A 206,002-nucleotide genomic window follows, 5' to 3' on the forward strand; every position below is an offset into this window, starting at 1 on the left:
GACCCTGTTTTCATGCGAAATGGCTAAAAGAAATGTTTCACGTTTGTTACACTCAAACAGTGTCTCCTGTCATATGCTGAACTGGTCGCATTGTGGATTTGGCCTAAAACATGATTTTGGACAATGTTCATGGAACTCAGCTTAAAACGTACTTGCAGACTTGAAAACCCTTGCCTATTGTAGAGCGCGCCTGTCCTTCCAGTGCTGAAGGAAAACCCATGATTTTGGACCCTGTTTTCATGCGAAATGGCTAAAAGAAATGTTTCACGTTTGTTACACTCAAACAGTGTCTCCTGTCATATGCTGAACTGGTCGCATTGTGGATTTGGCCTAAAACATGATTTTGGACAATGTTCATGGAACTCAGCTTAAAACGTACTTGCAGACTTGAAAACCCTTGCCTATTGTAGAGCCCGCCTGTACTTCCAGTGCTGAAGGAAAATCCATGATTTTGGACCCTGTTTTCATGCGAAATGGCTAAAAGAAATGTTTCACGTTTGTTACACTCAAACAGTGTCTCCTGTCATATGCTGAACTGGTCGCATTGTGGATTTGGCCTAAAACATGATTTTGGACAATTTTCATGGAACTCAGCTTAAAACGTACTTGCAGACTTGAAAACCCTTGCCTATTGTAGAGCGCGCCTGTCCTTCCAGTGCTGAAGGAAAACCCATGATTTTGGACCCTGTTTTCATGCGAAATGGCTAAAAGAAATGTTTCACGTTTGTTACACTCAAACAGTGTCTCCTGTCATATGCTGAACTGGTCGCATTGTGGATTTGGCCTAAAACATGATTTTGGACAATGTTCATGGAACTCAGCTTAAAACGTACTTGCAGACTTGAAAACATTTGCCTATTGTAGAGCGCACCTGTACTTCCAGTGCTGAACGAAAACCCATGATTTTGGACCCTGTTTTCATGCGAAATGGCTAAAAGAAATGTTTCACGTTTGTTACACTCAAACAGTGTCTCCTGTCATATGCTGAACTGGTCGCATTGTGGATTTGGCCTAAAACATGATTTTGGACAATTTTCATGGAACTCAGCTTAAAACGTACTTGCAGACTTGAAAACCCTTGCCTATTGTAGAGCGCGCCTGTCCTTCCAGTGCTGAAGGAAAACCCATGATTTTGGACCCTGTTTTCATGCGAAATGGCTAAAAGAATTGTTTCACGTTTGTTACACTCAAACAGTGTCTCCTGTCATATGCTGAACTGGTCGCATTGTGGATTTGGCCTAAAACATGATTTTGGACAATGTTCATGGAACTCAGCTTAAAACGTACTTGCAGACTTGAAAACCCTTGCCTATTGTAGAGCGCGCCTGTCCTTCCAGTGTAGAGCGCGCCTGTCCTTCCAGTGCAGAAGGAAAACCCATGATTTTGGACCCTGTTTTCATGCGAAATGGCTAAAAGAAATGTTTCACGTTTGTTACACTCAAACAGTGTCTCCTGTCATATACTGAACTGGTCGCATTGTGGATTTGGCCTAAAACATGATTTTGGACAATGTTCATGGAACTCAGCTTAAAAACGTACTTGCAGACTTGAAAACCCTTGCCTATTGTAGAGCGCGCCTGTCCTTCCAGTGCAGAAGGAAAACCCATGATTTTGGACCCTGTTTTCATGCGAAATGGCTAAACAGTGTCTCCTGTCATATACTGAACTGGTCGCATTGTGGATTTGGCCTAAAACATGATTTTGGACAATGTTCATGGAACTCAGCTTAAAACGTACTTGCAGACTTGAAAACCCTTGCCTATTGTAGAGCCCGCCTGTACTTCCAGTGCTGAAGGAAAATCCATGATTTTGGACCCTGTTTTCATGCGAAATGGCTAAAAGAAATGTTTCACGTTTGTTACACTCAAACAGTGTCTCCTGTCATATGCTGAACTGGTCGCATTGTGGATTTGGCCTAAAACATGATTTTGGACAATTTTCATGGAACTCAGCTTAAAACGTACTTGCAGACTTGAAAACCCTTGCCTATTGTAGAGCGCGCCTGTCCTTCCAGTGCTGAAGGAAAACCCATGATTTTGGACCCTGTTTTCATGCGAAATGGCTAAAAGAAATGTTTCACGTTTGTTACACTCAAACAGTGTCTCCTGTCATATGCTGAACTGGTCGCATTGTGGATTTGGCCTAAAACATGATTTTGGACAATTTTCATGGAACTCAGCTTAAAACGTACTTGCAGACTTGAAAACCCTTGCCTATTGTAGAGCGCGCCTGTCCTTCCAGTGCTGAAGGAAAACCCATGATTTTGGACCCTGTTTTCATGCGAAATGGCTAAAAGAAATGTTTCACGTTTGTTACACTCAAACAGTGTCTCCTGTCATATGCTGAACTGGTCGCATTGTGGATTTGGCCTAAAACATGATTTTGGACAATGTTCATGGAACTCAGCTTAAAACGTACTTGCAGACTTGAAAACACTTGCCTATTGTAGAGCGCGCCTGTACTTCCAGTGCTGAAGGAAAACCCATGATTTTGGACCCTGTTTTCATGCGAAATGGCTAAAAGAAATGTTTCACGTTTGTTACACTCAAACAGTGTCTCCTGTCATATGCTGAACTGGTCGCATTGTGGATTTGGCCTAAAACATGATTTTGGACAATGTTCATGGAACTCAGCTTAAAAACGTACTTGCAGACTTGAAAACCCTTGCCTATTGTAGAGCGCGCCTGTCCTTCCAGTGCTGAAGGAAAACCCATGATTTTGGACCCTGTTTTCATGCGAAATGGCTAAAAGAAATGTTTCACGTTTGTTACACTCAAACAGTGTCTCCTGTCATATGCTGAACTGGTCGCATTGTGGATTTGGCCTAAAACATGATTTTGGACAATTTTCATGGAACTCAGCTTAAAACGTACTTGCAGACTTGAAAACCCTTGCCTATTGTAGAGCGCGCCTGTCCTTCCAGTGCTGAAGGAAAACCCATGATTTTGGACCCTGTTTTCATGCGAAATGGCTAAAAGAAATGTTTCACGTTTGTTACACTCAAAAAAGTGTCTCCTGTCATATGCTGAACTGGTCGCATTGTGGATTTGGCCTAAAACATGATTTTGGACAATGTTCATGGAACTCAGCTTAAAACGTACTTGCAGACTTGAAAACACTTGCCTATTGTAGAGCGCGCCTGTCCTTCCAGTGCTGAAGGAAAACCCATGATTTTGGACCCTGTTTTCATGCGAAATGGCTAAAAGAAATGTTTCACGTTTGTTACACTCAAACAGTGTCTCCTGTCATATGCTGAACTGGTCGCATTGTGGATTTGGCCTAAAACATGATTTTGGACAATGTTCATGGAACTCAGCTTAAAACGTACTTGCAGACTTGAAAACCCTTGCATATTGTAGATCGCGCCTGTACTTCCAGTGCTGCATGAAAACCCATGATTTTGGACCCTGTGTTCATGCGAAATGGCTAAAAGAAATGTTTCACGTTTGTTACACTCAAACAGTGTCTCCTGTCATATGCTGAACTGGTCGCATTGTGGATTTGGCCTAAAACATGATTTTGGACAATGTTCATGGAACTCAGCTTAAAACGTACTTGCAGACTTGAAAACCCTTGCCTATTGTAGAGCGCGCCTGTCCTTCCAGTGCTGAACGAAAACCCATGATTTTGGACCCTGTTTTCATGCGAAATGGCTAAAAGAAATGTTTCACGTTTGTTACACTCAAACAGTGTCTCCTGTCATATGCTGAACTGGTCGCATTGTGGATTTGGCCTAAAACATGATTTTGGACAATTTTCATGGAACTCAGCTTAAAACGTACTTGCAGACTTGAAAACCCTTGCCTATTGTAGAGCGCGCCTGTCCTTCCAGTGCTGAAGGAAAACCCATGATTTTGGACCCTGTTTTCATGCGAAATGGCTAAAAGAAATGTTTCACGTTTGTTACACTCAAACAGTGTCTCCTGTCATATGCTGAACTGGTCGCATTGTGGATTTGGCCTAAAACATGATTTTGGACAATTTTCATGGAACTCAGCTTAAAACGTACTTGCAGACTTGAAAACACTTGCATATTGTAGAGCGCGCCTGTACTTCCAGTGCTGAACGAAAACCCATGATTTTGGACCCTGTTTTCATGCGAAATGGCTAAAAGAAATGTTTCACGTTTGTTACACTCAAACAGTGTCTCCTGTCATATGCTGAACTGGTCGCATTGTGGATTTGGCCTAAAACATGATTTTGGACAATTTTCATGGAACTCAGCTTAAAAACGTACTTGCAGACTTGAAAACCCTTGCCTATTGTAGAGCGCGCCTGTCCTTCCAGTGCTGAAGGAAAACCCATGATTTTGGACCCTGTTTTCATGCGAAATGGCTAAAAGAATTGTTTCACGTTTGTTACACTCAAACAGTGTCTCCTGTCATATGCTGAACTGGTCGCATTGTGGATTTGGCCTAAAACATGATTTTGGACAATTTTCATGGAACTCAGCTTAAAACGTACTTGCAGACTTGAAAACCCTTGCCTATTGTAGAGCGCGCCTGTCCTTCCAGTGCTGAAGGAAAACCCATGATTTTGGACCCTGTTTTCATGCGAAATGGCTAAAAGAAATGTTTCACGTTTGTTACACTCAAACAGTGTCTCCTGTCATATGCTGAACTGGTCGCATTGTGGATTTGGCCTAAAACATGATTTTGGACAATGTTCATGGAACTCAGCTTAAAACGTACTTGCAGACTTGAAAACATTTGCCTATTGTAGAGCGCACCTGTACTTCCAGTGCTGAAGCGAAAACCCATGATTTTGGACCCTGTTTTCATGCGAAATGGCTAAAAGAAATGTTTCACGTTTGTTACACTCAAACAGTGTCTCCTGTCATATGCTGAACTGGTCGCATTGTGGATTTGGCCTAAAACATGATTTTGGACAATTTTCATGGAACTCAGCTTAAAACGTACTTGCAGACTTGAAAACCCTTGCCTATTGTAGAGCGCGCCTGTCCTTCCAGTGCTGAAGGAAAACCCATGATTTTGGACCCTGTTTTCATGCGAAATGGCTAAAAGAAATGTTTCACGTTTGTTACACTCAAACAGTGTCTCCTGTCATATGCTGAACTGGTCGCATTGTGGATTTGGCCTAAAACATGATTTTGGACAATGTTCATGGAACTCAGCTTAAAACGTACTTGCAGACTTGAAAACACTTGCCTATTGTAGAGCGCGCCTGTCCTTCCAGTGCTGAAGGAAAACCCATGATTTTGGACCCTGTTTTCATGCGAAATGGCTAAAAGAATTGTTTCACGTTTGTTACACTCAAACAGTGTCTCCTGTCATATGCTGAACTGGTCGCATTGTGGATTTGGCCTAAAACATGATTTTGGACAATGTTCATGGAACTCAGCTTAAAAACGTACTTGCAGACTTGAAAACCCTTGCCTATTGTAGATCGCGCCTGTACTTCCAGTGCTGAACGAAAACCCATGATTTTGGACCCTGTTTTCATGCGAAATGGCTAAAAGAAATGTTTCACGTTTGTTACACTCAAACAGTGTCTCCTGTCATATGCTGAACTGGTCGCATTGTGGATTTGGCCTAAAACATGATTTTGGACAATGTTCATGGAACTCAGCTTAAAACGTACTTGCAGACTTGAAAACCCTTGCCTATTGTAGAGCGCGCCTGTCCTTCCAGTGCAGAAGGAAAACCCATGATTTTGGACCCTGTTTTCATGCGAAATGGCTAAAAGAAATGTTTCACGTTTGTTACACTCAAACAGTGTCTCCTGTCATATGCTGAACTGGTCGCATTGTGGATTTGGCCTAAAACATGATTTTGGACAATGTTCATGGAACTCAGCTTAAAACGTACTTGCAGACTTGAAAACCCTTGCCTATTGTAGAGCGCGCCTGTCCTTCCAGTGCTGAACGAAAACCCATGATTTTGGACCCTGTTTTTATGCGAAATAGCTAAAAGAAATGTTTCACGTTTGTTACACTCAAACAGTGTCTCCTGTCATATGCTGAACTGGTCGCATTGTGGATTTGGCCTAAAATATGATTTTGGACAATGTTCATGGAACTCAGCTTAAAACGTACTTGCAGACTTGAAAACATTTGCCTATTGTAGAGCGCACCTGTACTTCCAGTGCTGAACGAAAACCCATGATTTTGGACCCTGTTTTTATGCGAAATAGCTAAAAGAAATGTTTCACGTTTGTTACACTCAAACAGTGTCTCCTGTCATATGCTGAACTGGTCGCATTGTGGATTTGGCCTAAAACATGATTTTGGACAATTTTCATGGAACTCAGCTTAAAACGTACTTGCAGACTTGAAAACCCTTGCCTATTGTAGAGCGCGCCTGTCCTTCCAGTGCTGAAGGAAAACCCATGATTTTGGACCCTGTTTTCATGCGAAATGGCTAAAAGAATTGTTTCACGTTTGTTACACTCAAACAGTGTCTCCTGTCATATGCTGAACTGGTCGCATTGTGGATTTGGCCTAAAACATGATTTTGGACAATGTTCATGGAACTCAGCTTAAAACGTACTTGCAGACTTGAAAACCCTTGCCTATTGTAGAGCGCGCCTGTCCTTCCAGTGCTGAAGGAAAACCCATGATTTTGGACCCTGTTTTCATGCGAAATGGCTAAAGGAAATGTTTCACGTTTGTTACACTCAAACAGTGTCTCCTGTCATATGCTGAACTGGTCGCATTGTGGATTTGGCCTAAAACATGATTTTGGACAATGTTCATGGAACTCAGCTTAAAACGTACTTGCAGACTTGAAAACACTTGCCTATTGTAGAGCGCGCCTGTACTTCCAGTGCTGAAGGAAAACCCATGATTTTGGACCCTGTTTTCATGCGAAATGGCTAAAAGAAATGTTTCACGTTTGTTACACTCAAACAGTGTCTCCTGTCATATGCTGAACTGGTCGCATTGTGGATTTGGCCTAAAACATGATTTTGGACAATTTTCATGGAACTCAGCTTAAAACGTACTTGCAGACTTGAAAACCCTTGCCTATTGTAGAGCGCGCCTGTCCTTCCAGTGCTGAAGGAAAACCCATGATTTTGGACCCTGTTTTCATGCGAAATGGCTAAAAGAAATGTTTCACGTTTGTTACACTCAAACAGTGTCTCCTGTCATATGCTGAACTGGTCGCATTGTGGATTTGGCCTAAAACATGATTTTGGACCATTTTCATGGAACTCAGCTTAAAACGTACTTGCAGACTTGAAAACCCTTGCCTATTGTAGAGCGCGCCTGTCCTTCCAGTGCTGAAGGAAAACCCATGATTTTGGACCCTGTTTTCATGCGAAATGGCTAAAAGAAATGTTTCACGTTTGTTACACTCAAAAAGTGTCTCCTGTCATATGCTGAACTGGTCGCATTGTGGATTTGGCCTAAAACATGATTTTGGACAATGTTCATGGAACTCAGCTTAAAACGTACTTGCAGACTTGAAAACCCTTGCCTATTGTAGAGCGCGCCTGTCCTTCCAGTGCTGAAGGAAAACCCATGATTTTGGACCCTGTTTTCATGCGAAATGGCTAAAAGAAATGTTTCACGTTTGTTACACTCAAACAGTGTCTCCTGTCATATGCTGAACTGGTCGCATTGTGGATTTGGCCTAAAACATGATTTTGGACAATGTTCATGGAACTCAGCTTAAAACGTACTTGCAGACTTGAAAACACTTGCCTATTGTAGAGCGCGCCTGTCCTTCCAGTGCTGAAGGAAAACCCATGATTTTGGACCCTGTTTTCATGCGAAATGGCTAAAAGAATTGTTTCACGTTTGTTACACTCAAACAGTGTCTCCTGTCATATGCTGAACTGGTCGCATTGTGGATTTGGCCTAAAACATGATTTTGGACAACGTTCATGGAACTCAGCTTAAAACGTACTTGCAGACTTGAAAACCCTTGCATATTGTAGAGCGCGCCTGTACTTCCAGTGCTGAACGAAAACCCATGATTTTGGACCCTGTTTTCATGCGAAATGGCTAAAAGAAATGTTTCACGTTTGTTACACTCAAACAGTGTCTCCTGTCATATGCTGAACTGGTCGCATTGTGGATTTGGCCTAAAACATGATTTTGGACAATTTTCATGGAACTCAGCTTAAAACGTACTTGCAGACTTGAAAACCCTTGCCTATTGTAGAGCGAGCCTGTCCTTCCAGTGCTGAAGGAAAACCCATGATTTTGGACCCTGTTTTCATGCGAAATGGCTAAAAGAATTGTTTCACGTTTGTTACACTCAAACAGTGTCTCCTGTCATATGCTGAACTGGTCGCATTGTGGATTTGGCCTAAAACATGATTTTGGACAATGTTCATGGAACTCAGCTTAAAACGTACTTGCAGACTTGAAAACCCTTGCCTATTGTAGAGCGCGCCTGTCCTTCCAGTGCTGAAGGAAAACCCATGATTTTGGACCCTGTTTTCATGCGAAATGGCTAAAGGAAATGTTTCACGTTTGTTACACTCAAACAGTGTCTCCTGTCATATGCTGAACTGGTCGCATTGTGGATTTGGCCTAAAACATGATTTTGGACAATGTTCATGGAACTCAGCTTAAAACGTACTTGCAGACTTGAAAACACTTGCCTATTGTAGAGCGCGCCTGTACTTCCAGTGCTGAACGAAAACCCATGATTTTGGACCCTGTTTTCATGCGAAATGGCTAAAAGAAATGTTTCACGTTTGTTACACTCAAACAGTGTCTCCTGTCATATGCTGAACTGGTCGCATTGTGGATTTGGCCTAAAACATGATTTTGGACAATTTTCATGGAACTCAGCTTAAAACGTACTTGCAGACTTGAAAACCCTTGCCTATTGTAGAGCGCGCCTGTCCTTCCAGTGCTGAAGGAAAACCCATGATTTTGGACCCTGTTTTCATGCGAAATGGCTAAAAGAATTGTTTCACGTTTGTTACACTCAAACAGTGTCTCCTGTCATATGCTGAACTGGTCGCATTGTGGATTTGGCCTAAAACATGATTTTGGACAACGTTCATGGAACTCAGCTTAAAACGTACTTGCAGACTTGAAAACCCTTGCATATTGTAGAGCGCGCCTGTACTTCCAGTGCTGAACGAAAACCCATGATTTTGGACCCTGTTTTCATGCAAAATGGCTAAAAGAATTGTTTCACGTTTGTTACACTCAAACAGTGTCTCCTGTCATATGCTGAACTGGTCGCATTGTGGATTTGGCCTAAAACATGATTTTAGACAATATTCATTGAAAAAAGCTTTAAAAAAAATCACATTTGAAAACCCTTGTATATTGTATTCTACATCTGTCCTTCTAGTGCTGAACGTAAAAAAAATATTTTAGACCCTTTTCATGCAAAATGTATAAAAAATATTTTTCACTTTTGTTATTAAAAAAATTGTATCCCTTCATATGCCGAACTAGTTACATTGTGGATTTTGCCTAAAACTTGATTTTAGAAAATATTCATAGAATATTTTTTTTTTTGAATCACATTTGAAAACCCTTGTATGTTATATTCTACATATGTCCTTCTAGTGCTGAACGTAAAAAAATATTTTAGACCCTTTTCATGACAAATTTATAAAAAATATTTTTCACTTTTTTTATAAAAAAAACTTTGTATCCCTTCATATGCCGAACTAGTTTTGTTGTGGATTTTGCCTAAAATATGATTTTAGACAATATTCATTGAAAAAAACTTTTTAAAAAATCACATTTGAAAACCCTTCTAAATTGTATTCTAAGCGTCTGTCCTTCTAGTGATGAACGTAAAAAAATATTTTAGACCCTTTTCATGCAAAATGTATAAAAAAATAATTTTTCACGTTTGTTATAAAAAAAATTGTATCCCTTCATATGCTGAACTAGTTGCATTGTGGATTTTGCCTAAAACATGATTTTAGAAAATATACATAGAATTTTTTTTTTTTATCACATTTGAAAACCCTTGTATGTTATATTCTACATATGTCCTTCTAGTGCTGAATGTAAAAAAATATTTTAGACCCTATTCATGCAAAATTTAAAAAAATATGTTTAACGTTTTTTATAAAAAAAACTTTGCATCCCTTCATATGCCGAACTATTTATTTTGTGGATTTTGCCTAAAACATGATTTTAGACAATATTCATTGAAAAAAGCTTTTTAAAAAATCACATTTGAAAACCCTTCTAAATTGTATTCTACGTCTGTCCTTCTAGTGCTGAATGTAAAAAAATATTTTAGACCCTTTTCATGCAAAATGTATAAAAATATTTTTCATGTTTGTTATAAAAAAAATGGTATCCGTTCATATGCCGAACTAGTTGCATTGTGGATTTTGCCTAAAACAAGATTTTAGAAAATGTTAATTGAAAACATTTTTTTTTTTATCACATTTGAAAACCCTTGTATGTTGAATTCTACATATGTCCTTCTAGTGCTGAACATAAAAAAAATATTTTAGACCCTTTTCATGCAAAATGTATAAAAAATAATTTTCACGTTTGTTATTAAAAAAATTGTATCCCTTCATATGCCGAACTAGTTACATTGTGGATTTTGCCTAAAACTTGATTTTAGAAAATATTCATAGAATATTTTTTTTTTTGAATCACATTTGAAAACCCTTGTATGTTATATTCTACATATGTCCTTCTAGTGCTGAACGTAAAAAAATATTTTAGACCCTTTTCATGACAAATTTATAAAAAATATTTTTCACTTTTTTTATAAAAAATACTTTGTATCCCTTCATATGCCGAACTAGTTTTGTTGTGGATTTTGCCTAAAATATGATTTTAGACAATATTCATTGAAAAAAACTTTTTAAAAAATCACATTTGAAAACCCTTCTAAATTGTATTCTACGTCTGTCCTTCTAGTGTTGAACGTAAAAAAAATATTTTAGACCCTTTTCATGCAAAATGTATAAAAAATAATTTTCACGTTTGTTATAAAAAAAATTGTATCCCTTCATATGCTGAACTAGTTGCATTGTGGATTTTGCCTAAAACATGATTTTAGAAAATATACATAGAATTTTTTTTTTTTATCACATTTGAAAACCCTTGTATGTTATATTCTACATATGTCCTTCTAGTGCTGAACGTAAAAAAATATTTTAGACCCTATTCATGCAAAATTTAAAAAAATATGTTTAACGTTTTTTATAAAAAAAACTTTGCATCCCTTCATATGCCGAACTATTTATTTTGTGGATTTTGCCTAAAACATGATTTTAGACAATATTCATTGAAAAAAGCTTTTTAAAAAATCACATTTGAAAACCCTTCTAAATTGTATTCTACGTCTGTCCTTCTAGTGCTGAATGTAAAAAAATATTTTAGACCCTTTTCATGCAAAATGTATAAAAATATTTTTCATGTTTGTTATAAAAAAAATGGTATCCGTTCATATGCCGAACTAGTTGCATTGTGGATTTTGCCTAAAACAAGATTTTAGAAAATGTTAATTGAAAACATTTTTTTTTATCACATTTGAAAACCCTTGTATGTTGAATTCTACATATGTCCTTCTAGTGCTGAACATAAAAAAAATATTTTAGACCCTTTTCATGCAAAATTTATAAAAAATATTTTTCACATTTTTTATTAAAAAAACTTTGTATCCCTTCATATGCCGAACTAGTTTTTTTGAGGATTTTGCCTAAAACATGATTTTAGATAATATTCATTGAAAAAAGCTTTTTAAAAAATCACATTTGAAAACCCTTCTAAATTGTATTCTACGTCTGTCCTTCTAGTGCTGAACGTAAAAAAAATATTTTAGACCCTTTTCATGCAAAATGTATAAAAAATATTTTTCACGTTTGTTATAAAAAAAAAATTATCCGTTCATATGCCGAACTAGTTGCATTGTGGATTTTGCCTAAAACAAGATTTTAGAAAATGTTAATTGAAAACATTTTTTTTTTATCACATTTGAAAACCCTTGTATGTTGAATTCTACATATGTCCTTCTAGTGCTGAACATTAAAAAAATATTTTAGACCCTTTTCATGCAAAATTTATAAAAAATATTTTTCACATTTTTTATAAAAAATACTTTGTATCCCTTCATATGCCGAACTAGTTTTTTTGAGGATTTTGCCTAAAACATGATTTTAGATAATATTCATTGAAAAAAGCTTTTAAAAAAATCACATTTGAAAACCCTTGTATGTTGAATTCTACATCTGTCCTTCTAGTGCTGAACGTTAAAAAATATTTTAGACCCTTTTCATGCAAAATGTATAAAAAATATTTTTCATGTTTGTTATAAAAAAATTGTATCCCTTCATATGCCGAACTAGTTGCATTGTGGATTTTGCCTAAAACATGATTTTAGAAAATATTAATTTAATATTTTTTTATCACATTTGAAAACCCTTGTATGTTGAATTCTACATATGTCCTTCTAGTGCTGAACGTTAAAAAAAATATTTTAGACCCTTTTCATGCAAAATGTATAAAAAATATTTTACACGTTTGTTATAAAAAGAATTGTATCCCTTCATATGCCGAACTAGTTGCATTGTGGATTTTGCCAATAACATGATTTTAGAAAATATTTATAGAATATTTTTTTTTTATCACATTTGAAAACCCTTGTATGTTATATTCTACATATGTCCTTCTAGTGCTGAACGTAAAAAATATTTTAGACCCTTTTCATGCAAAATGTATAAAAAATATTTTTCACGTTTGTTATAAAAAAATGGTATCCCTTCATATGCCGAACTAGTTGCATTGTGGATTTTGCCTAAAACATGATTTTAGACAATATTCATTGAAAAAAGCTTTTTAAAAAATCACATTTGAAAACCCTTCTAAATTGTATTCTACGTCTGTCCTTCTAGTGCTGAACGTAAAAAAAAATATTTTAGACCCTTTTCATGCAAAATGTATAAAAAATATTTTTCACGTTTGTTATAAAAAAAATGGTATCCCTTCATATGCCGAACTAGTTGAATTGTGGATTTTGCCTAAAACAAGATTTTAGAAAATGTTAATTGAAAACATTTTTTTTAATCACATTTGAAAACCCTTGTATGTTGAATTCTACATATGTCCTTCTAGTGCTGAACATAAAAAAATATTTTAGACCCTTTTCATGCAAAATTTATAAAAAATATTTTTTCACATTTTTTATAAAAAAACTTTGTATCCCTTCATATGCCGAACTAGTTTTTTTGAGGATTTTGCCTAAAACATGATTTTAGATAATATTCATTGAAAAAAGCTTTTAAAAAAATCACATTTGAAAACCCTTGTATGTTGAATTCTACATCTGTCCTTCTAGTGCTGAACGTTAAAAAAATATTTTAGACCCTTTTCATGCAAAATGTATAAAAAATATTTTTCATGTTTGTTATAAAAAAATTGTATCCCTTCATATGCCGAACTAGTTGCATTGTGGATTTTGCCTAAAACATGATTTTAGAAAATATTAATTTAATATTTTTTTATCACATTTGAAAACCCTTGTATGTTGAATTCTACATATGTCCTTCTAGTGCTGAACGTTAAAAAAAAATATTTTAGACCCTTTTCATGCAAAATGTATAAAAAATATTTTACACGTTTGTTATAAAAAGAATTGTATCCCTTCATATGCCGAACTAGTTGCATTGTGGATTTTGCCAATAACATGATTTTAGAAAATATTTATAGAATATTTTTTTTTTATCACATTTGAAAACCCTTGTATGTTATATTCTACATTTGTCCTTCTAGTGCTGAACGTAAAAAAATATTTTAGACCCTTTTCATGCAAAATGTATAAAAAATATTTTTCACGTTTGTTATAAAAAAAATGGTATCCCTTCATATGCCGAACTAGTTGCATTGTGGATTTAGCCTAAAACATGATTTTAGACAATATTCATTGAAAAAAGCTTTTTAAAAAATCACATTTGAAAACCCTTCTAAATTGTATTCTACGTCTGTCCTTCTAGTGCTGAACGTAAAAAAAATATTTTAGACCCTTTTCATGCAAAATGTATAAAAAATATTTTTCACGTTTGTTATAAAAAAAATGGTATCCCTTCATATGCCGAACTAGTTGCATTGTGGATTTTGCCTAAAACAAGATTTTAGAAAATGTTAATTGAAAACATTTTTTTAATCACATTTGAAAACCCTTGTATGTTGAATTCTACATATGTCCTTCTAGTGCTGAACATTAAAAAAATATTTTAGACCCTTTTCATGCAAAATTTATAAAAAATATTTTTCACATTTTTTATAAAAAAAACTTTGTATCCCTTCATATGCCGAACTAGTTTTTTTGAGGATTTTGCCTAAAACATGATTTTAGATAATATTAATTGAAAAAAGCTTTTTAAAAAATCACATTTGAAAACCCTTGTATGTTGAATTCTACATCTGTCCTTCTAGTGCTGAACGTTTAAAAAATATTTTAGACCCTTTTCATGCAAAATGTATAAAAAATATTTTTCACGTTTGTTATAAAAAAAAAATTATCCCTTCATATGCCGAACTAGTTGCATTGTGGATTTAGCCTAAAACATGATTTTAGAAAATATTCATTTAAATTTTTTTTTATCACATTTGAAAACCCTTGTATGTTGAATTCTACATATGTCCTTCTAGTGCTGAACGTTAAAAAAATATTTTAGACCCTTTTCATGCAAAATGTATAAAAAATATTTTTCACGTTTGTTATAAAAAGAATTGTATCCCTTCATATGCCGAACTAGTTGCATTGTGGATTTTGCCAATAACATGATTTTAGAAAATATTCATAGAATATTTTTTTTAATCACATTTGAAAACCCTTGTATGTTATATTCTACATATGTCCTTCTAGTGCTGAACGTAAGAAAAATATTTTAGACCCTTTTCATCCAAAATTTATAAAAAATATTTTTCACATTTTTTATAAAAAATACTTTGTATCCCTTCATATGCCAAACTAGTTTTTTTGAGGATTTTGCCTAAAACATGATTTTAGATAATATTCATTGAAAAAAGCTTTTAAAAAAATCACATTTGAAAACCCTTGTATGTTGAATTCTACATATGTCCTTCTAGTGCTGAACATAAAAAAAATATTTTAGACCCTTTTCATGCAAAATTTATAAAAAATATTTTTCACATTTTTTATAAAAAAACTTTGTATCCCTTCATATGCCGAACTAGTTTTTTTGAGGATTTTGCCTAAAACATGATTTTAGATAATATTAATTGAAAAAAGCTTTTTAAAAAATCACATTTGAAAACCCTTGTATGTTGAATTCTACATCTGTCCTTCTAGTGCTGAACGTTTAAAAAATATTTTAGACCCTTTTCATGCAAAATGTATAAAAAATATTTTTCACGTTTGTTATAAAAAAAAAATTATCCCTTCATATGCCGAACTAGTTGCATTGTGGATTTAGCCTAAAACATGATTTTAGAAAATATTCATTTAAATTTTTTTTATCACATTTGAAAACCCTTGTATGTTGAATTCTACATATGTCCTTCTAGTGCTGAACGTTAAAAAAATATTTTAGACCCTTTTCATGCAAAATGTATAAAAAATATTTTTCACGTTTGTTATAAAAAGAATTGTATCCCTTCATATGCCGAACTAGTTGCATTGTGGATTTTGCCAATAACATGATTTTAGAAAATATTCATAGAATATTTTTTTTAATCACATTTGAAAACCCTTGTATGTTATATTCTACATATGTCCTTCTAGTGCTGAACGTAAGAAAAATATTTTAGACCCTTTTCATCCAAAATTTATAAAAAATATTTTTCACATTTTTTATAAAAAATACTTTGTATCCCTTCATATGCCGAACTAGTTTTTTTGAGGATTTTGCCTAAAACATGATTTTAGATAATATTCATTGAAAAAAGCTTTTAAAAAAATCACATTTGAAAACCCTTGTATGTTGAATTCTACATCTGTCCTTCTAGTGCTGAACGTTAAAAAAATATTTTAGACCCTTTTCATGCAAAATGTATAAAAAATATTTTTCATGTTTGTTATAAAAAAAATTGTATCCCTTCATATGCCGAACTAGTTGCATTGTGGATTTTGCCTAAAACATGATTTTAGAAAATATTAATTTAATATTTTTTTATCACATTTGAAAACCCTTGTATGTTGAATTCTACATATGTCCTTCTAGTGCTGAACGTTAAAAAAAATATTTTAGACCCTTTTCATGCAAAATGTATAAAAAATATTTTACACGTTTGTTATAAAAAAGAATTGTATCCCTTCATATGCCGAACTAGTTGCATTGTGGATTTTGCCAATAACATGATTTTAGAAAATATTTATAGAATATTTTTTTTTTATCACATTTGAAAACCCTTGTATGTTATATTCTACATTTGTCCTTCTAGTGCTGAACGTAAAAAAATATTTTAGACCCTTTTCATGCAAAATGTATAAAAAATATTTTTCACGTTTGTTATAAAAAAATGGTATCCCTTCATATGCCGAACTAGTTGCATTGTGGATTTTGCCTAAAACATGATTTTAGACAATATTCATTGAAAAAAGCTTTTTAAAAAATCACATTTGAAAACCCTTCTAAATTGTATTCTACGTCTGTCCTTCTAGTGCTGAACGTAAAAAAAATATTTTAGACCCTTTTCATGCAAAATGTATAAAAAATATTTTTCACGTTTGTTATAAAAAAAATGGTATCCCTTCATATGCCGAACTAGTTGCATTGTGGATTTTGCCTAAAACAAGATTTTAGAAAATGTTAATTGAAAACATTTTTTTTAATCACATTTGAAAACCCTTGTATGTTGAATTCTACATATGTCCTTCTAGTGCTGAACATAAAAAAAATATTTTAGACCCTTTTCATGCAAAATTTATAAAAAATATTTTTCACATTTTTTATAAAAAAAACTTTGTATCCCTTCATATGCCGAACTAGTTTTTTTGAGGATTTTGCCTAAAACATGATTTTAGATAATATTAATTGAAAAAAGCTTTTTAAAAAATCACATTTGAAAACCCTTGTATGTTGAATTCTACATCTGTCCTTCTAGTGCTGAACGTTAAAAAAATATTTTAGACCCTTTTCATGCAAAATGTATAAAAATATTTTTCACGTTTGTTATAAAAAAAAAATTATCCCTTCATATGCCGAACTAGTTGCATTGTGGATTTAGCCTAAAACATGATTTTAGAAAATATTCATTTAAATTTTTTTTATCACATTTGAAAACCCTTGTATGTTGAATTCTACATATGTCCTTCTAGTGCTGAACGTTAAAAAAATATTTTAGACCCTTTTCATGCAAAATGTATAAAAAATATTTTTCACGTTTGTTATAAAAAGAATTGTATCCCTTCATATGCCGAACTAGTTGCATTGTGGATTTTGCCAATAACATGATTTTAGAAAATATTCATAGAATATTTTTTTTAATCACATTTGAAAACCCTTGTATGTTATATTCTACATATGTCCTTCTAGTGCTGAACGTAAGAAAAATATTTTAGACCCTTTTCATCCAAAATGTCAAAAAAATATTTTTCACGTTTGTTATAAAAAAAATTGTATCCCTTCATATGCCGAACTAGTTGCATTGTGGATTTTGCCTAAAACAAGATTTTTGAAAATGTTAATTGAAAACATTTTTTTAATCACATTTGAAAACCCTTGTATGTTGAATTCTACATATGTCCTTCTAGTGCTGAACATTAAAAAAATATTTTAGACCCTTTTCATGCAGTTTTGGGGGATTTCAACCTCCCTACGTCTACATTTGACTCATTTCTCTCTGCCTCCTTCTTTCCACTCCTCTCCTCTTTTGACCTCACCCTCTCACCATCCCCCCCCCCACTCACAAGGCAGGCAATACGCTTGACTTCATCTTTACTAGATGTTGCTCTTCTACTAATCTCACTGCAACTCCCCTCCATGTCTCCGACCACTACTTTGTATCCTTTTCTCTCTCGCTCTCCTCCAACACTACTCACTCTGCCCCTACACAGATGGTAACGCGCCGCCGCAACCTTCGCTCTCTCTCTCCCACTACTCTCTCCTCTTCCATCCTATCATCTCTTCCCTCTGCTCAATCCTTCTCCCTCCAATCTCCTGATTCTGCCTCCTCAACCCTCCTCTCCTCCCTTTCTGCATCCTTTGACTCCCTGTGTCCCCTATCCTCCCGGCCGGCTCGGTCCTCCCCTCCAGCTCCGTGGCTTGATGACTCATTGCGAGCTCACAGAACAGAGCTCCGGGCAGCTGAGCGGAAATGGAAGAAAACTAAACTCCCTGCCGACCTGGCATCTTTTCACTCCCTCCTCTCTACATTTTCTTCATCTGTTTCTGCTGCTAAGGCCACTTTCTACCACTCTAAATTCCAAGCATCTGCCTCTAACCCTAGGAAGCTCTTTGCCACATTCTCCTCACTGCTGAATCCGTTTTGTCTCCAAAGCCCCATACGCTACCCACCACTGTGACCTGTACGCTCTTGTTGGCTGGTCCTCACTACATGTTCGTCGTCAAACCCACTGGCTCCAGGCCATCTATAAATCACTGCTAGGCAAATCCCCGCCTTATCTTAGCTCATTGGTCACCATAGCAGCACTCACCCGTAGTCTGCGCTCCAGCAGGTATATCTCACTGGTCATTCCCAAAGCCAACACCTCCTTTGGCCGCCATTCCTTCCAGTTCTCTGCTGCCAATGACTGGAACGAATTGCAAAAATCTCTGAAGCTGGAGACTCTTATCTCCCTCACTAACTTTAAGCATCAGTTGTCAGAGCACCTTACCGATCACTGCACCTGTACACAGCCCATCTGAAATTAGCCCACCCAACTACCTCATCCCTATATTGTTATTCTTTTTGCTCTTTTGCACCCCAGTATCTCTATTTGCACATAATCTCTTGCACATCTAGCATTCCAGTGTTAATACTATTGTAATTATTTTGCACTATAGCCTATTTATTGCCTTACCTCCATAACTTGCTACATTTGCACACACTGTATATATATTTTCTGTTGTATTTTTGACTTTATGTTTTTTACCCCATATGTAACTCTGTGTTGTTTTTATCGCACTGCTTTGCTTTATCTTGGCCAGGTCGCAGTTGTAAATGAGAACTTGTTCTCAACTGGCTTACCTGGTTAAATAAAGGTGAAAAATAAAATTAAAATAAATAAAAAATAAACGTTTGGTTCAGTTTATCTGTTACGATATTGTGTCAGTAATACTTCTGTAGTGACCTCAGCTACAAGTTCCTATATTCCTCCTGTTATCAACCAAGATAATAGCCACAGCTCTTATGAGACCACCAATCCACCATTATTAGAATGGATCAGATCTAGGTAACTGTCCATTTCTAAGTAGGCTACAAGCAATAAACCAAACATTTGCTTTAGTTGCCCATCATATAATGAATTGATATCCATATTATCAATATCCAATTAATTGATAGATATTACGTCACCATTCTCAATCGTTTAATCTAGCAAAACTGTAGGCAACGCAAAATAATGACTACCACGAAATCGTCTCGCTATTCCTGTTAAATAAGTGAGTTTTTCCATTTGAACTACTTTGTAGTATCTGTCTAAGCCACACATACCAGCAGTTGAATTACACTCAGAAACCCAGATTTGTTTACTCTATGCCTTTGCCCCAATGCTATTGAACTGACACAGAAATCCAACAAATAGCGCAATTACAATGGTTTGTCTTCTTACCATCTGATACAAAATGAAGTTCCTTCACTTCACCACCTTAGCTCCGCAATGATAATTAGTTTAATGGAAACCCTAAATTGGCTTTGTACTATATTATAACTTACGTTTATAAATTCCACTCCTTATGGGCAGTTAATTTCTATGAAAGGATCTAACAACGGTACAACTTAGAAAACCTGTATTCATTATTACCCACCCATGACGTACGTCTACGTTTGGGTAAGCAAGTTAATACATACATAGCACTCTAATTATGATTCTCTCACTTAGAGTAATCGATTACCCACATAAACTACATCCTATTTCCACATCGTCACAAACTCCATATAGAACGTTAGAAACTTCTAGGTATGATTCTCAATCGACACAAATCAACTTCTACAACCATACTCCCAGCGGAACCAAAAAAACAGACTGTAGTTTCAAGGACACTGACCTTCCTGTCATTGGACCCTCGCCGGTTTTCCAACCTTCAGGAAACCCCGTCAAAGTCAAGCCTCTCATTAAAACATGTATTTCACCATTACACTCTAAAATAACCTCACGTTCTCCATACCACTCCTTGATATCATATGATGGGCATTGATGTACGGAACTACAATATAATGTTATATCAAAGCTTATTATCCAAACTTATATCAACTTATCATACACATTCATATAATTGATTATGCACCCTTTCAAATTAAAATTACTTTCTGCTCTTTGTTCATAAAATAGCCTGTTGTTCCATATACCTCGATGCCATCTGTTGAACAGAAAATGGTTGCATCGAGTTTACTTAAAAGGTTTCTTCCCATGAACACCGTAGTAGTTGTAGCGTTTACTATAAATGAATGTTGAAAATTAATATCCTCCCAATGGGAGAGATATATGATCACTTTGCATAGTTTCAATAATTCTCATACACTGGACTTTCTGTTTACTTAAAGGACACCTTCAACCTCTCTAGGTTTATTTTGGGAGTTAGGGTGCGGTTGGGCAGGAGTCCAATTTCCTCTCTCTATCTCCCCCGATTATTACCGTTCCCTTGCTTCAACAAAAAATTCCATAATTGTATTTGCTAATCTATTGTTCAAATCGACATTTTGGTTTTGTTTGATTATTGTAAATATCATGTTATATTCCTTTCCCACACGATCTCTAGTATATCTCATTTTTTTCAATGTTTGTTCGTCCTGTATGACCTCTAAACTTTCTTTCTGCCCTTTCAAATGCTCTACTAAACCTTTGTAACCACAATGCCCTGCATTCCTCGCACCACCGTTTGATCTCAAAGTTATCTATTTTAGCTATAGGAATAGCCCATGTGGACTGACACTCTCATTAAGTAGATTATGTTGCTCCATTACCAAATTACGTAATATCATAACTGACTTTTCCTCCGTCCTAATTATATTTACCAGACATTGTGCACACATTAAATTCCATGCTTTATACACCTCTTTCATACAATCTAAATCCCATTTCAGGTTGCTTATTGCTGCATTATCAATTATATACTTTCGTGCTACTTGCAATGTATCCCTCTTAAAACTACTGTCTTGAGGATAGTCATTATCTGTCCGAGTGCCAAACACTGGCCATGCATTCTGCAAGTTTGATTGTCTATTCGAACAATTTATAAGTAAATGCTACAGCACACTTCTATGGAAATACAAATTGTTGTTCAATATTTTGTTTGTCAATAGATTATTGTATTTGTATCTCCTGCCTTGGTATAGGCTCTGAATTTAAATAAGTTATGATGTTGCGCCCTTAACGCACAGCAACACTGTAGCCTGCTGTACCCATACTGTTAAATATTTTAAATAGGCTACTGATCTATTTACTTTCTAGCATGTTTGGCAATGAAATGAGTGATGGAGAAATGGCAGCCTAATATTTGTTGTGTAGCGGGAATAAACCAGCCATGTCATAAAAGGAGAGACAAGTCCTGCAATATGATTATGATTTAGGCTTACAAGTAAAATAAACATTTTAGGCTAGATGCTGCTATGCAATCTCCTTACCAACGGCAAATGCATCTGTTTTTACATTAGGCCTACATTTTAATGTTTTTATTAGCCTACCGTTATTATAATTCCTGTGCATCAAAAAACCTTAATTTCCCTCAAAAGAACAATATTTGCTTGCAATAGAATTGATGAACTAGAAGTTGTGCATAACGCATTGTCTTAGATGATACGCACACTTTCCGGTCAAGTTCCAAATGGATAAATACCAACCTTTGCAGGAAAACTAATTATCTGGAGAGAGAGATGAGACAGATAATAAGGCAGTATGGAAGAGATACCGCATTGTGGGGGTAGAGAGAGAGAGCAGGCAGTTGCGAGCCAGTGAGGAGCAGGGGAGGAGATTGTAGTGGAAGGGATGCGAAGTGTAGATGAGCACACTTGTTCTTCAACTGTGTCGTGGTTTACCGCTCGGAATGAGGGATTCATTCACAGCTGCTCTGCCACTCTGTGTCTGTCAGGCTGCCTTTGAGGCTACTACTGTATCATCATGGGAGGCTGCTGGAATGTGATAGCGAGCCAGACGGCCTAGGAGGTGACACCATCACCAGGGAGGGAGAGTTGCCCTGGACCACCAAACCACCCCCTACCTTCTGCTTCTGATCGCTGCCTCCTGCGTTGTGTTGTGTGTGTGTGTGTGTCTGTATGTGTGAGTGAGAGAACAGTGTATGTCTGTGTGAATATGTGTGTGTGACACAGAGAGAACTGCAGCAGCAGCGGAGGAAGGAGGAGCCAAGCAACCAGGGAGGGAGCTGGATGCTCGCGGGTTGCCGTGACAGCACCACAGCCTGCTGTTTCTAGTGACGACTGACGCAAGAATGTGTGTGTGAGCTGTTCTAGGGAGGGGGAACCAGCGGCTGTCTGTGTCCAGCCCAGCTTGCAGTGTCCTGGGGGCCCCTTCTGTGCCTGTCTATCTGTCCGTCACAGAGGTTGGAGGTGGCCCTTCCTTTTTCACAACGCGGTACTCAGTCACTCGAAGATGGCCAACCTCCTCCTCCTCTTCCTCATCTTCCTCCTCATGCCTCTCTGTGATCTCGAACAGAAGCAGCAGCAGTACCGGGCTCTCTCCTCTGTCATGCTCTGTGCCACTGGGAGCTCTATGGAGCTAAGCTCCGGGTGATCCTGCTTACCCGCAGCTCAGCCCCCACTCCTGCCTCCTAGCCTGTGTGGTGGACAGGACTGAACCCCTGCCTGGTGTGGTCAACCTCTAGGTTACCTTGATCTGACCGCAGCACTACCCAGCCACTGTAAGTATCATTCCCCTTTGCCCGATACACTACCCTGCTTTTGTTCTGTTTTCCGGTTCCGCTTCACAGTCTGCCTGTGGATCTGTGTCACTGCACTACTGTCCACATTGATTGTCTGTAGAATGTAGTCTACCTACTTTGATCTATATGTTGTTGGTAGTATACAGTACATGTCAACGGGGAAAGACAGTCCTCAAACACCGACTTGGAGTATACAGTAAGCCCATTATATTATACATACTGTCTATCCATATTGTTATTTGTATTCACACCATTTGTTATTGTCAGTTGTATACACAGTCTATGTCCATTATAGCTGTATTAATAGCGCACAGCTCACCACAAACCACTGCAGATATAAAATCTTACGCTTCCTGTCTCTGAGGCGGAACAAATGTGTCTCAAACGATGAATTAGGAACTCCCTTTTCTGCATTATGTCACCCTCCACCGTGAGATGCTGTTGCCTGGCGACGGCCGGGCTCGCTCTGCATTCCATTTTTAGAATGCAGCTGTGACTCCATCAGGAGAGCATGGGGGGATTAGGAGAATTGGGCCAAGGAATAGAGGAGGAAAAAGAGAGTGGGTAAGTGAGAGGGCAGGGAATGACAAAGGGGAAAAAGAGATTGATGAACTGCTTTTACATTCTGCACCTTGATTTATTCACACACCTGTGTTTGTGCACAACCATGAGCACGGACACACACACACACACATACCTTCCCCCTCAATTCTATTTTATATATTTGTCAGTCAGTGACAATTTACCAATGATACATCATGGTTTTGATGCTCTTGAACACAGCCAATGGGAGTAGGGGGGGGCAGAGTCTGGGCTAGCAGCAGATCAGCCTGTTAGCCTGCAAGCTGTGTAGAGTCTTGCAATGGGCTACACACAGCTTGCCTGGAAGAGGCTATGCTATCACCATCTGTCTGAGGTCCGTACCACTCCCCCATTGGCTGTGTTCAAGAGCATCAAAACCATGATGTATCATTGGTAAATTGACACTGACTGACAAATAAATAAAATAAAATGGAATGGTTATTTATCAGTCAATCTCGACACAACTTTAATGTCGGCTGCAATGTTAAAGGCATCCAGTGTCTCTGACATGATGTAACTGTTACTCTGAGCGAGAGGTTGCTCATCCAATCAGAGCTCTCTGTGGTCTCTGGTGTGGCTAATAGGATCAGAACAACCTTCCCAAATTCACCCAAAACACACTGCAAGCAACATAGCCTCCTCACAAAGAACTCTCTTCCCTCTCTATGATTAACAAAATTTTTTACAGTATATTTAAGCTTTATTTTGACAGTGAAGTCATACTGAGACTAGGGTCTCTTTTACAGATGAGCCCTGCATAAATACATCAAACACATACACAAAATTACTACAAATCTTAAGAAAAACAGACACGTTTATCAACATAGAGGTATCTGATCATTACTCTGAACTGACCAAGGGGGACCAGAACATCGAATTTCAAAGAGCTCTGTAAGGTGTTCCACATAAAGGGTGAAAAACAACTAAAAGCAGCTTTACCCAACTCTGTGGAGACTGAAGGGGCCTCAAGTGTTATCCAAGCCTGAGAACGGGTTTGGTCATTTGTAAGTCTAAATTGTATTAATGATGCATAGGATGTTTCTGCATGAGTGCTTTGTAGATAACACAAGAAAATGCTACTCTCTCCTTACATACAAAGAGGCCCAACCCACTTTTTGATACAAACATAATGATGAGTTCTATAACCATCACCAGTAATAAACCTAAGGGCACAATGGAAAACAGCATCTAGTGGTTTAAGTGTAGATGCTGCTGCATGCATATAGACAATATCCCCATAGTCTAAAATAAACATAAAAGTGGCCTCTACAATTTCCTTCCTATTAACAAAAGTCAGACATGATTTGTTTCTGTAAAAGAAACCAACCTTGATCTTTAACTTATTCACCAGCTCAGTGACATGTTTTTTAAATGATATTTTGTCAACAAGCCAGATACCAAGATATTTGAATGATGGAACTCACTAAATTTGTGTACCGTTCAAACTAGTCATTACAAATTAATTTAAATATAGGTTATGGGACCTAGAAAAAAACATGCATTTTGTTTTGTTTGCATTTAGCACTGACTTTAGATTCGCTCTCACACAAGTACACACACAATCCCACAATCATGGACAGGCTCATATCTCAAACTCAAGCTAAAATCATGCACAATGCTGTTCGTGCTCAAACACACAGACAGTTTTGATGACATTTAATATTCATGCAAATCTACTACAAATCTAGATCCATACAAACAAATTCACCAACACCCCACTGGGCACACCATGTCATTTCAACGTGGAAATGTGGGTAATATTTGGTTGAGATGTTGATCAATGAGATTTCAACCTTTATTAACCCACTCAAAAAGACAGTCAGAAGTGTGCTGAATTCCCAATCTGTTATCACTATGCTTTCAACCATCTAAAAGCACAACCAAATTCCAATGGAAAAACATTGTCATATTTTGGGTTAAGTTGACATCTAAATGTGCATCCTGTTTCCATTGATCATCCTTGAGATGTTTCTACAACTTGATTATAGTCCACCTGTGGTAAATTCAATTGATTGGGAAAGGCACACACCTGTCTATATAAGGTCCAACAGTTGACAGTGCATGTCAGAGCAAAAACCAGGAAGGAATTGCTCCAAGACAGGATTGTGTCGAGGCACAGATCTGGGGAAGGGTACCAAAAAATGTCTGCAGCATTGAAGGTCCCCAAGAACACAGTGGCCTCCATCATTCTTAAATGGAAGAACTTTGGAAACACCAAGACTCTTCCTAGAGCTGGCCGCCCGGCCAAACTGAGCAATCGGAGGAGAAGGGCCTTGGTCAGGGAGGTGACCAAGAACGCGCTGGTCACTCTAACAGAGCTTCAGAGTTCCTCTGTAGAGATAGGAGAACCTTCCAGAAGGACAACCATCTCTGCAGCACTCCACCAATCAGGCCTTTATGGTAGAGTGGCCAGACGGAAGCCATTCCTCAGTAAAAGGCACGTGACAGCCCGCTTGGAGTTTGCCAAAAGGCACCTAAAGGACTCTCTGAACATAAGAAACAAGATTCTCAGGTCTGATGAAACCAAGATTGAACTCTTTGGTTTGAATGCCAAGCGTCACTTCTGAAGGAAACCTTGCACCATACCTAGGGTGAAGCATGGTGGTGGCAGCATCATGCTGTGGGGATGTTTATCAGTGGCAGGGACTGGGAGACTAGTCAGGATCGAGGGAAAGATTAAAGGAACAAAGTGCAGAAAGATCCTTGATGAAAACCTGCTCCAGAGCACTCAGGACCTCAGAATGTCCTTGAGTCACCCATCCAGAGCCCAGACTTGAACCCGATCGAACATCTCTGGAGAGACCTGAAAATAGCTGTGCAGCAACGCTCCCCATCCAACCTGACAGAGCTTGAGAGGATCTGCAGAGAAGAATGGGAGAAACTTCACAAATACAGGTGTGCCAAGCTTGTAGCGTCATACCCAAGAAGACTCGAAGCTGTAATCGCTGCCAAAGGTGAATCAACAAAGTACTGAGTAAAGAGTCTGAATACTTATGTAAATGTTATATTAGCACCACCATATTAGCACAACCAAATAACCTGGATTGGATTTGTGATTACATTAAAAGTACATAGATCAATGCTATTCAATATCATGCAAAGATTATTACAGCAATTGTGAAGATCTTCACAGACCTACGGTATCTTGAACATGCACGCTTTCTATGATTACATAAGAAGACATTTATAGTTACAGTAGGCTAACCTCAAAATATGGCCATGGATATGTTACTCACTTTAAGGTAGAATAAATACTGTTACATTAGTTTGTAAGATAGTCTTAACTTTAGGCTATTTACTGTATTACAAAAATATAATTTAATTGTGTTTGGTTGACAACACAACCAAATATCAACATTTAAAGGATATCTAATGCTGGGATAGCCACTGGCTTAAAAATTGGCTTGTCTACAAATTAATAATTTAGATTTGTATTTGTATTTATTATGGATCCCCATTAGCTGCTGCCAAGGCAGCACCTACTCTTCCTGTAGTCCAGCAAAATTAAGGCAGTTAATGCAATTTTAAAAACATTACAATACGTTCACAGATTTCACAGCACACTGTGTGCCCTCAGGCCCCTACTCCACCACTACCACGTATCTACAGTACAAAATCCATGTGTACGTGTGTGTATAGTGCGTATGCTATCGTGTGTGTGTATGCATGTGTCTGTGCTTCACAGTCCCCGCTGTTCCATAAGGTGTATTTTTATCTGTTCTTTAAATCTAATATTACTGCTTGCATCAGTTACTTCATGTGGAATAGAGTTCCATGTAGTCATGGCGCTATGTAGTACTGTGTGCCTCGCATAGTCTGTTCTGGGCTTGGGGACGTTTTTCCAGCAGCAGACTAGGATCAATAACATCAAAAGCTGCACTGAAGTCTAACAAAACAGCCCCCACAATCTTTTTATTATCAATTTATCTAAGTCGGAGACTCCCCTCCAAGTCTCCGACCACTACTTTGTATCCTTTTCTCTCTCGCTCTCCTCCAACACTACTCACTCTGCCCCTACTCAGATGGTAATGTGCCGTCGCAACCTTCGCTCTCTCTCTCCCGCTACTCTCTCCTCTTCCATCCTATCATCTCTTCCCTCTGCTAAATCCTTCTCCCTCAGATCTCCTGATTCTGCCTCCTCAACCCTCCTCTCCTCCATTTCTGCATCTTTTGACTCTCTATGTCCCCTATCCTCCTGGCCGGCTCGGTCCTCCCCTCCTGCTCCGTGGCTTGACGACTCATTGCGAGCTCACAGAAGAGGGCTTCGGGCAGCCGAGCGGAAATGGAGGAAAACTAGACTCCCTGCGGACCTGTCATCTTTTCACTCCCTCCTCTCTACATTCTCTTCCTCTGTTTCCGCTGCTAAAGCCACTTTCTACCACTCTAAATTTCAAGCCTCTGCCTCTAACCCTAGGAAGCTCTTTGCCACCTTCTCCTCCCTGCTGAATCCTCCTCCTCCTCCCCCTCCCTCCTCCCTCTCTGTGGATGACTTCGTCAACCATTTTGAAAAGAAAGTTGACGACATCCGATCCTCATTTATTAAGTCAAATGACACCGCTGGTCCTGCTCACACTGCCCTACCCTATGCTTTGACTTCTTTCTCCCCTCTCTCTCCAGATGAAATCTTGCAACTTGTGACGGCCGGCCGCCCAACAACCTGCCCGCTTGACCCTATCCCCTCCTCTCTTCTCCAGACCATTTCCGGAGACCTTCTCCCTTACCTCACCTCACCTCACTCATCAACTCATCCTTGACCGCTGGCCATGTCCCTTCCATCTTCAAGAGAGCGAGAGTTGCACCCCTCCTTAAAAAACCTACACTCGATGCCTCCGATGTCAACAACTACAGACCAGTATCCCTTCTTTCTTTTCTCTCCAAAACACGGAGGCTCTCCGCACTGCTAAAGCTAACTCTCTCTCCTCTGCTCTTATCCTTCTAGACCTATCCGCTGCCTTTGATACTGTGAACCATCAGATCCTCCTCTCCACCCTCTCCGAGTTGGGCATATCCGGCGCTGCTCACTCTTGGATTGCGTCCTACCTGACAGGTCGATCCTACCAGGTGGCGTGGCGAGAATCTGTCTCCGCACCACGTGCTCTCACCACTGGTGTCCCCCAGGGCTCAGTTCTAGGCCCTCTCCTATTCTCTCTATACACCAAGTCACTTGGCTCTGTCATATCCTCACATGGTCTCTCCTATCATTGCTACGCAGGTGACACACAATTAATTTTCTCCTTTCACCCTTCTGATAACCAGGTGGCGAATCGCATCTCTGCATGTCTGGCAGACATATCAGTGTGGATGTCGGATCACCACCTCAAGCTGAACCTCGGCAAGACGGAGCTGCTCTTCCTCCCTGGGAAGGACTGCCCGCTCCATGATCTCGCCATCACGGTTGACAACTCCATTGTGTCCTCCTCCCAGAGTGCAAAGAGCCTTGGCGTGACCCTGGACAACACCCTGTCGTTGTCTGCTAACATCAAAGCGGTGACCCGATCCTGCAGGTTCATGCTCAACAACATTCGCAGAGTACGACCCTACCTTACACAGAAAGCGGCACAGGTCCTAATCCAGGCACTTGTCATCTCCCGTCTAGATTACTGCAACTCGCTGTTGGCTGGGCTCTCTGCCTGTGCCATTAAACCCCTACAACTTATCCAGAACGTCGCAGCTGGTGTTCGACCTTCCCAAGTTCTCTCATGTCACCCCGCTCCTCCGCACACTCCACTGGCTTCCAGTTGAGGCTCGCATCTACTACAAGACCATGGTGCTTGCCTACGGCGCTGTGAGGGGAACGGCACCTCCTTACCTTCACGCTCTGATCAGACCCTACACCCAAACGAGGGCACTACGTTCATCCACCTCTGGCCTGCTAGCTCCCCTACGTCTACAGAAGCACAGTTCCCGCTCAGCCCAGTCAAAGCTATTTGCTGCTCTGGCACCCCAATGGTGGAACAAGCTCCCCCACGACGCCAGGATAGTGGAGTCACTGACCACCTTCCGGAGACACTTGAAACCCTACCTCTTTAAGGAATACCTGGAATAGTATAAAGCAATCCTTCCACACTCACTTTACGGAATTCAAAATTACAATGCTTGTCTTACACAATTTGGTCATATATACTTGGATGTGTAGTGGACATTTGTTGCTGTCATGCCTAAGTTTGCTAATCTTGCCAATGAAAAAATCATGAAAGTAGTTGGAAATATCAGTTGGTTTTGTGATGAATGAGCCATCTGATTGAATGAATGATGGAGCTGAGTTGGTCTTTTTTCCCACAAAGTCATTTATCTTTGTTTCATAGTGTAGTTTCTTCTTCTTTTTATTCAGTTTAGTCACATGATTTCTCAATTTGCAATATGTTTGCCAATCGGTTGTGCAGCCAGAGTTATTTGCCATTCCTTTAGCCTCATCCCTCTCAACCATACAATTTTTCAATTCCTCATCAATCCATGGGGATTTAACAGTTTTTACAGTCATTTTCTTAATGGGTGCATGCTAATTAGTAACTGGAATAAGCCATTAATAAATAAATGTGTCAAGTTGTTAAGAGAATTTATTAACTAACTATTTTATTGTCTCTGTGCGTCTCCCAAAAGGTTGTAAGGCTTTTGGATCAAGAAACGGACAGAGCCTCAGTGCAATAGACAGGTCTTTATTCAGAGAATTCTGTTATCACAATTTCAGAGTCCATCTTTTATACACACATGTCATACAAAAATCCCACCCCGCTGTAGGCGGGCTGTATATTTCCACTATACATGGGTTTAGCTCATGTTTTCCTCTGCTCTCCTAACTATCATGTCACACAAACATGTTCTTATCATAGGCTGCATTCCTTAGTTATCGCCGTCCTCACAATATCCTGCACCATATTTCATACTCTTTAACAAGCCTAACAGTTTCTCTCCTCCCTAAATTGGGAGGCCTCTTTATCTTGGTTTCTCAGTTGTCTGTAGACAGTTCTCCTTGTCCTTTGTTGTCTGGCCTAACTCTTACTCACATTGCTAAATAGTAACACAATGTCATAATCTTTACTGGTCCTACACTCACACATTCTAACACATTTTACACAGTTTCAGGGTGTAATAATTAGTCATTAATAATTATTCTATCACAAGTGCAACGTCTGTTTGCTCCTCATTACAAACCACGGACCAACAAATATGCTTTACATCAACAACATAGGAATCACTACAAAACGTATTTTATGACCTCTTACACACAATATTAGGCCCAGCCTTTGGAACTTTGGTCTTCCTAGATATGGCTACTATATTGTGATCACTACATCCGATGGATTTGGATACTGCTTTCAAACAAATCTCTGCAGCATTAGTAAAGATATGATCAATATATGTTGATGATTTCATTTCTGTACTGTTTGTAACTACCCTGGTAGGTTGATTGATAACCTGAACAAGGTGCAGGCACTAGTTACAGTTTGAAGCTTTTTCTTGAGTGGGCAGCCTGATGAAAGCCAATCAATATTTAAATTACCCAGAAAGTATACCTCTCTATTGACATCACATACATTATCAAGCATTTCACACGTTATTCAGATACCGACTGTTAGCACTTGGTGGTCTATAGCAGCTTCCCACCAGAATGGGCTTTAGGTGAGGCAGAGGAACCTGCAGCCATATTATAGCCACCTCAAGGCTATAATCCTGTTTGTCCCGTAACAAAACGTAATAGACACAAATTTAATCTTCAAGTTAGTCATTAAAATGTTGGATTCTAGTCTCCATCTCAACCAAAAATCTAAGTTAAAGAATATGACTAAATATAATCTGATTAATCTAAATCTAAATACACTTTAACTAATGTTTGATTTGATTTAGTCCTATTCTTTAACTCAGAGTTTTGGTTATAATGTAGACGTGAATCCAACATTCTAATGATTAACTTGAAGATTACATTTCAAATCAACAAAAGCTTGAAACCCCTGTGCCTATTCATGTATGTATTTTCTATTTGTAGTTGAACCCTCGGTTGAATTAAAACAATTGCTGTTGATGACTTTGCAAAAGGGCTGGGCTTGGTTCAAATCCTGGATGGGAGACCATATTAATAGCTGTAGATTAGCTCTCCAGCAGGAGGTGCTGCCCCTGATAGTCTATATGTTGTTGACGATCTGATGTTGTTTTTAATGGTACAAATTCAACATATATTATACAAGATTTGACTATGTTGAAAATTGGTTACAATGATGACATAATCCTGTGGTTGAAATGTCACCCTCAAAACAATAGTTTTGATGACTTTTTTCAAATCCAATGTATTTTCCACATAGATTCCACGTCACACTACGTTGACAAATTATGTTGAAACAACGTTGATTCAACCAGTGTGTGCCCAGTGGGACTTTGCATATCGAACACCCCTCATTTGTCTGCTCAACGTCGTTATACACCAGACGTCATTACTATTGACTTGACCTCCTTATCATGTAACTCAGCCCTGTCTGTGTCTCTACCCTATCCCTCTGCTTGCAGTGCTTTCTGCTCCACTGCCAGAGAAGAACAATGACTTCTCAAGAAGAGGAAGCATCGTTCAGCAGGTTCTTCCAGTATGTGGAGGACAGTGGACTCAGGGCCTATGACGGACTGGTCATCCAGAATGCCTCTGACATCGCCCGTGAGAGCGACCGCATTCGGAAAGAGACCAACTGGGCCTACCTTCAGGAGAAACATGATAAGAAGAGAAGACAGGAAGAAGCCATGAAGAGGTAAGACAAAGAGCTCATGCGCATGCACACGAATACGAACTAAGACACGTCATATGCATAAAAACCTGTGTGAAGTGATGGGGGTTCTATTTCCAGCACCACAATGACAGACTGTGGGAATGTGTTCATTTTCACTTCACAGGACAGTAACTTCACACACACATATACAGAGAAATTGATTTGATTTGATTTGGATTTGAAATACGTACCAACACCCATGCAGAGGAGAACCGGGACGAAAGTCACACTTTTTTATTTTCTTCGTAAATACTCAGAGATCGATAGAACTAGAGACACCATCTTTTATGACAAACAACTTATATACAGTGGGGGGAAAAAGTATTTAGTCAGCCACCAATTGTGCAAGTTCTCCCACTTAAAAAGATGAGAGAGGCCTGTAATTTTCATCATAGGTACACGTCAACTATGACAGACAAATTGAGAATTTTTTTCTCCAGAAAATCACATTGTAGGATTTTTTATGAATTTATTTGCAAATTATGGTGGAAAATAAGTATTTGGTCACCTACAAACAAGCAAGATTTCTGGCTCTCACAGACCTGTAACTTCTTCTTTAAGAGGCTCCTCTGTCCTCCACTCGTTACCTGTATTAATGGCACCTGTTTGAACTTGTTATCAGTATAAAAGACACCTGTCCACAACCTCAAACAGTCACACTCCAAACTCCACTATGGCCAAGACCAAAGAGCTGTCAAAGGACACCAGAAACAAAATTGTAGACCTGCACCAGGCTGGGAAGACTGAATCTGCAATAGGTAAGCAGCTTGGTTTGAAGAAATCAACTGTGGGAGCAATTATTAGGAAATGGAAGACATACAAGACCACTGATAATCTCCCTCGATCTGGGGCTCCATGCAAGATCTCACCCCGTGGGGTCAAAATGATCACAAGAACGGTGAGCAAAAATCCCAGAACCACACGGGGGGACCTAGTGAATGACCTGCAGAGAGCTGGGACCAAAGTGACAAAGCCTACCATCAGTAACACACTACGCCGACAGGGACTCAAATCCTGCAGTGCAAGACGTGTCCCCCTGCTTAAGCCAGTACATGTCCAGGCCCGTCTGAAGTTTGCTAGAGTGCATTTGGATGATCCAGAAGATGATTGGGAGAATGTCATATGGTCAGATGAAACCAAAATATAACTTTTTGGTAAAAACTCAACTCGTCGTGTTTGGAGGACAAAGAATGCTGAGTTGCATCCAAAGAACACCATACATACTGTGAAGCATGGGGGTGGAAACATCATGCTTTGGGGCTGTTTTTCTGCAAAGGGACCAGGACGACTGATCCGTGTAAAGGAAAGAATGAATGGGGCCATGTATCGTGAGATTTTGAGTGAAAACCTCCTTCCATCAGCAAGGGCATTGAAGATGAAACGTGGCTGGGTCTTTCAGCATGACAATGATCCCAAACACACCGCCCGGGCAACGAAGGAGTGGCTTCGTAAGAAGCATTTCAAGGTCCTGGAGTGGCCTAGCCAGTCTCCAGATCTCAACCCCATAGAAAATCTTTGGAGGGAGTTGAAAGTCTGTGTTGCCCAGCGACAGCCCCAAAACATCACTGCTCTAGAATAGATCTGCATGGAGGAATGGGCCAAAATACCAGCAACAGTGTGTGAAAACCTTGTGAAGACTTACAGAAAACGTTTGACCTGTGTCATTGCCAACAAAGGGTATATAACAAAGTATTGAGAAACTTTTGTTATTGACCAAATACTTATTTTCCACCATCATTTGCAAATAAATTCATAAAAAATCCTACAATGTGATTTTCTGGGGGGAAAAATGTAATTTTGTTTGTCATAGTTGACGTGTACCTATGATGAAAATTACAGGCCTCTCTCATCTTTTTAAGTGGGAGAACTTGCACAATTGGTGGCAGACTAAATACTTTTTTCCTCCACTGTATGTCCTCCACCATTAGCAACTGAGATGTCATTTCTAGGGTAAATGAGTTTAAATTAAATAGACCGAGAACAGAACTAGCCTAACGTTACTTTTGTACCTGCCGGTGGGGCGGAAGTAACACAGTCTTTGGACGGAAGTAACAGCTGGCGAGAAGTGCACAATATCTGTCTTATCTCCATGTTTCTGTTTTGTAATAAGTTATTTTAAACAAAATGTGACCGACTGGCTCAATTCAGTCTTATGTAGCAAAATTTGAAATTGTGTTTTTTACGTTGGATAAAAGTAGAGACTCAGAGCTACAAAATGGTATTTCATACACTGCAGTTGAGGAACAATGGGAAAGTGATTTTGCTTTGGAAGTTGATAAACTTGTAACCCCACTTTTGAGAAAATGGCCCTTGAATGTTTTGGTACAACTACTGTAGAGCTCTTCTTTGTCTACATCTATTCAGCATCGTTCACACCCTCTTAAGTCTTAGCCCCACCCTCTCTTTTAGAATTCACATGTGAGGCCATGTGCTAAACAGAGTAATTAAGGTAGTTTAGTAAACAACCAAAGATTTCAAGACTAAGAAAAGAAGTGAAAGTAGAGAAAATATATGTAAAAATACATTTGATCTACTCCTTGGCCTATATCCTAATCTGATTTCGTTCTTCACATTACATTTACATTTTAGTCATTTAGCAGACGCTCTTAACCAGAGCGACTTACAGGAGCAATTAGGGTTAAGTGCCTTGCTCAAGGGCACATTTACGTCATTTAGCAGACGCTCTTATCCAGAACGACTCACCAATTGGTGCGTTCACCCTATAGCCAGTGGGATAACCACTTTACATTACCATTGTAAACACACATTATGTCAAATACAATCTAAATTTTTTTGTCACATGCCCAGGATACAGAAGGTGTAAACAGTAGAGTGAAATGGTTACTTGCATATTTGCATAGTAGCAATATCAAAATTGGAAAGTGTCCAGATAAAAATATTTTATAAATATTTTATACACTGAACAAAAATATAAACCTTAACATGCAACAATTTCAAATATTTTACTGTGTTACAGTTCATATAAGGAAATCAGTCAATTGAAACAAATAAATTAGGCCCTAATATATGGATTTCACATAACTGTGAATACAGATATGTATCTGTTGGTCACAGATACCTTTTAAAAAAAGTAGGGGTGTAGATCAGAAAACCAGTCAGTATCTGGTGTGACCACCATTTGCCTCATGCAGCACAACACATCTCCTTTGCATAAAGTTGATTAGGCTGTTGATTGTGGCCTGTGGAATGTTGTCCCACTCCTCTTCAATGGCTGTGCGAAGTTGCTGGATATCAGTGGAAACTGGAACACGCTGTCGTACACGTCGATCGAGAGCATCCCAAACCTGCTCAATGAGTGACATGTCTGGTGAGTATGCAGGCCATGGAAGAACTAGGACATTTTCAGCTTCCAGGAATTGTGTACAGATCCTTGCAACATGGGGCTGTGCATTCTCATGCTGAAATATGAGGTGATGGCGGTGGATGAATGTTACGACAATGGGCCTCAGGATCTCATCACGTTATCTCTGTGCATTCATATTGCCATTGACAAAATGCAATTATGTTCATTGTCCGTAGCTTATTCCTGCCCGTACCATTAACCCACTGCCACCATGGGGCACTCTGTTCACAATGTTGACATCAGCAAAACCGCTCGCCCACACCACGCCATGTGTACAGTGAGGGAAAAAAGTATTTGATCCCCTGCTGATTTTGTACGTTTGCCCACTGACAAAGAAATGATCAGTCTATAATTTTAATGGAAGGTTTATTTGAACAGTGAGAGACAGAATAACAACAAAGAAATCCAGAAAAACGCATGTCAAAAATGTTATAAATTGATTTGCATTTTAATGAGGGAAATAAGTATTTGACCCCCTCTCAATCAGAAAGATTTCTGGCTCCCAGGTGTCTTTTATACAGGTAACGAGCTGAGATTAGGAGCACACTCTTAAAGGGAGTGCTCCTAATCTCAGCTTGTTACCTGTATAAAAGACACCTGTCCACAGAAGCGATCAATCAATCAGATTCCAAACTCTCCACCATGGCCAAGAACAAAGAGCTCTCCAAGGATTTCAGGGACAAGATTATAGACCTACACAAGGCTGGAATGGGCTACAAGACCATTGCCAAGCAGCTTGTTGAGAAGGTGACAACAGTTTGTGCGATTATTCGCCAATGGAAGAAACACAAAAGATCTGTCAATCTCCCTTGGCCTGGGGCTCCATGCAAGTTCTCACCTCGTGGAGTTGCAATGATCATGAGAACGGTGAGGAATCAGCCCAGAACTACACGGGAGGATCTTGTCAATGATCTCAAGGCAGCTGGGACCATAGTCATCAAGAAAACAATTGATAACACACTATGCCGTGAAGGACTGAAATCATGCAGCGCCCGCAAGGTCCCACTGCTCAAGAAAGCACATATGCATGCCCGTCTGAAGTTTGCCAATGAACATCTGAATGATTCAGAGGAGAACTGGGTGAAAGTGTTGTGGTCAGATGAGACCAAATTGGAGCTCTCAACTCGCCGTGTTTGGAGGAGGAGGAATGCTGCCTATGACCTCAAGAACACCATCTCCACCGTCAAACATGGAGGTGGAAAATTATGCTTTGGGGGTGTTTTTCTGCTAAGGGGACAGGACAACTTCACCGCATCAAAGGTAAGATGGATGGGGCCATGTACCGTCAAATCTTGGGTGAGAATCTCCTTCCCTCAGCCAGGGCATAGAAAATGATTCGTGGATGGATATTCCAGCATGACAATGACCCAAAACACGGCCAAGGCAACAAAGGAGTGGCTCAAGAAGAAGCACATAAAGGTCCTGGAATGGCCTAGCCAGTCTCCAGAGCTTAATCCCATAGACAATCTGTGGAGGGAGCTGAAGGTTCGAGTTGCCAAACGTCAGCCTCAAAACCTTAATGACTTGGAGAAGAGCTGCAAAGAGGAGTGGGACAAAAATCCCTCCTGAGATGTGTGCAAACCTGGTGACCAACTATAAGAAACGTCTGACCTCTGTGATTGCCAACAAGGGTTTTGCCACCAAGTCCTAAGTCATGTTTTGCAGAGGGGTCAAATACTTATTTCCCTCATTAAAATGCAAATCAATTTATAACATTTTTGACATGCGTTTCTCTGGATTTTTGTTGTTGTTATTCTGTCTCTCACTGTTCAAATACACCTACCATTAAAATTATAGACTGATAATTTCTTTGTCAGTGGGAAAACGTAAAAAATCAGCAGGGGAACAAAGACTTTTTTCCCTCACTGTAGGCACCTCCCAGCGGGTAAGTTAAAACCTTTACCAGTTCCACAACGACCATGGTCTCTTTTGAGTGTTGATTTTTAAATTGATCTGCCTCTCTCTCAAGGGAACACCACCATCCTGGCCGTTGTGGACCGCTTTTTGAAGGCCTGCCGCCTCCTTCCTCTGCCCGGTCTCCCCACGGCTCTGCAAACAGCGGAGGCCCTGTTTACACACGTCTTCTGGCACTATGGGGTACCAGAGGATATAGTGTCTGACCGAGGTCCCCAGTTCACGTCTAAAGTCTGGAAGGCGTTCATGGAACGTCTGGGAGTCTCGGTCAGCCTGACCTCTGGGTTCCACCCTGAGAGTAATGGGCAGGTGGAATGGGTTAATCAGGATGTGGGTAGGTTCCTGAGGTCCTATTGCCAGGACCGGCCGGGGGAGTGGTCGGTGTTCCTGCCATGGGCAGAATATGCCCAGAACTCTCTCCGCCATTCCTCTACGAACCTAACGCCAACGTGTTTTAGGTTATCAACCGGTTCTGGCACCGTGGCACCAGAGCCAGACCAAAGCTCCTGCGGTGGATGACTGGTTTCGGTGTGTGGAGGGGACGTGGAATGCTGCCCATGTTCACCTCCAACACGCCGTGCATCGTCAGAAGGCCAACGCTGACCGTCACCGCAGTGAGGCCCCCGTCTTTGTACCGGGGGATCGGGTCTGGCTCTCGATCCGGAATCTGCCCCTCCGCCTGACCTGCCGGAAGCTGAGCCTGCGGTTTGTAGGGCCGTTCAAAGTCCTGAGGAGAATCAACAAGGTCACATATAGGTTATTACTCCCCCCTGATTACCGGATTAACCCCTCATTTCATGTGTCGCTCCTCAGGCTGGTGGTGGCTGGTCCGCTCCAGGAGTCTGAGGTGCAGGAGGTCCCTCCACCTCTTTTGGACATTGAGGGGTCGCCGGATTACTCTGTCCGGTCCATCCTGGATTCGAGGTGCCGGGTGGGGGGCCTTCAGTACCTCGTGGAGTGGGAAGGGTACGGTCCGGTCCGGAGGAACGGTGCTGGGTCCAGGTGAGGGACATCCTCGATCCCTCTCTGCTGAGGGACTTCCATCGTCGCCATCCGACTCGCCCTGCTCCGCATCCTCCTGGCCGTCCCCGAGGCTGGTGTCGGCGCGCTGCTGGAGCTGTGTAAGCCAAGGCTGCCCCTCCTCCTTGCTCGGGCACGTTTTGGCGTTCGTCGTCACCGCCTTACTAGCCACTACCGCTCCATTTATCATCACTCCATTTGTCTTGTCTTGTCTTGTCAATCACACACACCTGGTACTCCTTCCCTCATTAGTCTGTGTATAAGTGTTCCCTCTGCCCCCTTGTCCTTTGTGAGTGATTGTTCGTTGTGCTACTCTTTACTTGTTGATTTTCCCTTGTGCTAGTTTCGTTCTGTCGCTATATGCGCTACATTATTGTACACTGAATAAACTCTTGATTTTTGTGTTTTACCTCCTGCGCCTGACTCCGTCATTCACACCTCATCACAAGGTAACTAAAGCTAACCATCTAGGTTCAATGTTAGCTAGCTAGCTAACAGGCTATAACTAGCAATGCCAATGACTTTCTGAGATACAAATAATATTACTACATAGATCATACACGTAATGTTAGCTAGCAAGCCCTCTGGTTATGTTATGTTAGCTAGCAAGCCCTGTGGTCCTCTGTAGCTCAGCTGGTAGAGCACGGCGCTTGTAACGCCAAGGTAGTGGGTTCGATCGCCGGGACCACCCATACACAAAAAATAAATAATGTATGCACGCATGACTGTAAGTCGCTTTGGATAAAAGCGTCTGCTAAATGGCATATTATATTATATTATAAGCCACCAAGCTAACGTTCGCTTGCTAGCTAACAGCACGCTTTAACTTGCATAGAAAACAACTTCCTGAAAAAATTATAAACTTATAATATCTAATAATGTAGATAGTTAGACTCTTACCCATATACATGGATGAACGCTTCATGGCAGTATGTCTTCTCCATTTGGTTTGTAACTAGCTACAGCTTGTTTGGGCCGTTGTTGTGTCAAGTCACTCCGGTTCACACTGACCGTGTGCAGAAAGTAGTCCATCACAACTTCTTCCCACTGACATTTGTCGATAGTGCCTGCTAAATTCTGGGCAGCAATGTTGTTGAGAGCAGTAGCAACACTTTTACAGTTCTCCTTGGCTGACGTCATATCTTTCAAAAAAGCTGTGGTAGCAAGGTTTATCTACACATACTGAGCAGCTCATGTTATAGACAGAAGTATGCTACATGGCAGACCAGTCCTAACTCATCTCTCGGCATGTCCAGCCCATCCATTATCTCAGCCAATCATGGCTAGCGGGAAGGTTCCTGACTTTTTCCGTGGCTAAACCAACTAGGCTCGTAATTTAACAATTGTATTCGTATTTACAGATGGCATACCAATTTGCTATTAATGCAGATGAAAATTCACATGTTCCAGAAGGCATTTCTACCAAAAAAGGCACGTTGAAAAATAAATCATGTTCAAATGCCTCTCCTGTGAAGTAGTGATTTACGCCTAGCTACTGTGAATATTTCTTGAAAAGGGTCACAAATGTACTATCAGCCATGTTTGTGTCGATTTGAATAATTAATGCTATAGGTTCGACGTTTATGAAAATGAACCATGTGTCAACATCGCAAGGTTGCGCATCCACAATATTTTGCCTTACAATATTAATCGGAATAAAATGTATCACATAATAGCTATTTTAACCATAATTTTCTCATCTCACTTTAATGGGAATGTAGTAGGATATCTTTCTAACCATTTTCAATGGCTATTCATGCTTAGCCCTACCAATCATGTGCGCTCCATTTGTCTTGATAGCATAAACGTCTTGATTCTCTTCACAAACAGCAAACTCATCATGCTTATCACATTTCCATGGCTTGACATTAGGTAATTGACCCCCAGAATCATAAAGATATACAAGTCATCAGTTTACATTGTGTTACTTTCGCCCACCCGTCTCTCCTGTAACTTCTCCCAGGCTAACACAGACTAGCTAGCATGATACTTGAAACCTATTGTAACGTAGACACAGGGAGTCAGGACGCAGGTGCAGTTAGTGAGTTTAATGATAAACATGGGAAGCTTCTGACATGGAAACACAAACAATACTACCTGATGACTGACAAAACAGAGTGCTAGATAAATGGTTAGCAATGAAGTCCAGGTGTGACTGATGATAGGGCGCAGGTGTGCGTATTGATGGTTGCCAGGTGTGGATAAAGATCGGTTGTCAGAACCGGTGGTTAGTAGACTGGTGACGTCAAGCGCCGGAGAGGGAGAGCGGGAGTAGTGGTAACACCTATGCTGTAGTTTAGTCACTAGATGGGTTAAGAAAAGGACATATGTTTGGAATCTTAAACAACTAAACACAACTCTACAACCGAAAAACACTTCCGGGTCCTTTTTCTTTTTTACTTACATCGCTCAAAAGCACTTTTTGTTGATAACTCTGCGAAACGTGGTCGGGGCTGGGCTGTTTTTTTATCCTGCACATTAGGAACGTGCTGACTTCACTGCATCATTCTAGCTTCTGTGTTATCTGAGAAATTGGGCGTGTTACTATCGCCCCATGTTACCTTCGTCCCGGCTCTCCCCTAGTACACGCACACACAACTACAGACTGAGGCAGCAAAGTTGTACAGAATGAAATCCCTGCTTTTGCTTGTACCATCTCTCTCTCAAATAAAATAAAAGAAAATGTTATTTGTCACATGCTTCGTAAACAACAGGTGTAGAGTAACAGTGAAATGCTTACCTACGGGCCCTTCCCAACAATGCAGAGAGACAGAAAATAGAGAAATAATAGAAAAATAATAACACGTAATAATAAATGTAATAATAAATACACAATGAGTAACGACAACTTGGCTATATACAGTGGGGGGAAAAAGTATTTAGTCAGCCACCAATTGTGCAAGTTCTCCCACTTAAAAAGATGAGAGAGGCCTGTAATTTTCATCATAGGTACACGTCAACTATGACAGACAAAATGAGAATTTTTTTTCCTGAAAATCACATTGTAGGATTTTTAATGAATTTATTTGCAAATTATGGTGGAAAATAAGTATTTGGTCAATAACAAAAGTTTCTCAATACTTTGTTATATACCCTTTGTTGGCAATGACACAGGTCAAACGTTTTCTGTAAGTCTTCACAAGGTTTTCACACACTGTTGCTGGTATTTTGGCCCATTCCTCCATGCAGATCTCCTCTAGAGCAGTGATGTTTTGGGGCTGTCGCTGGGCAACACGGACTTTCAACTCCCTCCAAAGATTTTCTATGGGGTTGAGATCTGGAGACTGGCTAGGCCACTCCAGGACCTTGAAATGCTTCTTACGAAGCCACTCCTTCGTTGCCCGGGCGGTGTGTTTGGGATCATTGTCATGCTGAAAGACCCAGCCACGTTTCATCTTCAATGCCCTTGCTGATGGAAGGAGGTTTTCACTCAAAATCTCACGATACATGGCCCCATTCATTCTTTCCTTTACACGGATCAGTCGTCCTGGTCCCTTTGCAGAAAAACAGCCCCAAAGCATGATGTTTCCACACCCATGCTTCACAGTAGGTATGGTGTTCTTTGGATGCAACTCAGCATTCTTTGTCCTCCAAACACGACGAGTTGAGTTTTTACCAAAAAGTTATATTTTGGTTTCATCTGACCATATGACATTCTCCCAATCCTCTTCTGGATCATCCAAATACACTCTAGCAAACTTCAGACGGGACTGGACATGTACTGGCTTAAGCAGGGGGACACGTCTGGCACTGCAGGATTTGAGTCCCTGGCGGCGTAGTGTGTTACTGATGGTAGGCTTTGTTACTTTGGTCCCAGCTCTCTGCAGGTCATTCACTAGGTCCCCCCGTGTGGTTCTGGGATTTTTGCTCACCGTTCTTGTGATCATTTTGACCCCACAGGGTGAGATCTTGCGTGGAGCCCCAGATCGAGGGAAATTATCAGTGGTCTTGTATGTCTTCCATTTCCTAATAATTACTCCCACAGTTGATTTCTTCAAACCAAGCTGCTTACCTATTGCAGATTCAGTCTTCCCAGCCTGGTGCAGGTCTACAATTTTGTTTCTGGTGTCCTTTGACAGCTCTTTGGTCTTGGCCATAGTGGAGTTTGGAGTGTGACTGTTTGAGGTTGTGGACAGGTGTCTTTTATACTGATAACAAGTTCAAACAGGTGCCATTAATACAGGTAACGAGTGGTGGACAGAGGATTCTCTTAAAGAAGAAGTTACAGGTCTGTGAGAGCCAGAAAGCTTGCTTGTTTGTAGGTGACCAAATACTTATTTACCACCATAATTTGCAAATAAATTCATAAAAAATCCAACAATGTGATTTCCTGGATTTTTTTCTCAATTTGTCTGTCATAGTTGACGTGTACCTATGATGAAAATTACAGGCCTCTCTCATCTTTTTAAGTGGGAGAACTTGCACAATTGGTGGCTGACTAAATACTTTTTTTCCCCACTGTACACGGGGTACCAGTACTGAGTCGATTTGCAGGGTTATGAGGTAATTGACATATAACTAGGAATAAAGTGACTAGTCAACAGGACAGATAATAAACAGTAGCAGCAGCGTATGTGATGAGCCAAAAAAGTTAGTGCAAAAATGGGTCAATGCAGATAGTCCGGGTAGCTATTTGGTTAACTATTTAAGTACGTTTTTTTGCAGTCTTATTGTTTGGGGGTAGAAGCTGTTCAGGGTCCTGTTGGTTCCAGACTTGGTGCATCGGTACTGCTTGCCACTCGGTAGCAGAGAGAACAGTCTATGACTTGGATGGCTGGAGTCTTTGACAACTTTTAGGGTCTTTTGTTTTACATCGCCTGGTATAAAGACCCATGGGGCGGCGCACAATTGGCCCAGCGTCGTCCAGGGTAGGGGAGGGAATGGCCGGCAGGGATGTAGCTCAGTTGGTAGAGCATGGCGTTTGCAATGCCAGAGTTGTGGGTTCGTTTCCCACGGGGGGCCAGTATGAAAAAATAAAAATTAAAAATAATGTATCCACTCACTAAATTGTATGTCGCTCTGGATAAGAGCGTCTGCTAAATGACGTAAATGTAATGTAATGGATGGCAAGGAGCTCGGCCCCAGTGAAGTACTGGGCCATATGCACTACCCTCTGTACCGCCTTGTGGTCGGATGCCAAGCAGTTACCGTACAAAGCGGTGATGCAGCCAGTCAAGATGCTCTCAATGGTGCAGCTTTTTGAGGATCTGAGGGCCCATGCCAAATCTTTTCAGCATCCTGAGGGCAGTGGCGGCTCCTGAAAAAATTCTCAGGAGGGGCAATTTTTCTGATGATTTAGGTGACCTACACACGTGCACGAGTCCGTGCACGCGATTCCAGATATCTTTACCTCTGAATAAACTGCCTTTATTATACCATATCCACCCTGTCCAAAGTCTCTACTTGGTCTCAGTTCTCCAGTAAACTTGTGATTATCAACAGTACACAACGGTAACAAACAATTGGGGGAACTCACGGGGCAGATAGTAACCACTTAAAAGGAAGCGATTCCCAAACCTTCCATAACAAAGCCATCACCTACAGAGAGATGAACTTGGAGAAGAGTCCCCTAAGTAAGCTTGTCCTGGGCCTCTGTTCACAAACACAAACAGACCCCACACAGCCCCAGGATAACAACAACAACAACAACAACACAATTAGACCCAACCAAATCATGAGAAAACAAAAAGAGAATTACTTGACACATTGGAAAGAACAAACAAAAAAACAGAGCAAACTAGAATGCTATTTGGCCCTAAACAGAGAGTACACAGTGGCAGAATACCTGACCACTGTGACTGACCCAAACTTAATGAAAGCTTTGACTATGTACAGACTCAGTGACCATAGCCTTGCTATTGAGAAAGGCCGCCGTAGGCAGACCTGGCTCTCAAGAGAAGACAGGCTATGTGCACACTGCCCACAAAATGAGGTGGAAACTGAGCTGCACTTCCTAACCTCCTGCCAAATGTATGACCATATTAGAGACACATATTTCCCTCAGATTACAGCGATCCACAAAGAATTCGAAAACAAACCCAATTTTGATAAACTCCCTTATCTACTGGGTGAAAAACCACAGTGTGCCATCACAGCTGCAAGATTTGTGACCTGTTGCCACAAGAAAAGGGCAACCAGTGAAGAACAAACACCATTGTAAATACAACCCATATTTATGTTTATTTATTTTCCCATTTGTACTTTAACTATTTGCACATTGTAACAACACTGTATATATACATAATATGACATTTGAAATGTCTTTATTCTTTTGAAACTTCTGAGTGTAATGTTTACTGTTAATATTTATTGTTTATTTCACTTTTGTTTACTATCTACTTCCCTTGCTTTGGCAATGTTAACACACGTTTCCCATGCCAATAAAGCCCTTAAATTGAATTGAATTGATAGTAAGGTCGCAATGACACAGAAAGCAGTTCAATGTCGGGGTACAGAGTCGCTCTCTTACCAGGATCGCGGTCCGCTCTGACCAGGGTGAAGGTGGCCGGCTCCACTTCTCTGTCCGGGACTCATCCAGCCAAGTCTCCCAGCTGTATTGGGATTCAGCTGCCAGCAGCGTTTTCATTATTTAGTCCGTTCGTAGCGGGTATGTACACGATCAACAAGATCAGTCCAAAACCAACCACTGGAAATCCATGGTTGGCAGAATGTTTGTAAACTAAGTCTACAAATTAAAAACATAAAATAACGCCGCACTGCAGGTCGCAACATAGACGCTGATAGCCGCCATTGTCTTAGTTATGTTCAACGTTACGTCACGTATGACGAAAGCGCGTAAGTGCAAGCCCACAGACACCCATAGAGAATGTATTGAAAGCTTTGAAATGTGAAAAAATAGATTTTACATGACAGGCTATGAGAGACTTCTGGGCGATTTTCAACTTGACTGAAATCGCCCCAAAAACGGGCGGGGCCATTTGAAGCACGACTTTAGCCTGATTTGACATTTAGTGGCTGGCAGATCAGACGTGAACACTGATAACTGCTGTTGCCGTGATATAATTGATTAGAAAAAAAATCCCTTCCTTTTCCCGTTTGGCAGTGCGTCGCCCATATCGCCCTATTGAACAAGCCGTCCCTGCCTGAGGGGGAAAAAGCGTTGTCGTGCCCTCTTCACAACTGTGCTGATGTGTGCGGACCATAATAGATCCTTAGTTATGTGATGTGAGCCATGATAAGCCTTTCAAAATATTTCATGGCTACAGATGTGAGTGCTATGGGGCAATAGCCATTCAGACAGGTTGCCTTGCCGTTCTTGGGCACAGGGACAGTGGTGGTCTGCTTGAAACATGTCGGTATTACAGACCGGGTCAGGGAGAGATTGATAATATCAGAGAAGGCACTTGCCAACTGGTCAGAGCATGTTCTTTGTGTCTCTGTGACCATAGTCGGTATTAAAGATGAAAGTGACTTTGGCCGAGTCTCTACCCCATCCCTCCTCCCCCACCTCTTTTAATGAGCAGCAGAGAGATAATTATCATAATAAGATCTGGGTCTGTCCAATGTTTGCATGGTAGAGTAAGGTATGACACCTGTACACTGTGAATGGAGCTGGAATGTTTGGATTAGGAATGGAGTCAGATTGCAGCTAGTGTCAGGACTGGGATTAGACTAGGATTAAAGCTGGTCTGTATCAGGGAAAGTGTGTGTGTGTGTTCTCTCAGCTATTGGGAGTCTGAAACTCGAGTTTTAGCTATCCTATCCTGTTCAGTAACAGTCTTATAACTCAGGTACATTCAATGTTGTCTTGGTAAGCATCTCCAGTGTATGGCCTTGTGTTTTATTTGATTGTCCTGCTAAAAGGTGAATTTGTCACCCAGTGTCGGTCGGAAAGCAGGCTGAACCAGGTTTTCCTCTAGGATGTTGCCTGTGCTTAGCTCTATTCCATTTCCTTTTATCCAAAAAACTCCCTAGTCCTTGCCGATGACAAGCATAGCCATAACATGACTCATAACACCACCATGCTTGAAAATATGAAGAGTGGTACTCAGTGATGTGTTGTTGTCACGATCGTCTGAAGGAGCGGACCAATACGCAGCGTTGCGAGTGAACATGATGACTTTATTAACTTAAAGCAACCACGAAGAAAACAACAAATGACGATACGTGAAGTTCTAAACTGAAATACGACTAACAGCAACAAAGAAACAATAACCCACAAAACAAAGGAGAAAACACACAGAATATATATGGCTCCCAATCAGAGATAACGAGCCGACAGCTGACACTCGTTACCTCCGATTGGGAGTCATCGACCAATCACCACATGACACAAACAAACTGAAACTCAACCATCCCCAACACCACCAAATAAAATACACCCAAACACAAGAAAATGAACAACCCTGGCTCAATATAAACGTCCAATGAGCCAGAGTGTTACAGTACCCCCCCCTAAAGGTGCGAACTCCGGGCGCACCAACATCAGGACTAGGGGAGGGTCTGGGTGGGCGTCTGTCCATGGTGGCGGCTCTGGCCCCGGTCGTGATCCCCACCCCACCACAGTCACAACCTGCTTCGGTAGCCTCCTCCCAATGACCACCCTCCACCTAACCCCACCTGGACTAAGGGGCAACCCCGGACTAAGGGGCAGCATCGGCCTAAGGGGCAGCACCGGGATAAGGGGCAGCACCGGGATAAGGGGCAGCACCGGGCTAAGGGGCAGTACCGGACTACGGGGCAGCACCGGGCTAAGGGGCGGCACCGGACTCAGGGGCAGCACCGGACTAAGGGGCAGCACCTGACTAGATGGCGGATCCTGGCTGGCTGGCTCCGGCGGATCCTGGCGGGACGGCTCTGGCGGATCCTGGCGGGACGGCTCTGGCGGATCACGGCTGGACGGCTCTGGCGGATCCCGGCTGGACGGCTCTGGCGGATCCCGGCTGGACGGCTCTGGCGGATCTCGGCTGGACGGCTCTGGCGGATCCCGGCTGGACGGCTCTGGCGGATCTCGGCTGGACGGCTCTGGCGGATCCCCGGCTGGACGGCTCTGGCGGATCCCGGCTGGACGGCTCTGGCGGATCCCGGCTGGACGGCTCTGGCGGATCCCGGCTGGACGGCTCTGGCGGATCCCGGCTGGACAGCACTGGCGGATCCCGGCTGGGCGGCTCTGGCGGATCCCGGCTGGACGGCTCTGGCGGATCTCGACTGGACGGCTCTGGCGGATCCCGGCTGGGACGGCTCTGGCGGATCTCGGCTGGACGGCTCTGGCGGATCCCGGCTGGACGGCTCTGGCGGATCTCGGCTGGACGGCTCTGGCGGATCCTGTCTGGCGGAAGGCTCTGGCTGATCCTGTCTGGACGGCTCTGGCGGATCCTGGCTCGACGGCTCTGGCGAATCCTGGCTGGATGACGGATCTGGCTGCTCATGGCTGGCTGACGGATCTGGCTGCTCATGGCTGGCTGACGGATCTGGCTGCTCATGGCTGGCTGACGGATCTGGCTGCTCATGGCTGGCTGACGGATCTGGCTGCTCATGGCTGGCTGACGGATCTGGCTGCTCGCGGCTGGCTGACGGATCTGGCTGCTCATGGCTGGCTGACGGATCTGGCTGCTCATGGCTGGCTGACGGATCTGGCTGCTCATGGCTGGCTGACGGATCTGGCTGCTCATGGCTGGCTGACGGATCTGGCTGCTCATGGCTGGCTGACGGATCTGGCTGCTCATGGCTAGCTGACGGATCTGGCTGCTCATGGCTGGCTGACGGATCTGGCTGCTCATGGCTGGCTGACGGATCTGGTTGCTCATGGCTGGCTGACGGGTCTGGCTGCTCATGGCTGGCTGACGGATCTGGCTGCTCATGGCTGGCTGACGGGTCTGGCTGCTCATGGCTGGCTTGACGGATCTGGCTGCTCATGGCTGGTTGACAGATCTGGCTGCTCATGGCTGGCTGACAGATCTGGCTGCTCGTGGCTGGCTGACGGATCTGGCTGCTCATGGCTGGCTGACGGATCTGGCTGCTCATGGCTAGCTGACGGATCTGGCTGCTCATGGCTGGCTGACGGATCTGGCTGCTCATGGCTGGCTAACGGGTCTGGCTGCTCATGGCTGGCTGATGGTACTGGCTGGGCTGCTAGCGGTGGAGGCGGACCCCAGCCTCGGATTGCAGTCATCACCTCCAGCAGGACGGCTCCCATCCGCATGAGCCGCTCCTGCCGGTCACGAACCCGAGCCTCCAGTCCAGCATAGGCTGCGTCGGCTCCTGCTGATTCCATAGCAGGTGTATGATTCTGTCTGGCGGACGGCTCTGAAGGCTCATGGCAGACGGACGGCTTTGCAGGCTCAGTACAGACGGGCGGCTTATGCAGCGCTTGGCAGACGGGCAGTTCAGACGCCCTAGGGCAGACGGCAGACTCTGGCCGGCTGGCGACGCACATCGTGGACCTGGTGCGTGGAGTAGGAACAGACCGGTCCGTACCGGGAACACCCACCACTGGCCTTAACTGGGGATCAAGAACGGACCGGACCAGACTGGTAACACACTTCAGTCTCTCATGCCGTGCCACAACAACTTCCCTCCCTCTACTCGCCAATGGCTCCCGTAATCCGATAGCCTTCTCTCCAGCTCTACCTGTGGCAGCCTCCTGCTGCCCAGGCGCCCAAGCCATGTGCCCCCCAAAAATTTTTTGGGGAGTAACCACGGGCTTCCAGCCTCGACTCCGCGCTTCCTCTTCATACCACCTCCTCTCGGCTGCAGCTGCCTCCAGCTCTTCACGAGGGCGGTGATATTCCTCCTCATACCACCTCCTCTCGGCTGCAGCTGCCTCCAGCTCTTCACGAGGGCAGTGATATTCCTCCGGTTGTGCCCAAGGACCCTTTCCAGCCCGAATCTCCTCCCATGTCCAAAAATCCTTAGGAGGCGTCCATAAATCCTGCGTAGGTAGGTCCTGTTGCCGCTTGTTACGCCGCTTGGTCCTCTTGTGGTGGGTTATTCTGTCACGATCGTCTGAAGGAGCGGACCAATACGCAGCGTTGCGAGTGAACATGATGACTTTATTAACTTAAAGCAACCACGAAGAAAACAACAAATGACGATACGTGAAGTTCTAAACTGAAATACGACTAACAGCAACAAAGAAACAATAACCCACAAAACAAAGGAGAAAACACACAGAATATATATGGCTCCCAATCAGAGATAACGAGCCGACAGCTGACACTCGTTACCTCCGATTGGGAGTCATCGACCAATCACCACATGACACAAACAAACTGAAACTCAACCATCCCCAACACCACCAAATAAAATACACCCAAACACAAGAAAATGAACAACCCTGGCTCAATATAAACGTCCAATGAGCCAGAGTGTTACAGTTGTGATGGATTTGTACCAAACATAACGCGTTGTATTCAGGCAACTGAGTTAAGAAGGACGGCTGAATCTTTGTAGTGACTGGGTGTATTGATACACACACTTCAAAATGGTCAAAGGGATATTCAATGTCTGCTTTTTTTAAATGTTTAACCATCCACCAATAGGTGCCCTTCTTTGCGAGGCATTGGAAAACCACCCTGGTCTTTTTATTATATTTAATATATTTTTTAAAGGGGGTAGATCAGCTTTAATATTGCAGATAGATTGTAGATTCCATCAATGTAATTGTCTGCATCATTTCCAATCCCCCATATATATTTTTTGTTTATATACAGTACCATTCAAAAGTTTGGACACACCTACTCATTCAAGGGATTTTCTTTATTTTAGCTATTTTCTACACTGTAGAATAATAGTGAAGACATCAAAACTATGAAATAACACATATGGAATCATGTAGTAACCAAAAAAAGTGTTAAACAAATGTGAGATTCTTCAAATAGCCACCCTTTGCCTTGATGACAGCTTTGCACACTCTTGGCATTCTCTCAACCAGCTTCACCTGGAACGCTTTTCCAACAGTCTTGAAGGAGTTCCCACATATGCTTAGCACTGGTTGGCTGCTTTTCCTTCACTCTGCCATCCGACTCATCGCAAACCATCTCAATTGGGTTGAAGTAGGGGGATTGTGGAGGCCAGGTCATCTGATGCAGCACTCCATCACTCTCCTTCTTGGTAAAATAGCCCTTATACATCCTAGAAGTGTGTTTGGTCATTGACCTGTTGAAAAACAAATGATAGTTCCACTAAGCCCAAACTAAATGGGATGGCGTATCGCTGCAGAATGCTGTGGTAGCCATGCTGGTTAAGTGTGCCTTGAATTCTAAATAAATCACAGACAGTTTCACCAGCAAAGCAGCACCACACCATAACACCTCCTCCTCCATGCTTTACGGTGGGAACTACACATGCGGAGATCATCCGTTCACCCACACCGCGTCTCACAAAGACACGGTGGTTGGAAACAAAAATCTCCAATTTGGACTCCAGACAATGGCCAAATTTTCACTGGTCTAATGTCCATTGCTCGTGTTTCTTGGCCCAAGCAGGTCTCTTCTTCTTATTGGTGTCCTTTTGTAGTGGTTTCTTTGCAGCAATTCGACCTTGAAGGCCTGATTCACACAGTCACCTCTGAACAGTTGATGTTGAGTGATGTGTCTGATACTTGAACTCTGTGAAGCATTTATTTGGGCTGCAATTTCTGAGGCTAGTAACTCTAATGAATTTATCCTCTGCAGCAGAGGTAACTCTGGGTCTTCCATTCCTGTGGTGGTCCTCATGAGAGCCAGTTTCATCATAGCGCTTGATGGTTGTTCCAACTGCACATCAAGAAACATTCAAAGTTCTTGAAATGTTCCGTATTGACTGACCTTAATGTCTTAAAGTAATGATGGACTGTCATTTCTCTTTGCTAATTTGAGCTGTTCTTCCCATAATATGGACTTGGTCTTTTACCAAATAGGGCTATCTTCTGTATACTCCCCCTACCTTGTCACAACACAACTGATTGGCATTAAGAAGGATAGAAATTCCACAAATTCACTTTTAAGAAGGCACACCTGTTAATTGAATTGCATTCCAGCTTTCCACTGCTCCAGAGTCCAATGGCGGCGAGCTTTACACCACTCCAGCCGACGCTTGGCATTGCGCATGGTGATCTTACGCTTGATCTTAAGGCTTCTAACCAGGTCTTCAGTTTTGAAGTCCACAGACTCAATAACATTAGTTGCAGGCGCCCACGCGAGATCAGAGTCATCGTCGTTCACATTTTCCTCAATGTAGTCAGGCACAGGAATTACAGAACCATTAGGCCTATCTCTCAGCAAATATTTGTGTTTTCTGTATGAATGTGTCCTATATGATGCAAAGCATTTACATGTTTTCATGCAACCTCCAAGTACACATGTTAACAGGAACCCTGGCTCACTCTGGTGATACAGACCAATGTGGCAAATCTGTTTTATGAGAGAAAAAAATGCTTGTTGCATATTGGGCAGTTATACAAAGCAGGCATTTTGACTGGTGTTGACTGGCAGGTAGCCTAGCAGTTAAAGCATTTAAATCGTCCAGCCGACACGGTGAGTAAATCTGTTGTTCTGTCCTTGAGCAAGGCCGTTATAACACCTCCACAACAAGAGCTAACCGGTAGTTGGGTTAAAGCAGAAGTCAAGTTTTGGTTGGACCTTGAAGGCAGTTGATGATAAAAATGTATATAAATTAAAAACCTTGGAAAGGAGGTGTAGTCCTCCAACTGATTTTGCTGAAGCCACTGGCAGACGTCCTCAACTGACCATCCAGATACTTCAGAATTTATGAAAATAAACAACAGAATCAGGTTTCATGCCGGAGTCCAGTTACCAAAGATACTTTGGTGTTTTATTTTAATGCCATTTGTGTGCTAATAGATTTCAGTTTGTATTGACTGCTATGTAGGTTAAATGTACACTTGAAATGCAGCTGTCCTACAACATATCCTTACCTTCTTCTTAATCCCAATTGCATTGTGTGCATGTTCTGTCCTATAAGAATTTCAAAGGAAGGGAAAATGTGTCAAATAATAGTCTTACAACCATTTAAAGAAAACAAATATTTAAAAAATATTGAAAGATAAATGGCATCGACATCCAATTGAATGCAAAATAGAATAACATATTGGAGAAAGCAATAGCCAATACAGTACTGCCATACAGTAAAAGTACTGCCATACAGGCCTAATAGCTTGAAATGTGATATCTTTGACAGAAATTGTTCACTATTTTAGCAGGCTGACTTAAAAGATTATACACTTTTACACATTTTGCTGCGTGGCAATCCTGTGTTTGGATTCTGAAGGGCATGCATTTATACAAAAGAGGTAGTCTAGTCACTGTATTAATACCATTATGCATTTGAATCCCATCTATAGCTACCATCTAAGCTATTCATTTCCCTCCACAAGGGGGCATACATGTAACGTTTCCAAAATTGGTTAGTATTGTACATGTAATGTTATGCCCCCTTGTGAGTTCATAATAGTATTGCATGCTGTAGCAGGCTATATAAAGAGGAAGCTCTCCATTGACAGATTCAGTTCGTTATGACATCTCGTCAGGACAAGTCACCGTCCTTAGTTAATTAGTTAGTTAGTTAGTTAGTTAGTTAGTTAGTTAATTAGCTAGCTAATGTCAACGAAGCTAGCTAGTTCATTCTTACAAAAGTGAGATAACTGCTCTAGATTGGAAACTTACGTTAATGAGTGTAAAGCCATGTTGGCTTTATGGAATGATATACAACATATGGGACAGAATATGAGTTCAGTAAATAATACAATCCTAGTTCTGCCTAGTTAGGACATAACGTTAGCTAAAGTTAGGTAGCTAGCTACTGTAGCTCATACAACGGTCAAATTCGGCTTTCTAATATTTACATTAATTATTCTGAACTAAAGTAGCTAGTTAACGTGACAGCTAACATTATGGAAGCTATTCACAGAAGAACATAATTGTCTTCGTTATTCATTAGTATTTTATATTATTGTATAAATTATTTCAATACATATTCAGAGCCAAACATCAACCTAAGGTTCTTCGAGGATCTTTGAGGATCTTAGAAGAACTCCAGTTGAACCTCACATTTTTAGAGTTTAGAATGGCCTTACTGAAGAGCTCAATGACTTCAACGTGGCACTGTCATAGGATGCTACCTTCCAACAAGTCAGTTCTTCAAATTTCTGCTCTGCTAAAGCTGCCCCGGTCAACTTTAAGTGCTTTTACGTCTAGGTGCAACAAAGGCTCAGCTGCGAAGTGGTAGGCAACACAAGCTCACATAACAGGACAGCCTCTGGAAGCAAAATCAGCACAAGAACTGTTCGTCGGGAGCTTCATGAAATGGATTTCCATGGCCGAGCAGCCGCACACAAGTGTAAGATCACCATGCGCAATGCCAAGCGTCGGCTGGAGTGCTGTAAAGCTCGCCGCCATTGGACACTGTACCAGTCAAAAGTTTGGACAGACCTACTCATTCAAGGGTTTTTCTTTATTTTTACTATTTTCTACATTGTAGAATAATAGTGAAGTCATCACAACTATGAAGTAACACATATGGAATCATGTAGTAACCAAAAAAGTGTTAAACAAATCAAAATATATGTTATATTTGAGATTCTTCAAAGTAGCCACCTTTTGCCTTGATGACAGCTTTGAACACTCTTGGCATTCTCTCAACCAGCATCATGAGGTAGTCACATGGAATGCATTTCAATTAACAGGTGTGCCTTGTTAAAAGTTAATTTGTGAAATTTCTTTCCTTCTTAATGCATTTGAGACAATCAGTTGTGTTGTGACAAGGTAGGTATCACGTTTAAGGAGAAGACCCAGATTCAGACAGTGTCGAAGTAACAAAAGTTTATTACAAAAACAGGGGGCAGGCAAATGACAGGTCAAGGGCAGGCAGAGGTCAGTAATCCAGATCAGAGTCCAAAAGGTACAGAATGGCAAACAGTCTCAGGGCAGGCAGAGGTCAATGATCCAGGGTGGTGTGACAAGGTACAGAATGGCAGGCAGGCTCAGGGTCAGGGCAGGCAGAATGATCAAATCTGGGAAAACTAGAAAACAGGATCTTGAGAAATACAGGCGCAAGGGGGAAAACGCTGGTAGGCTTGACGAAACAAAACGAACTGGCAACAGACAAACAGAGAACACAGGTATAAATACACTGGGGATAATGGGGAACATAGGCGACACCTGGAGGGGGGTGGAGACAATCACAAAGACAGGTGAAACAGATCAGGGTGTGACTGTAGTGGTGGTATACAGAAGATAGCCCTATTTTGTAAAAGACCAAGTCCATATTATGGCAAGAACAGCTCAAATAAGCAAAAAGAAATGACAGTCCATCATTACTTTAAGACATGAAGGTCAGTCAATACGGAATATTTCAAGAACTTTGAAAGTTTCTTCAAGTGCAGTCACAAAAACCATCAAGCGCTACGATGAAACTGGCTCTCATGAGGACCGCCACAGGAAAGGAAGACCCAGAGTTACCTCTGCTGCAGAGGATAAGTTAATTAGAGTTACTGCACCTCAGATTGCAGCCCAAATAAATGCTTCACAGAGTTCAAGTAACAGACACATCTCAACATCAACTGTTCAGAGGAGACTGTGTGAATCAGGTCTTCATGGTCAAATTGCTGCAAAGAAACCACTACTAAAGTACACCAATAATAAGAAGAGACTTGCTTGGGCCAAGAAACACGAGCAATGGACATTAGACCGGTGGAAATGTGACCTTTGGTCTGATGAGTCCAAATTTGAGATTTTTGGTTCCAACCGCTGTGTCTTTGTGAGACGCAGAGTTGGTGAACGGACGATCTCTGCATGTGTGGTTCCGACAGTGAAGCATGGAGGAGGACGTGTGTTGGTGTGGGGATGCTTTGCTGGTGACACTGTCAGTGATTTATTTAGAATTCAAGGCACACTTAACCAGCATGGCTACCACAGCATTCCGCAGCGATGCGCCATCCCATTTGGTTTGAGCTTAGTGGGACTATCATTTGTTTTTCAACAGGACAATGACCCAAAACACACCTTCAAGGTGTGTAAGGGCTGTTTGACCAAGGAGAGTGATGGAGTGCTGCATCAGATGATCTGGCCTCCACAATCACCCGACCTCAAACCAATTGAGATGATTTAGGATGAGTTGGACCGCAGAGTGTAGGAAAAGCAGCAAACAAGTGCTCAGCATATGTGGGAACTCATTCAAGACTGTTGGAAAAACATTCCTCATGAAGCTGGTTGAGAGAATGCCAAGAGTGTACAAGGCAAAGGGTGGCTTCTTTGAATAATCTAAAATAAAAAGTTTTTGGTTACTACATGATTCCATATGTGTTATTTTATGGTTTTCTACAATGTAGAAAATAGTGAAAATAAAGAAAAAACCCTTGAATGAGTAGGTGTGTCCAAACTTTTGATTTGTACTGTATATACATTTTTCAAAAAATATATGGGGGATTGAAAATGATGCAGACAATTACATTGATGGAAGCTACAATCTATCTGCACTATTAAAGGTGATCTACCCACCAAAAAAAGAAAAATAATAATATTAATGGTTCAATCCTCTGTGCGGTGTGTAAAAGAGTTTACTGAATAACTGTGGAAAATGACCAGTGACTAGTATCATTCAACTCAAGAGACTGTAACAAAACAATGTTGCATCCACAGTAGGGAGCATTGATGTTACAGCCAGGCAGGGAAGTTGAAACATCTGACAGACAGGCCCCGGAGCTCTCCATGGGGCACCTGGACGTCTCTGACGTTCAAAGCTCCTCCTCCGTTGGTAGGTTGAATCGTCCACTACTGAAGTGTTGCACCCACCTGGGTGAAGCTTGGGCGACTCTAAAATCATCAGTAAGACCACCACACTTGATAATAATCCAAAACAGTCTTCATACAAGGTGTGCTTCTGCATCTCCTCACACCGAAGTCCACTTCCTAAATGGGGCAGGTGGCTTGGCCAAATAGCCGGTGCTGTGTTGATCATCAACACGACAGTTAGCCAGCTAGCTAGCTAGCCAAGCCAAATATAAGCTGACTTGCCATCATCAGTCCTGCAAGGTAACACTTTATTTGGACAGTCCATCTGTAGATGCTCTACAGACTATCAGTAACATTTCAACTAACTGTCTACTAATCCTAAACTTAACCCTTACCCTTATTCTAAACCTAACCCTAACTGTAACCTTAGCAAGCAGTTGCTTATCAACAGATGGTTTGTTGATAGTATGACCATCTGTAGAGCATGGACAATCCCGACTATCCTAATAAAGCGTGACCTCCTGCAATTCCATGGCTCAACACCAGATAATTCAGCTATCAAGCTATCAAAAACAAAAAATAAAGTAAAAAATGATAAGTTAAAGACATTTAAAAATTATAAATTTTTACGTAATGTACAGGAGCTCTCTGCCTAGGTGACCTCACAGTGCCATGGTAACCACAGACAATCAAAATGACATAATCACAGTCAACTCTGGTTATTAACACCAACACTGGGGTTATTTTATGCCACTGAGTGTTAATATAACTCTTGAAATAGTTAATTTAAGTCCTGAATCAACAAATTTGCTGTATACCAGTGGAGGCTCCTCAGAGGAGGAAGGGGAGGCCCATCCTCCTCAGTGAATTTCATAACATGTTTAATATTAAAACATTTAAAAAGTTTTCATTTTTAGATAAAACTATACTAAATATAATCACGTCACCATATAATTGATTAAACGCACTATTTTGAAAAGAAGGTCTACAGTAGCCTCAACAGCACTCTGTAGGGTAGCACCATAGTGTAGCCGGAGGACAGCTAGCTTCCGTCCTCCTCTGAGTACATTGACTTCAATACAAAACCTAGGAAGCTCATGGTTCTCACCCCCTTCCATAGACTTACACAGTAATCATGACAACTTCCTATCAGAGCTCTTGCAGCATAATAATAAGCCATTTAGCAGATGCTTTTATCCAAAGCGACTTACAGTCATGCGTGCATACATGATTTTTTTTTTGTGTATGGGTGGTCCCGGGGATCGAACCCACTACCTTGGCGTTACAAGCGCCGTGCTCTACCAGCTGAGCTACAGAGGACCACAAGCATGAACTGACATGTTGTCCACCCAATCAAAGGATCAGAGAATTAATCTAATATTGAAAGCGTAAGCTACAGCTAGCTAGCACTGCAGCGCAGTGCATAAAATGTGGTGAGAAGTTGACTCAAAGAGAGAGAAAGAAAATAGTTGAACAGTTTTGAACAAATTAATTTCTGCCTAAATGAAGGAGAAGCAAGAGAGAAATAGAGAGAGAGAAAGATTTCGTCATTTTGTTTCACTTTCAGTTTCACATACTTAGCTAGCAAATGCAGCTAGCTAGTTTAGCCTACTGAAACACACTGCTCAAACAGAGGGATGCTATGTTAGCTAGCTCGCTATGGCTATCCAACACAACACTGGAACTCTTCCAAGTCAAGGTAAGCTTTTGGTTTTACTAATTTTTTGCCAACGAGGCCCGCCGGTGTAACTGCTTACTGATTGTACACTGTAACATTACTGCATGATTGTAGCGGGTTTACTAACATGTTAGTTCTATTAGCTATGATGACTATCAAATCAAATCAAATCAAATTTTATTTGTCACATACACGTGTTTAGCAGATGTTATTGCGGGTGTAGTGAAATGCTTGTGCTTCTAGCTCCGACAGTGCAGGAATATCTAACAAGTAATATCTAACAATTTCACAACATATACCCAATACACACAAATCTAGTAAGGAATGGAATTTAAGAATATATACATATATGGACAAGCAATGACAGAGCGGCATGGACTAAGATACAGTATAATATTATAGAATAGAATACAGTATATACATATGCGATGAGCAGTGCAAGATACAGTATGTAAACATTATTAAAGTGACTAGTGTTCCATTTCTTAAAGTGGCCAGTGATTTCAATAGGCAGCAGCAGCCTCTAATGTGCTATTGATGGCTATTTAACAGTCTGATGGCCTTGAGATAGAAGCTGTTTTTCATTCTCTCGGTCCCAGCATTGATGCACCTGTACTGACTTCGCCTTCTGGATGATAGCGGGGTGAACTGGCAGTGGCTCGGGTGGTTTATGTCCTTGATGATCTTTTTGGCCTTCCTGTGACATCGGGTGCTGTAGGTGTCTTGGAGGACGGGTAGTTTGCCCCCGGTAATGCGTTCGGCAGACCGCACCACCCTCTGGAGAGCCCTGCGATTGCGGACTTTGCAGTTGCCGTACCAGCCGGTGATACAGCCCGACAGGATGCTCTCAATTGTGCATCTGTAAAAGTTTGTGAGGGTTTTAGGTGCCAAGCCAAATTTCTTCAGCCTCTTGAGGTTGAAGAGGCTCTTTTGCGCCTTCTTCACCACACTGTCTGCGTGGGTGGACCATTTCAGTTTGTCAGTGATGTGTACGCCTAGGAACTTGAAGGTTTCCAACTTCTCCACTGCGGTCCAATCATCTCCTTAGTTTTTTTGATGTTGAGTGAGAGGTTATTTTCTTGGCACCACACTCCCAGAGCCCTCACCTCCTCCCTGTAGGTGGTCTCGTCATTGTTGGTAATCAAGCGGTTTGACTTGGAAAGGTTTTTTCGCCTGGTCACATACAGCTGATGTGTTGTGCATTGAAGTCAACAAGCGAAGGGAAGAGGTGAAAGTAGGAGAGCGCATAATGTAGATGCGAGAAACTGTGAACTGTGTTTACACCTAATATGGGGTATGTTCATTCCGCCAATTCTGTGGAAAAACTTTTCTTAAACAGAAGCAAACGGAAACAAAACGGGGATAAACATACCTGAATTTGTCCAATAGAAACTCTCATTTGCAACTGTTGGACTACTGATTACAACCAATATCAGCTAGATGCAGGCAAGTGTGTAAGGCGGTATTGAATGCCACTGTCTGTCCATGTGTCAGTCTGTCACATCAGATTTGTCTCTCGACCTGTTTGCACCTATGTTGTAAACTTTCATTCATAGGCTAGGTTGTAGCAACCTCATGATGGGTATAGGGAAAATGTATGTATCATGTAGTAGCCTAAACCTATCGCTGTTACATTTAACTGGGTGAATGGAATATGAATGACAGTCATCCAATATGCTGTAATAGAAATAAGGCCATGTTCATGACATTTTTTTTGTCCTCTCTCATCTGAAACGGCAATGACCGCAACTGCTGTATACCATTTTTTCTATTGTTTAATTCTTGTCGCCTCCCGTATTATTTTGTGCATCTTGAATTGTACTAGACCGCTAGCTACTGTATCTTTTAATTTCTCGCATAATGTTTTTAGCACTTTTAATAAAGCTTTTCTATTTTAATGGTTGCTCTCAATGTAAAGAGCATTGTGATTTACATCTGTAAATGAAAAGCACTCTACAAATGTAATTTATTGTTGTTATTATTATAAATATTCAAAATGCAAAAGGCACTCGCACTTCTGAGCTATCTTTGTTGCGGGTGCATGGGAAAAATAAGAAACCTGCACACTGATCTTGCTAGTATCACTGCTCTTTATTAAGCTTTACGTATCGGCCTCAAGGCCTTTGTCAGAGCTTTTGTGAGTGTTTTTAAGTTGCACCCTAATGCTCCATTGTACCCAATGATTTATGAAAACTTACTTGGTAGGTCGATGTCCTCATTGTGGTTTTACAGACGTGTTTAATACGTTTTATGTACACACTTTATTAGAATACTTATGAAATGCACATTGTTATATTTGGTAACAAGTTTATTTGATGCATTGAATGGATGTGAGTGGAGCAATGTCTACATAACGGTGCAAATTAAAAAACTCTCACTAAAGCTCTTACGAAGGCCTTGAGGCTGATAAGTAAATCTTAATAAAGAGCAGTGCTTCTTATCTTTTCTCTCATTATTACAAATATTCCCATATACTGTAGGTACAGTAAAACATTCTCACCAATTAAATTGAGTTACTTTATTTTTCCAGAAGGATCTGCAGTTGTGGCAAGTCGTATAATGTAAAGATATATATACAGTGGGGAGAACAAGTATTTGATACACTGCCGATTTTGCAGGTTTTCCTACTTACAAAGCATGTAGAGGTCTGTAATTTTTATCATAGGTACACTTCAACTGTGAGAGACGGAATCTAAAACAAAAATTCAGAAAATCACATTGTATGATTTTTAAGTAATTAATTTGCATTTTATTGCATGACATAAGTATTTGATCACCTACCAACCAGTAAGAATTCCGGCTCTCACAGACCTGTTAGTTTTTCTTTAAGAAGCCCTCCTGTTCTCCACTCATTTCCTGTATTAACTGCACCTGTTTGAACTCGTTACCTGTATAAAAGACACCTGTCCACACACTCAATCAAACAGACTCCAACCTCTCCACAATGGCCAAGACCAGAGAGCTGTGTAAGGACATCAGGGATAAAATTGTAGACCTGCACAATGCTGGGATGGGCTACAGGACAATAGGCAAGCAGTTTGGTGAGAAGACAACAACTGTTGGCGCAATTATTCGAAAATGGAAGAAGTTCAAGATGACGGTCAATCACCCTCGGTCTGGGGCTCCATGCAAGATCTCACCTCGTGGGGCATCAATGATCATGAGGAAAGTGAGGGATCAGCCCAGAACTACACGGCAGGACCTGGTCAATGACCTGAAGAGAGCTGGGACCACAGTCTCAAAGAAAACCATTAGTAACACACTACGCCGTCATGGATTAAAATCCTGCAGCGCACGCAAGGTCCCCCTGCTCAAGCCAGTGCATGTTCAGGCCCGTCTGTAGTTTGCCAATGACCATCTGGATGATCCAGAGGAGGAATGGGAGAAGGTCATGTGGTCTGATGAGACAAAAATAGAGCTTTTTGGTCTAAACTCCACTCGCCGTGTTTGGAGGAAGAAGAAGGATGAGTACAACCCCAAGAACACCATCCCAACCGTGAAGCATGGAGGTGGAAACATCATTTTTGGGGATGCTTTTCTGCAAAGGGGACAGGACGACTGCACCGTATTGAGGGGAGGACAGATGGGGCCATTATTCGCAAGATCTTGGCCAACAACCTCCTTCCCTCAGTATGAGCATTGAAGATGGGTCGTGGCTGGGTCTTCCAGCATGACAACGACCCGAAACACACAGCCAGGGCAACTAAGGAGTGGCTCCGTAAGAAGCATCTCAAGGTCCTGGAGTGGCCTAGCCAGTCTCCAGACCTGAACCCAATAGAAAATCTTTGGAGGGAGCTGAAAGTCCGTATTGCCCAGCGACAGCCCCGAAACCTGAAGGATCTGGAGAAGGTCTGTATGGAGGAGTGGGCCAAAATCCCTGCTGCAGTGTGTGCAAACCTGGTCAAGACCTACAGGAAACGTATGATCTCTGTAATTGCAAACAAAGGTTTCTGTACCAAATATTAAGTTCTGCTTTTCTGATGTATCAAATACTTATGTCATGCAATAAAATGCAAATTAATTACTTAAAAATCATACAATGTGATTTTCTGGATTTTTGTTTTAGATTCCGTCTCTCACAGTTGAAGTGTACCTATGATAAAAATTACAGACCTCTACATGCTTTGTAAGTAGGAAAACCTGCAAAATCGGCAGTGTATCAAATACTTGTTCTCCCCACTGTATGTATGTATGATATATATATATATATATATATATATATATATATATATATATATATATATATATATATATACTAATGGTCAAAAGTTTTAGAACACCTACTCATTCAAGGGTTTTTCTTTATTTTTACTATTTTCTACATTGTAGAATAATAGTGAAGACATCAAAACTATTTGATATTGTTCAAATTACGATTCTTTGCCTTGATGACAGCTTTGCACACTCTTGGCATTCTCTCAACCAGCTTCACCTGGAATGCTTTTCCAACAGTCTTGAAGGAGTTCCCACATATGCTGAGCACTTGTTGGCTGCTTTTCCTTCTCTCTGCCGTCCAACTCATCCCAAACCATCTCATTTTGGTTGAGGTCGGGGGATTGTGGAGGCCAGGACATCTGATGCAGCACTCCATCACTCTCCTTCTTGGCCAAAAAGCCCTTACACAGCCTGGAGGTGTGTTGGGTCATTGTCCTGTTGAAAAACAAATGATAGTCCCACTTAGCCCAAATCAGATGGGATGATGTATCGCTGCAGAATGCTGTGGTAGCCATGCTGGTTAAGTGTGCCTTGAATTCTAAATAAATTACAGACAGTGTCACCAGCAAAGCACCCCCACACAATCACACCTCCTCCTCCATGCTTTACGGTGGGAACTACACATGTGAATATTGTCCGTTTACCCACACCGCGTCTCACAAAGACACGGCGGTAGGAACCCAAAATCTCAAATTTGGACTCATCAGACCAAAGGGCAGATTTCCACCGGTCTAATGTCCATTGCTCGTGTTTCTTGGCCCAAGCAGGTCTCTTCTTATTATTGGTATAATTTGGTAGTGTTTTCTTTGCAGCAATTCAACCATGAAGGCCTGATTCACACAGTCCCCTCTGAACAGTTGATGTTGAGATGTGTCTGTTACCTGAACTCTGGGAAGCATTTATTTGAACTGCAATTTCTGAGGCTAGTAACTCTAATGAACTTATCCTCTGCACCAGACGTAACTATGGGTCTTTCATTCCTGTAGGGGCCTCATGAGAGCCAGTTCCATCATAGTGCTTGATGGTTTTTGCGACTGCACTTTAAAAAACGTTCAAAGTTCTTGAAATGTTCTGTATTGACTGACCTTAATGTCTTAAAGTAATGATGGACTGTCATTTCTCTTTGCTTATTTGAGCTGTTCTTGCCATCATATGGACTTGATCGTTTACTAAATAGGGCTATCTTCTGTATACACCCCCTACCTTGTCACAACACAACTGATTGGCATTAAGAAGGATAGAAATTCCACAAATTCACTTTTAAGAAGGCACACCTGTTAATTGAATTGCATTCCAGCTTTCCACTGCTCCAGAATCCAATGGCGGCGAGCTTTACACCACTCCAGCCGACGCTTGGCATTGCGCATAGTGATCTTACGCTTGTGTGTGGCTGCTCGGCCATGGAAACCCATTTCATGAAGCTCCCGACTAACAGTTCTTGTGCTGATTTTGCTTCCAGAGGCAGTTTGGAAGGAACTCTGTAGTGAGTGCTTCAGCACTCGGCTGTCCTGTTCTGTGAGCTTTTGTGTTCTACCACTTGGCGGCTGAGCCTTTGTTGGTCCTAGACGTTTCCACTTCCCAATAAAAGCACTTACAGTTGACTAGGGCAGCTTTAGCAGGGCAGAAATTTTAAGAACTGACTTCAGTAAGGCCATTCTACACTCTAAAAATGTGGGGTTCAACTGGAGTTCTTCTAAGATCCTCAAAGATCCTCGAAGAACCTTAAGGTTCTTGGCAAAAACAGCCCTAAAAGGTTTTTCAAGGAACCTCTTAGGAGGTGTGGATCATCGAGGAACCCCTATTGTTGCTGGAGTTCTTCGGGGAACTTCGTAATTGCAACTGAAAATGCTTGTGCCAAGTTTGAATGCGCCAACAGTTAAAAAGGTACGTTGGGTGCATGTTTGGCTCTGAATATGTATTGAAATAATTTATATAATAATATAAAATACTAATGAATAACGAAGACAATTTTGGTCTTCTGTGAATAGTTTCCATAACATTAGCTGTCACGTTAACTAGCTACTTTAGTTCAGAATAATTAATGTAAATATTAAAAAGAGGGATTGGACCATTGTATGAGCTACAGTAGCTAGCTAGCTAATGTTAGCAAACGTTATATCCTAACTAGGCAGAACTAGGATTGTATTATTTACTGAACTTATATTCTATCCCATATATCGTATATAATTTCCATAAAGCCAACATGGCTTGACACTTGTCACGGCTTCCTCCGAAGCTGCCTCCTCTCCTTATTTGGGCAGGCTTCGGCGGTCATCGTCACCGGCCTTCTAGCCACTGCCGCTCCTCATCTCATCATTCCATTGGTTTTGTCTTGTTTATTACACACACCTGGTTCATATCCCATCATCAATACCTGTATAAGTGTTCCCTCTGCCCCCTTGTCTTTGTGTGTGATTGTTTATTGTGGAGGATAGTGAAGCTCGGAGGAGCACCGTGTATTTTGTATCGCCGGGATATTTCCCCGTGTGCCTTGTATTTTCCAGTGCGTCTGTTTTGCGCACTGGAGGGTTTTTGACGCATTACTGCGTAACTCTGTATTTGCGGAATAAAGCCTGTTATTCAGTGATTCACCCTCCTGCGCCTGACTCCTTCAACATCACCTCATCACAACACTCATTATCGTAAGTTTCCAATCTAGAGCAGTTATCTCACTTTTGTGAGAATGAGCTAGCTAGCTTCGTTGACGTTAGCTTGCTAATTAACTAAGGAACAAACTAACAAAAATGTAAATGTAAATGTAACAAAGGACGGTGACCTGTCCAGACAAGATGTCACAACGAACTGAATGTGTCAATGGAAAGCTTCCTCTTAATATAGCCTGCTACAGCAGGCAATACTATTATGAACAAGGGGGCATAACATTACATGTACAATACTATCCCATTTGGGAAACGTTACATGGATGCCCCCTTGTGGTGGGATATTAATAGCTTAGATGGTAGCTATAGATGGGATTCAAATGCATAATGGTATTAATACAGTGACTAGACTACCTCTTTTGTATAAATGCATGCCCTTCAGAATCCAAACACAGTATTGCCACGCAGCAAAATGTTGCGTATAATCTTTAAAGTCAGCTTGTTAAAATATTGAAAAATGTGTGTACAAAGATATCCCATTTCAAGCTATTAGGCCTGTATGGCAGTACTTTTACTGTATGGCAGTACTGTATTGGCTATTGCTTTCTCCAATATGTTATTCTATTTTGCATTCAATTGGATGTTGATGCCATTTATCTTTCAATATTTTTTAAATATTTGTTTTCTTTAAATGCTTGTAAGACTATTCTTTGACACATTTTCCCTTCCTTTGAAATTCTTATAGGACAGAACATGGACACAATGCAAATGGGATTAAGAGGTAGGTAAGGATATGTTGTAGGACAGCTGCATTTCAATTGTACATTTAACCTACATAGCAGTCAACTCGAACTGAAATCTATTAGCACACAAATGGCATTCAAATAAAACACCAAAGTATCTTCGGTGAGTTGGTTTTGGTCATTTCATGGGTATTCCTGGTTGGGACAGGGTATGCATGAAACCTGATTCTGTTGTTTCTTTTCATAAATTCTGAAGTATCTGGATGGTCAGTGGTGGATGTCTGACAGTGGCTTCAGCAAAATCAGTTGGAGGACTACACCTCCTTTCCAAGGTTTTTAATTAATATACATTTTTATCATCAACTGCCTTCAAGGTCCAACCAAAACTTGACTTTTGCTTTAACCCAACTACCGGTTAGCTAGGCCTAATGGCCTAACTGTGCCCTGACTACATTGAGGAAAATGTGAACGATGATGACTCTGATCTCGCGTGGGTGCCTGCAACTAATGTAATTGAGTCTGTGGTCTTCAAAACTGAAGACCTGGTCAGAGGCCTTAAGAGAAACCTCTGGCTTTTTATTTTGAAGATAAGAGAGAAGCATTGTGTTCCTGCGACTGTGCCGAGCAGTATAGTGGGGGATCTTCATTCTATTTTTGATTCATTTATGTCCCACTACAATGATGCCTTGAAATTCCATCTTCGAAATATTCACATCAATGTAGATGAGGACAATGACTTGTGTGAGCTTTTAAACCATTCAAAGGTTTTTGAAGAGTGCATGAGAAGCGTCAACACAGAGTGGATGCTAGAGCAATACTAGCGTGAAGAAATGGGAATGGTTAGACCGAGAGAGATACATCTGAGTGGTGAAGAACAGAACAGAACAGAGGCAGTTTTCAGTACATCCCACTAGCTGACCTTTTGAATAAGGTGGCACAAAATGAAGATGTTTGGGCAAGCTTAAATAGAGAAGAAGAACCTGCCAACAATTAAATCTTGAGTGATTTCACAGATGGGGATTTTTTCAAGAGCAATCCCTTGCTCACACAAAAACAAATGATGCGTCTTCATTTGGATTTGCTTTCAGCTGTGTATTTCAAAATGGTCAATCTTTACAAGAACACATATCACAGCTGCAAATAATTTACTTCTCCACCCTGATACAACACAAGCTAATACAGAAAGGAGTAACAAGTTAAGTCTTCCAGCCTCTGCTTGATGATATCAGAATGCTGGAGACACAAGGTGTTTCTTTGGAGTGCAACGGAGAAAGCATGGTCTTTCGTGCCACCATTGCCACTATCTCCGCCGACAACCTCTCTTCACATGGTGTTGCTGGTTTATCAAAAAACAGTTCAGGAAGGATCTGTCGCTTTTGCACAGCAACCAAGGATGAGATCTGTTCGAAGTTTACAGAGGGGGAGTTCACCATGTTGGACTCAACATATTACTGCTACCACCTGCAGGCAGTCCAAGAAAACCCAGAAAATGCAAGTCTATGGTGTCAGAAGCCCATGCTGCTTCTCTGACATGACATCTGCACCTTCACCCATTATGTATTTATTTCCCCCTGACGTGATGCATGACTTCCTTGAGGGCATCATACCTGCTGTACTGAGGTTGGTGTTACAGGAGCTTGAGAAGACATAACAAATCACTGTGGCCCAGGTAAATTACGAGATTGATAACTTCCCCTATGGCAACTATGACAGATCATCCAGACCACCACCAGTATCTGAGCATGTCCTGAGGAAGAATGGGCATCTGGCTGGGCATGCATCTGAGAAATCCACCATCTTTAGATTGCTTCCCCAAATGATTGGGTCCCAAATAGTTATCAGTGATTCATGGGAAGTGTACCTGTTACTGAGAGACATTGGGAACATAATCATGGCACCTACCATCAAAAGGTCTTGGGTACCATACCTGGAAGAGAAAATTGTGGAATTGCATGCTCTTTTTCAAGAAGTCTTCCCAAACAAGCAAACACACAAGATGCACTTTCTGATCCATTACCCCGACTGCTGATGGCATATGGACCACTTATCCATCAGTCGTGTATGTGCTTTGAAGCCAAACAGCAGTACTTCAAGAGATTTGCACATCATCTGCAACAACAAAAACATTGCAAAGACACTGGCCGAAAGACACCAGATGAGACAATGCTGGGAGCAGTCAGAGAACACGTGCTTAAGAAGTACAGTACCACTCTGTGCAGACACAAGAGACATCCCAATAAAGTGCCCTCCCGGTCTCTGTCACTTGTGCTCTGCAAGCTAGACCATGTCAGCAAAACGAAGTGCATCACTGTAGACAGCGTGTCATACGAAATTGGTGATTGTCTGGTGATTGGGATGGCACACACTGAGGAGATTCCAGTGCTCTTCAAAGTAAACCACATATAGGGCATATTGGGCAGCTGGTATTTGTGTGGAAAGCTCATGACTCCCTCTAGTTTCAACAGCCATGCACATGCCTATGTGGTTGAGGACAGTCTCCAGTGGGCAGCCATGGTGCCTGGGGAGGAACTGGCGTTCCATGGTCTGGACAGCTACCTTGATCCCAAGGGTAGACTCACAATCCCTCTCCGGCATTGGATTTGCAGGTGATTTTGTCTAAAATATGACTAAAATTGAGATGGAGTCTTGCGTCTTGTGTTTCAGCATTTAAAGTGGTTGTGATCGCGTCATAGCTTTTGATATCTTGGTTCTTGGTTTTAAGAGGATGGGTCTTGGTCTGTAGACTTGGCTCCAGTCTTGACTATAATCCTGTAAAACAACAACTGCTATCAATATCTCATATCTAATGCAACGTTCTCAACTTTACTCAACAGACCACCTCATTGATGGTGAGACACTCATGGGCTTGAACGACAGGATGATCGAACAGCTGTTTCCTGTCCTGAAAACTCAAGTTCGATTTGCTAAATTAATTGGAAATTTAAAAGATGTAACTGTGAGGTAATTATAAACTATTTTTCAATATAATGATCTCTATATAATTGTTCCTTGTACAACAAAGCTATTGAACTTGTAATACCATAACAAGAATTCACACCTTGTTTCTTGCTGTATAGATCTTATTACCTGCTTTGTATTTGTGACGACAGAACTAAACATGTAAACTTATACAGTTGAAGTCGGAAGTTTACATACACTTAGGTTGTAGTCATTAAAATTCGTTTTTCAACCACTCCACAAATTTCTTGTTAACAAACTATAGTTTTGGCAAGTCGGTTAGGACATCTACTTTGTGCATGACACAAGTAATTTTTCCAACAATTGTTTACAGACAGATTATTTCACTTATAATTCACTGTATCACAATTCCAGTGCGTCAGAAGTTTACATACACTAAGTTGACTGTGCCTTTAAACAGCTTGGAAAATTCCAGAAATGGATGTCATGGCTTTAGAAGCTTCTGATAGGCTAATTGACATCATTTGAGTCAATTTGAGGTACACCTGTGGATGTATTTCAAGGCCTACCTTCAAACTCAGTGCCTCTTTACTTGACATCATGGGAAAATCAAAAGAAATCAGCCAAGACCTCAGTAAAATAATTATAGACCTCCCCAAGTCTGGTTCACCCTTGGGAGCAATTTCCAAACACCTGAAGGTAGCACGTTCATCTGTACAAACAATAGTACGCAAGTATAAACACCATGGGACCACGCAGCCGTCATACCTCTCAGGAAGGAGACGCGTTCTGTCTCCTAGAGATGAACGTACTTTGGTGTGAAAAGTGCAAATCAATCCCAGAACAACAGCAGATGGTAGAGGAAACAGGTACAAAAGTATCTATGTCTACAGTAAAATAAGTCATACAGTGAGGGAAAAAAAGTATTTGATCCCCTACTGATTTTGTACGTTTGCCCACTGACAAAGACATGATCAGTCTATAATTTGAATGGTAGGTTTATTTGAACAGTGAGAGACAGAATAACAACAAAAAAAATCCAGAAAACGCATGTCAAAAATGTTATAAATTGATTTGCATTTTAATGAGGGAAATAAGTATTTGACCCCTCTACAAAACATGACTTAATACTTGGTGGCAAAACCCTTGTTGGCAATCACAGAGGTCAGACGTTTCTTGTAGTTGGCCACCAGGTTTGCACACATCTCAGGAGGGATTTTGTCCCACTCCTCTTTGCAGATCTTCTCCATGTCATTAAGGTTTCGAGGCTGACGCTTGGCAACTCGAACCTTCAGCTCCGTCCACAGATTTTCTATGGGATTAAGGTCTGGAGACTGGATAGGCCACTCCAGGACCTTAATGTGCTTCTTCTTGAGCCACTCCTTTGTTGCCTTGGCCGTGTGTTTTGGGTCATTGTCATGCTGGAATACCCATCCACAACCCATTTTCAATGCCCTGGCTGAGGGAAGGAGGTTCTCACCCAAGATTTGACGGTACATGGCCCCGTCCATCATCCCTTTGATGCGGTGAAGTTGTCCTGTCCCCTTAGCAGAAAAACACCCCCAAAGCATAATGTTTCCACCTCCATGTTTGACGGTGGGGATGGTATTCTTGGGGTCATAGGCAGCATTCCTCCTCCTCCAAACACGGCGAGTTGAGTTGATGCCAAAGAGCTCGATTTTGGTCTCATCTGACCACAACACTTTCACCCAGTTCTCCTCTGAATCATTCAGATGTTCATTGGCAAACTTCAGACGGCCTTGTATATGTGCTATCTTGAGCAGGGGGACCTTGCGGGCGCTGCAGGATTTCAGTCCTTCACGGCGTAGTGTGTTACCAATTGTTTTCTTGGTGACTATGGTCCCAGCTGCCTTGAGATCATTGACAAGATCCTCCCCGTGTAGTTCTGGGCTGATTCCTCACTGTTCTCATGATCATTGCAACTCCACGAGGTGAGATCTTGCATGGAGCCCCAGGCAGAGGGAGATTGACAGTTATTTTGTGTTTCCTCCATTTGCGAATAATCGGACCAACTGTTGTCACCTTCTCACCAAGATCAAATACTCCACTAACCCTCTCCTCCACTCTTCTCTCTCTATACCTGTCTCTGCCACTCACTTTTCCATTTAATCTTTCACTCTTCAATTTCTCCCTCAACTCCCTTTCAGCACTTCTTCGATTATTGGAATAACCAAATTAAATTTGCATTACCAAAGTAACAATAAACGAAAAAACAACAACAACATTTACTGTAGGAACAACTATTGAGTAAACTAGAAAATGACATTTCCTTAAGAAAATGTGTGTGCTTGATTGTCTTGAAATATTTATGGTTGTGAAATAAGTTGTAGGCCTAGTAATAGCAATGGTAGTTGTAGTGATGGTAGTAATAGGACATGCAAGCCTCAAGCTCTAGACTGAAGGCTCTTGACTATGTATCATGCAAACCTTCGTTTTGTCACCAATCAGAGACGTCTAACTCACCATTGTGATCTCTACAGTGCTGTTGGGTGGACATCGCTAGCAACACGCAGGCTCAAACACTGGGACATTCTTATTTACAATACCATTTTATCTATCCTCTCTTCTAGCTCAAAATGAAAACACATACAAGCTCAGATCTTAATCTTGTTTTATGCTGAGTCACGAAAATTAGAGCCGAGCATGGAAAAAGGTCCTTTCATTACTCAGCCCCCTGGTTCCTCCAAGCCAACCTAAAACTCCAGGACCTGGTGTCCCTGGATGAGTTTAAAGGACAAATAGATGAATAGGTTGTTCTTTATTTGTACTATTTTCTACATTGTAGAATAGTAGTGAAGACATCAAAACTATGAAATAACACATAGTCCCTCACTCTCCTTTTTGGTAAAATAGCCCTTCCATATGTGTTACCAAAAGAGTGTTATACAAATCAAAATATATGTTATATTTGAGATTCTTCAAATAGCCACCCTTTGCCTTGATGACAGCTTTGCAAACTCTTGGTATTCTCTCAACCAGTTTCACCTGGAATGCTTTTCCAACAGTCTTGAAGGAGTTCCCACATATGCTGAGCACTTGTTGGCTGCTTTTCCTTCATTCTGTGGTCCGACTCATCCCAAACCATCTGAATTGTGTTGAGGTAGGGGGATTGTGGAGGCCAGGTCATCTGATGCAGCACTCCATCACTCTCCTTTTTGGTAAAATAGCCCTTACACAGCTTTGAGGTGTGTTGGTTCATTGTCCTGTTGAAAAACAAATGATAGTTTCACTAAGCCCAAACCAGATGGGATGGCGTATCGCTGCAGAATGCTGTGGTAGCCATACTAGTTAAGTGTGCCTTGAATTCTAAATAAATCACAGACAGTGTCACCAGCAAAGCACCCCCACACCATAACACCTCCTCCTCCATGCTTTATGGTGGGAAATATACAGGCGAAGATGTAACCAAATAGGGCTACAGTGCCTTGCAAAAGTGTTCAACCCAGTTGGCATTTTTTCTATTTTGTTGCATTACAACCTGTAATTTAAATCGATTTTTATTTGGATGTCATGTAATGGACATACACAAAATAGTCCAAATTGTTGAAGTTAAATGAAAAAACTAACTTGTTTGAAAAAATAAAATAAAAAAATAACGGAAAGGTTACACCCCCTTTGCTATGAAGCCCCTAAATAAGATCTGGTGCAACCAATTACCTTCAGAAGTCACATAATTAGTTAAATAAAGTCCACCTGTGTGCAATCTAAGTGTCACATGATATGTCACATGATCTCCCCCCTACCTTGTCACAACACAACTGATTATCTCAAACGCATTAAGAAGGAAATAAATTCAACGAATTAACTTTTAAGAAGATACACCTGTTAATTGAAATGCATTACAGGTGACTACCTCATGAAGCTGGTTGAGAGAATGCAAAGAGTGTGCAAAGCTGTCATCAAGGCAAAGGGTGGCTTTTTGAAGAATCTCAAATATAAAATGTATGTGATTTGCTTAACAATTCTTCACTGTTATTCTACAATGTATAAAATATTAAAAATAAAGAAAAACCCTGGACTGAGCAGGTGTGTCCAAACTTTTGACTGGTACTGTATATAATTATTTAAGACATGTCCAAGGGTGCCAATATATTTTGACGCCATCGTAAGGTCCAATACGATAATCAACATCACTCCGGAATCTAGCTGGGATGTTATTTAGATCTTTAAGCATCTTTGCAACATCTGAAGCTGAAACCTGGGAAAATACAAACTGGACTTTGGGGATATCCTTGGCTTAATAATAGGTTTGAAAATAATGTTTTCCAAAGGTGCCAGAGCATTCTGTGAGTAGGTCAACGAGGTTACTGGCAATGGAGAAGAAAAACTCATTAAAATATCAGCTAAAAAATACCTGTGCTTTGTCAAAGGTTACAGTACCATTGATGTTCAGTCTAGGGCTGTTGCGGTGACCGTATTACCGTCACACTGGTGGTCATGAGTCATGAAGGCAGTCAAATTCCACGTGACCGTTTAGTCACGGTAATTAGGCTTCTCCAAGCTCTGATGCTGCTGATGGTCATTAGTAGCCTAACAAACTTGCTAACTGCCTGGTACTCCGCGTTCTATTGTCCCTCTAATCACTCTGACATCAATTCAAATGTAATCGAAAATCTAATCAAACACTTCATGAGAGCCCATGAGCACATGTTGCTCAACATTTCTATAGGCCATGCAATTGCGTGAGAAAACAAAGTGATGGCCTCTATTAAAAAGAGGAGGATCCCATCAGCTTTCTATAGGCTAGGCCTCAACTTTCCTAATATTAAGCACATTGCTTCTCTTTACAACAGGAGTATAGCCTACCTAGCTGGCATTAAAATGAACCACCGGAAAAGCTTCCTCCATTCACTATTTAAGTGCATAGAGGACATGTATTTTTTCCCCTGCCCCCGTTTCGAGACAGGTGCATGATATTGGTCCATTCTAAATCAAAACAAATTTCACACATAAATTATTTAGTATATGTAAAGACAACATTAAATCAAAAATAGTCTGATGGGTGACAATATTAGCCTATCATTTGTGAATTATATATTATCACTTGTGAATGATGACCAGAGTAAGGCAAGAAATAAAGCCTTTTTTTTGCGTCTTTTTCTAATCATAGTCGCACAACTCATGTAGCCTAGCCCATAGGCCTATTTGTTTTGACAAGGTTTGAATCGCAACTAAAGTGGCCAAATAACATCTTAAAATTGAGCACATTAATCCACTTTACAAGGGGTGTAGAGCCTAACTGGCATACATAAGCACTGCGTGAGTTTCAAGTTTGGGGAAGATAATTTTCACCATTAAAAATGCACCTTTATATTAAAAGCATTAATATACCATAGTCACTTTTGATAATGTAACATTCACACTTATAGCCTACTGCCATGTGCGTATTGCTGCTCTTATAATGTGAAGAAATAGCCTAATAGTTTATCAACATTTTAAGGTAAACGTTTCGTCAGCCACATTGCGTAATTTTTTGGGGGGGATGGTAGTGGTTGTATTAATTTGGGATCTATCGCATCCCACAACTGTCCCAGACTATGTTTGGAATATTTATTTCTCGCACTTTTGTACTATGGGGATAGTAGATTGTAGATTGACATAGGCTAGTGCGTTTGCTGTTTGTTAGGCCTACTCATCTTGTTGGCTGACAGAAAGTAAATGTGGACAGTTCTTCCAATATCTTCAATATACACCACGGAATTGGATAAGGACGCATGCACTTGCGTCTCCGATGTGTCTGTCTTGACTTGTAGCCTTTGAAAAATACCTGATCACGGGATGGAGAGCCATGTGAGTGAGAGGTGCTTCGGAGCGCTCAGCACTCAGGGAGAAGGGCACAAAGCAGCACTCCGGGCCAAGGGCACAACAGCCTCTGGCCGCAAAAGGCATGGATTTTTTTAGGGTGCATTACAGCTACACAAAGGGGATGCCGGCGTGAAATTCGAGGCATTATCAAGTGCTTGTCTAATTGGGAATGAGAGACTGATAAAGTGTGTACAGCCTACGCAAAAAAACAAGAGCACATGCCTTTCAAGCAACCTTTTTCAAATCATCATTAGAGTCGCCTTACAATGTATTAAAAATCAAAACATACAGTGCCTTCAGAAAGTATTCAGACCACTTGACTTTTTCCACATTTTGTTACGTTACAGCCTTATTCTGAAATGTATTAAATAAATAAAAATCCTCAGCAATCTACACACAATACCCCATAATGACAAAGCGTAAACAGGTTTTTAGATTTTTTTGCAAATGTATTAAATATAAAAAACAGAAATACCTGATTTACAGAAGAATTCAGACCCTTTGCTATGAGACTCGAAATTGAGCTCAGGTGCATCCTGTTTCCATTGATCATCCTTGATATGTTTCTACAACTTGATTGGAGTCCACCTGTGGTAAATTCAATTGATTGGACATGATTTGGAAAGGCACACACCTGTTTCTATAAGGTCCCACTGTTGACAGTACATGTCAGAGCAAAAACCAAGCCTTGAGGTTGAAGGAATTGTCCGTAAAGCTCCGAGGCAGGATTGTGTCAAAGGCACAGATCTGGGGAAGGGACCAAAACATTTCCGTAGCATTGAAGGTCCCCAAGAACACAGTGGCCTCCATCATTCTTAAATGGAAGAAGTTTGGAACCACCAAGACTCTTCCTACAGCTGTCTGCCCGGCCAAACTGAGCAATCGGGGGGAAAGGGCCTTGGTCATGGAGGGGACCAAGAACCCAATGGTCACTCTGACAGAGCTCCAGAGTTCCTCTGTGGAGATGGGAGAACCTTCCAGAAGGACAACCATCTCTGCAGTACTCCACCAATCAGGCCTTTATGGTAGAGTGGCCAGACAGAAGCCACTCCTCAGTAAAAGGCACATGACAGCCCGCTTGGAACTTGCCAAAAGGCACCTAAAAGACTCTCAGACCATTAAAAACAAGATTCTCTGGTCTGATGAAACCAAGATGGAACTCTTTGGCCTGAATGCCAAGCGTCACATCTGGAGGAAACCTGATACCATTCCTACGGTGAAGCATGGTGGTGGCAGCATCATGCTTTGGGGACGATTTTCAGTGGCAGGGAAAGATGAACGGAGCAAAGTACAGAGAAATCCTTGATGAAATCCTGCTCCAGAGCGCTCAGGTCCTCAGACTGGGGTGAAGGTTCACCTTCCAACAGGACAACGACCCTAAGCACACATCCAAGACATCGCTTCGGTAAACAAGTCAGTGTTTGAGTGGCCCAGCCAGAGCCCAGATTTGAACCCGATCTAACATCTCTGGAGAGACCTGAAAATATCTGTGCAGTGACAGCTTGAGAGGATCTGCAGAGAAGAATGGGAGAAACTCCCTGAATACAGGTTTGCCAAGCTTGTAGCATCATACCCAAGAATACTTGAGGCTGTAATCACTGCCAAAGGTGCTTCAACAAGTACTGAATAAAGTCCTGAATACTTACGTAAATGTGATAATTCCTATTTTTTATTTATTGTCATTTTTTATTGTCAAGCAAAAATCATGTTAACCCCCTAAGATTGATGAGGGGGGAAAAAAACTATTTAATCCATTGTAGAATAAGGCTGTAACTCAACAAAATGTGGAAAAAGTCAAGGGGTCTGAATACTTTCCGAATGCACTGTATGTGTGGGGTACATGGGTGAGGTAGTCATTCAGAAATCATGTTAACCCCCCTAAGGTTGATGTCCGCGCCCCCACTGGAATCTAATTAGCATAATACATACAAATCCGTCAGTTTGAGTTAGAGATCTTTTTTGCATTGGATTCATCTCAATCCACCGCATCCGCCTATGTCGCACTTCCTCATCTGCGGTGAAAGGTGACAGAGCTAGAGCTGTGTTCGTCAGACCATGAGACATCCTGAAAATCGGTTTTCTCACAAAATCGTCTGTAGCGTGTGAACGGTTCGGCCTACAAACTATGGAAAGATGAGACTCTTACGAATACAATGGTTTTCTCCGTTTTGCTCTACGGCCCCAATAACGTCTTCAACTCGTCGGTACAGCCGATCTGCCAACTTCTGTCTGTAGCGTTGAAACAGTTTGGGCTACCCACTAATATGACCCCTCTGTGGAAAGGTGAGACTCTCACGAACACGTACATGTCGTACATGAGCATGAAAAACCCCAGCAGAGTTGCAGTTCTTTACACACTCAAACCGGTGCGCCTGGCACCTACCACCATATCCCGTTCAAAGGCACTTAAATCTTTTGTCTTGCCCATTCACCATTTGAATGGCACACATACAAAATCCATGTCTCAATTGTCCCAAGGTTTAAAAATCCTTCTTTAACCTGTCTCCTCCCCTTCATCATTGTTTTGCTCTAGGACTCCCACAGACCTCACAAGACATGTCTGAAGGTCCCCCGGTACCAGTTTAAAAAATGTATGGAAGTATATATGGAGACTTTTCTTGGGACTATCTGTTGTTCCATGTACAGTGAGGGAAAAAAGTATTTGATCCCCTGCTGATTTTGTATGTTTTCCCACTGACAAAGAAATGATCAGTCTATAATTTGAATGGTAGGTTTATTTGAACAGTGAGAGACAGAATAACAACAACAAAAATCCAGAAAAACGCATATCAAAAATGTTATAAATTGATTAGCATTTTAATGAGGGAAATATGTATTTGACCCCCTCTCAATCAGAAAGATTTCTGGCTCCCATGTGTCTTTTATACAGGTAATGAGCTGAGATCAGGAGCACACTCTTAAAGGGAGTGCTCCTAATCTCAGCTTGTTACCTGTATAAAAGACACCTGTCCACAGAAGCAATCAATCAATCAGATTCCAAACTCTCCACCATGGCCAAGACCAAAGAGCTATCCAAGGATTTCAGGGACAAGATTATAGACCTACACAAGGCTGGAATGGGCTACAAGACCATCGCCAAGCAGCTTGGTGAGAAGGTGACAACAGTTGGTGTGATTATTCGCAAATGGAAGAAACACAAAATAACTGTCAATCTCCCTCGACCTGGGGCTCCATGCAAGATCTCACCTTGTGGAGTTGCAATGAACATGAAAACAGTGAGGAATCAGCCCAGAACTACACGGGAGGATCTTGTCAATGATCTCAAGGCAGCTGGGACCATAGTCACCAAGAAAACAATTGGAAACACACTACGCCGTGAAGGACTGAAATCCTGCAGTGCCCGCAAGGTCCCCCTGCTCAAGAAAGCACATATACAGGGCCGTCTGAAGTTTGCCAATGAACATCTGAATGATTCAGAGGAGAACTGGGTGAAAGTGTTGTGGTCAGATGAGACCAAAATCGAGCTCTTTGGCATCAACTCAACTCGCCGTGTTTGGAGGAGGAGGAATGCTGCCTATGACCCCAAGAATACCATCCCCACCGTCAAACATGGAGGTGTAAACATTATGCTTTGGGGGTGGTTTTCTGCTAAGGGGACAGGACAACGTCACCGCATCAAAGGGACGATGGACGGGGCCATGTACCGTCAAATCTTGGGTGAGAACCTCCTTCCCTCAGCCAGGGCATTGAAAATGGGTCGTGGATCGGTATTCCAGCATGACAATGACCCAAAACACACGGCCAAGGCAACAAAGGAGTGGCTCAAGAAGAAGCACATTAAGGTCCTTGAGTGGCCTAGCCAGTCTCCAGACCTTAATCCCATAGAAAATCTGTGGAGGGAGCTGAAGGTTCGAGTTGCCAAGCATCAGCCTCAAAACCTTAATGACTTGGAGAAGATCTGCAAAGAGGAGTGGAACAAAATCCCTCCTGAGATGTGTGCAAATCTGGTGGCCAACTACAAGAAACGTCTGACCTCTGTGATTGCCAACAAGGGTTTTGCAACCAAGTACTAAGTCATGTTTTGCAGAGGGGTCAAATTCTTATTTCCCTCATTAAAATGTAAATCAATTTATAACATTTTTGACATATGTTTTTCTGGATGTTTTTGTTGTTATTCTGTCTCTCACTGTTCAGATAAACCTACCATTAAAATTATAGACTGATCATGTCTTTGTCAGTGGGCAAACGTACAAAATCAGCAGGGGATCAAATACTTTCTTCCCTCACTGTAGTGAATCTGTTATTCAATGCGTTTGTATGGGCTAACAGCAGTATGGCCCACATTCTTTTTCATCAAATAATTGTTTTATATATTTTTTGGATACTTTAAGGCATCTTAAAATTCAAAATAAAATAGCAAAATAATCCTTTGTATGACCTTCTTAAAACAATTCCATATAGATTAGTACAACCCCCCTCCCCCAGCTTAGACAGGGCTTAGACTCTTATGGGTTAAACACTATTATTGCACACAGAGTGAGTGCATGCAACACATTTTTAATCCTGAACTTATTTAGGCTTGCATACTTATTAGGGGTTGAATACTTATTGACTCAATACTTTTCTGCTTTTCATTTTTATTAATTTGTAAACATTTCTCAAAACATAATTCCACTTTGACACTTAGACTGATTTCCTTATATTTGTATTTTTAACTGTATTTATTAGGGATCCCCATTAGCTGCTGCCAAGAGTAGTCTTCCTGGGCACATTCATTACACATAAAACGAAATATGAAAAAGTACACAGTGGTAGCATGAGACGGAGTCTACAACCCACACAAGTGGCTCAGGTAGTGCAGCTCATCCAGGATGGCACATCAATGCGAGCTGTGGCAAGAAGGTTTGCTGTGTCTGTCAGCGTAGTGTCCAGAGCATGGAGGCACTACCAGGAGACAGGCCAGTACATCAGGAGATGTGGAGGAGGCCGTAGGAGGGCAACAACCCAGCAGCAGGACTGCTACCTCCGCCTTTGTGCAAGGAGGAGCAGGAGGAGCAGGAGGAGCACTGCCAGAGCCCTGCAAAATGACCTCCAGCAGGCCACAAATGTGCATGTGTCTGCTCAAACGGTCAGAAACAGACTCCATGAGGGTGGTATGAGGGCCCAACGTCCACAGGTGGGGGTTGTGCTTACAGCCCAACACCGTGCAGGACGTTTGGCATTTGCCAGAGAACACCAAGATTGGCAAATTCGCCACTGGCACCCTGTGCTCTTCACAGATGAAAGCAGGTTCACACTGAGCACATGTGACAGACGTGACAGAGTCTGGAGACGCCGTGGAGAACATTCTGCTGCCTGCAACATCCTCCAGCATGACCGGTTTGGCGGTGGGTCAGTCATGGTGTGGGGTGGCATTTCTTTGGGGGGCCACACAGCCCTCCATGTGCTCGCCAGAGGTAGCCTGACTGCCATTAGGTACCAGGATGAGATCCTCAGACCCCTTGTGAGACCATATGCTGGTGCGGTTGGCCCTGGGTTCCTCCTAATGCAAGACAATGCTAGACCTCATGTGGCTGGAGTGTGTCAGCAGTTCCTGCAAGAGGAAGGCATTGATGCTATGGACTGGCCCGCCCGTTCCCCAGACCTGAATCCAATTGAGCACATCTGGGACATCATGTCTCGCTCCATCCACCAACGCCACGTTGCAACACAGACTGTCCAGGAGTTGGCGGATGCTTTAGTCCAGGTCTGGCAGGAGATCCCTCAGGAGACCATCCGCCACCTCATCAGGAGCATGCCCAGGCATTGTAGGGAGGTCATACAGGCACGTGGAGGCCACACACACTACTGAGCCTCATGTTGACTTGTTTTAAGGACATTACATCAAAGTTGGATCAACCTGTAGTGTGGTTTTCCACTTTAATTTTGAGGGTGACTCCAAATCCAGACCTCCATGGGTTGATCAATTTGATTTCCATTGATAATTTTTGTGTGATTTTGTTGTCAGCACATTCAACTATGTAAAGAAAAAAGTATTTAATAAGATTATCTCATTCATTCAGATCTAGGATGTGTTCTTTTAGTGTTCCCTTTATTTTTTTGAGCAGTGTATAATACCACCATACAACAATATTATAATGTACGAGTGTGTAGAATGTGTGTGCTAGTGTTTGTGTGCGTATGCGTGTGTCTGCACTTGTGTGTGTGTCTCTTCACAGTCCCCACTGTTCCATAAGGTGGATTTGTATCTGTTTTATACATCTAATTTTACTGCTTGCATCACCTACCTGATGTGGAATAGAGTTCCATGTAGTCATGGCTCTATGTAGCACTGTGCGCCTCCCATAGTCTGTTCTTGACTTGGGGACTCTGAAGAGACCTCTGGTGGCATGTCTTGTGGGGTATTCATTGGGGTCTGAGCTGTGTGCCAGTAGTTCAAACAGACAGCTCGGTTCATTCAACATGTTAATACCTCTCACAAATACAAGTAGATCGGAGGAGAGCCTAGGAACCTTAAGAGTTAACCAATCCTGTGAACGGGTTTGTATTTGTTTGGTTACCAACGATAACCATGCCAAACAAAGAAGAGGACAGTGTCTTGCTTGCGCAGGTGAAAGATATTTTAAACCAACAAAAATAATTATACAAGGAGCTTTTAACTTCATCAATAAGTGGTACATTAAGCCTAATGTTAGCTTAAATTGTTTAAGGGGGTGTGGATAATACAATCTAATTGATTATTGTATATTATGTAAAGATGTCTTTGAAAATGCTGTCAGATCATAGATTTTTGTTGATATTTTGATTCCTAGATTCAGCTGATCACATTTCAGCACACTTCTAATGATGTCTGTAATCCATGATTACATGGATTACAGGCAACATCCGCACCGAGCTAAAGGCTACAGCTGCCGCTTTGAAGGAGTGGAACATTAATCCGGACTCTTATAAGAAATCCTGCTATGCTCTCAGACAAACCATCAAACAGGCAAAGCATCAATACAGGACTAAGATTGAATCCTACTACACCGGCTCTGACACTCGTCGGATGTGGCAGGGCTTGCAAACTATTACAGACTACAAAGGGAAACCCAGCCGCGAGCTGCCCAGTGACGGGAGCCTACCAGACGAGCTAAATGCCTTTTATGCTCACTTCGAGGCAAGCAACACTGAATCATGCATGAGAGCACCAGCTGTTCCGGACGGCTGTGTGATCACGCTCTCCGTAGTCGATGTGAGCAAGACCTTGAAAAGATTACCAGCACGTGTACTCAGAGCATGCATGGACCAGCTGGCAAGTGTCTTCACTGACATTTTCAACCTCTCCCTGACCGAGTCTGTAATTCATACATGTTTCAAGCAGACCACCATAGTCCTTGTGACCACGAAAGCGAAGGTAACCTACCTAAATGACTACCGCCCCGTAGCACTCACGTCAGTAGCAATGAAGTGTTTTGAAAGGCTGGTCATGGCTCACATCAACACCATCATCCCGGAAACCCTAGACCCACTCCAATTCGCATACCGCCCCAACAGATCCACAGATGACGCAATCTCAATCGCACTCCACGCTGCCCTTTCCCACCTGGACAAAAGGAAGACCTATGTGAGAATGCTGTTCATTGACTACAGCTCAGCATTCAACACCATAGTGCCCACAAAGCTTATCACTAAGCTAAGGACCCTGGGACTAAACACCTCCCTCTGCAAGTGAATACTGGACTTCCTGACGGGCCGCCCCCAGGTGGTAATGGTAGGCAACAACACATCTGCCATGCTGATCCTCAACACGGGGGGCCCCTCAGGGGGGGGTGCTTAGTCCCCTCCTGAACTCCCTGTTCACCCAAGCACGACTCCAACACCATCATTAAGTTTGCTCACGACACAACGGTGGTAGGCCTGATCACCGACATGAGACAGCCTATAGGGAGGAGGTCAGAGACCTGGCAGTGTGGTGCCAGAAAAACAAGCAAGACAAAGGAGGTGATCATGGACTACAGGAAAAGGAGGGCCGAACACGCCCCAATTCACATCGACGGGGCTGTAGTGGAGTGGGACGAGAGTTTCAAGTTTCTTGGTGTCCACATCACCAACAAACTATCATGGTCCAAACACACCAAGAAAGTCGTGAAGAGGGCACGGCAGTGCCTTTTCCCCCTCCGGAGACTGAAAAGATTTGGCATGGGTCCCCAGATCCTCAAAAAGTTATACAGCTGCATCATCGAGAGCATCCTGACCGGTTGCATCACCGTCTGGTATGGCAACTGCTCGGCATCTGACCGTAAGGCGCTACAGAGGGTAGTGCGTACAGCCCAGTACATCACTGGGGTCAAGCTTCCTGCCATCCAGGACCTATATACTAGGTGGTGTCAGAGGAAGGCCTAAAAAATTGTAAAAGACTCCAGTCACCCAAGTCATAGACTGTTCTCTCTGCTACCGCATGGCAAGCGGTACCGGAGTGCCAAGTCTAGGTCCAAAAGGCTCCTTAACAGCTTCTACCCCTAAGCCATAAGACTGCTGAACAATTAATAAAATGGCCACCCGGACTGTTTACATTGACACCCCCTCCCCCCTTTGTTTTTACACTGCTGCTACTCGCTGTTTATTATCTATGCATAGTCACTTTACCCCTACCTACATGTACGAATTACCTCAACTAACCTGTACCCCCGTACATTTACTCAGTACCAGTACTTCCTGTATATAGCCTCGTTATTATTTTATTGTGTTACTTTTTATTTTATTTTTTACATTAGTTTATTTAGTAAATATTTTCTTAACTCTATTTCTTGAACTGCATTGTTGGTTAAGGGCTTGTAAGTAAGCATTTCACGGTAAGGTCTACACCTGTTGTATTCGGCGCATGTGACAAATACAATTTGATTTGATTTGATCTCAAAGTATTGTGTGACATGTGGATGATAATGAAATGCTGTATAACATTAATTTCAATATTAAGTAGTGGTAAGTGTCCCATACATACCATTCAAAAGCGTAGTGCATTGTGATAAACTGCTTCTAATGGCTTCAATACAGTGGCAGCTGCATTCATATAAACGATATCACCATATTCTATAACCGGTATGAATGGTGACTGAATTATTAGTTTTTTCCTATTTAATGAAAGGCATGCCCAATTCATATAAATGAAGCCCATTTTAATTCTTAACTTCTTAACTAACTCATCAATATGCTTTCTGAAAGATAGCTTCTTGTCAGTCCAGATACCAAGATATTTATAAGTGAGGACACGATCAATAAGCGGGGACACCATCGAATGTACAAATGCATAAATCATCGGATACATTTTTAAGCTTTTTGGAAAATAACATAGACTTAGTTTTACAAGCATTAAGTATCAATTTCCATTCAACAAGGGCTTTCTGCAAAGCAAAAAAGTCAGATTGTAGCTCAGAGACAGCCTTGTCAACAGAATACACAACAGGCTTCCCATTGCGATGACGACCACGAAGATCCATCTGCTAGCCCCGGCCCGCTAGCACACGCAATCAACATCCGTGCCTCCTGCTCGCCTGTGCCGTAGCAGCCACTGAACTGCTCCTGGACTCACCTATTGCTGTTCACTGCACCTTATGATCACTCAGCTATACAGCTGATGCCTGCTGGACTGTTCCTTTATACGGTACCCCATCCTGTTTATCTGTTTAGCCTCAGCCCAAACTTTCGTCGCCATTACCAGCTGTTGTCTTAGCTCTCTCGAATAACACCTGTGATTGCTTTATGCCTCTCTCCCATGTCAATATGCCTTGCTTATTGCTGTTTCAGCTAGTTCTTATTGTACTATTTCAAAGTAGAGCCCCCAGTCCTGCTCAACCTGCCTCAGATAGCTCCTTTGTCCCACCCCCCATACACGCGGAGACCGGCTCAATCGGTACCTCCAGTGATGCTATCTCTTTCATCATTACCCAACGCTTAGGTTTACCTCCACTGTACTCATATCCTTCCATATCATTGTCTGTACATAATGCCCTGAATCTATTCTACAACGCCCGGAAATCTGCCCCTTTTATTCTCTGTACCCAACGCACTAGAAGACCAGTTCTTAAAGCCTTTATTCGTATCCTTATTCTATTCCTCCTCTGTTCCTCTGGTGATGTATAGGTTAACCCAGGCCCAGGCGTAATCATTTGTTGACTTCTGTAACCGTAAAAGCCTTGGTTTCTTGCATGTTAACATCCGAAGCCTCTTCCCTAAGTTTGAGTTATTCACTGTGTTAGCACACTCCGCCAAACCTGATGTTCTAGCAGTGTCTGAATCCTGGCTTAGGAAGGCCACCAAAAGTTCAGAAATGTCCATCCCCAACTACAACATTTTCCATCTAGATAGAACTGCCAAAGGGGGAGGAGTTGCAATCTACTGTAGAGATAGCCTGCAGAGCTCTATCATACTATCCAGGTCTGTGCCCAAACAGTTTGAGCTTCTACTTCTAAAAATCCACCTTTCCAGAAATAAGTCTCTCACTGTTGCCGCTTGCTACAGACATCCCTCAGCCCCTAGCTGTGCCCTGGACACCATATGTGTTGATTTTAATTGATTGCCCCCCATCTATCCTCAGGGTTCGTACTGCTTGGTGACCTACACTGGGATGTGCTTAACACCCCGGCCGTCCTACAATCTAAACTAGATGCCCTCAATCTCACACAAATTATCAAAGAACCTACCAGGTACAACCCTAAATCCGTAAACATGGGCACCCTCATAGATATCATCCTGACTAATTTACCCTCTAAATACACCTCCGCTGTCTTCAACCAGGATCTCAGCGATCACTGCCTCATTGCCTGTGTCCGTAATGGGTCCGCAGTGAAACGACCACCCCTCATCACTGTCAAGCGCTCCCTAAAACACTTTAGCGAGCAAGCCTTTCTAATTGACCTGGCCAGGGTATCCTGGATGGATATTGACCTCATTCCGTCAGTAGAGGATGCCTGGTTGTTCTTTAAAAATACTTTCCTCTCCATCTTAAATAAGCATGCCCCATTCAAAAAATTCAGAACTAAGAACAGATATAGCCCCTGGCTCTCCTCAGACTTGACTGCCCTTGACCAGCACAAAAACATCCTGTGGCGTACTGCATTAGCATCGAACAGCCCCTGTGATATGCAACTTTTCAGGGAAGTCAGGAACCAATATACACAATCAGTTAGGAAAGCAAAGGCTAGCTTTTTCAAACAGAAATTTGCATCCTGTAGCACTAACTCCAAAAAGTTTTGGGACACTGTAAAGTCCATGGAGAATCAGAGCACCTCCTCCAAGTTGCCCACTGCACTGAGGCTAGGAAACACTGTCACCACCGATAAATGTACGATAATCGTGAATTTCAACAAGCATTTTGCTACGGCTGGCCATGCTTTCCACCTGGCTACCCCTACCCCGGCCACCAGCTCTGCACCCTCCGCTGCAACTTTCCCATGCATCTATCACTCCAGTGTTAATACTAAATTGTAATTATTTTTGCACTATGGCCTATTTATTGCCTTACCTCCATAACTTACTACATTTGCACACACTGTATATAGATTTTTCTATTGTATTTTTGACTGTACGTTTTTTTGTTTTGTTTATCCCATATGTAACTCTGTGTTGTTGTTTTTATCGCACTGCTTTGCTTTATCTTGGCCATGTCGCAGTTGTAAATGAGAACTTGTTCTCAACTGGCTTACCTGGTTAAATAAAGGTGGAGAAAAAAAAAGAAAAGGTTACAATTTCCTACAGACAAACCAATGTTGTTTACAGTGGGGGAAAAAAGTATTTAGTCAGCCACCAATTGTGCAAGTTCTCCCACATAAAAAGATGAGAGTGGCCTGTAATTTTCATCATAGGTACACGTCAACTATAACAGACAAATTGAGAAAAAATATTTCTCAGAAAATCACATCGTAGGATTTTTAATGAATTTATTTGCAAATTATGGTGAAAAATAAGTAATTGGTCACCTACAAACAAGCAAGATTTCTGGCTCTCACAGACCTGTAACTTCTTCTTTAAGAGGCTCCTCTGTCCTCCACTCATTACCTGTATTAATGGCACCTGTTTGAACTTGTTATCAGTATAAAAGACACCTGTCCACAACCTCAAACAGTCACACTCCAAACTCCACTATGGCCAAGACCAAAGAGCTGTCAAAGGACACCAGAAACAAAATTGTAGACCTGCACCAGGCTGGGAAGACTGAATCTGCAATAGGTAAGCAGCTTGGTTTGAAGAAATCAACTGTGGGAGCAATTATTATGAAATGGAAGACATACAAGACCATTGATAATCTCCCTCGATCTGGGGCTCCACGCAAGATCTCACCCCGTGGGTTCAAAATGATAACAAGAACGGTGAGCAAAAATCCCAGAACCACACAGGGGGACCTAGTGAATGACTTGCAGAGAGCTGGGACCAAAGTAACAAAGCCTACCATCAGTAACACACTACGCCGCCAGGGACTCAAATCCTGCAGTGCCAGACGTGTCCCCCTGCTTAAGCCAGTACATGTCCAGGCCCGTCTGAAGTGTGCTAGAGTGCATTTGGATGATCCAGAAGAGGATTGGGAGAATGTCATATGGTCAGATGAAACCAAAATATAACTTTTTGGTAAAAACTCAACTCGTCGTGTTTGGAGGACAAAGAATGTTGAGTTGCATCCAAAGAACACCATACCTACTGTGAAGCATGGGGGGTGGAAACATCATGCTTTGGGGCTGTTTTTCTGCAAAGGGACCAGGACGACTGATCCGTGTAAAGGAAAGAATGAATGGGGCCATGTATCGTGAGATTTTGAGTGAAAACCTCCTTCCATCAGCAAGGGCATTGAAGATGAAACGTGGCTGGGTCTTTCAGCATGACAATGATCCCAAACACACCGCCCGGGCAACGAAGGAGTGGCTTCGTAAGAAGCATTTCAAGGTCCTGGAGTGGCCTAGCCAGTCTCCAGATCTCAACCCCATAGAAAATCTTTGGAGGGAGTTGAAAGTCTGTGTTGCCCAGCAACAGCCCCAAAACATCACTGCTCTAGAGGAGATACGTATGGAGGAATGGGCCAAAATACCAGCAACAGTGTGTGAAAACCTTGTGAAGACTTACAGAAAACGTTTGACCTGTGTCATTGCCAACAAAGGGTATATAACAAAGTTTTGAGAAACTTTTGTTATTGACCAAATACTTATTTTCCACCATAATTTGCAAATAAATTCATTAAAAATCCTACAATGTGATTTTCTGGAGTTTTTTTTCCTCATTTTGTCTGTCATAGTTGACGTGTACCTATGATGGAAATTACAGGCCTCTCTCATCTTTTTAAGTGGGAGAACTTGCACAATTGGTGGCTGACTAAATACTTTTTTTCCCCACTGTATATAGACAATAAAATGTACAGGGCCCAAAATCGACCCCTGTGGGACAGCCTTAGTGGAGGAGGGGGGTGGGTCATTTTGTGAAGCAACTATGTTATCCCGATCGCACTATACATTTGTGTGCATGTACAGTTGAAGTCGGAAGTTTACATACACCTTAGCCAAATACATTTAAACTAAATGTTTCACAATTCCAGACATTTACTCCTAGTAAAAATACCCTGTCTTAGGTCAGTTAGGATCACCACTTTATTTTAAGAATGTGAAATGTCAGAATAATAGTAGAGAGAATGATTTATTTCAGCTTTTATTTCTTTCATCACATTCGCAGTGGGTCAGAAGTTTACATACACTCAATTAGTATTTGGTAGCATTGCCTTTAAATTGTTTAACTTGGGTCAAATGTTTCGGGTAGCCTTCCACAAGCTTCCCACAATAAGTTGGGTGAATTTTGTCCCATTCCTCCTGACAGAGCTGGTGTAACTGAGTCAGGTTTGTAGGCACATGCTTTTTCAGTTCAGCCCACAAATGTTCTATAATTTTGAGGTCAGGGCTTTGTGATGGCCACTCCAATACCTTGACTTTGTTGTCCTTAAGCCATTTTGCCACAACTTTGGAAGTATGCTTGGGGTCATTGTCCATTTGGAAGACCCAATTGCGACCAAGCTTTAACTTCCTGACTGATGTCTTGAGATGTTGCTTCAATATATTCCATATAATTTTCCTTTCTCATGATGCCATCTATATTGTGAAGTGCACCAGTCCCTCATGCAGCAAAGCACCCCTACAGCATGATGCTGCCACCCCTGTTCTTCACGGTTGGGATGGTGTTCTTCGGCTTGCAAGCCTACCCCCTTTTTCCTCCAAACATAACGATGGTCATTATGGCCAAACAGTTCTATTTTTGTTTCATCAGACGAGGACATTTCTCCAAAAAGTACGATCGTTGTCCCCATGTGCAGTTGCAAACCGTAGTCTGGCTTTTTTTTGGCGGTTTTTGAGCAGTGGCTTCTTCCTTGCTGAGCGGCCTTTCAGGTTATGTCGATATAGGACTCGTTTTACTGTGGATATAGATACTTTTGTACCTGTTTCCTCCAGCATCTTCACAAGGTCCTTTGCTGTTGTTCTGGGATTGATTTGCACGTTTCGCACCAAAGTACGTTCATCTCTAGGAGACAGAACGCGTCTCCTTCCTGAGCGCTATGATGGCTGCGTGGTCCCATGGTGTTTATACTTGCATACTATTGTTCGTACAGATGAACATGGTACCTTCAGGCGTTTGGAAATTGTTCCCAAGGATGAACAAGGATTTTTCTGAGGTCTTGGCTGATTTCTTTTGATTTTCCCATGATGTCAAACGAAGAGGCACTGAGTTTGAAGGTAGGCCTTGAAATACATCCACAGGTACACCTCCAATTGACTCAAATGATGTCAATTAGCCTATCAGAAGCTTCTAAAACCATGACATCATTTTCTGGAATTTTCCAAGCTGTTTAAAGGCAAAGTCAACTTAGTGTATGTAAACTTCTGACCCACTGGAATTGTGATACAGTGAATTATAAGTGAAATAATCTGTCTGTAAACAATTGTTGGAAAAATTACTTGTGTCATGCACAAAGTAGATGTCCTAACCGACTTGCCAAAACTATAGTTTGTTAACAAGAAATTTGTGGAGTGGTTGAAAAACGAGTTTTAATGACTCCAACCTAAGTGTATGTAAACTTCTGACTTCAACTGTAGATATGGTTGTCTTTGTTCAATAGAGCCATTGAACGTCTTTCAGCGATGTTCCTATTGGCAGATTCATTGATAGATATATACAAGTTGATACATAAGTCAAACTTCCTGATTCTATCGGTGAAATGAAAATGCGATTGTTCTAGCTTGTGGTGAGGAGAGTTTTGACAAAACGTAATGTTATTAATATAGTAATGACTATATACAGTGCAGTGGCGGTCGGTGTCATCTAAGATTAGGAAAGGACACATTTTTTTCATGAGCATGGCCTTATTTCTATTACAGCATATTGGATGACTGTCATTCATATTCCATTCGCCCTGCTCAATGTAACATCGATAGGTTTAGGCTACTACATGATACTCACATTTTCCCTATATCCATCATGATGTTGCTACAACACAGCCTATGAATTAAAGTTTACAACGTAGTTTACATTTGAGTAATCAAGGTGACAGACTGTGACTCATTCAATGCATCTATCTGATCTAGGGTGTAATCATTAGTCCAAGCAGTTGCAAACAAGAGTTTCTATTGGACAAATTCAGATATGTTTATCCCCGTTTCGTTCTGTTTGCTTCCGTTTAAGAAATGTTTTTCAACAGAATCGGCAGAAGGAATACCCCCCTGATCACCCTCAAACACAGTTCACTTTCATAGCAGCCACATACAAACAGCATGATCACTTTGCTCGTTGTATAATTTCTTCTCACATCTACGCGAAAAAACCTTTCCAAGCCAAACCTTCATACCATAACTGCTAACTGTTACACACAGCCTACATCGTTGTCCCCATATTAGCTAACGTCATAGTCAACATAGCTAATAGAACTAACGCATTAGTAAACCCGCTACAATCATGCAGTACAGTATACAGAAAGCATATTAGCAGTTACACGGGCAGGCCCCCGGTGGCAATAAATATATAAAACCAAAAGCTTACCTTGACTTGGAAGAGTTCCCGTGTTGGATAGCCATAGCCAGCTAGCTAACATAGCGTCCCTCTCTGTTTGAGCCGGGTGTTTGAGTAGGCTAAACTAGCTAGCTGCATTCACTAGCTAAGTAACGTTAAAGCTGCAATGTGTAACTTTTTGGGCAACCCAACCTAATTCACATAGAAATGTGTGTTATAGATTTTGTCATTATCATTGAAAGCAAGACTGCGCTATTTCTATTCTTCCCGTTCTTAAGTTTCGTTTTTGCATCTTTTACTTTTGGTTATGTACACCAGCTTCAAACAGCTTGAAATACAATATTTTTGGCTATGGAAAATATATTTCACAGCGGTTTGGATGGTAAAATGGTTCTCTACACTATACTTCCTTGTTTTGTTACATAAACTAAAATTAAGCGAACTGTTAGAATTTTTGCAACCAGAAAATAGCGGCGCGATTTCTGCACAGTGTGTCTTTAAGTGAAAGTGAAAGTGAAAAAAATACAACCAAATCTCTCTCAGGACTAAAAGAGATCCTAATAAAATCGAATCAAAAAATCTCGCTCTCTCTCCTTCATTTGTTAAGAAATTAATTTGTTAAAAACTGTTAAACTATTGTCTTTTTCTCTCTTTGAGTCAACTACTCACCACATTACATGCACTGTAGCGCTAGCAAGCTGTAGCTTATGCTTTCAGTACTAGATTAATTCTCTGATCCTTTGATTGGGTAGACAACATGTTAGTTCATGTTGCAAGAGCTCTGATAGGTTGGATATGTCCTCCGGAAGTTGTCATAATTACTGTGGAAGTCTATGGAAAGGAGTGATCCCTAGGTTATGTATTGAAGTCAATGTACCCAGAGGAGGACAGAAACTAGCTGTCCTCAGGCTACACCATGGTGCTACCCTAGAGGGTGCTGTTGAGGCTACTGTAGACCTTCATTGCAAAACAGTGTGTTTTAATCAATTATTTGGTGACATGTTAATATATTTAGTGTAGTTTTATCTAAAAAGGAAAACTTTTTAAATGATTCACTATTTTTATTTTTATGAAATTCCCCTTCCTCCTCTGAGGAGCCTCCACTGATACAGTGACAGAGCTAAGGTGAAATGTCCCTTTAATATTAAAATGCGTATCTATCAAACTACACATTTAGTAAAATCACGCGGAGTCAAACCTTCGTATGACTTAATACAATTATTCTATCGATAGAGTGGGAAAAAGGGTGCTCGTTCATTGATAGGCACACCAAAGACGGCATTATCGATACATGTAATAAAAGCAAGATAGCCTATTTGCTATCATAGCCTGCAGGATAACGTTTCTTTCATTTTGATTTAGGCAAAAACTAAAATGTGGCACCGCCTTGCCGTTTCAGCATTGTCTCAATGAATATTTCGATGTTTGTAGTTTTGTGTTCAATTTCATACAAAATAATGGAGAGGCGTGTCTAGTTATATTCCACAGACATTTAGTTTGTGTTTGATTTCTAGGTTTGACACATGTAACAAATGAAATAGCTCCCAAATTAAATGTTTAACTGTTACTGAGGTTTGTCTCTGTCACGGTTTCGGCCGAGGCTGCTCCTCCTCCTGGTTCGGGCAGGCTTCGGCGGTCGTCGTCTCCGGAGTACTAGCTGCCACCGATCTATGTTTCATGTTCGTTTGGTTTGGTCTTGATGTTGTACACCTGTGTCTAGTTAGTCCTCGTTAGTGTTCTATTTAGTTCTCATTGTGTGTGTCTGTGTTTGTGTGTTATTGTTTCGCTGTCGTGTTTTGTGCGCCTTTGGTTTTCGCCTGTGTGCGGACTTTCTCGCCTCCGGGCGTTTGACTCGTGTTTTTGAGTGTGCTGTTCACTAAAGTCTATTGGACTTATTTTTCAGCGTCCTGCATCTGATTCCTGCACCACACCCACCTACAGCACCCACTGACAGAATAACACACCATTATGGAATCAGCAGGATCGGCTGTGACACCTGTGTCGCTCGAGGAGCATATCCATTGGCAGGAGGGCCAGATAAGACAACTGGAGACCGCTCTACAGGACGTGATCAACACCCTGCACCGATGGGAGGCCAGCAGGGTACCCACACCTCCACCTACCCTGTCCACCCCATCGGCCGGTCCACCAGCCCCAGGTCCGGAACCCAGGAGGATTCGGCTCTCGCTCCCGAGGGCGTATGACGGAACAGCTGCCGGGTGTCAGGGGTTCCTCCTGCAGGTGGAGCTCTACCTGGCCACTGTACACCCGGTGCCCTCGGGACACGAGCGTTTCCGCCCTCATCTCCTGTCTCTCGGGAAAGGCGTTGGAGTGGGCTAACGCTGAGTGGAGGAAGATGGACGCCAACACCATCTCCTACGCCGAGTTCTCCCGCCGCTTCAAGGCCGTGTTTGACCATCCACCTGAGGGCAAAGCGGCGGGGGAGCGGCTAGTCCACTTGAGACAGGGGAGGAGGAGCGCACAGGCGTTTGCTTTAGAGTACCGGACTCTAGCGGCGGATGCAGGGTGGAATGAACGGGCTCTCATTGACCATTTTCGGTGTAGCCTCCGGGAGGACGTTCAACGAGAGTTGGCCTGCAGGGATACCCATCTGACTTTCGACCAGTTGGTTGATATGTCCATCCGTTTAGACACCCTGCTGGCCACCCGTGGGACGTCCCCGAGGGGGGTCCGTCCATTCCGCCCTCCGGCACCTCCGAGCCGAGCCCTATGGAGCTCGGGGGTGCCGGCGCTAGAGAACGGAGTAGGAGGAGCCCGAGGGGGCCTGTCTCCTGCACCAAGTGCGGTCGTGGAGGGCACACTGCGGCCAGGTGCTGGGGAGGGTTCTCCGGGGGAGAAGACAACAGGCCACGCACTGGGGGGGCCTCCCAGGTGAGTAGACGCCCCACCTACCCAGAGCTTTCTGTTGCGCACTTTTGTATACCTGTTGGTTTTCCACAGGTTGCACCTCATTCCCAGCATAAGGCGCTAGTAGATTCAGGCGCAGCTGGGAATTTTGTTGATCAAAAGTTTTGTTTAGAGTTAGGGATCCCTCTCCTACCCGTTGACAAACCTTTTCCCGTTCATGCCTTAGATAGCCGTCCGTTGGGGTCGGGGTTGATCAGGGAGGTCACAGCGCCACTTAGGATGTGTGCGCAGGGGGGTCATGAAGAGACTATACAGCTGTATCTGATCGACTCTCCTGCGTACCCAGTGGTGCTGGGGATTCCCTGGTTAAGCACCCATAACCCTGCTATTTCGTGGCAACAGAGGGCTCTCGATGGGTGGTCTGTTCAGTGTGAGGGGCGATGTCTGGGTGTTTCCGTGGGGGCGACTTCGGTGGAAAGTCCAAACCAAGTGCCCGCACTGCACATTCCGCCTGAATATGGGGATTTAGCTCTTGTGTTTAGCAAAACTAGGGCGACGCAGTTGCCTCCCCATAGACCGGGGGATTGTGCGATTGATCTCCAGGCAGGAGCAGCGCTCCCACGGAGCCATGTGTATTCTTTGTCTCAAGAGGAGAGAAAAGCTATGGAGTCCTACATAGCCGAATCTTTGAGACAGGGATACATTCGGCCTTCCACTTCCCCCGCCTCTTCGAGTTTCTTTTTTGTGAAAAAGAAAGATGGAGGGTTGCGCCCGGTCATTGATTACCGTGGTCTCAATCAGATTACTGTGAAATACAGTTATCCACTCCCTCTGATTGCGACCATGACGGAGTCATTGCATGGGGCGCGGTTTTTCACAAAATTGGATCTCAGGAGCGCGTATAACTTGGTGCGCATTAGGGAGGGCGATGAATGGAAAACAGCGTTTAGTACCACGTCAGGTCATTTCGAATATCTTGTCATGCCATATGGGTTGATGAATGCTCCATCAGTCTTTCAATCCTTCGTAGATGACATTTTCCGGGATATGCAGGGACAAGGGGTGGTCGTGTACATTGATGATATTCTGGTGTACTCGTCTACCCGAGCCGAGCATGTAACCCTGGTGCGACGTGTATTGAGGAGGCTGTTGGAGCACGACCTATATGTCAAGGCAGAGAAATGTCTGTTTTTCCAGGAGTCGGTCTCCTTTTTGGGTTATCGGTTGTCCGCGTCAGGGGTGAGTATGGAGGTGGATCGTGTGTCCGCTGTGCGTAATTGGCAAACTCCAACCACTGTAAAGGAGGTGCAGCAGTTCTTGGGCTTTGCAAATTACTACCGGAGGTTTATCCGGGGTTTTGGACAGGTGGCAGCTCCCATCACGTCCCTTCTGAAAGGGGGTCCGGTGCGCCTGCAGTGGTCAGCTGATGCGGACAGGGCCTTTGGGAGACTGAAGGACCTGTTTACGTCGGCTCCGGTGCTGGCGCATCCGGATCCCACAATTCCCTTTCACGTTGAGGTGGACGCGTCTGAGGCTGGTATAGGGGCCGTGCTCTCTCAACGGTCCGGCTCGCCACCTAAACTCCGCCCCTGTGCTTTTTACTCCAAAAAGCTCAGCCCGGCGGAGCGTAACTATGACGTTGGGGACAGGGAGCTGTTAGCTGTAGTTCAGGCCCTTAAGGTGTGGAGGCATTGGCTTGAGGGGGCTCAACACCCTTTCCTCATTTTGACTGACCATCGGAACCTGGAGTACATCCGGGCAGCGAGGAGACTGAACCCTCGCCAGGCTCGATGGAGTATGTTTCTCACCAGGTTCGTATTTAAAATCACGTACATCCCTGGGTCCCAGAATGGCAAGGCAGATGCACTGTCCCGGCGGTATGACACGGAGGAGAGGTCCGTTGAGCCTACTCCCATACTACCGGAGTCTTGCCTTGTGGCACCGGTGGTGTGGGAGGTCGATGCCGAGATCGAGCGAGCGTTGCGTGCACCGACCCCAGCCCTCCACAATGTCCTGAGGGTCGGAAGTACGTTCCGCTCGAGATTCGGGATCGACTCATCTACTGGGCTCACACATCACCCTCCTCTGGACATCCGGGTATTGGCCGGACAGTGCATTGCCTTAGCACTAAATACTGGTGGCCTACTTTGGCTAGGGATGTGAGGGTTTACGTCTCCTCCTGCTCGGTGTGCGCCCAGTGTAAGGCGCCCGACATCTGCCCAGGGGTAAGTTACAGCCCCTACCCGTTCCACAACGACCATGGTCCCACCTCTCGGTGGATTTTGTAACAGACCTTCCCCTCTCTCAGGGGAATACCACCATCCTGGTCGTTGTGGACCGGTTCTCTAAGGCCTGTCGTCTTCTCCCTATGTCGGGTCTTCCTACTGCCCTACAGACCGCTGAGGCCCTATTTACCCACGTCTTCCGGCATTACGGGGTCCCCGAGGATATAGTGTCTGATCGAGGCCCTCAGTTTACCTCCCATGTGTGGAGAGCGTTTATGGAGCGTTTGGGGGTCTCGGTTAGCCTTACCTCGGGGTACCACCCGGAGAGTAACGGGCAGGTGGAACGTGTCAACCAGGATGTGGGTAGGTTTCTGAGGTCGTATTGCCAGGACCGGCCTGAGGAGTGGGCGCGTTACATTCCCTGGGCCGAGATGGCCCAGAACTCTCTCCGCCACTCCTCTACTAACCTAACCCCTTTTCAATGTGTATTAGGTTACCAGCCGGTTCTGGCACCGTGGCAGCAGAGCCAGATCGAGGCCCCTGCGGTGGATGATTGGATGAGGCGCTCGGAAGAGACGTGGAACGCTGCCCACGTCCACCTGCAGCGGGCCGTCCTTCGTCACAAGGCGAGCGCCGATCTCCACCGCAGTGAGGGGCCGGTGTACGCACCCGGAGATCGAGTCTGGCTCTCTACCAGAAACCTACCCCTCCGCCTGCCCTGCCGGGAAGCTGGGTCGGCGGTTTGTGGGGGCCCTTTAAAGTCCTGAGAAGATTGAACGAGGTGTGTTATAGGTTACATCTACCTGTTGAATATAAGAATATTAACCCCTCGTTCCATGTGTCTCTTCTCAGGCCGGTGGTAGCTGGTCCACTCCAGGACAATGAGATAGGAGAGACTCCTCCGCCCCCATTGGACATCGAGGGGGCTCCGGCGTACACCGTTCGGTCCATCTTGGACTCCAGACGCCGGATGGGGGGTCTCCAGTATCTCGTGGAGTGGGAGGGGTACGGCCCGGAGGAGCGGTGCTGGGTGCCGCGGAGGGACATCCTAGACCCATCTCTCCTGTCGGAGTTCCACCGGGACCATCCCGCGCGCCCTGCTCCGCGTCCTCCTGGTCGTCCCCCGAGGCCGGGGTCGGCGCACGGCTGGAGCCGCGCGTCAAGGGGGGGGTACTGTCACGGTTTCGCCGAGGCTGCTCCTCCTCCTGGTTCGGGCAGGCTTCGGCGGTCGTCGTCTCCGGAGTACTAGCTGCCACCGATCTATGTTTCATGTTCGTTTGGTTTGGTCTTGATGTTGTACACCTGTGTCTAGTTAGTCCTCGTTAGTGTTCTATTTAGTTCTCGTTGTGTGTGTCTGTGTTTGTGTGTTATTGTTTCGCTGTCGTGTTTTGTGCGCCTTTGGTTTTCGCCTGTGTGCGGACTTTCTCGCCTCCGGGCGTTTGACTCGTGTTTTTGAGTGTGCTGTTCACTAAAGTCTATTGGACTTATTTTTCTGCGTCCTGCATCTGATTCCTGCACCACACCCACCTACAGCACCCACTGACAGTCTCTTTTAAAATGAAGGGGAATTTATTTTTTTGAATTTCATGCTTGTTTTACTATTTAAATGTGAAACATGAATTGCATCAATTAAGTCATGAGTGTGTCCCAAAGGTGAAGGGTTGTCTTGATCCTCTCACCACTCTGCAATTCACACCCTCTGAGTTTCGTCAGCAACACGTGACAATGGAGGGCCCTCCGAGGGAGCAGGTAGAGGCGAGGAGCTGGTTTGGAATTCACAGCCAGTGTGTGATTTTGAAGTGACAGGGTCGGTAGTAGAGAGACAGTGGGTGTGCTCGTTTTGCAAGCGGGGAATGCCCGGTTCTTGCCCAGGTGGGTGGAGCACTCTTTTTGCAATTTAGCAGCCCGGTTTTGCAATTTAGGAGCCCGAACACTGAATTCCCTGCTAAAAAACGACGGCAAAGCTGGCTAACACCACTGAAACGCACGTGGTGGAGACAAACTCAAAATCAAATGAAATGTATTTGTCACACGCGCCGCGACCGGGAGACCCATGAGGCTGCGCACAATTGGCTCAGCGTTGTTAGGGGAGGGTTTGGCCGGCTGGGATGTCCTTGTCCCATCGCGCTTTAGCGACTTGTGGAGCCACGCTGACTTCGGTCGCCAGCAGCACAGTGTTTCCTCCGACACGTTGGTGCGGCTGACTTCCGGGTTAAGTGTGTCAAGAAGCAGTACGGCTTGGCGGGGTCGTGTTTCAGAGGACGCATGGCTCTCGATCTTCGCCTCTCCCGAGTCCGTACGGGGGTTGCAGCGATGGGACAAGACTGTAACTACCAATTGAATATGGCAAAGGGTGGCTATTTGAAGAATCTCAAATCTAAAATATATTTTGATTTGTTTAACACCTTTTTGGTTACTACATGATTCCATATGTGTTATTTCATAGTTTTGATGTCTTCACTGTTATTCTACAATGTAGAAAATAGTAAAAATAAAGAAAAACCCTTGAATGAGTAGGTGTTCTAAAACTTTTGACCGTTAGTGTAGGTAGGGGTAAAAGTGACTAGGCAATCAGGATAGATAATAAAAAAGTAGCAGCGGTGTATCTGAAGAGTGTGAAAGTGTGTGAGTGGCGACAATATGCATGTGTGTGTGAGCGTATGTAGTGTGTACTCATGTGTGAGTAGAGTGCAATAGAGATTGCATCATCTGTGTATCTTTTTGGGCAGTATGTGAATTGGAGTGGGTCCAGGATGTCTGGGATGATGGTGTTTATGTGAGCAATGACCAGCTTTTCAAAGCATTTCATGGCTACAGATGTGAGTGCTACGGGCGATAGTGATTTAGACAGTTACCTTGGCGTTCTTTGGCACAGGGACTACGGTTGTCTGCTTGAAACGTAGGTATTACAGACTGGGTCAGGGAGAGGTTGAAAATGTCAGTGAAGACACTTGCCAGCTGATCAGTGCATGATCTGAGTCCTGGTAATCCGTCTGGCCCTGCGGCCTGTTTAAAAGTCTTACTCACATCAGCTATGGAGAGCGTGCTCACGCAGTTGTCCGAAACATGCGTGGCTCAGTGTTGCTTTCCTCGAAGCGAGCATAGAAAGTATTCAGCTCATCTGGTAGGCCCGCGTCGATGGACAGGTCGAGGCTGGGTTTCGCTGTGTAATATTTGATAGTTTGCAAGCCCTGCCACATCCGACGAGTGTCAGAGCCGGTGTAGTAGGATTCTTGGTCCTTTACTGACACCTTGCCTGTTTGATGGTTTGTTGGAGGGCGTAGTGGGATTTCTTATATGCGTCCGGATTAGTGTCCCGCTCCTTGAAAGCAGCAGCTCTAGCCTTTAGCTCAGTGCGTATGTTACCTGTAATCCATGGCATCTGGTTGGGATATGTACATACGGTCACTGTGGGGACAACATCGTCGATTCACAAGCCGGTGAATGATGTGGTAAATTACGCAATACCATCGGGTGAATCCCGGAACATTCCAGTCTGTGCTAGCAAAACAGTCTGTAGCTTAGTATCCGGTTCATCGGACCACTTCCGTGCACTGGTACTTCCTGTTGGAGTTTTTGCTTGTTGATTGCGAAAATTGAGTCATTTTTCATTGAAGTAAAATGAAAGTTTAGTATAGTGAAAAGAAGCCAACAAGAGGAATGTCCTCTGGGATAAGTTTAAATATTGTAGTGGACAAAGATGAGAATAACGTTGGTGCGGTCAAATGGACTGTGTGCAACTCGCTATTCAGGTTTAATGCAATTTTCGACCTTTTATTTATTTATTTTCATATTTATTATCAATTGTTTAACTATTATTATTGTAATTAATCATCGAAACCAGTTCTTTAAATAGCCTATGCAAAAAGTGTTTTGTTTCTTTTTGTTAAGACTAAATTAAGGTCTGTCTTTTAAATGTTGTGCTGCGTATTTAGTTTAAGGTTAAAAGTAGGCCTGTTGTAAAATAAATATCATTAGCTTATGGCAATCACCTTTGTTGGTAATAGCTGCAATATAGGCCTAACCTGTTCAAAACTTTGAAGGTTTCATTCTGTTAAGCCATTTTTGTTGGCCAATTTAAGTTCCAGCTGTACTGTTGTGTTTGCCACAATATAATAGAATTACCGGTAAGCCTCCTATGCTACTCAAACTCAAACCATGAAAAGGAAAAACCAAAGCAAAACTTAATTTATTGCCGCAACATAATAACCTATTCGCATTATCCCTATAAACAAGGACTTTACTTACTTTTTATTTTTATTTTATTTTTATCAATATGACATTACACCATTACATAACACTAACAACAAAAACATAAAAACCAACAAGACAGCAAACAAGACAGCACCTTTCAACCATTTATCAGGGGTTGGAATATTAAACAGCAAATAAATAAAATAAAAAAGGTTCATGCATTTTTTAGATTAAAAAATATAATAATGACTAAAAAATAAACACCCATTACACATACATTTCTTCCAACTTATGCCCTAGCTTCTCACCCGCACATCCCTTAAATAATTCAAAAAGTGTTCCTATATCATACTACATTTCCCTTTCCTCTCCTGTAATTTCGCTATCATTGATTCATAAGATGCAGTCTCCACCATGAGTTTGAGCGAATCTGTTGATTTCAGACTATCTGCGCTCTTCCAGTTACGTAGTATGAGTCTAGCCGTAGTAAGAAAACCCACTGAGGCAAGACCAAACTCTTCTTTGCTAATACCTGGTGGAAAAATAGATATATCCCCTAATAAGCACAGCTGTGGGGACTCTGGGATAGGCTGTCCCACCCATTCTTCAAGCTTTTTAAGAGCCTCCTTCCAATATAGCATGCAAAAAGGTACCTACTTCACCCTTGCATTTCCAGCATGAATTATTTTGCAATAAACCCATTTTATGTAATCTAACTGGGGTCCAGTAATATCTATGAACAATCTTATAATGTGTAAATGTACCCCTTGTATCCCTGGTACACCACCCTACATTGGAAACAACATTTTTCCATACATCCTCCTCAATGTCACAATTAAAATCCCTCTGCCAAATCAACCTTCAATTCTCACAGTTTCCATATTGTGCATATGAGACTCTTTTATAAAACACTGAAGCGGAGTGTGATATTTCTGGTAACCTGAAATATTGTTCTAACAAGTTTTCATCTCTCTGGAGGTTAATACTCATAAGAGACCCCATGCAGCTCCTTAGTTATAAGTATTTCCAGAAATCTCCCTTATCTGGCGAATTAAATGTCTCCTTCAGGTCCTGATAGGACAAAAGCACTCCTTTCTCATATACATCCCCTAGTGCATGCAGGCCTTGACCATACCTCCCAGATAAATCAATATTTTCCTATAAAAACCGATGGGTTGTGCCATACGGAAGAATATTTTTGTTTATACTGGGAAATTCCAAGCATCTTATGAATCTTAACCCATACCTCTCGGGAATGTTGTAGGATTGGGTTAGGCTCTTCAGTTGGCTGTCTCTGAATATTTTTTGGGGATAAGGCCTCAATAGGCTTAAACAGGACTGTGATAGACCTCTCAATCTGAGTCCATCCCAAATGGGAATCATAATTGTGTCTGGCCAATTTTGTGTCCCCAGTGTCTGGCCAATTTGGTTACTTCAAATGATATGTTGAATAGTTCTACATTGGGTAGTGCTAGTCCTCCTTTATCCCTTAGAGCATATAACTTGTTCACATTTATTCTGGGTTTTTTCCCATCCCAAAGATAATCCTTAATCATTTGATTGTACTGCTTAAATAGTAAGGGAGAAATGGTCACAGGGAGCATCATGGACACAAAATTAAACTGTATTTATTTTGCCCCATAAAGTAAGATTAAGCAACCTCCATTTATCAAGAATATTCTTCATTTTTTGTAGTAGTGGCATCATATTAATTTGCATGATATTCTGTAGTTCGTTGCTCAGTCTTATACCCAGGTATTTCATCCCTGATGGCAGCCATTTTAACTGTAATGAAGTAATTGCAACAATTTGGATACAGGCATAGCCTCTGACTTCTGCCAATTAATCATATAACCAGATATTTTACATTTACATTTTAGTTATTTAGCAGACGCTCTCATCCAGAGTGACTTACAGTTAGTGAATGCATACATGTTTTTTTTTTATACTGGCCCCCCGCTAAACCCTCCCCTACCTTGGACGACGCTTGACCAATTGTGCGCCGCCCATGGGTCTCCCGGTCGCGGCCGGCTGCGAGAGAGCCTGGACTCGAACCAGGATCTCTAGTGGCACAGCTAGCACTGCGATGCAGTGCCTTAGACCACTGCACCACTCAGATATCTGTGAGAACATGTCAATTGTGTTCAAAACCAAAGGGATTGATGTGGCTGGTTCCTTAATAAGTAACAATATGTCGTCAGCATATAAAAACAGCGTATGCTCTCTGGCACCTCCCATCACTCCTTTGATTCCTGAATCAGCTCTGATTGCTGCTGCCAAGGGCTCCAAAAATAGAGTAAAAATGAGAGGTGAGAGAGGACTGCCCTGCTGGGTTCCCCTCGACAAATTTAAAAAGGAAGAGATCATACCATTTGTGACGACTGCTGGTCTTGGATTGGAGGATACTACCTTAACCCACTTGATAAATCCAGGGCCAAAGCCAAACTCTTCAAGGGTATATGTCAAAAAGCCCCACTCCACCCTATTGAATGCCTTCTCTGCATCTAGGGAAAGGGCTGCCACCTGAGTATCCTCTTTTTGTCTCAGCCACATAAGGTGAAGCAAACGTCTAAGATTGTCTGTGGAGGTTCTACTTTTTACAAATCCCACCTGATCTGTGTGAATAATATGAGGTAAACCTTTCCAGCCTCATGGCTAGTACTTTGGAGAGCACCTTACAATCAACTCCAATTAAACTGATAGGGCGAAACTCCTTGGGTCAGTGGAGTCTCTATCATTCTAAAGAATTAATGAAATTAGTGCCTTATTAAAAGTGTCAGGTAGCTGCTCCAGTTCCAGAGCTTCTGCGTACACCTGTGTTCATAGGAGCTTCTAATTTGTCAATATTCTTCTTATAATACTCAACCGGCAAGCCGTCTAATCCTGCTGACTTTCCAGTCTTCATTGAGGTGATGGCTGTTCTTATCTCAGATTCTAGTATAGGAGCATCCAAATCCTTTACTTTATTTGGGGACACCCCCAGAAGCTTTATCTTTGAAAAAAAAGGCATTACATTTAGCTGGGTCTAAGTTACATTCAGACTTTTAAAGAGTCGAATAAAAGTCACAAAACACATTGTTAATATATTTTGTACCAGTCAGTACCTTCCCACTTCCATTTTTGATAGCTGGTATTACAAAACTGGCATCTTTTTGTTTCAATTGTCTAGCCAATAATTTACCAGTTTTTTCACCACTTTCATAAAAGTTTGTCCTCAGCCGAAACATTGCATATTCAGCCTTTTTGTTATAGATCTCATCTAATTGAAACTTCAGATCACAGACTTATTTCAATAGGGACTCAGCATTTTTCTTGGATAACTCTTTTTCCAACTCTTTAATTTGAGACTCTAGTTTTCCAAATCTTTCTCCATCTTCCCTTTTCTTTCTACTGTTGTGTGTTATTATTTTGCGCCTAACATAAGCTTTAGAGGCCTCCCACACCATACTCAATTTGTCAGTGGAACCAATGTTTGTTTGAAAAAAACACTTCAAGTCTTCATCGAGGGAAAGATTAAATGTTTTGTCTTGGAATAAGGACGTATTCATCCTCCATCTAATGCTTTTCTTAGCCATATCAGCCTCAACTGCTATACATAATTCCACTGTTGCGTGGTCAGTCAAAGCAATAATCCCTATTTTACAATCTATCACAACTTTAGTCATACTCTTGGAAATTAGGAAGTAATCTCCTGGAATGAGATTTATGGTTATGTGAATAAAATGTATATTCCTTCTCTCTAGGATTGAGAAGTCTCCATGTATCTACCAGACTCAGATACAGTGGGGAAAAAAGTATTTAGTCAGCCACCAATTGTGCAAGTTCTCCCACTTAAAAAGATGAGAGAGGCCAGTAATTTTCATCATAGGTACACGTCAACTATGACAGACAAATGGAGAAAAAAAATTCCAGAAAATCACATTGTAGGATTTTTAATGAATCTATTTGCAAATTCTGGTGGAAATTAAGTATTTGGTCACCTACAAACAAGCAAGATTTCTGGCTCTCACAGACCTGTAACTTCTTCTTTCTTCTTTCTCTGTCCTCCACTCGTTACCTGTATTAATGGCACCTGTTTGAACTTATCAGTATAGAAGACACCTGTCCACAACCTCAAACTCCACTATGGCCAAGACCAAAGAGCTGTCAAAGGACACCAGAAACAAAATTGTAGACCTGCACCAGGCTGGGAAGACTGAATCTGCAATAGGTAAGCAGCTTGGTTTGAAGAAATCAACTGTGGGAGCAATTATTAGGAAATGGAAGACATACAAGACCACTGATAATCTCCCTCGATCTGGGGCTCCACACAAGATCTCACCCCGTGGGGTCAAAATGATAACAAGAACGGTGAGCAAAAATCCCAGAACCACACGGGGGACCTAGTGAATGACCTGCAGAGAGCTGGGACCAAAGTAACAAAGCCTACCATCAGTAACACACTACGCCGCCAGGGACTCAAATCCTGCAGTGCCAGACGTGTCCCCCTGCTTAAGCCAGTACATGTCCAGGCCCGTCTGAAGTTTGCAAGAGTGCATTTGGATGATCCAGAAGAGGATTGGGAGAATGTCATATGGTCAGATGAAACCAAAATATAACTTTTTGGTAAAAACTCAACTCGTCGTGTTTGGAGGACACAGAATGCTGAGTTGCATCCAAAGAACACCATACCTACTGTGAAGCATGGGGGTGGAAACATCATGCTTTGGGGCTGTTTTTCTGCAAAGGGACCAGGACGACTGATCCGTGTAAAGGAAAGAATGAATGGGGCCATGTATCGTGAGATTTTGAGTGAAAACCTTCTTCCATCAGCAAGGGCATTGAAGATGAAATGTGGCTGGGTCTTTCAGCATGACAATGATCCCAAACACACCGCCCGGGCAACAAAGGAGTGGTCAAGGTCCTGGAGTGGCCTAGCCACAGAAAACGTTTGACCTGTGTCATTGCCAACAAAGGGTATATAACAAAGTATTGAGAAACTTCTGTTATTGACCAAATACTTATTTTCCACCATAATTTGCAAATAAATTCATAAAAAATCATTTTTTTCTAATTTTGTCTGTCATAGTTGACGTGTACCTATGATGAAAATTACAGGCCTCTCTCATCTTTTTAAGTGGGAGAACTTGCACAATTGGTGGCTGACTAAATACTTTTTTCCCCCACTTTATCTCATTAATAGGTGTATCCCTGCTCTGTCCCTTGGTACAGTTTTAGAATAAGGATACCATCTTGAACCTGGTTAAAGTCTCCCACCACCACTGTATTGCCACCAATTATTTATCCCATGACCTTCTTAACCTTATGGAAAGACCCAGGATCCTCCTTGTTTGGTGCATAAATATTACACATATTAACCTTATTACCATCTACCAGAACCTCAACAGAAATCATTCTTCCTTCATCATCCTTATGTTGCTTTAATGTGACAAAATTCAACTTTCTATGTACCAACATTGCAACACCATGTTTGTTGCTTAAAAATGAGCTATGAAATACCTGCCCAACCCAATCCCTTTTCAATTTAGCAGCCTCTAAATCAACCAAATGAGTTTCTTTGTCACGTACGTTGAAGGACGGGTCAGACCAAGGCGCAGCGTGAAATGCATACATGTTTATAACAACGATAAACGATTAGTTACCGGAGTGTAACTCCAGTTCTATGAGTGGAGCGGAGCCCCATAGGGGAGCTCTGCTCCTAATGGTTTACCCTCTGCCCTAAGGCAGCAGCAGCCTAAGACATATTATGCACACACCTACAGCCAATAGGAGTACAGGTGTCCCTATAAGAGGGGGTGCCTCCCCTCAATCAGCCTCCCGAGATATTTTTCTTCAGCGAGACTAGAGAGGGTCGGCAGGGCCTTAAGTCCTATGGGGCTCCGCTCCACTCATAGAACTGGAGTTACACTCCGGTAACTAATCGTTCTATATCGTGGAGCTCCGCCCCATAGGGGAGCTCTGCTCCTAATGGTTTAAGGCGGAGCGTAGCGCTCCAAAATGTACTCCCTGCCGAGCCTAACACTTCCCATCGAAACGAGAAAGTCAAGCCTAGCAATGGCTGCAACCGAGTCCCGCAGTACTGCAACTAAAAAACCCTACGGGCGTCACAATATACCGCGTCATCGGTTAAAAAAACCGCCCCACCTAGTCCAATGGCAATGCCAATGACTAGTGGGCAGATCACCAGAATAGAAGCCATACTAATCTGTACTAGCAGATAGATGTGCCTCAATATCCTGTGAAAACACTACCGACCACTAATGGAATGACATCAAGTGTCACTCTACATTATGAACGCGGTAGACCGCCTCACTCACTCAATGGAATCCCAGAGATTAGTGGGCAGGAACAAAAACATGAGTCATACTAACTGAACAAGCAGATAGATTACCTCATATTCTGTTAATCAACGCATGCCTCTACTGTACTGATCCTGTCAGTCAGGATTCATGTCACAAAATATGTTTTCTTATCCAAAGCGGACCTGATGGAAACCCAGTCCATAGTCCTGCTTCTCCTCTCTTTCTTGCTCAAGATCTCCCTTCAGCCACGCTGAGTACAGATCGAGCCAGAGAATTAGAAGACATATCTAAGAGATAGAAACGGATAAATGGAGACGGCGTCGACCAGGATGCTGCTCTACAGATATCCTCTACTCCTGTTCCTCTAAAAAGGGCAGTAGGAGCCGCTACTCCACGAGTGGAGTGAGCTCTGATACCCTGAGGCAATTGCCGCCCTGCTACCTCATAAGCTGTCTCAATGCCTTCACAAAGCCAGTGAGACAGCCTCTGTTTTGAAAGTGGTCTACCTAGTGCAGCTGCACCGTGACACACAAACAACTGAGGCGATGACCTAATCGCTGCTGTGCGCTCGACGTAACACGCCAAAGCACGTACCGGGCACAGGCGATGGAGCTTCTCCTCACTCCTCTCTCTATGAGGAGGAGGAGAAAAAGCCCACAGCTCCACGGTCTGTGACCTATATGAACTCTTAATAACCTTCGGCACAAATGCCGGGTTAGGACGTAACACTGCTCTGCTCAGGTCACCATTGATGGCCAGGCAGTCAGGTCTTGTCGAAAGAGCACACAAATCACTGACCCGCTTAGCTGTAGTCAAAGCGAGCAACAGTGCTGTCTTGATAGACAGCATCTTGAGGGGTATTTGATTCAATGGCTCGAACGGCGACTTACATAGCGCTTCGAGTACCAAAGCCAAATCCCACTGAGGAAGCGTGACTCTAGGTGTTGGCCTAAGTCGCCGCGTTCCTAATAGGAAGCGTTTCACTAGAGTGTAACTAAAGACATTGTCTCTGCCAAAACCCTCATGACAAGCTGAAATCGCTGCTGCAAACACTCTAATCGTGGCAGGCGATTTTTGCTTATCAAACATGAGCTGCAGAAAAGAGAGAATACTCTCCACCTGACAGCTCATGGGGTCCACACCTTGTGTGACACACCATCGTGAAAACACGTTCCATCTACTGGCATACATCTTAGAAATGGAACTGGCACGTGAACCCTGTATGGTCCTGATCACTGCATCAGATAACCCACGGCGCTCTAGCCTGTCCCTCTCAGCAGCCAGGCCTTCAGTGGTTGGCCGATTATGGGCAATTTCCCTATCGTGTCAGCCACCTGAGACAACGCGTCCCGTCGATGTGGAAACCACAGAGCCCCCGGGCGATCGGGCGCTATCAGTATCACTGACAGCCCCCCTGACCTCACCCTGGCTAGCAGTGGGAGAATGCAGGACAGCGGAGGGAATGCATACAGGAGAACTCTCGGCCACGGTTGGTGCGCAAAGGCGTCCCTTCCCAGTGGCGGTTCGTCCTGTTCCCTCAGAGAGAACCACAGAGGACATTGCGCGTTCACGCGTGACGCGAATAGGTCCACCTCGGCTCTCCCGAATTGTTCCCAAATCTGGAGAACAATGTCTGGATGCAGACACCACTCATCGTCTCGAGGACCCCCTCTTGACATGAGGTCTGCTCCTACGTTCAAGTAGCCCGGAATGTGTGCTGCTCTCAATGAGCGAAGGTACTCGTGAGCCCAGAGCCACAATTCCTCTGCCGCCCGATGGAGAGCAGGCGACCTGACTCCACCCTGGCGATTTATGTGGGCTACTGTGGTCCGGTTGTCTGACCAGACCAGCACATCGCAACCCCGAAGGGTAGACGCGAAGTGGGTCAGAACCAGTCGAACCGTTTCCAACTCCAGGAGGTTGATGTGACGACCTGATTGAGGCCACACACCTCCTATCACTTGTGTCTGACATGTCCCTCCCCATCCCGTCAGGGACACATCCGTGAATACTGGGATGTGAGAGGACACCTTTCCTATCGGGACTCCGTGCGTGAGAAAGCGCGAGTTTCTCCAATAGTTTAGGTCTGCACTGAGCGAGAGGGGAACCACCACCAACCGATGACGTTGACGCAATGGGTCTAGTCTTAGTTGGGCGAACCATCGCTGCGTCCTTCGCATGTGCAGGAGTCCCAGCGGAACCACAGAGTGGGCTGACGACATGAGACCCAAAAGTGACATGATCGACAGCGCCGTCACCGTGTGATTCGGACGACACTTCCTTAGGGCTAGCAACAAGGCTACCCTTCGGGGTCCGAGATTCGAGCCCTCATCCTCACAGTGTCTAGCTGTATCCCCAGGTAGACAATCTGATGAGTGGGCCAGGGCGCGCTCTTTTTCCAATTCACAGCGAACCCCAGACTTGTGAGATGCATCACTGTCTGTGTTGTGTGAGTGATCGCCAGCTCTGCTGACGGGGCGAGAACCAGTAGGTCGTCCAGGTAGGCTAGTAGCCGTATTCCCTGACGACGCAACGGTTCCAATGCCGCCTCCACACACTTGGAAAATGTGCGAGGTGCCAGGGCGTACCCAAATGGCATCCTCGTGTATTCGTACGCCACCCCTTGAAAGGCGAACCGCAGAAACTTCCTGTGACGCGGCTGAACCGGCACATGAAAGTACGCGTCCTTTAGGTCCATGCTCGTACAAAAGTCCCCTCTCTGGACACATTCCAGCAGACGTTTTGTCGTTAGCATTCGGAAGGGCCGTTTGGTTATGCTCTCGTTGAGAATGCGTAAATCCAAAATTGGCCTCACTCCCCCCGTCTTTTTGGGCACTAGGAAATAAGGCGAATATAGCCCTTTGTTCCTTTGCTCCCGGGGAACTACTGTCACCGCCTCCTTCGCCAAAAGTTCCGTAATCTCTGTCATCAGAGCGGCCACTTTGTCTGGCGTTTTCATCACCGTCTCCACCACTCCCTGAACGGGGGGTGGGGTCCGGTGGAATTGGAGAGCATAACCCTTCTGCAACGTCTGTTCTAGCCAGCGTGAGAGGGTGCAGCTTCTTCGCCACTGCCAGCAATGCTGAGAAAGTGGCTGTGCGCGAAGCTGTGGTGCATCCAGTAAGAAGGACCTGTATTCCTCTATGGCCCTTACCGCCACTGTTCCCCAACATTGAAGTGGTGGAACAGCCCAAGGTGGGCCTCCCGTGAAAGGGAGAGGAAATGCGTTCTGAGAAAGAAAGAGGAGTAGGGACGTCGGTTAAACCCGTAACCGTCGTATTCCTGCCCTCCTTGAACGCATCGCGGGCCTGAATTGCACTGACCGAGGCCACAGCCTGCGGCAGGGCACCATCCCCAGCAAGCGATTGCGTCATCTTAGGTGACTGCAATTTGCTATCAGAGCCCTTCACTACAGTACTCCTAGAAGTCTGTAGAATGAGGTCTCTATGAGGTAAAACAAGGCGGCGCCTTGATACCTTCTTAACTTTCACCTTCTGTGTGTGTTCAACTCTGCACCCCTGGTGGGTTGATTCACGCTCAGTGTGGTGAGTACTGGCTCGTTCTGTCAGGGGAGCTGATACTTTGGTTATACCCATAACGCTAGTAATCCTGCCCTCCGTGAACGTAGCATGGGTCTGAATCGCATTAACCGAGACCTTGGTCTGCGATAATGCGCCGTCCCCAGATAACTGCTGTGTTACAATGCCTGGGGGCGCCGATACTCTGGGCACCTTGGTGACCGCGGTAATCGGGCCCTCTGTGAACGCAGCATGGGTCTGGCTCGTACTAGTGGAGACCTTAGTCTGTACTAGTGCGCCATCCCAAATAGCGGCTGCGTCCTCATGTCAGAATCTGACCGGGACTGCTGCCTTCTATGTAAAGCACTTCTTATACGTGAAGTGTGATGTGACGACCTGATTGAGGTCTTCTGGATACCTACTCTTAGTGCCTGTTCAGCAACGCACCCTCGGTGGGCTGAACGGCTCTTAGAGTGGTAAGGAAGAGAGGGTGAGATTTGAACGCTCTCGGACGTATTATGGAAAAGAGGCTCTTTGTTGACAAAGTCAGGTGGAGCCAACTCTTTATTTAACACATCAACAAAAGCATTTACATCAGCACCCGTCCCTTCAACCGAAGGGGTGGGGGGAACAGTGGGCGCGTTCGACACCATCGATGCGTCCTCCATCCCTCTCCCCGCGTCCCGTCACGTACGCCTCCTCTTGCCTCCCTTGGAGGGCCAGGTCGGCGTCCTCGTCACCTCCCTCGCCGGCTGTAGTGGGGCTACCGTAGCTGCTGGGAGGGCCGAGCCCGCTCCCTTGCTGCTCGTGGCCGCCGGATGACGCCGATTACGCCGCCTCGTCGTAGATCCCGGTCTACTTAGAGGGGCGGAGGTAGATGGCCTTTGGGGAGGAGGGGGGCCGAGTCGTCCTGCCAACGGCAGGTGCTTGGCCAACTGCTTCTTCTCCTCCTCCAACTTCAAAAAACGCTCCGTCGCCTCTTTGACTGCGACCCCAAAGAGGCCGTCGTCAGAGAGGGGGGCGTTCAAGAGAGACGTCCTGTCTGCCTCTTTCATGGAAGTCAAAGACAACCAGAGGTGTCGTTCCCCGACCACCGAAGTGGCCATGGATCTCCCCGCGCAGACTGCGGACGCCTGTGTAAGGTGGAGTATGGCGGCAGAAATTCTGGACGCCTCCTCCACCTCCTCCGGTGCCATCTCTGTCTTACCCGTGGTTAAACGGGACAGAGAGGCCGCACAAGAGGGCAATGTTGTTAGCTGCTGCTACAGCTTGGGCTCCCAACCCAAAAGACTTCTCTAACAGCGACGCTGTGAGTCGGTCCTTCTGGGATGGCAACGTGGCCTTCTTGGAAGAGGGCCAAGGGCTCGAACCCGGTACGAGATACGCCGCCATGGCGCTCTCTAACCTGGGGATTCCCTGACCCTGAAGCCTTCCTTCCACTCTCGTGAATGGGAGATACGCTTTTACAGGCGAACGCGCCGCTAAAGGTGCCTCCCACGAGCCTCCAACGTACCCCGCCTTCCTTGGCCTGGAATAAGGACCGCCCTCCATCATATCAACCTCCGGTGTGGAGGGAAGAGGGGGCAGCTCTATTGCCAGCCGTTGAGCAGCTCTCTCAATGAGACCCGGAAAATCCGCTCTCAGAGAGGCTGCAGCGAAAGAGAGAGCTTCTGATCTCTCAGAGCTCGTATCCCCTTCGCTATAGGGACTACAAGCCCTCTCGCTCTCCAAAGGAAAGGGGGGCTTGAAAGTATGAGGGACGGGGTCCGACTGTTCCATTGGAATGCCAGACCCTTCCTCAAAATCCCCATCTTCCCCCGAGTCTGCGCCGTCGGACGACGCCTCTGAAGCAGAGGCTAGTATCGACAACACATCCTCAAGGGGGATGTCCTCCCTGAAAAACGCCCAACGCTGCTTCCTCTCCTTTAAAGAAAGGAGGGCGCAGGAGGCGCAATTCGGGGGACTGCAGACGCCTTCCTTGGCATGCTGGGATCCCAAACACACGAAACATAAGTCGTGGTGGTCACCGGCCGCCATGGAAGTGCATCTGCACTGAAAAGAGCTTTTGGGGGTGGAAAATCTCCCGGTGTGCTCATTTAGACGACGTTGATGACTGGAATATCAACGGCGTTTTCGTCCTGAGTCTTCGTCTCTTCTTGGCTCTTCAGTCTAGTCATCCAGTCGCTGAAGAAAAAGGGAGGCTGATTGAGGGGAGGCACCCCCTCTTATAGGGACACCTGTACTCCTATTGGCTGTAGGTGTGTGCATAATTTTGTCTCAGGCTGCTGCTGCCTTAGGGCAGAGGGTAAACCATTAGGAGCAGAGCTCCCCTATGGGGCGGAGCTCCACGATATAGAACACACGAACAAAACAACGTAACGTGAAGTCCTCAGGCTAAACACAAAACAAGCCTCTACACGGAACAAGATCCCACAACTAATGATTGCCAATAGGCTGCCTAAGTATGATCCCCAATCAGAGACAACAAGCGACAGCTGTCTCTGATTGGGAATCACACCCGGCCAAACATAGAAATACAACACCTAGAACGTAAACATAGTAATAACAACATAGAACTCTACACCCTGACTCAACATACTAGAGTCCCATAAGTCAGGGCGTGACATTCTTGGATAAAAGTTATATCAGCTTGTTGGGATTTGAGATAACATAAACATTTCTTCCTCTTAATAGGATTCTGTGAACCGTTAATATTCCATGAAATTATCTTTGTATATGTTTTCGACATTTATCAAACTTTGCATATTGGGTGTTAGAATTGTATTGAAAATCAATCATTTTCGATGCTGTCATGCTGTCACATATTACAACCTCAACCTTGGTCGTGCTAAAAACACTTGCAGGAGCCATGAACCTGATGACACAATACAAAACACAAAACAGTAACAACCACCCCACCCTTCTCCCCATGTTTTTCTACTTGAAGAGAAAAACCCTCCCTCACTCGGTCCGCGAGACACTAACAAGTGGTCACCCTAGTCCCAAGCCCCCCCATCCCCTCCCTTTCTCAATTTAGTAATCTACTTGAAAATATACAGGACACCTTAGTAAAAATATATATATGTATAAAAAGGAAATATGAAAGCAAGCACCCCCTTTCTTCCGCTTATTTAACCATAGCATATAGCTAACAATGCTTGTATTCACCCACCAAATGGCAATAAGACAAAATAATAGAGAAGAAAAATAAACTAAACTGAAATTAAAGGAAAGGAAAGGGGGAAAACAGCATTTTCTGTGCATTCATATAAAATCAGATCAATTAAAATAATGTTTTTTTTTTTTTTTAGCAGACGCTCTTATCCAGAGCGACTTACAGGAGCAATTAGGGTTAAGTTCCTTGCTTAAGGGCACATCGACAGATTTTTCACCTAGTCGGCTCGGGGATTAGAACCAGCGACCTTTCGGTTACTGGCACAACGCTCTTACCCACTAAGCTACCTGCCGCCCATGTTAATGTTGCTAGTTACATCTACTTACTTTATCGACATCTTTGCTTAAGGGTAGTTTTGACCAGGCAACTTGAATACAGTAACTGAGTAACCAACCGGCTAAACCTCCGGTGCTAGGGAATGGTGGACTCGTTGAAGCCCAGATTCGTCCAGATCCACCCCCAGAGCCTCCAAGATAATTTGTCTTACGCATTCCCATGGCTTGCTATCCTCCAGGCACCTGTCTCGGTCAGCTGCGTCTTGCACGCTTCTGTGGAGATCCTCATACAGTTTGACATTCTTCTCGGCTTCCTTAATCAGTCGGTCGTTGTCGTCCTCTAGCGTTGATATTCGACCCTCTGCCTCACCTAGCCTCTGTAATATGACCGTTACATCTTCTTGTACAGTGAGGGAAAAAAGTATTTGATCCCCTGCTGATTTTGTACGTTTGCCCACTGACAAAGACATGATCAGTCTATAATTTTAATGGTAGGTTTATTTGAACAGTGAGAGACAGAATAACAACAAAAAAATCCAGAAAAAACTAATGTCAAAAATGTTATAAATTAATTTGCATTTTAATGAGGGAAATAAGTATTTGACCCCTCTGCAAAACATGACTTAGTACTTGGTGGCAAAACCCTTGTTGGCAATCACAGAGGTCAGACGTTTCTTGTAGTTGGCCACCAGGTTTGCACACATCTCAGGAGGGATTTTGTCCCACTCCTCTTTGCAGATCTTCTCCAAGTCATTAAGGTTTTGAGGCTGACGTTTGGCAACTCGAACCTTCAGCTCCCTCCACAGATTTTCTATGGGATTAAGGTCTGGAGACTGGCTAGGCCACTCCAGGACCTTAATGTGCTTCTTCTTGAGCCACTCCTTTGTTGCCTTGGCCGTGTGTTTTGGGTCATTGTCATGCTGGAATACCCATCCACGACCCATTTTCAATGCCCTGGCTGAGGGAAGGAGGTTCTCACCCAAGATTTGACGGTACATGGCCCCGTCCATCGTCCCTTTGATGCAGTGAAGTTGTCCTGTCCCCTTAGCAGAAAAACACCCCCAAAGCATAATGTTTCCACCTCCATGTTTGACGGTGGGGATGGTGTTCTTGGGGTCATAGGCAGCATTCCTCCTCCTCCAAACACGGCGAGTTGAGTTGATGGCAAAGAGCTCCATTTTGGTCTCATCTGACCACAACACTTTCACCCAATTCTCTTCTGAATCATTCAGATGTTCATTGGCAAACTTCAGACGGGCCTGTATGTGTGCTTTCTTGAGCAGGGGGACCTTGTGGGCGCTGCAGGATTTCAGTCCTTCACGGCGTAGTGTGTTACCAATTGTTTTCTTGGTGACTATGGTCCCAACTGCCTTGAGATCATTGACAAGATCCTCCCGTGTAGTTCTGGGCTGATTCCTCACCGTTCTCATGATCATTGCAACTCCACGAGGTGAGATCTTGCATGGAGCCCCAGGCCGAGGGAGATTGACAGTTATTTTGTGTTTCTTCCATTTGCGAATAATCGCACCAACTGTTGTCACCTTCTCACCAAGCTGCTTGGCGATGGTCTTGTAGCCCATTCCAGCCTTGTGTAGGTCTACAATCTTGTCCCTGACATCCTTGGAGAGCTCTTTGGTCTTGGCCATGGTGGAGAGTTTGGAATCTGATTGATTGATTGCTTCTGTGGACAGGTGTCTTTTATACAGGTAACAAACTGAGATTAGGAGCACTCCCTTTAGCGTGTGCTCCTAATCTCAGTTCGTTACCTGTATAAAAGACACCTGGGAGCCAGAAATCTTTCTGATTGAGAGGGTGTCAAATACTTATTTCCCTCATTAAAATGCAAATCAATTTATAACATTTTTGACATGCGTTTTTCTGGATTTTTGTTGTTGTTATTCTGTCTTTCACTGTTCAAATAAACCTACCATTAAAATTATAGACTGATCATTTCTTTGTCAGTGAGCAAACGTACAAAATCAGCAGGGGATCAAATACTTTTTTCCCTCACTGTATGTCCATCTGAGATTGCTTGAACTGAGAAACATCCGATTCAAGAGATTCAAGAATGGTGCTGACTCATTTCTTCCATGGCCTTCTGTAGGGATGATTGCAAGGCCGAAAACGAGCTGGGTTCTATGTCCTGCCCTTTCAAAATCATGCTTGCTGAAGTGCTAGCAACAGAGCTTGCCCTGTTAGCCACTGCGTTAGCGATTGTGCTATGTGTACATGTTGAAGCTGAATTCAACGCAGACATTGTTGAAAAACGTTGATAAAACAAATACAAGTAACTTTCCCCACAAAAACAATTATACTAAATTGACTATTCTATCCAACTTTGAGGAAATTAGGAGGGTTTTATCGGGAGGCTCCTTTCACATTGCTTCGCTGCATCGCGTGACTCGACTTTACTTACTTTTGATATCACCCTAATAAAGTTAAGCAAGGTTTGTTGGTGTGGTTTGGCTATTATTAGGTTTAGCTACTGCAGGCCTATAAAGGCAGTGAGCACTCCAACTGACTCCGACAGTTGAACTTGAGGTAATGAAGTATGTTTTAGGCCTACCAGAGTTACTCCTTTAATCTAACAATATAATCCTTATCTTTATAAAAAATATTCGGATAGAAAAATAACGAATTAGCCTCCTTCTGCACGCCTATATCTGTATAGTAGTAGCCTATCTGACAAGTATAAAGAAATCCATGTCGATGTCGGGAACATGGCGCAGGCAGATCTCCGTCTTTCTCGTGGTCTCTCTAGGGCTAGGCCTAAGCTTGTCTCCCTTAATGTACAGTGAGGGAAAAAAGTATTTGATCCCCTACTGATTTTGTACGTTTGCCCACTGACAAAGACATGATCAGTCTATAATTTTAATGGTAGGTTTATTTGAACAGTGAGAGACAGAATAACAACAACAAAAAACAGAAAGAAGCATGTCAAAAATTTTATAAATTGATTTGCATTTTAATGAGGGAAATAAGTATTTGACCCCTCTGCAAAACATGACTTAGTACTTGGTGGCAAAACCCTTGTTGGCAATCACAGAGGTCAAACGTTTCTTGTAGTTGGCCACCAGGTTTGCACACATCTCAGGAGGGATTTTGTCCCACTCCTCTTTGCAGATCTTCTCCAAGTCATTAAGTTTTCGAGCCTGACGTTTGGCAACTCGAACCTTCAGCTCCCTCCACAGATTTTCTATGGGATTAAGGTCTGGAGACTGGCTAGGCCACTTCAGGACCTTAATGTGCTTCTTCTTGAGCCACTCCTTTGTTGCCTTGGCCGTGTGTTTTGGGTCATTGTCATGCTGGAATACCCATCCATGACCCATTTTCAATGCCCTGGCTGAGGGAAAGGAGGTTCTCACCCAAGATTTGACGGTACATGGCCCCGTCCATCGTCCCTTTGATGCAGTGAAGTTGTCCTGTCCCCTTAGCAGAAAAACACCCCCAAAGCATAATGTTTCCACCTCCATGTTTGACGGTGGGGATGGTGTTCTTGGGGTCATAGGCAGCATTCCTCCTCCTCCAAACACGGCGAGTTGAGTTGATGGCAAAGAGCTCCATTTTGGTCTCATCTGACCACAACACTTTCACCCAATTCTCTTCTGAATCATTCAGATGTTCATTGGCAAACTTCAGACGGGCCTGTATGTGTGCTTTCTTGAGCAGGGGGACCTTGTGGGCGCTGCAGGATTTCAGTCCTTCACGGCGTAGTGTGTTACCAATTGTTTTCTTGGTGACTATGGTCCCAACTGCCTTGAGATCATTGACAAGATCCTCCCGTGTAGTTCTGGGCTGATTCCTCACCGTTCTCATGATCATTGCAACTCCACGAGGTGAGATCTTGCATGGAGCCCCAGGCCGAGGGAGATTGACAGTTATTTTGTGTTTCTTCCATTTGCGAATAATCGCACCAACTGTTGTCACCTTCTCACCAAGCTGCTTGGCGATGGTCTTGTAGCCCATTCCAGCCTTGTGTAGGTCTACAATCTTGTCCCTGACATCCTTGGAGAGCTCTTTGGTCTTGGCCATGGTGGAGAGTTTGGAATCTGATTGATTGATTGCTTCTGTGGACAGGTGTCTTTTATACAGGTAACAAACTGAGATTAGGAGCACTCCCTTTAAGCGTGTGCTCCTAATCTCAGTTCGTTACCTGTATAAAAGACACCTGGGAGCCAGAAATCTTTCTGATTGAGAGGGTGTCAAATACTTATTTCCCTCATTAAAATGCAAATCAATTTATAACATTTTTGACATGCGTTTTTCTGGATTTTTGTTGTTGTTATTCTGTCTTTCACTGTTCAAATAAACCTACCATTAAAATTATAGACTGATCATTTCTTTGTCAGTGAGCAAACGTACAAAATCAGCAGGGGATCAAATACTTTTTTCCCTCACTGTATGTCCATCTGAGATTGCTTGAACTGAGAAACATCCGATTCAAGAGATTCAAGAATGGTGCTGACTCATTTCTTCCATGGCCTTCTGTAGGGATGATTGCAAGGCCGAAAAACGAGCTGGGTTCTATGTCCTGCCCTTTCAAAATCATGCTTGCTGAAGTGCTAGCAACAGAGCTTGCCCTGTTAGCCACTGCGTTAGCGATTGTGCTATGTGTACATGTTGAAGCTGAATTCAACGCAGACATTGTTGAAAAACGTTGATAAAACAAATACAAGTAACTTTCCCCACAAAAACAATTATACTAAATTGACTATTCTATCCAACTTTGAGGAAATTAGGAGGGTTTTATCGGGAGGCTCCTTTCACATTGCTTCGCTGCATCGCGTGACTCGACTTTACTTACTTTTGATATCACCCTAATAAAGTTAAGCAAGGTTTGTTGGTGTGGTTTGGCTATTATTAGGTTTAGCTACTGCAGGCCTATAAAGGCAGTGAGCACTCCAACTGACTCCGACAGTTGAACTTGAGGTAATGAAGTATGTTTTAGGCCTACCAGAGTTACTCCTTTAATCTAACAATATAATCCTTATCTTTATAAAAAATATTCGGATAGAAAATTAACGAATTAGCCTCCTTCTGCACGCCTATATCTGTATAGTAGTAGCCTATCTGACAAGTATAAAGAAATCCATGTCGATGTCGGGAACATGGCGCAGGCAGATCTCCGTCTTTCTCGTGGTCTCTCTAGGGCTAGGCCTAAGCTTGTCTCCCTTAATGTACAGTGAGGGAAAAAAGTATTTGATCCCCTACTGATTTTGTACGTTTGCCCACTGACAAAGACATGATCAGTCTATAATTTTAATGGTAGGTTTATTTGAACAGTGAGAGACAGAATAACAACAACAAAAAACAGAAAGAAGCATGTCAAAAATTTTATAAATTGATTTGCATTTTAATGAGGGAAATAAGTATTTGACCCCTCTGCAAAACATGACTTAGTACTTGGTGGCAAAACCCTTGTTGGCAATCACAGAGGTCAAACGTTTCTTGTAGTTGGCCACCAGGTTTGCACACATCTCAGGAGGGATTTTGTCCCACTCCTCTTTGCAGATCTTCTCCAAGTCATTAAGTTTTCGAGCCTGACGTTTGGCAACTCGAACCTTCAGCTCCCTCCACAGATTTTCTATGGGATTAAGGTCTGGAGACTGGCTAGGCCACTTCAGGACCTTAATGTGCTTCTTCTTGAGCCACTCCTTTGTTGCCTTGGCCGTGTGTTTTGGGTCATTGTCATGCTGGAATACCCATCCATGACCCATTTTCAATGCCCTGGCTGAGGGAAAGGAGGTTCTCACCCAAGATTTGACGGTACATGGCCCCGTCCATCGTCCCTTTGATGCAGTGAAGTTGTCCTGTCCCCTTAGCAGAAAAACACCCCCAAAGCATAATGTTTCCACCTCCATGTTTGACGGTGGGGATGGTGTTCTTGGGGTCATAGGCAGCATTCCTCCTCCTCCAAACACGGCGAGTTGAGTTGATGGCAAAGAGCTCCATTTTGGTCTCATCTGACCACAACACTTTCACCCAATTCTCTTCTGAATCATTCAGATGTTCATTGGCAAACTTCAGACGGGCCTGTATGTGTGCTTTCTTGAGCAGGGGGACCTTGTGGGCGCTGCAGGATTTCAGTCCTTCACGGCGTAGTGTGTTACCAATTGTTTTCTTGGTGACTATGGTCCCAACTGCCTTGAGATCATTGACAAGATCCTCCCGTGTAGTTCTGGGCTGATTCCTCACCGTTCTCATGATCATTGCAACTCCACGAGGTGAGATCTTGCATGGAGCCCCAGGCCGAGGGAGATTGACAGTTATTTTGTGTTTCTTCCATTTGCGAATAATCGCACCAACTGTTGTCACCTTCTCACCAAGCTGCTTGGCGATGGTCTTGTAGCCCATTCCAGCCTTGTGTAGGTCTACAATCTTGTCCCTGACATCCTTGGAGAGCTCTTTGGTCTTGGCCATGGTGGAGAGTTTGGAATCTGATTGATTGATTGCTTCTGTGGACAGGTGTCTTTTATACAGGTAACAAACTGAGATTAGGAGCACTCCTTTAAGCGTGTGCTCCTAATCTCAGTTCGTTACCTGTATAAAAGACACCTGGGAGCCAGAAATCTTTCTGATTGAGAGGGTGTCAAATACTTATTTCCCTCATTAAAATGCAAATCAATTTATAACATTTTTGACATGCGTTTTTCTGGATTTTTGTTGTTGTTATTCTGTCTTTCACTGTTCAAATAAACCTACCATTAAAATTATAGACTGATCATTTCTTTGTCAGTGAGCAAACGTACAAAATCAGCAGGGGATCAAATACTTTTTTCCCTCACTGTATGTCCATCTGAGATTGCTTGAACTGAGAAACATCCGATTCAAGAGATTCAAGAATGGTGCTGACTCATTTCTTCCATGGCCTTCTGTAGGGATGATTGCAAGGCCGAAAACGAGCTGGGTTCTATGTCCTGCCCTTTCAAAATCATGCTTGCTGAAGTGCTAGCAACAGAGCTTGCCCTGTTAGCCACTGCGTTAGCGATTGTGCTATGTGTACATGTTGAAGCTGAATTCAACGCAGACATTGTTGAAAAACGTTGATAAAACAAATACAAGTAACTTTCCCCACAAAAACAATTATACTAAATTGACTATTCTATCCAACTTTGAGGAAATTAGGAGGGTTTTATCGGGAGGCTCCTTTCACATTGCTTCGCTGCATCGCGTGACTCGACTTTACTTACTTTTGATATCACCCTAATAAAGTTAAGCAAGGTTTGTTGGTGTGGTTTGGCTATTATTAGGTTTAGCTACTGCAGGCCTATAAAGGCAGTGAGCACTCCAACTGACTCCGACAGTTGAACTTGAGGTAATGAAGTATGTTTTAGGCCTACCAGAGTTACTCCTTTAATCTAACAATATAATCCTTATCTTTATAAAAAATATTCGGATAGAAAATTAACGAATTAGCCTCCTTCTGCACGCCTATATCTGTATAGTAGTAGCCTATCTGACAAGTATAAAGAAATCCATGTCGATGTCGGGAACATGGCGCAGGCAGATCTCCGTCTTTCTCGTGGTCTCTCTAGGGCTAGGCCTAAGCTTGTCTCCCTTAATGTACAGTGAGGGAAAAAAGTATTTGATCCCCTACTGATTTTGTACGTTTGCCCACTGACAAAGACATGATCAGTCTATAATTTTAATGGTAGGTTTATTTGAACAGTGAGAGACAGAATAACAACAACAAAAAACAGAAAGAAGCATGTCAAAAATTTTATAAATTGATTTGCATTTTAATGAGGGAAATAAGTATTTGACCCCTCTGCAAAACATGACTTAGTACTTGGTGGCAAAACCCTTGTTGGCAATCACAGAGGTCAAACGTTTCTTGTAGTTGGCCACCAGGTTTGCACACATCTCAGGAGGGATTTTGTCCCACTCCTCTTTGCAGATCTTCTCCAAGTCATTAAGTTTTCGAGCCTGACGTTTGGCAACTCGAACCTTCAGCTCCCTCCACAGATTTTCTATGGGATTAAGGTCTGGAGACTGGCTAGGCCACTTCAGGACCTTAATGTGCTTCTTCTTGAGCCACTCCTTTGTTGCCTTGGCCGTGTGTTTTGGGTCATTGTCATGCTGGAATACCCATCCATGACCCATTTTCAATGCCCTGGCTGAGGGAAAGGAGGTTCTCACCCAAGATTTGACGGTACATGGCCCCGTCCATCGTCCCTTTGATGCAGTGAAGTTGTCCTGTCCCCTTAGCAGAAAAAACACCCCCAAAGCATAATGTTTCCACCTCCATGTTTGACGGTGGGGATGGTGTTCTTGGGGTCATAGGCAGCATTCCTCCTCCTCCAAACACGGCGAGTTGAGTTGATGGCAAAGAGCTCCATTTTGGTCTCATCTGACCACAACACTTTCACCCAATTCTCTTCTGAATCATTCAGATGTTCATTGGCAAACTTCAGACGGGCCTGTATGTGTGCTTTCTTGAGCAGGGGGACCTTGTGGGCGCTGCAGGATTTCAGTCCTTCACGGCGTAGTGTGTTACCAATTGTTTTCTTGGTGACTATGGTCCCAACTGCCTTGAGATCATTGACAAGATCCTCCCGTGTAGTTCTGGGCTGATTCCTCACCGTTCTCATGATCATTGCAACTCCACGAGGTGAGATCTTGCATGGAGCCCCAGGCCGAGGGAGATTGACAGTTATTTTGTGTTTCTTCCATTTGCGAATAATCGCACCAACTGTTGTCACCTTCTCACCAAGCTGCTTGGCGATGGTCTTGTAGCCCATTCCAGCCTTGTGTAGGTCTACAATCTTGTCCCTGACATCCTTGGAGAGCTCTTTGGTCTTGGCCATGGTGGAGAGTTTGGAATCTGATTGATTGATTGCTTCTGTGGACAGGTGTCTTTTTATACAGGTAACAAACTGAGATTAGGAGCACTCCCTTTAAGCGTGTGCTCCTAATCTCAGTTCGTTACCTGTATAAAAGACACCTGGGAGCCAGAAATCTTTCTGATTGAGAGGGTGTCAAATACTTATTTCCCTCATTAAAATGCAAATCAATTTATAACATTTTTGACATGCGTTTTCTGGATTTTTGTTGTTGTTATTCTGTCTTTCACTGTTCAAATAAACCTACCATTAAAATTATAGACTGATCATTTCTTTGTCAGTGAGCAAACGTACAAAATCAGCAGGGGATCAAATACTTTTTTCCCTCACTGTATGTCCATCTGAGATTGCTTGAACTGAGAAACATCCGATTCAAGAGATTCAAGAATGGTGCTGACTCATTTCTTCCATGGCCTTCTGTAGGGATGATTGCAAGGCCGAAAACGAGCTGGGTTCTATGTCCTGCCCTTTCAAAATCATGCTTGCTGAAGTGCTAGCAACAGAGCTTGCCCTGTTAGCCACTGCGTTAGCGATTGTGCTATGTGTACATGTTGAAGCTGAATTCAACGCAGACATTGTTGAAAAACGTTGATAAAACAAATACAAGTAACTTTCCCCACAAAAACAATTATACTAAATTGACTATTCTATCCAACTTTGAGGAAATTAGGAGGGTTTTATCGGGAGGCTCCTTTCACATTGCTTCGCTGCATCGCGTGACTCGACTTTACTTACTTTTGATATCACCCTAATAAAGTTAAGCAAGGTTTGTTGGTGTGGTTTGGCTATTATTAGGTTTAGCTACTGCAGGCCTATAAAGGCAGTGAGCACTCCAACTGACTCCGACAGTTGAACTTGAGGTAATGAAGTATGTTTTAGGCCTACCAGAGTTACTCCTTTAATCTAACAATATAATCCTTATCTTTATAAAAAATATTCGGATAGAAAATTAACGAATTAGCCTCCTTCTGCACGCCTATATCTGTATAGTAGTAGCCTATCTGACAAGTATAAAGAAATCCATGTCGATGTCGGGAACATGGCGCAGGCAGATCTCCGTCTTTCTCGTGGTCTCTCTAGGGCTAGGCCTAAGCTTGTCTCCCTTAATGTACAGTGAGGGAAAAAAGTATTTGATCCCCTACTGATTTTGTACGTTTGCCCACTGACAAAGACATGATCAGTCTATAATTTTAATGGTAGGTTTATTTGAACAGTGAGAGACAGAATAACAACAACAAAAAACAGAAAGAAGCATGTCAAAAATGTTATAAATTGATTTGCATTTTAATGAGGGAAATAAGTATTTGACCCCTCTGCAAAACATGACTTAGTACTTGGTGGCAAAACCCTTGTTGGCAATCACAGAGGTCAAACGTTTCTTGTAGTTGGCCACCAGGTTTGCACACATCTCAGGAGGGATTTTGTCCCACTCCTCTTTGCAGATCTTCTCCAAGTCATTAAGTTTTCGAGCCTGACGTTTGGCAACTCGAACCTTCAGCTCCCTCCACAGATTTTCTATGGGATTAAGGTCTGGAGACTGGCTAGGCCACTTCAGGACCTTAATGTGCTTCTTCTTGAGCCACTCCTTTGTTGCCTTGGCCGTGTGTTTTGGGTCATTGTCATGCTGGAATACCCATCCATGACCCATTTTCAATGCCCTGGCTGAGGGAAAGGAGGTTCTTACCCAAGATTTGACGGTACATGGCGCCGTCCATCATCCCTTTGATGCGGTGAAGTTGTCCTGTCCCCTTAGCAGAAAAACACCCCCAAAGCATAATGTTTCCACCTCCATGTTTGACGGTGGGGATGGTGTTCTTGGGGTCATAGGCAGCATTCCTCCTCCTCCAAACACGGTGAGTTGAGTTGATGCCAAAGAGCTCGATTTTGGTCTCATCTGACCACAACACTTTCACCCAGTTCTCCTCTGAATCATTCAGATGTTCATTGGCAAACTTCAGACGGGCCTGTATATGTGCTTTCTTGAGCAGGGGGACCTTGCGGGCACTGCAGGATTTCAGTCCTTCACGGCGTAGTGTGTTACCAATTGTTTTCTTGGTGACTATGGTCCCAGCTGCCTTGAGATTATTTACAAGATCCTCCCGTGAAGTTCTGGGCTGATTCCTCACCGTTCTCATGATCATTGCAACTCCACAAGGTGAGATCTTGCATGGAGCCCCAGGCCGAGGGAGATTGACAGTTATTTTGTGTTTCTTCCATTTGCGAATAATCGCACCAACTGTTGTCACCTTCTCACCAAGCTGCTTGTCGATGGTCTTGTAGCCCATTCCAGCTTTGTGTAGGTCTCCAATCTTGTCCCTGACATCCTTGGAGCGCTCTTTGGTCTTGGCCATTGTGGAGAGTTTGGAATCTGATTGATTGATTGCTTCTGTGGACAGGTGTCTTTTATACAGGTAACAAACTGAGATTAGGAGCACACCTTTTAAGAGTGTGCTCCTAATCTCAGCTCGTTACCTGTATAAAAGACACCTGGGAGCCAGAAATCTTTCTAATTGAGAGGGGGTCAAATACTTATTTCCCTCATTAAAATGCAAATCAATTTATAACATTTCTAACATGTGTTTTTCTGGATTTTTTTGTTGTTATTCTGTCTCTCACTGTTCAAATAAACCTACCATTAAAATTATAGACTGATCATTTCTTTGTCAGTGGGCAAACGTACAAAATCAGCAGGGGATCAAATACTTTTTTCCCTCACTGTACATTTTTTAAATATGAATATCATACAGTTGACACCTATATGCAAGCAATGCCCTGATGCATTTAGCACTTATATCTCATACAGTTGAACCGTGAGGTAGATAATTATTGTTTTAGGAAAGTAAAAACCAATAAAACAATAGACTATAAAGTTTTGAATATTCTAAGCATCGAAACACAACAAATAGTTTTTTTGTAATTTGTTATAGGCAGTTTTCAAGGACACATAACTGTGGATCATTTTACCAATATTGCTTGTTTATTGATGGCGCTGGCAGCACCCAGTTGGAGGTTTCTCTCTCTCTCTCTTTCTATTCTTGGATCTGAACCGGTCTCTTGGATCCGAACCAGCACGGGATTGTTTGGGTCTGTTTTCCACAGTCCTTTTTGGAACGGGTCTGACTGTCCTCGGGTCCATTTGGAATGCGTCTCAGTTTTTTAAAAAGGAATTTATGAAAATTGGTCGGGTGAGAAAGCCACGGATCCATTTCGTAACAGGTCCAAAAAGTTGAAGACCTCTACGGTGGTGGCTGGAGAGCGGAGATATTGGACGGACGGGCTCATTGGAATGGAATGTGTTTGACATCCTTCCATTCATTCCATTTCATTCCAGACATTGCAATGATGAGCCCTATATCTCTGCCCACCAGCCTCCTCTGTCAGTGACAGCATTCAACTCTACCTTTGCTGCTTACATAGTTTGGCATCCCCCAGCGGAGCAAAACTAACGTACACACTAACATACAGACTGACCGTTAGTCATGAGTTATTGGTGAATCATGCCCAACTGTCCTTCCCTGCTGATTATCAATCAAATACCTTTTTCCATCTCGGTAGTGTTGACTAAAAGCCAATGGGTGTAAATCCTGTCATGACCTTTAGCATGATTTGCTCTGTGCGCTTACAGGAGCACTCTGTGTGTGGCTGTATATTCTGACTGAATGGTATACGAGGAGGGGGATTGTTTTCTGTTTAAAGCTGTCATCAAGGCAAGAGTGTGCAAAGCTGTCATCAAGGCAAAGGGTGGCTATTTGAAGAATCTCAAATATTAAATATATTTTGATTTGTTTAACACTTTTTTGGTTACTACATGATTCCATATGTGTTATTTCATAGTTTTGATGTCTTCACTACTATTCTACAATGTAAAAAATAGTAAAAATAAAGAAAACCTTTGAATGAGTAGGTGTGTCCAAACTTTGACTTGTAGTGTATATCACAAGAAAGAGGAGAAAGCGGCCTTTGCACAAGTGAAGATTTAATTCATTTGAAATGTTTACTAAGTACCTCATCTACAAAAGAAGCTGCTCCCGAAAATGTACAACAAATTCTTGCAAATACCAGGTTTAGTCTTACACACATCGTAAACTATTTGTGTGTTGGTAAATTCTAAGGCAAGACCTTTAGATTATAAAACAGGTGGGTATTATTTTTTTAAACACAATCTCCACCTAATGTTGAATATGCAATGTTGAATATGAGTGAAAGACTTAGTGAAAGCTAAAGGAGATTGTGAGGGGGCGGTACTATAAAGATGCGGCTGCATATCCGTGGCTGCATATCCGACTTCTCTGGAACCCTCTTCCTGACAACTAAATGTCCTCTTCTGCGCAAGCGCGGCATTCTCTACTTTATGCACAGTCTCTGCACTACTTGTTTGGCTGCTCAGAGAACAGGCTACTCTGGCGAATGATACTTGTTTATTCAAATTAGATCAAAGCTGAATCAATGCCTGCAGGATCACATAATGATATTATTCTTCATAGAACCGCATATAATAGCATAGTATAACGTTACAAAAAACACCAACTCATATCTTATAAAATGTGTGACCGACCGGCTCGATTCGGTGTTATGTAGCAAAATTTGAAATTGTGTTTTTTACATTGGATAAAAGTAGAGACTCAGAGCTAGAAAATGGTAAATCATTCACTACAGTTGAGGAGCAATGGGAAAGTAATGCTGTTTTGAAAGTTGATATATTCGTAACCCCACTTTTGAGAAAATGTTCCTTGAATGTTTTGGTACCTACTGGAGAGCTCTTTTTTGTCTACACCCATTCAGTATTGTTCACACCCTCTTAAGCCTTAGCCCCACCCATCTCTTTAAGGATTCACATGTGAGGCCATGTGCTAAACAGAGTGAGTATGGTAGTGTACTAAACAACCAAAGATTTTAAGACTAAAGGCTGGTTTATACTACGTCTATCGACATGTCTGTAGACAGTTGTCGCAGTGACATCATGAACATTCTATTGTCGTCCGACATCAAACTTGTCATTGTCATTATGAGAAAGTATAAACACAAAAACTACAGGCTGCATGACATCAGCAGCCTGGTGGTCCAAAACAGCATAACTGGTGTATTTTAACACCAATAAACCCTTCAGTTTAAAAATGAATTAAGTATATGTCAATTTAGCAAACCAGGCAACTAAAAGCAACTTTCTAAACAATATTGTGGTTAGTTTCTAGCTTGTTAGCTAGCTAGCTAACATTGAGTTAGCTGGCTAGCCAGTTAAAATAACGACCATATCATATTGCTGACAACGTGTTAACTTGAGCTAATTTGTATTCATTATTACAGGAATATAAACTCACAACAAGATCATTATTTACAAGTTAATGGCGAGCTAATTACAGAAAATAGCTTACGGTTGTGAGTGTGACGAAATCAAAGCAGGGCGTTCGACCTGAGAATTTTAGAACTTGGACACTGTCTCATTGGCCTAACTTTATATCCTAATTTGACTTAGATGCAGGTCATGTTGTTCTTCACATTACTGTCTCTGGTAAACACACACTATATCAAATAAAATCAAAGTGTATTTGTCACATGCACAGGATACAGAAGGTGTAAACAGTACAGTGAAATGGTTACTTCCATAGTGGAGTCTTTTGTTTAGACATGTAGCTAGCTAGCTAAACAATAATCCCAACTCATAACGTTACTACCCTGTATGAATCTGCAGGTAGCTAACCATCTAGGTTCAATGTTAGCTAGCTAGCTAACATTAGGCTATAACTAGCAATGCAAATGTTATACAACAGCCTTCAGTGGGTTCTCTTTTCGACTCCCTCCGCATATTTGCAATCAAACACCAGAATTTTTTCCATCTCCTTAGCTATCATACGCTGCTTCCACCGGGCATTCCACTGATATCAAAACTCGGTCCTCCAGAAAGTGGAGAGCAACACTTTTGCAGTTCTTCATGATATCTTTCAAAAAAGCCGTGTTAGAAAGGATTACCTACACATACTGAGCAGCTCATGTTATACACAGAAGCATGCTACATGGCAGACCAATCCGAACTCATCTCTCGACATGTCCAGCCCATCCATTATCTCAGCCAATCATGGCTAGGGGGAAGGTTTGTTATTAAGGCACATGAAAATTCACATGTTCCAGAAGGCATTTCTGCCAAAAAGCGCATTTTGATAAAACATTTATGTTTACATTCAAATGCCTCTCCTGTGAAGTAGTGATGAGTGACATACACCTAGTTTCCTGAATCAAGTCACATTTTAGGATGATTGTGCGAATGGAAAGTACCTTTTTCTCTAATGTGGCCAAAACTCAACAGCACGCACCACTAGGCAAAATATGTACTTGCTTGAAACTAAACACAGGTATGATATAGTTTGTTATCCATCTGCTCTAAGATTTGCTCACTGTACATAATTCAAAACAACACTGTAGGCTACTTTGAAACAACACTGTATAACTCAAGAAGATCTAAATGGTTGGCATGCAGATGCTGCATGGACTTTTCACCGGTAAAACTTGAAGAATTATCATTCATGATTGACAGTGAGAAATGTGAAGGTGACCACAAAAATGTGTGAGTAAAGTAGAGGTAAAGAAACACATGCGCAGAACGTGAATGCGCAGAACGTGATTTGGATCTTCAGCTCTGGGGAAAAGGGATCCAGAGGGGCAGGGCGGGTTCGGTCTTTACTAAACTATGTCCATGTGTATACGCAAATTAGTTGTTATTTACAAACTTTATAATTCTATCACTGTAATAATAAAACTCAAAGACACCAAGTCCTTTACATTCAACACTGAAACCTGGGAAGGTGCCGTCTTCACTGCCAGCAGGCACTTTGCAGCAGGCTGTGAAACAACACTGGCTCAGAAGAGAGAGAATAGGAAAGAACATCAGCACACCACCGAAACATCCATAACATCCGGGCCAGCCTACAAATGTGACAACTGTGGCCGAGTCTGTCTCTCACGTATTGGACAATAAATCAATGGTCTCCTGAGACTACGATGCCGCCGCCTCTGAATAATACAACACATAGGGGCCGTATATGGTTTTAAAATGTTGCTATGTGCCGTTTCAAAGAGGAAAACCTTTATATTTTACATTAAATTGAATAACTGAATTGCCACCTATTCAGTCAATATTTTAGTGTTTATTACATTTCAAAGAATAAAAGAGCATTGAGTATCGTACTCCATTATGCAGTTGCATTTTATTTTTATAAATGTTTATAAATTTTCACAACCGTTGCTACTATAATATAATGACATGTATGTGGCAAGAAATTATTTGGATTCTGTGCTTACTCCTTTTTGGATTTGTGAGTGGAGGCTACAAACAAACACAAAACTGACGATTAAGACTTTGATGACCTTTACAAATGACACATGATCTTTTCCTCTAAAACTTGCTATTTTGACTGTAGGTATATACTGAGTGTACAAAACATTGTGAAACATTTACATCACAGGTGCATCTTTATTTGTATTTACTTTTATTTTATCCTTATTTTACCAGGTAAGTTGACTGAAAACACATTGTCATTTACAGCAACGACCTGGGGAAAAGTTTCAGGGGAGAGGAGTCCAGGTGAAAGCTATGATCCTTTATTGATGTCACTTGTTAAATCCGCTTCAATCAGTGTAGATGAAGGGGAGGAGACAGGTTAATGAAGGATTTTTAAGCCTTAAGATAATTGAGACATGGATTGTGAATGTGTGCCATTCAGAGGGTGAATGGGCAAGACAAAATATTTAAGTGCCTTTGAACGGGGTATGGTAGTAGGTGCCAGGTGCACCAGTTTGTGTCAAGAACTGCAACGCTGCTGGGTTTTTCACGCTCAACAGTTTTCCATGTGTATCAAGAATGGTCCATCACCCAAAGGACATCCAGCCAACTTGGCACAATTGTGGGAAGCATTGGAGTTAACATGGGCCAGCATCCCTGTGGAACTCTTTCAACATCTTGTCCTTGCAGAGTCCATGACCCAATGCGACGAATTGAGGCTGTTTTGAGGGCAACACAATAGTAGGAAGGTGTTCTTAATGTTTTGTACGCTCAGTGTATATGGGACAAATAGGAAACATATTTAAGCTGTATGTATATATTCTATGTTGTTGTGTGCGTGCGTGCGTGCGTAAGGCTGTGTGTGTATGTGTGCACGTGTGCGCATCAGCTGTCATAGTCATAGGCAATTTGGTAATATGGAGGAGAGCTTTTTGGATCCATGATTGTGTCCTTGCATCTATGACATTTGGAATGTCTGAATCATTTTGCATATGTAATGTGATTTATCGATGTAACAAAATTATTTAAAACATGTTTCCTGGCAGGATCGGTGAGGATGTGGCGAGGGCAACGGAGGGAGGCTACGCAGGGAAACACTTCCGCATGGGCTTCATGACCATGCCGGCGCCCCAGGACCGCCTTCCCTCCTCCTGTGGCCAGGGCTTCACTGTGCGTTCCCAGTCTCTACACTCCGTTGGCAGTGGAGACGAGGATGGGAGCCCCAACTCCCGTAAGCAACCGCCGCCCAAACCCAAGAGAGACCCCAACACTAAGCTCAGCATCTCCTCTGAGGGTGTGAACTCTGGATCTGCCTCCAGCAATTGCAACAGAGACAGCCTGGACAAGTTTGACCGTGAGTGGCCTGGCCTGTGTGTGTGTGTGTGTGTGTGTGTGTGTGTGTGTGTGTGTGTGTCCATGTCAACTTCAAATGAGGTTACTGTTCTTATGAGGAAACTTCTTAGGTAGCCTGATCCTATATATTGTACAGTTGAAGTCTGAAGTTTACATACACCATAGCCAAATATATTTAAACTCAGTTTTTCACAATTCCTGACATTTAATCCTAGTAAAAATTCCCTGTCTTGGGTCAGTTAGGATCACCACTTTATTTTAAGAATGTAAAATGTCAGAATAATTGTAGAGAGAATGATTTATTTCAGCTTATATTTCTTTCATCACATTCCCAGTGGGTCAGAAGTTTACACACACTCAATTAGTATTTGGTAGCATTGCCTTTAAATTGTTTAGCTTGGGTCAAACGTTTCGGGTAGCCTTCCAGAAGCTTCCCACAATAAATTGGGTGAATTTTGGCCCATTCCTCCTGACAGAGTAAGGTTTGTAGGCCTCCTTGCTCGCATACGCTTTTTCAGTTCTGCCCACAAATGTTCTATAGGATTGAGGTCAGGGCTTTGTGATGGCCACTCCAATACCTTGACTTTGTTGTCCTTAAGCCATTTTGCCACAACTTTGGAAGTATGCTTGGGGTCATTGTCCATTTGGAAGACCCATTTGCGACCAAGCTTTAACTTCCTGACTGATGTCTTGAGATGTTGCTTCAATAGATCCACAACATTTTCCTTCCTCATGATGCCATCTATTTTGTGAAGTGCACCAGTCCCTCCTGCAGCAAAGCACCCCCACAGCATGATGCTGCCACCACCGTGCTTCACGGTTGGGATGGTGTTCTTCGGCTTGTAAGCAGCCCCCTTTTTCCTCCAAACATAACGATGGTCATTATGGCCAAACAGTTCTATTTTTGTTTCATCAGACCAGAGGACATTTCTCCAAAAAGTACGATCTTTGTCCCCATGTGCAGTTGCAAAATGTAGTCAGGCTTTTTTATGGCGGTTTTGGAGCAGTGGCTTCTTCCTTACTGAGTGGCCTTTCAGGTTATGTTGATATAGGACTCGTTTTACTGTAGATATAGATACTTTTGTACCTGTTTCCTCCAGCATCTTCACAAGGTCCTTTGCTGTTGTTCTGGGATTGATTTGCACTTTTCGCACCAAAGTACGTTCATCTCTAGGAGACAGAACGCATCTCCTTCCTGAGCGGTATGACAGCTGCGTGGTCCCATGGTGTTTATACTTGCATACTATTGTTCGTACAGATGAACGTGGTACCTTCAGGCGTTTGGACTTGGCTGATTTCTTTTGATTTTCCTATGATGTCAAGCAAAGAGGCACTGAGTTTGAAGGTAGGCCTTGAAATACAATTACAGGTACACCTCCAATTGACTCAAATGATGTCAATTAGCCTATCAGAAGCTTCTAAAACCATGACATCATATTCTTTAATTTTCCAAGCTGTTTAAAGGCACAGTCAATTTAGTGTATGTAAACTTCTGACCCACTGGAATTGTGATAAGCAAGCATTTCACGGTAAGGTCTACACCTGCTGTATTCGGCGCATGTGACAAATACAATTCTATTTTACTTGGAACCCGCTGATTCCAAGTAAAATAATGCAGAGTTAAAAATCACGAGAATTAACAACAGAAAATGTAAAATGGTAACACAATAAATAACAATAATGAGGCTATATAAATAGGGGTATGAGGTAGCTGAAGTAAAATGTACATGCAGGTAGGGGTACAAGTGACTAGGCAATTGGAAATCAGGATAGATAATAAACAGAGTAGCAGCAGCGTATGTGGAGAGTGTGAAAGTGTACATGTATGTGTGTGTGTGGTGTCAATATGCATGTGTGTGTGTTTTTTTTGTTTGTGTGTGTGTGTGGTGTTCAGGTTCCTTTTGGTCCCAGACTTGGCACTCTGGTACCGCTTGCCGTAGCAGAGTGAACAGTCTATGGCTTGGGTGGCTGGGGTCTTTGACAATTTGCTGGACCTTCCTCTGACACCGCCTGGTATAGAGGTCCTGGATGGCAGGGAGCTCCGCCCAGTGATGTACTGAGCCGTCCACACCACCATCTGTAGCGCCTTGCGATCGAGGGCGGTTCAGTTGCCATACCAAGCGGTGATGAAGCCAGTCAAGATGCTCTCAATGGTGCAGCTGTAGAGCTTTTTGAGGATCTGAGGGGCCATGCCAAATCTTTTCTACCTTCTGAATGGGATGAGGCGCTGTCATGCCTTTTTCACGTCTGTGCTGGTGTGAGAGGACCATGTCTTAAGTGATGTGGACACAGAGGAACTTGAAGGTCTCGACCAGCTCCACTACAGCCCCATCGATGTGGTCAATGATCAGCTCCTTTGTCTTGCTGATGTTGACGGAGATGGCGGCCTCGCGACTAGCTCTTAGGAAACTTTGCGGTATTTTTTTTATTTTTATGTATTATTATTTTTACATTACTAGCTAATAAAATGTTTTGTATCATTACATACAGCCAGGAAAAACTATTGGATATCAGAGCGGCGGTAACTCACCAGAACTACCAGCATTACGATAAGGAATACAACTTTCCCGAAGCAGATCCTTTGTTCGTGCTCCCCAGGGCAATTGAACTGATTCCAGGGCCGTCCCAAAACATCGCCGGCGGAGGAGAGGCACTCGGAGAGCCCTGCTGGTTCGACTTAGGAGGCGCGCACACCAACCACCGCTTCCGAGTATATTACTAGCTAATGTTCAGTCTTTGGATAACAAAGTTGACGAGCTCAGGGCAAGGGTTTCTTTCCAGAGAGACATCAGAGCCTGTAACATACTTTGTTTAATGGAAACATGGCTCTCACAGGATATTCTGTCGAAATCGGTCCAGCCAGATGTGTTCTCAGTTCATCGTGCAGACATAAATAAATATCTCTCTGGGAAGCAGAAGGGCCCACTACTGTACTCCTTGTTCACCCATGACTGCATGGCCAGATGGCATCCCTAGCCGCGTCCTCAGAGCATGCGCAGACCAGCTGGATGGTGTGTTTACGGACAAATTCAATCTCTCCCTATCCCAGTCTGCTGTCCCCACATACTTCAAGATGGCCACCATTGTTCCTGTACCCAAGAAAGCACAGGTAACTGAACTAAATGACTATCGCCCCATATCACTCACCTCTGTCATCATGAAGTGATTTGAGAGACTAGGCAAGGATCATATCACCTCTACCTTACCTGTCACCCTAGACCCACTTCAATTTGCTTACCGCCCCAATAGATCCACAGACGATGCAATCGCCATCACACTGTACACTGCCCTATCCCATCTGGACAAGAGGAATACCTATGTAAGAATGCTGTTCATTGACTATAGCTCAGCATTCAACACCATAGTACCCTCCAAGCTCATCATTAAGCTTGAGGTCCTAGGTCTGAACCCTCGCCATGTGCAACTGGGTCCTGGACTTCCTGACGGGCCGCCCCCCAGGTGGTGAAGGTAGGAAACAACACCTCCACTTTGCTAAGGTGAGCAGGCTATGTTGTTCAAACAGTTGGAGATGGACAGGAGGGTCTATTCATAACAGTTCAACTGTTCTACCTTGTTAGCAAGCAAATAGATCCAAGTTTTCCAACAGTCTTGATGGAGTTCCCACATATGCTGAGCACTTATTGGCTGCTTTTCCTTCACTCTACTGTCCGACTCATCCCAAACCATCTCAATTGGGTTGAGGTCGGGATATTGTGGAGGCCAGGTCATCTGATGCAGCACTCCATCACTCTCCTTCTTGAGGTGTGTTGGGTCATTGTCCTGTTGAAAAACAAATAAAAGTCCCACTAAGCCCAAACCAGATGGGATGGCGTGTCGCTGCAGAATGCTGTGGTAGTCATGCTGGTTAAGTGAATTCTAAATCAATCACAGACAGTGTCACCAGCAAAGCACCCCCACACCATAACACCTCCTCCTCCATGCTTTACGGTGGGAACTACACATGCGGAGATCATCCGTTCACCCACACCACGTCTCACAAAGACACAGCAGTTTGGACTCCAGACCAAAGGAACATTTCCACGGGTCTAATGTCCATTGCTCATGTTTCCTGGCCCAAGCAGGTCTCTTCTTCTTATTGGTGTCCTTTAGCAGTTTTCTTTGCAGCAATTCGACAATGAAGGCCTGATTCACAAAGTCCCCTCTGAACAATTGATGTTGAGATGTGTCTGTTACTTGAACTATGTGAAGCATTTATTTGGGCTGCAATTTCTGAGGCTGGTAACTCTAATGAACATCCTCTGCAGCAGAGGTAACTCTGGGTCTTCCATTCCTGTGTCGGTCCTCATGAGAGCCAGTTTCAACATAGCGCTTGAAGGTTTTTGTGACTGCACTTGAAGAAACTTTCAAAGTTCTTGACATTTTCGGTATTGACTGACCTTCATGTCTTAAAGTAATGATAGACTGTTGTTTCTCTTTGCTTATTTTAGTTATTCTTGCCATAATATGGACTTGGTCTTTTACCAAATAGGGCTCTCTTCTGTATACCCCCCCTACCTTGTCACAACACAACTGATTGGCTCAAACACATTAAGAAGGGAAGAAATTCCACAAATTAACTTTTAAGAAGGCACCCCTTTTAATTCCAGGTGACTACCTCATGAAGCTGGTTGAGAGAACGCCAAGAGTGTGCAAAGCTGTCATCAAGGCAAAGGGTGGCTATTTGTAGAATCTCAAATATAAAATATGTTTTGATTTGTTTAACACTTTTTTGGTTACTACATGATTCCATATGTGCTATGTCATAGTTTTGATGTGTTCACTATTATTCTACAATGTAAAAAATAGTAAAAATAAAGAAAAACCCTTGAATGAGTAGGTGTGTCCAAACTTTTGACTGGTACTGTATATATAAGATAAACATACTGTTGACACTTAGGCTATGGTGTAATGGAATGTTTTGCCTTGTGTGGTAGGCTTTGTGGGTTTTGACACTCTTATGTAGGTGTCATAACAGCCATAAAATAAGTACCGTGGCAGGTTTTGTGGGTTTTGACACTCTTATGTAGGTGTCATAACAGCCATAAAATAAGTACCGTGGTAGGTTTTGTGGGTTTTTACGCTCTTATGTAGGTGTCATAAACAGCCATAAAATAACACAATATATGTCACAACGTGTCTAAATATATTTGTCATGACCATATAATAACAGGTTATGACAAGTTATGTCAGCTGTTATAACATATTATGACATGGTTATGACTGTGTTATAAGGTGTTATGCCGCTGGGTGTCAAGTGTTAACAGAGATTGTTGATGAGATCTGTAACAAATTTGTAACAAAAATCGCATTTTCATAACAATACTTGAAATCCAGATTAGTGATTATTGCAAAAAAGCAGGTTCAACTATTTTGATAAAATAATTACATGATTAGTGGGTCTTATGGTTCTGAAAGGCTTATATTTAGCCTAGGTATAATTTTACAGGCCCTGAATTCATTAGATTAATATGCAACAATAATATGCAAAAAATATGCAACACATATTTTTTCTAGGAAACATTTAAAAAATCTAGATATGATATTGTGAATCGCCCATAAGTTTGAAACAATCGAGATATAATTTTTAGGCCATATCGCCCAGCCCTAGCTTGGAGGGGACTAGGGTGTTGAATGCTGAGCTTGTCCAGGTGGGAGAGAGAAGTGTGGAGTGCAATAGAGATTGTGTCATCTGTGGATCGGTTGGGGCGGTATGTGAATTGGAGTGGGTCCAGGGTGTCTGGGATGATGGTGTTGATGTGTGCCATGACCAGCCTTTCAAAACATGGTTACAGATGTGAGTCCTACGGGACGATAGTCATTTAGGCAGGTTACCTTTGAGTTCTTAGGAACAGGGACAATGGTGGTCTGCTTGAAACATGTTGGGATTACAGACTGGGACAAGGACATGTTGAAAATGTCTGTGAAGACACTTACATTTACATTGTAGTCATATAGCAGATACTCTTATCCAGAGCGACTTACAGTTAGTGAGTGCATACATAATTGTTTTTATGTTTTCATACTGCAGCTGGTCTGCGCATGCTCTGAGAACTCAGTCGCCCAGGACAGCAGGGGATCTCATGCCTGGCTTAGTCTTGTTTGCCTCGAAGCAAGCATAGAAGGCATTCAGGTCGTCTGGGAGGTTTGTGTCACTGGGCAACTCACGCCTGGTTTTCCTTTGGTAATCCGTGATATTCTGCAAACGAGCGTTGGAGCCGGTGTAGTAGGATTCTATCTTAGTCCTACTTTGACCTTTTCCATGTTTGATGGCTCGTCGGAGGTCATAGCGGGCTTTCTTGTAAGCGTCCATGTCCTTGTCCCGTTCCTTGAAAGTGGTAGCTCTTTAGCCCGGTGCGGATAGTGGCTTTTGGTTTGGGTACGTACATTTGGTCACTGTGAGGACGACGTTTTCAATGCATTTATTGATGAAACCCCTGACTGATGTGGTAAACTCCTTATTGTTATCGGATATTCCAGTCTGTGCTAGCGAGGCAGTCTTGTAGCTTAGCGTCCGCTTCTTCAGACCACTTCCATATTGACCACTGGTACTTCCTGTTTGAGTTTCTGCTTGTAAACAGGAAACAGGAGGATGGCGTCATGGTTTGATTTGCCGAAGGAATGGCGAGGGAGTGCCTTGTATGCGTTTCTGTGGTTAGAGTAAAAGTGGTCCAGAGTGTTAGCGCCTCTTGTGGCACAGGATAAGGGTTGGTAAAAGTGGGGTAAAACGCATTTCAGCGTTTTCTTGTTTGTTTACGTCACAGTCATTGGCCCAAGCCGCAGAAGCAGCACGTCAGTAGGGGAAGTAGCAGTATATAGCCTTACTCTGAATCTTTCAGGAGAGAAATATAGGATTCTTCTTCATCTCCTCAGCATTGTCTGTATGCAGATGTCCTCACTTCTCTCTCTCTCTCCTATCTCTCTCTGTTCTCCGCTCCACACTCTTCTCATCCCTCTCTTAGGCTCTCACAGGTCTTCATACATACTAGGGTTGAATATTTTCCCGTTATTTTACAAATGTTCCATCCCGAGAATAAATAACTTTTCTCCCTGGTAACCTGGTATTTCCCGCCAAAACTGGAAGTGTCATTCTAAAGCATATAAAGCATATAAATATGTCTGGATTTCATTAGAGCTTTGATCGGCATTACAATTCATGTCACAACTTCCGCCGAGGCTGCCTCCCCTCCTTGTTCGGGCAGGTTTCGGCGTTCGTCGTCACCGGCTTACTAGCTGCTGCCGATCCATTTATCATCACTCCACAAGTCTTGTCTAATTAATCACACACACCTGGTCCTTATCCCCAATTAGTCATTGTATAAGTGTTCCCTCTGCTTCCTTGTCTGTGTGGGTGATTGTTTGTTGTGAGCTGTGTGTAGTGCGGTTGAGCTACCCTTACCTTGTTGTTGCCAGGGTAGATATTTCCCCTGTGCCTGAGTTTTGTTGTCGCATGCTTGCGCAACTGTTTATCGACCGAATAAACTCTTTGGATGCGTATTACTCTCCTGCGCCTGACTCCTTCTATCACACGCATCACAATTCAAGCCTGATGCTACCTGAGCTTGATGATCCATACATTAAAGATATTTTATGAGCAAAAAATATTTTGTGAGCCCAAGCCCAAAAAAGCCCAAATGATTGTGCTGTTATCCAGCACATGGATAGCACATTACACACTACAGAAAAACATAAAAGCCCATAGATTTAGCTATGCTCTCTTGGGTTACTAATGGTTTTCTTTGAGACTGTGGTCCCAGCTCTCTTCAGGTCATTGACCAGGTCCTGCCGTGTTGTTCTGGGCTGATCCCTCACCTTCCTCATGATCATTGATGCCCCACAAGGTGAGATCTTGCATGGAGCCCCAGACCGAGGGTGATTGACCGTCATCTTGAACTTCTTCAATTTTCTAATAATTGCGCCAACAGTTGTTGCCTTCTCACCAAGCTGCTTGCCTATTGTCCTGTAGCCCATCCCAGCCTTGTGCAGGTCTACAATTGTATCCCTGATGTCCTTACACAGTTCTCTGGTCTTGGCCATTGTGGAGAGGTTGGAGTCTGTTTGATTGAGTGTGTGGACAGGTGTCTTTTATACAGGTAACGAGTTCAAACAGGTGCAGTTAATACAGGTAATGAGTGGAGAACAGGAGGGCTTCTTAAAGAAAAACTAACAGGTCTGTGAGAGCCAGAATTCTTACTGGTTGGTAGGTGATCAAATACTTATGTCATGCAATAAAATGCAAATTAATTACTTAAAAATCATACATTGTGATTTTCTGGATTTTTGTTTTAGATTCCGTCTCTCACAGTTGAAGTGTACCTATGATACAAATTACAGAGCCTTACATGCTTTGTAAGTAGGAAAACCTGCAAAATCGGCAGTGTATCAAATACTTGTTCTCCCCACTGTACATGTTCTTGCTATTATTAGGCTATTATGGCATGGTAGCTTAGTGGTTAAGAGCGTAGTGCCAGTAACCGAAAGGTCGCTGGTTCTAATCCCCGAGCCGACTAGGTGAAAAATCTGTCGATGTGCCCTTGAGCAAGGCACTTAACCCTAATTGCTCCTGTAAGTCGCTCTGAATAAGAGCGTCTGCCAAATGACTAAAATGTAAATGTAAATGTAATAATCTTAAAACAACAGAACATAACAAAACAGATCCAGGGAGGGCCCCAGGGATCGCTGGTGGTCATGGGGACAAAGAAAGTCGCTTCTTGCCGCTGGCAAATTGAAATAAAATAGAAATTGATCATTAATAAATAATTTAATAGGCAACTTATTGGAAATGTCAGAATAATTGGGAGACCAATAGCTACTGTAGGACATGTGCATTTAAGTTTACTTCCAAACTTCCAATTAGTTGTTTATTCACATAAAGGCTACATATTATTGTGTAGAAACAGGATCGCGTCCACGGTGGAGGGTTTCAGCATGGTTCTCCTTTTGTCTATGGTCCGGCCTGCCGCGCTGAATACTTTTTACTGCTGCTGCTGGCCGGGACGCAAAGCACACTTCTCGCCAACTTGGCTAGCCGTGGATACACTGTGCTGTTGGACTTACACCATCCTAACAGGTCTCTTTTGTCTGTCATCACAGGCCTCTGTGGTGTATCTTGTCACCTTGTCATTATCGTCTTCATTGGCATTCTCTGTGACATTTTCCCACTATGAAAAGTCCAACCCTGTTCTCTTGGCGGGGTGTGGCACAGACGCATTGTCTTCTGTAGGCTCCTCGGATGGTGGCACAGCCATGGATTGTAAAAGTGTGCGCACATGGTCATAGACATCTTGCCTGTCTCGGGCGGGCAGCATCCTCAACTGGTTGAACTTGGGCCAGAGGAACGCGTTGCCACCTTGTGTAGGTCTTTGATGTCCACCTTCCTCTCCAACCAACCGCTTTGACGCTGTTGCGAGTCAAGTGCATGGGGCTGACAGTGGCGCTTTGGTCTCTCTGACCTGAGACAAACCAGTTTTAGAGAGGGATACTTTTCCAGTTCCTTCTGTGCGTCATAAAACGGTTTTAGGAACTCCAGGGGATACTGCAGGTAATTATTTCGACTCTCTCACTCTCTCCGCGGGCCTCCAGCTTCTCGTGTACCTCATTGTACACGTCCTGGACAGACTTGAGGGTCAGGTACACCGTACTAAACCTTGTGTCTCCCATCTGCAGCTGGGTCTTTGAGAGTTGCGCAGCCAGCCTAGACTGCTTGACATACCTGTAGAGAGTATGAAAAGCACATCATAAACCTTCAAAACCGGTGCGTGGCAAAATAAGATGCACATGGAAAGCTATATGAATGAATTAGGTCTATATTATTATTATTTTGGTTATATTAATTATATTCCTAAAATGCATTGTTGCTAAAGGTATGACATGTTTATATAAAGCAAAATAATTAGGATAACATACTGCATTGTATTTATTTAGCTTATATCATCATATCATAAGTAACCTAACTGACAAGTGAGCGTTTCAGCAATGTCAGTCGCGTGGATGGCCAGTGCTGCTCCATCAAGGGCATGTCCCAGCACCTTGTATAGAACTTGGTCCTGGCAGTCCAGCCTCTGATATGGCCAAAGGGCTAGAACGATGTTGGAGCCCTGGTCAGTTACCCTAACAATTTTGCTTAATGACGTAGTGTCGAGGCCAAACTTGGTCACTATTTCCCCCAGTTTTGGCATCTTCTGCTGGAAACTGTGCTGTGGTCAGGTTTCTTGCGACTAACTGGAAATCTGCGGTAATATAATGGCATGTTATTGTCAGATAACTAAGCTGCCGATAGTCATCAGTCCATATGTCTGTTGTCTTCCCGACAGTTCCCTCTTTTAGGATGTTTCAACTTCTATGTCAAGTTTTCTCTCTTTTCATCTGCCAGGGGCAGAACAGAGGTAGCAGTCACCTTCCCGTAAGTAGCCAGCACATCAATAAGCTTTTGGGCAAGCTCCTCAAAGCCTGCCCCTTCTACAGTATTGAAGGGCCGAACATCCTTACAGCAAAAACTGACGCATTTGTCAGGTACAGACTGCTTTACTTTAAGTGGCACAGTTACGTTTTTGTTAACAAATGCAGACATAGAGGTTTGGCCTGGGGAAGAGGCCGTCGCACCAGGGCATCTGTTAAAATGGCACTACAGAGAAGACGTACCTGTTGTCTTGCTGTCATACTTTCAAAATGCCCCGCTCCCTTTGAATTTTGCATTGCCAGAGGATTCACCACTGGTTTTAACAACCAGGTCAAATGTTTTCCAGACATCAGACTTCACCTGTGGCAAGACCCTTCTTCACATCCTTCGCATCCATTTTGCTACCGGCACATGTGTTACAACGGTTTTCGGAGGTTATAACCAATGTATTAATGTGATTATGACAGTCCGGCCTTACCCTATTGGTCATGCACTACATGCACGGTGCCACGTGAATAGAGCATGGCAATGGTTGAAGGTAATGGGGAATGTCTTTGCTTTTAACAGATGAGGGATTTCAGTAACATAACTTTCCAGTAAGAGAAACAACAGGTAAACATTTTTATAAATAATGACTGTAATTAGGTATAGCTTCAGTAACATGGACAGCGGGATACACACTGTTGCTGGCTGCACTGCCTGTCCTGCTCGTTGACAGAGAGGAGGAGAGAGAGTCAAGCTGCAGCATTTTCTTTGTGTGACATTTTTTTACACATCCTGACAAGCCCGAGCCCAGGCCAGCCCGAGTACATTTTTTGAATTTGAGGCCTGGCCTGGAATGACAACTCTACCCCTAACCTTGAGCCTAATGCTAACCCTAACTCTGAAGAAACAAATACCCATGTACTTGCAAGTGAGGAAAAAAAGGATGTACTTGCCGGGGCGTCCAGTGTGGCAGTCCCCTGCACCTCTCCAAAACCTGTATATGTATGTGTATGTATCTGTGTCTTTCAGAAGGGTTAAAAAGCGTAGGTAAAATTTTGGTTGGACCTTGTGTGCAATTGACCAATAAAGTGATCTTAATCTTAATCAATTCTGCCGCTATTGTCCTTTGTATCATGGCCATCTGCTGATGACCTGTTTTAACGCTGCTGTCTGTCTGTCCCCCGTGCAGGGTCCAAGTCGCGACCGTTCAGTGAGGAGTACAAGCGCATCCCTCCTCCCAAGCCAAAGAGGAACCCTAACACGCAGTTGAGCACCTCCTTCGATGAGTCCTACATCCAGAATCACAGCAACAGGAAGGAAGGAAGGAGGGAAAAGCCCTCATCGCAGAGCCAGAGCCCAGCCCCAGACACGGAGGACGAGGACGAGCCTGTCTACATTGAGATGGTGGGTAACATTCAGAGGGACCTGAAGCAACGCCACCTGGAGGACGAGGACCAGAGTGAGTCGGTCTATGAGGAAATGAAGTACCCCATGTTCAACGACCTGCTCCAGGACGCTAAGTGGGAACAGGACATGGAGCAGGGTCGTTCCTCCTCCTCCCACTCCACACCCTGGGGGTCCCTCTGTGACATCCCCATCCCCTTCCCCAACCTGCTCACCCACCGGCCGCCCTTGCTGGTCTTCCCGCCAGCCCCTGCCCAGTGCTCGCCTAACTCGGATGAGTCACCCCTCACCCCGCTGGACGTCACCAAGCTGCCCATGCTGGAGAACGTTGCCACTGGGTACACCAACAAGCCCGGGGGGGGTGCCTCACCCACGACCTCTGAGGCTCCTCCCCCCTCCTCCACCCACCACCGCAAGGGGGAGAGAGAGAGAGACAGGAAACGAGAACGAGAGAAGGACAGAGAGCGGGATCTCCAATTCACCCACACTATCACTGTGTCTGGCCGCTCCTCCGCCCCTCCCCTGCCCTCCACTCTCTACAAGGCATCGGCGTCGGCCCATGGGTACCCCCGAAGCCACTCCGCATGTCCCTCACCCGTCAGCATGGGCCGCTCGCTCACACCGCTCAGCCTCAAGCGCCCACCACCTTACGACACCCTGAAGATAGGGGGCAGCATGCCCCGATCCACCTCCTCTGTGCCGCACGCTGCCAAGAGCTCAGTTGGTCAGGAAGGGGGAGGCAAACTAAGTAACTCTTCTTCGGCCCACAGCTCCATGCAGAATGTGTCGCGTTCCCACACCCCTACAAGCCCTCTGGATGAACTCACCAACCTGTTTACCGGTGGCCGGAATATGCTAAAGAAGGGATCGGGAGGGAGGAAGGTCAAGGAGACCACTGAATGTGAGTACCTATGATTAGGTATTGGCACATATTTTGTGCATAAGGGTGCATAAATGATGCATTAAGGTGTGTTATTTACGAAGACAAAGAGATGCGTAACAAATGAGGCGAAGGTGAAAGACAGAGGGAGTGACACGAATTCTTCCGGAGCCCCACCTCAAGTGTAGCTTCTTAAAGTAATACTTCAATAAATGTTCAATTTCAGTTCTGTTACAACTGTCTCAAATGATCTATGTAAATTCAGAGGGTGACTGCTAAAAAGTTGCTAAAAGGTATTGAATAAATTCACACATGGATAATACCTGTCAATCTGTCTCCTACCCAGAGACCATGAGAGATACATAGAGACAGGCCATGTCAGAGAAAACATAACAGAGAGAGAGAGAGGCAGTGTCAGAGGGAGAAAGATAGACAGTGTTGGGAATAGAGGAAGAGACACAAAGAGAGAGGGAGGCAGTGTCAGATGTGTTCTTCAAGACGTTCAAATGTTCATAGATGACCAGCAGGGACAAATAATAATCACAGTGATTGTCGAGGGTGCAACAGGTCAGCACCTCAGGAGTAAATGTCAGTTGGCTTTTCATAGCCGAGCATTCAGAGGTTGAGACAGCAGGTGTGGTAGAGAGAGAGAGAGAGGGAGGGAGAGAGAGAGAGAGAAGGTCGAAAACAGCAGGTCTGGGACAAGGTAACACGTCCGGTGAACAGGTCAGGGTTCCAGTTGAAACTGGAGCAGCAGCACCACAAAGTAGCACATGTGGTGAACAGGTCAGGATTCCATAGCCACAGACAAAACAGCAGAAACTGGATCAGCAGCACGGCCAGGTGGACAGGACAGCCAGGAGTCATCAGGCCAGGTAGTCCTGAGGCATCCTGAGACATGGCCCTAGGGCTCAGGTCCTGTAGAGATAAGTCAGATCAAGACGGAACTGTGCGATGTAGTAGGGAGTTGTAGTTTCCAACAGGCCAATATTCTATATAGTTTAGCGCAGAAAATGTGTACAATTAACTACAATGACCATAATGCATTGCGCTCGCTTACTTGTCAGGGAGAGAAGAGAGAACGCGCAAGAGGGATAAAGCAATTGCTCTGCAAGGTACAGTATCTCTACCTGAAAATACATGATCTTAGTCAGTGGTCACCAACCAGATTTTTTTAAACATGATTTAAAAAACATAAGCCTATGCAACGTTATCTTATTTCTTAAAAAGTCTAAGCCGTTATTTGATTAAATGAATTATTTTACTACTATAGTCCATAAAAACGCTTTGAATAACACATTCATAAATGGCAAAAAAGTAAAATAAATAATCAGGAACAAGGTTTTGAAGTGTCTGTCCTATATCTAGGAGATATAAGAAAGCTCAGGAAATATATATATATACAGTGGGGAGAACAAGTATTTGATACACTGCCGATTTTGCAGGTTTTCCTACTTATAAAGCATGTAGAGGTCTGTAATTTTTATCATAGGTACACATCAACTGTGAGAGACGGAATCTAAAACAAAAATCCAGAAAATCACATTGTATGATTTTTAAGTAATTAATTTGCATTTTATTGCATGACATAAGTATTTGATACATCAGAAAAGCAGAACTTAATATTTGGTACAGAAACCTTTGTTTGCAATTACAGAGATATAATATAATAATATAATATGCCATTTAGCAGACGCTTTTATCCAAAGCGACTTACAGTCATGCGTGCATACATTTTTGTGTATGGGTGGTCCCGGGGATCGAACCCACTACCTTGGCGTTACAAGCGCCGTGCTCTACCAGTTGAGCTACAGAGGACCACAAATCAAGACCTACGTTTCCTGTAGGTCTTGACCAGGTTTGCACACACTGCAGCAGGGATTTTGGCCCACTCCTCCATACAGACCTTCTCCAGATCCTTCAGGTTTCGGGGCTGTCGCTGGGCAATATGGACTTTCAGCTCCCTCCAAAGATGTTCTATTAGGTTCAGGTCTGGAGACTGGCTAGGCCACTCCAGGACCTTGAGATGCTTCTTACGGAGCCACTCCTTAGTTGCCCTGGCTGTGTGTTTCGGGTTATTGTCATGCTGGAAGAACCAGCCACGACCCATCTTCAATGCTCTTACTGAGGGAAGGAGGTTGTTGGCCAAGATTTCGCGATACATGGCCCCATCCATCCTCCCCTCAATACGGTGCAGTCGTCCTGTCCCCTTTGCAGAAAAGCATCCCCAAAGAATGATGTTTCCACCTCCATGCTTCACGGTTGGGATGGTGTTCTTGGGGTTGTACTCATCCTTCTTCTTCCTCCAAACACGGCGAGTGGAGTTTAGAGCAAAAAGCTCTATTTTTGTCTCATCAGACCACATGACCTTCTCCCATTCCTCCTCTGGATCATCCAGATGGTCATTGGCAAACTTCAGACGGGCCTGGACATGCGCTGGCTTGAGCAGGGGGACCTTGCGTGCGCTGCAGGATTTTAATCCATGACGGCGTAGTGTGTTACTAATGGTTTTCTTTGAGACTGTGGTCCCAGCTCTCTTCAGGTCATTGACCAGGTCCTGCCGTGTAGTTCTGGGCTGATCCCTCACCTTCCTCATGATCATTGATGCCCCACGAGGTGAGATCTTGCATGGAGCCCCAGACCGAGGGTGATTGACCATCATCTTGAACTTCTTCCATTTTCTAATAATTGCGCCAACAGTTGTTGCCTTCTCACCAAGCTGCTTGCCTATTGTCCTGTAGCCCATCCCAGCCTTGTGCAGGTCTACAATTTTATCCCTGATGTCCTTACACAGCTCTCTGGTCTTGGCCATTGTGGAGAGGTTGGAGTTTGTTTGAGTGTGTGGACAGGTGTCTTTTATACAGGTAACAAGTTCAAACAGGTACAGTTAATACAGATAATGAGTGGAGAACAGGAGGGCTTCTTAAAGAAAAACGAACAGGTCTGTGAGAGCCGGAATTCTTACTGGTTGGTAGGTGATCAAATACTTATGTCATGCAATAAAATGCAAATTAATTACTTAAAAATCATACAATGTGATTTTCTGGATTTTTGTTTTAGATTCCGTCTCTCACAGTTGAAGTGTACCTATGATAAAAACTACAGACCTCTACATGCTTTGTAAGTAGGAAAACCTGCAAAATCGGCAGTGTATCAAATACTTGTTCTCCCCACTGTATATATATATATATATTTTTTTTTACACATATTTAACCCTTTATTTTTGTTGGCACAAAACTACCTCCATACTTCTATTTTTTGTTTGGGTTACCTTCAGACGAGTCCCGTGACACCATCGTGTTTGTGAGAGTCTCCCCTTTCCATAAAGTGGTCATACTAGTTTTTAGGCCAAACCGTTCGGACGCTACAGTTTTCGCGAGAAGAACAATTTGACACTTAGATTACTGTCAAAATGCGACGTGAATGCAGTAGGCGAAGTCAAACGCAGGACACCGAGCTACTGGAAACTTACTTTTACTAACAAAGTAACCAGAGTACAAAACAACCTCCAAACAGGGAGGAGAATACCCGCACAATAGCAACTGCCGAAAAAGACAAGAACAATCACACACAACACACAATGAACGACAGAGGGTTATATAGGGAATACAATATAATAGGAAACAGGTGTACACAATCAAGACAAAACAAGTCAAACACAGAAACATAGATCGGTAGCAGCTAGTACTCCGGGGACGACGAACGCCGAAGCCTGCCCGAGCAAGGAGGAGGAGCAGCCTCGGCTGATTCCTGTCATGATTTAACTGGATTTGAACCCAAATGCAGACAACTACACCAAGCCAGAGAAGGTTTAACAGGTTTATTTACAATGTTCAATAGTCCAGGTTTCCAATAATAGGGGAAGAGCAAGTCCAGGTTACAGGGAGGGTAACAGATCCAGGTCAGGGCAGGTGTGGTACCGTAATGTCCTAGTGTCCGTGGTGAGTCCAAAAGGGAGGTCCGGTAGTGGAAAGCAGGATGGTGGTGGCAGGAGTGAAGCGGAGGCAGGAGTCAGGTTCCAATAATCTGTGGCACAGGAGAAAAGTAAATAGAACAGGCCAAAAACACAAAGAGCGAAAACAAACAGGTTGAGTCGACAGCGAGACTAACATGGTCGTCTTGACTATGATCTGACGATGAGTGGCAAGTTTGACCGGGTCTTAAAGGCTGAGGTGATTATGGTGAATGAGCTGCAGCTGGAACCCTGACTCCCGCACACCAGACTTCACTCCTGCAATCAAGGACAGACAGAGGGGAGGGGGAGAGCAGAAAGAGAGCTACCTAGCAGCAGTAGGCCTAACAGATTCCGTGACAATTACACACAGGTGGACATTATTTAACTAATTATGTGACTTCTGAAGGTAATTGGTTGCACCAGATGTTATTTAGGGGCTTCATAGCAAAGGGGGTGAATACATATGCACGCACCACTTTTCCGTTTATTTTATTTTTCATTTCACTGAAATCCAAATAAAAATCCATTTAAATTACAGGTTGTAATGCAACAAAATAGGAAAAACGCCAAGGGGGATGAATACTTTTGCAGTGAGGGAAAAAAGTATTTGATCCCCTGCTGATTTTGTATGTTTGCCCACTGACAAAGAAATGATCAGTCTATAATTTTAATGGTAGATTTATTTGAACAGTGAGAGACAGAATAACAACAGAAAAATCCAGAAAAACGCATGTCAAAAATGTTATAAATTGATTTGTATTTTATTGAGGGAAATAAGTATTTGACCCCTCTGCAAAACATGACTTAGTACTTGGTGGCAAAACTCTTGTTGGCAATCACAGAGGTCAGATGTTTCTTGTAGTTGGCCACCAGGTTTGCACACATCTCAGGAGGGATTTTGTCCCATTCCTCTTTGCATATCTTCTCCAAGTCATTAAGGTTTCGAGGCTGACGTTTGGCAACTCGAACCTTCAGCTCCCTCCACAGATTTTCTATGGGATTAAGGTCTGGAGACTGGCTAGGCCACTCCAGGACCTTAATGTGCTTCTTCTTGAGCCACTCCTTTGTTGCCTTGGCCATGTGTTTTGGGTCATAGTCGTGCTGGAATACCCATCCACGACCCATTTTCAATGCCCTGGCTGAGGGAAGGAGGTTCTCACCCAAGGTTTGACGGTACATGGCCCCGTCCATCGTCCCTTTGATGCGGTTGTCCTGTCCCCTTAGCAGAAAAACACCCCCAAAGCATAATGTTTCCACCTCCATGTTTGACGGTGGGGATGGGGTTCTTGGGGTCATAGGCAGCATTCCTCCTCCTCCAAACACGGTGAGTTGAGTTGATGCCAAAGAGCTCGATTTTGGTCTCATCTGACCACAACACTTTCACCCAGTTCTCCTCTGAATCATTCAGATGTTCATTGGCAAACTTCAGCCGGCCCTGTATATGTGCTTTCTTGAGCAGGGGGACCATGCGGGCACTGCAGGATTTCAGTCCTTCACGGCGTAGTGTGTTACCAATTGTTTTCTTTGTGACTATGGTCCCAGCTGCCTTGAGATCATTGACAAGATCCTCCCGTGTAGTTCTGGGCTGATTCCTCACCCACGAGGGTGAGATCTTGCATGGAGCCCCAGGCCGAGGGAGATTGACAGTTATTTTGTGTTTCTTCCATTTGCGAAAAATCGCACCAACTGTTGTCACCTTCTCACCAAGCTGCTTGGCGATGGTCTTGTAGCCCATTCCAGCCTTGTGTAGGTCTACAATCTTGTCCCTGACATCCTTGGAGAGCTCTTTGGTCTTGGCCATGGTGGAGAGTTTGGAATCTGATTGATTGATTGCTTCTGTGGACAGGTGTCTTTTATACATGTAACAAACTGAGATTAGGAGCACTCCCTTTAAGAGTGTGCTCCTAATCTCAGCTCGTTACCTGTATAAAAGACACCTGGGAGCCAGAAATCTTTCTGATTGAGAGGGGGTCAAATACTTATTTCCCTCATTAAAATGCAAATCAATTTATAACATTTCTAACATGTGTTTTTCTGGATTTTTTTTGTTGTTATTCTGTCTCTCACTGTTCAAATAAACCTACCATTAAAATTATAGACTGATAATTTTTTTGTCAGTGGGGAAACGTACAAAATCAGCAGGGAATCAAATACGCCACTATGCATTATGTGGGTTGAATGCTGTAACAACACAAAATATTATTTTTAATAAAGTCCCATGATGGCTTGTCACTTATTAACCATAATTTATTCACATTACTTTACTTTAATAAAATATTTGTTTTATTTAATGACTTCCCATTTTTAACCATTTCGTGTGTCTGCAGGTAGAACTCTGCATACCCGGCAGGCCCAGAGAGCAAATCAAGTGCAGCTATACGCCTACCGCTGACCAATCAGATAGCTCAGATTACCGTGTCTGCACAGTTTCATCGAGCCATAGGCTGTAAAAACAAGCCTCGAGTGGACAGCAAAGTTGATACAGTGAGATTTCAACACTTTTAAAACCCTTACTAGAGAGAGACTCAATTAATACAGCAAAGAGCTGCTGTATTTATAAGTTCATGTTTAAGTTGTTATTCAGCACTGTCAATACTTTCTTCAACACTTTTATACAGTAAGCCATAAAATGCGCGTTCTCCCTACTTCCATTCACACTACAACCAGCACTGTAGGTGCAATGAATGAGTATAGCAAATCTTCAAAGTGGTAGGCATGTTGTGTAAATCAAATGATACAAACCCCCCAAAAATCAGTTTTAATTCCAGGTTGTAAGGCGACAAAATAGGAAAAATGCCAAGGGGGGTGAATACTTTCGCTAGCCACTGTATTGTGTAAAAAAAACGATCGAAACCGAAATCAAAAACAGTGATCATTTTTCTCCATCGAACTGAAACCGAACCGACCTCAAAAAGCACTAATAGATCAGCACTAGTGTGTGTCCCCGGGTGTATCAGAGTGCCAGTGAGATGTGGAGAGAAACAGCAAACATTGTGTGCTGTAGGATTGAGGGAGCATGGAGGAGGCCAAATCAACGGATGGTGTGTATGCACGGGCACTGTCAGCCAGTGTTAAGAGTGAGTGTCCAGCAAGGAGAATTAGCATGAGCCCAGAACTTCTGTGACATACTGCCTCTCCCATAAGCCTGTCATGATGCAGATCACACACACACACACACACACAAACACACACACACAGAAAGACTCCCTCAATCTCACACACTCATCCCCCAACACACATCAAATTAAATAAAATTGTATTTGTTACATGCGCCGAATACAACAGGTGTAGACCTTACAGTGAAATCATGACTTACACGCCCTTAAACAACAACGCAGTTTTAAGAAAAATAAGTGTTAAGTAAAAAATTGATAACTAAAAAATAATTAGAGCAGCAGTAAAATAACAGTAGGGAGGTTATATACAGGGGGTACCGGTACAGAGTCAATGTGCGGGGACACAGGTTAGTCGAGGTAATTGAGGTAATATGTACATGTAGGTAGAGTTAAAGTGACTATGCATATATAATAAACAGAGAGTATCAGCAGCAAATAGTCTGGGTAGCCATTTGATTAGCTGTTCAGGAATCTTATGGCTTGGGGGTAGAAGCTGTTAAGAAGCCTTTTGGACCTAAATTTGGTGCTCCGTTACTGCTTGCCGTGCGGTAGCAGAGAGAACAGTCTATGACTAGGGTGGCTGGAGTCTTTGACAATTCTTAGGGCCTTCCTCTGACACTGCCTGGTATAGAGGTCCTGGATGCCAGGAAGCTTGGCCTCGGTGATGTACTGGGCCGTACGCACTAACCTCTGTAGTGCCTTGGGTCGGAGGCCGAGCAGTTGCCATTCCAGGCAGTGATGCATCAGTCAGGATGCTCTCGATGGTGCAGCTGTATAACTTTTTGAGGATCTGAGGACCCATGCCAAATCTTTTCAGTCTCCTGAGGGGGAATAGGCTTTGTCGTGCCCTCTTCACGACTGTCTTGGTGTGTTTGGACCATGATAGTTTGTTGGTGATGTGGACACCAAGGAACTTGAAGCTCTCAACCTGCTCCACTACAGCCCCGTCGATGAGAATGGGGGCGTGCTCGGTCCTCTTTTTCCTGCAGTCCACAATCATCTCCTTTGTCTTGATCACGTTGAGGGAGAGGTTGTTATCTTGGCACCACACGGCCAAGTCTCTGACCTCCTTCCAATAGGCTGTCTCATCGTTGTCGGTGATCAGGCCTACCACTGTTGGGTCGTCGGCAAACTTAATGATGGTGTTGGAGTCGTGCCTGGCCATGAAGTCATGGGTGAGCAGGGAGTTCAGGAGGGGACTGAGCACGCACCCCTGATGGGCCCCCGTGTTGAGGATCAGCATGGCAGATGTGTTGTTACCTACCCTTACCACCTGGGGGCGGCCCGTCAGGAAGTCCAGGATCCAGTTGCAGAGGGAGGTGTTTAGTCCCAGGGACCTTAGCTTAGTGATGAACTTTGAGGGCACTATGGTGTTGAACGCTGTGCTGTAGTCAATGAATAGCATTCTCACGTAGGTGTTCCTTTTGTCCAGGTGGGAAAGGGCAGTGTAGAGTGCAATAGATATTGCATCATCTGTGGATCTGTTGGGGCGCTAAGAAGCTAAGAATCAAAGAGCAACTGAAGTACTCTACTCCAAACCATGTTCAAACCAATTTTTCTCAATGAGATGATTAATCCCCACTTGGAATCCTGGAATCCTGTTAGATAGGACCTTTAACGTCGCTGTGGCTGTCCCATATTGAACCAAATTATAGTGCCAGTGCACCACAGATTATAGTAAACTCCCATGTGGACCTCTTCAACATCATGCAAGGCAAGCCACACGGTGACCACACAGCAAGGCAAGCCACAAGGTGACGCACCCTAAATGGGATCAGGAGGGTAAGGTCTGATTTCTGTGTCTAGAAAGGCACTGATTTAGGTTAAATCCATTGATTTCAGTTTTTATAAAATAATACTCAGAGCTTTTTAATGTTTGGTGTCCATATTAGGACACTCTATTCTCCACAGCAATACTGTAATTCTGTGTTAACTTGCTCGGCGAATACCAGTCTCCTGTCATAGGACTTGGCTGTGTTGTCTTATTGTTAAATGTTTTCTGATTGGCCAAGGCCTTTGCTCTGGTGCCAGGGGGAGATATTTTGGGCCCTCTGATTGGCTGCGATACCTCAAGGAAGCTCTGTGCATCCAATAGCAGTGTTACCTCCAGGATCCAGCAGCTTGGGGCTAGAGAGGCAGGGGAGATTAGAAGATTCTGGAGCATAGTAGTGCAGCGCTGTAGCAGCAGTACAACATGGCTGGCCTATATATAGGCCTGGCACTGCCTGCATCCTGAGACTGACAGCACAGCACAGCACAGAGAGGATCCAGGTTAGAAGAGTGTAGTGGTGTAGTGGTGTAGCAGCAGTACAACATGGCTGGCCTATATATAGGCCTGGCACTGCCTGCATCCTGAGACTCACAGCACAGCACAGCACATATAGGATCCAGGTTAGAAGAGTGTAGTGGTGTAGTGGTGTAGCAGCAGTATAGCACAGCATGGCTGGCCTATATATAGGCCTGGCACTGCCTGCATCCTGAGACTCACAGCACAGCACAATGAGGATCCAGGTTAGAAGAGTGTAGTGGTGTAGTGGTGTAGCAGCAGTACAACATGGCTGGCCTATATATAGGCCTGGCACTGCCTGCATCCTGAGACTGACAGCACAGCACAGCACAGAGAGGATCCAGGTTAGAAGAGTGTAGTGGTGTAGTGGTGTAGCAGCAGTATAGCACAGCATGGCTGGCCTATATATAGGCCTGGCACTGCCTGCATCCTGAGACTCACAGCACAGCACAGAGAGTAGCGGGAAAACAACATGCAAACAGGAATAGGAACAAACACATGGCACGGATGATAGTCGAGAGTCGTAGTGTTTACCCACATGGAAAAGATGCATAAAAAATCCTATAAGATTCTTACATTAAATTCTCATATGGCAGACACATATATGATTCATGATAGATTCTTGTAATATCTGACTTATAAGACAAATGGCAGAACATACACATTTGCTATTTAAGCTTCATAAATAATTTTCATATGAGCACACACACACACGTACACATGTATGCACATACAAACAAACACACACACACACACACTATAAAACATTTGTAGTTGAGTCAACTTAAAAAATCAAGGCAACTAGCTGCAATATTTCATGTCCTTTCAACTTAAAGATGAAAGGATATTATCAGCTGAACTATACATTTTAAGTTGGATGTACAATATGGAAATCATTTTGTTATTGACAGATGGCTGCTATATTTATTTTTATTTTGGTTGAGACAGGTTGGTTTGGGTTGAGAGGGACTGACCCAGATTCTTCCGGATCCCCACCTCAAGTGTAGCTTCTTAAAGTAATACCTCAATAAATGTTAATCTTCAGTTCTGTTACAAATGTCTCAAATTATCTATGTAAATTCAGAGAGTGACTGCTAAAAAGTATTGAATATATCCACCCACGGATTATACCTGTCAAGCTGTCTTCTACCCAGAGACCCTGAGAGATAAATAGAGAGAGACAGGCCATTTAAGAAAGAACAAAAAGAGTGAGAGAGCATTGTCAGAGGGAGAAAGATAGACAGTGTTGGGAATAGAGGAAGAGACACAAAGAGAGAAGGAGGCAGTGTGTGTGTGTGTGTGTGTGTGTGTGTGTGTGTGTGTGTGTGTGTGTGTGTGTGTGTGTGTGTGTGTGTGTGAGTGTGTGTGCATGCGTCTGTGTGTGTGTGTTCGGTGTATCAGAGAGCCAGGGAGATGTGGAGAGAGAAAACAGACAGCATTTGTATTTGTATTTATAATGGATCCCCGTTAGCTGCTGCTCTTTCTGGGGTCCAGCAAAATTAAGACAGTTATATACAATTTTTTAAGCATTACAATACATTTCACAACCGATTTCACAACACATTAAGTGTGTGCCCTCAGGCCACTACTCTACTACCACATACAGTGGGGAAAAAAAGTATTTAGTCAGCCACCAATTGTGCAAGTTCTCCCACTTAAAAAGATGAGAGAGGCCTGTAATTTTCATCATAGGTACACGTCAACAATGACAGACAAATTGAGTAAAAAAAATCCAGAAAATAACATTGTAAGATTTTCAATGAATTTATTTGCAAATTATGGTGGAAAATAAGTATTTGGTCACCTACAAACAAGCAAGATTTCTGGCTCTCACAGACCTGTAACTTCTTCTTTAAGAGACTCCTCTGTCCTCCACTCGTTACCTGTATTAATGGCACCTGTTTGAACTTGTTATCAGTAAAAAGACACCTGTCCACAACCTCAAACAGTCACACTCCAAACTCCACTATGGCCAAGACCAAAGAGCTGTCAAAGGACACCAGAAACAAAATTGTAGACCTGCACCAGGCTGGGAAGACTGAATCTGCAATAGGTGAGCAGCTTGGTTTGAAGAAATCAACTGTGGGAGCAATTATTAGGAAATGGAAGACATACAAGACCACTGATAATCTCCCTCGATCTGGGGCTCCACGCAAGATCTCACCCCGTGGGGTCAAAATGATCACAAGAACGGTGAGCAAAAATCCCAGAACCACACGGGGGGACCTAGTGAATGACCTGCAGAGAGCTGGGACCAAAGTAACAAAGCCTACCATCAGTAACACACTACGCCGCCAGGGACTCAAATCTTGCAGTGCCAGACGTGTCCCCCCTGCTTAAGCCAGTACATGTCCAGGCCCGTCTGAAGTTTGCTAGAGTGCATTTGGATGTTCCAGAAGAGGATTGGGAGAATGTCATATGGTCAGATGAAACCAAAATATAACTTTTTGGTAAAAACTCAACTCGTCGTGTTTGGAGGACAAAGAATGCTGAGTTGCATCCAAAGAACACCATACCTACTGTGAAACATGGGGGTGGAAACATCATGCTTTGGGGCTGTTTTTTCTGCAAAGGGACCAGGACGACTGATCCGTGTAAAGGAAAGAATGAATGGGGCCATGTATCGTGAGATTTTGAGTGAAAACCTCCTTCCATCAGCAAGGGCATTGAAGATGAAACGTGGCTGGGTCTTTCAGCATGACAATGATCCCAAACACACCGCCCGGGCAACGAAGGAGTGGCTTCGTAAGAAGCATTTCAAGGTCCTGGAGTGGCCTAGCCAGTCTCCAGATCTCAACCCCATAGAAAATCTTTGGAGGGAGTTGAAAGTCCGTGTTGCCCAGCGACAGCCCCAAAACATCACTGCTCTAGAGGAGATCTGCATGGAGGAATGGGCCAAAATACCAGCAACAGTGTGTGAAAACCTTGTGAAGACTTACAGAAAACGTTTGACCTGTGTCATTGCCAACAAAGGGTATATAACAAAGTATTGAGAAACTTTTGTTTTTGACCAAATACTTATTTTCCACCATAATTTGCAAATAAATTCATTAAAAATCCTACAATGTGATTTTCTGGAATTTTTTTTCTCATTTTGTCTGTCATAGTTGACGTATACCTATGATGAAAATTACAGGCCTCTCTCATCTTTTTAAGTGGGAGAACTTGCACAATTGGTGGCTGACTAAATACTTTTTTCCCCCACTGTATCTACAACACAAAATCCATGTGTACGTGTGTGTATAGTGTGTATGTTATCATGTGTGTGCTGTGGGATTGAGGCAGCATGGAGGAGGCAAGACCAACGGGTGGTGTGTGTGCCCAGGCGCTGTCAGCCATTGTTAGGAGTGTGTGTCCAGCAAGGGGAATTAGCATGATCCCAGAACTTCTGTGACACACTGCCTCTCCCATACGCCTATCTTGATGCAGATCACACACACACATGCTCCTGACCAATTGTGCTATTTTGTGTGTTATTTCTTTGTGCTGATCTTAACTTTTTTTGTAGATAATGTTGTTTCCTAAGACCAAAAAGAGCTTCTGGACATCAGAACAGCGATCACTATCCTCTGGAATCTGGAAACCCACCGGGTGAAGTGGTCGGGGCTCTTCTCTCTCGCTCCCCGACCACCCCTTTAGCCCCCCCCAAAAACATTTATTGGGGCTGGTTCTCGGGCTTCCTCCTCGGCCGGCTTCTGTGTTGCCGTTGCTCCTCTCCTGCCTGGGCTTCCTTCTTTGCCCAGGGTCCTTTTCCCGCAAATATCTCCTCCTAAGACCAAATCTTCCCCACCTGTGTCCAGGGTGTTTGCTCCTGGGCACGCTGCTTGGTCCGTGTTTGGTGGGATCTTCTGTCACGTTCGTTTAAGGACGGGTCAGACCAAGGCGCAGCGTGAAATGCGTACATGTTTATTTAACTGATAAACACACGACAAAACAATAAACAAACAAAACGTGAAGTCCTAAGGTTGAACACACAACAAACCTATACACGGAACAAGATCCCACAACTAACGAGTGCCAATAGGCTGCCTAAGTATGATCCCCAATCAGAGACAACAAGCGACAGCTGTCTCTGATTGGGAATCACACCCGGCCAAACATAGACATACAATCCTAGAATGACAACTTAGAAAACACAACATAGAACACCACACCCTGACTCAACATACCAGAGTCCCATAAGTCAGGGCGTGACAATAACTCTATCCTCCTGATTTCTGCTTACAAGCAAAAACTCAAACAGGAAGTACCAGTATAAAAACTCAATACGGAAGTGGTCCGATGAAACGGATGCTAAGCTACAGGACTGTTTGGCTAGCACAGACTGTAATATTTTCCGCAATTCATCCGATGGAATCCGATGGAGTTTACCACATTAGTCATCGGCTTCATTAATAAGTGCATCAACGTTGTCGTCCCCACAGCAACCGTATGTACATATCCCAACCAGAAGCCATGGATTACAGACAAATCTGCAACACTGAACCATGCATGAAAGCACCAGCTGTTACGGACGACTGTGTGATCACTTTCTCCGTTGCCGATGTGAGTAAGACCTTTAAACAGGTTATCATTCACAAGGCTGCAGGGCCAGACGGATTACCAGGACGCATACTCAGAGCATGCATTGACCAGTTAGCAAGTGTCTTCACTGACATTTTCAACCTCTCCTTGACCCAGTCTGTAATACCTACATGGTTCAAGCAGACCACCATTGTCCCTGTGCCGAAGAACGCCAAGGTGCTCAATGAACAGCATGCTCAATGAACAGCATTCTCACGTAGGTGTTCCTTTTGTCCAGGTGGGAAAGGGCAGTGTGGAGTGCAATAGAGATTACGTCATCTGTGGAGCTGTTGGAGTGGTATGTTAATTGGAGTGGGTCCAGGGTGTTTGGGATGATGGTGTTGATGTGAGCTGTGACCAGCCTTATAAAGCATTTGATGGCTACAGATGTGAGTGCTACGGGGCGACATGGCAACACTAAAACACTCTCTCTCTCTCTCCCTCTCTCTCTCTCTCTCTCGCTCTCTCTCGCTCTCTCTCCTGCTCTGGCTGGCCAATGGGCCGTGCTCAAGAAGGTTATTTACGGCTCATACTCTTGCCAGTGAATATAATTGAAAAGCTTTCATCTGCTAGCAAAGCAATTTCCTTAATGCCTTTAGCACACATGATGGATGTGATGAAAGTGGTGGCAAATGGACAGGCTGTGAGCGTAGGGCGCAGGGTATAAAAAGACAGCCCAGCCACCCAGCAGAGGACAGGAACAGAGGGAGGATGACGGGCGGGCGGAGAAAGGAGAAAGCATGAGGAGAATAAGCATGCAGAAATGGACAGTGTAGAAGAGAAGGGATGAACGGAACAGGACACCATGATCTGGCTGGTGTAGGGTGCTAGACCATTCAACCTGAGGAGTTGTACAGAGATAATAGGCCATCTGGCATTGCTATAGCTTCCTCTTGACACAATGTACACAACCTTAGACATCTGCTAAATGTTTGCTAGTATGACCTCCTCCCTTCCTCGCTACACCCCTCTACACCCAACAGTATTCATCTTTACAGTGACACCCTGTGGTCATAACATACTGCAGTACCTGTACATTCCAAAAGACCCCAGGACTCCATAGGGACCTGTGCTTTGTTGATCTGAGAGGTGCCCTGATTGAAGATCTGATCCTTTCTTATCAACATACATTTGTATTTGTATTTCTTTGGGTTGATTTCAAATGTATTTAGTCAGGGAAGTCAAATTAAAACCCTTTTATTTTTATTTTTTTATGACTCCTGCACAACATACAAAATAAAAAAACACTTACATCAATACAAAATAAATACACTCTTGAAGTAAATACTAACCTTTGCTTAGACAGGGAAGTCATATTGAGAGACCCAGGACTCTTTTTCAAATGACCCATGCACAACATATAAAATACAAAACACACACATCAAATACAATGTATACACTAGGGAAGTAAATACAACATACAAAATACACAGAATCAATCAAACAATCATGGCATGTGCAGTCCTCTATGAGCAGGTCTCCAACCAAAGTCTTAAAACAACCATAGGGGAATAGGTTTTCAATTTACCCAGGAGTTCATTCCATGTCTGAGGGGCATATAATCCAAATGCAGTTTTCCCTATTTCTGATGAGGTATGGAGGACATCAAGAACAAGCCAGTTCTGTGAGCATGTCTATGGCTGTGTTTACACAGGAAGCCCAATTCAGATGTTATGCTAATTATTTCCATATCTGACACCTATCTGATCTTTTCACTAATGGGTAAACAGAAGAGAAAAAAACATATGGAATCTAATCTTTTGACTTCAAAAGTATACCACATCCATATATGGATCTCAATCCTGATACAATTCTGATGTTCCATATGTGACCTCAGTCTGGATCAGATGTTTTTGCTGTGAAGTGGCTTTTTTGCAAATGATCTGCCACTACTACAGCAAGCACCCAAGATTTAAAGGAACAGTGACAGGAAATGAGCATTCCATCTGTATGCTACTTCAGAGGCTACATCAGTGTGAATGCGCAAATCTGATATGGGTCACATGTAAAACTGAGTGGGGACAGTCATAAATAAAGATTGGATATGAAACAAAAATCTGAATTAGGTTCTTAGTGTGGCTGTATAAACACAGGTGGTATGTCTCCAATTAAGAAGGGATGTGAGATAGGTAGCCCAATTCTGATCTTTTCCCAGTTATTGGTCTTTTGACAGCTCTTTCTACAATAATTGGGGAAAAGATCAGAATTGGGCTGCCTGTGTAAACGCAGCCACAGGGAGTTTCTGTAAAACTGCCTTATACAGAAATGGAAACCAGGCGAGCCTAGATTTTTATATAAAATACAATAGTGGGTGCGAAACCAGTAATAACAGGAAGGGCACTATGGTACACTGAGTCCAGAGGTTTTAGTGTAGTGGTGGCAACATGCATATATATTGCCTTTTCAAAACAACCCTCTCCCTCCCAGGTGAGGCCAAGACCAGGAGCCACAGTACAGAACCTCTGTCCAGGCACGAGAGCAAAGCTCACCACGGAGGCAGCCAGGAGTCTCCCAAATCCCAGGAGTGGGATGGGCCCTCCGGACATTCATCCACCCCCACTGCCACGCCCAGCCGCCTGGGACGCTCTTCTGTCAGCCCCACCATGATGCTGGGGAGTGGGGGCACAGGTGAGGTCCTCTGCCTGGAGTTACACACAATTTGTTTTTAATGACAGAAATGAAATGTTTCGATATTGATTGGTTTTGAATGAAGTGGAAATAGTGAAATATTATTTGTCTTCCAATGTTGGAGCCTATAGTGTTCGATTGGTAAGCGCTAATAGTTTAGAAGACACATGTCTACAAAATGTATTGGTATGACATCCAAGAATTATAAGTGGGCTATATGGGTGCACGTCTTTTTAAACAGAAAAAAAATGCATAATGTCAAGGTAGGATAAATTATTCAGATATGATGAAAGAAATTAATGTTACATCATAAAATTATAATGTGTACAGAATGTGGCTCATATTCCTTGATACAGTGGATTCAGAAAGCATTCAGACCCGTTGACTTTTTCCATATTTTGTTACGTTACAGCCTTATTCTAAAATTGATTAAATTGTTTAATGACAAATAATGACAAAGCAAAAATACATTTTTGCTAATTAAAAATGAATAAAAAACAAAAATTGACATAAGTACTTAGACCCTCTACTCAGTATTTTTTGAAGAACCTTTGGCAGCGATTACAGCCTTGAGTCTTCTTGGGTATGACGCTACAAGCATGGTACACCTGTATTTGGGGAGTTTCTCAAAATTCTTCTCTGTATATCCTCTCAAGCTCTGTCAGGTTGGATGGGGAGTGTCACTGCACAGCAATTTTCAGGTCTCTCCAGAGATGTTTGATCGGGTTCAAGTCCAGGCTCTGGCTGGGCCACTCAAGGACATTCAGAGACTTGTCCCGAAGCCACTCATGCGTTGTCTTGGCTGTGTGCTTAGGGTCGTTGTCCTGTCGGAAGGTGAACCTTCACCCCAGTCTGAGGTCCTGAGCGCTCTGGAGCAGGTTTTCATCAAGGATCTCTCTGTGCTTTGCTCCCTCCCAGTCCCTGCCACTGAAAAACATCCCCACAGCATGATGCTGCCACCACCATGCTTCACTGTAGGGTTGGTGCCAGGTTTCTTCCAGACATGACGCTTGGCATTCAGGCCAAATATTTCAATCTTGGTTTCATCAGACCAGAAAATCTTGTTTCTCATGGTCTGAGAGTCTTTAGGTGCCTTTTGGCAAACTCCAAGCGGGCCGTCATATGCCTTTTACTGAGGAGTGGCTTCCATCTGGCCACTCTACCATAAAGGCCTGATTGGTGGAGTGCTGCCAAGATGGTTGTCCTTCTGGAAGGTTCTCCCGGTTCATAGTCACCTCCGTGGCCAAGGCCCTTCGCCCCCGATTGCTCAGTTGGGCCGGGCGGCCAGCTCTAGGAAGATTCTTGGTGGTTCCAAAATTCTTCGATTGAAGAATGATGGAGGCCACTGAGTTCTTGGGGACCTTCAATGCTGCAGAAATGTTATGGTACCTTTCCCCAGATCTGTTCCTCGACACAATCCTGTCTCGGAGCTCTACCGACAATTCCTTCGACCTCATGGCTTGGTTTTTGCTCTGACATGCATTGTCAACTGTGGGACCTTATATAGACAGGTGTGTCAATCAATTGAATTTACCACAGGTGGAACATTTCTAAAAACCTGTTTTCGCTTTGTTATTATGGGGTATTGTGTGTAGATTGATGAGGATATATTTTTTTTAAATCCATTTTAGAATAAGGCTGTAACGTAACAAAATGTGGAAAAAGTCAAAGTGTCTGAATACTTTCCGAATGCACTGTAAATTAAGATTGATCTCTTCTTGAATTAACTCCTGAGTTGGTTCAAGTCAAATGCAACTGAAATGTAACTTCTGTGACCACTATGCAATTCTGACATTCAGTGCAACTGAGATTAAGTTAATAAACGCAGGTACTGAGGACAGAGCAGTCAAGGTTAGCTAACCGATAGAATTGGGTTTAAGTATTTGGGTTTTAACTCCTATTGAAGGCTAAAGCACAGCTAACGAAGCACAGGGCAAATGTGCCTATATGTCCTGACAACAATATAGGTCCTTACAACACTTAGGTCCTCACAACATCCCTCGCAACAACGTACTGTACATCCTAACTGACTGAGCATGTCTCCCTACAGAATCTAAAGCGGTGTGTAAGCTGGGCCGGTCAGCCTCTACATCGGGGGTTCCTTCCCCGTGCGGGACGCCCCAGCACCAGCCCTCCGAGCCTCAGCCAGGCTATAGTCAGGTACCGCCGCATACCACCACAGAATAAGAGAGCGAGCTAGAAAGAAAGTGTGTGTGAGCCCGTGTGGGGCCTTTGTCTCCGCCTCTCTGTGTTCACCTGTGTGTCGGCTGTCTGACCCCATCCCCAAATCGTCTGTTCCTCAACGCGTCCCCCGTCCCCCCGTCACCTGTCCCCCCACTCTGTAGCTAGACCCTTGTTTTGTCTCGTTCTGTATTGCATTTATCCAGGGGCACTCTGCTCATTTGTGTTTTGTGTTTGTGGAGACATCTTCCTTCATCCTGTGGTATTTCAAGTTGATGGGTATACTCATATATACAGACATTTAACCTCAGTGATATAATCATCTGTTTCCATCTCAGGACGAGGAGCCAGGGGAAGCTTTCTCCCTCCCTCCTCCTTTTACTTTTACCACTATACCTACCTGACCCTACTTCATTTAGCTGGCCCTTACATTTAGCTGGCACTTCCCTTTGTACGCTAAATAAAACTTCCAATTTACTGGAACCGTACCACTGTACTTTGACCTTACCTCCACCTGTGCCTTTAGCTGGCCCGTAACCTGGACTTGATCTGGTCGATAACTGGCACCTTCAATTGCCCCTTTTCTTTTACCTCTATGACCATCCATGCGATAACCTGACCCTTTGATCTATACATTGACCAGCACTTTGACCTATACCTTGCATTTTAACTGTTCTAACTGTCTTTTCCCGTGCTTTTAACTGCTTTTCTCCCTAGCAGCACTGTCAGTTCCCAAGATATGCAGTTTCTCCTCTTCCCTTCTAAAAATGACCAAACGTGACTAATTTCATGTTTGATGTATGTATATACAGTGCTGTGAAAAATGATTTGCCCCCTTTATGATTTTCTCTATTTTTGATACTGAATGCTATCAGTTCTTCAACCAAAACCTAATATTAGATTAACATTTTAGTCATTTAGCAGACACTCTTATCCAGAGCGACTTACAGTTAGTGAGTGCGTACATTTTTCATACTGGCCCCCCATGGGAATCAAACCCACAACCCTGGCGTTGCAAGCGCCATGCTCTACCAACTGAGCTACAGGAGGCCTTAGATAAAGGGAACCTGAGTTTACAAATAACAAAAAAACAATATATTAATTTTCTTTCTTTAATTAACAAACACCCAATTCCCCTGTGTGAAAAAGTAATTGCCCCCTTACACTCAATAACTGGTTGTGCCACCTTTTGGTGCAATGACTGTAATCAAAATCAAAACCTTCCTGTAATTGTTGATTGTTGATCAGTCTCTCACATCACTGTGGAGGAATGCAGTGTTTGGTTTTCGCCAGACATAATGGGACCCATCTCGTCCAAAAAGTTGACAAAAGTTTGCCAAGCACCTGGATGATCAAGACTCTTGGAAGAATGTTCTATGGACAGATGAGTCAAAAGTATAACTTTTTGGACGACATGGGTCCCATTATGCCTGGCGAAAACCAAACACTCCACAGTAAGAACCTTATACCAACGTTCCAGCACGGTGGTGGTGGTGTGATGGTTTGGGGATGCTTTGCTGCCTCAGGACCTGTACGACTTGCCTTAATAGAAGAAACCATTAATTCTGCTCTGTATCAGAGAATTCTACAGGAGAATGTCAGGCCATACGTATGTGAGCTGAAGCTGAAGCGCAGCTGACCATGATCCAAAACACACAATCAAGTCTACATGAAAATGGTTAAAAAGCAACACATTTGAAGTTTTGGAATGGCCTAGTCAAAGTCCAGACCTAATCCCAATTGAGATGTTGTGGCAGGACTTGAAACGAGCAGTTCATGCTTGGAAACCCACAAATGTAGCTGAGTTAAAGCAGTTCTGCATGCAAGAGTGGGCCAAAATTCCTCCACAGCGATGTGAGAGACTGATCAACAACTACAGGAAGCATTTGGTTGCAGTCATTGCAGCTAAAGGTGGCACAACCAGTTATTGAGTGTAAGGGGGCAATAACTTTTTCACACAGGGGAATTGGGTGTTGCATAACTTTGTTTATCAAATAAATGAAATAATTATGTAATTGTTGTGTTATTTGTTCACTCAGGTTCACTTTATCTGATATTAGGTTTGGGTTGAAGATCTGATAACAAAATATAATAACAAATATGCCAAAATTGAGAAAATCAGAAAGGGGGCAAATACTTTCTCACGGCACACAACATATGTGGAATTTTTATTGAGAGCACTTTGTGTTTGTGTATGCTGTTGTTTATGGAACAAGTTTTTTTTTTCTTCTTATATCTCTTCATGAGTGATCAACCATGCTTGAACATGTCACATTGATGTATACATACGTATCTCTCTACACACAACACACACACAACAAGCACGCACGCACGCACGCACGCACGCACGCACGCACGCACGCACGCACGCACGCACGCACGCACGCACGCACGCACGCACACACACACACACACACACACACACACACACACACACACACACACACACACACACACACACACACACACACACACTATGACAGGTCACCCAACCATTTGCACGACTCAGAACTAAGCTATCCAGCCTTCTTCATTGTCACTCCGCAGTTCTTAGAAAAAGTAGTCTAACTAAAAACAGAAGGCCTATCCTACTGAAAGTAATCCAATCAAAACAGAAGCCAAGAAAATAAAACCTTGTAAAATCCTTCTGTCATTCCTCCATTTCCGTGTCATTTTTGTGTCTGTGTCCTTGTCTATCTATTCTGAGAAAAAGCATTTGTTGTTATGTGTGTTTTCAAATGAATGTCTCTCTGTGTGAATGTTTGTGTATTTGTGTGTATGCACATGCAGTGGGCCATGCTTCACAATTAGATAAGTCTGCTTAAACTTGCTATCTGAATAATTGAATATTTGATTACCGTAATGTCTACACTTGAATTTAGTGTTATATAAAGCCTTGGTCAATGATGACACTGGGTTTTACTGTTAATGGAAAGCAGGACAGTCTTATACACATCAATACGTCATATAGTGTTATACACACCTAGACTACGTAGGCTACCCACAATATAGACCTGCCGTTTTCAGACAAAATCAACACACACTTCACAACCAACACATTATTTACATTTTAGTCATTTAGCAGACGCTCTTATCCAGTGCATACATTTTTCATACTGGTCCCCCGTGGGAATCGAACCCACAACCCTGGCGTTGCAAGCGCCATGCTCTACCAATTGAGCTACACAGGACTGAGTAGCACTCACTACCAACTATTTTCTACTTCTGTCTATAACATACACCTAGACCATTGGTTCCCAAACTTTTTTTAACCGTGGCACACCTTGACGGGAGAAAAAGTTCTGTGGCACACCTAAACTTTTCCTAATAATTTATTTAGTGGCAATGACGTCCATCTCATCTGATTCATGCTGCAAATAATCCATTTTCTGTGACATTTGTTTTTCTTCATAGTTTAAATAGGGTTTATTTTAACTATTTTCATAGTTCCGTACTCATGTTTAATTTATGTGTACCCATTTAAAAGCGTCCTGCAAATCTCCTATAGAAAGAAAAACTGGTAGCTCCGGTGAAATAGGTCTTACTTTTGAATGGAAAGGTCTAGAGATGAGAGGTTTTTGGCATTGTAAAGGTGCAACCACAGACCCAAAGCCATGCTCCATTTGTTTCTTTGGCAGAGGCTGTGGTACTGCTAAGCCTTGTCAGACTTGCCTGTGCTAATGGTTCTCACAGGAGAAGTAAAATGATACAAATGACTATGCTCGTTGTGCGCCCCTCAAATTATACAAATGTAACAACAGCTCCAGCGCACTGGACTTGAAACAACGATACAGATGTAACCATGTGTGTCATTCAATGTATTATCTGAGTGGCACTGGTGCTCCCAAGTCAAAATCCCATGTTCATTCCACAGGTCACGTTTAGAGCGTTCCAAAAAATTATCAAAATTAGGAAAAGTTTCACGGCACACCTGAGAGTTCCTCAAGGCACACCAGTGTGCCGCGGTACACCGGTTAAAAACCACTGACCTAGACTACTCACAATTTGTACTCTTTCCAGACACCAACAACACACACTTCACAACACATACATCTATCATACAAATACAGTGCCTAGTGAAAGTCTGCTCACCCCTTCCACTGTTGTCACATTTTGCTGCCTTAAAATTAAATCTAAAAAGGGATTCAATTACATTTTTCCCACTACAAATCTACACAACCTGCTTCACATTTTAAAAGTAAAATAACATGTATAGAGCATTTTGTAAATGAATAAAATAGAAAAACTAAGATGTCTTGATTGCGTATGTCTTCACACCCCAGAGTTAATACTTGGTCTAAGGACCTTTGGCAACAATTACACCTGTAACTAATGTTGAATAAGATTTCACCAACTCTTAGTATACAAAACATTAGGAACACCTGCTCTTTCCATGACATAGACTGACCAGGTGAATCCAGGTGAAAGCTATGATCCCTTATTGATGTCACTTGTTAAATCTACTTCAGTGTAGATTAATGGGTATGTGTGCCTTGAGACAACTGAGACATGGATTGGGTTTGTGTGCCATTCAGCGGGTGAATGGGCAAGACAAAATATTTAAGTGCCTTTGAACGGGGTATGGTAGAAGGTGCCAGGTGCACCAGTTTGAGTGTGTCAAGAACTGTAACGCTGATGGGTTTTTCATGCTCAACAGTTTGCCTTGTGCATCAAGAATGGTCCACCACCCAAAGGACATCCAGCCAACTTGACACAACTGTGGGAAGCATTGGAGTCGACATGGGCCAGAATCCCTGTGGAACGCTTTCGACACCTTGTAGAGTCAGGCCCCAACGAATTTAGGCTGTTCTGGGGGCAAAAAGGGGTGCAACTCAATATTAGGAAGGTGTTCCTAATGTTTTGTAGACTCATCCATTGTTTGTTGTCAAAATTGTTGAAGCTCAGTAAATATGTTTGGGAATCATTATTGGACAGCAATATTCAAACCTTTTTAAGCAGTTTTAATGTCAGGACTGAGAATGGACCCTTCAAGAACACTCAACAACTCTTGGAAAGCCATTCCGGTATCTTTGGCATAAACATTTGTGTAATTGTCCCACTGAAAAAATACAACTCTATTCCAGAGTTCAGAACATCTATTTAGAAGACTGAGGCAGGTTTTCCTCTAGCTTTTTACCTGGGCTTTGCTCCTTTCATATTCTTTTGATCCTTACAAACTCCACAGCCCCTGCCGGTGACAAGCATACCCATAACATAATGCTGCCACCACAATACTTGAAAATACAAAGGGATCAACAATATTACATTCCCTCCACATTACTGACCTGTATGACAACGTGAAAAGAAGGAAGCCTGTATTTAAAAAATATATATTTCATCCATTATGTTTGCTAAAAGGCCCTTAGGTAATACTGCAAGACAACATGGCAAATAAATACACTTTTTGGCTTAAAATAAACACTTGGGACAAATCCAATTAAACACATCACAGAGTGAAACCCTCTGTATTTTGAAGTAATGTGGTGGCAGCATTATCTTATGTGTATGCTTGTCACCAGCATAGACTGATGAGTTTGTCAGGATCAAAATAAATATATACACTACCGTTCAAAAGTTTGGGGTCACGTAGAAATGTCCTTTCTTTCGAAAAGCAATTTTTTTGTCCATTACAATAACATCAAATTGATCAGAAATACAGTGTAGACATTGTTAATGTTGTAAATGGCTATTGTAGCTGGAAACGGCAGATTTGTAATGGAATATCTACATAGGCGTACAGAGGCCCATTATCAGCAACAATCAGTCCTGTGTTCCAATGGCACTTTGTGTTTGCTAATCTAAGTTTATTATTTTAAAAGACTAATTTATCATTAGAAAACCCTTTTGCAATTATGTTAGCACAGCTGAAAACTGTTGTGCTGATTAAAGAAGCAATAAAACTGACCTTCTTGAGACTAGTTGAGTATCTGGAGCATCAGCAATTGTGGGTTCAATTACAAGATCAAAATGGCCAGAAACAAATAACTTTCTTCTGAAACTCGTCAGTCTATTCTTGTTCTGAGAAATGAAGGCTATGCCATGCGAGAAATTGCCAAGAAACTGAAGATCTCATGCAACGCTGTGTACTACTCCCTTGTATGTATTTTTGCTAATTTATTGAAAATGAAATACAGAAATATCTCAATTACATAAGTATTCACACCCCTGAGTCAATACTTTGTAGAAGCTCCTTTGGCAGCGATTACAGCTGTGAGTTTTTCTGGGTAAGTTGCTAGAGCTTTCCACACCTGGATTGAGCAACATTTGCCTATTAACTTTTCAAAATTCTGTTAAAATGGATGTTAGTCATTGCTAGACAACCATTTTCATGTCTTGCCATACATTTTCAAGTAGATGCAAGTCAAAACTGTAAATCAGCCACTCAGGAACATTCACTGTCTTCTTGGCAAGCAACTTCAGTGTAGATTTGGCCTTGTGTTTTAGGTTATTGTCCTGCTGAAAGGTGAATTCCTGAACCAGGTTTTCCTCTAGGATTTTGCCTGTGTTTAGCTCCATTCCATTTCTTTTTTATCCTGAAAAACAATTCATTAACAATTACAAGCATACCCATAACATGATGCAGCCACCACTATGCTTGAAAATATGGAGAGTGGTACTCAGTAATGTGTTGTTATGCATTTATATTCAGGACAAAAGGTTAATCGCTTTGCCACATTTCTTTGCAGAATTACTTTAGTGCATTGTTGCAAACATGATGCATGTTTTGGAATATTTTTTTATGTACAGGTTTCCTTCTTTTCACTCTATCAATTAGGTTAGTATTGTGGAGTAACTACAATGTTGATGATCCATCCTCAGTTTTCTCCTATCACATCCATTAAACTCTGTAACTGTTTTAAAGTCACCATTGGCCTCATGGTGAAATCCCTGAGTGAAATTCACTGCTCGACTGAGGGACCTTAAAGATAATTGTATGTGTGGGGTACAGAGATGAAGTAGTCATTAAAAAAATCTTGTTAAACACTATTATTGCACACAGGCTGAGTCCATGCAACTTATTATGCGACTTGTTAAGTACATTTATATTCCTGTGTGGCTCAGTTGGTAGAGTATGAAGCTTGCAACGCGAAGGTTGTGGGTTCAATTCCCATGGGGGACCAGTAAGAGAACATGTATGAACTCACTACTGTATGTCGCTCTGGATAAGAGAATCTGCTAAATTATGTAAAATTGTCAAGGTGTCAGTGTAATGCGGTAGGACGAAGTCAGGCGCAGGACACAGAGCTACTCGAAAAACGTACTTTACTCGTAGGTATCTTAATGAACATACCTCCACGCAGGGAGGAACAAACCCGCTCACATACGACAAACCAAAACATGGACAAACACGCACAACACACAGTGTGAGCGGGAGGGTTAAATAGGGAAGACATAATTACAAGATGGGAAACAGGTGAGACCATTACAGACAAAACAAGTAGAACATAGAAACATGGATCGGTAGCAGCTAGTACTCCGGTGACGACGAACGCCGAAGCCTGCCCAAGCAAGGAGGAGGGGCAGCCTCGGCTGAATTCGTGACAAAAATGAACGTAACTTATTTAGGTTTGCCATAACAAAGGGGTTGAATACTTATTGACTCAAGACATTTCAGCTTTTCATTTTAAAATGTTTTGATAAACATCATTTCACTTTGACATTATGGGGTATTGTGTTTAGGCCAGTGACAAAAAAAATCTACGTTTAATCAATTTTAAATTAAGGCTGTAACACAAAAAAATGTGGGAAGAAGTCAAGGGGTGTGAGTACTTTCTGAAGGCACTGTATGCAATCAGTACATCTATGTTTTTGCATTTGTTATTAATCTAGACATTTTTTTCTATACTTTTTCTTCACTTTGAACATGTGGATCAGGTTAATTTAAATCCCTTTTTAAAATGTGATAGCTGTGCAAGGGGTGTGCAGACTTTCACTAGGCACTGCACATATTATTCACTGAGTTTATTACACTCAACTTACTTTGCCAGTAAGATTGCACATGTCTGTTGATAGAGACGAATTACACTCATAGTCTCTCTCTTCGAATGCTACTGTCTGTCTATGGCAACACCAACATTCTGGGCAACCCCCCCTCATACCCTCTGTCCCCCACCCCTCCTCACCCCAGATGATCCCTCCCATGCCGTGGGCTTGCGGAGACAACACCATGATGGAGATGATTGAGAAGAAGCGCAGCCTGTGTCAGGAGATCAAGGCCCGCCGGGGGCCAGCAGACAACAACCTGTGTAAGCAGGACAGCATGCCCATCTTGCCCAGCTGGAGGAAGAGCAGCAACGGGACCAAGAAGTATGGCGGCCCTCCCCCTTACTCCACACAGACCACTGTCTTCTGGGACACAGCTATCTGACAGGAGTGATCCACCCTGTCCTGGGCCTTGTTCAAACAGAAGAAAACAGACTGAAACAGGACTTGACCAGTAAGTCCAGGACTACATGGACTTGACCAGTAAGAAACCCTAATTTTCGTTTTCCGTTGCAAAACATTTTAAAACGTTTCTGCTGAGTGCCCTAATGAACACAACCCTGTCCTCAGACTCTCAGACTCCTTCCCCTTCCTTTCACAAGCCAGAGATGGGCATTGAGCTGGTGGCCAATCAGAGCACAGGGAGACATGGGTTCCCCCCCCACTCTGTTGTAGCAATTCAAATATCTGGTATATCTCCCTGGTTTTGTATTGCTAATTTATATATTTTTTAAATTGTATCTCAGTAATTGTCTTAATATTGAATATGCTTAGATATTTTCTAAAGATAAAAAAATGGAAAATAATTAGGAAATTTTAGTCTACAGTTGTTAAATGGTTTCTCAAACCTTGTTTTGGATATTTGGTATGTTGCGATGACACTTGTCAGTCCTTTGGAGAAAATAATATGTTGCCAATACGTTGAGCCAATTCAGTAAGAACACCATGGTTTTTATATACAAAAAAAATCTAAAGGATAAATGTTCTTGTCATGATGAAAAAGCACTAATTTTAAATGGAATATATTTTGGCATCTTGAATTTAGATGTTGTTGTATTGGAATGCTGTTGTGAACCATTTGAATTATCCACACTGTAGGTTTGGCCTACAGTGTCCACACTGTAGGTCTGCCCTAACAATCACTATGACCATGACCCAATACTTAGGGCAATTCTGCCATATCATATAGTGCCAGGACCTAAAGTAATATGATAGCACCTACGGGCAAATCCTATCAAATCAGTGGTCCCACAAAGAGACGAGGATAACACTTTACTTGACACCCAGCATCATAACACGTTATGACACGGTCATAACCATGTCATAATATGTCATATCAACTGACATAACTTGTCATAACCTGTCATAATATGGTCATAACACTGTCATGACACATATATTTAGAACTGTTGTGACATATATTGCATTATTTTATGGCTGGTTATGACACCTACATAAGTGTCAAAACCCACAAAACCTATCACGGTAGTTATTTTATGGCTGGATATGACACCCACATAAGAGTGTCAAAACCCACAAAACCTACCACACAAGGCGAAACATTCCATTATACCATGGCCTACTTGTCAACGATATGTTTATGTTATATAACATTTTCTGAAATTGACCATATTAAATTATCATTGTAATTGCTCACAAATTGATGTCAGACACGCACCACAATGCCCTGTTGCTGATGACTGGGATGAATGCACGAGAAGATTTAAGGAGCAGGACAAGACACCTTTTTGACTGATTACTGACAAAAGGGCATGTATGTGATAGGCCTATCTGGCTTATATGATTATGATGGGCATAATACTTCTTGACAGTGTCATAAAGTGTATTTTCTTAGTCCAAGTAAAGTCACACAGGATGGTCATAATGCTTCATGACAGTGTCATAAAGTGTATTTTCTGCAAGTTATTTAACATATGATGAAAAACAACATGACTGTAAATAATTAATTACAACAACAACAACAAAGCAGTTAAGGATCTACAGTGGCCCAAAAACTACACTACCCATGAGTCTCTACACCACACTACCTACACGTCTCATCACTGTCAATCAGTCTATCAGTGAGCTGTCTGACATCAGCCCCTGGTTGAAGTTACCCTTAAGTTACCCTTGAACACAGATCTAGGATCAGCTTACCCTACAAAAATCCTAAACTTAACCATTTAAGGGGGAAAAGACACAACTGCCCTTAGGTCACTGTCTAGTGACAACTTCATCTTGCTCCCTGACATCAGCCAAACTGGCCTGTAAAGTTCTAACACTACACATCTGCTGGGTAAGAAATGTACACTTGGAGCACACATGAGACATGCAGACTGCTCAGGGGAGCTTTGGCTGTGGCCTATGGAGGGGCCAGCAAGGCTTGCTATCTCCTTACTCTTCGTCTCTATTTTCTTTTATCTTTCTTACTCTGCTTTTCTCTCCATTGCATTTATCCTCAATTGCCCTTGTCACCTCTTTCTGCTCTCTCCGTCCTGTTTTTGATCCTTTCCCCTGAGAATACTGTGTGAGGCACATACACACACAGTATTGACCATGACGTACGCCAGTGTGGAAATCCTTGCCATAAGCATTGCCTTGGAGACCAGGGTTCACTGTGACTCAGAGAGATAGTCGCTTAAGCTCACAGAAATATATATATGATCTATACAGTTATGATTACAGACTAGTGACAAAGTTTTACTTCAGAGAACGGATCTATCTAACCACACAGTAGGCAGGTTTCCATTGACCCAGGTTTATTTGACAAAAGCAATGTCGCAACATGTGTATTGGAAACGCCAAATATATAGGAGAGACCTTTTCTTAAGATCAACAACATTTGTATCCGTTCGACAGGGGTGGATTTTTCTTTTGGTGGACATTATTGCGACAGGCACGTGATGTCAACACGTAACTATGAAGCGCCACGCCACATTGAAATATAAATGCCTACTGCCTGTTACATTTATTTTTCAACTATAAAAATAAGGTTTCTTTGCAGGATCCTTTCAAAAATGGCTGAATTGCTTTGCCTTGCTTTTCTGGTTGGCTGGATGCAAGTTTCACCATCCAATTATTTCAGATCTACAGGAGTGCAAGTTTCACCATGGCATGCACTGTGGAGAAAAGTTTGCACAATTTGTACATTCTATCCATGCTGGCTTTTACGGGCTACCTGAGACAGATAGGTGGGAGGGCATACAGACTGTCACCAATTTATGAATGTCCAATTTTCCTAAATAGGTCAAGGAAACACTTCAACCACTTCATTTTTATTCGGCTGTAGGTTTTTGCGAAGAATATATATTTTTAAAGGTGTGACGTCATTACGTTCAGCTGTTTTTATTATCGACACAAGATTGTTAAATTATTAAGTGTAGAGGAGAGTGGCATAAGTTAAGCCAAAGGGTTAGTTGAGCCACCTCTTGTTTTTACATGTACTATTTTGTCATTTAGCAGATGCTCATATCCAGAGCAACTAACGGTTAGTGCATTCATCTTAAGATAGCTAGGTGGGACAAACACATATCTCAGTCATAGTAAGTATATTTGTACATTGTTTCTAGGAAAACATACACAAAATGATTGTGACCAAATATGTAGGAAGAGGTCATAATTTCATGGAGTCTTTGAAGGAAGCGACCACATGGAAAAAGTGGTAAACAAGTTAGGTCCAACAAAGATTTTCACAAAATCAAATTTATTTATTGTGTTATAGGTTTCATGACGCTTGTTCTAAACCAAAATAGATCATTTAAAGATTGTTTTATACATCAGTTGGGGTCTCTATAAGCTACAATATGATTAAACCTACAATATGATTAAACCCCTACAACTCATCCAGAACGCTGCAGCCCGTCTGGTGTTCAACCTTCCCAAGTTCTCTCACGTCACCCCGCTCTTCCGCACACTCCACTGACTTCCAGTTGAAGCGCGCATCTGCTACAAGACCATGGTGCTTGCCTACGGAGCTGTGAGGGGAACGGCACCTCCTTACCTTCAGGCTCTGATCAGTCCCTACACCCAAACGAGGGCATTGCGTTCTTCCACCTCTGGCCTGCTGGTCCCCCTACCTCTGTGGAAGCACAGTTCCCGCTCAGCCCAGTCAAAACTGTTCGCTGCTCTGGCACCCCAATGGTGGAACAAGCTCCCTTACGACGCCAGGACAGCGGAGTCACCTGAAACCCTACCTCTTTAAGGAATACCTGGGATAGTATAAAAGTAATCCTTCTACCCCCCCCCTAACCCCACAAAAAAATATATATAATATATATATATATACAAATGAAAATTAAAAATATACTCTAAAAATAAAAAAATAAAATTGTGAAGTGGTTGTCCCACTGGCTATCATAAGGTGAATGCACCAATTTGTAAGTCGCTCTGGATAAGAGCGTCTGCTAAATTACGTAAATGTAATGTAAAAGTAAATATCCTAAACCTAGCATGAAAGTGCATCCTTGTAGCTATGTGGGCTAATATAGTGAGAATGTTTGCCATGGGGTAAATTGAGCTAATGGCCACCATACCCCATACAAATGATGATTACATTTAGTCTGTTTTATGCATAATGGGTGCGATTCAGAATCTATTACCCTTTTTTTGCATTTTGATTTAAGCACTTCTCAGTATTTGGTATTCAGACTTACCGTATGCAGGTGCGTAACAAACTCTTTGGGTGTGGCTCCCTTATGCGCAGTGATTAAATTTAATTAAACCCCGGAAAACCCTCCTGCTTGTTGGCCAACAGATTTTCTCATGGAGTTTTTATTCAATAGGGGTTTCAGTACATTTATCTAAAGCCATTCATGTAAATACAGTGTACCTTTAATTATAATTTTCTCAACAGACTAATATATCGAAGAGAAGTCTGATCTTCTAGATTATTGGTTAGGAAGTATTTATGAATCTACCTACTTCATAAAAAAACTGCCATTACGCACAAAATAAATTGGTGAATAAAAAAATACAGTTGGTTTGATTCATCCTGAAAGTTGGCATATTCAGTTGTTCAGTCCATGACATATTGGAAGGGGAGAAAAGTGTACAATAGTGTTAGAACAATAGTCATAAATCTACAGTAATCTGATCATGGAACTACGATGACAGGCGCCAGAATTTTGCTACGGACTGTCTAGGAGTCATCTGAGTGAGGGACCTAATTGGAGGGGCCTATGGGAGAGACATGTAACCTGAAAACTAGCTGTTATTGGCAGAGAGGTTTGGAACTCTCTTTGTTATTGGACTATTGGACTAAAACTTCACCCATGCAAAACCTGCTGATTTTAAGGTCCTGTGTAGATTGTATTTTCAACCAGCAACTATCAGGAAATAACACTGATCACATTTTCTCACACTTTTTACAGTGTTAGTTTCATCAGCTGTTGTATAATATCAACCTGGACACAATTTGCAGGATTTGGTTTGTACATTTGTTTCCCTCCATTTAGTATGATATATTACGTTACATTAGGTACCATTATGAATGGAATAGTGGTTGTACAATATATTAGAGGACGTATTATCATATGTCTTATCCGGTGGTACGCTATCATATAAGTTGGATGCTGTAACTTATCATACGTCTACCAGACTGCTTGTTGCGCCGTAACAACAAGGGAGAATTACTAGGAGAATTTACGTTGCTGGTTAGGAGAACTTATGACAAAGGTTAGGAGAATTAACAACAAATGTTAGGAGAATTTAAGTAGCAGGTTAGGTGAATTCGGCTAAGGATAGAATAAGGGTTAGGGGAAGGTTTCGCTAAAATGTTACAGTTGTACCTCACGCAACCTTTGAATTGCTAAACGATCGCGGTATACAGTCACCCCTTCATCCCCTTCCAACCTCCTTACTTTCATTTCTGTCTTAAATAACCATACCATTATTGTCGTCCAGTGAGGCCAGTCTGATAATATGATACAAAACACAGGAAAAACTGAATTTTGACTCCACAGCGCCCTTTGAATAAGTAATATCAATGGGCTGTCGAATCGGGCTGGTGAATCGGGATTACACTGAAAACAATTATATTACGGTTTTATGTGCCGTCCGATATTCTTAAAGTTGAAGCAATGCAATATTTGTAAAATAGGCTATATCAAATAGGCCAAAACATATTGACAAAGAAGCTAAACATATAGGCAATTTCAGTGCTTTAATGGTGAATAAAGAAGAAAAGTTGTTCATTAGGAAGTGATGATCAAGTTTATTGACGTGAGTAATAGGCTTCAGAATTCTATCTTACAAGAGCTCGAAATGTAGCCACATTAAAGGGGCAGTCTGCATTTTAAACTGTAACAAAGGTACACCACACCACTGTTCTGGTAAAAAGCTGAGGGATTGGGATGGACAAATGTAACCGCTCTCAAATTCATAGACAGAGCTATGGATTGACCATCCATGATATCCAAGTTATAGTTTAAACCATGTTTTGAGGATATACAGTGTTTGTTTACAATTACATTATTTACAAACAATGGTGTAAAACGGAATATTTTAGGTTCTGATGGGGTACAACAGTTTATTAATTAATTTTTATTTAACCTTTATTTTGACAGGTCAATGCTGAGACAAAGGTCTCTTTTCCAGATGAGCCCTGTATAGCTCAATACAGTCGTGGTCAAAAGTTTTGACAATGACACACATATGGCAATTTGCATATACTCCAGAATGTTATGAAGAGTGATCAGATGAATTGCAATTAGTCCCTCTTTGCCATGAAAATGAACTTAATCCCCAAAAAACATTTCCACTGCATTTCAGCCCTGGCACAAAAGGACCAGCTGACATCATGTCAGTGATTCTCTCGTTAACACGGGTGAGAGTGTTGACGAGGACAAGGCTGGAGATCACTCTGTCATGCTGATTGAGTTAGAATAACAGACAGGAAGCTTTAAAAGGAGGGTGGTACTTGAAATCATTGTTCATCCTCTGTTAACCATGGTTACCTGCAAGGAAACCCGTGCCGTCATCATTGCTTTGCACAAAAAGGGCTTCACAGGCAAGGATATTGCTGCTAGTAAGATTGCACCTAAATCAACCATTTATCGGATCATCAAAGAACTTCAAGGAGAGAGGTTCAATTGTTGTGAAGAAGGCTTCAGGGCACCCAAGAAAGTCCAGCAAGTGCCAGGACTGTCTCCTAAAGTTGATTCAGCTGCGGGATCGGGGCACCACAAGTGCAGAGCTTGCTCAGGAATGGCAGCAGGCAGGTGTGAGTGCATCTGCACGCACAGTGAGGCAAAGACTTTTGGAGGATGGCCTGGTGTCAAGAAGGGCAGCGAGGAAGCCACTTCTCTCCAGGAAGAACATCAGGGACATACTGATATTCTGCAAAAGGTACAGGGATTGGACTGCTGAGGACTGGGGTAAAGTCATTTTCTCTGATGAATCCCCTTTCCGATTGTTTGGGGCATCCGGAAAAAAGCTTGTCCGGAGAAGATAAGGTGAGCGCTACCATCAGTCCTGTGTCATGCCAACAGTAAAGCATCCTGAGACCATTCATGTGTGGGGATGCTTCTCAGCCAAGGGAGTGGGCTCACTCACAATTTTGCCTAAGAACACAGCCATGAATAAAGAATGGTACCAACACATCCTCTGAGAGCAACTTCTCCCAACCATCCAAGAACAGTTTGGTGATGAACAATGCCTTATCCAGCATGATGGAGCACCTTGCCATATGGCAAAAGTGATAACTAAGTGGCTCGGGGAACAAAACATCGACATTTTGGGTTCATGGCCAGGAAACTCCTCAGACCTTAACCCATTGAGAACTTGTGGTCAATCCTCAAGAGGCGGGTGGACAAACAAAACCCCACAAATTCTGACAAACTCCAAGCATTGATTATGCAAGAATGGGCTGCCATCAGTCAGGATGTGGCTCAGAAGTTAATTGACAGCATGCCAGGGCGGATTGCAGAGGTCTTGAAAAAGAAGGGTCAACACTGCAAATATTGACTCTTTGCATAAACTTAATGTAATTGTCAATAAAAGCCTTTGACACTTATGGAATGCTTGTAATTATACTTCAGTATACCATAGTAACATCTGACAAAAATATCTAAAAACACTGAAGCAGCAAACTTTGTGAAGACCAATACTTGAGTCATTCTCAAAACTTTTGACCACGACTGTACACATCAAAATACAATAAACACATTCAACATCAAAATACACGTTAGTATTCACAACAATACACAAAAAGCAAAACACAATCATAAAAAACAGACACATTCTTCAGTATAAAGGTCCCGGAAGTTTATTCAAAAGGTTTTATAGACAAAAAGAGCTCAATGCATCGATCTACAATACTTTAAGGAGGGCCACACTCTGATACAAAATGCAATGATGTGTACTATCATAAACTGCTATGATAAACTGTGTCCAATGACTTCAATAAAGTGGCAGCTGCATTCATATACAGATGTAGGATCTTCATTTGAGCCGGTTTGCTACAGCCGGAAAATAATCCTTTAGCAACAGGAAAAATTTTTTGATTATAATGAACTGACATTTTTTGTAGGGGTTGATACATGTTTCATTAGGGCATGGAAAGACAGGACATGTTCCTATAGAAGGAGCCTATTGAATGTTGAATGAGGCATTGACAAATTATATAATTTTCAAGAATCAATGGGTATATACAGCATTATTGGTTAAAAGTCCAAAAATGGATGTAGCAATTACAGATTACCCCTTTAAACGAGACACAGACAGGCCTACTTAAAACACAGAATATTAAAGGCAAATATAAAGAGTAGCAACAACATCAACAGCCTAGTTTAAAGCATATGCTATTATAGATAATTATAGATAAATTATAATAAATTATAGATAACAGACCATTGTTGTCCTAGTTTTTCTAAGTGTCTTGATAAATTCATGAACGTGATGTGGAAAGGCTAATAAGGCACACCTTCCTGTGACACTGCCATTTTCTGATCCACCTACTGTAAAATGTTACAAGATCTGTGTAAACCAAATTCGTAATTGCTAAGTTTTGTTTGCTTCTTGCTTGTGTTTTAGAAAGAAGAAAATGTTGCCCTAAAACTCAACACAACTCTGTTGCAATGTTAGAAGACAATCACACTTGCAAATGTACTGCTGCAACAAGGTGCTCGCACTGCACTGCGTGGAGAAAGCATCTACTTTTCAAGCAGTGAATCTGCATTTTTGCATAGAAATAGGATGGATAGAAAGGACATTTTCACACACACCCATTCATGATAGATTGTGTCAGGAGCATTGAGTGCATTAACCATTTGATGTTCAATCACTGAGTACATAAGCATTCTATTCAATCAATCTCTATATGTGTAACAACTCTTATGTATACAGGACAGTTCTGCTTTGATTGTCTAGCTTCCACTCATCTGCCCTGTGGGGAGAAGATCTTGAATCTAAGGATACGTATATATATTATATTTTGTGTATACGTTTGCACAGTGGGGCTAAGACAGAAGCACAGTGATGTCACAGTTTTTTCTTTCTTGCACTGAGAGTGTTTGAGTGTTTTTTTTATGACTATGTCCGAGGACAAAAAAAAGAGTATGCTTAACACTGTTTTTCTTTAAAGAATTTATGGAGTATGAGATAAATAAATTTGTTTTTGCATTTCGCTGTGTGGAGTGGTTGTTTTGCCAAGACGAAGGTAGTCATCTACACTCGCCCACTTCATTTCAATTCAATGAAATTAGATCAGGCTCACAAGGATCTACTCAACAGCAAGTGATATACACTGAGTATACCAAACATTAGGAACACCTTCCTAATATTGAGTTGCAGCCCTTTCCTGCAGTCAATGACCAAAAGCGCCCTATTTGTTATTATGTTATCAATATGTATCATCATTTCATAAGTAATACATCTAGTGTTTCTATGTCAAACAGTTTTGTTATATTTCAGCCTACTGGTATATAAAGGGTAATATTGGGATGCAAACTGAAAATGTAATACATTTCAACTCTATATCTGACATGGTATAGGTGTCTTCTTTTTTTAAGTCCATAACCATGTGTGTGAGGTGTATATTTTTGTTTCAAAGTAGATTTGCTTAAGACTACCAAGAATCCGTCTGTGTGACCCTGATTTAGCCCACTGCAGTAAAAGGTTACCTGTCTCCTCCCCTTCATCTACACTGATTGAAGTGGATTTAACAATGACATCAATAAGGAATCTTAGCTTTCACCTGATCAGTCTATGTCATGGAAAGAGCAGGTGTTCTTAATGTTTTGTATACTCAGTGTACATGCAGGCCACTTCAATATAATGTACTGTAAACAATCTATAATAACTAGATCTATCTGAGAGAAAGCCTTGGTAGTCTTAGAATGACGTTATTTCCACAGCGCTTGGTAGGCTACATTCCCTTGTAGTGAGGGCAGGTCACGATGGCTTATGAAAGCTTCTGCCTGTAGGCCATTTGATATTATTAATAGCACCCATTTGGAGTTATTGTACTGGAAAGAGCCGGAAACACCACGGATGTTCAACATAATTTCATTGAAATGGCGTGGAAACAACATTTTCCACAAAAAAAAATCCCATTATATTTGTCACATGCTTTGTAAACAACAGGTGTAGACTAACAGTGAAATGCTTACAAATGGGCCCTACAGACTAAACGTGACATATCTTCCCAACAACGCAGAGAGAAATAAATCATAATAAATACAATGAGGATACACAGGGTCTCCAAGTCGATGTGCAGGGGTTCGAGGTCATTGAGGTAGATACTGTATATACATACAGTATAACTAGTGACAGATTGTAAACAGTAGCAGCAACGTATGTGTTGAGTCAAAAAAGTAGTGCAAAAAGGGTAAATGCAGATAGTCCGGGAAGCTATTTGGTTAACTATTTAACTAACTATTTTGCAGTCGTATGGCTTAGGGGTAGAAGATTTTCAGGGTTCTGTTGGTTCCAGACTTGGTGCATCGGTACCGCTTGCAGTGCGGTAGCAGAAAAAACTGTCTATGACTTGGGTGGCTGGAGTCTTTGACAATTTTTAGGGCCTTCCTCTGACACCGCCTGGTATAGAGGTCCTGGATGGCAGGGAGCTTGGTCCCAGTGATGTACTGGGCCGTACGCACTACCCTCTGTAGCGCCTTGCTACAAGCAGTTGCCATACCAAGTGGTGATGCAGCCAGTCAAGATAATCTCAATGGTGCAGCTGTTGAACTTTTTGAGGATCTGAGGGCCCATGCCAAATCTTTTCAGCCTCCTGAGGGGGAAGAAGCGGTGACGTGCTCTTCACGACTGTGTTGGTGTGTGTGGACCATCTTTATTGATGTAGACACAGAGAAATGTAAAGCTCTCGACAGCCCCTCTCCACTACAGCCCTGTCGATGTGAATGGGGGCGTGCTCGGCCCTCTGTTTCCTGTAGTCCACGATCAGCTCGTTTGTCTTGCTGACGTTGAGGAAGAGGTTGTTGTCCTGGCACCACACTACCAGGTCTCTGACCTCCTCTCTATAGGCTGTCTCATCGTCGTCCGTGATCAGGCCTACCATCGCTGCGTCGTCGGCAAACTTAATGATGGTGTTGGATTAGTGTGCGGACACGCAGTCGTGGGTGAACAGGGAGTACAGGAGGGGACTAAGCATGCACCCCTGAGGGGCCTCCGTGTTGAGGGCCAGAGTGGTGGATGTGTTGTTACCCTCACCACCTGGGGGTGGTCCAACAGGAAGTCCAGGATCGAGTTGCAGAGGGAGGTGTTAAATCCCAGGGTCCTTAGCTTAGTGATGAGCTTGGAGGGCACTATGGTGTTGAATGCTGAGCTGTTGTCAATGAACAGCATTCTCACATAGGTGTTCTTCTTGTCCAGGTTGGAAAGGGCAGTGTGGAGTTCAATAGAGATTGCGTCATCTGTGGATGTGTTGGGGGCGGTATGCGAATTAGAGTGGGTCCAGGGTATTTGGGATGCTGGTGTTGATGTGAGCCATAAACAGCCTTTCAAAGCATTTCATGGCTACAGATATGAGTGCTACGGGGCTCTAGCCTTTAGCTCAGTGTGGATGTTGCCTGTAATCCATGGCTTCTGGTTGGGATATGTACATACTGCTACTGTGGGGACGGCATCATTTATGCACTTATTAATGAAGCCGTTGACTGATGTGGTATACACCTCAATGGAACACATTCTAGTCTGTGCTAGCAAAACAGTCCCGTAGCTTAGCATCCGCTTCATCGGACCACTTCCGTATTGAGCGCGCCACAGGTACTTCCTGTTTGAGTTTTTGCTTGTAAGGAGGAATCAGGAGGATATGGTCAGATTTGCCAAATGGAGGGTGATGGAGAGCTTTGTATGCATTTCTTTTTGTGGACTAAAGGTGATCTAGAGTTTTTTCATCTCTAGTTGCACAGGTGACATGCTGGTAGAAATTAGGTAAGTGGCGGCGCGCAATTGGCCCAGCGTCGTCCAGGGTAGGGGAGGGAATGGCCGGCAGGGATGTAGCTCAGTTGATAGAGCATGGTGTTTGCAACGCCAGGGTTGTGGGTTTGATTCCCACAGGGGGTATGAAAAAATAAATAATGTAAGGCGCTCTGGATAAGAGCGTCTGCTAAATGACGTAAATGTAAGAATTTCAGTTTCTCTTCATTAAAATCACTGGCTACTAGGAGCACCACCTCTGGATGAGCATTTTCTTGTTTGCTTATGGCCCCATACAGCTCGTTAAGTGCGGTCTTAGTGCCAGCATCGGTTTGTGGTGGTAAATAGACAGCTCTCTTTGTAAATAGCATGGTCTACAGCTTAATATGAGGTATTCTAACTCAGGCAAGCAGAACCTTGAGACTTCCTTAATATTAGAGATCGTGCACCAGCTGTTGTTAACAAAGAGACACACACCTCCCCCCTTGAGATTATCCGACACTGCGTGTACAAAACATTAAGAACACCTGCTCTTTCCATGACATAGACTGACCAGGTGAATCCAGGTGAAAGCTATGATCCCTTATTGATGTCACTTGGTAGATCAGTGTAGATGAAGGGGAGGAGATAGGTTAAAGAAGGATGTTAAGCCTTGAGCCAATTGAGACACAAAATGTGTATGTGTACCATTCAGAGGGTGAATGGGCGAGACAAAAGATGCCCTTGAAGTGCCCTTGAACTGGGTATGATAGTAGGTGCCAAGAACTGCATCGCTTCTGGGTATTTCACGCTCAACAGTTTCCCATGTGTATCAAGAATGGTCCACCACGGCCTCCCGAGTGGCGCAGCGGTCTAAAGCACTGCATCACGGTTCGATCTGTGACCGGGAGTCGCATAGGGCAGTGCACAATTGGCCCAGCGTTGTCCAGGTTAGGGGAGGGTTTGGCCCGGGGGCTTTCCTTGGCTCATCACGCTCTTGCGACTCCTTGTGGCGGGTTGGGCACATGCAAGCTGACTTCAGTCGTCAGTTGAACGGTGTTTCCTCCGACACATTGGTGCGGCTGGCTTCCGGGTTAAGTGAGCAGGTGTTAAGATGCAGCGTGGCTTGGCGGGTCATGTTTCGGAGGACTCATGATTCGACCTTCGCCTCTCCCGAGCCCGTTGGGGAGTTGCAGCGATGAGACTAGATTGGATCGCAATTGGTTATCACGAAATTGGGGAGAAAAATATTATAAATAAATAAGAATGGTCCACAACCTAAAGGACATCCAACCAACTTGACACAACTGTGGGAAGCATTGGAGTCAAAAAGGGCCAGCATCCCTGTGGAACACTTTCGACATGACTACATGGAACTCTATTACACAAGTAACTGATGCAAGTAGTAAAATTAGATTTTAAAAACAGATTAAAAAACACCTTATGGAACAGCGGGGACTGTGAAGCAACACACACATAGGCACAAACACATGCATACACACATACAATAACATTATATATAACACTATACACACACGTACACATGGATTTTGTACTGTAGAAATGTGGTAGTGGTGGAGTAGGGGCCTGAGGGCACACAGTGTGTTGTGAAATCTGTGAATGTATTGTAATGTTTTTTTAATTGTATGAACTGCCTTAATTTTGCTGGACCCCAGGAAGAGTAGCTGCTGCCTTGGCAGCAGCAAATGGGGATCCATAATAAATACAAAATACAAATGCACCACACTCTTAGAAAAAAGGGTTTCAAAAGGGTTCTTCGGCTGTCCCCAGGTAGAACTCTTTTGGGTTCTATGTAGAACTCTCTGTGTAAAGGGTTCTACATGGAACTCAAAAGGGTTTTATCTGGAACCAAAAAGGGTTATTCAAAGGGTTCTCCGATGGGGACTGCCAAAGAGGTTCTAGATAGCACCTTTTCTTCTAAGACTGCATGTAGAGTCCATGCCCTGACAAATTGAGGCTGTTCTGAGGGCAAAAGGGGGGTGCAAGTCCATATTTGAAAGGTGTTCTCAATGTTTTGTACACTCAGTGTATATTAGAGGTTGACACAGGAGTGAATATTCATTCCTGTCCTGTCAATTATTTTCCTGTGCTGTCCTGATCTTGCAACAGTTCTATAATCCTGTAACTTTCCTGTCCCTTCCTGATAAATATCACTCCCATCCCGTGTTCATTTCTGTGAGCAGAAAATATGTAGGTTATTGTGTTTGTTAAGGAAGTATTTAAAATTATTTCAGTAATGCAATATACGACTGTGATATGTGGTTGTCTTACCTATCTTAGTTAAATGTACTGACTGTAGGCCAAGTCGCTCGGAATAAGAGCGTATTCTAAATTACCTAAATGCTCAGCAAAATAGTTAATCTATTTTTATTTCACTCTTCACCTCAGATGACACGGGTTTAGTTAAATACCTAAACAATTGGGCTTGAGGGTAAAGTTGATGGGAGTAAAGCAGCTATGCCACTTCAGGCCTCTTGTCCCGCTCTCCGGTTGGTAGCCTATTTGATTAAACTGCAGCATTTTGTATAAGCTGTGTACTCTGTTCCTTTATTGTCAAAGACAACTCTATAAACTTTAGCTAAAACATCGCTCTTTCCTTGGCTATAATGTTAATGTTAGTGATGGGTCCTTGGCTGCAACAAGATGTTGCAATTCCTCTATTGAAGGCTTCATCATTTAGCCTACTGATGTAGATTGGCATCTGATGTAGCCTATAGTGACTGGCTACAACTGGAGCCGGGGGAGGGAGGGGGGAAATTACATTTATGTTTATTTGAATTTTTTAAGTAAACTGTATTAGGCCTAGCTCCACACATTACATATTTCTGTCCAAAAAACTATGTTTATAACTATTCCTGTACTGCCCTTTCCTGTGGACTGTTGATCCTGTCCCGTCCTGTTCAGAACTTGACTCTAGAACTGTTCCCGTGTAAACCTCTAGTGCATATTATCCATGTCCTTGTTCAGCCACAACTCCGAGAAACATATGTTACCAGAGTTCTTCAGGTCCCGTTGATAGGATAGTCTCGAACGGAGCTCATCCAGTTTGTTCCCCAGTGATTGTATGTTCGCCATATAGAACGGAGGGTAGAGGCGGTTTATGTACTCGCCAACATAGTTTTGCACGTCAGCCTCTCTTATGCCGCCTTTTTCTTTTCCAAGTCTCTGGGATTAGGGCCTGGTCCGGGGTCCGCAGTATGTCATGCGCCTCCAACTCGTTCAAGTAGAAATCTTCATCCAAATCAAGGTTAGTGATCACTTTTCTGATGTCCAGAAGCTCTTTTCAGTCATTATGTACAAAAAAGTTAAGATCAGCACAACAAAACAAAATAGCAGAATTGGTCAGGAGCCCGTAAAACGGCTGCTATCCATTGCACCGCCATTCTTTCATTCTTCTCATTCAACCAGAGTTTGTGCCCAGTGGGGATGTACAGATGCAGCGTATACAGTGCCTTGCAAAAGTATTCATCCCCCTTGGCATTTTTCCTATTTTGTTGCATTACAACCTGTCATTTAAATTGATTTTTTATTTGGATTTCATGTAATGGACATACACAAAATAGTCAAAATTGGTGAAGTGAAATTAAAAAAATAACGTTCATATGTATTCACCCCCTTTGCTATGAAGCCCCTATATAAGATCTGGTGCAAACAATTACCTTCAGAAGTCACATAATTAGTTAAATAAAGTCCACCTGTGTGCAATCTAAGTGTCACATGATCTGTCACATCATTTCAGTTTATATACACCTTTGCTGAAAGGCTCCAGAGTCTGCAACACCACTAAGCAAGGGGCACCACCAAGCAAGCGGCACCATGAAGACCAAGGAGCTCTCCAAACAGGTCAGGGACAAGGTTGTGGAGAAGTACAGATCAGGGTTGGGTTATAAAAAGATATCAGAAACTTTGAACATCCCACGGCGCACCATTAAATCCATTATTAAAAAATGGACAGAATATGGCACCACAACAAACCTGCCAAGAGAGGGCAGCTCACCAAAACTCACGGACCAGGCAAGGAGGGCATTAATCAGAGAAGCAACAAAGAGACCAAAGATAATCCTGAAGGAGCTGCAAAGATCCACAGCGGAGATTGAAGTATCTGTCCATAGGACCACTTTAAGCCTTACACTCCACAGAGCTGGGCTTTACGGAAGAGTGGCCAGAAAAAAGCCATTGCTTCAAGAAAAAAATAAGCAAACACATTTGGTGTTCGCCAAAAGGCATGTGGGAGACTCTGGTCAGATGAGACTAAAATTGAGCTTTTTGGCCATCAAGGAAGACGCTATGTCTGGCGCAAACCCAACACCTCTCATCACCCAGAGAACACCATCCCCACAGTGAAGCATGGTGGTGGCAGCATCATGCTTTTGGGATGTTTTTCATCAGCAGGGACTGGGAAACTGGTCAGAATTGAAGGAATGATGGTGCTAAATACAGGGAAATTCTTGAGGGAAACCTGTTTCAGTCTTCCAGTGATTTTAGACTGGGATGGAGGTTCACCTTCCAGCAGGACAATGACCCTAAGCATACTGCTAAAGCAACACTTGAGTGGTTTAAGGGGAAACATTTAAATGTCTTTGAATGGCCTAGTCAAAGCCCAGACCTCAATCCAATTGAGAATCTGTGGTATGACTTAAAGATTGCTGTACACCAGCGGAACACATCCAACTTGAAGGAGCTGGAGTATTTTTGCTTTGAAGAATGGGCAAAATTCCCAGTGGCTAGATGTGCCAAGCTTATAGAGATATACCCCAAGATACTTGCAGCTGTAATTGCTGCAAAAGGTGGCTCTACAAAGTATTTACTTTGGGGGGTGAATAGTTATGCACGCTCACGTTTTCTGTTTTTTTAAATCTTATTTCTTGTTTTTCTCACAATAAAACATATTTTGCCCCAAAAAATATATTTTAATTCCAGGTTGTAAGGCAACAAAATAGGAAAAATGCCAAGGGGGGTGAATACTTTTGCAAGTTACTGTAGAGGTTAGTGGATCAGGTACAATTTGGGGTCTCAACTTACTATTGAAAGTATGAATAGGTGCAATTTCGAAATTTGCTTGTGCATCAGCATTTTTTCTCACTCAGATATCATATTAACATGCCATTAGTCATTACAAAAGGTGTACAATTGCAGGAATATAGCTTTAAAAGTGAAAAAATGTCTCTCCACCCCCATGGCAAAATGGGTAGAATTGCAGGAAATGTGCTGTAAAACTGCAAATGTTTTCTCTATGCCCAATGGCGAAATGAGTTGAATTGCAGGCAATTTGTTATATAATTTTTAAGTTTTCCCTCCGCCCCATGGCGAAATGTGTAGAATTGCAGAAAACTTGCTTTACAACTGCAACATTTTCTATACACCCCACAGCAAAATGTGTACAATTGCAGGAAATGAACTTTACATTCTTCTCTCCACCGTCAAGAGGGGGCCACTCAAATCTCACCCCCAAAAGGTTAGAGCCGGCACTGGGATCAGCCCAAGCCAGAGTTCAGCATATTTTTAACCTCCATCCTGTATCTCTCAACTAGGCTGCTGTACGTGGCGCAGAATGCTATGCAGTGTGCTCGTGACATGGCACTGTAGCTTAGTAGCTATACAGAACACACACACACTTTTATTTATCTACAGTGGCTTCGGAAAGTACTCAGACCCTATGACTTTTTCCACATTTTGTTACATTACAGCCTTATTCTAAAATTGATTAAATAGTTATTTTTCCTCATCAATCTACACACAATACCCCATAATGACAAAGAAAAAACAGGTTTTTAGAAATTTTAGCTAATTTATTAAAATAAAAAACTGAAATATTACATTACATAGAAAATACATATTACATAAGTATTCAGACCCTTTACTCAGTACTTTGTTGTAGCACCTTTGGCAGCGATTCCAGCATAGAGTCTTCTTGGGTATAACGCTAAAAAGCTTGGCACACCTGTATTTGGGGAGTTCAGGAAATCACCAGGCTACTTCCTGAGGCTGTGAGTCAGTCACCGGGGCCTGATACTGTCATGGTTCATGTGGGGTCAAATCAATGACATTATGAAGGGCAGCTGAAGATGGATTTTAAAGAACTGATTGGGTCTCTACTTGACACCAACAAACCATAATATCTGGCCCTCTGCCCTCCCTAAATCGTGGCATTGAACGTTTCAGCAGACTTGTAGCCATCCATAACTGGCTAAGAGACTATTGCAGCTCTGTGGTTGTAAAATGTATTGACAATTTTGATACCTTCTGGAAACAAAGCTTGTATTATAAGGAGGATGGGATCCACCCAAATCATTTGGGTTCCTGGATCCTTTCACAGCATTATAAGGCTGCGTTGAGACAATGACTTATCAATGACCCAAGTCCAGCTCAGTTAATCCCTACCATTGTGTCGCTGAGTCACCATAATGCTTCAGCAAATGTACATTATCCTATGAACCAGAGTAATACTGTTAGCACTGAGGTAGTGTGCCCTAGTAGGAAGACCACTGTGTGCAGCTCACCCTGCACTAATAAAAAGAACCCAAGTCTGTTTACCTCTGTTAAGCTTCCCAGTAAAGCAAGAAAAATAATCAAGCAAGTGTTAAAAATTGCCTATGTTAACATATGTAGCTTAAGAAGCAAGGTTCATGAAACCAATAATTTGAGATGACATTCATATTCTGACAATCTCTGAAACTCTGCCAACGGGGGCAGTGTTGAGGTCTATATTCAGAACCACATGTCTGTAAAGCTTAGCGAGGATCTCATGTTAAATACTGTTGAAGTAATATGGCTACAGGTTCACCTGCCTCACCTAAAGCTTCTGTCTTGTTTTGTATGCTTTGTCCAAAATAATAAAAAGCAGCACGACAGGATCTTTATAAACTTAACTCTTTATTAGCTTGCAATAACTGGAATGTTAATGTGTCTCCGGCCATGATCATCTTTTTAAAATGACCTCACCACCTGGGTGGTCTTAAGCAATCATTGCGCAGTATGATACGACGGTAGAATGCATCCAATTACAATTCAGTACGCTGAGACATGAATATTACATCCCCCTTCTTTAAAACGGGGCCCCGTGTAGCTCAGTTGGTAGAGCATGGCGCTTGCAACGCCAGGATTGTGGGTTCGATTCCCACGGGGGGCCAGTATGAAAAAATAATAATGTATGCACTCACTAAGTCGCTCTGGATAAGAGCGTCTGCTAAATGACTAAAATGTTTTTTAAAAATCAAATGTAAAAAATGTATAATGTTCTACATATTTTAAGCACTTCTTTTGAATACATGTTCTGTAGTTTGAACTCAAGGTAAGTAACCATGTACAGTGAGGGAAAAAAGTATTTGCCCACTGACAAAGACATGATCAGTCTATCATTTTAATTGTAGGTTTATTTGAACAGTGAGAGACAGAATAACAACAACAAAATTCAGAAAACGCATGTCAGAAATGTTATAAATTGATTTGCATTTTATTGAGGGAAATAAGTATTTGACCCCTCTGCAAAACATGACCTAGTACTTGGTGGCAAAACACTTGTTGGCAATCACAGATGTCAGACGTTTCTTGTAGTTGGCCACCAGGTTTGCACACATCTCAGGAGGGATTTTGTCCCACCCCTCTTTGCAGATCTTCTCCAAGTCATTAAGGTTTCGAGGCTGACGTTTGGCAACTCGAACCTTCAGCTCCCTCCACAGATTTTCTATGGGATTAAGGTCTGGAGACTGGCTAGGCCACTCCAGTACCTTAATGTGCTTCTTCTTGAGCCACTCATTTGTTGCCTTGGCCATGTGTTTTGGGTCATTGTCATGCTGGAATACCCATCCACGACCCATTTTCAATGCCCTGGCTGAGGGAAGGAGGTTCTCACCCAAGATTTGATGGTACATGGCCCCATCCATCGTCCCTTTGATGCGGTGAAGTTGTTCTGTCCCCTTAGCAGAAAAACACCCCAAAAGCTTAATGTTTCCACCTCCATGTTTGACGGTGGGGATGGTGTTCTTGGGGTCATAGGCAGCATTCCTCCTCCTCCAAACACAGCGAGATGAGTTGATGCCAAAGAGCTCGATTTTGGTCTCATCTGACCACAACACTTTCACCCAGTTCTCCTCTGAATCATTCAGATATTCATTGGCAAACTTCAGACGGGCCTGTATATATGCTTTCTTGAGCAGGGGGACCTTGCGGGCGCTGCAGGATTTCAGTCCTTCACGGCGTAGTGTGTTACCATTTGTTTTCTTGGTGACTATGGTCCCAGCTGCCTTGAGATCATTGACAAGATCCTCCCGTGTAGTTCTGGGCTGATTCCTCACCGTTCTCATGATCATTGCAACTCCACGAGGTGAGATCTTGCATGGAGCCCCAGGCCGAGGGAGATTGACAGTTCTTTTGTGTTTCTTCCATTTGCGAATAATCGCACCAACTGTTGTCACCTTCTCACCAAGCTGCTTGGTGATGGTCTTGTAGCCCATTCCAGCCTTGTGTAGGTCTACAATCTTGTCCCGGACATCCTTGGAGAGCTCTTTGGTCTTGGCCATGGTGGAGAGTTTGGAATCTGATTGATTGCTTCTGTGGACAGGTGTCTTTTATACAGGTAACAAGCTGAGATTAGGAGCACTCCCTTTAAGAGTGTGCTCCTAATCTTAGCTCGTTACCTGTATAAAAGACACCTGGGAGCCAGAAATCTTTCTGATTGAGAGGGGATCAAATACTTATTTCCCTCATTAAAATGCAAATAAATGTATAACATTTTTGACATGCGTTCCTGGATTTTTGTTGTTGTTATTCTGTCTCTCACTGTTCAAATAAACCTACCATTAAAAGTATAGACTGATCATTTTTATCAGTGGGCAAACATACAAAATCAGCAGGGGATCAAATACTTTTTTCCCTCACTGTATACTGCAACAACTGCATCAACATAACAGACTCTGAAACAACGATTCAGCATACTGTTACTTTTAGAACAAATATTTCTCAGCAACTCAGCTTTTCACCGTAGCAATGACATCAACATTTCAAACAAATACAATACCAAAGCATTTCAAGTTCACTTTTCAATAGCAATTTTACAGAACTATTTTAGGGCAGCGATCCGCCTACACCCTTTGACATTTCAAATATTGGTATCTCTGTCACATGAAACCACTGGCATGAGGCCTTATAATGTGAATAAATAATTGTTAGTCAACATTTTGATCTGTTGTATCTGCCTTGTGGGCTTGCCTTTGTAACATGTACAGGGGCTGTATAAATGTTGGATCTATCATCCCAGAACTGTCCCAGCCTTAGGGGGGCCCTACATTTTACATTTAGCAGACGCTCTTATCCAGAGCGACTTAAAGTTAGAGAATACATCTTTTTTTATACTGGCCCCCCGTGGGAATCAAACCCACAACCCTGGCGTTGCAAACGCCATGCTCTATCAACTGAGCTACATCCCTGCCGGCCATTCCCTCCCCTACCCTGGACCAATTGTGCGCCGCCCATGAGTCTCCCGGTCGCGGCCGGCTGCAACAGAGCCTGGATTCGAACCAGGATCTCTAGTGGCACAGTTAGCACTGCGATGCAGTGCCTTAGACCACTGCGCCACTCAGGAGACAGGAGACACCCTACCATACCTCCTTGCCAATATAAAATATTGAAGTATTGCTCATTTATTTGACCGAGACGCATGCCGACAGAAAGACGCATCAATCTCAGTTAAAGCATCCGAGCGAGCGAAACAGCGCCCCCTCTGTCTCAGTATTTGTCATACTATTTCTGGCCAGACAGCATTAGATACAGTACATGGGCTACATATAGAGGGGAGCGGTTTCACTCCCTCGGATGCTTTCCCCAGTGATATCGTTTCAGCAGAGAGGAAGAGGCGAAGTGAGAGGGCTCACTCTCGCCAAAATCTGTCCAGTATAAGACCAATGCGTTTCTATGGGAATAATATGCAGACCTAAACTTGTCGCCTTCCTTCCCGCCTTTGGGACAAAGACTCATTGTTAGGGTGGAGACATGAGCATCTCGTCATTATATACAGATCTCTAGTTTCAGCCTCTTGCGATTTGGAAAGGAAATTTGCTGAGTGCCCAGTGCACTGTTAGGATGCTGGATTGCCATAAAGTAAATTGATGTTTAGCCAAATTTATATAATTATTCCTGTCTAAATAAAATCATTCAAAATACCTAACCAGGGAGCACGACTTAGCCACAGAGGAACATTAGCCTCTTTTTTTTAATTTTTTTTGCTGCACTGTAAAACCAAATAAGTTAGCAGAATTCAGGTTTGGGTCAGTCATTTTCAATTCAGTCAATTTGGTAAGTAAACTGAAATTATATTATTTTCCACATTGCCTCCTTTGAGGAAAATATTTGAATTTCAGTTTACTTCCTGAATTGACTGAATTTAAAATGGAATTGACCCGACCCTGACCTCCACTGAGACATTGCCCCCATATGTAAGCCCCAAAATCAACTTGTCAGTGCTAGACCTATTCAAGTGCTGTGTGGACAACATGCATTGAAAAAGTAATCAATGCATTTGAGCAAGGAAATAATAAGATAAGGAAGATGGCAGATCTAAGAAACACCATGACCTACTGTTATTAGCCTACATACTTTTAAAGAGAACACTTTACAGTAGCACCTCCACCATGGTTGGGGTCAATTCCTTTTCAATTCAGGAAGTAAACTAACATTTCAATATCAATTTTCCTCATTGCCTCCTATGTGCTGAAATTAGAACTGGAATTTCAGTTTACTTCCTGAATTGAAATGTAACTGACCCCAACCGTGGTGGAGGTGCTACTGTAATGATGGTTAGGGGGTAAGAGCAAGTGTCTTTTGGGGTTCCTTTCCTAAACAATAAAACAATTTCAACAATGTCAACAAATAATAATGATAAAACAGCTTAATATTTCCAATATCAATTGAGACAGCTCAACAGGCACAATACCTTCCAAAAGATCATCAAAATCCTGTGATGGGGTGGAAATACTGTAGTGACGCAACAGTATCACTTGGCACAACATTTTGTATATTCAAATCATGGCTGGCTTTTGTTCTCAGGCTAAAATCTTTGCGGACGTGTAGTGACTTGGCTCAGAATTTGGTTCTGAGGTTTTGCTTAAAATATCAGTGTTAAACAGTTCTTAAATGTAAAGTATTCGAACATACACCGTTGTGTGTCCAGGTTGCTCTAAATCTAAAACATACTCTATTGGATTTACCATGGGATAGTTTCTCAAAAGATGTCAGCTTTAGCTGATAAAACAGCTTATAAAAAATAAATATAAATGCATATTAATCATAAAACCAAATACAATGGGGGAAAAAAAACAAAATAAATATAAGTGTACAGGTGAAAATTCAGGATTGTATGTTGTCATACAAAAAGTAAAGGTTCAACAATAGAATTCTATGCAAATTCCACCTGCATGGTTCAGGGAAAAGCCCATGTAAAGCACTTGTGGTAGGTGGCTTGTAAGATTTTCTGTTCCAACTTCAAACCAAATACTCTTGACAATCTTTTGTACTGTATTCTAGCAGCTCAGCATAACACTCCTTACAGAATCCAACACAATGTCATCTAAAAAATAAGACTCCAACCTTAAGCCACATCTCGTTATGTTGAAACAAAAACAAAGTGTTATCAACTTGATAACTAGATAGACCATACTCACCCATCTAATCACCTCAGGAGATAGGGTGGGTTGATCGGGAATGGGCACAATAATACAAAATAACCAGAATGAAAGGAAATCTACCTTGCATGTTTTGAAAAATCAGGAGACTTCCTCGCACGGAGAACAGTCATACGCCTTGTGTGGGCATCATGTAGTTCCTAAAGGGATACATAAATGTCAATTTTATGACACAGGTTTACTAATCTAACCTGGTACCAGAGAAAGATGAGAATATTTAGCCTTAAATCACTTGTGACGTGCTGAGCTTGGTTTAATTAGAAACCTGGTACAATGGAACCAATGGAATAGTCCCAAAAGGGCCTAGGCTTAATCTGGGTCTGGGAAATCTCCCCTCAAAGTTGTATAAGTAGTTGAGATTTGCATTAGACCAAGATCTGATTCCAGTGCAATGTGCAGTGCCCTAATGATCGGAGTCCTCTGTCTTACATTTTACAAAATATGTTTCAGACAAAAATAATCACATGATACCAAAATCCTTATGTTTAAGCAACTAGCTAGTGTTAGAAATTGCATAATTCAAATCTGGTATTGGAATAAGAGAAAACATAATGAAGAGATATTCAATCCAAGCTAAATTTATTATATGCAAAATGTATGTATGATAAGTATGATGGTTCGTATACGGGCTCACTGAAATACCACGCAGGGCAGACAGAGAACTGACTTCCTCATTACAAATCCTTCCGTAAATACCCTGACAGTTTTAGTTCCCGCTCTCTGCTGGGCCTATCAGGGTAGAGGTTGGGCGTGGTTTAGACTTGCCCAACCTATCGCTGGCGCTCAGGCTGGTCCCAGTCCCTTGGCGCTCCACTGTTGCCAGGCATAAGTTGTTATCATAACAACCTGTAGAGTCATCACCCATAGACACCGTTCCACTGTACTCTAAGTACCTACGTTCAAGGACGGTTCACAAATCACAAAGAGGCAGTGTAGTCTAGTATTTTGAGACACAAGTTCTTATCTCCCCCTACTCCCTAAAACAGCTCCTCACATTAATCACAGCTTGTTAGGTGAAACAATTTATATCAGAACAGTACATACCTTTTATGCTTAATCATTCATTCATTCTTTCTAAGTTAGTCATCAGATCCAGTTATGAGAAAATAGAACCCCACACTAGTTAACATTGTCCATCAAGGCTATTTTACAGCGTGTAGGTGAATTATCTAACTAGCTAACATGTTTGGCATGTTGTACAATTCGGATAGGGAGATCTTGACAGTGGATATATTCTCCAAAGAAACGCTACAACACAAATAATGTTCAAACATTAAAATGTATAGCTACCATTATCTATTGAAGCAAAGTAATTAACTTACCGCGTGAACCCTCGCATGCTGACCAGACCGCTCGTGTGCGTGCGCCACTGCGCACATGTTGATTTTGTCCACCCACACCAGACAATCAGGACAGGCAGGTTGAAATATCAAAACAAACTCTGAACCAACTATATTAATTTGGGGACAGGTCGAAAAGCATTAAACATTTATGGCAATTTAGCTTGCTGTTGCTAGCTAATTTGTCCTGGGATATAAACATTGGGTTGTGTGGGGTTCTATTTTCTAATAATTGGATTTGTATGTGAATGAATAGCTTAGAATGAATGCATTAATGATGAGCATAGGTTTGTACTATACTGATATAAATTGTTTCACATAACAGGCTGTGATTCATGTGTGGAACGTTAGGGACAGATAAGAACTTATGTCTCACAATACCCGAACACTCTCTCTTTGTGATCTGTGAACCGTCCAAGGACGTGTACTGCAAAAGTGCTGACTTTCTGGATAAGTTGCAAAACAACTAGACACCTGGCAACAGGGATGCGCTAAGGGCCTGGGACTAGCCCGTGCGCCAACGGATTGGCTGAGTAAGTCTAAACCACGCTCAGTCTCTACTCTGATTGGCCAGCAGAGAGGTGGGAACTCTCTCTCTGTCAGAGTATTTGAGGAAGAACCTGTAACAATGGATCAGTTCTCTGTCTGCCCTGCGTGGTATTTCAGTGAGCCCGTATACGAACCAACATACTTATCATACATACATTTTGCATATAATAAATTTAGCTTGGATTGAATATCTCTTGATTATGTTTTCTCTTATTCCAATACCAGATTTGAATTACGCAATTTCTAACAGTTGTTATTTTACCTGAAATGCACAAGGTCCTCTACTCCAACAATTAATCCACAGATAAATGGGTAAAACGAGTTTGTTTCTAGTAATCGCTCAGCCTTCAGGATTCTTCTTCTTCTTCTTTGGACTTTATATGGCGGTTGGCAACCAACTTTAACGTGCATTACCACCACCAACTGGACTGGAGTGTGGACCTCAGTTCAGCTTTCAATCACCCACGTGGGAATATGCTCCTAAAAACCAATGAGGAGATGGGAGAGGCGGGACTTGTAGCGCTTCATGCTTCACAAATAGAACTAAGTTCTATTTTAGCGCCTGGATACGCAGACGCTCGTTGAAGCGCGTGAACAGTGTGGCTCGCTTGTGGGTGTGCTGGCAGCATAAAGCAGCTCTTCGATTGTGCATCAAGAAGTCAGCATAGCAAGTTTGTATGAAGGTCTGGTTATTAAATGGGTAAATAGCTTTATCCATTCTCCATTTCATGAATTTATTCACAGGTAAATAGTAATATGCTCTAAACCGCTCTGGTGACAAACTTTGCTGCCATTAATAATTTAGTCATTTAGCAGACGCTCTTATCCAGAGCGACTTACAGTTAGTGAGTGCATACATTTTTCATACTGACCCCCCGTGGGAAACGAACCCACAACCCTGGCGTTGCAAGCGCCATGCTCTACCAACTAAGCTACGGGAGCTACCAATCGTCCACATGGCTGGGAGAACCTATTCAAGTAAGTAAATACATTTCTAAAATGTTTTTTAAAAAACGATGTATTATTAGCTAACTAGCTACAGTGCAGGCCAACTTTACATACGGTATAGCTAGCTAGATAAGTGAATTAAATATCACCAGCTAGCTATCTTGATGTATTTATCATTGTAAAAAACAAACTCCAAATGTATTTGTAGGTAGCTAGCTAACAGCCATGTAGGAGGGTGAAAGGATAGCAGCCCAACTGTCAAAGTGAGAGAGTATTCTATTCAGGATAGGGCAGGTACTTTTGTGTAGTTCCAGTCCCTAGAAGTGAGGACAGGGATAATAGTAACAATATTAACATAATGTTCAATGCTGTATAATTTGAGTATAATTAAGTTTCTTCTGATGTTTTCTGTCCCCAGATACAGAGAGCTGTGAAAGCCTGTCTGCAGATGAAGAGGTCACAATGAAAAGCAGTGGTTCTCAGTCCTGGTCCTGGGGACTCAAAGGGGTGCACATTTTTTTTTTGCCTTAGCACTACACAGCTGGTTCAAATGATCAACTCATCATCAAGCTTCAAGTGGTATTTATGTATTCATTTGTGACACTATCCTTGATATGATCCTGCAGTTGTCACGTGCTACACATGCACGTGTGTGTGCACATGCATCTATCCAATGTTATTATGATTTGTTATAAGATATATTATACTTTAGTAATCCACAATGACCTGGTGATGTAAAAGTATAATAATGACATTATCTTCCATATTCCTACAGATACCTTGCAATTGGAGATTCCTTCAAAACGATTGCCTATAGTTACAAGGTTGGGTGACAAGGGCCATTTGGGACTGCCTCCTGGGGGAATTCAGGCGTGTGAAGGCTACCTGTGTCCTGCATAACTTAATGAGGATGGACACGAGGACCAGGAGGGGATCTGCAGCTCGCCGCCGTGTGCCAGAGGAGAGGTCTGCTGCTCTGCAGGATGTTTCAAGGATGGGGTCCAACAACGCAACAAGAGAGGCAATCAATCCGTGTGCGGGAGATCTTCACCTCCTACTTATTTGAAGAGGGTGTTGTTCCCTGGCAACACCATAGACTACACTATGCATCTACATTGCAATAAGAGTATTCTTCCATTTATTTAGCTATGTCAACTGCAGTTATTAAATGCCCAGTTTCTCTCCCTTTGATTTCTACTTCTCAGGTGAGGGTGCTGTTTAGGTAAGGGTGGTGTCTGTACAAAAACAAAACAGGCTATTTTAAGTCACCCATATTGAAAAAATTTAGAACAATTACACACCCTATAACCCACACCTACACACTCATGTATCAATCTGATTGATGGATTGTTGTGCAGTAAGCAGGCTCAGGTATATAACTGTGGCTCCTTCCACCTTCAAAGAGTAGGCAAGAGGACCAACCATGGAGAATAGTAAGACACTTCATATTTATATTTATATAACTACGCTATATTGTTTGTCCTCATGTCTGTGCATGTTTTTCAGTATAAAGTACTCTGCAGCCACTTAGTGTGGACACCAGGTGAGACCACACACATATTCCTGTTGAACATTGTCTCTTTAACTACCTTCTTTTCTCAATAACAGTCTCTCCTTCACTTCATTCCTCTCCCCCCTTCTCCCTAAATCCTCTAGGTTATATCAGCTGTGTCGGTGAACCCCTGCCGCATCTGAACTGGCTACATAGAGGGCACAGCATGATCAGAGGTGAGAGGTCACTTGGTCGGGTCAACAGGAAGTATTATTAAAGAGATGCTTTACATTGAAATACAGATAGAGATGTAGTAGTCCCAGAGTTAATGATACAAGGTCAGTTTTGCATTTCACCTCCTGATGACTGACAGTGTTAGAATAAAATAAAAACACGAGGCTTAAATCATGCTCTCTCTCTCCATCTCTCGGGTGCCAACCCCAAGTCCCGTCATCACCATCAAACCCGCTCAAAAGATAACATTCGGGCCAACTGGGGGCCCAAGGCTGTTAGGAGACACCGCTAGAGACACTATTATGTAATTGTGATGAACTGAGAGAATATTAGGATAGCACTGTAATTCATTAATCATATGCTGTCTTCCCTGCTCCTCTGTTCTTACCTCTTTCCCTTTCTGTCTTTTACAGTCTTTCTTACACCTCTACCCACCTCCTCTTTCTTCCTCTGTTTTTATAATGCTCACCAGATGTGCATTGAAGTACAGATTGAACTTGTATTTAGAATATAATATTACAATTATAATATTTATAATGCATGTATTATGTATTTATAACACTTGGATAATGAACTTCTTTCAATAAAGTGTTTCACATTCTCTACTGGTTGAAATTAAGTCTCTCATTCGATGAAATACTACACCTATCCTGTTTTCTCAGATCAATGCAGATGAGGGGAGTTAGGTATTGAGATGAACCGGTTTTAGAATATTTACATGATGCATAGGAAGTGTAGTGTAGTGTTTAAATTTTTTTTTATGTTTCTGTATATATGAATTACAAATCAGCCTTTAACTACTTAAATCATGTTTCTGGTCTATTGCATAGTTACAATGTGTAACCATTGATGTCCCAGGACCAGGATTGGTAAACACTGCTTTAGTGTATAATTGTAATATATACATGCAGACACAACATCATTCAAAGAATGGAGTTTGATACTCCTGGTATTGGATATGACTGAAAAAGAATGCCACACAGACATTCATACCTGAACAGCACCTTTATTTGCCAAGGTAGAGTACATGATCAGTGAATATATTCAATGTACAGGCTGCAATGTGGGTATCTCATGCTTGGTAATAACTACATGTATATAACTTTTTCAGTGAGTTACTCAGGTGAGTACCAGCAGATGGTGTCTGGTACTCACCCCATGTGTAGCGTGGTCTTAATAAGTGCAGTCTTCCTCACTGTCCTCCTCAGTGCCGCCACCACTGTCCTCTTCAGTGTCGCCCCCACTGTCCTCTTCAGTGTCGCCCCCACTGTCCTCTGCTTCAGCTTCCTGCATGGTAGATGATGAAGATGCTGCAGATGCACCTCCCTGTCTTTGGTTGAGCCTCCGATTAGCTGTCTCCATCCACAGGTCAACAGCAGGCTTTGGGTCAAATGTCTCTGTGGTCTGCTTTGACAGGTGAATGTGCATCAGGGCTGAGAGACGAGCATGTGACAGACGAGATCTGTACTTGGTTTTTATTATGTTGAGATGTGAGAATCCCCTCTCACAAGCTGCACTGCTTAAAGGCAGTGTAAGAGACAGCTTAACCACCTTGTTGATGTTGGAGTAAGCATCTGGGTTACTTGTATTTACTATTTGGACCAAGTCATACACAGAAGAGGCTCCCAGGCGTTTTCCTGCCTGCTTTAAGCGCATCCATTCTGTCACTGTGGTATCTTTGTCAAGTTGCAAGGTGGCCTCATATTTCTTGAGAATGCTGCAAACTGTTGTGTTTCCAAAACTGGGGAGGTCTTGCATTTCCTGAGGCCATGTTGAAGGATCAAATACTAAGAAATGATCACATGACTTGAGGGAGTCATATCTGATTTCAAACTCTTCAATTAACCCCCTGAGTAAGTGTGTCTTGTCTCTGTCAGAATCAGCATTGGAAACAGTGTGTGCCCTGTGGCTTTCACCATCAAGCAGAAGTGTGAACTGTCCAATGGCCACCATGAGTTCATCCTTACATTCTCCAATGGTCAGCTTTTCCTTCTGAAACCTAATGGATGTGGTCTTCAAAATGTTGCAAATGTCAAGCATGTTTGACAGAAAGCACTGAAAACGCTCTGTGCAGATATGCTGCAAGTCACTGTTATCACTCGTAACCAGTTGCATTTTAATGGCTGGCAATAGTCTTGATATTTTTAACAGTGTTTCATGCCTCCATGCAGACCATCTGATATTATGAAACTTACCCAGTTTCACAAAGGATATCCCATTTTCTTCACATAGCTTATTCAGTGCAGCAGTTTGTTTTGCTCCACCTTTTTGTAAATAAAACTGCAGCAGCTTGACCACAGAGCGATTAAATGTCTCACAGTAAGGAACGTTGCGATCAGCTGATTTCGCGCAATTCTCCAGTGTGTGTGCAGTGCACAGAATGTGCACAAGGGAGTCTCCAACCGCAGCAAGTTGCCGGAGTTTTGGCACAACGCCGTTGTAGATACCTACGTTGACAGCAGCCCTGTCTGTGCACACAGTGACCAACTTTGTTGTCCAGTAATCCAAGCCTGTGTCCTGGAAAAGTCTCACAAGTCCGTCTGTTATGGCCTGCGCAGTTCGGTCAGCACCCAATTCAATCAGTCCAATAATGTCTGAAGTAAACTCTCCGTTGCTGGACACAGACACAATGTAAACGATTTCCTGCTCAGTTATGGTGATGTCCTCAGATCCATCAAAAAGCAGCCCCCAAAATTCAGCAGACTGCAACTTGGCTCGTAACTCCCCGCTGATGGTGTGAGCGATGCTCTGCATGATCCGTGTGCCCCCTTCACGTGAATGATATGCACCTCCGACATTTACTCCTAGCCGCTTCAGTAAAGGAACATCCTCAGAATAGGAAGACATGGGACGTGCGTGTTTAGCTTTATGGAAGGTGAGGAGAAAAATATTAAACAGAGCTTGCCGCTGTTCTTCATTCAGCTTGTCTTGCCATCTGGCAAGTGGGCGACTGGACATTTCTTCTCGGCTAGCTTGTTTATTATTAGCAATGGCTTGCGCCACATTCGTATGCTCCTTGCTCTTTTCATGTTTGTCAAATAAAGGATGGTTGAAATTCTTTGAGCCATTATAAAATGCACCTGTTTTGTCTGCTAGATGTGGATTTGAGTGGCAAATCTTGCACCACATTTCAGTGCGCTCATCGTTAGCTTCAAGCCACTGCACATCTTGGAGCCACTTTTCCAAAAAAAGTATTTTCTTCGGCTCTGGCTCCAGTTGGCGTTTCTTTGTAGGTGGCGAAACGCCAAAGAAGCTGCTTAATGTCTGTTGCTTTTTGGACATCCCTGACAGTAGTTGACAAGCAACATGTCATGTGTAAGGTTAGATGAGAAGATCGGTCAAGTACGCAAAGGCGCGTAGTAACATAAGTGGCATTACGCATTCCTGATTTTTGTCGCGCTTGCGTACCTGCGTACCAGTTATGTGCACCCCTGTATATAGGACTTGCATCCTTGGCACAATAAAGTTATATTATATTCTACTCAATCTATAGGCTTCATTCATGCCATTCAGACTGTTTTGAAGTCTATACAACAGGCTATGATAGCGGAGGTTCATAGCTAGGTTCTGAACTAATATTTTAACCAAACGTTTGAGGGTCAATACACAGATCGGCTACATAGCTAGGTACACATCCATAGGCATACAGGTATTTTTATCCTCCACTACACAATAAGCAAGAAAATAGTTAGCTAGCTACGTTACTTCAGCTGCACTTTACCTCCCGAGTGGTGCAGTGGTCTAAGGCACTGCATCGCAGTGCTAGCTGTGCCACTAGAGATCCTGGTTCGAATCCAGGTTCTGTCGTAGCCGGCCGCGACCGGGAGACCCATGAGGCGGCGCACAATTGGCCCAGGGTAGGGGAGGGAATGGCCGGCAGGGATGTAGCTCAGTTGGTAGAGCATAGCGTTTACAACGCCAGGGTTGTGGATTTGATTCCCACGGGGGGCCAGTAATAAAAAAAAAAATTATGCACTCACTAACTGTAAGTCGCTCTGGATAAGAGCGTCTGGTCCTCTGTAGCTCAGCTGGTAGAGCACGGCGCTTGTAACGCCAAGGTAGTGGGTTCGATCCCCGGGACCACCCATACACACAAAAAAAAAAATGTATGCACGCATGACTGTAAGTCGCTTTGGATAAAAGCGTCTGCTAAAAGGCATATTATATTATTATTTATTATTATAAAATGACTAAAATGTAAATGCATTGCATGGGAGATATCAGCAAGGCAAGCTTACAAAATTGTACATTCAATTTGCAGTAAATGTTTTAGCTAGCTAGATTCTTTATATCCACTGTTTCACAAGCCGACAGCCTGGTTTGTTGGTTTTCTCAGGAGTCCCTAAAACATTAAACAACACGAATTACAATTTCATACTCGTAACCCATAAAGCAAGCTGGCTAATGTTAGCTAGTCAGATAACTTGCTAAATAGCGATTTTCTTAAATTAACATTATGACAAAAAAATATGCATAATCGTTTGTCTCTACACTAACTAACATATTCCTCTCAACTGTAAAAATGTTTTGCATGACTCGTTATGACATTATAATTACACTTACATTTGCTTCCATCCTAGTATTTTTGTCAGCCATCTTTGCTCGAGAAAGTCTCCAGCGATGGGTCGCATAGCGTCAAATTCGTCATGGGAACCACTCGAAATGTCTGGTCGCCGCTGGTGATTTCCATGAAGTTTGGAAATGCTGAACTTTTCATCGCCTCCCACGCCACGTTCGCACCGCGCGGAATTTCACCGCGCGGCACCGCTTGCTAGTGTACACCGGTCATAATGTACACGAGCCGTCAGGCGACAGTGCGCAGTTGTATTAGTGTGTAGTCCCGTGTAGCTCAGTTGGTAGAGCATGAGGGTTGTGGGTTCGTTTCCCACGGGGGGCCAGTATGAAAAAAACAAAAAAACATGTATGCACTCACTAACTGTAAGTCGCTCTGGATAAGAGCCTCTGCTAAATGACTAAAATGTAAAATATAGCTGGTGAAGTCCGCTCCAGCAGAGACAAATCTGACATCCAGTCACCTTCACTCTGCTCCCAGAGCTTGCCTGCATTTAATTTCCAGCTTTCATTAATTACTTTAAACTGATTATGTATCATCAATGCTACCTAATGTTACTGCCCCACCACTGGCATTTTCAAATCATACTATCTAGCTAGCTAGCTCTAGCCAGCTAACCTACCGGGCACCTAGCTAACTAGCTAACGTTAGCCCTGCCTGGCACTTGCCAGTTAATCAGATTGCTAGCTTGACAGATATCCATTCGAAGTTCGACAAATCATACACGCACGGTATAGTTAATAATCATTAATACATTTTTATCATTAAGAAAGTATCCACTGTTGGAAAGATATTGAAATGCCACATGCGTGCCTTTGAACATCGACGTATATAACGTCAGACGTAATCAAGGTCAAATTTGACAGATATGTGTGCCTGTCAATCTATCATCAGAAGTCTTATTTACATAAACTCTCTGATACATTTCATCTGAATAATAAAATACCAGTCTCACGAAATTAAAAGTGAGATGCATATTATGGGAACCTAAAACAGTTATGTTATTACAACGTTTTCACATATATTATGTTTACAGAACATAATCAAATTATTGATAGTACTGTTAGGTTTACAGTGTGTGGTTTGTTTCAAATCACACGTGTGTTTGGAAAGCCCACAATTTGGTAGTGCGCGTGGCAACAGATCTATCTAATTGAGTTGCGGCTGTCAGTGAAAAGCGTCTAAAATATGTGTGAAGATAATGTGTCTAGAGTATAATTAGTATTAGTATATAATTATATAAGTCTGTTTTTGTAACATCCATTGCCAAAGATAGTTCCTCAATATTAGAAAAATCTTTCCGACACTCCCAGCCTCGATAAACACCAAGCCTCGGTGTGAAAGAGCAAAATATCATGCTTGGATAATCCCATATATTCATTGGAAATGTCATAAAAAACTGCTTTCTCTCCCGAGCTCACTGGCGCAGGAAACTGAGGGCCCGGAATAGGCTGGTTGATACAATGTTGCAAGTTCGTTAGCTACAGTTTCTGGCCAGAACCTGTGATAATTTGATACAATGTTGAACTTCACTAGCAATAGCAAGTCAAGACATATGGAAAGGGAGGCAGACAGGTGGAGAAGAGAGATTAATGTGATTGAAAAAACCAGAATTTTCATCAGGATATTTTCTACTGTTTTTATTTGTCGGCTTTAGGCATATGTATTTACTTAGTTGATTATGGAAGTTATAGGCCTACTGCTGCATTGGCCTATATGCTGAGTTCTATGCTCTCATTTCTTTAGCCACAGTGATCACAGTGTATCAATGTGTCCATATGGTAGAGGCTAGTGCTCTAGCTATAGATTAATTTTAACTTTTAGATTTGTATAATTTTACTTCAGATTTCTATGATTAACCACATGACAATGATTTTGAGAGTCGAAAACATTATTGAAATGAAACTGTTCCACGAAAATGTGCATATACAAATATTCAAAACTGAAACGCAGATTGGTAGAAATGGTAGGATAAATTGTAAGCTTCCTCAAACTTGAAACTCATAAGCTGCCTATGGTCTTTACTATAACACCTATTAATAAAAGGATGCAAGCGCGTGCACACATAGGCGGTCCCGTGAAAAAACGGGCCTGCCTATGTAAATCAAATGCCCCTCCAACTGTTCGTTCTTGTGCCAGGTCTGTTTATCGTGTTGCATTCTGTCTATTGTACTTTGTCTAAACGATTATTGATGTGCCTGTTTAAAGTGCGCATTTATGTATTCTCCTAATTTGCGCATTTCATCTCCTTCTTGAACATAGGACTGACTGCTTGGAAAATATAAGTTCTCAAAGGAATTCTCAGTTGTGTGAGTTGTCTAGGCATGTTTACAGTAGTTTTGCCTAAATCATTTGGTATATTGCTCTTTATTTACATTTCATCCTTTTGTCTATTTTCGACTGCGTTCTTGGACTCAAACGTTACCTTTTTTTGGTAAATATATTCATCATATTAACTGCTCTTAGCCTATAGTAAAACCTTAATTCCACATTTATCGAACCAACTATAGTTATAAACACCCTCTGCATCAGCTATCTTTTTGTTAAATGTGATTTTTCTGTTTCTCTGTTCCTTGTTTCTCTCTTCTCTGTGCTGGAGTTCTTTTAAGAACTTGATGGTATAGCAATAGCCTAATACACTTGGCATTAACTTGAATCTTCGCTCTTCATTTTACCCACAAACAAAGTCTGGTAAAGCATATTGTTTTTTATTATTGCCAGTAATTTAGCTAATAATCTTTACACTCATTTGGTATGGGTAATTCAAATCGTGTAGTGAAACATTATTTGCTGTTGGATCCTACCTCGAATAAAGGTCTTTTTAATGTCTGTAGTAGAGCGGCTAGGCAGCATGCCACTTTGACATGCATCGTCCAAACTTCGGCTGAAGGGCGAATGCAAACTAATGCCGACGTCTCGGCGACATCTTGCCAATGTGCAAACGCTCTCCATACTAGGTATGTGTGCTGTCAGGGAAACATAGCCCAATTTTGTGGTGAGTGGGGTACATTTTAGCTTATAAACTATATATGAATTAATAATAAACAATTTAAATATACCTGTACATAAAGTGTTTGGCTATATGGCATGTTTCAACCCTTGAATTGGAATTCACTGAAGGGACTGAATTAAATGACCCCAAATCACACAGGTTTCGTGAGAGATGCAAAACCAGTAGGTGGCACTGGCAGCTGTGAACCAGCTAAC

At 42.7% G+C, this 206,002-nt stretch overlaps 1 protein-coding gene and 1 long non-coding RNA gene across 4 annotated transcripts; both read left to right on the top strand.

Moving 5' to 3' along the window:
• The first annotated feature begins 22,009 nt into the window (after window positions 1–22,009).
• On the top strand, window positions 22,010–170,943 carry LOC121567270 (neuronal tyrosine-phosphorylated phosphoinositide-3-kinase adapter 2). Of its 2 annotated transcripts, XM_041877161.2 has the most exons (8): window positions 22,010–22,911; window positions 32,014–32,246; window positions 129,925–130,232; window positions 141,802–142,917; window positions 143,964–144,011; window positions 159,245–159,445; window positions 161,496–161,605; window positions 169,755–170,943. In XM_041877161.2, exons 2-8 carry the CDS (start codon window positions 32,044–32,046, stop codon window positions 169,992–169,994), a joined length of 2,226 nt encoding a protein of 741 aa, XP_041733095.1. In that variant the 5' UTR covers window positions 22,010–22,911; window positions 32,014–32,043; the 3' UTR covers window positions 169,995–170,943. The 2 variants fall into 2 exon arrangements, with proteins under 2 accessions (XP_041733095.1, XP_041733096.1); XM_041877162.2 differs by lacking the exon at window positions 143,964–144,011.
• A 25,198-nt stretch (window positions 170,944–196,141) lies between these two features.
• On the top strand, window positions 196,142–198,784 carry LOC121568210. 2 transcript variants are annotated; one of them, XR_006001209.2, is made up of 4 exons: window positions 196,142–196,526; window positions 196,915–197,075; window positions 197,272–198,224; window positions 198,434–198,784. It is a non-coding gene; the product is annotated as an uncharacterized LOC121568210 (long non-coding RNA). The 2 variants fall into 2 exon arrangements; XR_006001208.2 differs by having other exon boundaries at window positions 198,636–198,784.
• The last annotated feature ends 7,218 nt before the right edge of the window (window positions 198,785–206,002 follow it).

The sequence above is a fragment of the Coregonus clupeaformis genome, chromosome 6 (assembly GCF_020615455.1).
Source record: "Coregonus clupeaformis isolate EN_2021a chromosome 6, ASM2061545v1, whole genome shotgun sequence".
Classification (NCBI taxonomy): Eukaryota; Metazoa; Chordata; class Actinopteri; order Salmoniformes; family Salmonidae; genus Coregonus; species Coregonus clupeaformis.

Excerpts from the sequence above, each read along its gene's own strand:
- LOC121567270 (XM_041877161.2), top strand. The coding sequence starts at position 32,044 with ATGACTTCTCAAGAAGAGGAAGCATCGTTCAGCAGGTTCTTCCAGTAT. Across the intron at positions 32,247-129,924 it reads CAGGAAGAAGCCATGAAGAG|GATCGGTGAGGATGTGGCGA; the intron begins GTAAGACAAAGA and ends GTTTCCTGGCAG. Across the intron at positions 144,012-159,244 it reads TAAAGCAATTGCTCTGCAAG|GTGAGGCCAAGACCAGGAGC; the intron begins GTACAGTATCTC and ends TCTCCCTCCCAG.